The 288,358-nt window shown below is 41.2% G+C and overlaps 8 protein-coding genes across 16 annotated transcripts in view; 2 read left to right on the plus strand and 6 right to left on the minus strand.

Annotated features, from left to right (window-relative positions):
- Positions 1–11,209: 11,209 nt before the first annotated feature.
- LOC117818424 lies at positions 11,210–30,740 on the minus strand. Of its 2 annotated transcripts, none has more exons than XM_034691288.1 (11): positions 30,051–30,740; positions 29,828–29,941; positions 25,914–26,105; positions 25,648–25,825; positions 22,587–22,770; positions 22,262–22,359; positions 21,713–22,099; positions 21,347–21,523; positions 20,757–20,947; positions 15,636–15,859; positions 11,210–12,143 (listed from the first exon to the last, which is right to left on the minus strand). In XM_034691288.1, exons 1-11 carry the CDS (start codon positions 30,222–30,224, stop codon positions 11,549–11,551), a joined length of 2,514 nt encoding a protein of 837 aa, XP_034547179.1. In that variant the 5' UTR covers positions 30,225–30,740; the 3' UTR covers positions 11,210–11,548. The 2 variants fall into 2 exon arrangements, with proteins under 2 accessions (XP_034547179.1, XP_034547178.1); XM_034691287.1 differs by having other exon boundaries at positions 29,804–29,941.
- A 19,115-nt stretch (positions 30,741–49,855) lies between these two features.
- On the plus strand, positions 49,856–69,500 carry LOC117818832 (kelch-like protein 20). 2 transcript variants are annotated; one of them, XM_034691931.1, is made up of 9 exons: positions 49,856–49,958; positions 51,870–52,271; positions 56,525–56,679; positions 58,533–58,716; positions 62,624–62,767; positions 63,233–63,366; positions 65,677–65,888; positions 67,752–67,858; positions 68,581–69,500. In XM_034691931.1, the coding sequence occupies exons 3-9, from the start codon at positions 56,556–56,558 to the stop codon at positions 68,636–68,638; spliced, it is 963 nt and encodes a 320-aa protein (XP_034547822.1). In that variant the 5' UTR covers positions 49,856–49,958; positions 51,870–52,271; positions 56,525–56,555; the 3' UTR covers positions 68,639–69,500. The 2 variants fall into 2 exon arrangements, with proteins under 2 accessions (XP_034547822.1, XP_034547823.1); XM_034691932.1 differs by lacking the exon at positions 51,870–52,271.
- Positions 69,501–70,392: 892 nt separating this feature from the next.
- si:dkey-21e5.1 (potassium channel subfamily T member 1) lies at positions 70,393–178,485 on the plus strand. 2 transcript variants are annotated; one of them, XM_034691929.1, is made up of 33 exons: positions 70,393–71,499; positions 74,399–74,447; positions 77,749–77,916; positions 135,199–135,278; positions 136,669–136,774; positions 137,091–137,147; positions 137,254–137,302; positions 137,462–137,521; positions 140,118–140,192; positions 140,457–140,540; positions 142,735–142,829; positions 144,503–144,683; positions 145,208–145,372; positions 147,127–147,263; positions 148,246–148,309; positions 148,594–148,702; positions 148,801–148,909; positions 152,968–153,117; positions 153,199–153,434; positions 153,738–153,758; positions 155,908–156,121; positions 157,809–157,914; positions 158,053–158,225; positions 159,786–159,857; positions 162,394–162,528; positions 162,794–162,905; positions 163,385–163,486; positions 163,677–163,760; positions 163,839–163,967; positions 164,611–164,631; positions 166,333–166,630; positions 172,813–172,897; positions 173,882–178,485. In XM_034691929.1, the coding sequence occupies exons 2-33, from the start codon at positions 74,407–74,409 to the stop codon at positions 174,000–174,002; spliced, it is 3,639 nt and encodes a 1,212-aa protein (XP_034547820.1). In that variant the 5' UTR covers positions 70,393–71,499; positions 74,399–74,406; the 3' UTR covers positions 174,003–178,485. The 2 variants fall into 2 exon arrangements, with proteins under 2 accessions (XP_034547820.1, XP_034547821.1); XM_034691930.1 differs by lacking the exons at positions 70,393–71,499; positions 74,399–74,447; positions 77,749–77,916 and adding an exon at positions 102,208–102,908 and having other exon boundaries at positions 162,794–162,965.
- Positions 178,486–180,879: 2,394 nt separating this feature from the next.
- On the minus strand, positions 180,880–186,047 carry LOC117819261. Its single transcript, XM_034692538.1, has 6 exons — positions 185,878–186,047; positions 184,693–184,791; positions 183,384–183,479; positions 183,191–183,271; positions 183,016–183,081; positions 180,880–182,931 (listed from the first exon to the last, which is right to left on the minus strand). The coding sequence occupies exons 2-6, from the start codon at positions 184,697–184,699 to the stop codon at positions 181,742–181,744; spliced, it is 1,440 nt and encodes a 479-aa protein (XP_034548429.1). The 5' UTR covers positions 184,700–184,791; positions 185,878–186,047; the 3' UTR covers positions 180,880–181,741.
- A 76-nt stretch (positions 186,048–186,123) lies between these two features.
- Positions 186,124–189,554, minus strand: LOC117818557 (leucine-rich repeat-containing protein 15-like). The gene is made up of 2 exons (XM_034691494.1): positions 189,460–189,554; positions 186,124–186,656 (listed from the first exon to the last, which is right to left on the minus strand). Exon 2 carries the CDS (start codon positions 186,625–186,627, stop codon positions 186,124–186,126), a length of 504 nt encoding a protein of 167 aa, XP_034547385.1. The 5' UTR covers positions 186,628–186,656; positions 189,460–189,554.
- Positions 189,555–191,195: 1,641 nt separating this feature from the next.
- camsap1b (calmodulin regulated spectrin-associated protein 1b) lies at positions 191,196–227,751 on the minus strand. Of its 5 annotated transcripts, XM_034691417.1 has the most exons (19): positions 227,645–227,737; positions 227,317–227,543; positions 224,547–224,713; positions 217,116–217,378; positions 207,811–207,972; positions 205,599–205,679; positions 202,198–202,339; positions 200,722–200,861; positions 200,476–200,572; positions 199,054–199,210; positions 198,561–198,646; positions 198,395–198,479; positions 195,981–198,297; positions 195,642–195,778; positions 195,345–195,559; positions 195,002–195,104; positions 194,764–194,876; positions 194,377–194,495; positions 191,196–193,417 (listed from the first exon to the last, which is right to left on the minus strand). In XM_034691417.1, the coding sequence occupies exons 3-19, from the start codon at positions 224,710–224,712 to the stop codon at positions 193,121–193,123; spliced, it is 4,680 nt and encodes a 1,559-aa protein (XP_034547308.1). In that variant the 5' UTR covers position 224,713; positions 227,317–227,543; positions 227,645–227,737; the 3' UTR covers positions 191,196–193,120. The 5 variants fall into 5 exon arrangements, with proteins under 5 accessions (XP_034547308.1, XP_034547307.1, XP_034547306.1 ...); XM_034691416.1 differs by having other exon boundaries at positions 227,317–227,740; XM_034691418.1 differs by having other exon boundaries at positions 191,338–193,417; positions 199,087–199,210; positions 227,317–227,725.
- Positions 227,752–239,926: 12,175 nt separating this feature from the next.
- On the minus strand, positions 239,927–251,738 carry ubac1 (UBA domain containing 1). Its single transcript, XM_034691571.1, has 11 exons — positions 251,274–251,738; positions 249,967–250,087; positions 249,815–249,888; positions 249,574–249,681; positions 249,312–249,414; positions 248,983–249,091; positions 248,424–248,784; positions 246,742–246,828; positions 245,257–245,395; positions 242,419–242,543; positions 239,927–240,385 (listed from the first exon to the last, which is right to left on the minus strand). Exons 1-10 carry the CDS (start codon positions 251,409–251,411, stop codon positions 242,428–242,430), a joined length of 1,356 nt encoding a protein of 451 aa, XP_034547462.1. The 5' UTR covers positions 251,412–251,738; the 3' UTR covers positions 239,927–240,385; positions 242,419–242,427.
- A 2,326-nt stretch (positions 251,739–254,064) lies between these two features.
- The window catches only part of LOC117818618 (neurogenic locus notch homolog protein 1-like), a 49,818-nt gene continuing 15,524 nt past the window's right edge, over positions 254,065–288,358 (minus strand). The window contains exons 3-34 of one of the 2 annotated variants that reach the window (XM_034691570.1): positions 286,507–286,769; positions 285,932–286,270; positions 282,169–282,291; positions 281,829–282,062; positions 280,884–281,039; positions 280,337–280,522; positions 279,143–279,256; positions 275,230–275,343; positions 274,107–274,340; positions 273,910–274,020; positions 272,729–272,921; positions 272,459–272,604; positions 272,225–272,338; positions 271,377–271,496; positions 270,749–270,901; positions 270,416–270,644; positions 269,671–269,872; positions 269,284–269,437; positions 268,956–269,140; positions 267,588–267,720; positions 265,828–266,085; positions 265,064–265,176; positions 263,945–264,516; positions 263,309–263,743; positions 263,034–263,182; positions 260,240–260,453; positions 259,818–259,908; positions 259,430–259,592; positions 257,658–257,956; positions 257,215–257,362; positions 257,008–257,105; positions 254,065–256,900 (exon numbers count right to left, since the gene is read on the minus strand). In XM_034691570.1, coding sequence (XP_034547461.1) covers positions 255,533–256,900; positions 257,008–257,105; positions 257,215–257,362; positions 257,658–257,956; positions 259,430–259,592; positions 259,818–259,908; positions 260,240–260,453; positions 263,034–263,182; positions 263,309–263,743; positions 263,945–264,516; positions 265,064–265,176; positions 265,828–266,085; positions 267,588–267,720; positions 268,956–269,140; positions 269,284–269,437; positions 269,671–269,872; positions 270,416–270,644; positions 270,749–270,901; positions 271,377–271,496; positions 272,225–272,338; positions 272,459–272,604; positions 272,729–272,921; positions 273,910–274,020; positions 274,107–274,340; positions 275,230–275,343; positions 279,143–279,256; positions 280,337–280,522; positions 280,884–281,039; positions 281,829–282,062; positions 282,169–282,291; positions 285,932–286,270; positions 286,507–286,769 — 7,411 coding nt within the window. In that variant the 3' untranslated portion in view covers positions 254,065–255,532. Of the gene's footprint in view, positions 256,901–257,007; positions 257,106–257,214; positions 257,363–257,657; positions 257,957–259,429; positions 259,596–259,817; positions 259,909–260,239; positions 260,454–263,033; positions 263,183–263,308; positions 263,744–263,944; positions 264,517–265,063; positions 265,177–265,827; positions 266,086–267,587; positions 267,721–268,955; positions 269,141–269,283; positions 269,438–269,670; positions 269,873–270,415; positions 270,645–270,748; positions 270,902–271,376; positions 271,497–272,224; positions 272,339–272,458; positions 272,605–272,728; positions 272,922–273,909; positions 274,021–274,106; positions 274,341–275,229; positions 275,344–279,142; positions 279,257–280,336; positions 280,523–280,883; positions 281,040–281,828; positions 282,063–282,168; positions 282,292–285,931; positions 286,271–286,506; positions 286,770–288,358 lie in introns of both variants that reach the window. The other variant, XM_034691569.1, reaches the window with a different exon arrangement.

A 288,358-nucleotide genomic window follows, 5' to 3' on the forward strand; every position in this document is an offset into this window, starting at 1 on the left:
GACTTTCTTACCAAGCCCATGAAAGATTGGCCAGAAAATCTAGTTCCTGGAGACCTAACCATGGAGGACCCTGAGGTAAAGAGCTCTGTGGTTTGTGCTACTGTAACAGATGATCCAAGAGATGCAACGATGGAATTCATGCAATACTTTTCGTCCTGGATTCGTCTTAAGAAGGCAGTCGCTTGGATGCTTAAATTCAAGAGCAGTCTGTTGAGCCAGTGTCGAAAGAGAAAGGAGCTGAGTGTTACAAAATCTCCCCTCGAAGTCGTTAAGGAGATGAGGAGTTTCAAGGCAGACCTATTTGGAGCTGACTCCAATACACTCACAGTGGAGAACCTCACAGAAGCGGAGAGGGAAATCGTTCGATTTTGCCAAGGCAAAACGTTTTCCAAAGAGATCTCTGCACTTCAACGGGGTGAAGGCATAAAGAGGAGCAGTAAGCTTTTCAAGCTAAACCCTGTCCAACAAGATGGCATTCTCAGGGTTGGTGGAAGACTCAACAGGGCAGCTTTACCGGAGGAGTCAAAACGGCCGGCAATCCTTGATAAGGATCTTCATGTCACAAAGCTGATCCTCAAAGAAATCCATGAGAATTTGGGTCACAGCGGTCGAAATCATGTGCTTTTCAAGTTGCGGACCAAGTATTGGATTCCTGGCGCAAACTCAGCCATAAGGACAATCCTATCCAAGTGTCTTGTCTGTCGACGCTCACATGGAGCTGCAGGACAACAACTGATGGCTGACTTACCTCGAGACAGAGTCCTGCCAGACGACCCTCCATTTACCAACACTGGAGTGGACTACTTCGGCCCATTCGAAGTAAAACGTGGGCGAAGTAAAGTGAAAAGGTACGGCGTTATCTTTACATGCATGACAGTTCGAGCAGTTCATTTAGAGGTAGCGTCCTCACTGGACACAGACTCTTTTCTAAACGCTCTTCGTCGCTTCATGGCCAGAAGAGGCCAGGTCAAAGTTCTCCGCTCTGACAACGGGACCAATTTTGTTGGAGGCCAGCGTGAGCTAAAGAAAGCCATTGAAGAATGGAATGTCTCCAAGATCGAGAACACACTACATCAGAGTGGCATCCAGTGGATGTTCAATCCTCCCACTGGCTCCCACCACGGAGGTGTATGGGAGAGGTTAATCAAGTCTGTAAGGAAGATTTTGAGTGTCACCCTGAAGCAACAGACATTGGATGAAGAGGGCCTACACACTCTTCTATGTGAAGCAGAGGCCATTATCAACAGTCGGCCCATAACAAAGGCTTCCAGTGACCCAAATGATCTGGAGGCTCTTACGCCCAATCACCTTTTGCTTCTGAAGACCAAGCCGTCTTTACCCCCTGGAGTGTTCGACAAACACGACATCTATGCAAGAAGGAGGTGGAAACAGATCCAGTATATGGCGGACATGTTCTGGAAGCGGTGGACCAGAGAATATCTACCGCAGCTGCAAGAACGTCAAAAATGGTGCCATCCATCTCGCAACTTTACCACTGGAGACATTGTGTTGATAGTCGACGATTCAGCACCACGCAACTCCTGGGTTACAGGAAAGGTAATCCAGACAATCCCAGACAAGTCTGGACTGGTTCGACAGGTACGGGTTAAAACCAAAACCAACACTTTGGACAGGCCCATCACGAAGATATGTCTTCTACAGGAAGCTGAGTGAGGTCGTATCCCTCAACCTCAAAGACTGTCATAGAAGACTCTTCCTTGGACAGACTATATCTTTGGCCCAATATGTTCAATTTGTGTGGTAATTGTGTATAGTTTAGGGCACAATTAGGGGCCGGTATGTAAGGGCCAAGTTACGTTTAGGCATATTAAAGGTAAAATAAATAATTAACAATTTTGGGTTTACAGTAAATCTTCATATTTGTGATTTTATTGTATAAGTTAAGTGATAAAATATGTTTGAGTCAGCTAAAAGTAATTTCATTTAATTCATGTGGATATTTTGTAAAGTTAAAAGGCAGAATGGTACTGTTGTCAGCAGTGAGTATGTTACTGTCCCTTTAAGAGAGAGAGCGCTCTTGCGTGTGTCCGTAGGGTGAGACTGGGGCAGACAGTTGAGGATCAATCAAGGACTGAGCCACATGGTTTCTTTACCGTAGTATTACAATTCTTTGTTTAGGAAAACTTGACTTTGAACATCCAGTAAGATTGGTTAACAAAACTGTGGATTAAAGGAATTTGTTTTATCAGTTTTACTTCGGAATCCTGTGGGAGTTTTTTCCTCTTCAAATGAACGTACACGAGTAATTCCAAGGCTTTTTTGATCTTCAACCCACCACACTTCTTGTCAGGTAGCTCCGAATCAGAGTGACATAAAAGTATATTTCTGCTTCATCTGAGTTGCTGCCTTGGGACAGTTTTGAATTGGTTGAATGGTTGCATAGCAATAACTGATGCTGTCATTCTGTAAGACGAGATGGACAGAAAATACATCTGAGACAGTGTCATGTTATTTTTTTTAAATGGCATACACACAATTCAAAGGAACTCTGTTTCAGTCTTAAATGTGTTGCATGGTTCTTTTTTCATGATTTATGACCAAGTAGCCTATATTTGGCAAAATATCAAAATATAAAGCCCATGCAAAAGTGTTATAACCTGCAATTCATTGAGCATCCGCTTGAGGTTGGCTGCAGAAACACCGGAAACCACACACACACCAATTCAAATTAGACGATCTTTGTGGTAGAAATAAACATGTTTACAGCCTTAAGACTACGAGTTTTGCCCATTTAAAGACATGACTGACTTGACTGACAAGTGGGAACACTGTAGCTGTTGGTGTGGAGGCTCAAAACCTCGCCTCTTTACCTCACCCTAAGTTTGGCTGAGTTCATCATTACCAATATGGCTCCCCCCATCAATTGGCTTCAAAACAGTGCTTAGGAATAGATTGGTGACCTCACGGATACTACGTCCATTATTTATACAGTCTATGATTTGTCATTAAGACTATTGGTTTGATTTAAGGGAACACTGCAGTCTGAGAAAATGTCTGATATTGAGAAATGGAGTGGAAGTGTTAAAAACTGCAGTTTCCAAGTGTCCACTTGAGGCTGGCTGCAGAACAACCAGAAACCACGTACACACCCATTCTAAAAAGCTCATCTTTACAGCAATAACAAAGCTGCTTTCACTCTTGTTCAAGAAACGATTTTGGTCTGAAGAGCTTGTTTCTCTATCTATCTGCTCAGTGGGTTTTTTTTCTCATTAGTTTTGATGATATTAAAATTACAAGATTCTCTCACACATCACTTTCATGTCAATGTTTTGAACTGACTATGCTATTATCATGAAAATTCCAACAAATGATCAATTATTTAATCAATCAATGGAGAGCCAAACTAAAACAGGATTAATAGAATTATTATTTGTAAATGAATGTATGGGACATTAATAAGAATGTTTTGCAGTGGAGCTCCACTAGTCAATATTTTGTGATTTCAAATGATCAAATATCCAAGATCAATTTGAAAGTGTTTCAATGACAGACTGGCACATTTTAGCATATTTTAGCACTATGTTTGTTTTTCTTCCCATAACTCTAGAATTTTTGCTCAATAATCTCCTTTCGTCACTGTAGTACACAAACTTTGACATAGCACCTAACAGAAGAAAAAATCATAAAGTGGACTAGCTTGGGAAAAAAAGGTCATTTAGCTGCCAGGAGACAGATATTTTCCCACGGTGTTGAAAACAGTCAAAGAAACGGTAAAACTGAACAAATGTTTGGCCATTGCCGACAAACATGTCGCCATAGTTGTGATTAATTAACTCTCTTTCCACAATATCTGAATACACAACAGCCATTATTTCAAATATCTAATATCTGAGATTCAGGGTTTTAAGACGAGAAGTAAAATACATTTAAAGCACCTTATGTGCTGAGTCAGATTGTGCCCTCACAGCACAAAGACAGTTGTTCTTTGGCACTGCTCAGCTTTTCCAGTACAGATAAAAGATCCCAAAGACATTCAAAGTTTCAGAGCTCAGTTAAAGTTCAATGAGTGTTCCCTCGGTAGAAGTAACCAGTGAGGAAATGTCATGGGCATTGAGGTTTTTCATGAGTGGCAGGTAATTTATTATCAGCATGTTTTTGGGTCAAAGTAAATGTCAAGTAAATACATTGGATATGTTATTTTGGTCACAGGCCTGTTAGACCCATCAGCCTTCTGAGGCCCCATGCCATGCTGCAGCAGTCCACACATTTTCTTCTTCTGGCATATTTACATTTTATTTTGAAGAAGACAGTTCAGAGAATAGAGCTCAGTGTTGTAGTCGCCAAAGATTAGCATTTCTCAAGTTACCTCTCGATAATCGAAAATAATAACTTGAAAAGCAAAAGTCTAAATGTTTGTGAAGGCCACATTAGATGTGGTAATTATTGCCAATTCCTCCACCCGCAGAGCAGCAGAAAGAGAGACGCTGCTGCCAAGTCGGAGGCATTGTTGTGGTGACATTTGAGCGGAGGATCAAGCCGCAGATGAATAATCCATATTGAAAAGCTGCTCTTTCTGCCAAATGTCAAACAGCGGCCGGAACCATTGTTCACAGAGCGGACTAGAAAAGTTTTTATTCATCTTTATCAACATGCTGTGTCACATTGTAATGACTCGGTTATCAGGGAGCACAGTTGTTTCAATCTGAAGAGTTTTAGGACTGTTGCATCAAACTCCTGTACTACTGGTCACTTAGTCAACAGCCATTCTTTCATGAATTTGTATCACTGATCCTGCTTTTTCCTCTCAAATAAACAACTTGTGTTCTCACTTTCTTTAATTTTAGAGGCAGTGATGCAAATGTGCGGCTAAGCAGTTTGCAAAATCAATTCTGCTGTCTTATTGGATTTTATAAGTTCACTTTTTTGTCAGTTTAATGTTTATTATCGACGCTGTCCATTATACAGTCCATAGTTCAAACTAGGAATGTTACAAAGCTACTAAATTCCTTGACACTAAGGAGAACATCTAAACCCCAGCAAACTGACGAAAAAAGGTAAGAAAACACCAAGAGAACAGTCAAAACTGAGCACAATTTATTTAACAATGATAAACAAGGGTTCATAGAGTCTGCAGGTAAATAATGCCAAAATGGTTTGCAGACTGTGGCTAACATTAGCAGAACTAGCACCACCACAAAAAGTCAGCTTGCCTGGAAAGAGATCATATGAGGGGAAAAAAAGTGGTTTAGTGTAAATCCAGCCACACCTTTTATATTCTGTGCATATGGGTTTTATCATCAACCATTTTTTATTCAAGCCATGAAAATCATTGAGGTTTCCCCTCATTGAAAACGATGCTGAGATACAATGGATACATATGGATTTATAACTAGAGGAGGTGGACTTTAATTTATGCACACAGATTACAAATCTGTGGGTACGGATGCTTAATCCAAGGGAACATATTTGTTAATCATGCGCTAGGATTGTAATTCCACTCCATGTGCACAATTTGTGAATCCTTTCGCATGAATAACAAATACATATCCATGGATTGCGAATCTATCCCAATGGGTTATGAATCAGTACCCATGAGTCACCAATTTATATGCACAGCTCTGCACAAGGCTTCTTTTAGAAAATGTGATGATTTAGTAACAGTACATTAGCCCCGAGTTTGGGAACCACAGATGTAAGGAATGTTTTCTCCACCAACATGTGAACAAAATACTCCTGTAACTGAACTCCTCACAGCACTATCCAGTCTATTAATTTCTCTCTCCTTCTGGACAATAAAAGATGATCTGTTCCAGAGAGGCCCCACCAAGAGATCTCACTGCAGCGCTACATCTCACAAATACAAAATCCTTCACTCTCATCTTCAGCCAGGCCTCTTTGCATTCATCCTCTGCTACACTGTGTTCACAAAGTGGAAGCCAATATCAACTTCCTGCTCCTCTCTTACTGTTTATTTCAGCAGAGGGGATGAAGCAGAGGTTTTTGTTCTGCTGTTAATAAGAAGCACATTACAGTCCTCCTTTAGCACAATCAGTTCCTCCAGGAAGTTGCGATTTCGCGATCGCAACTATCAACGCAAATTCAACCTATCAGCACAATAGTTGCGCGGCCTTGCAATTTTATACAATCACCGCAACTTTCCCGCAAATTTGACCAATTACCTTAATCATCATCAATTTCACTTCCTTGGAACATAAACGTAAGTCCTCACTTGATCGGCACTTTTCAACAGCAAAGCACACACAGAGAACGGGTGAAAAGAGGACAGCAGGCAGGACAAGTGACGATGACAACGTTGTTATTTATAGATACTAGAGTTATTATTTGAGGTGCACAGTGTTCGCTTGATCTCTACATGCAGCAGGTGTGCTTTATGAACCAGCTCTCCCCTCCTCCATGCATCTGTCTCATCTTCATTGATGATTTTTACCCCCGGTGTGTGTTAGTGACAAAGACACAACCGGTGGACGTCTGTTTACTATTTGAGGTTTGACGTTGTTGCGGCTATTACCATAAAAAGCTCCGTGTCTGGAGATTGATTTAATCAAATCTTGTGATACATCAGACACATTCAGTAAGTTTTGATCAACTCCTTGTTGAAAGATGCAGATGCATTTCAGAGTGCTGTGAGCTGAATGTCTGTTCAGTGCGCCTGTTATTGCAGGTGCATTCAAGGACCGTCGTAAATGTGCAATATTCATGGCATTTTTCAGTGAATCAAGAGATTCAAAATACGGTCAAAGTGGCCACATCAAGAATGTTTTCTAAAAACAACTGTAATTTAGCATAATAGCTTGCCCCTGAGATGTTATTGGGGGGGGGGTCGCAACTTTCACCGCATTTTTTTCAAAAAGCTGTCGCAAAATCAGGATTTTTGGGCTGCAACAATCACAAAAAGATAAATAAATAAATCCTGGAGGGACTGGCACAATAACTTATCTGATAAGTTCTGTCAACTGCTGATGTTTCAAATGAATGAAAACAAATTGGTCAAATAGAACAAGCACGTCTGATTTGGACGGACCAGACAAAACAAATTTGCATGTGTGCCTGCGGTCAGTACAAAGCAGACTTAAATGGGCCCAACAGAGGGTTTGCTGTTCCGACAGCATCCCACCGCCCCCGGGCTTCTGTAAACATAAACTCACCACCTGGGCTTTCAAATGCTGGCTGAAGAAAGGCAAACGGTACACAAAAACACACTCCTGCCCATCCATTCCCCAATGCCATACACTGACTCAGACTGTCCTCATGGCACAGACCCCTCAAGCCCATACACTCAGTCCCAGCATGCTTTGGTGTTAGCTTTGGGTGTGGTGGAAACGAGGCAGTTCAGAAACCTCTGTGTACTGTGATTCACTCTTGAGGTAAGGTACTCAATAACAACGCTGTGTACACAGAAAAGCTGTTCTGCTCCAGATACTATGGAGATTAAGTTTTCATTAAACATGTATGCCCACATACAGACTTTCATGCTTACTGTTATGAATTAGCTCTAATCACCAAGTGCAGATTGAGGCTGAGGGTGTTATGTCCTCTTCCTACTTTGGTCGTTGTTTCTTGTGTCACACTTCTCAGCTTCTCAGATATTTTCACTTTTATTAATAGGACAGCTGAAGAGAGACAGGAAACATGGGGAGCAGAGAATGGGGGGAGACCTGCAGCAAATGGTTGAGGCCGGGACTAGAACACAACCACTGCGATGAGGACTGTAGCCTCTGTACCCGGTGCGCGCACTTAAACCGCTAGGCCAATGGCACCCACTTCGCAGGGGCAGAAACACATTCAATAGAAAATGATAAACTATTGCTGCTTTTTGTCCATTCCTGAAACCGATTCCAAAGTAGAAGTTTTTGAAAATGCCATCCCTTCTGTTGATGGGTAAAATGGTAAAATGGGATCCTGTGAAAACAGTGACGTCACAGACACGTTCACGTGGTTCAAGTCAAGCAGGTTGCACTCACCGCTCTGTTGAAGAACACCTTCATGTGCAGGCGCTTGATGTTTCATTACAAAGTTATACCTCCAACCTGGCATGCATTCTCTGGTGTTTTCAGTCTTTGCAGATCTGTGTGCACTGGGATCATTTTCACAACATTGTCATATAAACGCAGATTTTTTCTTTTTTTATATACAAAGTAAAGACATGTCCATTTAATGGTGTCATTTTCATCTAAACAAGGCCTTAGCCTGCCCTCTTGTGTCTGAGTTTTTTTGTTTTTGTTTGTTTTTTAAGTTATATTTTTGGCCTTTTTGCATTTCTTTGATAGGACAGTTGAAGCGAGACAGGAAATGTGGGGAGTAGAGTGCAGGGGATGTATGTGGGGCGCTTAGACTGCTAGGCCACCAGCGCCTGCTATTGTTTTTTATTTCCCCTTCTGTGTTGTTATTTAGCAGCAATTTTGGTCTCACTGGTGCCTGATTGGTCTCACCTGTGCCTGATTGGCTTCACTCTTCTAGTGTATTAAAGCTGTTTTCATAACTGCCTACTATACTAGCAGTACATACTGATTTGGCCAAAATTCAGTATGTAGTAAGTAGTGTGTGAACAAGAGCAAAATCTGCAGTATGCCAAAACTCCCCGGATGTCTACTGATTCGTGAAAATTTCACAGCATGTATCGGACCAGTCTCCCTCGCATACTGTTTCCCACAATGCACAGGGCTCGTTCCGCTTTTTCCTTTTCCTTCTTTTTTTAACAGGAGGCAATTTGTTTTTGGGTGCTGTGAAAGTTATCAAATTAAATATAAACCACTTCCTAACTTAAATCATAAGTGGATGCTAAAGAAGCAGTTTCTCTATCAGCTTCGCCGTTGTTTACTACTGCTTTCCGAAACCGGAAATCTAGTGACGTCTGACCCAGCATACTGCATCACAGATCAAACAGAACAGTCATACTACATACTAAATTCAAAAGCAGTATGTAGTAGGCAATACCTACAGCATACTACATTAGTAAGTAGCATGTAGCAGGCCGTTTCGAACACAGCCTTAGGCTGTCTTCTTCTTGACTTCCTTACTTCCTTTTTTGGCTATATCCTGGTTTTACCCTTCCCTTCCTCATGACCTTACCATTAAGTTAGGGTTGCAATACATCCTCTGGGGAACATGATTGTTAGAGCAGAATTTCAAAGCTTTGGGTGCGGATTTAGTCTAGTGGTTAAGCGGGGGGCCTGGGTTTGATTCCAGTCTGCAGCACCTTTCCCGCATGTCATCCCCCACTCTCTCTCCCAGTTTTCTGCTCAGTCCACTGTCCTATCCTCTCTAATCAATTAAAGTTGTAGAAATTTCATGGCTATCCATCCAACAGCTGTCAGGAAAGAGTAATCTTCAAATGTTGACCGCTTAATGGGACGAGATTATAAGCCTGGGAATCACCAAATTCATCAGGCGTTACCCTTCTGGGGCTTTCTGTTCAAAGTATGATGGCAAACATCAAACAGTTGTTGAGATGGCACAGTCCGGACCACGTTTGTGTAAAAACCTACAGATGGACCTCCACATTGTTGTCCCCAGGGCCATGCTGCTTCTGTAAGTAATCAACTTTAAAGCTGAGAAAGTTTGACTCACCTGTGAGTATCCAGAGGCTCCAGAGTGACTGAGATATCAAGAGTTAATGAACCTCCAAAGAGACACTGACCCATCACACGCTTTAGATACAAATAAATCACCCAGACAAGAAACCTTAAAGGAAGTCTGAGTCACTGAACTTCCCATGAGGGTAAGTAACCATTTTCACTTCATTTGTTTTGTTGTTGCCCTGAGTCACAATCAAAAAACTCAATTCCCCAGACTTTCCTTCCTCTGTTTCCTCCACAGCACAGCATCAGTTGTCTGAAACGTAACCCCTGTAAAGCGGATCAGATGCATGCTCACTGCTACCTCCCTGCTGTAAAGAAGTAGTGGTATAGATCTGATGAATGATGTGTTTGCCTTGATTGTATCTGGTCTGTACAGTTCAAGATATTGCAGGGCGAGCAAATCCTTGTCTGACTGCACAGTTGAAGCACAAAGAGATTTGATACAGTAACATGAAAAAAGGCCTGAAAGGGGAAACTGTTCTCTGAGTGAACCTGTGAATTCCTCTCAGATTGAGCTTATGAGATTGGAGGAATGTTTTCGGAAGAGTGGTTGAAAGGAGCTTGTAACACTGCAGGATTTGTTTCAGGCCAAATACAGATAACATTAGCAGACAGACAAAAGGGTCACAGATCTGAGTTTTGCTTGTAACAGAGAAGCATGAAGGCCTTATCGAGCTACAGTTACAGTACAGCTCTTGTTCACCAGCTTAAGCTCAGCCAGGCATGGTGGTGTACCACTTAGTTTTGTGCTCAATCCACTACAAGTGTGGTTGTTGAGATCTTTAAAGATCAGCAGCCAAAGAGAAAAGAAACTTTGGCTTCTTTTGGTGCTGAGAACGACATCTTGCCTGTCACATCGGCAGAACTTTAGATACAAAGAATTGACCTTAAAAAGAAGACAACTTAGACTAGACATCTTTTCACTTTAAATCTACGCTGTCGTGACACCACAAATAGGAGCTTATTTCGTCTGATACGGCGGCGCGGGATGACTTCTGCAGATGTAATCTTCAGGTGCGCCAGTCTCATTTATCTGTCATCCTCCCGAGGCTTTCGGAGAGCGTCTTTATCCAGGTTCTACAGAGGAATTCGCAAAGACTGCAGATGAAATATGGAGGGATTGGTTTCAGCAGAATCACTGCTGGCAGCCCTGAGAGGAGGAGATAATTACCACTTTGACAAGCTTTGATCACAGGTACAGTTATTCTCAGAATGTCTGTGTTGATAGAACAATGAGATGACGGCCTCAGAATTCGAATTTGCCCTAGTTTCTCTCCCCCCGCCCATCGGGCTTAGATTCTGAATAGAAGCTCTGTGCAGAGACAAAAATGACAAAATGAGGGTATTTTACGTGCCATGGCTTAGCTGACCAGAACCCACTTGATTCGTAGAAGTGGAGAAAAGGGATCTGATGATGGCTACTGAAATGTTCTGGATGCATGGAAGCCATGGGTAAGTCATCCGTGACCTGCGAATACTGTGGGTGGAATGAATCACTGCGGTTTCTTTTTGTCAGGAGGCAGCAAATTATTCAATAAAAACGACAGCGGGTTCAGCGAGCCTTAAGCTGGAGTTGGTTTTAGCAAAGTAGGAGGTGTGGGTTCACGAGGGGTAACGCTGGTGGGAAGGAGAAGAAAAAAAACTCAAGGTGAAGATGTAACCTCACCACAAAGAAGAAAGGTTCAGTTTATTGAGAGCTCTTTGAAAATGCATTCAGACCACAGCGCTGCCCTAAAGCAAACATGCCTCCTACACTGCCTACCTAGGCTAAACTAAGACGCAGCATTTGTGAGCAGGGGCCACCCAGCTACAGGAAGGAAGATCTTTGTGTGTGTGTTTTAGGGTCGAACAAGTCAGATGAGTCAGCTTTTCTCCTTCTCTGACCTCAAAATGTAAACAGAAATTCCTCTGAGTTCTCAAGTCAGCTCTTTGTGTTTTGTGTTACATATGTTCTCATTATTTGGGAGTGAATTCTACTCCTACAGGATTTATTTCACCTCTTCCTGTATCCTACTCATGAGTCCTGCGCTGATGTTGTTCTCCTGAAGGCTCAGATGCCTCAGTGGGAAATGCGTCCTGCAAAGCAGCGCCCCCATGATATCGTTTCCCCCCACATCACTGATTCCATTCCTGTCCAGATCCACCTGCCGAAGACTTGCGTTCTCCTTCAACATGTCGGCCAGCAGCCTGACCCCCGGGTCTCCTAAGTTGTTCTCATCGAGGATGATCTGAGTCAGTGACGCGTTTCCTTTGAGGCTGTCGAAAAGCTCCTTCCACGCTGTCAGATCGGCACCGCTGCTCTGCGCCAACCCCAAGTACTGAAGGTACGAGTGGTGCCTCAAATAGGACGCTAACACCTTCACCCCGTCGCTGCTCAAGCCATTTCCCCCAATATCCAGCTCTTGAAGTGCAAAAACCCTGAAAGAGCGCCATCCAGTGGGGAGCTGCAGCATATTCTGCTCTGATGGGTAAAGCATTGCCTGTTGGATGACTGCAGCAGCTCTGGCTGTTTGTCCCTGCAGCTCAGCAATTCCGCTCAATAGGGTCAGCAATCCATGGTCACGCAGTTTGTTTCCAAACAGGCTGCGAAGAGAGAAAAAAGAATGGTTGTCATAGAGATTTATTTTGACTCATGCATGAAAAGCTGACTTAAAAAGAGTGCATACTTGCACCCTGATTTTAAGTTCTCCCTCTTTATGATATATGAGGCAGAAAATCATTTGCATCTGCTTATTCTGCAGCATGTTGTTGTAAATTCTGCATCTCTTATGGATCGTTAAGTGCTCATTTCCCTTTATAGAGGCAGACATATATTAAAAAACATGTTCAAATGAAGGATTGAAGATTTGAATAATTGTACAAGTGTTAGAAAAGATGCATCAGACTTTCTATGCATTTAATCAACATTTAGTGAACACTGTTAACTCTCACAGGGACGCGTTTGATCTGCTGCAGCACACATTAAAGGATTGTTTTTGTTTCATCAGAACCTAAAAGTGTTTTGTACTGGATTATTTCTTGGCTGAGACTGGTAACTTTCTTGAGTCTCTCATGGTTGCCTGGCTACTGCACATAGGAATTGTCCAGAGTTGAGCTATGGCTGCCAGAACATGGCTGAAGCCTCGTTAGTAATGAGCAAATGAGAGGGTGGTTGAAATCGTCTCACTGACAAGCTACCAAAATTCAAAAAGATGTATTTAGAGTAATTTTCCACTAATTCTTTAAGACCAACACTTAATGTGTAGTGTACACAAAGATTTACAGATCTCTACCTTCTCCGTCTGTACAAAGTGAAGCTAACATTGCCCCAAATCTCACTAACATGCTGATCTTTCAGGTAGGTGCGATCCACAGAACAGATTTTTAATATGGTATGAAGCAGACATTCAAGGTTATAGAAAGTTCAGAGACTTCTGTGTCAGTGATGTTAGATCCAGGCTCAAAACTGGAGGTGACGGAGCTTCTGCATTGGCTGCTCCCACGCTGTGGAACAGTCAGGGCTGCTCAGTCTCTTCAAAGTTTTAAATCAAAGCCTAACACCTTTCTCTTGTGTTGTCTTTGAGCTTGACATCCTGACATTTCATCTTGCAACTATATTGTTTCTCTTATTTATTGTGTTTGAGACATTATTTTTTTTACCTAAGTTGCTCTTTTATTGACATTATGTTTCTATCTTGTACAGCACTTTAGTCAACTGCGATTGTTTTAAAGTGTCATATATATTAGATATGACTTGGACTTGATTAGTGTGTCGTCACATTTCCTCTTGCATTCCTCTTCTCTCTAATCTCTGCTAATCTAGTCCACACAGCGCTGCATTTGTCAACAGAGCTGTCAATCATGGCGTTGTATACCCCTTTTCTTAGCATCAATCACATCATCAAAAGATATACTGAAAACATCAAATAATAACTAGACTTCTGGGCCACCATTGGCCTAGCGGTCCAAGCATGCACTTCATGTACAGAGGCTACAGTCCTCGCCACAGCGGTCGCAGGCTCGACCCCTGGCCACTACCATTTTTTGTCATCCCCCAATCTCTACTCCCCACAATACCTGTCTCTCTCCAGCTTTCCTGACCAATAAGGGCAAAGATGCCCAAAAAACATAACTTTAAATAAAAAAAAACTAGACTTCTCTGTGAAATGAAAACTTGGACCTGAATCAGCATGTTTAGAACTAACTTTGATAACAGAACGCATGTGTCAGAAAAATCTCCTCTTTGGATGCCCCTCAAATTTATAAAGATAAAAAAGTGTCCTCTGGATGCCCCTCAAATGTAAAATTTAAAAAAGGGCCCTCTGGATGCCCCTCAAATGTCTAAACGTAAAAAAAGTGCCCTTTGGTTTCCCCTCAAATGTATAAACGTTAAAAAAAAAGTGGCCTCTGGATACCCCTCAAATGAATAAATGTAAATAAGTGCCCTTTGGATTCCCCTCAAATGAATAAATGTAAAAAAGGGCCCTTTGGATTCCCTTCAAATGTATAAAGGTAAAAAAGTGCCCTTTGGACGCCCCACAAATTTATAAATGTAAAAAAGGGCCCTCTGGATGCCCCTCAAATGTATATATGTAAAAAAAGGGCCCTCTGGTTACCCCTCAAATGAATAAATGTAAAAAAGTGCTCTTTGGATGCCCCTCAAATGTATAAATCTAAAAAAATGGCCCTCTGGATGCCCCTCAAATGTAAAAATGTAAAAATGTAAAAATGTAAAAAAAAAAGGGCCCTCTGGATGCCCCTCAAATGTATATATGTAAAACAAAGTTCCCTCTGGATGCACCTCAAATGTAAAAATGTAAAAATGTAAAAAAAAAAAGTTCCCTCTGGATGCCCCTCAAATGTAAAAATTTAAGAATGTGAAAAAAGGGCCCTCTGGATGCCCCTCAAATGCAAAAAATGTAGGAAAAAAGGGCCATCTGGATACCCCTCAAATGTTTAAATGTAAAAAAGGGCCCTCTGTATGCCCCTCAAATGTATAAATGTAAAAAAGGGCCATCTGGATACCCCTCAAATGTATAAATGTAAAAAAAAAGGGCCCTCTAGATACCCCTCAAATGTATAAATGTAAAAAAGGGCCCTCTGGATGCCCCTCAAATGTAAAAATGTAGAAAAAAAAGGGCCCTCTGGATGCCCCTCAAATGTATAAATGTTAAAAAAAAAAGGGCACTCTAGATACCCCTCAAATGTATAAATGTTAAAAAAAAAGGGCCCTCTAGATACCCGTCAAATGTATAAATGTAAAAAAGTGCCCTTTGGATGCCCGTCTAATGTATAATTGTGTATAATTGTTACGGGTTACGCTTCTGCTCCTCAAACAGCCTCAGTACAACACTTGTTAGGAAGGTAAGGCTGTAAGCAGAGAGCAGCCCCCCCAAAACAGTCCTACAAATCCAGAGGAAGTAATTGAAATTTAAGGTCCAAAAGAGGCAGAACATGTGTGAAGAAAAAAGAAGAATGAAGAGTCCCCAAATCAGGTTGAGGCTAAAATCTATACACGGTGTAAGGCTAATAAAGTAAAATAAACGGGGTAAAGGTGAGAGCATCAAATCACAGACTCAGGGAAAAATGTGATGGCAGAGAATAAAGCTTAAGATGCAAGAGAAGATGGATGACAACGCCAAACACCAAAAGTAACCTTACACTTCACCAAACAACAGGTGGGACATATGACACTTTGTCCTGTATGAAATGAGCAGGTGTGCATTGCACTGTATCTCACATGTCAGCCTGCACTGAGTGTCCACATCTGTCAACATGTCTCTAAAAAAAGCCCTGCTCTCATACCCTAACTGTATTTTTAGAGAAATAGAACACACTGTAACTCAGAATGATGAGGCTTTCTTGTTCACATAAAGGAGATGGATTGTGTAATTCAGAAGTGAAAGGCTAAAATTTTACCCTGCAACTGCAGCTGTCCTCGTATTAACACCGTCTTTTTACTGTCAGCTCAGATTTATTGTGTTCTTTTCTAAAGTCACATTTTTAAAGCTGGATGTTCCTGGAGCTGCTTCTTATTCTGTGAGTCTTCCCTCTCTGTTTCTGATGTAACGTGGAACACTGGAGCCGCAGACTTACTGTAAGCCTCTGACCTGAGGCTTCACTCTCAGAACGTCCAGCAGGATGTGAGCGCCATATGGACCGATGAGGTTGAGGTTGAGGTTGAGCAGCGTGACCTCGGACAGGCTTTTCTTTAGGGCCCCCGCCAGGCTCAGCAGATGGTCGTCAGTCAGGTCCGTGTTTCTCAGAACCAGCTGCTCCACCTCATCGGAGATGCTCAGCACCGTGATCATTGCATCAAGCTATGGTCAGAAAATAAGACAAAGACATAGGTTGTTGGCTTGGCTTGGTTTGGTGCAAGATATCATCTGAAAACCAAATTTCCAAAGGTAAAGACGTGCCTCATAATAAAACTGTTGATCAATAATAATGAGAGCCAATGGAACCTTAGAAACACACACATGAAAGGAATCTGACCCATTTCACATCTGCCTGTGGCAAAAACATTAGTGAGAGAGAGTAGAGAGTCGGGAAACAATGAAAGTTAGCCGGCACAGATGTGAGAGCACCCCATGAAGCTCTTGGACGTCAACCATCTCTGATAGGGAAAAGTGGAGCAAGATCCTGTCCTTCAATCCTGGCAACAACAGCAGAGCTAGCAAGTGCAACTCTGGGTATCCTGGCGCTACAAAGTAACTTAAACCATTAGCGGTAGTGATAATAGCAACAATGTTAGCAGTTGTGACATTTGCCTCAGAATGTTTAAAGTTGTGTCAACTGCAAAGTTCTGAGAAGACGGGGAGCTGAACGAGAGCAAAATGTCATCATAAATAAATGCAGAAGCCGCGTTCACTTTGTCTACCGTTACCTTCGATGGAAATGTTGAGTTAAATGTGGATTAAAACACATAAGCAGGCTAATTTTTTAAATTATGAATTGACTGTGAAATCAGAGGGACCATATCTCTAACTGTATCATTTCTTTAATCAAATAAATAATCATCTTTAAATCAATATTTTGTGTCTAGCCAGGTCATAAGCAGTATTGATTAATACATTTGAGACAAGACCCCTCTGCTTCAAGCATAGGCTGTATGAAAAATGGATGTGGGATCCGTGAAGTCACCCATCTGTTTCTGATGCGCTGTTTTGAAGCCAATTGTCGGCGGGTGCCATATTGGAAATGTTGAACTCGACCTTACTTCGTCTAAGCTAGTGTGAGGTAAAGAGGCGTGCCTTTAGCCTTTTTCGCCAACAGCTACAGGGTGCCCACCTGTCAATCAAGTCAGCCATGCCCTTATTTAGGCAAAACTTGTAAGTTTAATATCTTTAAAAATAACAAGTTATAAATGAATGCACCCCCTGCAGAGTGTTCCCTTAAAGAGAAATGAGCAATACAGACCTAAACCGTTTCATGAACCAGGTTATAAACATGTTTTTGTATTGCTTTTAAGATTGTCCCTTTTGGATTGGGTGTGTACCAAGCGGCAGCCTCCGGTCTCAAACTATGAAGCCCATGCAGAAGTGTTATAAACTGTAATTCATCGAGACTCTGCTTGAGGCTGGCTGCAGAAACACCGGAAACCACATAGACATGAGTGGGGAATAGATGATCTTTGCAGCATTAATAAACATGTTTACAGCCATGTTCAAAAAACGGCTTGGCCCTGCGTAGCTAATTACGTCACACTCTGCCTGGTTGAGTTCCGCATTTCCAATATGGCTGCCGCCGTTGATTGGCTTCAAAACAGCGCTAAGGAACAGATGGGTGACTTCACGGATACTACGTCCATATTTTATACAGTATATGGCGTGTGTATGTGGTTTCTGGTGTTTCTGTGGACGCTCAATGAACTGCAGTTTTAGCACTTCCGCATGGGCTCCATATTTTAATACTGGAGGTTGCCACTTGACTTCATGTCGGGGCCTTGCACATTGAAGAGATTCTAATTCACATAACCATACTCACTACACCACCATCATCCCTTACATCAGAATCTACACATCCTTAGATATTTAAGAAAAAACATGTATTTTTCTGTTTTTTAAATGAAGTAAACATTTTTGTAAATTCTCTTTTCTCTGTTGTCTCTGTTTCATGCTCAGTAATAGACACTGATCTCAAAATTTAACTGACTCCCCTAAAGCATGTCTCATCACTGGAAAAAGTTATGCATTTCAGAGCTGACCTACTGGCATTTTGAAAGATTTCATTATCCAAGGGGTAAATCAGGCAAAAATCTCCATTTATTTATATTCAATTTCTATTGCTTTGCCATTTGTACCATCCTGGAAGGGAAATGTCTGCAAAACTCGACAAAGAAACAGAAAATCTCATCCAACTTTAGGTTCAATCGTCAGACAGCAAGTCTCTAAAAAACAGATTGCATCACTGACCTGGGAACAGAATATTGCAAATATATCGTCTTCATTGTTTGTGTGTGGGAGCAGCAAAGCTCCAATCTCTGGGTGCTGGCTGGAATGTGATGTGATCAGGGCAGGTACTGGAGCTTTTTTTAAATGCCGAGACAGGGGGAGAATCTAAGAGGCATATGGTCTGGCTGTCGGCCACAACCGCTGTGCCACTTTGCTGGACCTTGAGGAATTTTTCAGGCAGAGTGTGAAGCTCTTTTATCATGGCGAGAATGAGCCAGCCAAACGCCTGCTGCATGTCCCAGATAAAAGACACTGACCATTTGTTACAGCCGTTTAGGTATTAACCTCCACGCAATGAAAAAGTCCTCCAAATTAGGACGTTTGGTGAAATAATCAGCTTTTTTTATCAGTTTATGAATGTCAGAAAGACATGAAGAAATGTCCTTTTAAGGCTGATGTATTGTTATTTTCTTGAGAAAGGCTTCCTTGTCCTTTTTTTAGTTCTTTATCGAACAAAGTGTTAATGCTTCACTCATCTTGTTATAAGTCCATTTCCTCCAATGTCTTCTTTGTAGATGATCTATTATTCTCTCTGTATTAACAATCATTAGCAAGAATGGTAAAGGTGAACATATTTTTTTGTATTTTTCTCATTTGTTAATCATTTATTTAATCCAATTTGTCCGTATGATCGTTTGTTAACAGCCTCTGAAATTCCTTTATAACAATATTTAACAGTAACAGCAATCTCTGAACCCATCGGCAATCATTGCCTTTTATCCTCTGACAAGAGATGTGACATAAGCCTCTGGGAATGGATGCTAACTTTTCAGTATGCTAATTCCAGTGTGGCCAGGTGTAAGCGTTCAATGACTTCCAGCAAAGTCTTCCTTTCGCATGTGACGTTTACATCTGCAACATCACTGCTGTCTTTTTTGGTCTATTACAACCCCAGGAGTTGGGCCTGTTCATCTGTCTGTATCATAGACTGTATAAAATATGGACGTAGTATCCGTGATCCTGTTTCTGAAGAGCTGTTTTGAGGCCAATCGGCGGCAGCAGCCATATTGCTGCTGTGGAGCTGTGGAGCTGTTGTGACGTAAAGAGGCGGGGTTTGAGCCTCCTAGCCAACAGCTGTGTGTTCCCGCATGTCAATCAAGCCAGTCATGTCCTTATTTGGGCAAAAACTCCCTAACTCCTACTGTCAACAAGTACGTCATACAACCTCAACCCAAGAAGTATATCTCGATAGAACAGATCCAGACCATACTCTTTGTCTAGTCTTGGACCATCCAGTCTCAACAGAGTCTGGTTCTACTCAAGGTTTCTGCCTGTTAAAGGATTTTTTCTTGCTACTGTTGCAGAGTGCTCCCTGATGGTGGATTAATGTTGGTTCTTTTAAATAACCTACTCTTTTTTGGAAGCATCATAGTGTGATTTGGCACTATATGAACAAATAGTGATTGAGTGAATTGATAGAATATTAGTCCACCAAGAGCAAGCACTCAGCAACAGGCAGAAACCTTGGGTAAAACCAGACACATTTGTAAACAGCTATCTATCGTGATTGGATTTAGGAGGGAAAACAATTACAACTTCTATTGAATCAAGAAAGAAAGAAAACTCTGAAAGAAAAGCAAATCCTTGACCCATGTGTTAAAGAAAACAAAGATTTAAACAAAGGGTTATTACCAAAATAAAAAATGCCTCTCATTGAGAGACTCTTAATCTCAATATCTTCGAAATTGCTGCGTTAGAGAAAAAATTCACCCCTCTAACAGTGAGAGCACATCAAGAAATTAGCTATCCAGACAATACTTGTCTTTTGTACCCGGCTGTAAACATGTCTATTTCTGCTGTAAAGATCATCTTTTTCCCATTTATGTGTATGTGACTTCCGGTACTTCCAGAGCCAGCCTCAAGCAGATTCTCGATGAACTGCAGCTTTTAACACTTCCGCATTGGACTCATATTTATAGACCGGAGGTTTCCGCTTGGTCTGTAGTCGGTCTCAATTCAACTGCTAGTACTGTACCAGTGAGGCTTAACTCTGACTCACTTCAACAGCATGAGCCCAAGAAAGAAACCTACTTTCTACAAATGTACTTACAATTCATGGGTCTTAAGTTTGTCAAAATAACAACATTAATGATAAAAGTGTAAAAAGTAAGATGCAAACTTGTTGATTGTATAGCAGAAGTTGACTCAATCATTTCTGATGCATTCTAGGTAATCGGGAAATGTAAGCACTGATTGCCTGTTACACCTAGAACGTTTTGGTAGATGAACTTGCATGAAAATATCTGATCATAGAGAAACACATTGTTATCAAATTACCACCGAAAGAAGTCTGGATGTCATTGCAGCAGTGTGTGTTAGCTCTGCATACAGACTGTTTTTCCTGCGTACACCAAAGCCTTCTGATACACGAGTGGTCAATGCTACTTAGACTACACATGTACTACAAACAGAAACTAGAACACTGAAAATCCAAGGCCACCTCTTTGAAAATCACTGCTCTATACTATTTCATAAGTTTTGTGAAATTTGCATCACTTATTTACAACTCTTTTTTTGGGGCAGAATATTTCTATTGCAGTAAACTTATTGAGACAACTTCACATTAATAATGCATTTTGAAGTCTTTTTAGTAATAATTTTTTCCTTTTTTGAATGCAACATTACAAGTTTCAACACAACTTAATGCTCACTGCAGCATAATAAAAGTATGAGGTGATTTTAAAGGCTTTTTTGGGGTATTTACTGCCAAGACTGTCCTGGCAAAAACAACGATTCACCTCAGTAGTTAGTGTCGGACACACACCTGCGCCTGCAGGTCTTGTTCCCTAACAGGCTCCTCTTTGCCAGCACTTTGGCTGGCTGTGTCCTCCTCCTCCCCCTCTGGCTCTCCATCAGGCTGGAGGACGGCGTCACTTTCAGCGCTGAGTTCCACATCTGAGCCCAAAGCTTTGGGACCTGATGACAGGCTCTTCTGCAGACGGCACCTCTCCAGGACTTGGCATGCAAAGAGGAAGAAAACAACTCAGGCAACAATAAAACTGTCGCAGCAGAAGCCAAGTACACATAGTGATATTGATACCCAGTGTTGATGTGAGAATGCAAGTAATGAAATCTAAAATTCAGTTTAATAGAGAAAACAGATTCTCTGTAGTGAGATTTATGCATGCAGGCGCGTGTGTTTCAGCATGAATCTAGTCTGGATAACCTCTCCATTCATCCATTCATCCATCCATCCATCCATCCATCCATGCTCTCAAGCAGACATCGCTCCTCACATCACTTTCTCGCAGATTCACGATTTCTGCTTAAGTGTGTTATGTAAATCAGTCACAAGCACTCTAGGGGGATTCCAGCTTGCTCCTTCCGTGGAGCTGCTGCGGTTTCTTCACTCACTGTTTGCCTTGAACCAGTTGTGTTTGTTTTGGCCCTGCTCCAACGCGGCACTCATTTCCAAACATTCTTCATAGAAGTCCTTCAGTCTTTCCCCGTCTCTGTTTTTCTCATTTGATCCCAGGTCCTTCTGCTTCTCCGCGTTCTGCTTAGTCATCGCTTCTTTGTCCTGCAATGAATCTTCACAAAGAGACATTCTTGTTCTTTTCCTTTTTTTTCCCACCACAAAACATATTTAATGGAAGAAAAAAAACATGCAAATGCAACAAAGGTCATTTGCGATTCACTTGAAAGACTGTATTCTCATCTGGTTTCACCGCCTTCTCTTACAGGAATCAAAGCAGCTTAAATGAGTCAAACAATGCTTACCGAGAATTCTACTTGTCTTGTTTGATTGTGGCTGCATCGTAGCAACTTTGCTGCTTTTTTTCAGCTGTTTCTTCTTTTCTTGTTCAGCCAAAGCTTGTTCTTCACATTTTTCTTTCTCTGTTGGCCTCTGGGAAACCTCTGAGTCCTTACTGTCTCGCCCTTCTTCGTTCTTCTTTCCCCTTGTCCTGCCTTTGCTCTCTTTCTGATTACTCTGACCTTTGTGTCGTTTCCTCTCGGATGTCTCTTTAATCCTTGCTTTAGCTGAGTCTTCGCTGTCTGTGGATCCTCCGCCGCCTTCTTTGATGTGTTTTCTTGTCCTCCTTGTTGATTTCTTCTCTGGTTTGGCTGGGATGAACAAAGGGGATGATGGGCATGATTCGATGTTGCCTACATTGGCGACAAAATGAAAGAGAAAAAGTGCTTTGTTAGATATTTTCTCTTTAAACTCGTCTGCTGGAATCAAGGACTGGGCCTAATGTCAAAAAATGTTGATGAATAAGCTTTAAGAAGTAATGGAAAATGGAGCCACTGGTTCTCCGGGCTTTGTACCGTTGCCAGGGCTCTGCTCTAGAGGGAGAATTAGGTTCTGCTTTGTGCCATTGTTCAGATGCTGGCAGGAGCTGTATTTGTTTCGTAGACTGGTACATCTGAAAAAGATGAAAAATACACCTTCATCCTGAATCACATTCCTCCCATATACCTCCAACAACTTCATTCCCTCATGGCATCCAGTATGCAGACTTTTTCCTCCTCTGTAGACCCACAGTAAGTTCAATCTGCAGACAAATGGGTTCACCTGATGTGTTTCGACTGCTACTAATTTCAAATGCTCTTCCATCGCTGTGTGTTGTTCTCCCAGAGGATGAAACCTGACCTGTAGCAGGGGATCCCACCAGCTAGCCACGTCAGTCTGAAGCAGCTCCTCTTGCCCTGCTGGAAGCCTGGAGCGTAGCGGTACTCGCAGCAGGAGCTGATCCTGGCCACCATGATGCCGTTGACGTACAACGTAGCACTGAAGGGGAAACCTCTGTGACGCTGAGAGATGAACTGGAACTGCTCTGAAAGAAGCAAAGAGAGTTTTTAAAATCTTTTTCAAGGAAGGTAAGGGTGACTATGTTTGATGACTCAGAATGAACTGTTGTTCAGAGGATTTTTCTGAGGGGGTCAGTGGATTCAGAGATAGGCCCAGTTTAAATCTCCATTCCAAAGTCTGAGCACTGAACCCTCATGGACATATATGATGTCAGGCCTTCAGTGAGTGTGTGGATGAGTCCCTGAGTACGGTGGCCTAAAGGCTGATTTATACTTCTGCGTTGCCCCTATGCAGCAGGGGCTGACGCGGACATGAGCACCACATACTTGTGCGTCGATGTGTCCATGTCGCGCAGCAATTCTACGCCCGAACGCTTGAGGGCAGTGTGGTCTCCCGCTACGATCTCTGTTTACTTTTCCACAGCGATTCAGAGCGTGTTATGTTAATCTACAGCTGATACATGTTACTGTTTATCATACAGACATGATTACATGAAGAATAGAGAGGAGGAGATGAAATACACGGCCGATGTGCGGCCGATGTCCGGGATCCCGGAAGTGATATGGAATGGGAGAAACACAATGCCACCGAGCGCGCCAATCACAGGGCTTGCGGTCTGCATTGATTCTAAGCGTAGTTACATTTTGGAGGAGGTGCACGTCAGCTACGTGCGTAGGCCTCTGCGTATGTACGGGAGCTACGCGGACCCTTGGCATAGGCTACGCCGTCGATTCAACGCAGAAGTATAAATCAGCCTTTAGAGGTCAACTACACAAACATTTCAGGAAAAATACAAACCAAGAAAAACAGTTAATTATATGCCAAACTATTTCACAGAATGCAGAAAATGAATTCACAAAACGTGTAATTGTAATTGTTTTCCGGGAGGCCAAAAGCCAGCCTCAGCTCCACCTCTTTGACTGTGTCTTTGTTGACTGAAAGTTTAGCTGAGTCATCATTTCCAATATGGCAAACCACAATCATTGGGCTTTTTAACATCTCTTCGTGGACCAGTGGGTGACGTCACTGAGACTTCATGTTGTCATACTTATTTACATTTGTATTTGGTGAGGCTTTTTCTTCCTGTCGACAAGTTTGCAGTGAACTCTGAGTGTGTCCCAATGGAAAGTTTGCAGAAATGCAGATTGGTGTTGTAAAGTCTGCATCAGAGAGCTCATGCTCTTCATGATTCAACAGTAGGACAGCTTCTAAAGGCTGATATATATTTCTGTGTCGAATTGACGGCTAGCCTACGCCAGAGGTCAGCGTAGCTCCTGACATGCACCTCCTCCAAATGTAATTACCCCTAGAATCAACATTTTGTCACAGGACATTTAACCCTCTTGAACTGTTTGTCTCTTCATCAAGAGCCATACAACTGGGGCCTTAAGCACTGCTTCCATCTTCAGCCTAGCCCTGTACTGATCAGCAACCAGTTATTAAATACAGTTATAAGATTACCTCTTCAGATGTTTCAGTTGTTCCTGTTATCTTTCAGTACGCTTCTAACAGCACATCAACACTTTGTTACACTGTTCAGCTGACAGACACAATTACAGTCACCGTTTGAGGGAACCGGCACAGCAAGAACAAATGATTCAGTTTGTGCAAACTATACAGACTATATTTGTATTTATGAATCCATTCCACTGACTGTTTACCGTCTTTAATCCACACCGACAGCCTTGGCTTTATTTGTGAAGCAAGATATCATTCTCCAAGCTCTCTGATTCCAACACAGCACAATAAAGGTGAGTGAAATTAAGTTTGAACTGCATTTTGAACTAACTTCAAAAATCACTTGTAGTGTGGTTTATAGTAAAGACATATTTCAATGGAAATATTTTTGAGCAATTGTGTCTATGTAGCGTAATTCCAATAAAAGAGCACGTTGATTTAAATTCAGCCTGTTTGAAATGTGCCCCTACGTGTCAGCTATAAGAACTGTTGTAAACAGATCAAACAAACAGTTCGGAGCAGAAATCTATAACTTTGTTCTTACATCAGCCTGACATGTTGATTCTCTCCCTGCAGTGACAGCTGTACAGTTTGTTTCAACATGAAGCAGCTGCAAAGATAAAACGCCCTCTCTTGTCTGCTGATTTTTTTATGTGATGGCAGACAGTCAGGTCACACATCAACTTTCTGCTCTCGCTCAACTCAAACGGAGCCTCAGGCCAACGTCCTCATCGTCCTTTTTCCCCTTGCTGCAAGGGGAGATGAGGGGATTGAATAAGTGAACCTCTGGGTCTGGTTATTCAAAGGGATCCAGATTTTGAAATCCACCTTTTTGCCATCCAGGATCAGTAAATCCAGCTTATTTGTATCCCTTTTTCAATAAAAAATAACATATTACCAGTGCACTGAATGGACTACATACTGCATACTTTGTCTACAGGGGGACACCAAAATCCACACAAACTAAAAGATCCTGACAGTTCCCTCCAATTAAATATTGTATGTTTGACATAGTATGTTTGATCATTGCAAAGAGGTCGGGTTCTTTGACAGAATTAAAAGTGTTTTTACAATTTGTTCCTGAAATCCAGCGTGAATCTTGAATGTTTGGATCAAAGTCCAATCCTACTCAAAAGTTTCAAACAAAACAAACTACAGGTTTTATCTGGATTAAGACCAACTCTGGATTACTTGATTCCATCGTGGATCATTAAAAATACTCTGTTTTTAAACGTTTTAAAGATTGGATGCAATCTAAACTTTATTATGATTAGATTAAGTTTGATCAACTGGGCCCTGATTCCCCTTGTCCATAATGCTTGGTCCATTTAATGTCAGTTTAAGTTTTACTTTATATTTCTGAATATAAACCCTGATAATGAAAATGTTCTTGCATTTACTTTGATCATATCACTCGCTGGTCTTTAAGTTTCAGAGCTCTTACCTCCTGCTGTCACTTGCCCTTTGAAGACACAGATATTCTCCCCTCCGTTAACTTGCTGGAGGACCTTCAGTTCATCCTTAATGGACCCCGATCGAGACCCCTGAAGACCCTGTCCCAGGTAAGTCATCGTCACAGCCACGTTGGATTTCTTGGCCTCTTTTTGGGCTTTCAGGTTACTCTGATATGAAGAGAGAGGACAAAGAGGTTTGACACTGAAGAGACGTTTAGTCAAATATTCAAATGAAGCTAAGGAGAAGTCTTGTTACCTGTTTTTTAGGATGATTCCCAGTTCTCTGAGAGGTGACAGAGGAAAATGATCCTCTTCTTTTGTCGTATAGGTATGGGCAGGACTGACTCAGAGCTCCTCTGATGGAGTTCAAACTAGAAGTCTTTGTCGTGATGGCAGGGAGGAAAAGATCGTCTTTACCATTTCTGCTGGAACGGGCTGAGTCATCCAGCTATAATAAGTTAAAATACAAAAGTTGAATATAAAAAAAATGTATGTGACACCTTTAATACAAACTTTCAGCACAGAGTTTTTCACACTGAAACAAGTAAATTAAAAATAAGAATATAATCAGAAAGAGGAGATATCATTCTGAATAACTGAAAACAGTACAGTAAATATATAACATGCCAGAGGTTACTAAATAAAATATTTAAACAGTTAAATTAAGACATATTAAATTAATTGCTGGTAAAAAAAAAAGTGCAATACCATGGTATCAAAGTAAAATAATTGAGATAAATAAAATGATAACAATAAAACCAGACAAGTAGTGATAATAAAAATGTAATTCCTACAAACAAAAATAGAGATGTACACTAAAATGAAATGAAATGATTTAATACTGTTGTTAAAATGCAAACCAACAAAAAAATGTTTTAACCATGGCTTCAACAGCCAGATTTAATATTACAACAATATCAAAACTTGTCTTTTCAAAGTTTGTCTCATTAGATTGAAACTACATGATCCATCCTTATTTCATCCTAATTATTATGATTTAAAGTCAGTACATCATCCAGAAGTCTGACAACCTGTGGGGCCCGTAGCTTTAAAATATATTGTTTCCAGCTGGGATAAATACTTGGTTCTTATTGGTCAAAATCCTTTAAAATGGTGATCAATTCCAAACAAAAAACAGCATCAGAGGCAACCTGATCACACATGTCATCAAATCAAATCAGATTTTTGCACATTCCACCTCTGCCTGTTGACACTGTGGCAAAAACAGTCTGTGCCTCCAGCTGGTTCTGAGAGTTGGGATATCAGTGGGGAATACTGTCGCGTGAACGACGGTTGGTTTTGTAAATTAGAATCCCAATAAGGTGAGCAGGACCCTGGAGGAGAAGTCTTGTCTCACTGTTATTTGTGCCTTAGATTTTTTGGCAAAGAAAAGGGATTAATACCTACCCTGTAGATAGAATGTATTTTAACGCACTGTCCCTTTAAAACCCTCTCCATCACTCATTTAGAGTTCCTTCCATGTGTGAGTTTCACATAGAGCTCTAAATCTGTGTCAAAGTTGTAGTGATGGGAAGTTTGGCTCTTTTCAGAGAGCCAGCTCTTTTGACTCGGCTCCCAAAAAAGAGCCGGCTCTTCCGAATCCCGAACGGCTCTTAATTTAGGATCTTTTGTAGCCGTATGTTTTACCTTAACTTTGCAAAAAATAATGAATTGTGTGTTGAAAACCCTCTTATGTAAACGTTTTTTATGAGAAGCATTGTAATAGGGTTAGGGTTAGGGTTAGGATTAGGGTTAGGATTAGGGTTAGGGTTATGATTAGGGGTTAGGGTTAGGATTAGGGTTAGGGTTAGGATTAGGGTTAGGATTAGGGTTAGGATTAGGGTTAGGGTTATGATTAGGGTTAGGGTTAGGATTAGGGTTAGGATTAGGGTTAGGGTTAGGATTAGGGTTAGGATTAGGATTAGGGTTATGATTAGGGTTAGGGTTAGGGTTAGGGTTGTGATTAGGGTTAGGGTTAGGATTAGGGTTAGGGTTAGGATTAGGGTTAGGGTTATGATTAGGGTTAGGGTTGTGATTAGGGTTAGGGTTATGATTGGGGTTAGGATTAGGGTTAGGGTTAGGGTTGTGATTAGGGTTAGGGTTAGGATTAGGGTTAGGGTTATGATTAGGGTTAGGGTTAAGATTAGGGTTAGGGTTAGGATTAGGGTTAGGGTTAGGGTTAGGATTAGGGTTAGGATTAGGGTTAGGGTTAAGATTAGGGTTAGGGTTAAGATTAGGGTTAGGGTTAGGATTAGGGTAAGGGTTAGGGTTAGGATTAGGGTTAGGGTTAGGATTAGGGTTAGGGTTAGGATTAGGGTTAGGGATAGGGTTAGGATTAGGGTTAGGGTTAGGGTTAGGGTTATGATTAGGGTTAGGGTTAGGGTTAGGATTAGGGTTAGGGATAGGGTTAGGGTTAGGATTAGGGATAGGGTTAGGGTTAAGATTAGGGTTAGGGTTAGGGTTAAGATTAGGGTTAGGGTTAGGATTAGGGTTAGGGTTAGAATTAGGGTTAGGGTTAGGATTAGGGTTGGGGTTAGGGTTAGGGTTAGGATTAGGGTGAGGGTTAAGATCAGGGTTAGGATTAGGGTTAGGGTTAGGGTTAGGATTAGGGTTAGGGATAGGGTTAGGGTTAGAATTAGGGTTAGGGTTAGGGTTAGAATTAGGGTTAGGGTTAGGATTAGGGTTAGGTTTAGGGTTAGGGTTAGGATTAGGGATAGTGATAGGGTTAGGGTTAGGGTTAGAATTAGGGTTAGGGTTAGGATTAGGGTTAGAATTAGGGTTAGGGTTAGGATTAGGTTTAGGGTTAGGGTTAGGATTAGGGATAGGGATAGGGTTAGGATTAGAGTTAGGGTTAGGGTTAGGATTAGGGTTAGGGTTAGGATTAGGGTTGGGGTCAGAACTAAAACTAAACTTAAGCAAACAGAACCAGAACCAAACTCAAGCAAACCGAACCAGGACCGAACCAGAACAGGAACCAGAACCAAACTCAAGCAACCAGAACCAGAACCGAAGCAGAACCAAACTCAAGCAAACCGAACAAGAACCAAACTCAAGCAACCAGAACCAGAACCAAACTCAAGCAAACCGAACCAGAACTGAACCAGAACCGAACCAGAGAAAGCAGAACCAGAACCAAACTCATGCAAACAGAACCAGAACCAAACCATAACCAAGCTCAAGCAAACCGAACCAGAACCGAACCAGAACCGAACCAGAACCGAACCAGAACCGAACCAGAACCAAACTCATGCAAACAGAACCAGAACCAAACCAGAATCAAGCTCAAGCAAACCGAACCAGAACCGAACCAGAACCGAACCAGAACCAAAATCAAGCAACCAGAACCAGAACCGAAGCAGAACCAAACTCAAGCAATCCGAGCCAGAACCGAACCAGAACCGAACCAGAACTGAACCGAAGCAGAACCAAACTCAAGCAATCCGAGCCAGAACCGAACCAGAACCGAACCAGAACTGAACCGAAGCAGAACCAAACTCAAGCAATCCGAGCCAGAACCGAACCAGAACCGAACCAGAACCGATCCAGAACCGAACTGAACGAACCAGAACCGAACCAGAACCAGAACCGAACCAGAACCAGAACCCAAGAAAACAGAACCAGAATCAAACTCAAGCAAACGGAACCAGAACTGAACCAGAACCAAACTCAAGCAAACAGAACCAGAAGCAAACTCAAGCAAACAGAACCAGAACCAAACCAGAACCAAACCCAAGCAAACAGAACCAGAACCAAACTCAAGCAAACATAACCAGAACCGAAACAGAACCAAACCCAAGCAAACAGAACCAGAACCAGAACCAAACTCAAGTAAACAGAACCAGAATACACACCACCATACACAGCCTCCCCTCCATCACCTGTATCCTATATCCTCACATGTGATTGGCCGCATGGCCGCCATGCTGACCAATCAAAACAAAGTTCTGCTGTGAGCAGAGCTGGGGCTGAACACTGTGAGAGCTAAGCAGCGAAAGGAAAAAACTGGGAGCCGGCTCTCTCTGGATGCAAGCCGGCTCTTCCGATTCACTATAAAGCATCGGCTCTCAGAGCCGCAACTTTTGATCATGACACATCACTACAAAGTTGGAGCACTTCTCATTGTTAGAATAATGATAATATTCATACATCATTGAAGAACTGAGTGCTGACCTTGTAGATCTCCACAGTGTCAGGGTTCTCGAGGAGGAGGAGTTTGCTCTTCGCTCTGATCAGACTGGCGATGGAGCGAATCATTTTCGGATCTCTGCCAGGTTGAGCTGGGATCTGTCAGTCAAGGAAAAAACCTTACTGACTCCACAGAAATATGTTAAATTACAGTCAATGTTCATGTTATTAACCCAGAGACAAATGGTCAGTCGTCAGCTACACTTACAGGAGTGTCTCTGTCTCCTCCATGGACTCCTCTGTAAAACAGATCCTGAAGGAGGCTTTTGCTGTTTCTCCTGATTCTCCTCATTGATTCTTTCTCATACGAGGCAGGATTCATACTGATGGGGAAACAGCAACATATATAATTAAAAATACAGTCATTAGCAATGTGTTTCATGTTTACAGTGAAGGATTTCCCTTCATGTTTCAGCAAGAGTTGCTGTAGTAAGAAGAAAAAGCCATAATTCAATATAAATATATATATATAAATCCAGGGGTGAAGCTGTTACAATGAAAGACGGCTTTTGCCAAATAGAAAATCAAGAAATAAAGAAAAGATATTTAGCTTAGTTAGGAGTTAAATGAGGAGATTGTTAAGTCTGAGCTAGAGCCAGAGTTAGCCTAGCTTTGCAATTGCAAGAGTTAGCTTGAACCTAGCCAAAGCTTTGACACACCCCTGCAAAAACCTTTAATGTTTTGTCATTAATATATTATATTTGATTTTCTTTTTCTTATTTAAGAGTAATAACAACATTTTAAAGGACTATGGGTGCGCAAACTTAGGCCCAGCTAGCTGCTTCCCCCTGCTTGTAGTCTGCACATTAAGCTAGGCTAAATATCCTAGCCACCAATTTGAATCTTAACTTGCAGGTATGAGAGCGGTGTAGATATTTGGATGTTACTCTTGGCAAGAACTAACAAAACAATTTTTTATTTTTTTTAAGTCTGTTTCTTTCAGCAAATTTAACTTAGCACCACTAGGGTTAGCCTAGCCTTTTGGTGTAGCTAATACTGTCTATAACAGCAGCTATCCAGAGTGAACCACTAACTTTTAGTGCTCCCCCTGGTGATTGGCAGCAGTATGGGTCTTATCTTCCAGTATAACAGATTGAACATGGCATGAAAACAAAAAAATCTCTAAGTGCAATAGCATGTGATATGATTGCAGTAGGACTGTAATGGAGCAAATATGACAGCTGTGATGCCTTAAAGCAATTCATGGTATATTTGTTGCAGAAAATAAAGCAATAGCATGATAATAATTTAGTAACGACAGCCTGAAATATATTTTAAATCATGCTTTTTAAGAGATACTTAAAATTTGTTGTCAATAAAACACCCCTACCCTAAAAATAAAGATAAAATGGTATGGTCTGCCATTCAGAGGTCTTAAACCAGCGTAATATAACTCAATCATTACCTTATTATTGTGCTGTAATATAAAGTCTAACCTAATGATCATGTGAGAGGATTTATATTCAATCTAAGGTAAAGAAAGATATGTTTTTAGTAGAGAATTTGGCATATAATTTAGCCTGGAGGATGATATAAAGTCATGAGATGGGAGGTTTACAGGTGAATATTGATTTTGTCTTACTTCTCAGTTGTAAGGTCACTGTTGTCAATAAACACACCGAGGCAATGAAATCTTTTCACCTGGGCCTTGTGCGTTAAAAACAAAATAAATCCACCCCTGGGATGTCGCATAAAGATAACACTGATCTTTCACTGTAAGCTAATAAGCCTCCAATGTTTCCTTCACGGCCTGTCGGTAAATTACAGCGTCTGTAACCTAATCGCTTCATCCATGGCCGTGTCATCTGCTGGGTGAGTGTGTCTGGGGCAGGAGGCAGGAGGCAGCAGGCAGACAGCCATGTCCTGAGATTAGCAGCGTGATGTATGCATGAGTGCACCTCAGCTGCAGATGGAAAGTAACAATAAATATGGATACAAGACTTGCGTGAAGATAAAGGGTATTATTCTGAGCTGTCCGTTTAGCTTAATGTCTTTAAGGTTGTTTTAGTGCCGGAAAAGTTTTGTTTAAAGAATTTTAATGCAGTTAAACACACTTTCTTTTCTTATTAAGTGGCTGGAAAGAAAGTAAACATATCCAGCTTGAACAATAGAACAATTGTAAACTAGTCTTGCTTAAAGCTCCTGCTAGGAGTTTATGACTGGTTATAAAACACACTGACATTTACATTGATGCCTCTTAATGACTTATAAAAACAAACTACACCATTGACAGAACTACTAGCAATTTCTGTAACGTAATTCTTAATGGCTGTAATAGCTGTGATGGTGTAGGTGTTACATGACGCAACAAAAGCATGGTAAAGAAAATGCTTTTTAACCCCTCATCTTTAAATATATTCATGATGAGTCACTGTTTTAAAAAAAGCAGGATGACATATTCAGAAAAAACAACTTAGACATGTACGAGACAAGAAAAGGAATATCAAAGGATCATTTTGTCCACAGGGGGCGCCAAAACCAACACAAAACAGTAATTCCTCACAGGAGCTTTAAGTTCTCAAGCTACTTTATACAGGAAGAAAACTGACAGTAAAGCCTTCCTCACCTTTTTAGTTTTTAATGCGTAATCAGCAAAGTGTTGTTTCTGAAGTAATATAAATAAGAGATAAGATAAATAATAATGTTCATACGCAGGATTTAAATGCTGTTGTGTGACCATTGTACCTCCTTGAAATTAAAGGAGGATAATCCCTGATGGTGCTGCATCACATTTCATGAGAAGTAGAAGAAAACCAAACATTGTTAATCAGAACTTTAGTAAAAAATAATCAATGACTACACTACTGTTACTTCTTTGGCCATCTTAAACAATCAACATCTTTACAAACATGTCACCTCTAAGCACAGATCTGAAGGTATATAAAATCAAAGTTTGCAAGTAAAGTGTATTCCTTCTTACTTACTGCTTCACCTTGTCGATAGTAAAAGTTCTCAGTAATTTTACATGTTTCGTTCCCTCCTCACTGTTTTTCATCAAACCCCCACAGGACAGAGATCTTACCTGTCGTCTTGTTCAGGCGCAGAGTTGAATGTGTGTCCCCAGCAGGTGATCTGATCCCTCCACAGCTGTTGATCTCCTGTTCTCTGCTCTCTCTCTCTCTCTCTCTCTCTCTTCACACAGTGACACCTGAGCAGTCGACACCTTTGGCTCCGAGCCTGTGACGCTGCTTCCTCATCCATCTTTAAACGTACCTGACCTTCATTCTGTACTCTCTGAGCCCATGTGAGGATCTTTTTGGGTCACTATCTTCAGCTTTGTACTTTCTGTCCTTAGGAGAGTTTGACTGCTTTTTAGTTTTAGTAGTTTTTTTTGGGAGGACTGTTGTTCATTCTACTGTTCTTAAATCTGAATTTCTCTTAAGGTACGGACAGCTAACTCTTCAAGTTCAACAACTTCTATGCCCCAAATAAAACTGATTAAAGTCTGGTCCATATCCCTGAGACCAGACAACTCCAGTTCAATAAAGGAGAAATTAAAGATTCGCCAAAGGTCAATCCACCACCAAAATCAGTTTCAGCATTATGGTTTTAAAAAAGCTGTGTGAAAATAGGATTGTTTGGTCAGAATTTAAACATTTGAGAATTAAAATGTCTTATCTTATAAAATGATTAAACCACCACAGTCAGTATGGAGTCTACATCCTGTTAGTAAATGTCATGGACTGGCTGAAATCAGATTTTTTTTTTTTTTAAAGGATTAGTTCACCTTTAAGAACTTTTCATGGCAAAGTAAAAGGTCACACTGCTTTTTTAGTCAATCACCAAGCTTAAAGTTTGTTTTCATGGGCTAAAAGTGAACTATTGGTTGGATGTATTGGCAGATTATGGCCATAATTAGTGGCATGGAGATTCTGACTGCACACATCAGTTACTGGCCAAAATACTGAAGGAAAATCAGAGAAAATCTTCTCATTCATCTGAGGGATTAGGAAAAGTCGGACATAATTTCCACACGTTGATTAAAAACATATGAAAAGCATTAAGTTGTCATTAATGTTTCAGGTTTATCCGAGAAATTAAGACCATGAGCATGCGTCTTTTTTTGATCATTCCCCTGAGCACAAGCAGTCCGAGCCATCACACAGTGTTATTGTTATATAACAGGCATTTTCCTCCTCATTCTCTCTTCATCTCTCCTCTGTGAGCCGCCTGAATGCTCTTACTGTCTTCACGCCTCAGCTCTCTCTCAGAAAGCCTGACTCTTCTGGCTCGCCACGGTGTCTTATGAGCCGTGTGGCACATCCAAAGGGTCGCTGGAGGCCGACCTGGATCCGTTACATCCATAAACTCATCGGGGGTCTGAGTGTATTTGGCTTGGCAGTCCAGCATTTGTTTCCTGCCGTGCTCACTGAAGCAGTGTGCCAGTTTATTATCGGCTCGACACACCTCCACCCTCAAGTGTCCATGATGTGACACATTACAGTGCGTGAGTGCTGTTTTGCAGGAGTGATTCGTCATTTTTTTTCCTTGGCTCAGCATCTTCTGAGGGCCCAGATTTGTAAAAGTCATCAGTGATCAATGTGGGAATATAAGTTGCAGCGGTGTGAAAGTGAGGCCACATTGATTGTTGATGTTGGACTTTGTAAGCTGTGTTGAAGTCATATATCATCATGTTTAATAGACGACTTATGTAATATCCTGCTCACAGGGGACAGTTTGGATTACTGACCGTTCATCCTGCAGGTCATTGTGTGAACACAGCAGCAGTGTGCTTCATACTTTATCATTGTAACAAAAAAGTGCAGCAATGACATAAAGGAGTAATTCAAAAGATTTTTGCAGAGTACACAAAATCATGCCAAATTGGATCAACAGGCAGCAGCTCAGGACAAGACCACTTGATGGTGAATGGTCTCTAGGGCTGTGCTAAAATATTGATACATTTTTATGATAGAATATATGGATTTTCCCACTTCTCACATCAACATATTAAATTAATTATAAACATCCTTTCCTTTCCCTTAAGTCCCTGTAAATGTTGCTGTTCTCTTTCCAACCCCAACTCATTTGAGGCAGATGTCTGTCTAACATGAGTCTGGTCCTGCTGGAGGTTTCTGCCTGTTGGAGAAAGTTTGTCCTTGCTGTTGTAACTTGCTAAATGCTGCAAAGTGCTCTGTTCATGGTGGATTAAGATGAGATCAGACTGAGTCCTGTCTGTAAGAGGGCATTGGATCTTGTCCTGTCTTGATGTTGGGTCTTTGTTAATAATTTCACGTGGAGTACGGTCTAGATCTACTCTGTTTGAAAAAGCATCTTGAGATAACGTTGGGTGTGATTTGGCTCTATATTGATAAAGATTGATTGATTGATTGATTGATTGATTGATTGATTGATTGATTGATTGATTGATTGATTGATTGATTGGTATTGGTTGCTATAAACGCCAATCATATCCTCAAAAAGTCCCATCCTGGCTTCCTGTTATGAAGTGCTGAATATGTCTCAGGTATCAAATTGCACTCTGCTTGCTTGTTTCTCAGGAAGTTAATGGCATTACATTGATGATATTGGTGCACATTCAGCACATTGTAACGCTGGTTACCTGCAGAATGAAACCTAAAGTTACAAGTAACCTTGTAACTTGCTTGGGAATTACTCTCTAAAGTTTAGAGAAGCAGTACATTTGCTTTGTCATTCTCAGGGCAAATGTGTGGAGGGGAGTGTACGAGCTGCATCTCCCCTGCCTCATTAATACAGCTGGGTGCCCTTCAGCAAGGCCTTTAACTCTCAGAGGAGTTGGTGGAGCTGCTCAGTGGTCAATAGTTTTACTGGAAAGTTTCCACTTTCTAGTTTGTGTAAGTGTGAACAGAACTTTATTCTAAAAGAACACATTGATGTTCGCAGAGCCAGACTATTATTGAACACCTTGAAATAAATGTTCACACAAAGTCAAAAGAAGTTCACGATTTGTATTTCTTTATTTTGACGATATTGTCACATCCTGCCTGGCCTGTGAAACTCACTAAGACAAAGGCATTCATGTTCTTTTGATTAGTATGTGGTCGGCACAGCAGTACAGTGATTAGAGCCGTTGCCCCACAGCAAGGTTAGGGATTCACACCCTTCTGTGTGGAAACCTGCATGTTGCACAAGGTACTCCAGCTTCCTCCCACAGTCCAAAGGCGTGCTCGTTAAGTTAATTGACTTCAAACTGCCTGTAGGTGTCAGTGTGAGTGACTGTCTGTCTCTATGTGTCAGTCCTGTGATTGACTGGCGAGGGTATACCCCACCTTTTGCCGCATGACAGCTGCAATAGGCTCTAACCCCCTGCGACCCTGAATGAGATGAGCACTAAAGCTAATGGATGGATAAATGATTAATAAGTCTGATATCCAAGAAACACCTCTAACTAACTCATATCCTTAAATCTTTTCTGTCTAAATATGCATAGTTTAAAAAAAAGTAACAACATATGTATCCTTTAATCATATATCAATGAAGCACAAATTACATAAAGCATATCTAGAAGCTTAAGTTCTTTTGTTGCATGTTCATAAATTGTGATTTTTCAGTAACCCTAATCATAACCCTAACCCAAACCCTATCCCTAATCATAACCCTAACCCTAATCATAAACCTAACTCTAACCCTAATCATAACCCTAGCCCTAACCCTAATTAAAACCCTAACCCAAAGCCTAACCCTAATCATAATCCTAACCCTTATCACAACCCTAACCTTAATCCTAATCATAACCCTAATTATAACCCTAACCCTAATCATAACCCTAACCCTAACCCTAATCATAACCCTAACCCTAACTCTAATCATAACCCTAACCCTAACCCTAATCATAACCCTAACCCTAACTCTAATCATAACCCTAACCCTAACCCTAATCATAACCCTAACCCTAACTCTAATCATAACCCTAACCCTAACTCTAATCATAACCCTTACCCTAATCATAACCCTTAACCTAACCCCAACCCTAACCCTAACCCTAAACCTAACCCTAACCCTAATCATTACCGTAATTATAACCCTAACCCTAACCCTAATCATAACCCTAACCCAAACCCTAACCCTAATCTATTCATAACCCTACAAAAGATCCTAAATTAAGAGCCGTTCGAGAGTTGAAAGAGCCAGCTTTTCCTTCGGAGCCGAGTCCAAAGAGCCAGCTCTCTGAAAAGAGCCGAACTTCCCATCACTACAGCAGGTGAGGGCAAAAACATACTGTATACAGATTCTCTGCAAGGGAGTCCTACAAACATTATACTCTGCATCTGCACATGACACACTCTCTGTCAGAGCTTTACAAAATGAGCAGCAGAAGTAAACAGGTGATAGCCCTGGCACTCCTCTTTGATCATGACAGTGAAAGAGAGGAGGGTGTGTCTGAAGATGAAGACCATCTTGTGGTCAATTCTGAGTCTGATGATTCTGATTATGAATCAAATGAAAAAACAGATATTCATATTCCTCCAAGCAGACATTCACATCAAAAATGGGGAAATACAGCGATCTTCATCCCAAAAATACATCAGGCAAAACTGTCTACAGAAAACATTATAAAGACAGAGCCACTAGGATAGCAGTAAGTCGTGTAACAGACATCAAGTCAGCTTTTGAGCAGGTCATGATAAATGGTAAATGGTAAATGGACTTGTACTCATATATATCTCTTTTCCAGTCTTCTGACCACTCAAAGCTCTTTTACATTTCTCGCTCACCCAATGATGGTAGAGGCTGCTATAGTAAGGGACCATCAGTATTAGCTAATCTAATCTTCTCTAACAACTGAGGGAGCAGTTTGGGGTTCAGTGTCTTGCCCAAGGAAACTTTGGCATGTGACTGCAGGAGCTGAGATCGAATAGAGACAAGCTGTCAACCATTAGAACAGTGAGGGACAGGTGGGTAGAGCAACTTCCACTCCTCTATAACACAGGCCCTAATGTCCCAGTGGATGAAAGGCTAGAAGCATTCAGAGGTTCCTTCCAAGCCAGCTAAATACAGTATCAAAATCTGGGCAGCATGTGACAGAAGAGGTGTCTCTTGTTAATTTATCAACATCACTTCATAAAAAATAAAAAAAGTTTTAACATGAATTTTCATAAAAAACGAGTGAGTTATCCTCATTGAACCATGATCTGTGAGGATTAAAGAACACCTTTGCACTAAATATTGATTTAAATGGTTAGTAATGGAGATAATAATGAAATTAAAAAGTGTTTATTGGGATTTTTTTTAGTTCTGACACTTCTGGATAATTAAACATGCCTCCAACATTATTGCTGTCCCTAAGAAACAAACATAACAGGAGGGTTAAGTCTTTTGTTTTTCCTATTTAAGTGTTTATGCATTATCAAAGAGGTTTAGCAAAAACTACAAATCCCATAGTGAACACAATCTAAGCTGCCATGTCCTCTCTCTCATCCTGTCATGTTGCTATTTGACCACTTGATGGAGCCACAAGACCACTCACACCATCACTTCCTCCTCCTGTTCTTTGTCACCCTCCATCAGTACACACTGTACGCTCTGTGCTTTGAGAGAGAGCGTGTGGGCTGGCATCTCTTCAAGCCCTCCTGGTGGTCTGTTCTTCCTCTGTGGTTTAATTACCTCTCAGTCTGAAGTGCTGAGTCATGTCTCCCTGCTGTCAGAAACTCAAACTCAGGGCTACGTATACTGTGGCCTCTCAGACGTCTACCTGGCAAGTGTATTTAAGCTTATACAACAAAAAATGGACCTGAAGCACGCACTGGCGGTCTGGGATGTTGAATTTAGCTGTAGAGGTGTAAAACTGTATCAAATCTAACGTTAAAGTCAAGTTGGTTTAATACCAAGAAGCAGCAGGACATCACACACTGAGATAGCACCGGCTGATGGGAGAAGCAGAACTGATTTCACACTTTCAGAATTAATCTTAGCATGCCAGCACACTCAAGGACTCAGACATCTATTGGCAACTTCAGAGTGTTGGACTTAATCAGCTTTAAATTCAAAGAGATTTATATCACTGCATGAATTAACACCTAAAGATTGGTCAAGTTTATAATGACTTTATTGTTCTGTCACTGGTTTGGTATCAACAGGGTGGAAGTATAAACAAAAGCCTCCAGGTGCACCTGCCAAATATATTCTTTGACCATTTAAATATTTAATTCCACATTTTTATACAGATGGATTAAGGTATTGAAATATTGATGCATATAACCAACATTTGACAGCTAGTCTGTAATCATGGTGAGTGTTTAGGTTGGATTTTGTGTTAGCATTTACCTATATGGAGATTTTATTTGATTATAAAAACAGACTGAAATTTAAATTGAAGATTCTTCATCAGCTACTCAAACAAACAAGACCATCAGCATAACCATTAAATGTTGTAAATGGTTATTTAAAAATAAGAATACAATAATTAAGGTACATACATTTGTATATAACTTACATTTTTATTCTATTTTTAATGATCTATTTTTGTTTTTACTTATTTAAATGTATTTTTGATTTGTGCCTATGTTGCTGCAACAACCAAATTTCCCCCTCAGGACCAAAAAAGTCTTATCTTATCTTTTTGATGACTGAAACCACTGCAATAGGGAAGGTGTCAGATGTAGCAATTAGCACACTACAGAAAATGAATTTCTTTACATCTTTAAAGTCAAAGGTTCTTGATAAGTGATACATTTGACTGTTAAAAAAGCAGGTGGAGACATTGGTAAAACTCACTACTGACACTTGTACAGGAGGAAATCAACAGGCATAAAGACCCTGGCTGTTTCCGAAATGGCCTGCTACATACTACTTACTAATGTAGTAGGCAGTAGGTATTGCCTACTACATACTGAGTTTGAATTTAGTATGTAGTATGACTGTTCTGTTCGATCTGTCATGCAGCATGCTGGGCCAGACTTCGCTGGATTTCCAGTTTCAGAAAGCGGAAGTCAACAACGGCAAAGCCGATAAACTGCTTTTAGCATCCATATATGATTTAAAAAGTTAGGAAGTAGTTTATATGTAATTTGATAACTTTCACAGCACCCAAAAACGGATTTCCCCCGTTAAAAAATAAGGAAAAAGCAAAAGCAGAACGAGCGCTGTGCATTGTGGGAAACAGTACGCGAGGCAGACTGGTCCGATGCATACTGAGATATTTTCCCGAATCAGTAGACATCCGGGGAGTTTTGGCATACTGCAGATTTTGCTCTTGTTCACATACTACTTACTGCATACTGAATTTTGGACAAATCAGTATGTACTGCTAGTATAGTAGGCGATTTCGGAAACAGCCCCTGTCCACAGGGGGCACCAAAAAGTGAAAGTTCAGGAGCTTAAAGAAGATAAAATCCACATGAGTTTACATGGTTCATCGTTATGCCACATTATTCTGTTTTATTGATTCATACAGTCCCAGGATGATTATTTCTACATTGAAAAAGTTTATTAAATAACAACAACAAACTTCTTGTGGCATTGAGTTAGTGTCCCCAAATCTTAGACTGTGATTGGCTATTTGCCCTATCAGAAGCGGGACTTCTGTTAAAATCAACATTTTGGGCTGTGTTGCACCCACCAGACTGCCATCCCTGCAAAAGACCCCAGTTGAATATGTCTGGACATGCCCCTGTATGTACCAACCCCCCCCCCCCCCCCCCCCCTTTTTATTGTCATATTAAAACCATATAATGAATAGGGTTTCTATGGAATCAGTTTAGCTTGAGTAATCAGGAAAATGCTGAACCTATAGAGGAATGTCAGTTTATAAACCAGACAAGACAATCACTTAGAGTTAGTATTACAGGAAAAATCTGGTATGTAACTTAATGGTTTTTATTTTATTTTATAGGATTAAGGGCATTTGAGTTCACAATGAGACCTTATGTTTTACCACCCGTCTGGCATCTCAAGTTAACACAACATCCGTTTGCTCTGAGGCCCGTCCCATCTGTGCAGAGCAGCCGGGGTGCCGGAGCTGCTCCCAGCTGGAGGCCTCAGAGCCATGTGGCAACCTGGCACCTCAGTGCTTTGACGCTGAGCAGACTGCATGTGAGAGCTCAAAGAAAGAAGATGATGCAGCATGAATGCTGACCCCACCCCCTGTTTATGTAAGCATTATTCATTGGATGAAGAAGAAGTTAGTTTTATCAGAGTATGTGATGGTGGTGTCAGTAATCAAGATCCTATGATAAGACATGTTCATGGATTATTTGGAGATATAATGCGCCAATTTTGGTATAAATCAACTACAGGTTCTGATAACTGGATTTTCTAATTTTTATTTATTTTGTCATATTGTCGAGTTGTTGGTGTACTTGGTGTTTTGCACTTGAGGCCATGCTAAAGGGCTTCCAGGCTATCAACCTGACTGTGTAAGAGAGATTTGCATGTGTGTACTATGCATCATCTTTGCACTGGCAAACAGCCTGAGGTGTTCGTGTGCTGCTTGCATGTAGGCATCAGCTCCTACTGTCCAATATGTTTTATATAGATTATTTATATTTGTTTAAAAGTCTCATACTGTGACTCAGGATGTTAAGTCATCTGGAGGGGTTGGTGGTTTAGTCCTCACCCTTGAACTTAACTGGCTCTGAAGATAGTATGAGTGAGGCAACGTTCCGTTTTTTCCCCATCACCAAGTTTGCAATGAACTCTGGACAATCACCACTGTAGAGTCTGTAGAGATGCAGAGTGTTTGTCAAAGCTCTCATGCCCTGGATGATTTTACTGTGGGACAGCTCTGATGTACTCACACACTTGGCAGGGACCCGAATACAAGTCTGTGTGTCCATGAGGGTTGAGACTGGTATTGGTCCACTGTAATTGAGTTGCATTTTGTTATCTTGATGCAGGCCAGCTTAAATCAAACCATTTAGTGTGTATGTAGGCATACTAAAATATGTTAATATCTTTGCATGCTGTATTGCTTTAATTGCTGTTCCATCCTGAGAAAAACTATACATATGATTTAAAAGTACCAGATTTTAATCTGGATTGGGGTTTGTAACACTATACTGCACTGTACGGCTGTGAGAGAATGAGTGATGTCCAAGCTGCAAGCAGAACAGAAGGCAGATTATGTTACAATTGTAAGTCTGACCTTAGTTTCCCAGACATCTGAGAAGACAGGATGCTACTAGTGTAGCTTACTGTGAGACAAGACAGGACAAAAATAAGAGAGCACACTATACATGTTCAGAGAGCAGAGAAGGATGACAGGGTAAAGGATTAAATCATAATAAATTCAGGTCTTTTGTGCATCTGTGAATTGTCAAGGCTTCAGTAGATCTGATTTTCCCATCTAAAGAAGCAATTCTGATGAAAGAAACAAAGCAGCCTTTTTTGAAGTGGCTATAAAGATTTAAATCCTGACATGACAGCACTGCAACACAAAATAAGTGGAGTTAAAGCATTGAGGCGGGTGAAACCAGGACAGACAGAGTCGGACTGTTTTCATCTCTCAGATGATTTTAGCCGGATCACAGAAGGTGAAGTGGAGTCATCCGTAAAGCCCTGCTGGAGTGTTAAAGACTGGAGATTAGTGTGTCTGACAGAAAAGTGTGTCTCTCTGGGTCTGTGTCTCCATTCATCACACAGCAGTGACCTCACTCAGGAATACCTGCCTTCATTTTTCAAACATGATGAGAGGAGGAGAGTTTTGCCATGCTGGCTAACAGAGCTGCTAACCCCAGAGAGAGAGAGAGAGAGAGGTGTTAAACTTAACAGTCAAATGAAAGGAATGTGCTTTCTATTTGCTAAACAGTCAAATGGCAGTCTAATGTTTCCCCTAATACAGACAATTTATTTGAAAGCAGCGATCTTGGACACCAAGCAGTGACACAGTACTCATGTCAACTCTTAAGTTCACTCTTAAGTCAGTGAGAGGGTGTTTAGGGTCAAGTCTTAATTCCTCTAAAGCAAAATGAAGTCAAGCAAAAGTCTTCCAGTCTTTCATGGCAGGTCTTTCAGCTGTCTGAATCTCAACCTCGGGACTCATCCAGTATCGGCTAATGATACAAAGGCTTCTGGAAGTTATGACTGACATCTCAGGATTTCTAGTGTAGCCAGTGGTGATCATCAAAGGACCACAAGCAGACTCTCTCCTACCTGAGCTGATCACTTTTTACTCTTGAAAAAATAGAGTTAGTGTTGAGAAACATAGCTGCCGTTGTATGTAAATATCTGTTTACAGACATTATTTAAAGTTAAATAATGGTCTTTATTAACTTTTGGCCTTTGCCATAGCCGCCCCCACCCTCTGGAACTCTCTCCCCCCACACATCTGGGCTTCTGACTCACTTCATTCATTTAAGAAACAGTTAAAAACTTACCTTTTCAAACAGGCATTCCCCACACATTAATTATTCCACCTCTTCCCTTGTCGTCTGCTTGTCTTATATGTCTTTATTGTATTTATTTATTTATTGTCTCTCTTGTAAAGCGTCTTTGAGTTCTTGAAAAGCGCTATATAAAACTTAGGTATTATTATTATTATTATTAAATGGTGCCAGGTGACCACTTATGGGTTTCAGGATTGTCTTACAGCATCACAGTTCCGGCTTATGCGCTCTATAGGATTGGTTTCCTGCATACAGCAAACGCCTACTCAAAGGCTAGTGGAGCTTACTGCTCATATTACAAGTGGAAACCAAAAAAACTCAAAATTAGAAGCATTTTATGCAGAAAGTGTCAATGCGATTTAACAAGACCTGACTGTTTAAGCTTTACAATATAATATTTGATGTAATGAATAGATCAAACCAGCTAAGCTGCTAGCTGCAACCAGCTAAGTGGTGAACACATTCAGCATTCAGCTGCCACATCAGCTACATGTTTTCCTCAGAAATTGGTGGAGACCAAAACAGAGCTCAAAACAGAGTGAATATTGGTCTGACATTAACAAGATGCAGGTAAAACACATGACTTCAAGAGAATGATAACGCTGCTGAGGGAGTGACTGTGTGTTATCAGGTCTGCTACATCACATGTCATTGTTGACTCCACCCTCTCCTTCCGGTCACACATCAAATTTGTCACCAAGTCTGCCTTCTACCACCTGAAGAACATCTCCCGTCTGCATCCATCTCTCTCAGATTCAGTTGCCAAGACCCTCGTCCATGCATTCATTACCTCCTGGCTGGATTACTGCAATGGAGTCCTGTTCGGGGTACACAGAAATGCTCTGGACAGGCTCCAAAATGTGCAGAACTCAGCTGCCAGGGTTCTCACGCATACTAAGCCCTGGCAGCACATCACCCCCACTCTCATGCACCTCCACTGGCTCCCTGCTAAGTACCGTATCTCCTATAAACTCCCCCTTCTCACTTACAAATCCCTGCACGCCCTTGCCCCCAAATACTTGGCTGACCTCCTCCACCAACACACTCCATCCCAGAACCTACAGTCTTCGGACCTGGGTCTCCTCTCCATCCCCTGGGCTAAGCTGGAGACAGAGCCTTCAGTGTGTCAGCCCCCACTCTGTGGAACTTTCTCCCTCCCGACATTCGCATCACCCCAACCATAAACAGTTTTTAAAAAGCAGTCAAAACACACCTTTTCCTCAAGGCCTTTCCCTGTTAGATAGTGTTATCCCCAACTACCCCCCAGACCCTCTACTTGACCCTGTGAAGCGACCTGGGGTTTCTTGAAAGGTGCTATATAAGTACCAGTTATTATTATTATTATTGTTATTATTAAATGTTGTCAGAATGCTAGCTAGTCTGAATGTTTCCTCTGCGTTGTGTGTAGAATGATGAGCGGGAGGCTTGTTTGTCTGTGTATGCTGCCTTTTAATATCTGAGCAGGAACAGAAGATGTACTGGTCAGTCATACAGTTGGCTCTGAATGGCAGCTCACACACCCTGCATGCATCAAAATGAACATCAAGTGATTGTAACACAGAAGCTAGTTAGCTGATAGTTGTACAATGCAGTTGTTTGTACATTTTAGCATGTTAAAGTCACAGTCACCCACCCGGGGCCTATAATTACAACATTTACATACATTACTGTACATTTTGAGTCCACAAGGAATGATTACAACATCATTACACATAATTTGTACACAGTGCTGCGCTTTGCAAATCACCCAAGGCATGTCTGTCATAACTTTACTCAAGTCAAGCATCACTGTATGTCCCAGGTATCAATTTTCCAAATCTTAGGAACCCAAACAACAGCTCTGCAATCCAATGTTAATATTTTCTTCTTTATATACATGACACCAGAATATAACATTTCCCATCATTTATGAGGTAGAGATACCAATTTCTCATTTCGCAGCTCTGACAGACCAGAATGCAACACTGTTGACTTTCCTCAACAGGAAACAACTCATTTACCTTGAGAGGGAAAAAATGAAAGGCTTGATGTTTTTCACCTGCTGCTTGAAAAAGAGACATTTTGGACGATGCAGGACATTTTTAACATAAGGAGAACTTATCATGTGGGTGAGGATAAATCCAAACCTGCATTATAATTTGATGATACATTATGTAACATGTAAAAGTATCACTAAGACACTTTTTCCATTTAGTCTCTCATTACACCCTCATGAAATGCAAGCTGTTGGTAGCACTTGCACAGAGCCTTGTGCAGGTTTATAGTGCTGTGTGGGCAGCATCTAGGGCTCTACTGAGACCTGTCTGGGAAGTCATTTTATACAGGAGTTTTAGAAATACACCAATGAAGTACTGAAATCTGGTTTGCTCTGCAGCTTTAGAGCTGCACCAACTCGTCTGTTAGCAGCCTGTAATGGTTTCAGATGACAACTGTTTGTTGATGGATTAGCAATGATGGGATTATAACCATAGTAATAATTAACCAGTGTTTATTTTAGCATCAGTATGCACATACAGAAAACAGATTTGGATATTTTAATTAAAAGGTTGTGGTTTCTTCACAACAATGACTCTATATAAGACACTGATGTAGCCTCTTTGACATGAAGTGTGTGGACCACTGCTTTGTAGCCTTGACACTGTGGCTGTCTCCATCTTGTTTTTAACCAGAGAGGACCATGTTCTAATGAGAGGTTGGGGCTTGGGAGGACATACGTACATTGCTGCCCTTCTGCACAGGGGCGTGTCCAGACTTTTTTTTTTGACAGGTGTAGTCATGTCCTGACTCATACAGGGGTGGCATGAAGTTTGGTGCACACTCTCTCATACATGAGTACAGATCTTATATCCACCCTTTCTATATTTACTTATCATATCTGCTTTGATTGCTAAAAAGTGACAGACTTCTTCACCCACAGTGTCTCACAGAGAGATACTGCAGGTCTTTTCTTCCTGCAGTGGTCAGACTTTACAATCAACAACAATAACCTCACCAAAACAGACTCATGTGCAATATCTCTCCCATCTATTTATTAATGTGCAATAATTACTCATTCCTCTCTTCTTACATGTGCAATACGATTTTTTTCTACTCATCTTCTCAGTTCAGTTCTGTACATTGTTTTATACATATGCTACAAGTCTGTGCACATTTTTCACCACAACACTGGTTTTGTAAATAATTGTACATTTACTTATTTAGTTGTGTATATATGATGCAAGATATGCTTATTTTTACTACTTTATTTTTAATTGCTTATAACTTTTTAATAATAGCTATATATGCTCTTGTTTACTTTATACTGTTTTGCACTGTCTACTTTGCTCCTGTAACACTTAAATGTCCCCATTGTAGGACGAATAAAGGATTATCTTATCTTATTGAAGTATCATGCAGATATTATATTCCTGTGTATATTTTTTTTAATTTTAGCACAACAGAGTGACAACATCATCTCTCTACTCCCCACATTCCCCTTCCTCCTTCAGCTGTCCTATCCAATAAAGGTAAAAATGCCCACAAAAATAAACAGTCACAACATTTAGAATCTTTTAAGATTAAGGAATCTTTAAGGACTCCATCTTTAAATACCCCTCCCATATGTCTCCTGTGTGCAAAGTATCACCCTGTGAGGCCTGGCAGCTGTTCACTTTATAGATCCTGGGGTCGTCTTCCTGAGGTCTATTTCATGACCTCTATATCACTTTCTCCTTCACTGGGTTTTTGTGTCAACAGAAGCACTTTTTTAAAAACCGTAATAACCATGTGAAATCTTCACAACCTTTGAAATACATACGTACATTGCGTGCAGGATCGTGGTCGACTCACCTCTGGCGTACTTTGTGTTTATTTACCAAGAGAGAGAACATCTTGTTCGTACTCGTTTAAAAACAGACAGAACACACTCCTGTATGTATGATCATGGGATAATATTGTGCACATCCTCACTGTACCTCACATGTCTAGACTTATTTTTTGAATTTGCACTGATTTCTTCCCCTCTTCAACTTCTTTAATGTGAGGTAATATCAAGAGGAGTATTTTTAGTGTAATACACTGCCTTTCTCTTTGTCAGCACTTACCCTACTTTTCAAATTGTGCAGGATGTAAGAGGTCTCAGAGATGTGAGGCTACAGCTGAAATTATACTTTACATTTACATTGATAATACAAAGAGCACACTTATTGGTCTAATAGACTCTATTTAAAGATAAAACATCTACATGGCAGTAAGTAAGGTGACCCCAAAGTGCTTCACAAAAGAGCAGAGAGACAGAAAACAACATACATGATCAAATAAGACACAAATAAGACAATCATAGATAAAATCTTTAAAAAACAAATACAGTAAATCTAATAAAATAAGTAAAAAACTAAATAAAAAACCAGTCTGGTTAAAAAGATCAGAGAAATACAATAAATGAATAAATAAATAAATAAATACGATAAATAAATGTTGTTAAAACAATGATTATAATAATGCAGTCCAGAGCTGAAGATAAATCACTCCAAATTAAAAGCCAGATGAAAAAGGTACTAATGTTGCTGTTTTAATGTCCTGTGGCAGAGAGTTCCACAGTTTTAGTGCATACATTAAAAACAGAAAGCCCTCTGGCCAGTGCCTGAGTGAGACACATGAGAAACATTTAAAAGGGAACCCATAATAACCTGGTTCTTATGGCTGACATTGATGGGATCACTGATGATGTATGTATTTCTGTATTTTCAAATGTGTAGTTTGTGCATACATTAGAGTATCACTATGCTTACACACAGAAACAAAAGACCAGCTCTGACTCTTCAATTGTCGTGGTTTTTGTACTGCAAACTGGAGCACTCCTGTTCATGCAATAATGTATTTTTCATGTTGAAGTCTTCATCCAGTCACTGAACTGTCAAACAAAGCACACTCACTGGGCTAACCTCTGAAGTCCATGTGTCTGTGGTAAAACTTGACATCGTGGATCAGACTGTGAGTGTGTGTAGAGATCACATCGTACAGGACAGGTGATATCCTTGATCTTTTACCTCAGGAGGAGATGGGAACATTCAGTGATTTGTCTTTATTTGCTTTAGATTTGTGTCACTTCTACACTTTATGCAGCTCTGAAGTGCCTGTTGAATCGGCATTATGACACTCACCATGAATAATGATGACTTTCTGGTGACTTTGTTAGCTCTGGAGTTGTATTTCTGTTGCCACTGCCTGTTTATTTTAGTAATTCATGCCTTGTTTTAAATCTCGGTTACTTCTGTATGTATTAATAAAGAGTTTTCCTTGTTTTGTTCATCTTCTTTGCGGTGTTTAAGTGGTATCTGTCATCATTTCCTGTGTTATATTAGCAATCATAACCTTTGTGTTCCTTTACTCCTTATGTGTGAAGTGTTTCCAGTTTTATTTTTGAAAGTTCCTGCCCCTTGTGTGTCATGCCTTGTCTCACTTCCTGTCCTAATGTTTCCCTCCAGTTGGATTGCTCCTAATTAGTTCCACCTGTGTCTTGTTGTCACACCTGTGTTTGATTAACGAGTCAGTATTTAGTCTCTGTGCTTCCACCTGTCTCTGTTTCTTCAACAGACTCTTCATGTCTCCTGTGATTGGATCTTTTTGAGTTTGGACTTTTGTTACAAAGTAAGTTTTAACACTTAGATATCAACTGTTTGTTTTTTTTTAAAGTTATGTTTTTGGCCTTTTTGCCTTTATTAGATAGTACAGCTGAAGAGAGACAGGAAATGTGGGGAGTAGAGAGTGGGGGAAGACATGCAGGAAATGGTCGACTGGCCAGGAATCGAACCGGCGACCCCTGCGACGAGGACTGCAGCCTCTGTACATGGGGTGCTTAGACCGCTAGGCCACCAGCAACCCCCAGATGTCAACTGTTTGTCTGCATTTGTGTCCTCGCCTTTGTGTTTTTGAACATGACAGACTTAAAAGATTGTTTGTGTTAAAACTTGATTCAACTCATTTGTATAATAATAAAAAATAATTGTGTTATCCAGTGAAGTGGCGGCATACACACGGTTGACACCATTTTCACTCTTGTCTGCTTGTTGGGACTGCACTTCTTCGTCTTTGTACATAGTGCCAGCCAGAAAGCAAGCCACCATCTACTGTGTCTGGCTTGTTAATAAGTAAATGAAAGCATCTTTTATTGAATAAATTATATATTGAATAAAATTCCATTATCAGAATAACAAATCATATATATTATGCATTATTACCATTATGACCATTATTTTAGCATCAATTCTATTTTTTTTTTTTTTATTCTCATAATATAATATATTTTGTTTTATTGTTAGGATTTTATCTTATTTTTCTGATATTTATCCTTGATTTGATCATAATTATTTCATTTTTAAGTTTTTCACTTTCCTTTCCACTTTTACCTATTGCTGTTTTCTGTCGCACTATTCCTTTGGGAAGCACTTTGGGCTGCATGCTTGAATGTATGAAAGGTGCTATATAAATACAATTGAGGTTGAGTATAGTCCTACTATCAGCTGATAATTTATACGACTGATATATTGGGCTTCACTTGCCATAACAAAGTTTTAAATATGTTTCCTTAAAAACCCTGTATGCATTTTGAAAAATGTCTGGTGTTTGGTGCTGGTGTATTTGGTTGCAATAAGAAAATAAAATCCTTATTTTGGAGTAAATCCATTAATCTAATCCCTTTTTCTTTTCTCTTCTTTTCATCTTGAAATCACCCGAAACTTCACATGAGCACCCAACCAGCAGCCAGCTTCCACCTGTGACACATTCCATAGTCTGTCTCCTCTCCCTGTGAGGAGAGGGATGTCATGTTGAGGGTAAGGATAGCTTTCACACCTATTGTTATGACATGTGATTGACAGGAAGCTCAGGAGACAGGTGCAGGCGGTGCTGGTGTGTCACCGGGTGGCAGAGACGCTCTGTGGTATGTGAGAGGTCCACAGACTGAGGAGAGTCAGCTGCACGAGGCCCTCCCTCACACATGACCCTCACACTGTTCTGTAGATGATGTCACTCATGTCTGACTGTGTGGGGTCACCTTTCTCTGTGCTAAATTCATACAATGAGTATGTTTAAAATGTATATCCTCACGTTTCTCTGGTGAAAATGGGTTGTATTAAGACTTGTGATGTAGAACTCCCATGAGTATGTTTAAATGGTTCATCTTTCTTTAATATGGGAACATTTCTTAAATAAACTCTTAAATAATCCTGAGGATATGCGAGTTTGCAAAGAAATTAACTAACAATAAGGATTTGGTTGAAGAAAATTGAATTAATTTGACATTTCTGTTCCTTGTAGGATGAGGGAACTGTCAGCATTGCAAGGTTGATACACAGCAGGGGCTCATCACCAAGGCATTCACCTTGATTTTGTTCAGATTTATGAGTGTGAGGAAAGAACTTTTGAAATGCTGCATGCATTCTCCAGACCCAGCTGTAGGTGAATAAATAGCTCTCACACATATAGTACATAACTGCTTGAAATAATGTCAAAATTAACTTCAACATGGTCTATTTTAAATGCACAAGGACTGAATGAATGTTGTGCATCTACTGCAGGACCTGTCTCTATGTTCTGGGGACTTTATGTGGAATTAATGGAGTGCATTGCAGGGAAAATGATCTCAAAGAAAGGCCCCTTTGGCATTGTTTTAACCCCTTAAAGCACCTCTCTCTCTCGGGGGAATGTCCAGACTTTTCTGTCTTGAGTGTTTTGTATAGAGTCACAATTTAAAAAGCCTTCTTAAAAAATTGAAAGAAAGCTGCCCCTGTACACGGTCTAACTGTGTATTCATGCTACAAAATGCACAGAAAGCTACCTGCAGCTGGTTGCAACACAGTCCAAATAATGTAATTGATTTTAGCACAAATGCTGGCACTGACAAGAACAACAGGGAGTCATAGAATGAGATTTTGGGGTGGCTAATAAGATTTCAAGGGGGACCCGTGCTGCTCCTGCCACCTCTTGGGGTAGAACTTTCCAAAAGTACAGGTACGTTGAGGCTGGCCTTGCAGAGCTGAGTACTTTTAAGTGCTGGAGTGCAGGCATGTCTTTTTCATGTCTGCAGACTTATCTGCCTACTCCTCACAGGTCTTAACCCCTATGGTGGGAGCACACACAATGATGAGCTCCCCGGACAAAAAAACAAACAGTTGATTTTGGTGAAAATGCTATAGAGAGAAAGATCCATTCACCATACATGCTCAAGATGACTTGTTTCAACATACTTGAGTATTTCTTAAAAAAGCTCCTGCAGACTGAGATAGTTTAGTCAAGACTTTAATGTAGATCTTCTGTAAAATCCTCAAATCAAAGACTGAATACTCTGTCTCATCACTAACTGTAACAAGGATATTAAGAAGGTTGCATATGTCTGCTTACTAGTTTCCTGCCTAAAATTCTACCAGTTCAATACTTACTTTTCCCTTTAGTTTATTTGCTATTTAATTTAATTTGTTGCTTTTACTACTTTCCCGCAATAATTCTCCATTTTAATCTGCAGCTATGATGCCATAAGTGTGCCTGTTTTTTTTTTGAGGCCTCCATTGGCTTTCTGGTTTCTGAGTTCAGACAGTTTCATTGAAAAGGGCTTGCAGCCTGTGTTGGGGACTATGATCACACTCATTTTTTCTTTCTAGCCACTGAAGCAGGTTCTAAAAATGTTCAACCCTGTATCCCATAACCGCTGATATAATTTCACTTTCTGTTTCTCCATGGTGATGCAGGTCAAAGAAGACATGCTTCACATGACAGATCTTTTCACAGAGCGTGAAGTTGCTGTTCAGCAGTTTTTTTATCCTCACAGACCTCGATAAAGTCATGACCTCTAGAAAATTCTGTTTTTTACAACCGAATGGCTGAAGAGGCCCCTGACAGGCGGGTGTGAGAAAGCTATCAGGGTCACAAAGTGGCCAAATGAAAGCTACCAGCTGTCCTGAGAGGGTGTATTGAAGACGTTTCAGAAGAAGAAGCTAATCGTCTCAGGAGAGCCTCTGGGAGAATCAGCTACTCATACCTGGATTGTTGGAGGGATCCGTGGTCTGTCTCATACCCTAGGACCTGAGACATCTCTTTCTGGATTAAGTCTGAAGGCCTCATCGACAAAAGCTCAGCAGCTGCTTCACCTGGTGTGTCTGTCTTTTACATATCCATTACCTATACATTACCTATCCGTCAAACACCATTTAATCTACTGTGTTTTATTCCTGATATACACCGTGAAAAAATCAGTGTTTATAGTGAATTGCTGGCGGCTGTGGCTGCCAGGAATCTACTGTAAAAAATATGGTGACAACATTTAAGCAGTACGGTGATGACAGTTTTGGCAACCAAATTTTACAGAGAACTTTTATTCAATTAGTATAAGAAATGAGGATATTTTGTAAACCTCTTTAGAGTACTGTGCTGTTAAATAACACTTATTATATAAACCTGTTAATGGTAATCTCTTTCAAAGCTTAGTTTTAAGGTTTGACTATGAGAGGGTCAAAATGTTTTGACCTTAAATGGTGGCATGTTGATAATAGAACCAGATCACAAGTAACAAAAAACAACAATGTTGTAGCCAAAAATTCATTATTCATGATTTCAAAACAATTTCAAGCTCTAAAATATTTTTTTCCTCGGGTCACTGAGATGAAAAGATGCTCTCTTGCATCATGAGAAATCATTTTTATTAAAAAGAAAACTCCACTGAAAAAAAAATGTGATAAAAAACCTGCAACCAGCTCACAAACTTGTGAACCTTCAGAAACAAAAAGGAGAAAAATAGGGGCCCAGTTCAGCCAGGCAGAGCAGGCACCCCATGTAAAGAAGCTACAGTCCTTATTGCACAGGACTTGGTGGATGTCTTTCCCGTGAATTTCTCCCTTCATTTCCTGTGTCTCAAAAAAGGCAAAAATAGTCTTTTTTAAAATTTTGAATCTGTCTGGTTCTAAAATTATTTCCCTATTCCCTCCTCTGTCATGATGGCAGATTAATAAATCAATAAAGGCGCTCAGGACTTTTTTATTAGTCTGCTGATCTCAAAAATGTGCACTTAAGAACAGTTTACACTGGCTCATTTGTACTCAACATTGGAGAGATGCTGTAATCAAACTAATTTTAAAAACCTATCAGCCATAGTGGCAGGTTACCTGAAATCTTAACCTGTGCCAGCACACATTCATCCTGCATTTGGCAGGTTTTGGGTGCTAATTAATTCCCTGTCAGTTGTGGAGGAAGCGTTCGGATAATCTATTTAAGAAAAATGATTAATTCTGGGTTTTAGCGTGCATACATTTATGATTAGACTGAGCTAAATTTGTGTGCTTCATGTGCTTCTGAGAATTGAAATGTACGACAATACATTTTATTTTACAACAGATCATTCTATTTGAATAATTTGTATTTAAATAGTCATGCTAGCAGTTCAGTGCATTGAACATATCCCAAGTAAGGTGTATGTATTCATATGTAAAGAAAGGCACAGTGAAGTCAGTATAGTCACACTCAACAACTGGACTTGATCTTATCAAGTAAACATGAAGTGAGTCTGTGTAACTGAGTCAGCAATATAATGCTAATGGAGTCCAGCAGTGTATTAGTCAGTGCTGTGGAAGCCATGTACCGACAACAGCACAGCAGTGACTACACGTTCATTTGCATTTGACCCATCTCTCCTGACCTACACGAGATGAATCATGACGCCATCTGGGGTGTTTCCGCAGGACGCACATCTAAATAAAGGCTTTCTGCAGCCGAGGCAGGCATGGAAACTTCAGACAAGTCACAGAATGATGGGTGACGGATTGATTTGTAGGAGGGAGGTGACAGGGGGTGGTCGCATGTCCGGACCCCTCTGGTGAAAATGTAGAATGGTGAGGACTCATCGGCATCAACAGTAAAACAAAGGGGAGTCCCCCGCCTACAGTAACCAGGACAAGACAGGTGCTGATTACTGGAAGGAAAACTTGATCTACGAGTGCTCAGGGAAACAATAGATCAAGTGTTTCTTTTATAAATAAATCAGAAGATAATATTCTAAATTAAAGCTCATGTAAGGAGTTTTTAACTGGTTGTAGGATAGACTGACTTTAAAACTGATGCTTCTTTATGACCTACAAAGCCATCAAAGACAAGTTTGACCATCTCTGTACAGTTATTGAGTTATTTTTAATGCTTGAAACTGATGTGAGGGGGTAAGTGTCAGACCAAATGATTAAAAGCACACTGAAAAATCTGCTTTTCTCTGATTGCACAGCACATGTGACACATTTATCTGGTAAAATATTTGTTTGTCAGATAATACTAGCTTGGGGAACCAGTTTGTCCTTGTGGTTGAGTCGTGCGCCCCATGTACGTACAGCGGCTGTAGCCCTCAAGTTGGATATGTTTCAATTCCAACCTGCGGCCCCTTCCCCGCCACTCCCCACATTCTCTTCCAGGTTCCTGCTTTCTATCCTCTTCTCTGTATGAACAAAGGCATCAAATCTCCAAAATATAACTTAAAAAATTGAAAATACTGCCTTGTCATGTACAGACAGCAAAGTGAAAAATCTCTATATATCTTTGCCTACAGGGGGCACCACAATCAACATATACCTAAAACTCCTCACACTAGCTTTAACTCTTTAAATTAATAAACTGCCAATTTCTGAAGCATGCACATAGCTTTTACTGAACAAGTTGCAGAATGCAGACTACATACTACATGTAATAGTACAGAACTGTACACGTTGTACTGCACTGTAATCCAAATACACTATTTAGGTACTTATGAATTTTATAGCAGGTTTTTATGACAGGTTTGGTCGGTTTTACTGCTTTAGAAACCCATTTTCCAGCTCTAAAAAGTAATTGAAGAAAGACGAAAGGACATTAAACTTTAGCCTTTGGTTTATTTGTTGTGCTCAAGGAACACAAAACTCAAAGCACATAAGGAAAATACAAAAACTAGTGTGTGAATGGTGGAAACCTGTAAATGTCTTATAAGAGACTACTAAAAGGAAACATCAAAGATAAAAACTACCAAAATAACCACTATAAGCGTTCATAAAGGGAAAAATGCGGAATTTTAGTTGAACAGGAAAAGTTCATTTGAAAGAAGCAGAAGTTGCCGTACCATGGTAAGACTACCCCAAATTATACTTAAAAATAAAGAAACCGATAATTTTATATTAATTCCTTAATGATAGATTGATTAAATAAGCATGTTTGTTCTCTGCATGTTGGTGAATGAAGGACTGTTCAGAGATGATAAGCCTGTCCAGGTGGATAAATATGAAGGTGTGAATTGTTAAAGTTATCTGAAGCAAAGGTGGCAACCAGGTGGCTCTGTTCAGATTTTTTTTTTAAGTTATTTAAGATGACACAATGTTCATGTTGTAAAATAGTCAAGTGCTATCTTGAGACAGAAATTTCAGGGTAGAAGCAGTTTCACAAAAAGGTCAAAGATCATTCTCTTGCAATTCTCAGGGCATCACAAAACATTTAAAGTCTAAATATTTTCATTTCTGAGGTATAGCAATAATATTCTGTCTGTAAGCCCACCCCAAAAATCTAACGACCCTCCACACAACACGGCTGCCTGCCTCTGGTCTAAACTTACACCAATGACAGACTAACATAAAGGACACTGAAGGAGTCTCTTCTGCGCCTAAAATTAAGAACATACCAACAATTCCTCTGCCTCGACAGTTGTCAAAAGGAAGCTCAAACTGGGGGTGTGTAAGAGGAGTCTTGGGTTTCAGGCTGCAGGGATGGTGCTGGGATGAATCACTGTGGGGGGGTTGGTGGTGTTGCTGAAGGGGGGTGGAGGTTTTTACTCCTCCGAGAAGTCAAGTCTAACATCCCTCAGAGCTGAGAGCTGTGGCTGGCAGTAGTCTGAGGACAGACTGCAGGGAACAGAGTGTGGTGTAGGCCGGAGATCAGAGTGACACCAAGGTGCTGCTTCAAGGCAGGAACATAAATCTTGACTTGCAGAGCCTGAGAGGAGGAGATCGAACATGGGAATTTACAATGAACAAGGGTAAGATCATTCTTTATGATCTGGAGCCTGTGTGCTGTTACATTTAATAGATGTTAGGGTTATTTTCACATCATTTGAATTAGTTGATCATCATTTTTAATAGCTGTAATGCAATTAACACTACAGTGGAAACAGAGTGTGGTGATAAAACGACAGTGAATCACCCATTTTTACAATCATCAGTGAAATAAATTGTGTTAATCTTCATTCAAGCTCTCCAAACAAGAGATGCAAGTTCTGGTACTTTATGATGGTACAGACCAACGTTTTGAGTATCTTATCATTCAACAAAAAGTTAACCTAACAGCAATGTAATGTCTTATAATTACAACTTTAAGTTCACCTCCACCCTTCACTTTGTGTGTTTTTTAGGGCAGTCTTGCAGGAACCGGAATCCCGCCACATGCAGATCAAGGAGAAAAAGGGAGGGTCCCCTGGCCATCGCCAAAGGGCATCCCCCCTCTCAGTCCACAGGAAGCTCAGCAGAGTCCCCCCCAAAGATGTCTTCAATGATATGATGTTTGTGGGTCAGTTTCTACGTTTGGTGTTCACCTGACTAGTTTTAGAGTTTCTGGTTTTAATGTGTGCCAGACTCTGCTCCAAAGTCCAGCTTAAGCTCTTCAGGTTCTCTGTTAAAGAGGGCCATATTTCCATAACAGAATATATGTTTTTAGAGCATTTGTGAGAAGTAATCGGGATATATGCTGAAACCAAAACTGAAACTTTCAAAGTAGTTTTAACTTAAAGCTCCTGTAAGGAACTTTCAGTTTGTGTTGATTTTGGCCCCCCCTGTGATCAAAGTGATACCTCTTATCTCCTCTGTCTTTCTTCAAGCAGTCAAGAAATCACTCACTGTGAATCTTTGCTGTGGAAAATGCAAACAAAGACTGTTTCTGCGGCAGGCTGTTGATGGTTTGTCCGACACCCGTCCTGCAGCAGTGGCTACAAGCATTAAACATATCTTCAGCTATCAATCTTATTGCTGATGGTCTGGTTTTATCTTTTTGGTCACATGGAACCAATATTAATTTTAATGTTTTTCAAGAGAGAGAGAAAAACTCCTCACAGCAGCTTCAAAGGTTATGAATGAGTTGAATTCCACACAATTTAAAAAACAAAGTCAGAATAACACAAATATGAATCATTGCTTTAAGGGCACCAATCACTTTAACAGTGGCTATGATTTATGATAATTTGACGGTAGCAGGAAGCATAATACCAGAACTGTGGCGCTGAGGTTGAGAAGAGTGAAAGATTTTCTTTTATTGTTTCATTAGCTGAACTTGCAGCGTTTAAACCAGTCGTCCCCTCTTAGAGACCATTTTTTCCTGGCTTTTCCAGCCTCTGAATGGATACCACACTGTCTAGAGACCCCCGTGGTCACCTTTTACTGTAATTGTTCCGGTCTGTTCCGGATGGCAGAATGTGCTAAAGAGGATCTTCTGTTAATATTTAATGAGTGGTTACAGCTAGCGTCACACATAACCATCCAACACACTGTCTTCTGTCAAAGTGAGAGACTGACTCAGGAGTACGAAGTAGATCTTCATCTAGTGTCTGGAGAAAAACTGCGTCCCCTCTTCGTCATTGCAGAGGCTGGCCGTGTGAATCAGCTCTCAGGTGAAGGAAAGCTGGCACTGAGCTGCTATGCTAAAAAAAGAAATCTGAATCAATGCTTCTAGCCATAATTAGGACTCAATATATGTGGATCCCTTCAGGCTGTAGCAAATACTTTAGGTACAGTCTCATGAATTAGTCTTTATTTTAAGTTCATGATTATACTGGATCACACTTCTTTCTGCCAAGGATCACCATGAAAACTAGTCAAATAGTTCCATACAGGCTTAAATGTTCCTTGTTTTTGCTTCCACATCACATACAGAAATGTTAAAAGTGATTTTTTTTAAAAGTTAAGCCCAAAGAAAGAAGATTTTTATATAACTTGATATTTACATAATTTGTGAGGATTTTGGAGCTGAATTTGAAATGAATATTAATGCCTCCTCATGACTGACAAACATGAATAAGACCATCATTGACAAGGTTAATGGATTCTATATAGTTAGTTCTGATGCCTGAAACTGCTGCCATTGAGTAGGTGTCAGACAAAGTGATGATCAGTCTGCAGAAGAAACAGCCTTTGTGTACATTTTCCACTGCAAAGCCATCAGAATGAGATGTTTTGTTAGATGAAGTTAGTCAGCAAAGAGATATAAGGTACATCTTTGTCCACAGGGGGCCTTTAAAGGGTCTGTTTTAGGTTTTTATGGTACATTTTATGGCTGTATTAGAAAGATAGATTCTATAATCATCTACATACAGGATGTGTTTTGATTGAGAACTGATATAAAGTAATTTGTTCTCTGATGTGTTCTGCTAGTCGGGGGATGGACCCAGGAGGACCCGTCTTGTCTGGTAGAACAGTTCTCTCCTGAGTACAACGAGTGGAGATCAGCATCACGCATGGTCAACAGTCGTGGTGGTGTTGCTGTAGGCACACTGGACGGCAGAATCTACACCGTCGGAGGCGAAGACAAAGTCAGATGTTACAGCAGCGTGGAGAGGTGAGAGACTGAGAGGTATTTCCATCTCAGCATGCCACACTTTGGTATAAATATAAATACTATCCTATGGTATTTTCTTTCAAAGCTCCTTAAGATGAAGGAGTTCTCAGTTTGAAAGCCTCAAAGCATCACTTGAACAGATTTAGTTTATGTCACATGCTCCATTTAATTTTATCTTTTGTAATACTGACATAAAACGTCTTTATGAGAGACTGTAACTGAATTGTTTATTGTGTTCTCTGTCAGTTTCCAAGTGTAGGATGATTCAAAGTGACACTTCATTACATTCACACTGGTGATCACAGTGTGACATAGTGAAAGCTAACATGTCGGAGTAGGATGACAGTTTGACATACTAGTCATCGCTCAAAAAGTAAGAACTGCCTGGCGCTGACAGTCAGTCTTTCAGAGGATTCCACCATGCTGTAGGTTGAACTGTAAAAGATGAAGTCATGTAAGCACTTTGGCATGGTTATATAACTTTATTCACCAGGACAGAGGCGTCTGAGATTTAAAAAAACACCAGTAACATGACATTTTTCTCCAAAGATGAAAGCTGCACTGCTGAACACAGAAGGTACAAGATTTATGTGACAGGCTCATACAACTTTTAAAAAACCTCTGCTGTATGATGGTCCCCACTTGACAGCCTATCTATCCACTATCACGTTTTCTTCACGTGAATATTGGAGGCAGTAGAATATAATGTGTGTGTTGCAGCTGGGTCAAATAAATGGATCATGTTAATCCCAGGGCTGCGGGCTGTTGCCTCACAGCTAGAAGGTTCCTGGTTCGAATCCCTGGCCGGACAGGTGCCTTTCTGTGTGGAGTTTGCATGTTCTCCCCGTGCATGCGTGGGTTCTCTCCGGGTACTCCGGCTTCCTCCCACAGTCCAAAAACATGCTTACCAGGTTAATTGATCACTCTAAATTGCCTGTAGGTGTGAGTGTGTGCGTGAATGGTTGTCTGTCTCTCTGTGTTAGCCCTGTGATAGCGACCTGTTCAGGGTGTACCCATAGACTGTAAATAAAAATGGACAGCGTTGCTCCGCCTCTTCCCGTTGTACGGTTCTGAAGCCAAAAAATCCCTCTCCTGGGCGCAGCCATTGTGCAGCCAGAGCCTGTGAAGCCACTGTAACAAGCTCCGCCCTACAGGGTAGCGTCACAAGACGCTATGTGTCCTTTGAAGTTTCACTCCACGGCAGCTGTGAATCAAAGGAAACCCAGAAGTAAAACCCCGTTTTTTAAACTCTAATAACTAACGAAAAAGAAACTTTCAGGAAAAGAGGCATTGGACACAAAACAGTCAAATACTAACTACATATCACCACAGCATACGGATGTGAGAAACATTCGTACGACGTGTATTTATTTTTTAAAGTTTGACTGCTCCCCCATTCAAATTAATGGGGGAGACGGATTTTTTGACCTATACTGCAGCCAGCCACCAGGGGGCAGTCACACTGCTGAAAGCCTCACCACCAGCCACCAGAACTTCTCCCTTGGGTGTACCCTGCCTTCTGCCCAAAGCCAGCTGGGATAGGCTCCAGCCCCCCGTGACCCCTGACGGGTTAAGTGTTCAAGATAATGGATGGATGGATGGATATTAATACCAAGCAGCAACCTCTTTTGTGAAAATTGAGGCCAATGAAGAAGTGCAAAACCTGCAGTTCCTTAAGTGACCACTAGAGGCTGGATCCAAAGGACAAGGAAACTCGATAAGAGCCCATAATAAACTCCTAGTTTTTCCAACAGAATTCAACATGTTAACACCTGAAAGAATGGTTTATGTTTCTATTTGTCAACTCTTTATTCACAACAACTACACTACCAGTCAAAAGTTTGGACACACCTTCTCATTCAATGGGTTTCATTTTAATAATTATTTTCAACATTGTAGATTAATATTGAAGACATCAAAACTATGAAATAATCTGGTTTTGCCGTAATATGAACTACAACAGTAGTCAAATAGGACTATCCATTGTGTACTAACCGTACCTCTTAACAACACAACTGATGGTCTCAAACACATTAAGAAGGCAAGTCATCCCACAAATTAACTCTTCACAAGGCTCATGTTAATTCAAACAATCCAGGAAACTACCTCACGAAGCAGACTGAGAGAATATAAAGCGTGTGCAAAGCTGTCATCAAGGAAAAAGAGGGCTGTTGTAGCTCTTTGCCAGACAGCTAGACCATGTCCCCAACAACACCTATTGACAGGTTTTTGGGCTAGCCAGATGTTAGCTGGAGTCGCACTTCCGATATTTCTATTCAGAGATTTCAGGGTCATTGAGACTACGTCCATGTTTGATACAGTCAAGGGTAACACTTATAACTGAAAATATACAGCACAGGAGGAAAATGTTAAAAAAGGAAAACAAAAAGTTAGAAATATTTATTAATTAACCATTTTTTTGGGTTTTGTTTGAGTGTGTTTGTGTCATACACAGCCCTATCCCTAATGACAATCTAAATCCTCAAACATCAGACTTGTCATTATTTTCACCTTTTTACATTTTTAAAGTTATATTTTTGGGGGCTTTTTGCCTTTATTCCATAGGACAGCTGAAGAGAGACAGGAAATATGGGGAGTAGAGAGTGGGGGAAGACATGCAGTAAATGGTTGACCGGTCGGGAATCAAACCGGAAACCCCTGCGACGAGGACAGTATCCTCTGTATATGGGGCGCTTAGACCGCCAGGCCACCAGCGCCCCACCTTTTTTACATTTTTAAAATGATCACTCATAAGACACAATAGTGGCCAACTCTTAGTGAACATTACCAATCTTTGGATTTAAGCATTCAGATGTAAGAGGAGTTGGCTCACTGTAAGGGATTTTGTACTATGGAAGCCTTCCCTGTCTATGATGCAAAAATACACAACATGAAAAATAGACTATACCCTCATGCACTTTCCTTTAAGTATTAATATTACACCTAATATGAGACATGTTGTTTATTTAGAATGACTATATGAAGAGAAATATATCTTCTGGGCTAAATACTAGTGTATTTGGTGTTGGGAGTAAATGTGCACCTAAATATTTGTATTATTGTTGTTCAGTGAATTGAACAGCAGAGGGCAGCATTAAGGCAGAAATTAGAAGTGGAGCTCTTTGCACAAACTTAGATGTAGGTCTTTCATCATCAAATCCACACTGTAACCATATTTTTATTAGAAGCAGACCACCCAAAATCCTAAATTTACCCCCCATGTTGCCTGGGTATCTATTCCAAATACGCAGAGAAAGTTATAAATAAACTTAGTTCCAGAAACATATACACACATACACTGCTGGCACATTTTCTCCCTCTTCCTCTCCTCCTACTCAGTCAGACGTCTCCAAGGAACTGGCATTGCTCCCAATTCCCACAGACAAACATCCCTGAACTGATCTCCAGCCAGCTGACCCCATAATGACAATCTCCGGGCTGGCAGCAGACCAATAGGGAAAGACCTGCGCCAGACTGAGAGGCTGTTAATGGCCTGCACCAGCTAGCTCTCATTTTTTTCGTTGCTTCATTGTCCCTGAAGGGTGGTTACAGAGCTGTTTGTAACATTTGTGATGTCCCACTCGAGCAGGGAAATTGCCAATTAGATAAAAGTATTGTTTTGGGGGAATGTGGGTTTGCATCTAATGGCTTTGAATGGAGCAAAAACAGGTTTTAATAGCCTTCCAGTGGAGGGGAGACACTGGCAGATGTTTACGCAGATGCCCACACAACTCAAATACTTTCTGTGTGAATCTGTTTTCCTCAAAAGCACACAACTACAAGCCAACAAAACACTCCAATAAAATCAAAGTTTTTATGAAAGCCTGCACCTGTTTTGGTTCTCCTCACTGAAAGCTGTTAACAGCAGAGTCTGACATGCTCCATTCCTCTTCCTTCATCCTGGCAGGTACAATCCAGACACAGACAGCTGGAGCACAGATGTAGCACCCTTGAGCAGCCCCCGCAGCGGTGTGTGTCTGGTGGAGATGGACGGCTACCTTTATGCTATTGGAGGACACGATGGCATTACTGCCATGAACACTGTGGAGAGGTAATGTGGTGGAAAAAGATCAATATCTGTCAAAATTGGCAGTAAATCTTATTGATAGAAACTGTAAACAAACAAGACTGTGCTCCAAACATCTCATTAACACAAACTAATATGCTGTTAATTTCCCCACCAAAGCCTGCTGCTAAAAAAGTTCCATTTGGTGTTTTGTTAAGAAGTGAGACCCGGTGAAAGCTTTTCTCCTGAGTGGCTGAAGGAACAAAAACATACCTCTTTTTAAATGGATCATTTAAAAGCGGAATTAAAGGAGTGGGCTGTGTCTCGCATATATCCGGAATCAAAGCAATAATGATCTTAACTACCTGACACCTGACATTACTTTGACGGATCCGAAGTGGCTGACTCAGAGGAAGGAAAGGGAAATGATCATTTGAGCTGTGAAAAACAGAAATGATTGACGGACCATTTGTTGAATCGCTCTTGCTAACCTTTGTTTCTTTGTTCAAGGTATGATCCAAAAATGAACTCATGGAGCAAGCAGGCACCGATGCTGACCAGACGCACCAGAGCTGTCGTCGCAGTGCTGGAGGGTCACCTGTATGTGATCGGAGGGAATGATGGTGATATGGCTCTGAGCTCAGGTGAGACAGTCTAATACTCAAAACCATTATCAATCTGTCATTGTTTCATAGAATACATGTGTTATCTATGTCCTCATGTGTTGCCTCCTACCCAAATAATTTACATACACAAAAAAGGTTAGCTTGGTTTTCCAAAACATTAGGCTAACGAAAATAACACCCTAAAAAATAAATGTACGTAGGGCTGTTAGCATTAACGTGTTAATCGCAGTGATAAGCTTCTGAAGTAACCACTTTTGTTTTTTCATCGCTTGCTATTTTGTCTCTTTCGGCACGCCATGATTAAGCTACTGCAGCAGCTTCCTGTTTCCTGTTGGTGCTGTGATGGGAAAGAAAAACTCTTCACACTCCCATACACAGTTCAGCTGACAAGTCAAAAGAAATTAGCACTTTGTGTCAAACAGAATTAAAATAGGCTACCCCCTAACATCTAAGCATACAGGTGTAGCTAATCAAACGGTAGCCTACCCCAAACCTGCGACTGACACCAAAAGAAAGGTGCTGCACATTTTGTACATGCAATCCTGAATATTGTTAACATGTAACAGTGTCCAAATAAAACGTAAAAATACACACTGCATAAGCACTTTGAAGCTGTCTCCTACCTTTTAAGTCTTAATTTCAGACCACAGTGTAGCATAATTTATCTGAATAATTAATCTAAAAGTCAAGATCAGGGGTGTCCTTTGCCTAGCAGTCTAAGCATGCGCCCCATATATAGAGGCTTTAGCCCTCATTGCAGAGGTTGTAGGTTCAATTCCAGCCTCGACCATTTACTGCACGTCCTCCCCCACTCTCTGCTGCCCACATTTCCTGTTTCTCCTAAGCTGTCCTGTCCATTAAAGGCGAAAATGCCAAAAATATAACTTAAAAAGTCAAGGTCATACAGTGCATTTTACTGCATTCCCAAATCTAGACACTGGTTTGAACTGCTTGTTAATGCAGACTTAAAAACATGATTAAAAATGCAATTAATCAGTATGAACTATCAAAACTCTGATTATCCATGGTTTTAAAAAGTGATCCTTTGACAGCCCAACATTTGATATACTTACAAGTTAGGGCACAAATGAGAACATTTTCAGGGGAGAAAATAAACAAAAGAATATGTGAGTTCCTGGATCAATAGGATGATAGAGGAGCTGAAATAAATTACACCCACATCTCCCATTGGGAAATTAGACAAAAGGGGAGAGGGGGAGGGAGAAGAAGGAATTTATAGCAGGTACCAAAGCAGAAAAATACATGGAGGAGAGGGATAAATATGTTTATGTCCTGGAGTTCGGAGGTCCTCCCAGTCAGAAATACTAGAAAAATGTTGTGTAGCTCTCAGGAAAGACGGTAAGATACAAAGGCACGTTAGACGCTGTTACGCAGCTACATTTTTATTATTCAAGCTGAAAGTAGCAAACTGTTTAGAGAGCTCATTGTGAGGTGCATAAATGTGAGCCCAATTTAAAGTTTCATTTATTCTCAGAATTGTTGGTAAAAGTTTTTTATAACTTTTTTCTTTCAATCTCTGCTGGAAACACATTAAAATTTCATTAAGTGCTTTTATTTTGTACAAAAAGGCTGCCAGTTGTTGTTGAGTTTTTGTATGTAGATGTGACCTGCTGCAGCTGGCACGCTTTCTACAAAGAAGCACAACTTAAAACAGAATACTGAATGAAAGGCACCAGCACATGACCCTGATGATTTATTTATACAAGGATGCTACTGTACACTCTGAGAGTTAACTGTTAGTTTGTACTCTGGCCCATTTGGTGAGTTAACATGTTCCCACCACTTGAGGAAAAAAGTCTCAGCTTTCTTTGACTGCTTTGTGACGTGTGGCAGGACTTCAGTCACGCATAACAGCTAGCTTGACCTTATCCTCCCTGTGAGAAGCCATACTCACATACACACACACATGCATGTAGACGGACATAGTACACACAGAGATTCCTAAGCCCTTGACCTTGCCAAAGATAAGCAGGGGTTATGTTGTGCTGCCACTTGTCACTGACTATTTCTGTCTGTGAGAAGTGCACGTCAGTAAAATTCCCACAAGTTATTTTTGTTCCCATCAAGTTTACGGTTATTACTTACAGAAATGGAAACAAGTAATTAGTTTGTTATAATTCAAATATGCTGATATGAAGAAAGGATCAAACAAACATTCTCAAGATCTGTATCTTGTGTTCCTGCTCTGTAAGCTACATAAAAATAAAAGTTTGTAAGCTATAGTCTTACTCATCCATTGTGTGCAGATGTGCTTATCATATATGCATCCTTTTTTTTTACCTTTACAATCCGCTAAATATTCCCCAGTGGAGCGGTACAACCCTGTAGACGGTACCTGGTCGATATGCGCCCACATGCTGAGCCCCAGGGAGAACGCAGGCTGCACCGTGTATCTCGGACACATCTATGTGGCTGGGGGCAGAGACGAACTCAACCTGCAGCTCTGCGCTGTGGAGAGGTTTCACCCAGACGCCATGAGGTGGACTCCTGTCAAACGTATGAGGAGTAAGAGGGACAACGTGAGTAATGCATCACTGTGTGGCACACCAGAAGACAGGCCTCCCTGCTGATTTAAGATCCAGTTTATTTTTACATCTGGATGATATGAAGGGAAAAGATGGAGAGAAGAAATGCATCCAAGAGGAGGACTTAAATTACCTTTAAAGAGTATTCACATTTTTCAGTAACAAGAGCTCTCCTCATTTGGATCCAGCAGATATTTTTGTTTGTTTATAGAGGATTTCTTTACAAAGAATATAAATGGGTGTAAAACAAAATTCTGGAATCAATTGGATAGTATTATTTTTAACATATTCACCATGTCAGATTAACATGTTAGAACATATTTACAAATTAGCCCCAAACATTAAAGCTCCTGTAAGGAGTTTTTAGCTGGTTATGAAACAAACTGAAACATAAAAAGCAAGATCATCAGACAAAAGATAGATCATAAGGCAAATTTTATTTCTTGCAATCCCTGCCTCCAGTAGGAGTCAGATGAGGAAATTGGCAGCACACAGCACCCTTTGTAAAAACAAAACAAAACTCCACAGCAAAGATTCTCAGTGATCGATACAACTGACTGTTAAAAGACAGAAGAGTGAAATTCTGCAGGAAACACTACTGACAGAACATGATCAGCACTGAGATTAGAGGTAACATTTTGTCCACAAGGGATGCCAAAATCCACACGAACCAAAAGTTCCCCTCAGGTGAGGCAGATGGGTGTTCATTTGTCATTATTATGTCCTGATGTTGTCAGTAGATTAATCATAATGGAATCACAAATGTGACAAGAAGCAATCCTCAAGGGAAAACGGCTGTCTTTACTGAATTTCAAGGCAGTCTATTAAGCAGTTGTTGAAACATTTCAACCAAAACCACAAATGTGAATGTCTTGGTTGTTCTGAAGGAAAATTAGGGATCACCAGTGTCTCTTTCAGGTCACTATTTTGTACTAATGTGGAAATTTTAGTTCTAATCCATACAGGTTTTTGCAAGTTTACTTACTTTGACCCACTGGTGGTAGTATATGAAATGTTAGGGGTTCCAGAAAGTCATGAGGATTCATCCGCTAGGAAACCATAAATATCTGTACAAAGTAAGATCGTAAGGAGTGCCATTTGAGAAAGAAATGTATTTATCAGGATATACCCCTTGAGATGTGTCATCTCGTTTTTTGGCCAACTTGTTTAAGCCTGCACCCCATACACTTAAGCTACAGTCCTCATTGCAATAGTCTACCCTCCATGTTTTCTGTCTATCTTAAGCTGTCCAGTCTGACAAAAGCAACTTTTTTTTTGTTTTTAGAAATAAATACCTTTAAATTGCAAGTTGTTGGTATTTTACAGTCAGGATTCCAATTTTGCACCAACACATCATCGGCTACATCAGTGCAATGCTTCTAGCATGGCTTCAAAACACATTTTTGATGAGATACTGTGGTAGTGTATGCAAAAACTATGACATAGGGGCACCGTTAGCCTAGCCGTTTAAGCATGCACCTCATATAGAGAGGCTATGGCCCTCTAACAGTGGTCATAGGTTCAATTCCGGCCTTGACCATTTACTGCATGTCCTCCCCCACTCTCTACTCCCCACATTATCTGTCTCTCTTCAGCTGTCCTATTGATTAAAGGCAAAAATGCCCCAAAAATATAACTTTGAAAAAGAAAACTGACATTAAAGCTGTTTAATTAAAGTTTATCCCAAATTTGTATTGACAGACATCCCTTTGTCATCAAAGTGTAATTGTTTCACTTTTAAAGGAAACGTTCTTTGCAGTATTGAAAAAACGTCCTCTAAGAACATGCAAAATGTGTTTAACTTCAATATTTGGTATGTATCTCTCTAATACTTACTTTAGTCTATTGTGTCTGAAGATGTCCCTTGTAGTCTTCAATGGCGCCATGCTGGCAGTGGGAGGCTCTGATGAAGTCACCAACCTGAAAACAATCGAAGCTTACTGTCACGAAACAAACACATGGAGGTAAGTGGACAACAAATGCTGTGACATCCTTGATGCTACTTAGTGCTTGTTGTTGTCTCATTTCATTACTACCCAAAGCTCTCAGATATTCTTTTCCACTCCCTTTTAATGTAGTTTGCAGGAAACATAAAAGCCATAACTTCTTCAGGCTTTAATGCGGAAAAAGAATTGAATCTCGAGGGGGAAATATCACTGCTATTACACTAATCAGTGGGGATGTGGAAATGTGTTTCCATGGAAATAGATTGTAGTTTATATTCTGACAACACACAGCAGGGATAACAAAGCTTTATATTTGAACACTATTGACACGATCTACAGCTTACTTCCCCAAGAAAGATGTTTCACTTTAAGACTAAGTGAGTAGAGTCGTGCAGAAATCTACAAAAGAAGTCATATGATGACTTGGGAAGCTGAAAAAGTAAATCACCGTAGGTTTAATACTTGTATTTATGAGTTTTTAAATGTATCATTACATTGATGACTGTTGTAGATTACTGTCTGTCTTGCTATGATGATAGTTCTAAAATACATTTCAAACTTAAGACAAAAATACTTAACATCAAAAAGTCTGCAGTTAGATCCAGACAAACACACAGAGTCACTTTGTGATTCATGCACCATGTACAGCTCCTATATATTATATATGCCTTCAGGCTGCGAACTGAATCTGAGTGCTTCACTGTCTGAGTCGAACTGTTCTCCTCTCCATCTGTTTTTAGACACTTTGGAAGCATGAAGAGCAAGCATCCGGGCGGGAGAGTGGCTGTGCTGTGCTGAGCTGAGACTCCACAAAGCAGGCATTATATGAGCAGGACAGAGGTGTTAGAGAGAAATAGCCTAATGGATGCACGCCAGGCTCCAGGACACATTGTAATACGGTTCAATCGAGGGAGCGTAATGACTGAATAATTGAAGAGTTCACTCCAAAATGAGACATCGCTGCATTAGTCAAAGCTGGCAGCTGCTGTTGCAAAACAACCAAGAGCATCAAATTAAAGCACATTATAGGGTACCAGGTGACTGTTGAAGTTAGGCGCCTTTTCATGCCTCTCACTTTCAAAACAGACCTCTTTTTATGGAGATGAGTCAGCGGATAATTGATTTCAGGTTTAGCTGCCAATCACAGATTATACAGTCCAATTCCCACATTAATATTTAAAGAAAAAGATATCAAAATGAATGATAGATTTACAAACCACATGATGAAACCATCTCCATTTGGATTTTTTGAATAAACCTGTAATTGGATTATACTCCAAATTCCTTATTTTAGCTCTAAACACAATAAGAGATAAGAGCGTTACAGTGTTAAGTGTGAAAAATCAATCAAGTGATTAAGAGCATCTTCTAAATATTGTGATTTATGTAGTAATTAATTATTGATGCAGAGTAACAGGTGTGAGTCAAGAGATAGAGGGATTATGGAAATAATGCAGGTGTTTGACTGCAGAATGTGCAGGAATAGTAAGGGGAGACGTTTTTGTCTACTGTATTTTAAAATGCAAGTAGTAACCTTGATGTTGTGTAAAAGGATGCTTTGAAGGTGAGAAACTCTGATGTTTGTTGGTAGTGAAGAAAGTATATTGAATGTATAGAGTTAGGGTGTGTCTAATGAGCTTTAATGAAGTGCTACAAATTTTGTGTTTTCTTTCTTCTTAAAACTGTTCATTCTCCTTTTATGTCTGCATTCTGTGTGTACTGAATGATCACCGGTGATGTGATCATACTGTAAATGACCTGTCAGCACTGACATCCAGCTTGTGCAAACATCCAACACTAGGCAAGACAAACACACAATGCTGTGTTAAATAACCGCATCAGTCGGATCCACCAAGTTGTGGAGAAGAAATCTGTGGGAATCAAGATCCAGAGTGAGATAAGCGATTGAGCGAGTGAGTGAGTGAGTCCTGACTGCTGGCATGGGAAAGCATAAGTGGCTGTGTGGGCTTTAAAATGATGACGCTCAGAGCTCTTTTTCCCCTGGAGAATAATGGGCTGAAATGTGGAGAGGCTGAACAGTGAGGATTGCACACAGAGCAACACGTCTCTCCCGGAGACACACACACAAGCCAGCGGTGTCTCCCAGTCGTCCCTCTGTACACACAGAATGAATATTTTTTTCAACTTGAGGGGGAGCGTTGTGAGGCAAATGGAGGAGAGACCTGTAACAGGTATGTACTAACCAGATCTAATACTGAAAGATTGAGGATTCCTGGAAGTTGCCAAGACTTTGCATGCACTGTTTCTGTATCACTGATGTTTGATAGAGATCATCATGACTAGAATAAATAACTATATGATGTGTTATAATTAAATGCAGTATTTATGGGTTAATGTGTCAATTTAAAGCCTTTTTTGGACAAATGTGTTTGTACTGAAGCTGTTAAAGCTATGATTGTTTTTTACTCATCAGTCTGATTCAAGTAGATGTGAAAGATAAGGGATGTAACCTTACTATTGTATACTTATGAGGACACAAAGAAACATTTCACACCGTTTCAGTGCTCATATAAGAGAAGAAGCAGTTTTATTCATCCACAGTCATGCATCTTTAAACACAGACAAACCTGACAATGTGATGGGCACATGATGACGAAGCAGAATAAGGCAGAAGCATCTCTTATTAGGTTTTCCATTCCACTAAAAGCCTTTTTAAAGGAAGTTTCTTGTCGGCATCAAACGCATCGCTTTCCTAGACATTAGTCCCGACTCATGACGAAGTTGGCCGGCAGGTGGCGAAGCACCCAGGTCAGAAAATGAGCGCCGTCCTCCTCCAGCTCCTCCGTCCTTGGGAGGAGAGGGATGCTGATGATGCTGATGCTGAGAGGAAAGCATGGACACCAGCAGGGAGTAGAGCACGCTTCCATTACATCTTCATTTTTAAGCTCTTAACCAACATGGTGGAGGACAGCAGCGGTGGAAGTCAGAAGAAGAAGAAGCGGTACTTTCATTGATTTTTAGACCTCAGTTTGTGGCGTAGAAACGTTTGCATGGGATCTTGAGATATTACAAAGGAGAAGGCCACAGTTCTTATCCGACAACATGGACTATAAATACACTCCATTCTCCTTCCGCTGGGAAATGTAGTCCGCCAGGTAGGAGCAAACAAAGTTGTTGCTAAGCGACAGTGAGGTCCCTCCGTTTTGGGCTGGCGTATTGATATTAAAATTAACTAACAGGTGAGGGTCAAACTACAGCGTTCTCGACCGGGACTATTTTCTCTCTTAAACTTTAATAACCCAGGACGCGCGCCTCCACCTTGCGCGTTCAGTGGACTTGTTTGTGGACCTCCAGTGGATCCATTTGATTCACCTTCAGGCGCAAGCTCACTCATCTAGTCCTCTGTTTGCCCCCCTGCCTGACCGCTGCAGGCTGCTCCCTCGCCTTCTGTAAGGTCATCTTCTTAATAATGACAGAGCTTCCTCAGGCGCGCGCTAAGGGCAGACCCCCTCTGTCACACTGGCAGCGCTGTATAAGCAGAGTGTGTGGAGGTTATCCAGATCAAGCCTGTGTGTACGATGATGGGACGTCGGTCAGAAACCAGAGCACTGCCAGGTGAACGAAGTTAGCAAGAAGAGCAACTCGCCATGTTCACCCAGGAAGCCTGACTTTACTCTCAGTGACTGTGGTGCACGTGTGTAAGTTCACTTACCTTTTTAAACATCTTTTTCTGCAATTTATCTATGACTGATATCATGAAAGGTGTTGGGAGGGCAGTCTGTGTTACTCTTGGGTGACTTATTCTTGTGAAAGTGCATGAAATCTTTAAGCTTTATTCACAGTAGCTCCTTTCCTATGGTATTTAAATAGACTACAATGTGATGCTATAACTACTGCAATACTAGGACTTTAGAGTTCCTTTATTATATATATGTATTTTTTTGTATATTTTTTTGTTTATTTTTCTGTATTTTTGTGTTTTTCTGTGAAGCACTTTGTAACTTTGTTTAGAAAAGTGCTATAAAAATAAAGATTATTATTATTATTATTATTATTATTATTATTATTATTATTATTATTATTATTATTATATTATTATTATTGTTGTTATTATAACTGCAGGGGTTCCCAAAGTGGGGGTCGGGACCCGTTGTAAGGTCACCAGATGCAAATTGGGGGTCACAAGATCTAAAATGTTGTATATTTCCTTTACTGTAAATATATAGATTTTAAAGAATTTCATTTAGAAATAAAACCTTGCAAAAACATTTTTTTCCCTTTAGTTTTCTGCCTTTCTTTAGATGACTTATAAGGTTAGGGTTAGAGTAAGGGTTAGTTCACAGTTCATTAACAAAAGCAGCAGTAGCAGCAGTTAGTTCATAACAGCACAGGAAACATAGCTACAGTACATGCAGGTGGCTACTTTTCTGCAGACTAGCTAAATAAAGTATGAAGCTACAATTCACAAGTCTTCAGGACCTATATTTTGGAGGCCGAAAAGTCTGGGAACCCCTGACCTACTAGTCCTCCGAGAGTTTAGTATAAACAATCCATTTGTTATGTGTCTTAAGCATAATCTCAGCCCTGCATGGTAGAAAGACATTAAAAAAATTATTTGGTACTCTTATAGCCACTTTCCCAAGAGCCCCAAAGTGTGATTACACTGAAATATGAATCTTATTTATTTACAAAATGAAAATAATTTAATAAGAACAAAATTGTGTTTGCAAGTGTGAGAGAGCATTGCTTTAAAACTCACTAGGGGCTTGTAAAGTGGCATTCTCCTAGCAGAATGTTAGGTTGATTTTCACAGAAGGTGAATGAATAATGAATGCACAATACTGTTTACTTCCACCAATAATTTAAGATGTATAGAACAAGGCATCGGGACATTACTTGGCATCAAGGCATCCTTAAATACCAGCATATTGTGGAAGTAGGTTGAATAATGGGCATAAGTTGCATTCAGAGACAACATAAACCTCTCTTAATGGACTTACAAGTGATGTGGCTTGGAGGTAATCATAGAACAATACATAAAGACATAAAAGCTTGAGCTATGATAGAATGAAAATCAACATAATGTATTTAATAGTTCCTTATTCTTTCTCATGCATGACATTATTCTGAAATGTTCTCCTCTTCAGAGATAGATCCAAGTCTAAACCACAGACTCTCACATAGTCAATGATCGGATTAACATTTGAAGTGTGCAACACATGCATGACATCCATTCAGTACGGCTGATAACTCTGTTATAGTCTCATGAGTGTCACATCTTTCAGGAGCCTTCAATAATATATCATTCTGACCATAGACGTCAGCATTGATTTGGCTTCATCCTCCCTCTGGGCCCTCTTTATTTTTAAGATGCTAATCTCTTCTCTGCTCTTTATGTATTTGTCCTCCCTCCATGTGCTTGCTTTGCTCTGAATCTGTTTTACCCTCTCCCTTAAGTGAAGACAGTCTCTTACCTGGAGCGTCTCTGTCCCCTGTTATTGTGGTCACTTTGGCTGATCCATTAAGCCGACTCTCAAAGGTTGCAGACTGTTGTTTTATCAGAGGACGAGGCTTGATTTACTCACACAGTTCACTTGAAGTAAACATCTCCCTCTTCCCCCAAAAGCAAAGGACACATTGAGGACAATGTGTTCCTTACACTCCTTCACTCTGTGTATTTGACGAGGACAGGAACAGAAAACAACACTCATTCGTCAGCTCCCCTCATCCCTTCCTGTGTCTATACTTCTGAGGGTCTGTGCTTTCACTGTTAATCAGGGAGAGCATGTCTGTGGCTGCTATTAGCCCACTCAAGGCTGCCCACACTGTACATTGATGGCCATATACACAAATGCAGAGCCCTGTATTACCCACTTCTTCTCCTCTCTGCCGAGGCTTCAAAGGAGAATCAAAGGCATCTCAGCGAGGATAAATCGTATGAGAGGACATGCAAAGGCATCTCTAAAATGAGCTGAGCATTGATTCACTCGAGCAGAAACACACACATGAATGAGGACAGAAACAACACACATCAGTTCACTGTACATACATTGTTGTTGTGAAATGTACGTGTCCTCTTTCTGAAATAATGTATTCACACTTAGTTGCTTCGTGGGAAGAAAATGGTCTGACAAGGGGATCCCTCCTCTTCCTCCTCCTCCTCCTCCTCATCCTCATGGCTGCATGATTTAAAAGCTGCACCCTTGGGCACCTTCAGTAAACACACAGGTGGATAATAGCTTACTGACCCACCTGAAATGCTATTTCCACTTTATCAGAACACACACCATAAATATTTTATCACCTGCAATTGGGAATGTGTGAGACGGCGTAGACATTAATATTAAGCTGCACGTTCGCATTAAAGTGTGTTGGTGTAATCCGGCTGTGTTCAAAGAGCAGCACATTTCAGAAGTGTCCTCCTCCCTGAACTGGGAGCAGAGTTAAGCTGCGACACGGGCACTGAATGTCGTCCTGCTAAAGAGGTGAACTTCTAATAAGTATGTTTAATCTCTCCCTCTGTTTTTCTTCCCTCCTCTCTCTGCCTTCTGTCACTCCTTCTCTTGCTCTCATGTTCATCACTCGAATGCCCTCAAGAGTCAGTCATGAGCCCTCCACGCCGATCATCGAGTTCCCATGGCGACAGGTAATTCCCTTGATCACTTAATTCCCCAACATGTGACATTGTGTGTCAGGAGGAATACTTTTACATACACACAGGAATATGAAGCTAATAAGACATGCACTCACATTGTTATGTAAACGTGCATGGCTTTGATTTGAGATGTGTCTCTGCTGTTACATATTCCTTAAACTTCTGTGAGGAATTTTTAACTGGTTATGAAACAGCCTCAGTCTCACACTGATTCCCCTCCCCCCAAAAACTGGAGCATTCGCAAAAAAAACCTTGCTACCCTGCTATTTCCATATTATTCCTAATGCTCCTCTACACTGTGATTCTGATTAGCATGGCTTTGACAAACTGATCCTATTTGCCCTCTTGCTACTACACAAACATGTACTGTGTATATTTTACTAATTAGATACACTGCTGGCTTTTTACAGTCTATTGAGGTCACAGTGAATAAACATTACCACAAATGGCTTATAAAGTTACAGCATTGTTAGCTTTGAAACAGAGCTTTATTTTGCTATTCACCTATCACAACGTTGTATCATAGTTAACGCTCTGAAGCTATCTCAATCAATCAAGGAAAATCAATCATAAAAGCAGCTTTTTTAAAAACCTCTGCAACAAACTAACATGTTGTGTTCACTCTGGCACCCCCTTTGACTGAAGACTGCCAAGTGGCAACCTATGATCCAAGAAAATATGAAGCCCATGCTAAAAACTGCAGTTCATCGAGCGTCCACTTGAGGCTGGCTGCAGAAACACAGGACACAACATACACACCAATTCAAAAAAGACGATATTTGCAGCAGAAATAAACATGTTACAGCCTGGTTCATAAAACGGTTTTGGCAATTCCCCTGTGAGGAACTTTTTCTTTGTGATTATGATGTCTCTCTACTGAACTTGTCCTGTACACGTGTAAGCATTCCTTGAACCCATCAATCATCGTCTGTTATCGTCCAACGACAAGAGGATGATTGACTCTGCGAACAGGTGCCAACCTCTCAGTAATTCAGTTATAGCCAGTGTAGCTTACAGTGACTTCCAGCTGAGATTTCCTTTTCCTACTTCCATTAATTTCATACCCTAGAGGAGTGAGCGCCGTTTATCTGATTACAGAAGTTCTCAGCAGGAGGTAATCTTCACAGAGGCTCATAACAGTATGGGCCTAAAAGACAAATAACTTTCTCGTCATTTGCTTACAATGTAAATTAAGTTCACTTGAGGCTGGCTACAGAAACACCTGAAACCACATACACATCCATTCAAAAAAGACGATCTTTACAGCAGAAATAAACATGTTTACAGCCTGGTACAAAAAACGGTTTAGGTCTGAATAGCTAATTTCTCCATTGGCCCACACTGTACGGGGGCTGACATTTTTGTATAACTCATTATTTTTCGAGATATCCAACTTACGTTTTTTGCCCAAATAAGGGCATGGCTGACTTGATTGGAGGTCACCCTGTAGCTGTAAGCAAAAGGGCTAAAGGCCCGCTTCTTTACCTCACACTAGCTCTACAGACGTGAGATTGAGTTCAGCATTTCCAATATGGCACCCGCCGACGATCAAGTTCAAAACAGGGCTTCCGAAGCAGATAGGTGATGTCACGCATACTACGTCCATTATCACACAGTCTATGTAGCCTGCATGAGCACTATCAAGGTCAGCTGTCACAAAGATATGGCTCTTGCCAAAGCGTACATTTGTTGTCGGAGCCAAATAATTTTATACAGATCTTCTTGTTAATACTACCTTTCTTTTTCAAGACAAAATAGTGATGTCACGTAATTCAATATGCTCCAGTTGTAGCCATTTTGCTCTTTTACCTAGCAAAGATTTGGCTGTAGAGTTTCTCCGTCTAAAGCAATACCTCAACAGAAAAAAAAACAACCTTTTTTCTAATCTTGCTCAAGTATCAGCCATGAGTACAAAACATTACGTAAAAAGAAAATGATCTTAGGAAAAACAACAGTTATAAAAACTGATCATTTGTAGGTATCTTATGTTGTCTTTTTTTCTTTTTTTTTTTGCATTTTCATCATTATAATGACATGACTATATGAATTGCACTGAGAATTTATTGGACAATGTACAGCTGCAAAATCAGTCAAAAATGAATAAAAAGTGAAATGAAGGAAAAACAACTCCTGCAGCTTGCTAGCTTACTTCTCACTAGCAAACGTTACCAGTGGAGATCTAAACAAACACACTAACGGGTGAGCTGAATATTGACTCAACTTTTCATAGTCAATCAAACCTAAACACAGGCACTATGATTCAGTATGAAGAAATAAACAGTCTTGTTACTGATAAACTTATTTGATTATGTATATCATGAACAGGCATCAGTATAAAGGTGACTTTTTTATAATCAGCTAAAATTCCTTACAGTGCCTTTAATACAGTCACTTTTATGACACAACCAACAGTGTTACTTACTGGCCAGACAGGGGAAGTGAAGCGTCCTAAAAGTTTATAAAGTTTCATGTTATGAAAGTGATTAACATGTTAAACTGTTAATCTTGCGTAACCACAAATAGAAACATTACAGTGTGGGTATTCTTCTTCCAGCAGCTGTGTTTTCAAACAGAAAAATAGCATCAAAATGAGGTCGCATTCCCCAGTCTCCTACTCTGAGAACATATATAACACCAGGCGTACTTCTGTGTCCACAGGGGCTGCCGGTTAACACAAAATAAAAGTTCCTCACAGCTGAGTGTCAGCTTTGATGGAAAAAAGGTCATTTTCTCTCTTGAATAATGCACTTCAATGCACATACATTTATAGGTCATTTAATAATACATGATATGCACAAATGAGAACAGTAACATCAGGTCATCTGGTTTTGGCTTTATGCATGACTTACTTTGAGGCAGAGAATCAGGTCCATGCTTTGCACCTCTTAAAGCAGTCATACCTCATGTTTGGAGCTGTTTGTTCAGCTGCGTCTGACAGAACTGCTTCAGAATTTCAGAATGTGTTTGTAAAGCAAAACGACCCACATTTCAGCCCCAGATAAATAAATTGTCATCTGGGGATTACTGTAGAACATGGATTCCCTCTGAGCATTGATTGTTTTCATTGCAAGCAGTCTGTTCTTTATGTAACCCTGTAACTCACCACTGATTTCCCATGAACGTTTCCCCAGAAATGGATTTCAGATTCATTGTAAATGCTAACAGTCTGAGGCACCTTATCACCGTATCTGTTTATTCTGGCATTAAGCTGAAATGTCAGAGTTGTAATAGCAGAACAGAACAAAATCTGGCATGTTGATGAGCAGATGTTTCTCTCCTCCTAACCCTGCAGGACCTCCACCGAGACCCTGCAGAGAAACAACAGCAGCAACTCTGGCGTTATTCTGGACATCTCGTCCCTCAAGATGGCAGAGGTGGACACAGAGGTGCCTCCTCTTCCTCCTCGCTATCGCTTCAGGGACCTGCTGCTGGGGGACCAGACATTTCAGAATGATGACAGGTAGCATGAAAAACACTCTTAGTTTATGTACAACAGTATGTGAGAGGCTGCCTGGGGATTTTCTCAGAGGGGGCCTTTGTGTTTGTGTGTGTGTGTGTGTGTGTGTGTGTGTTCATACATCCACTTCATGTTTGAATCTCAACGGACACTTGAAACACTGTGTGCAAAAGCGTATGATATTCCACACTTTCCAGGGTTTGCTTTGTGCTGAGTATTGTAGAATATATTGCACTTTCCCTGAAGCTATTTCACACTTCTGCTTTAGTTGCTGTTTTTCCTACATTTCCCAGAATGACCTCTCACGACAACCCCCCAGAGATGCGGCGGGACTTGTATTCAGCTGTTGGTTTTATGTGTAGGTGTACACAGCAGTGGAAATAGAAACAGTGCAGTGAGAGAGGTGGTGTAGTGAAAAATAACAGTCTTACCTATTGCTCAGACTGTGGCTCCACTGCATTTGTACTACGGGTTATTTGGACTACAATCAACTCCCAGCATCTCTAATAATGAACCTGATCTGTTTAATTATCATATTAATGCAGATAAGAAAGGTGTACAAATCCATTCCATTAAAGCAAAGACAGAAAATAGGCTTAGAAACGTACGCTCTGATTGCTTTAATAAAAGAGTGTACTGGATTTCTGTTTTAATCAATTTACCGTTATGCTGGAATGCATTTTCATCTCCCTCTGAACGAAGCATGAAGTGGCCCCTCCCATGGCCCATAACTGGTGCCACATCTACCGCTTGAGTGTATGGCAGTCTCCTAAGAGTTCAATTATTGCTGCGGTTGGAGAGGCAGACCAACAGATGCTGTTTGCTGCCCAAGAGGGGGGAAGAATTAGCAGAGCATCAACCCCGGCTGAGTACTGTGGCACTCTCCATGGTGCTGAAATGAAGCCATCTAACTGCAGGATCAGGAGTTGCTTCAGTTTTGGCTTGCAGAGAGAAAATTGAGTGCATTTCTTCTGAGTGTCCCTGTTGCTTTGGGGTTGACTTTAAGCTTCACGTGTGACTCATTAGTTTTATAACACTGTCACATCTGCCTCCATGTGTTTGTCAGAGGATCTTCTTAAGATTGTGATGTTAACCCCTGTGGTCTATTAATTAACAGCAGTCGCCTGTGTCCAGAGGCCGTTTGACATTTTAGAAGCAGCTGAGTTATAATAGAGACTGTTGCCTTAAGGACCACAGTTAGAAAGCTTCTTTTTAAAGAGTCTGGGGAAAAAAGGGAAAGGCAGTTCAACTTTGCTTTTATGTTTCTGCGAGTACTTAAGTTGAAGGCGTGTTTCCATATTCATATACAATCAGTGGTATGTATCACCATATTTCCACATTGTGATGGCAAGAGGATTTGTGGTGAAGAAAGAATGCACATGAATGATACAGTTCCTTTGTCTTGCTCATTGAGTATGCTCGTATTCCTGCTCTTCCAGCACCGGTGTTCTGAATTCACTGCCTGATTAATGCCACAGAACCAAGAACCAACAATGTCATGGCAAATCTCCTTCCCTAAACCTGGCTTTGTGTCTCCCTCAGAGAGTCAGGGTTACATAACCCACCAAACATTTCATCTAATTGTTTGTGTTGTTAATTTGCAGAGCGGTTCCTGCCTCTAACAGCCAATTGTATCCATGTTTGAATCGGGCAGACATGTGAGTGTATGTTATCTCTCCTCTCCAGGCTTTAGCTTGCTGGCTGCAGCGGCTATATTTCAGAACCAAGTCAATAACACCCATTGGCTTTTGTCTTCTGAAATTACCTCATCGATCTGTATCTAGAAAGAAACATCTGTGATTGTAATCTGTGCATTCTGAATGAAAGAAAACACGGTACTCAGTTTGGCCACCCTATTCTTCCTAGCTGTGTTTCCGTCTCTGTTGACTTGCCCTCTGTCTCTTGGACTCCCTGCAGAAAATTGCTGTCAGTTTGTTTTATATCGTGCGCAACCTTTTGTCTGACACGTAACATTAAGAGCAGCGGTTGACCACCTCCCCCCTACACACACAGCTCTGTGTGCTGTCCCTTGGGAAGCAGTGATTAGCCTGCATTCAGCTATAGATGCTTATGGCGTTGTTTTCTTTAGCTGCATGCCACTTTTATCAAGACATGAAAGACAACAAACAGTTTGAGCCAAAATAAACATGGCAACACTTGGGTACCAGATACACAAGAGATTAATTACATGGCAGCAGAGTCCACATACTGATGTAACAGGATGGTACATGTCATTTTTTTTTTTTCATTTAACCTTTATTTTACAAGGAATAGTCCCATTGAGATACAAAGTCTCTTTTACAAGGGAGTCCTGGCCAAGACAGCAGCATACATGTTTCACACTGAGAACAAGACAAAACATACATTAACAAGAAGGGTTGCAATGGGGTGGAAATTTCCGGAAGTTTCCAGTAAATTTCTGGAAAGTTTCGGGTAAATTTCCATGCGAAGTTAAGCTGGGGAATTTTGGAAATATTCCAAATAGGAAACTTTCCATGGAAATTAACTGGGAATTTATGGGAATTAACTGGAATTGAGGGTAATTTAATGGTATCATTTCCAAGCATAAATATTTGTTTTGTTATAAGCAGACATCCATCCAAAATTAATACAATTAAAACTGCTTTATTTGTAAGTAGAACTTTATCAAGTGTTACATATTTTATTGAACAATAAATTCTTTAATTGAAGAACAAAAACAAGAATGTTGAGTTAAATATTACTCATCCCTCCAACCCACAGGCTCAAATGTGTGGCTTCAATAGTCTGGACTCAAAAATGTGGTCCAGGATTCTATAAATCTTCTGTGCATGTGATGGAGGAATGCACAGTGCATGTAATGTAGGGGGCGTGGTCTCAATAGCCCTGCAGTAAGCAGTGTGCTATGTGCATGTGATTGAGGATTAGCATAAATATTCAACTGTACTTGCATGGAATCTGGTTGTTTTAGTCAGGATTATGCTAAAATATATTTTTCCCAACTATAATTTATTCCAACTTTGAAAATTCCCAGAATTTTGCAAGCCTAGTACCAAGTAACTATTACATCAATTTATAAATTAGCTGTGTTAAGCTCTAAAACATGTGCCCAAGGTGATCAGATGATCCTTTATCCTAGTTTTAAAATCCTCCAATGGAATTAAGCAATCCAGTTTTAGGTGACCTTGAAGCTCAGACCAGGATGGAGCAAAGACATTAAAAGCTCTTTTACCAAAGACAGAGCAAGTCTGAGGAATGAAAAAAAGAATTTGTCCATGGGACCGAAGATTACAGCCACTGACAACTTTAGGAGTCAATAAAGAGCATAAATAAGACAGCAGCTCCCGTACGGCGTTATAAAGAAGGTCATACCAATGCTCCATTCTTCTATTGTGTAAGGAGGACAAGCCTACCTTTTCATACAAGATACAGTGATGTGTGCAGAATCCTTACCCGGAAACAAACCGCAATGCAGCATGGTACACCGAGTCCAACATTTTCAGAGAGGCTGAGGAAGCATGCATATAAAGAACATCACCATAGTCAGTTACAGATGCAAAGGTTGCTAGAAAGAGCTTTTTACAAGTAGCAAAATAAAAACAGCGTCTGTTTCTGTAAAAGAAACCCAACTTCACCCCCAGTTTTTTGGTTAAACTCTCAATATGAAGATTAAAAGAGAGATTTTCATCTAAGAGAAAACCCAAGTATTTAAATGTTGGGACATAGTTCCTCATTTGTGGAAGGGAAAATCTGAGAGTCATCTTTCACCGTCCTCTTGGACTTTGAGAAAAACATCACCTTAGTCTTGTCTGCGTTTAAAACCAGCCTCAGTTTGCTAGGATCCATTTGTACTGTGTTAAATGCAGCTTGTAGGTTGTTAATTGCACTTAATAGGGACAATGCTGAAGTGTACAAAATAGTGTCATCTGCATAAATATAAAACTTTGCATCTATCACATTTTTACATAAGTTATTGATATAGATGACAAATAAGATAGGACATTCAAGATCACTTTACAGAAAGATTAAAACACAATAAATAAAACCCTGCGATAAAATAAATAAAAAAACAACAAGCAGAGTAACACCAAGTTAAAACGAAGCAAAGAAATTAGACAGCGAATGCAGTTTGAAGCAGATGGGTTTTGAGTTTTGATTTGAAAAGGGGTAGTGAGTCAGAGTTTCGGGTGTCTGGGAGTGAATTCCAGAGTTTTATATATAGTATATTTGTTATATTATAGAGTATATTCATAAAGGTTGAAGCTAAGCCATCAACCCTGACATATTGCTTCCTACTGCTCAGGTAGCTCTCAAACCACTGAGCAGTTTTCAGCGTGAATCCAATGTTAGTTAACCTCTGTAAAAGAATCAAGTGATCCACTGTGTGGATGCTACAATATGCTAATCAGGCTACTTGACTGCATGTGTAGTCTTATATTTGTGCAGAAATGGACTTCTGTGTGCATGTGTCATCCACTGTGAAGTGTGAATTGTTCTGCTGATCACTATTAAATTTCAAAGGTTTGTTGCCAGTCTACCACTGAGTGTGTACATGTGTGTGTCTTACATGCTGTGTTTTAACATAGATCTATAAAACTCACAGATCTGTAAGTGAAAAAAACAAACACTACAGCCTTTGTTTTTTCAAAACAAATAACAGCTGTTAACTGCTGCTTCACACACACACACACACCTCTGCACAATGAGTGCGAGATAAATAAATGAAGAGGCAGAAGAGGAGAACAGTTATTGATAGCATCTTTATGGCGCTGCTCTGTAATTACGAGTTCATGAGCTCTGGAGTGGAAACAGAAGCCGACCATGTCACTGGGCTTTGGGGACGCTCCATTTCTTGGTAGATGTTCCTCTGCGTGCTCATGATTTGTGATGTCGATCATTTCCTGTGCGGATGCCCCGTCGAGTGGAAAGCTTCTCTACAAATTAACCCCCTTAGGGAAAGTGAGACCCCTCACCCTCCACCCTCCACCCCCCACCCTGCCCCTGTGGCCTTTTGCGTCTGTTTCCGAGCATCTGTCATAGTGGTCTAAATGGCAGTGGCTTGAAGGACTCTGGCAGTTACTCAGATAATAACACTGTTAGAAGAGATCCTGTATGGCAACAACCAGAGCAGTCAGGCGATGGAACGGATGTAAACAGAAGAGATCCAAACCAGATATAAGTGAGAGTAGAATAGCTGCAAACAGCTTTGATTTGTATGCTGCATGGTTTGGCAAAATTGTGCTAGTGCGATTTGTGATAATTTAGTCTTATGAGTCTACTTGTTTGGATATTAAGGAGCATACAATTTATTTAGTAGTTTTGAAATGCCTTTCTCAATTCAACACATACAAAAATAAAAATGCATTTCAAATATTTAGAATACAAATATTGAATCCAAAGTATTCCAATAAATCAGATGTCGACCATACAAACATGCTGTGCAGGCAGCTACACACACACACACACACACACACACACACACACACACACACACACACACACAAAAAAAATGCCAGAGCAGCTGATAGGAGTAGCCAAACAGACTCTAAACAATCAGGAGAGAGGTTGTAATGTTTACAGACAAAAAGATTAAAACCGCAGCCTTTGGTGGAGTTATGTAATTGCTGCATCGTGATTGTGATTGCGATTAGATCAATCATGCAGCACCAATCAATTATAAACAGTATGGGAGCATTTCAATTTTAGTTTCATAGTTTTTTAGGATGTTAAGTCCACTAAACAAACTTTGTCACACTCACTCGTCAGCATCAGAATTACTAGTTGATTAAACAAACATGTCACATGTATCAACAGTCACGTGTTGTGTCTAAGCTGTAGTGCAGCCACTAGCCGGGGCTGTAGCTCCAGGCACTCCCTTAAAGCTAGAATGCTGCGTGGTTTCACAGTACTCGGATAATATAAAATGGATTGAAAGTTGTGTGTAGGCTGTGTCTGGTTAAACTGACATATAACAACTTCACTGATGCATAACTATAGCACAGGCATGTGGACATAAACCTGCAAGGAGGGCTGAAGGCTGGTGGTGCTAGCTTGTCTCACGTTAGCCACAGTTAGCAAGCCAATTTGGTAAATAGTAAATGGACTTGTGCTAAAATAGCCATTTCTAGTCTTTTACACTGCTTGTCACATTCACCCATTCACACCACATTCACACACTGATGGTAGAGGCTGCTGTAGTAAAGGACCACTAGTATTCTAATCTCTTGATAAACCTGGTAATTCAATTTTCCGTCGATGATAGCAATCTGTCCAGGCCCTCAGGCAGCAAAGCAGCCCCAAACCATGATACCCCCTCCACCATACTTCACAGTTGGGATGGGGTTTTGATGTTGGTGTGCTGTGCCTTTATTTCTCCACACAAAGTGTTGTGTGTTCCTTCCAAACAACTCAACTTTGGTATCAACTGTCCGCAGAATACTTTGCCAGTAGTGCTGTGGAACATCCAGGTGCTCTTTTGCTAAATTCAAACGGGCAGCAATAATTTTTTGGACAGCAGTGGCTTCCTCCATGGTGTCCTCCCATGAACTCCTTTTTTGTTAAGTGTTTTACATAGGCTATCGTAGATTCATCAACAGAGATGTTAGCATGTGCCAGAGATTTGTGTAAGTCTTTATCTAACACTCTAGGATTGTTCTTCACCTCATTTAGCATTCTGCGCTGTACTCTTGTAGTCATCTTTAGAGGAAGGATACTCCGAGGGAGAGTAGTAACAGTGCTGAACTGTCTCCATTTATAGATAATTTGTCTTACTGTGGATGATAAACTTCCAGGCTTTTGGAAATACTTTTGTAACCCTTTCCAGCGTTATGCAAGTCAACAATTCTTAATTGTAGGTCTCCTGAGAACTCTTTTGTGCAAGGCATATAAGGCAATGCTTCTTGAAAATAGCAAACTCAAAACTGGTATGTGATTTTTATAGCGCAGGGCAGCTTTAACCAACAACACCAATCTCTTCTTATTGATTGGACACCGGGTAGGCAGACTTCAGACTCAAATTAGCTCTTACAGAAGTCCCTGGCCTAGGGGTTCACATACTTTATCCACCCTGCACTGTGAATGTGTACATGGTGTGGTCAATAAAAACATGAAACTTTTTTTTTTTGTGTTATAAGTTTAAGAAGACTGTGTGTATCTATTGTTGGGACTTAGATTACATCAGAGCACATTTTATGACCAATTTTTGCAGAAATCCAGGTAATTCCAAAGGGTTCACGTACTTTTTCTTGCAACTGTATCTGCAGAATGAAAGCAATGTACCTGCGCCACCTTGAGGTCCATGCGTGTCATTTCTATGTCCCTATTGAGAGTAGGGTTTGCAGGCAACATGCTAACTTTGGTGTGATCTATTTTTTATTTTTTTTTAGTACTTTTAGCAGAGAGAGTGAAAACGGAGCAAACTAGAGCAATGAAAACATCTACAGGGTTCAAGTAGACCCTAATAAACAATACAGTCACACGCTCCATTACCAGAGTCCAGTGCATGGAAAAATGCATATGTGCCCAAGTGAGTTGTTTGCACGAGGTCATACCTGAGCCAGAGAGAGAGGGGCTTTCACATCATTTACACTGACACCTTTTCATTTTTCATTTCCACAAGAGGAGTGGGCGCGATATGGATACATTGCTCCATCATGGTTTATGTATTTTTATAATGCAGTGCAGTCAAAATCAGTGGATTTGAGGGCATGTGGAGTGAAAAACAACCACACAGGGATGCAGAGAATGCTCTGTGACATGAAAAGATGTTTAACTTTAGAGTAAAAGATACAGAAGGAGAAAGAGGAAATAATCGTACAAGAGAGGAAGACAGATGACAGAAAGCATTCACATAATAAATGTTGCAGAATCCATTTCTTCTTTTGTACTGTACTGTGCCAAGGTCAGGTCGTCGTCTTGCCTGAAGAAGTAGAAAAATCTGATTTCTTCTGGTGTGTATTGTCAAAATAATCCTCACTCTTCTTTCAGACTGTGTTTCATATATTAAGATAAAACTGTGGGTTTGTTTACAACTTGCGTGCTCATAGGAGTCACTTAAACCTACTTGTCTTTAGTGATTATCTTTTGTCCCCACCTCTCAGAGAAATTAAGACCAAGAGCCAAGGTTGCAGAGCTGGTATTTTTGCTGCATGGTTTTTATTTTCTTCACAATGATGTGAAACAAACCCCAAGAGCTAATGCAAGTTCCTCCTTGTGTCTCACTCCAACAGCACTGAGGCAATAAGCCCTGCTGTGCAGCTACAATGTGTGTGTCCTTGAGTTCCCGTTCATCTCTTTGTGGATGTGGGCGTACAGTATGCGGGGAGAGGGGAGGGAGAAAGGGGGGTCTCCCTCTCCCGCTCTCTCTCTCTCGCTCCTGAGCTGTCATTATCCACAGGGTTGGGTGTCAGAGGGCTGTTATGACTGCTTGGCTGTGTGGGAGCTGAAGAGGAGCAATCACGCTGAAGTCATTGGTCTAACAAGCAATTGGTCTGTGTTTATGAGTGTGTGAGTATTGTCTGTGCAGGTGTCCGTGTGTCCGTGTGTCCGTGTGTCTGTGTGTGTGTGTGTGTGTGTGTGTGTGTGTGTGTGTGTGTGTGTGTGTGTGTGTGTGTGTGTGTGTGTGTGTGTGTGTGTGTGTGTGTGTGTGTGTGTGCTCTGACTGCAGACACACAGGTATGTATGCACCTGTGAGTGTCTGATTATACATCCGAGTGTGTGCATGTGTGGGTTTGTTTCTCAGTCTGCCAGCGGGTGGTGTAGAGGGGGTGGGGTGGTGGTGGTGGTGCTGGTGGGGGGGGGGGCAGCCTCTGTAAACGTCAGAAATAGAACGCAGCCGCCAAACTCTTTCAGACATGCCGACAGACTTGACAGCAGAGAGCAGGGGGAAGAAGATTGGTTCTGTAAATCTGTCCTTGGTGTATCCAGTCTTATTGCTCAGGATCTGTTTTCTAATCAAGGCAGGGCGCAGATGGGAATAACATTGAGAGATTGAGTGGCGTTAATTGGCTACTAAATCAACTCTTAACACTACTTGTGAGTCAAATAGCAGCACTTACAAGGGTGACCCAGTGCTGACGCAAATCAAGCAACAGTCTCACAAGTGAGAGCGTTACAGCAGAAGAGCTGTTGTGTAGCTTGTAAATCATCAACTTCTGGGATGATCTGATGTCAGACATGGCTGTTAACGCTGGAATTTCCCTTCATGAAATTTTTCTGGTAGATAAAAAAGGTCATATTTTCACATACAGGTGTAAGTTTCCACATGAGACTTCGTGTGGATTTATTGTATCCACCCATGATAACGTTACAGCCCCACACTCAGAGGTGTCTTGAGACCAGCATCGTGCACCGGTTCTGGCAGCAGCAGCTGTTTGTTTTCACCAACACTGTGGCAGAATTAACTGCTGGGATTTGATGCCTGGATGATTTCTGCTCGAGCGAGCTGAGGAGGCTTATGATGAGATGGGGAAGGAACATAAAGAGGGAGGCGAGGAGCTGCAAGAGCTCAGGAAAAACAGAAAAACTTTGGGGGGAAAACAGGAGGGAGGAGATGTCAGATAGGGAAGATGAAAGAGAGAGAAAGGTGGAAGAAGAGTGATGGGTGAAACTGATAGGAAGATGATGAGCAGGATTAGGTCCAATAAGTCACGGAGGACTAACAGCGTAGGTGCTCTCAGGCGATTCTCACACTCTCAGATTTCTGCTTATTTCACACTCTGGATGGGATTCAAAGTTTTCAGATATCTGTATGGATGAAGTGCAGAATGAGAGAGAGAGACTTCTACAGCACAGGGTTGCAACCTCCTGCAGTCCTCTGATGTAATTAAGGGCAGGGCTGGCTCAAGCTTGTCTTTTAATTTAGTAGAGGTGTTGACAGCTGTGAATTCGTCTCAGTTCTACCACTGCTCAAACAGTAGTGCTATGATGTGGACGTAACAGGGACTGAAAACCCCTTTGTTTTTTAAATCTGCACTTGGGTCCTCCTTAAGTCTTTCCCCCAACGTGACAGGTTTGATAAAAGGGTTTTAATCAACCAAAGGTACGTACAAAACTCATCCGAAAAATAAATCCAAAAGGAAACACGGGAAACACAGGGACACAGAACACAGGAGAGACGGACACAGGGAAGATTAACAATGATCCAACAAGGGACAGGGGAAAAAGAGGAACCACATACAGAGTAATTAACACAGGTGTGGAACACAGGACAGAAAGCAGCTGAACTGGAAACACAGGGATCAGAACTACAAAACAGAGAACACAAGACAAGACTAAGAAACACGAGAAACTACAAAAAGAGACATGGATCACAAAACACAAAAGGGACACAAAGAATAACTAACACAGAATAAACACAGGAGAAACCAAGGCATGAAACACATGGAAAAACTGAACCAAACATAGACTCATGACAAACAGTATTCCTGGATTCTTACCAACACTTTACCATTCTTCACACACTGTTCATCCCTCTTCTTTTTAAATATTCAACATTGTGATTGATTTTTCAAACAGGGAATAACAAAGTCCCATTTCACATCATCACAGTCTCATCTTAAACCAAACCTTGAATATAAATAAAGGTGCGAGGGGAGAGAAAAGAGAATAAACAAAACAGAAGAAGACCTTCAAGCAAAAAAACATACAAGAACCACACACACACACACACACACACACACACACACACACACACACACACACACACACACACACACACACACACACACACACACACACTGGCTTCTCCAAGGTTAAGCCCATCTGTCCATCACTGAATATAGACTAAATTACTGAACTGACCTTGGAGTTACAGTCAGATATCCAGGCAGTATAGAGTCTCATGTAAGCGAATGTTAATCAATCCAACAGAGAGTATATCTGCCTCTTAGAAGCAGTGAGTTGAGCCATTACATTTCCTTTTCTCTACTGATGGCAAACATTTGTATGGGCTGAGACTTGCGTGCTGAGAATAGATACTAATATAGGTGGAAAAACACTATTTTTTCTTGTTTTCACTCACATTAAACTTTCTTCTTTAACTGCTGTTTATGTTTGTCTCACTATAATTTATCTCACATTAGAGGATTCTTAATTTTATCAAAGTTGGTAGTGATATCAGACTTGTACATTGGCTGGCGTTCTGAGCTCAATGAAGTGAGTGTTAGAAAAATTATAAGATTGATGATGATCTTCAGTAGGGATTTATATTTATTAAGTTTAAATATTGAGTTGTTAAATAGTTCATCATGTAAAATGATGAACCTGCCTCCAGGCTCCAAAGTGGTGATGCTTATCTGAAAGGGGGGGGGTAGCCTTTGAGTTGTATTCTCACTGTGCTATCTGATGCTGAACTTTAGCCTTTTAGTTTCAGAGGCCAATAAATAACCCTGTCATCAATTATGAATAGACTTGTAATGTGATGAATTCAAATCTGTGATATTATGCAATCATTTTTGCTAAGGTTGTCAGCTGTAGTTAATGTAACTCAGTCTGTTGGACATCAATGTCAAATGGGCTTGCCAAGTGTGGCCACTGATAGCAGAGCTAGCACCACAAGCCTTCAGTCCTCCTTAAAAATTGGCCTTTAGTTAGTATCTCTGTCATACAGTATTGACCCCCGGAAACTCTGTTTCAGCAGAGTAGCTGACATCTAGTGCAGTAAACAATGTGTGTGTGTCAGCTTGACCCTGTGAAGCACCGACATGCAGACAGCAGAGGAGCAGGAGAGAGAAGCTGCAGCAACACCAAACATGATAAAACTCAGCCTTGTTAATTTTCATCACATGATGATTTTGGTACAAATATTTACCGGTTATGTGGTGATCAGCCCTTTGAAATGATGTGGCACATGGTTAATTCAGATCGTAACTTTTTTTTATTCTATTTTATTTTGATGTTACATTTTTAATTTTGTTTCATTTAAAATGTGATTTAAAAAAAAAACAGTCCAGGTTTACAAGCATGAACTGTGATGCTGCACTTCAGACAATGTGTTCAAGTTCTTTAAGCTCCTAATAAAAGAAAATAGATTGTACTTACTGTACAGAAAATGTACCAAACTGAGACTTTAAAAACAGAGAACCAGCACGAATGGCAATCATCATCCTGCTCTTGGCTATTTTTCATGCAGGGCTCACTTCCCACTGTAGGTAGTAAGCCATGAGCCAAGTTATGATTGGTGACTTGCTCTTTGGGGGCAGGATTTAGCTCATGGCAAATATGATGGGAGTATACATGCAGTAAGATCTGTATGTTTTGTTCCACACATCTTTGTAGTCAGAGGTCAGTTTGTGTAAATATCACAGTGAAAGGACAAAAACAACCCGGACACCATGAGACATTTCATATATCAAGTAGTGACCCTTGTGTCATCTCAATTGTTTGTCTGACGTGCCTGAAAGGCCGAGTGTTGTTGTCAGTGACACGCACGGTTCCGCTTAGCAACCAGAGCTTGCAATTTAGACCATAGGTGGCATTAGTCACTGCCATCAGCAGCACAGAGTGGGTGGGCGACACTTGAGGGCCTGCTAGTCTTATTCTCATCAGCAGCAGTAGAGTGTCTGTGTGTCTTTGACGTGCTGTCGAATTAGGATTGTTACAGTCACAATGGAGCAGACACACACTCACATTCTCTGGGGGCATGTTTCATGAAGGATTTGTGCAGCCAGAGAGCAGAAAGTGTGATATGAAGAAGTAAACAGTGAAAATGAGAGAGGGCTGAGGCATGGCGTTCCTGAAAAGCTCTGTTTGGTCAGTACTTGTATTTATTCCCTCTTAGCACTGTGGGGATATTAATGAAAGTGGCAGGGCTGAAAAGAATGAGCAGCTGTCCCAGAGCTATTATATCAATCCTCATATGAAATCGTTTGGAACATTACAGCAGCTAGGTGCACAACCACAGAGGGATAGCTCAGATGTGACAGACAATTAAAGATAGCCTGAAAGGAGAGATTCATCGAATGAGGGATGCTCAGGAAAAAAAAAATAGATCCCTTTTACCCTTCAGTATCTGGTTCTGTTCAGGCTCATTACATCTCTGTGCCTGGCAATCTCTGGTGCATTTAGCCCCAATGCTCTGCCTTGCCAGCTCAATTAGCATCGCAGTGGTTTGCTTGTCAGCAGCTGTGATGATGGAGGCATTTTGCAGTGAGGCTGTCAGCGCTCACTGGAGGGGCTTCCAGCGTTGTGTGAGACTTAGAGCGTCACGTAGAGGATTGATGAGGAATCACAGACAACAGTTCATTCAACTCGAACAATAACAAGAAAAAATGCAATGAAGAAAAAACTGCAACTGCATTACATCTGTAATAATCTACAACGAATTGTGTCTTCCCTTTGAAAAAATGAGCATTTGCATGATCACTAGCTTGTATTTAAGCTAATTATCATGCATTTTAGATGAGTGTGAAAGGAATTCATCAGCGGTGGTGCTGCTGTACTTATTTGCCTTTCGTTTTTTCTTGGCTGAGATAATCAAGAAAATGATTCATAATTGATACAGCCGCCGTGGATCACTGATCTTGGAGTTACAGCATTATTTTGGTAAATAGCCCACAGATCGGCCTGACTGCCACTCAAAGGATGTTTTTCTCTCTCACATACTCGGACAAACACCGCCAAGAAATCATCTTTCTGTTCATTTATATACAATCTTTGAGTGTGCTGTAAGGTGTATACACGTAGCATTACAAAATAAGCTTAATTTAGCCTGTACCATAGGTTGTTTTCCTGTCTGTATGTACAGGAACAAAGCTTCTCCTCTACAGGCCTTGAATTCCTAAAAAAGTCAAGCCGAGCTATATGCAGTGCACTGTGTTGTTATATAACACCGGTGTTGTGACATAAGATGTGATATTTTGGTTGTGATGATATCTCAGAATTGTGTTCGCCTGGTTTTGTAAACTGCATGACACACGCTGCACAAGCACAGCTTATCAGGCTGTTTTAGCTTAAAGAGAGAGACTCTTAACTAGGGATGGGCAATGATTTTTGAATATTCGAATATTCGTTCACTTTGTAAAAATCAAAGAGTTACTTCGAATATTTTCTCATTTTAAAAGTACAATGTTTCATCTTTTATTGTGTGCCTGGTTGTAATACGGCATTCCCACCAGACGGTGGCTACAGAGTGTCTTAAAGCTGTTCGCTAACCGCATTAAAGCTAGGGTTGGTAGTTAGATTTAGATACACTTTTTGTTATACTGGTTGATCGTTATGTCCTGATGGCAATCAATACAAAATGTGTTCTTAAAAAAGCACAAAAAAAGCTGATATCTACAGCTGGAGTGAACCTGGGAAAACACCAACCAATCCCTGCCATCAGGAGCCAAATTATGAAACCAATCAAATCCTGTCCTGCCGTTCTGCCCGCCTCCTGCGCGTACATTTCATGTTTGTTTGTGTTTTTAACTTTCATTATGATAAAGTTTTGGTGTTTTCTTACCGCTGAGTGAGACATGAGTTGACGTAGTTCAAAGCACAAACGATGTGCCGAGGACCGGTTTTGAATCAGACAGTCACCACCATCATATGGTCATGAATCTGCGACGCTCGTGCATTTGAGCGGGGGGCGTCGTTTTGGAGAAGCTCCGAGGGGAGAGGAGGAGGGGTTAGACGGAGTCCTGAGGAAATGCTACTTTGAAATTCATGCTAGTGTTCAACCCTAGCTGTAAGTAACAGGAGAAGAAGAATGCTAACGGCATTAAATAGCAAAAGAAGAAGAAAACATTTGCACCAGTCGCAGTGATTTTCTCTGTTTCTGAATCTCACACCACTACACACGTATTTCCAGAGACTGAGCACGTCTGTAAAATGAAAACATACACGCCGCGGCAAATCACAGAAACACTGAGGTAAAGGTTGAGGCAGACGCTGTCAGTGCCCGCTACTAGCAGCACCTCATCCTGCTGCTGGTTAACGAGACTGCCACACAAACGGGCTGTTAATGGGACAGGTGTGTGTAAGTGTGTATGTGTGGATGGGGGGATTATTCAAATAATCGTTGAATATCGAATAGCATTTTGGCTTGAAATGCCCATCCCGACTCTGAACACTACAATCATGCTCAACTTTTTAATTTGTTTCTCAAACTTTTCCTGTGAGTTAAACTGTATCAAGGGTCCCAAAAAAAACAAAAAGTGGCCTCTAAATCATGACTATTAATCTTAAAGTGACCCTGATATCCATCGGTGATGTATGCTCATGTCAGGTCAAGATGTAGGTGATTATATTTACGATCCAAAAGCATCAGATTTTGTTCTCACTCTCTGATTTATGAGGGAAAACTTTTTGGGGATAGTGAGCTGAGGCCATAATTTAACAGTTCAGGTACAGGGATCGATACTGCACAACCTTGACTCTAACTAAAGTTTAACTGGAAAGTTTCTGCACATTTTTCTATAGCTGAAAACAAAGTAAATCCTCTCTTTGTCTATACACATGAGCTGCTAGATTAAACGGTTCAGTCTTATGCAAATGAGAGCAACACCAGTACTTTCTGGCACAGCAGCATGCTGGGAGCTGTTGTTTTATTCATGAAGCTGTTGAATATGGCTCGTCTTTAATGTAGTCTAATAACAGTGATGGCATATTTTCAGAGAAGTTGGTTAAAGAATCCGGACTAAAACAACAGAAAATGACCGTATTTGAAGAAGAAGAGTCAATTATTATGTTTTCACTTTTAAGAGATTGAGCACGATGATTTGACGGTTCCAAAGATGAGAGATTCGCCACTGGCTCTGGGAAAGTCACAGGGGAAAATTCCCTGACACATCTTCGGTTTAGGAAGCAAACATAAGGTTGTGACCAGTAAACGGGGAGCTGAACCTTTTTGCACGGAACAGCCTTTGGCAGAACAGCAGAAGCCTGTGTGTGTGTGTGTGTGTGTGTGTGTGTGTGTGTGTGTGTGTGTGTGTGTGTGTGTGTGTGTGTGTGTGTGTGTGTGTGTGTGTGTGTGTGTGCGTGTGTGCGTGTGTACACTCCTGTGTGTTAGCCTGCCAGTGGCACCGGCTAGACTTCTTCCTCCTCTCTGGCTATGCTGTGCACAGACAGACAGCTCGCCCACAGCAGTGCCAGCTCACTGCCTTAATATGTTTTGACAGAGGAAGCATTATCACAGCTCTCGACGCCCATCTGCAGCACGAAGCCGAGGAGTGCCCAATGAATGTGGAGCTTCAGAGGAAGGCATGGTGGCTCTCCAAGACTTTTTGAAATGTATGGACCTGTCAGCAGCTTTCATTTGTTTGTTTTTTTGCAGGCAGAACGTGGCTCACAGATTCATCAAGTAAAGTCAGAATGAGAAGAAGATCTACCTTTCCTTTGAGTTAAACCTTTTTCACATTATTTCTGGCGGTATATCTTTTAAATTCCTCTCATGAAAACACATTTTTACCCAGCATTAAAATCACTTTTTTTTTAACTGCATATTCACATCTCAAAGTGTGACAGCTCTCCATCTTTTCCTCTGATCTCTTTCTCATCTCAGTGTGAAAGTGGAAGTTACTCATCTTGCAGAATCTGGACCGTGTTCAAGTGGCCGTTTCTTAGAGGAATAACTCACCAGCTACACCAGATACTCTCCTAATAGGCTTCACTGCAGTTCCTGTTCTGCGTGTTCTACCACTGCAGTTTGCTGCCCCCCTTCAGAATCCAGCCTGAACCTGAATATTATGAATGTAAATATCTAGCATGACTGTGAAAGCACTCTGTTGGCTAATCATGCTGTGCAACCACAGATTCTGTGAGCACATGCCTGGTAACCTGGCAATAAGATCATGATAATTAACCGAAGATGAGAAATATTAGTCTTAAATAGCTGCTGTATTCATAATTCATGTCTGGCACAAAGCCATATGAGCAGGCAGCAAATGCCATGTTCCAAAAAAGAGTCAATTTTGTATTAAATCTTGTTTTTTAAAAATAGAGACACAGTGGTCCGATCTGTTTTTGTGCATAGTTTGTCTCCTGCTTACTTTTCCTGCTGCTGGTATGCAGGTTCCACCAGCTGATGTTCTACCTGCAGCATATTAAGGGGGTCTGAGCAGCTTGTTCAAGTGTGCTGCATTAATATGACCTCACAGGAGATGAAAAACCCGGGGCTACACGGCCATCTGTGTCATCAGATATACAGCACAGGGTGATGATTCTGCTGTGGGTGCTGCCTTATTCGTCTGCAGTCCTCCACTTCACCACAAAGTGTCTCTGTGCTCAAATATGTGCTCCTCCACCTGCTTCTGCAGCCGATGAGCTCGTCTGCATCCCTCTCTGCATCTTTCTTCCATGATCCATTCTTTTCTTCGTTTGTTTTTAATGCCTGCACTCAACTGCAACCAAACTAGACATCAACAAGCACTCAAAGTCCAGACACTGTCTCCTCCAGCAGATGTATTTTTTATATGATTAAATAATGCCACATTATTCACTGATCAACATAATTTTGTTTCCCTGTGAAGCATTTTAGTTTGAGCTGCTGGATAATGCTGTTTGGCAATGAGGAAATGAGCAGAGTGGAAAATCATCTCATGGTTATTTATACAGAAGAAGCTGATTTAGCACATTTATTCATCTTTATTGTGAGTGATCTTTAGAGGGATGACACAAACGTTGATGTTTATCTGCACAAACCAGCCCAAACTGTTCCCATGCAGTCAGGTTTTAAACCCTCAGCCATCTCTTTACAGGTCTGCCGCTGTCATCTCAGAGTTACTATCATCAGATAATTTAATGTGCTTCCTGCAGGCTGTACTCAAAGTGCCATGTGAAATGAGTTCGGATTGTATTATGTGTTTCCTAAATGCGTTACTGCTCATGTGGCTGTTCTGGCTGCATTAGAAATAAACTGAATTGGCCCGTACATCATGATCATGAACATGAACAGGAGATGACCAAGTCTTAACATAATGGCTTTAATTTAAGTACTAACTGACAAACACTGTTGTTGTTTGTCTTGAACACCTTGTCTGTTGTGTATCCAGCTGGCTTCATGTTAAACAAAGTTCTTTAACATTTTCTTACAGTTGATAGTTGGCGTCACAAGATGAGAAAAATATGCAATGTGTGATATCATTGTTTGATATTGTGATGTGTGAAGTAGGGGACAATGTAAAAGTTTGTTATTGAAGCAGTTTGGAACCTCAACAGGGTGATGAGGCCCCTGTGTGGTCTTGTTTCACCCTGAAGGGGCTCCAATCCGCTGTCACAACCCTTCAGACTCCACAGTTGGTAGCGCTTTTATGCCAGTGGTAAGGCGTTTTTTTGACCGGAGGAACTTGACCCCGGTACTACGTGCATTTCGAATGGTGGACCCAGGGTCTAAATTTAGTTCAAAAGACACTGCAGGCAGCCTCGTCAGTGTGGCTGCATGCAGACACTGCATGCAGCCTCGTCAGTGTGGCTGCTCTCGAGCAACGTCTCACTAAATAACAAGTTCTTCCCATCCTATATGGCAGCAAATCAAATCTAAAACAGGTAATGGTTAGTGTTTGATATATCTGATATATCTTGTGTTTTTAAGCTGAAGTTTATCAATACATCATACGGTATTTGTGTTTGGCATCTAGGCTCCGGACCTCATTCCTCCTCGTAGAATAACTTGTAACAAAAGCTGCTGAGAGGCTGAGGTTGGGCCTAATGACGTGCCTGACACGCTAAAAGCAAAAATCACTGATGTACAAAAAAGTAAGTTTAACCTTTTATTAACGAAAAAGTATAATCAACTCATGATAAAGTGCACAAACAGACGATTAAAGTGATTAAAAGAAAATAGCTAAAAAAAGCAGTCAACAAATTGTACGGAGACCCAGCTCACCCCCTCTCTTCCACCTCCAAACAGAAGAAAACAGGTGGCCTAAATGAACTGAATATCCCTGCCCCTAACACATGACCCGTAAATAACCTAATTAACTGACCCCACAATAAACCATATCGTAAACAAACAACAAAAATAACACCACAAAAAATATACAAACAATAAACTACCCTAAACCTCAAAATAAGATACTATAAACACACAAATCCTTCATGGCGCCTACATTACTTATATGCAGACATTGAGGAGTAATGAGATAGGACTAACCCCCTTTGGAGCCTACAAGTGGATGATGGGGGGGAAGTGGGTTTGAAAGTTTGCTGGAGCAGGGCAGCGTAGCATTGACCAGGCAGAGTTAGAGACAGGAAGTCTTGCATCTTAAATAGACTGCCAAATGAGAGGATGTTGAGAATCAGATGATAGAGAGGATGACGTGTCGGTATGAATCATTGCATCTCAAGTTGTCTGCCTGAACTAGCTTGCAGGCGAAGCTCCATTTCTAAAAAATATCGGCCATGTTCAGAAATCAACATCATAACCCAATGTGTTTTTCTATTTCATGAGTTGATTCAAAATCTGCCTAAAGGATGTTACTGGCTAAGATAACAGATTTATTAAACTGTAATGTGGATGGAAAAATGGATGTTATTATTACTACATTGTTGTGTTTATCAAATGCAGAACAACAACAACAAAGTGATATCACCCAACCTGATCGGTAATTATCATCATCAGCCCTTCTAAAACAAATATCAGTCGACCACTGTTAACGAATGTCGTCCATGTCATTTAGAAACAGAGGCTAGTGTTCTTGCCACAGTGTCAACAGGCAGAGGTGAAATGTGCTGATTGATTTGATTTGATGTGCAGGATCAAATCGTATCTGGCAACTATTATGCCGTTGAGAAATACAGCACTAGTTTTGTGGTGTGCTAACCCAGGGGTTCCCAACGTGTGGGTCGGGACCCTCTGGGAGGTGGCGAGACACAAATGGGATGTTTTTGTTTTTTTTAAATATCTAAAAATAATACATTTTATCCATTATAGTAAAAAATATTGACAAAAATAGTAGCTAAACTTGAAATAAAACCTTGAAAACAGAAAATGTAATGAGTTTTCTGTCTTTCTTTTTGCCGGATGACTCAAAAATTTAGGGTTAGTGAAAAGTTAATTATCAAAAGCATCAGTAGCAGCAGGTTAATTCATAACAGCACAGGAACATGACACATACTCATATAGGTAGGCTAATTTTCTGCAGACCAACCAAATGAAGACACATTTAATCAATTTGAGGGACAGTGGGGTCGGTCGAGGGTCTAATATTTTGGGGGTCCCGGGTGAAAAGTTTGGGAACCCCTGTGTAAACCAATCAGAATCAAGTATTTCACACAGCTGGGTAATAAAGAGTGTATATTAGCAATGAAGCTAACATTTAATAATAATAATAATAATAATAATAATACATTTTATTTAAAGCGCCTTTCCAAACGCTCAAGGAAACTTTACAGAGAAGATAAAACACAATAAAAACAGCACGATAAAATAAATAAAAACAACAAGCAAAGTAACACCAAGTTAAAATGAGGCAGTGAAGTTAAACAGAGAATGCAGATTTGAACAGATGGGTTTTGAGTTTTGATTTGAATACGGGAAGTGAATCAGTGTTACAGATGTCTGGTGGGAGTGAGTTCCAGAGTTGGGGAGCAGAGCTTTCAGTCGCTCTGCTCCCCATGGTGCTGAGACGGGCAGGGGGCACAGAGTGGTGGAGGGAGGAGGAAGACCTGAGGGAGTGAGAGGGGGTGACAATGTGGAGGAGATCAGACAGATACGGGGGGGAAAGGTTGTGGATGGCCTTAAAAGTATACAGGAGGATTTTGAAGTTGATTCTGAAGATGACCAAGAGCCAGTGGAGCTGCTAGAGGACGGGGTTGATGTGGTGGAAGGAGGGGGTTCTGGTAATGATGAGGGCTGCAGAGTTCTGGACCAGTTGAAGTTTATGGAGGGATTTGTGAGGGACACCGAAGAGCAGTGAATTAGAATAGTCAATACGGGAGGTGACGAGACTGTGGACCAGGATAGAAGTGGTGTGAGGGGTGAGAGAGGGGCGGAGACAGTTGATGTTGCAGAGATGGAAGTATGCAGACCGGGTTATGTTATTGATATGAGAGTGGAAAGAAAGTGAGCTGTCGAGGGTGACACCCAGACTCTTTACCTGAGGGGAGGGGGAAACTGTTGAACTGTCTATGGTGAGGGAGAAACTGTCGGCTTTGGATAGGGTGGACTTAGTGCCTATGAGGAGGAGTTCTGTTTTATTGCTGTTGAGTTAAAGGAAGTTGGAGGTGAACCAGGATTGGATCTCAGAGAGGCAGAGGGTGAGGGAGGAGGGTGGGAGAGTGGAGTCGGGTTTACTGGACAGGTAGAGCTGGGTGTCATCCGCGAAGCAGTGAAAGTGAATGCAAAATTTACGAAAAATATTGCCAAATGGGAGATGGTAGATGATGAAGAGGAGGGGCCCCAGGACAGAGCCCTGGGGCACACCTGAAGTGACGGGGGAGGGTTGTGAAGTGAAGGATTTGAGTTGGATGAACTGAGCGTGGCGAGGTAGGAGTAAAACCAGTGCAGGGGGGTGTTGGTGAGGCCTATGGAGGAGAGTCTATTGAGGAGGATGGGGTGAGAAATGGTGTCGAAGGCCGCACTCAGATCGAGGAGGATGAGGATGGAGATTAAACCGGAGTCAGCTGCCATGAGGAGGTCGTTAGTGATCTTGATGAGGGCTGTTTCTGTGCTGTGGTGGGGACGGAAACCGGACTGGAATTGTTCGTAGAGGTTGTTACTGGTGAGATGGGAATGGATTTCAGGGGCAACGGTTTTTTCTAGGATTTTGGAGATGAAAGGGAGGTGAGAAATGGGACGGAGGCTGTTGAAATCATTGGGGTCTGAACCAGGATTTTTTCAGGGTGGGACTAACAGCAGCTGATTTAAATGGAGCAGGAACAATTCCAGAGGACAGTGAGGAGTGGATAATGGCTGATATGAGGGGGAGCAGAGAAGGGAGACAGGATTTGACCAGGACTGTAGGAAGGGGGTCGAGCTGACATGAGGAGGGCTTGGACTTGTTGATGAGGTCAGAGATAACTGATAACTCTGTATCTATCTGCTTTTCATCATGCCTAGTATTAAATCAACCCAATACAGATTTTTGAACACAAATGTAGCACCAGTTAATCTGTCACTCTGATAGCATCAAAGCTATGCAAAGCCATAGGCGACCTAATACCCAGGCCTCCATCCAGCTGGTAAACTTTACACATGCTGAGTGAGAAAGCATTTCTTGTTTACATCACTCAAACTTAAGTGATGTGTCTATTCCAGCTTTATAATGAAAGCAGCCATGGGGGAAGGCACAGTGGATTGTGACATGCAGCACAGTAACTGTATCACCCCGCAGAAGGGAGGAGGAGGACACACTGTCATGTTCCAAACTGTGTCATGTTCCCTCCTATTATTAAGATGATCCAGTTTCTTCCACTTTTCAGACACATGCAAGTCAGATCATTTAAAAGTCAGTGATGGTGGTGCACATTTAACCTACTCTGCCGGCTGATTCTAAGAGTATCAGCTTTGTGTATAGAAGCCAAATGGGCATGTTTATTAAGATATAAGTAATCCATCAGTCATTTTATTGCATATTCTATGATCCGCTTCAACAAAGTTTGTTCAGTTTTATTACTTTGAGTAACTTCTGTGTCCCAGGTTTTGACTTTTAGTTTCATGCTGTTAAAAATTTAATCCCAACAAATGTTGGAGGCAGATTTCTGCTAGGATGAATCTGTGAAACCAGAATGTGGCTCGCCTTTAAAATGTCAAATCTAGGGAAGAAATTGTGTTTGCTCTTGATGCCCACAGGCTGTCGGATGAATCAAACTAGCAGAGTAGATCTCTCAGTGACGTTTTTCTATAAGCTGATTGTGATTGATAACTTTAAATCAAATTCATATCTCTGGTTTTAACTCAAGTGCAGCACAGCTCAAGTTTTCATTCACTTTATGGTAATAAAGTATAAAATTCAGTTATAAAAAGTGCTGCTCACTGATAGTTCTATTTCTCTTACACTTCTACATCTTCTTAGGGTTCCCCCAATATATCATGTGATTGTGGAGAAAGATTTAAGCTGCCACTGGAATGAAAATCAAAGCTCAGAAAAGGACCTACAGATTTGATGATTTTGGCACCATCTGTGGACAAAACAATATGTCTTATTGCGTTGCTGATTTACCCAGTAAGTAGCATCAATGTCACAAAAAATCTCATCCTGCTGTCTTTCAGCACTCATTCAGAGTGTGTGATGTAAAAAATGTAAACAAAAGCTGTGAAGCCAATGAGGAAGTGCAAAAAACTGCAGTGCTTGAGTAGAGGCTGGCTCCAAAAGCTGAGGGCAAATCATCTGCAAATCATCTGCATCCCCATTAACAGCAATGCTAAAAAGCCAATTTTTACAGCAGAATTAAACATGTTTACAGCTTGGTGCAAAAAAGATCAGCTCAGTTAATTATTTGTGATATTTGCAAGGGGGTAACATTTTTTAACTCACACTTTTTGAAGATATTGTGGCTAAGAGTTATGCATAGATTTGCAAAATTAGGGGCTCGGTTGACTTGATTAACCAGGAGATTTGATGCAGCTGTTTGCCAGATGGCTTAAGGGCCTCCTCAGCTCCACGTGTTTGTTTCTATGTTGACTGAAAGTTAGGCTGTCTGCATTTCCAACATGGACACCTTTTCACAAACCATTTGGTGACATCTCTGAGACTGCGACCATGTTTTATACAATACATGCATCTGCTCCATGGTAGTGGAGATTACTCTGAGAAAAAAACTCTGTATTAAATGCTGACGGTGTCATTTGCTATTGTAGTCATAGACTGTATAAAATATGGACGTAGTATCCGTGACGTCACCCATCTGTTTCTGAAGCGCTGTTTTGAGGTCAGTCGGCGGCAGCAGCCATATTGCTGCTGTCGAGCAATTGTGACGTAAAGAGGCGTACAGTGGTTGCCGATCGAGAAATGAACTATCCAGACTACACTCGTCTTTTGTACCAGGCTGTAAACATGTTTATTTCTGCTGTGAAGATCTGCTTTTTTGAATTGGTGTGTATGTGGTTTCTGGTACTTCAGGAGCCAGCCTCAATCGGATCCTCGATGAACTGCAGCTTTTAACACTTCCGCATTGACTCATATTTTTAGACCGGAGGTTGCCGCTTGATTGTAGTTCATAATAAGACATCAGTGTTATTTTATAAATAGCTAAAAACTCCTCACAGGAGCTTTAACTGTCTGGCCTGTAGTTTTTACCTGACAGGTCTCATGGAGGTTGTACTCCAGGTGTCACATGTGTGAGTTTCTATTGTTACCATGCAAACCAGCTCTATGTTTCCATGGAGTGTTTGTCTACTGTTGGTCACCTGCTCATTTGCCTCTAGCATCTCATCATTCTGGTGACTCCTGTATGTGGTCAAACAATAGTCAGGAGGTGCTGAATAATAAGGATCTATGGAAAGTGAGGATTCGTTAAGAAGATTAATGTCATTAGGAAGCACCTAGAAACCATAGAAAGGAAGACCAGGGGGTGCCAGAGAGTTTGGCACGTTGACCTGATCAGAAGGACTCGCGGATCGATGCCTTAGACAAGCTCTGTTACGTAACCCGTTGGGTAGCCCGTGGTGTTGGCCGACTCGTTGACGTTTCATCGTGACGACGCGTGAATCTCGTGGACGCACTGGGAGCTCACATCTCCATCAGGGATGGAGGAGCGCCCGATAAGCAGGAGACAGACTGCTGCTCGCCTCAGTGTGTCTGAGGAGCGTGTGATGCGGCAGGCAGGGAGACGCTCTGCCTCCTCCCCCGTGCAGCACCAGTGAGTCGGGGATGCGGTTTTCCGGCGGCGGTGGTCGCTGAGTGAGTCCGTTCTGTCAGCAGCAGGAGAAGGAAGAGGAGGAGAAGGAGGAGGAAACATATCGGCCGCTCTTTGCTGGAGGCAGCGCGCCCGGGAGGCGGAGAGGCAGGCATGGCAGGCGCAAAGCTGACGCCCTCGCCCTCGGAGATCGACCCTGATGTTAAGACCGAGGTGCAGAAGACCCCCGAGCCCACCTGGGTCAACCCTTCCAATCCTCTCCGGACCATGGGCTCTTTCGGGAGCGATGCCGGCCAAAGGTAGCTGCCGCAAAGTCGCATGCCTCTGAATGCACACACGCAGCATCCGCGAGATAACATGATGCTGTGAGCGCATGGTGCATAAAGTCCTCCTGATAACTTCGATCGTTATTATCCTAGGGCAAAAGTTGCACTGTTACGATATTCAATCACCATTATAGCTGCTCACCCGTGGACTGTGGCATTATCGTTAATCACCAGGTGGTACGAGCTGTTTTCCCTACCGGGTTAATTATAAACACAAGCAGTGCTCCTCTTTATGACTCACTTTCACGACACATTGAGTGATTGCAAACGCTTCAATCATATTTCTCACAGCATCACAGGGATTCAATTAATGGCTGCAGTATATAGTGATTACATAATTCACTGGGTGCTGCATTCCCATTACAATTTTATGAATCCTGGTGTTCCTATTGGATGGGTTAAATCCTATTATAGGCTTCCTCTGCTGACAGTATTTATATATTGGAAGATGTAATAAAAATGCAAACCACAAGGGGTTGTGTTGACATGTCTTCATATTCAGATGCAAAGATGACATGTTTGTGTTTGAGCACATGCCTGCACCACTTAGCAGACTGTGCATGCAGGCGTCCACCTGTCAGGACGCTTTGCTGCCATTTGGTAGACAAATGAGATTGTGGTTTGTGTGAGATGGGCTGGACCTGAAACAACAGAGCTGGGCTAACTGCCTTTTCTTTTCCTTTTTTTTTATCTCTCAGGGAGACAAAAGAACTTAAGAAATGCAGAAACGCTGCCATTTGGGCTCACACTGGCACTCTTATCAGCAGGTTATGTGAGGTTGGTTTGGCTGAAAACAGAAAGGTTGCGCTTGTTTGGCGACGATTCAGAGACCACTGCACAGCCAGCCAATATGCTGCTACTGCTGCAGTCAGTGTGTTCTGATGCTTTAGGATTTACAGCAAACATTCTTCTGATCAGTGTTTTCTTTTTGTAGGGGACAGATGACACATGTGGGTACTGTTGGCGTCAGAAAATTGTGTCTCCCTTCACTGAAACATGCAACTTCTGCAGCTGATGTGTAAAAGCTGTGACGGACTTCATTTTCAATTTTTGCAATGAAGCCAACACGATTGGCATGAGAAGAAAATATCAGTAGATCACTACATGGGAGCAAGATTTATCCAAAAATAATCCAGCAAAATGTCTGTTTTAATACTGATATAATGCTTGCTCTCCCTCTTTAAAGATATTAATAATTCTCTGTCAAATGTGAAGACTCATTGAGAAAACTTCCACCATTAATGCCTGATCACTCTTGAATGTTTCTGCTCACTGAAGCCACACTGTTGTCCAGTAATCTGGGCACACACACACACACACACACACACACACACACACACACACACACACACACACACACACACACACACACACACACACACACAAACACACACACACACACACGCACACACACACACACACACACACACACACACACACACACACACACACACACACACGCACACACCCTATTACAGCTTTTTCCTGTGGCTACATCTCTGCAGTCTTTGTGTTGACAGACAATGCAGATGATTTGTCCTTAAAGGTGGGTCAGGAATACTTGAGCTTTGAGAGAGCACTGATCAAAGACTTACCTATTTACATTTTTGTTTCGTTATGACCTAAATTATCATAAAATGCTGATATCAGCAGAAATGTTTGAAAAATGTTGCGCTTCAGCATCTTTTAGCATGCACAGGGAGGCACTTCTCCAATGTGGCTCAACCTTCTTAACTGTGATGTTTTCGATCACAGTGATCACAGGTTAGACTTAACAAGAATTGCAAAAGCTGCAGTGGTTAAAGCTACAGAAGGAAAAACACTGAAGACTTGTTATGATGACGATAACTCACTTCCCTTCTTGTCTGCTAAATTTGTTGTTTGTATCCACGCTTATGATGAATGAAGGTTTGCTCTTTGGATGACAGAACAGTCTGGCATCTGTTCACTGCAATCAGCTGTCAGCTAGTAAGATGTGAAGATAGCAAAGCCCTAAATTCTACCAAGAGCTGCTCAGCTGTAATGAAGACAGGTTTACGTGTTGACATTTGGATAGGAGACGGTTCGTCTTCACAGCTGTCAAAAACCAGAAGAACGCAGATTGTGATCATGGAAACAGTCTGTTTAGGGCTGATACTGACATTAAAGCAGGAAACACAACAGTGATAAGTTAGCTGCAGGCTCGATGATATCTCTGAGGCCGAGCATACACGGTGCAAATTGAGGCTGATTCTGACCTGATTTTTTGAGTTGCACGACTGCTTTTAAAGTCAGGTCTAATTTCAGCCTGATCGTGCAGCGTTTGTTGCGTGCCGATCAGCTGCTCCTGAGTGGTCGGATGGATTTCTGGCATGTCAGAATTTTTAATGAACCTACTGCAGCATCTCATGTAGTGAAGGCTGGGCTATGAGCTGATTCCCCCCAACTTCAGGGCTTTTTTTTCCTGATTGCACCAGAATATGTGGTAGACAGCATCTGAAAGCACCATGGCAACATGCCGTATAATGTAGATGGTTGTATTACACATAGATACACATCGATCAGCCAAAACATAATGACCACCTGGGCAACCTCCGGCCACAAAAATTGAAGCCAATGTGTTAAAAACTGCAGTTCCTCAAGTGTCCACTTGAGGCTGTCTTTGAAAGTACTGGAAACCACATACACGCCCGTTCAAAAAAGATGATCTTTACAGCAGAAATAAATACATTTACAGGCTGGTACAAAAAATAGTGTAGTCTGGATAGCTCATTTCTTGAAAAGCACACACTGTACAGGGGGTGACATTTTTCATAACTGCAATTTTGAAGATATTAAGATTACGAATCTTCCATAATGAGAGGCACAGCTGACTTGACTGACAGGTGGGACCACTGTAGCTGTTGGCTAGGAGGCTCAAAGCCCGCCTCTATACCTCACACTAACTTGACAGAAGTTAAGTTAACTTCAGAATTTCCAATATGGCTCCCACCGACGATTGGCTTCAAAACAACGCTTCAGAAACAGATGGGTGACGTCAAATGCAATCCTGTACAACAGCTCTACTACAAATTCTACTTTAATGATGCTTCCTCATTTCCAGTTTTAGGTGACACGACAGAAAGGTGATAGTTCCACTTTACAGTTATTCTCAAAGTCATCGTCTCAAACCTTAACTTCAATGTGCGGTAGTTTTTAAATGAAAGCTCTTCCATCTGTTACAGTTTGAGCACAAAATTTGTGAGCTTTCGTGTACGAATCACTCATACAGTGGGTTCACTTTCCACCACATTTAAACAGTTGCACGGTGTATGCCTGTCCTTCAACTACATAATGCCAACACAGATTAACAACTTTTGTATCTTCCCATCAAACTTTTATTCTCATGACTGATGGATGATGATCATCATAATGACAGCTTTACAATACCTACTCAAGGTGTCCTCTTCTCACCTGACGTGTTAATGTATTTGACCATGTACCTTGTAGCTCACTCCTTGTTCTTTATGTTTTACTTAATTGACTTAATTAACATTTTTTTCCACCCTTTACGATAAAGTTAGAGCTGAGGTCATTTCAAAGTAGCACTTATGAGTGAATAATGATTGAGTCCATGTTAGGAGCAGTGATAAGGATGGAGATGATGAAGCTGGTGGTGTAGTTATTATAGGTATGACTGCAGATCAGTGTTTGAGTCAGCTGATGGCTGCTCGGAAAAAAGTGAAAGTATAAGAACAGATGCCAATATGTTTTTGGGAGTGGTATTTTTTTGACTGACTGTATTTTATTGCTGCAGTGTATCAGATGGTTCCTATATGTAATATTTGTTAATGGCTGAGGCTGTTCAACCTAATGCATCTGTTGGCCACCTGCCCTCAAACCACCTCTGGACCGCAGTCAACCATTCAATGTGGTTAGATTGCTGCTCTTAGCAATAAGTTGTTCTATCTTAAATGGATGAATAAGTGCTTGGCTTGAATCGCCCTCCGGGCATATCACTTCACTCTTTCAGATACTGTATAATTATTTGACAGAGCCACTGTCTGTCGCCTGCAGGCTGACAGGACGTCAGGTTGTGAAATATGATCAGCATGGGATTTGTGTCCAGCTGGCTCAAAAGTAAGAGGATGAGACTGGAGGAGTGACAAAAGCAATTATCAGGCCTATAAGAATTTATCTCTTTCTGTATAATTCACAGCACCTGGGACTCCCTTTACGTTCTGATGTATTGGTTTCCCTATGCAGTATCGACTTCTAAACACTGCCGGAAGTAAATAGACCAAGACTTGGAGGATCTTCTGGAACAGAGGGATGGACCATCTTTTAAACACAGGATGTGGTCAAAAGAGACACACTAGCACAGATTTATTTTGGCCAGACACCACATTGCTTCTCTGTGAAAAATCTGTTTGGAAAATGGGCATTTGGCATGTGCTGCTTGGTGCGCAATGAATCTGAATTGTAGAGCCTGGTGGGAGCTTCAAAGTCATCTTTTCATCAAGGCTGCAGCAGTTTATTACTAAGTGTGATGTTTGTTTTTAGGGACACAGGACAGCAGAGTAGCAACTTCAGGAAAGCTGACTTTTGACTGACTGAAATGCTGCATAGACTTTCTGACATTTGACATTTCAGCAGCACTGAGCCCTCTGCAGAGCTTACTTCTGTCAGTCTAAAGCACTAATGCTTTTCAAGCAATATGCAAAGTTTTGGTACTTGTTACATTTCTGTATTTGAGTCTTTTTTGGCAGTCAGACAAAATATCAATGTGGCAACCGTGCACAGTAGATTTTTCACAACATTGGCTCTAAATATAATTTTTTTTAAATATATAATATGCCCCTCTAAATAGATTTCTCTTCCAAGTGGACTCACTCCAACACTACTTCATAATATCTGATAATGCCAGTATTGTTATTAATCCTGCACTTTACCTATAAGGGGCATTTTGTGAACCTTGTAACTTCCAGTAATTACAGAGGTGATACCAAGCAGCAACCTCCGGCCTCGAGAATTGCAGCCAATGCAGGAGTGTTATAAACTGCAGTTTCTGGAGTGTCCACTTGAGGCTGGCTCCTTAAGTACCGAAAACCACATACACACCCATTCAAAAAAGACGATCTTTACAGCAGAAATAAACAAGTTTACAGCCTGGCACAAAAAGTGAGTGTAGCCTGGATAGCTAATTTCTTGATTGGCACGTTGGGGGTACATTTTTCATAACACTGCAATTTTGAAGATATTAAGATTACTAGTTTTCCATTATGTGAGGCACAGCTGACTTGATTGATAGGCAGGAACACTGTAGCTGTTGGCGAGGAGGCTCAAAGCCCGCCCCTTCACCTCACACTAGCTCGACAGAAGTTAGAGTGAGTTCAGCATTTCCAATATGGCTCCCTTAGACGATTGGCTTCAAAACAGCACTTTTGAAACAGGTGGGTGACGTCACTAATTATTATTTCATCATTTATACTGTCTATGGATGATACCCATCTCACAGGTAACTGTTCATGGCTGTGAAAGTTATTAAATTCCATATAATCCACTTCCTTACTTTTTAAATCATAAGGAAAGTACAGAAGCAGTTTTGCTATCAGCTTGGCTGTTGTTTACTTCTGCTTTCTGAAACTGGAAATCCAGCGACACCTGACCCAGCATACTGCATAACAGATCCAACAGAACAGTAATGCTACATACTACCTTCAAAGGAAGTATGCAGTATATTGCATACTACATTCGTAGATAGTTGGTAGCATACGGTTTTGAAAACAGCCATTGTATTTACTGTTAAACTGATGCTTTTACAAATGCAATATTTTTCTTATATATCTTAACATGCTTCTGCTTTTGCTCTTATCCTTTAATTGGCGGTTAACTGGATTAAGAAAACTAGGACACGGGGGAGATATCATGTAACAGAAATCCTCTGCAGGATGTGGAGCTAAGCTTTAATAGGTACATGATCTGTTCTTTAATGAAAGAGCCACTACATCAGGCAGAGGCTATAGATTAGTGTATGTTTTATAGAAGAGTCCCTGCAGGAAAACTGACACATCGAAGCACTTTGTGATACCAGAATACCAGTCCTTGGTAACTTTATTGTTGTGAGCTTATTGACTGAAAGACAACAGATCACTGAGGTTTGTATTTGGAGTGCGTTAACTGGTATGATGTCAGTTGTCTTGGTAAGTTCAGATAAATATTATTTTACAACTCAGTTTGACAATGAATCTCCTCTGCACTTCAGCCAACTTCAGCTACCTCGCCTTGTACATCTTCATTATTCTGCAGAGGCTGAAGGAGATTTTCCTTCGGTGTAAGCAGCAGTCTGTTGGGAAATAAGAGAGAGTAATGGTCACGTACTCTCTTTCATTATTTGCTAAGATTAATGTAGGTGTTGTAAAGGCAGAGCAGCTCACAGGAGTCCTCTAATAAGAAATGTTATTTTGCAGACCTCTTGAGCTCTGTGTATTTAAATCTCAACTATTTTATCCTCTCTATAACGAGATGTTTGCCTTCTTGTGATTGCTTTCTGAAGACATCACGGTTTTATGGTTTAATGGTTTAATCATCAGCTCTTAATTACATTAGTATCATGAATTAAACCATGACAGAGGAATGTGTCTGCCTCTTTAAAACATGTTTTCTAATATTAGTTCGTTCTCACTTTCCAACTGATTAGTTCTTCATGTTATGTTTCTGCCTAATTACACCGTTCTTGTAAATACTTTCACAGTGCTCCAACTTTTAATGGCACAGAGTGCTGACGGGTTTGTCCTCCTCCTTTTCTGTGTTATGTTTTTATTTATAGCGCCCTGCTTTCACAGAACAATTAAGCTTTCATTTCGCTCGGAGTCCCCAGAGGTTTAATGAGGGGTTTTAAATGTGGCTCTGGGGGTAAATTACATGTTGTCCATCATCACTGTTCATTAAACCAGGAAGATGAAATCTCACAGAGTTGAAAATAACGAGCACCCTGGTTACTATGCATTCCCCTAATAATGAACTCCTTGGATATCAGGGTGAGAATAGATTTTCGAATGTGTGCGAGTGGCCTTTAATTAACTTGAGATGCTGTGTACTTGGCTGTGCGTCCAAATAACGTGTACTAATTTACGTACAAGCCAAATTATTGATCTCATGCACCGTCTCACTTGTCTTCTAGTGAGCAATAATGAGCAGAGAATCAATTAGAGTCTTAACAATGTGTTATAATTTGATGGCAGATGTACTCATCAGCTGGCACTGTGAGCTCTAATCTGAGCCATGCTCCAACAGTAAACCGTAGGAGAGAAGTCATCCGAAACCTGAAAGGAAACAAAGCTCTGATTGGATGAGAGTGCTCTGTAGGGAACTCTCTGGAATGCTATTACCATGGAAGTCTTAAATCCCGGATGTATGACTTGCCAGGGATGTTTGCATTTAGTCAATTAAACGATTTAACATTTGCAGCCTTGCTGTAGTTGGCACGAGAAGTACAAGTTGGTTAAACATAATTTAATATTAATATGAATGTAGGCCTGAAATTTTGATCATTTTGGTGTCTAAGCTGTAGTGCAGTCACTCGCCACTTGCAAGGGCCGTTGCTCTGGTTGATGGCGACTGTCACGATGCTATAATGCTCTACCACCCGGATGTAAACAAGCACAGATGACAGATGGCATCTTGAAGAGTTGTTTTAGACTATGTTGGTTAAATAAACTGGCATATAGCCAATCAACTTGTCCAATGAGTCACCAGCACAAGCATGTGGACGTTAAATGGAAAGGAGGACCAAAGGCTGGTGGTGCTAGCTCTGCTAACTTTAGTCAAACTCTGCAAACCAATTTGATGCCACTTATGTACGGGATAAAGTATGGTTAACAGGTTAATACCAACCTGCTAACCATACATTATCTCGCTTATTACCCGGCTACTAACTTAAACTACAAACACGTTGTCAAAAACATTGATTAAAAGATTATTTTATTGATTCAAATTGATTTAGACAGTTTTTAAAAAATAATCTCAGTGATTGGACAGCAGTTAGTGTTCCATGATGATGGATTCTTATCTGCCTGTTGCTGTGGATTTAACATGAAACTGTCCTCATCCAGCTCTCATTCTTCTCTGAGCTCTGCGGTTCACACACCTTTAAAAATAAACAAGGCAAATGTCACAACTTTGAACCCTGCTGCTATCATCACCACCGCTCATAGTTTAAGTTTCTTTGCAGAGATTGGTAACGTAAAGTGGCTGTCACCTGCTCCGCGGCCGTTGCTAATATTGCTGGACAAGATCCAATATGTAAACGTCTGTAGCCTGTTGATTTAGCATGCTGCCCGAAGCTAATGTTTTAGCCACATTGTTTACCAATATGATGCTAACGGAAGCTAATGGTTTCACCTCACCTCACGGTCTATGGTGTCAACAAGCAGAAGCAAAATGTGTCTGAACTCTTTTCTGCAGATTGATTTGACATGACGTGTGATCAGTTTGCCTCTGGTGTTGCTCATGTTAGTGAGTGTTAATCACCGCTGTCAAGGGGTTGTCAAGGGGTTTTGACCAATCAGAATCAAGCTTCTTACACAACCGGAAGATCAGCAAGAAAGCTGGGTTATAAGTCTAAACATGGGATCACATAGTCTGCTGCTGTTAAATACATTGTGCTAAATTGAGACTCTTTTTTTAGCTCCTTACCATTAGAGTAGTCAGTTAGTCTGACATTAAATGTCCTTTTAAATGACAAGTTGCTTTGAAACCTCCCTATTGCTTGCACATTTACACCCCATCAATAACCCTGCACATGTGGCTGGTATCCACAGGGGTCTGCTACAATGCCCTAAGCACCTCTTTCAGCTGTATTGGATTGGGGTGGCTCGGTGGTAGAGTGGGGTGTCTCACTGTCAAATGGTTGGGGGTTTGATCCCAGCTGTTAAAGTGTCCTTAGGCAAGAGACTGAACCCTGATTCAAATCTCGAACATAGCCATTGATATGAGTGTCATCAGTCCTGACGAGCAGCTTGGAACTGAGAGTAGCAGCGTCTGCTATCATGGTGTGAATGTATGTGTATGTAAATGCTGTATAAGATAGCAATATATGTGAAAGGGTGGATGTGACTTATTGTGTAAAAGCACCAGAAGACTAGAAATCTACATCAGAGCAGCCTATTTACCATTTACCATTTATCCAGTATGTTGCACAATAAAGATTAAATTCTATTGAGGATCTAGATGGTGATTGTTCAATGGCAGTAAATCTCTATTTATGCATAAATGTGTACATTAAGAGGCAAAAAGAACCCAAAAAACACAACAATGTTTGTGATTAAAGCCTTGAGTCAATTAAAGACCCGGCCATGCTGATATTATACCTTAAGTAATGACTATTTGTATCGTTTTCTCCCTCATTGTCGCCTTGTTGTTGTCATTTCAACACCTGTTTAGGTCATGCTAAGGAGAGGGTTGCTGAAGCTGGTACAGAGGTGCAGTTGCCATGGTTACCGGCGGTTTAACATACACCTGCAGACAGATTTAGAACTGAGGTTTTAGCTGTCGACCAGAACTGAGCGAGGTGATCTATTATAAGGTTTTAAGGACACTTGCCAGCCAGTCAGAAGCAGGTACATACTGTGAGGATGTTAGAGTCTGTAGATGTTGAGGATTGTGTGTCTGCAGCTGTGTGTGTGTTTAGATGCTTTACTGGTCAGAGTCATGTGGTAATGAGGCAGGATCTCTTCTATTTTCTTGTTTTTTTGTTTTGTTTACATGCAACAGGAATTCTGCTGTCCGTGTTGCCTCTTGACCAGGTGTTGAGTTACTCTGCGAGAACCGACTCGTCATATTTTTGGCGTGGAGAACCCGAGCTGCCTGTGTAACATGTGAGAAACAGTATGGGAGCTGTAGTGTGTGAGGAAGAGTTGGCAAGCTTCCCGTTGTAGGTTAACAGATTGAAAACTACAACTCCCATTTGCCCTTGAAAGTGCCGCAGAGACAGGGAACGAGAGTGTGAGAGTGAGGCCCTCCCACTTTCTATCAGTCAGTCCTTCAGGCATTTCTCTCTGACGGTAATCTTGAAGCACACGTTGGGTCGTTTTGCACTTGTTGGATCAGTGGCTCAGCTCATACGTGGGACTCCTGACCTTGCTGCACAGAGGTGAGAATCAGTCTGCTTCTCCACTGGCTGTGTTTTACTGTTATTGGAGTGAGATGTGAAGGGCAGAGTGATGCGAACTGCATGAAGATGCCTTAGTTTAGCATGATATACAGTGCAGTAGAGCCAGTGTGTTGACTGTATCTGTTTCAAGCTAATGGATGCTGAGGGCGCCTCTGTTTGCCTTAGCTTTTAAACTGCTAAAGCTCTTAGCAGCTAGATAGCAGCTTTATAGCTCATTAAAGTGTTGTCAAACAGCCACCAAATGGACAGTGAGCCCACAGCAGAGGAGTTGGTTTGGCTGCTACATACAGTATCCCTCATAAACAGAGGGATTATATCCTGAGTGATTTATTTCACCTCTGTGCAAACTTTTCAGTTTAAAAGCAGGAAATAAAACATTCCCTCTCATAGTCAATATGAGATACAGATCGATTTGCTCTTATCAGATCAATCCATGCTTTATGTGTCTTCAAATTCTCTCTGGTATCATAAGGAAGTTGAAATAAACTGAGTATATGATCAAATCTGTTTTCCAAATTATGTCATGAATTTGACTGATAAGTGAATCCTTATGGAAATAACTTAAAGTTCATCCCAGGTGACTCTCAGATACAACTTAATCGCTTACTTTCTTGGCAATTTATTGATTTCTTTCCAATTTTTAGGGAAAAAAGATCAAACTTGAAAACTTACAGCTTCTTAATGAGAATATTTAAGGTAATATTTTACTTGTTGTATTTATATCTTTGGGTTGTGGACAAAACAAGACATTTAAGGATACCGCCAATACACCAATCAGAGTTATTCACCATCTTTTGGCATTCTGCGGACGTGTCCAAGTAAATAATCAACAGATAAACAATGAAACCAACACATAGTTGTGGCCCTGCTCTGGTGAAAGATTATTATATTGATATTATTTTCCCAGCATTCAAAGTTGTAACTTACCTCTGTGGTGGTGTTGGTAGAGCAGTGCAGATGATATTTACTGTGGACATTTATCTTTGGTCAAGATTCCACTAAAAGCTCTTTGACTGTAGTGGAGTCCCACAGCTGATGATTTTATTGGCTCCTGGGGACCGCAGTAATCGACTGCACTGTGTTTTTGAAATGCCAAAAGGTTCTTGTTGAAGCACTGAGATGGTACGGGTCCTCTCTTGTGACCCAGCTGCTTCCTGGGTTTAATGGACACTCCATTAGTCCATTTCAAATGGCGTTAATGTGATGACGATGTTCGTTGTGTGAGAAACTTTTCAGCTATTCCTGAATGCCAAGTTATGACCTGATAGTGACACGGATACCCTCCGAATTTAATTCTCGACAAACAGAACAACTTTAGCGTTAACAAGCTGAAATGAGTTATCACTTAAATATTTCTCCCTCCATCTGCTCTGACTGAATTGATATTTTTCAGTGTGCTTTGCGTCGGCGGTTCCTAAATGGCATGAGATGATATTTGCACTTGAATAAGCTATTAGTGGTTGTGGCCTTGACATAATTACTATTCCTCTATCAGGACTGGGTGCTTACTGATAAAAATGTCAAGCATTTTCTGGAGAACATTGCACAGAGGAAGTCTCTCTTGTCTGTTCCTTTTTGTGTTGCTTATTTAACGATTTCTACATAAGATAAATGAGGACTTTATCTTTGTGTTGCATTTACTAGACCTTATCCACAGCGGAGGTTTGACTTGTGACCGCAGCTAAGGCATTAAAGTAACAAATAACATTGATAATGGCTCTTTTCATGGGGGAAACCATCTGGCGTAGACTTCATGAACTGAAGCACATAAAGAAAAGACGACCATAATGAATGTTATTCGCTATACCAAGTTAAACTGCCCACTGTGATAAAAGTCTACTGGATGAATGCACACAGCGGGCCTCTGGCTCTGCCGAGAAGCCCACATTGTGCTGTGTTACCTGTTGCTGTCTGTATACATGCTGGATCTTATTTGCATTTTATTGGTGAATGTGTCTTTGAAAAGCCGATCGAACCACTCTTCTGTTCTGAGGCTTCTCTCATTGGTGTCATGGCCTCAGAGTACACTCTTCAACATGCTCTAAAAACAAACAGTGGTGTAACCTCTGACCCCTTGCCCATCAGAGCTGTCCTTTTGTCAGTCATTGCAATCAATACCTGGGTTTGTCTGTTTGTCAGTTCCTTCAGTGTTCTCACAGTGGTCATCTCAAAATGTCAACCTATATGAGGCTGACCAAGAGGGTGTGTCCACTGATCCCCTGTGGTTTGCATTAAGTGTCCCATCTGTTCGTTAGTCAGCTGAAGCGCTCCTGTTGATTATCTCAATGTGTATTTTTTTTCATGCATGTGCGCTGTGAATTAAAAAGCCCAGAGGGACCTTCTGTATGACCTTTGGAGTTTTACAGTGTCTGTGTTTCTATTTTATGAGGAGTGCTAAGATGAAACCTTGGTGGGATGGGCCATGACTGTGTGCAGTAAGAAGCCGCTCCTCAAACACTGGATCTGACACAACTTTTTGAGACATTCAGACCAGTACCAGAATTCAAAAGCAGTGTCAGATCCAATCTTTGACATTCTTTCTGCACAAGCTGTGTTCAGATTCTCCCTCAAGGTTGCATTCTGTCTCAAGATGCAAGCGAATGCAAATAAATTGCATTAACATCCTGAGTGGCTTCCTTTCTTTGCTCTTTCCCTTCTTCTTTCCCTTTCCTGTTTTTCCAACTCCACTCTCTCCTAATCTTTGCCTATCTGTGTCCATGTGTGCTGCGTCCAGGTACCAAGAGGAGTACAGTATGGACTCAACCAATGCCCAGTAAGTCTCTGGTAGCATCATGCTTGCATGGCATGGATTGTGTCTGCAATGGAAACTGTACACAGGACTGAAAAAGTTTTGCAAGCATTGAATCCCGAATGTATGATTCACTCTGGGTTGTGCACAGACTGGATGTGGTTAGGATGCCTTGAGCGTGTCTGGAGGTTATATTACCACTCACATTACTGATACCTGTTAGGAAGGCGATGAATGTTGAGGTAATGGTGCAGAATGCAGAGAAGAAAACATCCATTTGTGGCTTCCTTTTCAACATTTGTCCTGGCAAAGACACAAAATGAACCCTGATTTGCTGAGCTGAACACAGATTTGTCACATTCGACCACACCAGAAGAAAATGGTGAAAAGGCTGCCTGTTTGTTCTTATCGGCTTATCCTATTATTCGCCCTTGACTGACTGTTTGCAATTGTCTTCACTCTGTCAGCATTGTCAATGTGTGAGATCAGGGCTTGAAGACTTAATCTTATGATCAGAGATGAACGGCTCTGAAATTGTCATGTTTCATGGTAAACTGGGTGCTATCACACTGATGTGTCAGTTTGTTCTGTTCTTACTGTGTCTGCATGCTGCTGAGTCACTGGTCATAATAATGTGTATAATGCTGTTTCGGCTGGTGTAACATATTTGGAGGCAATCCAGGTTTAAATTGCCTTGTGGGTCTTCTGCAGCAGCCAGCTGTCGAGGAGTGGTGATAAAAAGTGTGAAGTCTGTAGAGGTCAAATCTGTGATTCATAGTAAACATTTCATGGTTTGGAATGTGTTGAAATGATTTGCTCTTCCTGTCCCCTTCTGAAATGTTTCACCAAACTTAATGACTATGTGCTTCACTTTGTTGGTGTCCTACACTGCAGCAAATAGGATTGTATTGCTTGATTTGTAAAGGCACCGCAAAACCTCATTAATCATTGTAACAGACTGATTTTGCTGTTGGTACCAAATATTTGTATATTTATGACTTACACATTGATCAATGACTGAGTTAGGCTGCCCATTAATGATTTTGGTTTGCTTGTTGTACAACTGTGCTGGTGCAATGAATCTTCATTCTTCATTTGTGCAAAACGGAGAAAAAATGAATTAAAACAAGACAGAAATAGAGCTCTACATACAAAATGCACAGATGGGACAAACAACAACAACTCACCTAACATTGAAATCACAAGTTTGATATTTGGACTTTTTTCCAGAGGATATTGATTTGGGTTTATGTTTTGGGGTGAAGTCAGCTGTAAATACTGATTGTGTGATGAGCAAGTGTGTGAACAACAGACAACAACAAGGTCAACTGTGATTGGCTGAGTCTCCTATTGATGAAGCAAACTTTGAGACGTGGTGCGTCTATACCGTGCCTGTTGGAGGGAAAAAACAGCAACATTATATGCACCAATATATGCACTAAATTAACACCATAATATGCACCAAAATCAGCACTAGTCAATGCACCAAAATCAGCAACATTATATGCACCAATATAAGTATATGCACCACAATATGCACCGACATATGTACCATTATCAGCACCAAATCAGCCCCTTTATATGCACCATATATGCACCAATAAATGCACCAGTATATGCACCATTAAATACACCAATATATGCACCAAAATATTTACCATTTTATGCACCAATATATGCACCAAAATATTTACCATTTTATGCACCAATATATGCACTAAATCACTAACTTTATATGCATCAATATATGCACCAAATCAGGACCATTATTATGCACCAATATATGCGTCAAAATTTAGGATCATTATATTCACAAAATCAACACCATTATATGAAGATAAGTGTTGAAATGCTAAATATTAACATTAGCTTTGTATGACCAAAAGATAGTAACATGTCAAATTATGATTTAAAGATTCCTGTGTTTATCAGGGAAGGACAAGTATACTTCTAGTTGTAGATCGTCGGTCCTTCTCTGTGTCACTACCTCATTCTTTTCCTATTTTTTTTTACTAGGACTTGATCCCTCTTCATGGCCTGAAGTGAAATACCTTGATATTTACAACACTGTTTTGATCAAATCATCAGGTATCAAAGCACAAAAAACAGGCCTTAAACACCTGAGCTTTAACCTTTTATACTGCACTTTGTAGAAATAACTCAAGGCTAGGGTCTCAAAGATTTTAAAAGCTCAGTTTTCTGTTCGGATTCTTAAAAAAAACAGTTCTGTTTTTTAACACGCGTGCATCCCCACCAGCTAAAAGCTCTGAGTGGTTTCTCTACCATTTGCCCGTTGATGAAAATGAGGAGGCTGCATCTATATGCAATATAAAGTAAATGGAGAACAATGAGTCGTGAGCACACATAATTGCACTTCATCTCCATGGTATAAACAAAGCTCTTGAATCTGTAATGTATCTGTAATGACACATTTACCATCTGACTGCCCCCAGGATGTGCTCTAAAACGACTCCATGATCCTCACTGCTTTTTCAAAATGATACAGTCTCTGTTCTTGTTTCACTGAGTCAATGCTTGTTGGTAGTTCTTCCTGGTCGAAGCTGACCTGCTGCCGAGGTCTCACAACTCATCTATGGTGAGAAGCAGCCTAAGTGTCGTGGTTATTGGGGATGTTCCTGTGTTGGAAATGGATCGTGATCCATGGGGACACGCTAAGTGGAGAGCTATCAGCACATGTTGACATGCAAGGGCTCCCTGCAACCCTATTATGACTTCAGCTGTGATCATTTAAGTTAAAACTCAGCCTTACAGAATATATTACATATAGAGTCCTGCATGATGCAAGTCTTTGCACACTCTGACTCCCACAAACACACATTGGATTCCTCTTTATTTGACTGCATCAGGATTTTAACTCTATCTTGATACATTAACGTTGTGACACATATTCAGTGATCAGTTTCTCTTTGGTTTCACACAAATCTAGAGCACACAACCACAGGACGTAACATTTTGGCATACATTATGGTTGCAGAATGAAAGGTCTAAGCTGTTGGGTAATATCACAGGAAGTGCCATGGTTTCAGTGTTAAATGAGATCGTTCATGACTTAGTGTAAAGAAACCACAAGCTGCACATCTGAACAGAGACGGGTGCTTGAGGTGGAGTGCGTGCAGGTTTCTGTTGGTATGGAGGAACACGATACAGAGACATGGTAGGTAGCAGCTTTCATAACAATTGGTAGCAGTTATGCATTAAACGTGACGAGTGGTGATATACCTTAGAGCACCACTCAAAGGTGGAGGGTTTTTTCTGTAACTCTATGTGTAAAGAATGTTGCCTTATTATGTGCATGACCTTGATTTATGATACTGATATCCTGCTGTATGTATAACAAATTGTCCAGTGATAGCATCATTAAGCTGCATTGTCTCAGGTGTGTGTGCACAGAGCCTGGTGTGATATGACTCTCTCTTAATGTGGGGTTGTGTGAGGAGAATAGTCTCATTTCTCAGGAGTTCATGGAAAAGTCAGTTGAGCAGTTTCAAAGATTACACGTATCAAATGAAAGTCTTCTCTTTGTTTTATAGAGTGGCCATTTTTATTCACACAGCTTCCATTTAAAAAATTGTTTTTCTCAAAGCATCAAAAAGACAAAACAACTGCACTTTTTTCCTTGATAGCTGTCATAACAGAGAACTGTGCATAAGATGTGCTCATTTCCAAGTTGATGTCCCCCATTTGGTTTGTGGACGACAGTTATGGCAACTGCCAAAATTGTGAACCCTGGGTGTCATGTTTTTACTTCTTTTCTTTTGGAAGGAATCATATTTGGACGACAGACTGTCTTTACATCCTGTTATTTTGATGACGTCTTGATAAAAGTGATGAAGACAACACTGATTAAAAAAAGTTCACTAAGAACAAAGGGAGTCAGCCCCTGCTGGACATGAGAATGGATCCAGGTTTAAGGCCTTTTGAAATCAAGTTCAACATCCATTTATATTGAATCTATCTCTTAACTTTTCTTTTATAGTTTTGAGTGACATAACACAGCCATGCCGTATTTTTATTCAATATTTTGATGAATATATTTAGCTTTGTGTTGCGTACATACCAGAAACGCAACAACATTTTTCACATCTTACCAGAAAATACGTCCCCTTCACTTCCTTTCCTCAAAGTGAGCTCCTATTATTCCTGATACCATAAAAACTACACAAAGTTCAGGAGCTGCAGAGATATAATCAATGTGTCAGATACATTACAGATGAATGAAGCTCCGCTGGTCCATACATCAAACCTTACATCAACAGAAGATCTGCACGCTGATTGGCTATTCCTGCGTGATACATTTGCTGGAGTTCAGATTTTTTAACTCTCGCAAATTATTTGTGTGTTTAATTAGCTTCATTTGCGAAAATGAATTTGCATCATTCACACAAATGCACGCCATTCCCTCGAATAATTCACATAATTCTCTGAATTTGCGCCGCTGAATTCCGATCATTTGGGCCCCCAGACCAGAACTCGTCTCTATTAGTGTCTTTACATTGACTACATGTGTTTCATTACATGACTTTAATCGCGATTGGTGTGAACGCCCCATAAGAGACTGGAAAATATACCTGAGGTATCAAAGGAAGGAGTAACACACATTATGACACAGGTTTAAGGCCTTTTGAAATCCAAGTTCAATGTCCATTTATATTTAATCTATCTTTTAACTATTCTTTTCATAACTTTGAGTGACATTAAAAACCATGCCTTACTTTTATTTAGTATTTTTAATTAAAATATTTAGCCTTAGAGGCTGGAAAATATACCTGGGACATCAAGGAAGGAAGAACACAGCCTGTAATTAGGGATGCATGAAATAAGTTTCTTCAATCCACTTATTAACAAGCCTACAAATCCGTACATACTGGCTGTATGCAACCTACTGTCGGCTGTAACAAGCTGACGTGTACGATGTGGTCTCTACACACCTGCACAGTCTGATCAACAACAACATCAGTGACATACATTTTACCACAGGTAATATAGACTTCTAATGTTAGTCTGGTGAGTATGAGTTTGACGGCCCAGTGGTCGGATGAAGAGGTCAACATGAAAAAGATCATCATGCACAGGAGTGCTCTGGTTCACATTGAAAAGACAGCGTCAGAACTGTTCCTTTTTTGCATGTTAATAAATGGTGATTTAGATATAAAATATTAATTAATTTCCTCAATAAATCGTAGCTCTTCTTATCTTTAGATGTGCATAAATTACAAATATTCAAATAAAGAGTGCAATGCCAAATTTAAATCCATAATCTTCTTTGCTTCTGCCATCAGGAGCAGGTCATCATCGATTAGTGGTTCATCAAAAAAATCCATACCATGCATCCCTAATAGTGATCTTACAGTACCTTGTGAGACAGCTGGATATAGACACTCAGTGCTTATTTTAACATCAGAGGGTGCTGTCTGCCCTTGACTTATCCAGTTTGACATCATTACGTCTCTTTGACTGAAGCTGAACAGAGTTGCACAGACATGGATGGAGCAGATTAAGGTCATGCAGTTGAGGATAAATTGCAGGTGGGTTTCTAGAACTGGTGTTTTTTGGTACTGACAAGGTGATTTATTGGTCAGTACCAAAAGTACAGATAAGCTAACGGACAAGCACTGCTCCTGTCAGTATTTAACAATAATGTCCTCTTATTAATGTGGTTTTCATTCAATCATGTCATTCTAACATACCTGGCATCAACTTTCAGTGATGATAAAAGAGCAGAGTGTATCACTACATCCTTACTCGGCGATAAATCTTTGATTTGTTCAGGATGTCAGCATTAGATTGTTAATGAAACAGTCAAATGATCTCTCTGTGCTATTTTCCACAAACAGTTTGGCATTCAGAGATGAATCGCTGCTGTCATCATTGGCTCTAGCTGTATATCCTGCACAGAAGGGAGTAGTGAATTTCACAGCCATCATTCATCATTGATGTGATTACATCTAGTTCCCGTTAAATTGTCTCTTAATGCTCTTGTTTGTCTGATAATTTGATCGTCCCTGTTCTTTTTCTCTTTGACAAATTGCTGCATGTTAAAGATCAAGCCCATGTCCTGGAGCATCTCAGCTGTCAGCTGATGCTGCCTCATGATTTGTGGCCTTCTTTCTCAAGAAAATGGCCTCATGGGCTTTCTGATGTTTCCCTCTTAGGTGCATTTTTTTTTATTTTTTGGCTCAGTCTAATGTCCCTTTTCTCAGACAGAGTAAATTTAACTTCAGCTGCCACTTTTCTGCACTGAACTATTTATACGTTAATGCTCAGGAAGCTTGGTGTTTCTTTTATAGAAGAGACTTAGAAAGGCTAAAGCTAACAGCAGATTAGAGACAAAACCCTTTGTGACTTTTTTGAAATGACATGAACCAATCAGACTGTCTTGTAATTTAAAGCACTGTTTGTTTGGCCTCAATACTCTTGGTACTATTGTGAAACAGCCTCCAGTAGAAACACAGATTCTTCCCTAAATGTGCAAGGATGGCAAAATGTAGGGATGTAAGGATGGCCTCGTCTTTTGAGAAAACTCAATAAAATGTTTGAGAAAGCAGAAATACAGACTCCTGGATTGAAAGAGGTTATACAAGCTGCAGAAAAAAACGGCAACCTCTGAAATTTAAAGTTTTTTTTTGGCTTGGACAACTTGGGCTTTTGTCTCTGTGGTGTCTGAATAAACAAGGAATATTTATTTATTTATTATTAGCTTTTCTTAAGGCAAACTTCCCTGTTAACCATCTATTCATCAGCTTTTCTTTGTATCTTATGGAATCTTCATGTCAGTAAACAGGAGATTTAATTTATTTTTTGTATCAACAGTAAGCTGAACATTAAAGTAGTGATGCACAATACATATCAGGATTATTTTATTATTCTTTATTATTCTGATAATACAATTTCATCAAATTTATAAAAAAATATTGATATTATATCCTTTTTAACAAGCCTACAAATTCCAACACAGTAAGTGGCTCAATGCTTTTAACCATTACACACGATGAAGAAGAACAAGTGCAGCCGCCTAAAGCCGACGAAAGAGTAAACATGGCGTCCCCTGTGTGGATGTTTGTCACTGTGTCATAGGGTTGGGTATCACCGCGATACGATATTATCACGATATTTTGCCCACGATAACGATACTATCACGATACTGCGATTCTGCGATGATTGATAAATTGCAAGAAATATCATCCACGATACGCCACGATATCTGTGTCACTGAAGAAATTCAGAATGTATTGAATGCACTGAATCCATTTCCCAGGAATTATACAACATTGTCAATCAATTTCCCATGAACAACAGCCAAGTAAAACAAAGTATCTACTGTATATATGGTCTAAATCTCACACCATATGTGCAGTAGATACTTTGTATCTATCAGAGGCCCTCAATAGGCACCCCTGGGCCGCATCCGGCTCGCATGCCGCCTATTTGTGGCCCCCGAACTGTTATTCCTTCACTATATGTTTTGGTCGGGTCAGCACATGTATACCGCGACTTGTCTCCATGCCAACGATATGCAGACAGCATGTTACTGGGTCTCTTAGAGTTCACTGCTGCGAGTGCAAATTTTAACTTCAACTTTCACTTTTGTTTTTGAAGCAGTTCTCAAATTGGCACTTAGCGACGTGAACCGTCCTCTCCTCCACGGTGAGCTCTGTGAACTCTTTATCAAGTGTGGTTCCATTGTCAGTATAGTAAAAGCCGAAGTGGGCCCAGACTTCAGATTTGAAATTCGACGGTGCATCTTTCAGGTGTTTTTCTCTGCTGCTAATCCTCCGCCTAGCACCATTTTCTTTTTCTTGTTCTTTTTATTTCCTTTCAAAGAGTAATCTACCGCAGCACCCACTCTTACTCATGCTAAGCGCCATCATGTGGAGGCTTGAAGTAGTGACTCTGTAAATCAAAATTGTAGCAGGCTTTTGTGAGAGAATCTGTTTAGAACGGCTGTATGTTTATTGTTTGAATATTGATATTTGGCGTCAGTGTATCGATAACTTATGGCAAGACGAAATATCGGGATATATTGTAGTATCGATATTTTAGCACACCCCTACTGTGTCAGAGGAGAATTACATGATTGCAATTAACAGAACATGTGCTTCATGTAAAAAAAAGTCCTCAAGTTTTAACACAACCAATCTGATGAGTCATAGTACGAAGAAGTAGTGACGAAACTGCAGTTAGAGTCAGCACCAAAATACAAAGAGTGTTGTAGTTCTGAATTGAGAGCTGTAGAAAGTGTACCAAAGATGTATTATAACCTTTATTTAAACTTGAAAATCATTGAGGGGTGGTCCTAATTTACATTGATATCAAGCAGGAAAAGAAACAATTAAAACAGGTCCTGCAATACAATATACAAATACAAGATATAAAACAATCCGCTAGAACAGGTGCAAACAGAGTTAGTGTGATTCTCCATCAAGGATTTCAAAACACCAATCAGTAACAATGTTTTTTTATTTTTTAAGTGCTTTGAAAAGAGTTCCAAGTGAATGGAGCGTAATAACTAAAAGCCGATCTCCTAAGCTCAGTGTAAGATGACCCAAAGTTAAAGCTATTAAAGACAACACCACTGAATTCACACCTGAAGCCCCACCTTGTTGAAAACCAAGGATTTCAGCATGTACAACAGTATCCTGAGGTGCAGACGTATCCCTACCTGCCCTGTATGACGGGATCTCTACACAAATGCACAGTCTGAATATAGTCCTGTACGAATGATTAGTCTGAAGGGCTAACTTTTTTTTTCTAACTTTTAATCGATAGGACAGCTGAAGAGAAACAGGAAATGTGGGGAGTAGAGAGCGGGGGAGGACAAGGTCGAGGCTGGAATCGAACCTGCGACCTCTGCGACGAGGTTTAACTTAAAGATGAAAAGTAATGACTGCATGTATAGAAGTGCTCCAGTTTGCAGTAGAAAAATAACAAATTACAGTTAAAGAGTCAGAGCTGTTATTTTTTGTGTTGCAACATTAGTGATTTCAGTTGGTATCAATAAGTATGACACATGTGCATCTTTGCTCGTTAAGTCATAACTGTTTTTATCCTCAGGTGTGCAAAAATGACACATTATCAAATAAAAACATGTTGAAACAAATGATAGTATTAGCTGTGTGGGCCATCAGGGGCAGGTTGTTATTGGTTAGTATCAGATAAATCCATATCATGCATCCCAACACTAAAGTAAGAAGCACTCAGTGTTATAACTGGACATCGATGTCAGAGCGCCCTTATCATCCACAGTTTCAAGGCTAATATGTGAGAAACTCTGCTGCAGGCTGCTCAAGCTTATGTGCACATACAGAATAACTAGGACCCTCTTCACCACTCCTACACATATACAGCAACCTATAGAGCGTATGGAAGCCTCAGAGGACCAAAAATGACCGGCATATGCTCTTTAATGTTGATTTTTTTCAGTCCACAGTCCGATCACCTCCACTAAATGGATTATCCCCCTCCTGCTGTGAGAACAGAAACTGTAACACCTCCCTCTTTAGGCTCCTACAGTCAGTGTCCCTTTAACTTCTCAGCTTCTTTTTTCTCATGTCTGGACTGAAGCCCATTCAACGATTTTTTTTGCAGAGCAATGAGTCTACTGTTGGAGTATCTCCCTCACGGGCAGTTTTAGATGCAGCTTGCTGGAACAGAAGCAGAGGATAAAAAAGATGCCAGCACCTTTTGAATATTCACACACAAGTGTAGTATTTTTAGACTCCCAGCAGCTTTTATACTGGGCATTAGTTGGAGGTGGAGGTGGTGGTGCATGGGAAAATGTTCTATTTTCAGGCTTTTTGCTGTGTCACGGGGAGAGCAGAGTGAACCTGAGATCTGAAAATGAAATAATGAAATAAAAATGTATTCAGGCTGCAGAGGGGGGAAGACTGTTGTCACACAGTTTAAAAGGCAGGATGAAAACATAATGCCTGTGTTCTGATTCTATAGCCTGGGGCCTTGATCTTATCACAACAACGATACAGCGCGTTCAGCAGTTTAACTCGAGACTCCTGATTGGTCAGAGATCAGCTGGGATGATATTCCCCATGTTTGTTGCTATGCCAACACTTGTGATGAGTCTTTTATGATCATTGCTTAATGTGTGTGTTGTTGCTGCTGTATGAACACTGGATTATGCCCTCTACAAAACCTGATACTGCAAGACACTGCAATGAATGATTGCTGCTTTGATCCTGCAGGGGCGTCAGTGTATCATCTCTGGATTGATGTTTGTTGTAACTCCCTCCCTGATCAATTTGCAATTTGCATTTCAACTACAGTCCATCACAGCCTGACCCTGCTACATCTTGATAAATATTCCCTTTGGCCCATAACATCTGGAAGGTGATTTTTTTTTCCAACTAGAATCAACTCTGGTGTTTGAAAAGCTCTTTTCTATCAGATGGATTATCCCAACTCGTATTTACAGACTCAGTCTTCATCTCTCTTAAGCTGAACTCTAATGTGTTCTCTATCATCATGAACTTGTCACTGACTCTCTGTTATACGTTATTAGGGTCTGCTGTATACACAAAAGTCTCTACATACCATGCTCACATGTTAGTTGGGGACATAACATACCGCTGCATCTACTGTGACCATGTGCGAACATTCCCAGCTCATGCCTCGCTGATCATCTTTGAACTCTCGGGGCTCTTTCGAGGGTTGACAGATGACCAGCCTGCTGTAGACGCTGTCAGGCTCGTTGGATAATCAAACAGCTTGGGGGTATAATAGCTAGTTTGGTGGAGGTGTTGGTTTTCAAATGACTGAGATGCTGAGGAAAATATGGTAAGTGCTGAGAAGGGATTGCAGGGGGTCTGTATGTACTGTATGAAGTTATTGAGGAGGAGAGAATGCTATATCTGACCATAGTCAGAGTTAGCTTTGGGATGTTAATGTGCAACAGCTGGCAGAGAATTTAATCTTTGCATAGTATGATACAGTCAGTGTTTACTCATCATGTGAGTGTAAATAGAATGATGTTATATTTTTGGTGGAAGTTAAGCTCTCACTGCAAAATAAAGCAATAAGGACTCAACTTTAGCTTACAGTAATTTCTTGGCTTTGCACTCGTAAACAACTTACAATGTGGTACACACTCACACTTACACACTTGTGGTTTTTTTTTAAGTTATGTTTTTGAGCATTTTCCTTTATTGTAGGGCTGGGCGATAATTCTATAACTATAATTATGGTGATATCATTTTTCTCAATATAAATATAACAAATGTTTGATACAATTTCGATATTAATAAACCTGTAATTACACACACACAACCACTGGAAAGGGAGGGGGCGCTTATGTGACTTAAACACGAGTTGCCACCCAACATTAGACAGAAAAGGAAGACGACATTGAACAGCCAATCATGTTGCAGGGTGAAAGGTGGGCGGGCTTCAAGACGTTTGGAGCGGAATGTAAACACAGCTGAACAAGCGACAGTGACACTGAAAAAAACGCAAAATCTACCAAAGCAGAATCGTTTGTCTGCCTTTAAATTTAAATGAAATAATGATTCAATTTTATTATTATAATGGACGATATCGATATCTAACTTATTGGATAGGATAGCTGGAGAGAGACAGGAAATTTGGGGAGTAGCGAGTGGAGGAAGACATGTAGTGAATGGTAGAGGCTGGGAGTCGAACCTGCAACTACTGAAATGAGGGCTGTGGCCTCTGTATGTGGGGCACACGCTTAGACAGCTGGGCCAACAGCACCTAATGATTGTGGTTGTCTGAACTGAACTAAAGTGAGTGATACATCCTATTGATTCTGTTTGAATAGTGATTTATCAAACTAAAGTGAAAGTTTCTAATATTTTGAGATAATGTATTTTTACATTTTTCAAGCTGTGGGCTATAATTATCAAAACAGATAGATAGACAGACAGACAGACAGACAGACAGACAGACAGACAGACAGACAGATAGATAGATAGATAGATAGATAGATAGATAGATAGATAGATAGATAGATAGATAGATAGATAGATAGATAGATAGATAGATAGATAGATAGATAGATAGACCTTTATTGTCTTTAGCAAGTAAAATTCTTGCCACAGTCTGTAAAAGCATGCATACATGGACAACATAAATACCCACCCAACCTCACAACCATTGGTGCGCATAACCACACACATCTCACATAAACCCACACATGTACACACAGAACACATATACACACAGGACAAATTACTGGGGATGAAAATTGAACTGAAATTGACACCAGTATCACATCAATACCAAAAACCTTGCTATGAACCTACAGGGAAATAAAGAAAGACTTTTTCTAAAAACAGTATATTACAATGGGGATTTATGATGGATTATTCTTTTGATGGCTTCAATTTAACAAAAAATCTATCTGATCCAAATAAAAAAGTATTCTACATCCATGCTGTATTTCTGTACGGCTCTGCTTCTTTGGCTCAGCAGTGATTTGAGCTGGATGCTGAGTTGCTGACATAAGCATGCTAGATTAAAGTCTGTTGTACAAAGGCTTGAAATAGAGTCCCATGAAAGAGAAGATTCAGACTAACAAATCAACAGACTGTGAATAGAAATAAACAAAGTGGATCAATTTGAATAGAAATATCAGCTACTCTGGATGCTGGTGGCCTAGCGGTCTGAGCTGTAGTCCTCATCGTGGAGGTTAGTGGTTCAACTCCCGGCCGGTACTACCATTTGCTGCATTTCTTACCCCGCTCTCTGCCTCCCATGTTTCCTGTCTCGATTCAGCTGTCCTATCAATAAAAAGTGAAAATGCCCCCAAAATTACATATATTTATATAAAAAATAAAATACATATCTTTTTTGAGGAGAATGGTTACACTCTGCCTCAAAGTTGCCAAACTTACTTTTTCTTAAGTAGAAAAAAGGTTTCCAGAGGGTTCTTATGGATGGTTCAGAGGTGTTAAAGTCACCAAAGTTAGTGAGAGAGTTACAAAGTAGGCCACAGCTCTTTCATTGCATGTCCTACAGCCATACTGCTGAATATAGCAAAAATGCAAGGCGAAGGAAAACACCTTAAACTGACTTTCTAAAGAGACCGTGTGGTTCCTTCATGAAGAAGGGTTGTATAAGGTACTTGTCAATAGTAAGTGTATTACCCACAGGGGATCTTAGTCAGCTCGTCCCCTTTGTTGGGGAGTCAAATGGAGAACCAGCATAGATGCTAGGACATCAACCGCTGCAGATACCGTCAATTTTACCACGTCATTTTGCTAACAGTAAAAAGTCTGATGCAAACATTCATCTAAGTGTACGCTATATTTAGGATTTCTTTAGCGTCGTCAGAAAGCCTGTTTGTTTTAGCAACACATGTTTTCCTCTGCCTGCAGTGCTTTGATCAGCTGTTTGGGTTTGCAGGCTTTGAAAGAGACAAAACCACCAACCACATTTCCTCTTATAAATCTGAGCCAACACTTACACAATAAGACAATAGGAATTCTAACACAGTTTGTTTTGGAGTCATATTTCAGGTTTAGCTGTACTCACATTTCCTGTTAAGTGTAATTGCAGGCACCTGCTCACCAGCTGGGCAAACATGCAGCTTGTGTACCTGTTGTCTCCATCTCCTCTGACAGCTGCGTCAATCTAGACCGTCAAAACTACGCGCGGTATTGATCGCCTGATTTGCCGCCATTAATCTCTATGACGGTTCTCCTCTCCCTCTCTTGTGATAGATCAATCAGTACAATAGCTTTCACATATAGCTGTGTGTGTGAGTGTGTGATTGGTGCCTGAAGAGAAGAGCATGCATTGTGTGTGGGTGTGTGTGTGTGTGTGTGTGTGTGTGTGTGTGTGTGTGTGTGTGTGTGTGTGTGTGTGTGTGTGTGTGTGTGTGTGTGTGTGTAGCTGCAGCTAATTCCTTCCACTGGAAACAACACAACATTCAGACACGTGAGGGAACATTTCCTGCCTTGGAAGCTGTCTCCATGGCGATACAGCCATAAGAAGGGGAAGTGAGGGGGGATAGCAGAAAGATGGTGCATATTGATGTCGTGTTCTCCCACCTACACTCTCCATGTACGTTCCTCCGGCCGAACGCGGCTGCTGTAATTGCCCTTCTGCTCTCGTATCCTCTGTCTCTTTCCCTCTAGTCATCTTGTCAGACAAGGTAGAAGCTCCTAGCGTCCCCCCTGGAACCGCACAGCTATTATTACATCCCCTCCATGCTCATTAGTGACAACAAGCTCTCCACATTACACAAAACGTTAATAGGCCTGTCTCATCTAAAATACCTACAGTGGCAACATCCTGCGTAAGTGATCCTTCGGTCAAACCCTTTAAGTCCATTACTTCTGCTCAAACCTTTAATGGCTTCAGATTAGTCATGAAACGCATCATAAGTGAGAAAACATGGCTGTATGTTTTGACATGCTGTTGTTTTTAACAGGAGGTGATGAATTATTAAAACACACTTTGTATCAGCACTCGATACAAACAAGGCTGTCTGTACATGATCTCATTTATTCATGCGAGATAAATAGTCCAAACCAAAGTGACCGAGATCGTCCCACAAATTGTAAACAATGATCCAGAGTGTGTGGTTTGGTTCTAAATGTGTATCAATCAATCAATCTCAATCTATCTTTATTTGTATAGCGCCAAATCTCAACAAACGTCACCTCAAGACGCTTTTTACAAACATAGCAGGTCTAGACAGTACTCTATGTTAAATTATTAACCGGGACCCAACACCAAGACAGGATAAGACTCAGTCTGATCCAAGCGGCAACCTCTGGCCGAGAGAATTGAAGCCAATTGTTAGCCTAAGCCTAAGTGTTAAAAACTGAAGTTCATCAAGTTTTTGCTTGAGACTGGTTTCTGGAAACACCGGAAACCACATACAAACTAATTTAAAAAATACAATCTTTACAGCCGAAATAAACATGTTTACAGCCTGGTACAAAAAAGGAATGTAAGATTACAAGTTTCCCATTACAGCTGACTTGATTCACAGGCAGGAACACTGTAGCTGTTGCCAAAAGCACGCCTCTTTACATCACACTAGCTTGACAACAGTTAGGTTGACTTCAGCATTTCCAATATGGCTCCCGCCGACGATTGGCCACAAAACAGCGCTTCAGAAACAGATGGGTGACGTCACGGATACTACGTCCATTATTTATACAGTCTGTGGTCTTATCTCATCTTAATCCACCATGAGCATTGCACCTCGCAGTAGTTAGCTAGTTACAACAGCAAGGAAAACGTCCTTTTAACAGGGAGAAACCTGGAGCAGAACCAGACTCATGTTAGACAGCCATCTGCCGCAACCAAGTTAGGGTTGTAAGGAAGGATAGAGGGAGATGAAATTAGAGAAAGAGATGATAGTAGTGAGTTGGATAGTGGTAGATGTAGCAGCTAGAGTCTTGCATGTTCACAGCAGCAACTCGAAGGGAACCTACAAGACAAGGGAGCTCAGGGAGTTGGGGGTGGAAAGAGGGACAGAGAATAAAAGAGAGAGGGAGCAGTGACAGTGATGAGACGAGTTGTAGTAGTAGTATTAGCTGTTGCCGCTTGAGTCCAGCACGTCCGTATTAGATGGAGTCTGGAACGTCCACAGCAGCAGGTTGTCTACGGCAGCTTAGAGGAACCTATGAGACAAGGGAGCTCAGGGACTCTAGAAAGGTCTATGGTTAGTAACTTTAATGGGACAAGAAGACTTAAAGTAAGTGATGGGGGTGAGGAAATGTAAATGATGAAACATGCTCACCTGAATGCGTATTACAGCGTCATATATAAAACATGAAATGATTAAAACACTGTGGGTGCCTGTTTCACACACAAATTCATCGATTAAGATTCATGTCTGTGTAGAGCATTAAAACCTGTCCCTCAGCTTAAACTCAGTACGTGTCATGTCTCTTCAGAATGAATATTGCTTCAGAGCATGTGCACCATTAGAAAAATGTCAGTGTATGAAAAATGTGTCTGTATTTATTAAACGACATGCATTATTTAATTCATACCGGTTTGAGCTTGCTTGCACGTGCACCTAATTGTTGCACTGGAAGATGAAACCGTGCACGTAAACTGACTTTAAACGGACAGTTGTAGAATGAGTCCTGCCTACACTTGCATTGCTTTCTCTCACACTACATGTGCATAAAAAATGTATGCTTTGAAGCTTTTTTTCACTGTGAGTCCTCACCAAACACGATTGTAGCAAAGACACAATTAACGTTACCACAAGGCAGCTGTTTCTAAAGCACATTTCAGAGAGGCAATTCAAATTGAAATCACTTTCTGTGGGCACAGAAGCATATTAATGACATTTGATGTCAATGAGTGTTCATAACAGGGAAAAATGAAGGCTCCTGTGAGGAGATTTTAGCTGGTTATGAAACATACTGAAATGAACAGTGATGTCCCTTTATAGCACACAAAAACAAATGAGACCACCAGGAACAACAAAGACTCTCTGTATCGTTTATCGTAAACAGACTTCTTTTTCTTTTTCCCCAGCAAAGATTCATGATGGGTGATAGGTTTGACTGTTGAAGGACAGCAGAAGGAGATTTTTGTCAGAAAAAAAACCAATTTACAACACAAACAAGATCAGCAGTGAGGGTAAATCAATCAATCAATCAATCAATCAATCAATCAATCAATCTTTATTTGTATAGCGCCAAATCACAACAAACGGTATCTCAAGATGCTTTTACATAGGAGGTCTAGACCACTCTATATCAATATATATCTAATCTATCAGAATATATATCTAAAAAAAAAGAAATGTTCATCAAAGATGACAGCTTGGCCATAATCCTCCTGTCAGCCACCACCTCCACAGGGTCCAGGACTGAGCTGGCCTTCTTCACCAGTGTGTTCAGTCTTGCTCTCCTGTATCCTGTCCGCCCACAGCAGGTGAAATCCTCCCAATGTGGCGTTCGTGTCCAGTGTTAGCTCTGTTAGCATGATGCTACTCTGCCAGTGTTCCCTCTGGTGCTGGGTTAGCTCTTCCACCTTATCGTAAATAGATCTTACATTCCCCATAACGGTGGGTGGAAGGACAGGTCGATGTCGTCTTTTCATAGCTTGCACCTCAATACCAGCACGTCATCCTTGCGTCCTTCTCAGCTCGCAGGGAACATCGAGCCTAGTATCGTTTAGCATCAACATGCTGAGGGCAGCTAACAGCTGATCTTGTATGTAAACAATGTTACCATGAATACACGCAGGATCTCCGGACACAAATAGGAACAAAAATAGCAAAAACACCACTGCAAACGTAGCCAGTTTGGTGTCTATGGCTATCAAAAAAGTCATTAAAAGACATGGCAGGCTCCAAATACAAAGATAACTAAACAGATATGAAAAAAGGTTTGAAAAAAAGAACAACGAAGAGAGAGCTGCTGTAACAAGCAGCCACTCGAGCGGCGCTAAGCAACGGAAAGGTAAAGATAACACTTTGTCCACAGGGGGCGCCAAAATCAACACAAATGGAAAGCTCACACTCTGCATGGCTCTAATGTTCCAGACAATCTATTCCACCAGGTTACGTCACTAACCTGGTGAAATAAATAGTCTGGAACATTGGAGCCTTGCAGTGTGTGAGCTGTATTTTTCTTTGTTTCGCTCAGTGAAGCTCTTACTCGACTCAGCACTGGCTTTCTTAGATTTGGATGTGCGTGTTATTCAACTTTTTTAGCAAACATAAAGTTCCTCAAAGATACTTTAAAGAATAATTGTTCTATCGTCATAAGTAAAAGCAGGTTAGTGCAGTTCATAGTTGTAAGCTGCTGCACATGCAAGTAAGGAAAAGGCACAGGGGGGAAACTGTCTTTTGCAAAGATTGGAGGTTTTGGTCTGCTGTATTAAAACTGTAACCTCGTGTTCACACCAAACGCGAATAAAATCATTTGCGCGAATAAATTACATGTAAAGTCAATGTAAAGACGCGAATAGACACAAGTAGTTGACTGGCTGGTAGCGTGAATCATGCGAATCTGTTGTGCCGCAATAGCCAATCAGCTTGCAGATCACCTGGTAACGTGTGGTGTGACGTACGGACCAACGGAGATTTATTCATCTGGAATACATGGGACACTTTGATTCTATCTCTGTACGGCTTCCCCAAACTTTGTGACACTACCTGCTTTTTATGGGATCAGGAATAAACACGAGCTCATTGTGAGTAAAGTGGGTTAGGAGGTGGGATTATGTGGCGAGTTGTGAAAAACTTTGTCTGTCACTTGATTCCAGCTATGGGTTGTGACATAAGAGTGTCTTGTAACAAGGAATAGTTTTTGCATTGGCTTCATGCAAGCTAAAGAGGGCTATCATGCAGCAAAAATGAGTGTCTTTGTCAAACTCTGCTGTGGGCCAGATTATTCATCTTGTTTTTGGTTTTTATTAAGTTATGTTTTTGGGGACTGCAGCCTCCGTACATTGTGTGCACTCAGACTGCTAGGCCAACGGCGCCCCATTAATCTTGTTTTAAACTCTGCAAGAATCATTGATTATTGGACCAGAGAATATATTTTAGAGGTCTGCTTAAGTATTTTGTATTAAAAGAAAAGTCTTACAATCTTCTGTCTCTGTTGGGAAAAAATCCTTAAATAAATCAGAATTCTGACTTTTTGACTCTTTGGGATTTCCCCAACCTTGACATTGCACTCCAGATGTACTGTTAAACCCTAAAAAAGGCTCACAGGCACGTCTTGGAAAACCTGCAATAGTAGGAATAAAATTGCATATCTGTTTGGGATTATAAACTGTGGATTGGTTTTGCAGAAAGTGTAATGGGCAGTATTACACATGAACAGGGGGATAGACTCATATCAACTGCCTGTACTTTTATCTGTGCAACACAGTATACTATATGTGTGTTTTTGTCTTCTTGAGAAACAATGACATAGATCTGTGCTACATAGAAGTAGTCTCATAGTCTCTGGTTTATTCATTGGATGAATTGTTGACAATAAGGAAGAAAAAGCATGCCCAGGTGATGGCAAAGATCTAAGTGCTGTAATATTTTACAATAAGAGGTTCTTGCTTCTTTTTGTTCATTTTGAAAATTGTGTTTTGCCTTGAAAGTTTCATATTTCACCCATTTATGCATGTACTTCCTGTGTCTGTAGTAGCATTGTTTTTGCACACATGTTGAGAAATGGCAATGAGACCCAGCTGTAGTACAAATCTGAATGCATGAATATGTTTACCTGGACAACAAAAGCTTTAACCTGCTGTGTTTACTTTTGCTGATGCTGATCTGACTTTTTAAAGCTCCATGAAAAGACTCAAACTGTTGGGTCAGTTCTTCGTGTTCGTATATTTGACAGGAGGTGCCGTGTGCATGCTCACTCAGTTAAACTGGCACTGACACTTCTCGCTGTTCCCCACAGGGTGCAGGTGGAGTTCTACGTGAACGAAAACACCTTCAAGGAGAGGCTGAAGCTTTTCTTCATCAAAAACCAAAGGTCAAGTAAGTACAGCCGCTAGGTAACACCACATCGCTCTCCTCTGGTCCCATCATGCTCAGCGGCCTGCTGCTGCTAGACGTGCTCAGATCTAAATGAACATATAAAAGCGTAATGTAGGAAATTGCAGGCAGTGATGACGCATATCCAATTTCTGTCTCTGTTGGGGTTTCGTTATTACATTAGAAGGCTCATTGTGAGACACTGTTTGTGGATGATCCAGCAAGGACTGGAGAGAATGGCTCATTAGCTGAGAAACAAGGCAGGGCTGCAGTGCTCTCCTCAACAGGGAGATAAGATGAGCAACTCTGCAAAAGGAGACTGTGGTGCATTGTGTGTGGAAGCCATTAATTTTCAACCAGCCTTAAAACGTGCACCATGGGAAAGAACCCTGTGTCTCTGGTAGAGGAATATGTCTGTGATATATTCTCAACACACACAGGCACGCATCTGCGTTCCTTCCCTCAACTTATCACCGTCACTGAGCCTCCACAGTCTCAGGCATGAAAACAACAGGGTCTAATGAAAATGTCACACTTGGCTCTGGGGGTCTCCTGTTCTGTACCGTCACTTCACTCTTTATTCCTCCAGTTTCAAACCCTTTTAACATCGATGCCAGCTCCATCTGATAAGGTCCTGTCACCAGTGATTAGATGGCATCAAAGGCTGATTGGAGATGGGTAATACAACCAGCACCACCCTCTGGCGAGCCGGCATGTCTGCAGCCAAGTTTCTGCTCTGCATATTTCACTGTGTGCTTATTATCAGCCTGCACATTCTCAAACAGGCAAACCTTAATCCTCAAACTTGTGTATCCTTTTGGGGTATTTCTGTGCAATCCCCCCACTTATCTATGTTTTGGATTTGTGGTGCTGCGTCATGTCAGGCACCCCTAAAAAGTGCAGCTGTTGTTTTGTGTTAATCTTACAGGATTTGAAAGTTACGCGTCAGAAGAAATCTGATGTGACAAGTTGCCAGAGCAGCATGGAACTGCATCAGTCACGCTTCAGGGCTTTAACAGATAAAGTCTCTCTAGGCCTTCAACAAAAGGCATTTTATGTACCTTAACAAACAGTGTTCGAACAATCAGAGATCTATCTGTCATCAGCCGTCGTCAACAGGAAGGTTTTATTTCCTTTAACCTTTTCTCAGACGACATCAAACAAGGTCTGTTAGAGACATTTAATGAAGTGACAGAGAAGAACAAATGTAGTTTATGGATACAAAAGTAGCAACATATCATCTTTGGGAGTGTTAAAAGATGTGAGATGAGCTCCTAAACGTAGCTTCAGAGACCTAATCTCAAACTTCAGACCTCAACCTTCAGATTATCATCTCTTCACTGAGACCAAAGAGAGTTTTTGAGTCAAGTGATAAATGCTTTTTGGTCCACAGGCCTGAGAATCCGCCTGTTCAACTTCTCGCTGAAGATTCTCACCTGTGTCCTCTACATCGTGAGAGTCAGCCTGGACAACCCAGAGGACTTGAACCCCAACCCGTGGTGAGAGCCACGAGAACACATTCTTGAGATTGTCCATTGTCTCATGAGTTTAGATTATGGCAACATCTACAATGTTAAGAAAAGATACTGTGACATCTTTGCCTTCATCTTTCCCTAGAAGTATCTTGGAACAGAGTTATTTTACTTGTTTTGATTATTTGTTTGCTTATGTGTAAAAGACGCAGCGCCAAGTTGTTCCTCTGTGCAGTCATGTGGAAGTTAGATTTGCTTTCGCTGATGGAAATGTTTCCCACTGGGTGTGTTTCATCAAACACAAACATACTCACCCTGCTTTTGTGTTATTTTTTCTCCTCAGTGCATTTTGTCGGACGAACATTTGTACAAATGCAACAGACTCAGACAGAATCAACTGGTAAGTTTCAGTCTGATTTAGTCTTTTCCACATTTGCTGTGTTGATTTTCTGTGTGACATGCAGACTCAGTGAAGTGAGAGGAAACTTTCTCCCTGTTTTTGACAGGGACTTGATTTTCTGTGTTAACAGACGGGTCCCTGTATGGGCAATCCAGGTGAGAGTATATATATCAAACCCCACTGCAGGATTCACCCTGTTTATTGGATAAAAGCATTGCAGAGCAGATTTGTTCCTCTGTGTATAGGTGCAGCAGCTAGAGGAGATGAGTTTGCAGTTGCTGGGTTCACTAATATCCCTCTCCCCTCTGCTCCAGGTGTCAGTGGCCTTAATCAGTTTTTTGGAGACCATGCTGATCACATATCTCAGCTACAAGGTAAGGAACCAGTCCACGGTGCATGGAGTCTCTCTTTAATCTGCACTGATGTCGAACATCTGCCTGATCAAAGGCCAGCACGGTCCGTTTGTTCTCTCTTGTGAGTCGGCAGCTTGCAGTGCCAAGGCGCCCATCAGAAATCAGTGCCAAGACTTTAGCCACCAATTTTAGAGTCAGACATCAAACACTCTGTGAGAGAAACAAGTGCAACAGATTTGAAGGGCTGGAAGGTTTGCTTTTTCTTTTTGTCACCTATGAAAGTCATCAAAGGATGCACCTAATTCCTGCACTGTTAGGGTTTAGTATTCATGTAGTAAGTCAAAAAATAGCATAATGTATTTGTTCTGAGGTGGTTAAATGCTGTCACAGCCGCATGCATGCAAGAAGTAGTAGGTCAGTTAAAAACCTGTATCCTTTGTCATTTAAAAAATACAATGCGCAGCATCATTTCCTCAGATGTCATTCTGCAACAAAGTAAAGAAGAAAATTGTTTTTATTTATCATTCAATCTTTATTTATATAATGCCAAATCCCAACAAACGTTATCTTAAGATGCAAATCACAGATAGGACTCAGTCTGATCTCATCTTAATCCACCATCAGCAGAGCACTTTGCAGCATTTAGCAAGTTACAGTGGCAAGGACAAACTTCCTTTCACAGGCAGAAACCTCGAGCAGAACCAGACTCATGTTAGATAGCCATCTGCCTCGACCGAGTTGGGTCTAAAATCAAAAATGTAGCTACAATTTTTGTTTCTATTTTCACAACAACGGATAAAATCATCAATTTTACATAATAATTTTTTTTTTTTTTTTTTTTTGTAAGGCATCTCACGCCCCCACCCGATCAGTGTCTCGCGACCCCCACCTCTGAAACCACTGAGTTAGATAACCAGTAAGCGATAATGTATGGTGAGCGGGTGTTACAGCGTATTTGAACCCTAACAGGACGAGCAGTACTGAAGGGGTTTCTCTGCTACAGCCTTATGACCCACTCACTATACATTACCCACGCTTATTAATAAATCAATAATTTTGCACCAAATATTGGTTTCCAGATATATTTTCAACTGCTTTTGTTTATGTTAAATATTGTCCCTTACACTCACATGTTAAGCTGCTTCCAAACTAACATGTAACTCTGTAGCCATCTTGAATTAAAGTGAGTGTTTCCTTTGATGGTGAAGTAAAACAAGGTGAACAGGACAACAGGAATCACCTGATCGAGTTTTTCTGAGAATTTCTCCCTCTTTTACCAAACGTCATATTAACTCTGCTATCAAGAAATAACAGACCTTTGCTATGCATATTTGCTATGCAATGTCCAATCAGAAACCAGTACTTCACACAGCCGTATATTCAACACTTTTTAGACACCTCAAAGTTTAATTTCATTCACAAATACATTTTATGATGCAGTGCCGGTTTTTAAATTACTTGACACACAGGTGTTAGTTTACTGGCTAAGAAACAAGTTCTCACTTCAGCTCTACAATAAAAACATCACCATAAATTCCCTTTGGGGGATTTAGGGAACATGGGGACTAGAAATCACCCGTCATGTTGACACCACCCACAGCTTTGGAGGATCAAGTTGACATTCTTACCACAGCCAAAGCACTGCCAGTCTCAAAGGAGGCTTGTCTTCGCTGTGAAATATTACCTTAAGCTCTGCTGCTCTGGGACTTTTAGTGTCTCTTTCACAGTTTGCTGCATCGATTTCAGCCCCCCCCGCTGTGATCCTCTAAAAGTTTGCTTTGAGTTTTATTATTTGCGGTTTATTGTTGATCCTTCTTACCTCGTTAATTTTCTTCTATCTTTTCTAAATTGGTATCCTGGGACTTCACATGTTTTATGAGGAGCAAATAGAATATAGTCCTGACAACGGTTTGGTTCCACAAACTTTTAATTTTCTTACTAAGCTTGTAAAAGCGCTGAACATCCCTGCTACACACTTCATGTTGTAATATCATCTCTTTTATTGTGTTTCTTTACTGCTCCATATTCTCTACAAACAATACGTGTAGTGTTCTCTGCTGGTGTCCACACAGTATTTCTTGTCCTAAATACTTGAGGTTTTCCTTCTGTTGTTTGAAACACAAACACTTCCTTTGAGGCCTTATTTAAATGCATGATTCAGCATAAATAATGCAGGGTTTAAAAATACACTGTATTAACAGAGGAGAGAATATATCCTTTACTAGTTTACAAATCTAACTATTAAAGGAGGCAAAAGTCTGGTAGAGCAAAGTAAAGATTAAAAGAGATTTGACTGTAGAGAGTTATGGTCATAATGATTATTATTATTATTCTGTTTGTGCTTCAACACAGAGGCTACATATCATTAACACAAACAACACAAACAAGCTGCAAGAGAAGGTTGTTGTGTTTTTTCATCATCTGTACCATTCCCCCTTTTAATACAATTACCCTAACTCTATATCTCATCCATTTAAATGTAGTACAGAACTGTCTTCTATTTTCTCTCCACAGATGACTTAATCCAACATTTCTTATTTCTGGAGTCCCACTTCTCTCCTACACGATCTGCACTTTTACAGATTCATTGATTTTGTTTCTTTACTTTTATTCCTAGGGGAACATTTGGGAGCAGATATTCCAGATATCCTTCATATTGGAGATGATCAATACAGTGCCATTTATAATCACAGTGAGTAATCTACTTAATCAATTTGTACCACACACTCTGCACAGTGCAGCCATTTGGGTTCTGAGGAATGCAGTGATCCATCATTGTGCCCGATTGATAGACTTAACATTTCACCACCTACATGACATTGAATAACAATTTACCTAAGGTCACACATCTGTTTCCCTTAATGATGATATTGAATTTTGATTTCATGTCATGTAAGTTGACTAATCAGTATTTCAACACCTCTGTCTTCCATCTTTCTTTCTGTTCCTCTTGAAGATCTTCTGGCCTCCGCTGAGAAACATATTCGTCCCGGTGTTTCTCAACTGCTGGCTAGCCAAAGGTGCCCTGGAGAACATGATAGTAAGTGTTTTCATAAAGCTGTTGTACTCTTCATACTTGAGCTGTACTGAATACAAGAGCACACACACACACACACAGCACTCTTCTTTTTTACTTGATTCTTTGTTTTCTTGTTTTTACCACTGAGGGCTCCACACTGTTACATTACCCATGTTATATTGGATTCTTCAGCTCCTGGGAAGCACTGCTGGCTATAAGAGCTGATTGAATTTATACTAGGGCCTTCAAACAATCAGTTTTTTATCAGGGTTAGGGTTGATTTGAGAATGAAATGAATGCAATGAAATGTACTTTATGATGTCTGTGAAGGTTCTGTCATCCAGGTCATGGTAATTCAAAACTTGATCCGTAAGCAACTGGATTTTCTACCAAGTCCAGTTGCCATATGGATCAAGCTTTGACTTACTTTATAATCTTGACCTTTAGATTTATTCAACTAAATGCTGCACGGGGCGCTGGTGGCCTAGAGGTCTAAGTGCCCCACATACAGAGGCTACGGTCCTCTACGCAGGGGTCGCCGGCCGGTCGACCATCTCCTGCCTGTCCTCCCCCCGCTCTCTACTCCCCACATTTCCTGTTTCTCTTCAGCTGTCCTATCAAATAAAGAAAAAAAAGGCCCAAAAGATATGACTTTAAATAAATGCTGCACTTCATATACAGGCAGAAAGCTTTAAAGTGCTTATTGAGTGACATAAAGTATTTTTTTCCATTGTAAGGATAACACTGATACACATTAAGAAATATGCAGGAGTGTGCCTACAACAGCGTAAATATATCCACAGCTATGTGGCGATTTGCGCACTCCAAAATAGTGCCAATAGTTGGCTAAATACCAGCTGACTTTAGCCTGACTAGCTGCACCTGTATGCTTAGTTCCAAGGTGGTAGCACTTCAGTGATATTTCTATCCTCTTAACACAAAGTGCATATTACTTTTCACTTGTCAACTATGCTGTCTGGGAGTTTTTCATATTAAAAAGAACCACTGAAGCAATGTATGGCCGATGTCTGCGTGTTGTACAGGGCCCAACATCAAGGTGAAGCTGTTTTATTTTGTATTTGTGAATTGCCTGTTATTTTGAAACAGTGGCGATAAAGTAAGAAAATGAATATTGACACAGTAAGATAAGATAAGATAAGATAAGATAAGATAGTCCTTTACTCATCCCACAACGGGGAAATTCAAGTGTCACAGTAACAAAGTAGACAGTGCAAAAAAAGAAAACATATTTAAAGCAAACAAAAGCCTATAAAGTAACAATTATTAAAAAGTTATTAGCAATAAAAAGGCGCAGAGGTGTAGTTATTTTCCATCATAGTGGCAGGTGGAAGATGCTGCGGTGGTTCAACTATGGTGCATCCAAAGGGACATAAAAGCACACGATAAAAAAAATGAAATACATACATTTTAAACCTTAAGTGTATCACAATGAATATATTAATGCTCACAGCCCTATAAAACACATTATTAAAGATTAATTCACTTGCACTCACTAATTTCTCTCTGGTGGTTCAAGGAAAAGGGGAAGCATGCTGGCAGAGCAACACAGGACAAAATGCTACAATGCAACAGAGAAATAAAGAGAGGATAAAGGGGCCTTCTGCACAGTGTGCTGGTGTTGTAGTATCAACATTGTCCAGGATTTACTATGGGTACAGAGTGACTTGTTCCTGGAATTTAAAGCAATTAGAGATGATACCCAGCTGGTAGTGTAGAGTGTGTGCTCTGTCTGTGATTCAGATGAAACCATGACAGAGTGAGAGCTTCATGCCAAGGCGGTTGTTGGGCAGATGGTAGATTCTGAGGCCAAACAGAGCAGCACATGGAGGGGTAAGCAGTGACAGTTTGGAGAGGCGGCAGAGGGAGGCAGTGACAGGCAGAACATGCTAACAAGGTGCGAGTGAGGATGAGTCGTGAGCACCCTGATTCACAAAAGTGTATGGATGTAGGAGAAAGGAGGATACTGAACCTACATTTTCCATCAAAAAGTGGAAACTCGACTCTGTGTTAATTTGTAACTGACTTTTGTGGCATTTCTCATAACTGTATTTGTTAAAACATGAGTTTAGAACTTAAAAATGTTGTTACCCAAAAAGAGAAATGCATATCAGTTACAGTCACTTCTAAATAGGACCAGGTATGCTCAGTTAGTTCATAAGTCTGCCCTTCTAATAATCTCTCTTTCCACGTCCAGAATGACTTCCATCGTGCCATCCAGAGGACCCACTCTGCCATGTTCAACCAGGTGTTCATCCTCATCTGCACCTTACTGTGTCTGGTCTTCACGGGGTGAGTCACTGAACCTTTGTTTGAACCGTTAGTCACAGAATCCCCCGTGGTGTAGCTGACCACGGAGGATGTAAAGCCTCCACAGACCTGTGATGTGAAATGTGTTTTTTTAACTTTATACCACATGACACTGAAACCATCATCTCATCATCTCTGGAAATGTACAAGTCTCGGGCGAGGCAGAGTATTTGGAAGAAGATATGATAGATCAACATTTATTGGAAGCAGACATGGTGAAGTGATATTGGCAGGGTAGACGGGCCAAAGGGGCAAAGGTTCTCCTGCAAATTGAAATCTGACTAAGAGATACCAAGAAAAACATGAAAATGTAAAGTGTAGGAGTTGGTCAATATTATTAAGCCAGTAAGCTACTGTTGAAAATGCAACTAGCAATACAAATGTACAAATCTGGGTACATATTTAGCCTAATGATTAAGTTAGCCTACAGCCCCTTTCCTGCATATCCCACTATTTATTACCTGTTACCAAATGAGTACTTATCTATTGCAATGAGACCTGAGTTCTGCATTTCCTTCCCATCCTCCCACTCTCTCTCCTGGTTTCCTGCTCTACCCACTGTCATCTCATCTCTTAATAAAGGTGTAAAAGCCCCCAAAAATGTTGAAAAAAAAAAGTAAATCTCTAATATGATAGCAGTCACCATACTGGAAACGCTGACTCCAACAAACTTCCTGCTAATCTAGAAACCATCAAAGAGGTGATCTTGAAACAGTGACCTTTTCGCCTGGCAAACATAATGCACCAGCTGTCAGTCAAATCAGCCTTATAATAAGATAAGATAAGATATCCTGTATTTGTCCCATAATGGGGAAATTTAAGTGTTGCCCCTGATTATACCTGATTGTGCAAGAGTGTTAGCCTTCTTATAACCAAAACAGATGTAACCAATAAAAATAAAGCAAGGCTTTAAAAATGTCTAATCTGCTGTTGAAAGAAGCATTGTATGATGGGGTTTTATGGGGTTTTCTTGGCTTTGGAAGCCAGCCTCCAGTGGACATTTGGAGAACTACAGTTTTTTGGACAATAGATAAAGACAAGTGGCAGGTAAATGTGTGCAAAAAAGCTGTAGGCTGTTAAGTCGTACTCTAAAACAATCAGGCAGTAACAATCGAGTGCCTCAGCAGGTACTGTTGTTACACTGAGGGGAACAAAACCTGAAGGTAACTCACCTTCTTAATCTTGGGTTCCCCTTCAGAAGCAGAATTATATTTGAATCAAAACCTGCTCACTTCTCAGATGTTAGATCTTTGGCAGCTTTCTTGTGCCTTGGCCACCGCCCAGCTCCAAACGTCCTCCACTCCAATCAGTTCAGAATGACATCCTTATTCCCTCGTGCCCCGGGGTTTCATTAAATCTCCACCTTATCAATGAAAAAAACACAAATAAATTAGCCCGAGCAGTGAGGTGGAACGGACAGACTGATCAATACTGTCACTTTAAATGACACGCTGTGCAGGACCTTAAGCTGTATTGACTCTGGTGCCCTTTGATCTCAGGCAAATTGCGCTTCAGATCCCACCCACTAGGCCTTAACGCAATAATGAAACAGATTACACAGTTCAGTAACACTCTACATGTTGGGTTTTAATCAAGTTTACCTGTCGGAGGTATGTCTGTGTAACTCCTGGACCATGTTGTATCATTCTCTGCAGAGCTTGTGGGATCCAGCATCTAGAGCGAGCGGGGAAGCACCTGACTCTGTTTGACTCGTTCTACTTCTGCATCGTCACCTTCTCCACCGTGGGCTACGGGGATGTAACACCACAAATCTGGCCCTCCCAGCTGCTGGTGGTCATACTCATCTGTGTCGCCCTGGTCGTGCTCCCACTGCAGGTAATTATGCTTACAGAAAAACAAGCAAGGTTTTCTCCCAGTGGTCCCAAACTCTGTCCTGTGATGTTACCAGCAATCTGTTAATGTTTGCAATCTAATAATGAGCTTTATCAGGTTGTCAGAAAATATTTGCTGACTTTTTTTTGCAGCTGCGACAGGTTGACAGAAGATAAAAATCTATCGTGCTGACATTTTTAGCTGCAGAAAAAGTCTGCAAGTCTCACTCAGTATTCAGGCCGTGTCATGCTGGCTCACTCACATGATAAATTTGCCTATTTACTGTGTTATTTATTTTTTAAGATCACAAACAGGTTCATCACTTGAAATAGTGTTTACACTCCCTACAGAGCAAATTGAGTGAGAAATGGAAATTAACTTCTGCTGTTGGCGAACTAACACATCAGCAGTTTTCACTTCAGTGATTTCGCCATCTGTGTCCAGGCAACAAATCAGTCTTGGTCGTAATTTATTTAATTCTTGCTAGGTTTGACACCACATTGATGTTGTTGTTGTGGTTTTGTCAGTTTGAAGAACTAGCATACCTGTGGATGGAGAGCCAGAAGTTAGGAGGGAATTACAGCCGGCACCGGGCACAGACGGAGAAACACGTGGTGTTATGTGTCAGCTCGCTTAAGATTGATCTGCTGATGGATTTCCTCAACGAGTTCTACGCTCATCCCAGACTACAGGTACCATAAAAATATCTTCAATATGCATGGGAAAAGCTAAAAACAAGAGGAAGAGATCACCATAAGCCAAGGATACAATATTATCCTGATATGGAAGTCTCTTGTATTCTATTTGAGATATAAATATATGTAAAGTGATGCAAAGGCACATATTGCAACCATAGACTGTATAAAAAATGGACGTAGTATCCACGACGTCATCCATCGGTTTCTGAAGCGCTGTTTTGAAGCAGATCGTCGGCAGGTGCCATATTGGAAATGCTGAACTCAACCTAACTTCTGTGGAGCTAGTGTGAGGTAAAGAGGCGGGCTTTTAGCCTGTTCGCTAACAGCTACATCAGCCACGCCCTTATTTGGGCCAAACCCATTAGTTTAATATCTTCAAAAATAAGTAATAGGAAAATAACCCCCCGTTCAGTGTGTGCTGATAGAGAAATTAACTATTCAGACCTAAACCGTATTTTTAACCATGCTGTAAACATGTTTATTTCTGCTGTAAAGATTGTCTTTTTTGAATGGATGTGTATGTGGTTTCCAGAGTTTCTGCAGCCAGCCTCAAGTGGACGCTCAATGAACTGCAATTTTTAGCACTTTTGCATGGGCTCCATATTTTAAGACCAGAGGTTGCCGCTTGATTGCAATTTCTTCTTTACATCTGCCTGTTTTCAAACAAATATCACCAAAGAACAAGTTTGTTTATCAATAAACATTAATAAATATATTAGATAATTGTCTGTTTATATCTTCCAATAATTTTTCAACTTAATACTATAAATGTTCAAATTTGTTCTAACAAGAGCTTTCAACATTAATTTGTTAACGCATGCGATTAATCGGCAGACCTGAGCAAATTATTTTTTTCAATGCAAATTTATCACATGACTGAGCTGCTTCAAATGCAAATTTCCATGTTGGTTCATTAACCTAAACTATCCCTTAGAAACGTCATATGGTGATTGCAAACTATGATGTATGTTACCAAGCGGCAGAAAATGATTGATCATGAGGCTTGTAAATTCTGTGGGTTATCAGTGAAATATATGAACTACTCTACAGACTCAAGTTACTTTTCACTTTAAAAAAACAAAAAAACAACAAAAGATCTGCATCATTTACTCACAGAGTCCCACCATGAAGCATCTGTCTCCTCAGCATGCTGCATTATCACAAAATTTGATGAGCCGCTCACAGGACACATCTCCTGATTGAGCTGATTGAGTCATGCTGAGATGTAGTTCATGCAGCCTAATGGGACCATCTGACTCAAAGCTGAGAAATCAAGGCGCATTTATACGATCAAGAAAAAAATACACCATCTGTTGTGCTGAGTAAGCCATTAATTATCTTGAATTCATTGGCAGTAATAGTTGGCTAAATGGACACTAACATGCTCAGGTTAGGGTGTGTGGCAACACCTGGCTGAAATGGTTGTCTGAATGGTCCTGTGTTTGCGACTATAGGATTTGAACAGAAGGCGCCATGTGTAAAGGTGCACGATGAGCTGAAGAGACTCAGGTCATGAATCTGTCATTGATCATGATCAAGTACAGCCTTTGCTATTATATCAGTATTGCAACCTAAAGTATTGAAGAAACTTAAATATTTTCTATACTAACTGCTAATTCTTTTTAGTATTTAATGTGCAAAACATTTTTTTGGGGTGAATTTGAAATGCCAAAAGTAAAAATAACTGATATGATATATTTTGAGATGAAGTACTGTTATTGAAAGCATTAATGTCCCTTTTTCTGCAGGACTACTATGTGGTGATCCTGTGTCCATTAGAGATGGACCTCCAGGTTCGCCGTATTCTTCAGATCCCTCTGTGGTCCCAGAGGGTGATCTACCTTCAAGGATCGGCCCTCAAAGACCAGGACCTTATGAGGGCCAAGTGAGTGAAGAGCAGACTCAGACCAACAGATACATAAAGACAGTCCAAATGTGTGTGTTGTTGCTTCCACTTTGCATTCAAGCAGATGGAAGTGTTATCAGTGAGGATGAGACCGTATGATATATCATAAAAAATGACTGCCTCTACCTCTGCAGCTGGTAGATGTATCTTGGCTCTACACCTTTAACCTCATTTAGAGCTACAGACACAGATCTCTATGCGTCTTTAAATGTAAATGGATGGTTTAAGTCCTCCCCCAGCGGATCTGTGAGTCCTTGAAGTGCAGTTAGACGATGAGATACTTACAAGCCTACTTGGCTGCCCTCTGCTTGCACATCAGTGTAATGGGATTTCACTCTACTGATCAGCCGCTCATATTAAACATCCTCAGTAATAGAAAAGGTAATAGATCACATCAGAATTTGTTCACCTTATAACTTTGTGAAAATATTGCAGCACTTGTGTGCCATTCAGGGTTTTACTGTTGCTTCAGGGCTTCTTGTAGCTTTTTATTGCTTGTTGAATAAGATTGTGAAATCAGCAAAATAGGTTGTAATAATTAGTGCATCTCAAGCATATGATGATGCTAAAGCCAAGTCATAAATCAATCTAGGAGCCCATCTTCATGTCTGTGTGCAAAGTTAAGCAGGTGATGAGATGCTATGGCAATTTCATGCACTGATATTTAACAGATTAAATCAGCCAATCAGGGATAAACTTCCTGAAAGTGTCAAGATGAAAGATTGTAATTCAATCAATCTGTGTTGAAGCTTCAAGTTCACAAAAAATCAGAGGTTTTGTCCCAGCTGAATGATCTCTGCCGCTCATGTGTTGCCAGAACTGCACTTTAATCTCAAACAGCTTTATTCTAAGTGATTCATTTCACGTTTGGGTGGATTTTCTTTTTAAAATCACCAACCCATGAACCGGCCTGTCTGTGTCTTTCTTTCTTTTTCCTGTTCGTCTCTCCATCAATCCTCAGGATGGACGACGCTGAGGCCTGCTTCATCCTCAGTAGCAGGAACGAGGTCGACCGTACCGCTGCTGTAAGTCAAGTCCGGACAGGAATTTGTCGAAATTGGTTGTTAAAATAAAAACACTTGTGATAATAATCATTTGAAAGGAGCAATTTCCTTTCACACTCTACTTCCTTTATAAATTAGCCCAGAGAGTCAGGGATATCCGGATGATGTCATGACTCACTTGGAACTGCCATGAGTATTGAAAGCACTTCAAGTCGCTGAGGCAAACTTTATGGTCCATAAAATTCTGATTGCCTTTACAAATGAGATGCTGCATGAGTAGAACTGATTCACTTCTTCCTCCACAGGATCACCAGACTATTTTAAGGGCCTGGGCTGCTAAAGACTTTGCTCCTAACTGCCCCCTATACGTCCAGATTCTCAAACCAGAAAACAAATTCCATGTTAAGTTTGCAGGTAAGTGCACAACGAGCATCTACGTACAGAAAAAGTGACTATGTTCTGACACACCGTGTTAAATAATTGTTAATTCAATGCATCTGTTTTTTTATTAGATCATGTTGTATGTGAAGAGGAGTTCAAGTACGCCATGTTGGCGCTGAACTGTGTCTGTCCGGCCACGTCTACCTTAGTCACACTGCTGGTTCACACCTCCAGAGGACAGTGAGTACATCTTTTTTTTGTTTGTTTGTTTAAGCTTCTTAAACTTTCAGATCTTCAGTTATCCACTATCTCTGTAAGTCATTTCTACCTCTGTATGAGTTGTCAGTTTGGTAAAACACCTTCACTTGCTAAAGTCTTATTGCACTTGAGGTCATTACAGTTTAAGCGTTTAAATTAATAAAAAATAAAAAAGCACTTTTACAGCCGATGTGATTCATATGGTTGAAGTCATGACCACTTTATAAAGAGAGAGTTTTAAACCTCAGATAATTCATTTATGCTCTGTCTGGCTGAGAAGAGGAGATCGATAGCACTCTTATATCCAGTAAATAAGGAGCTACAGTAAGCTTGAGCTACCATGGGGAGCAGAAACAGGGGAAAGAGTTATTCTGTTTAATGAGCAAATAGCAAAATGGCAAAATTTAAACTGCTTCAGCCTGCCTTCTCTTCTTGCTTCACCTGCACCTCCGCTCTTCCCTTTCTGCTGTGTCTGATTTTACCAGTGTCATATATAGTGTCACTGATGCCTGCTCTGTTCTGTGCTGGGGGACTTTGCTGCTGGTGCTCTCCCTGCCTTAAAGTTTCATTGCACTTTTAAAAGAGGGGCGGTGTGTTCTCCCCAACTTAGGCTTTGGCGTTCCACGTAGGCACATGGAAAGGCAGGGAGCTCCCAAAACAGAGCCACACTGCCGAACATAAATTATTGCATGCTAATGATTAATTATTTTGATGAGAGTGGTCCTGACTGAACTATACTTTTGAATAGCAACTGTGTCACTGTCCACACTGCGTCCATCAAATACACACATCTATTACCTCATGTAAACAAACAATAATGTTATCAGCTGTGCACAGGAGACCAGCTGGACACATCCCAGATATAAGAGTAATGTCTATCTCCCTGAGTATGCACCATACAAACAGAAAAACAGGACAGCCAGGGGTGTTAACACAAGTCAAGGTGCAACACTTAAATCACAGATATAAAGGTTATTGATGCACTGCTATCTCCATGTAACAATGTAACAAGCTCTGTTGAGTGAAAAAAACAAACGAAAATCAGAAAACATTTTCTTACAGAAAGACCTCTGGCAGTCCCCTCCAGCCATCTGATACTTTCTTTGGGTTGTTGTAGTGAAATGAGGAGGTGTCATAGAGGTACTGTTCATCTGAACTTCATGAACTATTTGATCTTCGTCCCTGTCTGCAAGCATCAGGAGTGAAAATAGAATTAGAGCCGGGCATCCCAACGCTGCGTCATGTTGGGTTGCTCAGCGTTGAGTGGATTGCAGTGACAACTCTCAACAGGAAGCAGAAGAATCCAGCTGATTCAATTGCAGATGTTAGCTTGTGTTGCTTATATGACATGTAAAGGAAGCTGTATTACTCAAAGTCCATCATAGCAACAGTTTACTTGTTTACTTAGATTATGGCAAGACTTTAAGGTCAGAAGTTTGGGTATCAAGTAGCAGCAGCTGTTTGAGTTATATCAAGCCATAATATTGGTTTGGTCCCTGAATTAATTCCACTGATGTGTTATTATCAGAGTGGATGGTGGATCATCATGATCTGGATTCTAATTGGCAGAAAGACTTGAGTAATGAAGATGTTTTTTGGTTTCTCTGCAGACAAAACACAAATCTTTGAGATCTTGACTTTAATTCATCACACCTTCAGAAGCTCTTTTGAGGGCCTCCATAAACCGAAATATCAGAGGGTGCTTGAAACCTGTGATGCATTAAATAAAAAGCACAACCAAAGAGATACAATAGGTATTACATCTGAAACTTCAGTGTTAAAAATCACGTCTTTGAAGTTAAAAAAGAAAAGCATTATGTAAGCACTTGGTAGGTTGGTACAACAATGTTCTACCTCTTAAAAGAAATGTGCCATTCTCATCCTGTTTCACACTTGGTGCTAAGCAAAGCTGTAACAACCTAAAAACTAAAGAATACAGGACTCACACACACAAATAAACAGTCTCTGGATGAAGTGAGCAGTCTTAACTAAAGTCAGCAAAAACAGGCAGACAAATCCAAATAGGGAACAGCAAGGATCTAAACAACAAAACCTAGACTAGAAAAAAATGCTACAACGCTTGACTGAAGAGACAAGGATGAACTGAAGACAGGACTAAACATGGACTAAGCACTAACGAGAAAGGGGGACAATGAGCTTCAATTCAGACAATGAGGTCCGGGAAGACAATCAAACAGGTATGATTGCAGGAAGTGTAGGATCTGAAACAATAGGAGAGGTAAGTTACCAAAATAAAACAGGATATAACAAAAATACAGGGAAACATGACCTAAGATGCAGAGCTGGACATGAGTAAAGTTAAGTAGCTTTAGCTTGATAAGAACACATGAAAGTGAGTCAATGTTAAAAATTACGGACTATTCCTTTAAGGTTTGTAGGACTGTATAGATTAGCATCCTCCTCTTCCTTTATCCGTCACTCATTCCATCCTGTCAACACTGTTACAGTTGTTGATGTGTTTCTTTCTTTCTGAGATTAAGATGACTCAGCAACATTTCAGCTTCCAAAGTGGCAACCTGTTTCATTCAATGAACCTTTCACCTTTCTAACTTCGTCTGTTCTCTAAATTCTTTATGAGTTAGTGCGATTATTCATGTGGACAGATTCCATCCCAGTAGATGTATAAATAATAGACAGAGATGACGGATACTCCTGCTGCAGAGGTTTTTCTTTTACATTCATACAGACCACATTTGTTTGTCTGCAGAGCTGACTACTGTAATGTCACCACAGCTCAAACCTGTCACTGTGAAGTCAGTAAACATAACCTTGCTTCTTGTTTGGTGATAAATTTGCCTGTGTTTTTTATATTCAGTGCATCCTGAACACCTTCACTTCTAGCCACTCCTGAAAGACTAGCACATCCATTACAGTTTTCATCAGGGTAATGGGACCTGGCTCAGAGCTGTGAAGGTGACAGGACAGGGGGATAGATTTCTGTGCGGCAGGTGTTAATTTAATCATCCTCACATTTATTAAAAGTTATGAAGCACATGAACTGTCTGAAAACTGTCTAAACAAACTGACCTCTTAGCCTTTGAACTTGATGTCATTGTTATGAGCAGTTTCAGGAGGCTGGGGACTCAAAGGTTGCAAAAGGTCCTGAAAGATTTATTAGTCTCTGGGAAAATGAGGGCTGTGGAGATTAAAATGAAGTCAAAGTTAATTCAAGGTGCATTATTCTATGAATTCAAATGACTCATGAGCACTTAAGTACAATTAGTGGACTTAAAGTCAGATTCTGGCTTTAAGCTCATTATAAAATGTTTTATTTCTCTGGCAGGACAAAGCAATCTGTCAGTCTTTACAAACCAAGCAGGTCTAGACCGTACTCTATGTTATATTTTTAACAAAGACCAAACATCAAGACAGGATAAGATCCAGTCCCATCTTCCAGACAGGACTCAGTATGATCTCATCTTAATCCACCATGGGCAGAGCACTTTGCAGCATTCAGCAAGTTACAGTGGCAAGGACAAACTTCCTTTAACAGGCAGAAACCTCCATCAGGACCAGACTCATGTTGGGGCTGGAAGCAGGGATAGAGGGAGACAGATAATACTAGTAGTAGCAGCTGGAGTATGGAACGTCCACAGCAGCAGGCTGTCTTCGGCAGCGACTCGGAGGAACCTACGAGACAAGGGAGCTCAGGGACTCCAGAAAGGTCTATGGTTTGTAACTTAAATGGGGCAGGGAGAGTAAGTGACAGGCAGAGAGAGGGGAGAGGAGTGTGTCAGTTCCCCCAGCAGTCTAAGCCTATTGCCTATAACATCTTTTTTTATCTACAGAGGTTTCAGGACTGGTTCAAGAAGACTGCCATATAGCATTTCCCCGTTAATAACCATGATCAAACCAAACACTGGCTTCGAAGCAACTCTATATTCACAAGTGTCCTAAAGTTTTTCACTTTAGGTTCCTCTAATGCTTGGAAGGGGAATCTGCAACCTTAACCTGGGTAGTTTTAAATCCTGCAAGCTGGTCCTTCAAGTAGTAACCAGGAACTTATACTGCTGTTTCAGGGAGGGGCAGTTATCACCGGAGCAGTGGCAGAGGACTTATGGACGCTGCTCTGGAAACGAGGTCTACCACATCCGCTTGTGTGACAGCAAATTTTTTGGAGAGTACGACGGAAAGAGCTTCACCTACGCCTCCTTCCATGCCCATAAGAAGTAAGTAGATCCCCCCAAAAGCTTGATCTCTACCTAAGTCGGATACCCACTTTGATTTGTGTACCTGCCTTTTCTTCCCAGGTACGGTGTGTGTTTGATCGGCGTGAAGAGAGAAGACAACAAGAGCATTCTGCTGAACCCCGGCCCGCGACACATCATGGCTCCCACCGACACATGCTACTACATCAACATCACCAAGGAGGAGAACTCGGCCTTCATCTTCAAACAGGAGGAGAAACACAACAAAGGTCTGCCCGTCACTGGACTCTACGACGCCCCCTCCAGGCTGCCTGTGCACAGCATCATCGCCAGCATGGGTGAGAATGAGAGCCACAGGCTGCAAAGAAACAAGATGATGATGACTTTAGCAACTTTAGATACTTGATACCAACATTTGATGAGGGTTTACAACATTATACCTGTACATGGTGAGGGAAATAGAAGTTTGTATTTGATATTTCTGTACTCTGAATTGCACTCACACTGATCACTCCTGGATGGCTGCTGTCTCAGTGATGCTGCGTGCTTTGCTGAGTTTTGCATGATTTTTTTTCTTACATGCATCTTTTTCTTTCTTGGCTGACATTATTGTGTTGTGCTTTTTCTTTGACCTGTAAAAGTTGATCAGGCCACTTCATATGGTAAGTTTGTGCATGATGCATCACTTTTTTCACTACCAGTTTATTTAGACTATAGACAGTTGATTCTATACCATAAGCTGCACATGGCACAGTAATATTATATTGTTGATAAAATAACTTGATTTAGTTGAGCTGAGATTTCTTTTATTGCACCTTTCAAGCTAAAAGCAGCACTTTTGCAGAAAAGATGATATGATGATATGTATGGCACATATATCATATTCTTGTTATGCTTCTCTCTGTTTTGCGCATATATCATACTTTATATTACTCATACATACAGCTAGAAAGGGTGGATGATACTGTAGCTCCTTGGCTTGTGCAGTTTGGATACAGAGAGTGAATCGCACATTTGTTAGATAAGAAGAGATTAACTGAGAAATACAGCGATAAAGACATGATAATCAAATCTCCTCCTGAAGTTAAAATGTATTCAAACTTATCAGCTAATTAAAAAATGATTATCAGTCCTGAACACAAACTTTACTGCAGCACAATTCAACCATAAACTTTCTCACAGTTATCAATTATGAAGCTTTATTACCCGGCTTTCTCACTGATCTTCCGGCTGTGTAAGATGCTCGATTCTGATTGGTCAAAACCCCTTGACGACGGTTATTATCTTTAATTCACATGAGCAACGCCAGAGGCAAACTGGTCCCATGTCATGTCAAATCAATCAGAGTAAAAGAGTTCCGGCACATTTAGCTTCTGCTTGTTAACACCATAGACCGTAAGGTGAGGTAAAACCATTAGTTTCCATTCTCCTCAAAACAGTATGCCTAAAACTCATGCATGCTAATGCTTGCACAATTCAGACTTTATCATATTGGATCCTGTCCAGCAATAATATCAAGGGCAGAAGAGCCAGTGAGAGAAACTTTAAGTTCACCGTCCCTACAAAGAAACTTAAACCATGAGAGGTGGTGATGATAGCAGCAGGGTTTAAAGTTGTCACATTTGCCTTGTTTATTTTTAAAGGTGTGTGAACCGCAGAGCTCAGAGAAGAAGGAGAGCTGATTGAAGACAGTTTCATGTTAAATCAACCACAACAGGCAGATAAGAATCCATCACCATGGAACGCTAACTGCTGTCGAATTACTGGGGCTATTTTTTTAAGAACTGTACACATAAATCCTCAGATCAAGCTAGTAGCCGGATAATAAATGGGATAATGTATGGATAGCAGGTAGAATATGTCTCATCCTGCCAGGGTTCTATTTCCCATAACTACCTGCTAACCATACATTATCCCTGACATAAGACATGAGCTCAAAGAACTAACACCACAAACAGGTTCTGTTATGTTCTATATCTTGAAAAAAGACGTAATAACACATCTGTGTGACATTGGGGGTCATTTTCTGCAACCTATTACACATATTGAGTTCATATTACTCGCAATAAACACATCATAAAAGTATAAAGTTATCACAAGAGGAAGGACAAATGATTTAATCCAAACAATTAATGCTTCCTCTTTCAACATGGTCACATTTGATCTGTTTGATGGAGCCTGAGTATTACGGCCATGCTTTAACAACATTTAGATGCAGCCAGATGAAGCTGAAGCTTTCAACTACAGTCAGATCATTTGGTGCCAATTAAGAAGTGAAAACAAAAAGTTGGGACTTACACATTGCATATTCTTCTCATATCATGCAGGCCCAATCTATATTTAATACAGTACTTGAAGACAAAAGTATACAAAGTGTCACTCAGAGCATACAGGCTTCTTGGACTTCAGTTTAGACTGCCTCTGCTTGTTTAAAAGAAAACTGCAATAAGGCTAATATGATATTTGTCACAGTCAGCACAGTTTACTTTCCTCTCTAGAGAGCTTACGAGTACACTAACATTGATAGATGATTACATTCTCCTCAAGGTCACACATAGCTGAGCTTAGGGACGCTGGTTGGCTGTTAGAAGCTAAGATGCTGAACAAGCTAAACATGGACCTCATCATCACAGCACATTGAGTATGTAAAAGTGTTCCCTGCAGCAGCAGCAGCAGCAGGGTGGTCCCTAAGATAAAGTGCTCTTGGGTTCATCGTGGTATAAGCATTTCAATTGTGAACGCATAATAATAAAAGTGCTGCAGATGCTATTTCTGACAGCCACTCATTCAGACTTCTGATTGAATCTTCAGGCACCGTAGCCATCGATCTCCAGAACCCCGATCCGCCCGAGGAGACCAGCAAACTGACCTTGCCGACGGAGAACGGCGCCGGCAGCCGCAGACCGAGCATTGCACCTGTTCTGGAGATCGCAGACTCCTCTGCCATTCTGCCCTGCGACCTCCTCAGCGACCAATCAGAGGATGAGACCAACCAATCAGACGAGGAGGGCTCAGTGGGGTCAGAGTGAGTGAGCTGGTTATGTTAAAAACGGCTTTATAGTGACCGTCATGTCTTCCACTGCTGCAGTAAGAAAGTCAAACGTCCTCATCGTGCGAACAGTCTGTACCGTATGTCTGATTGATATCCCTCGTTCCCCGCCTCGTCATGTCTCGGCGGTTGTAGGAGGAGAGATGGATGGGTTTAGAAGAGGCGTGTAATCTGTGTGTCACAGTGCTCTGAGGTGCAGGAGTGGCAGTGATGGATGTGTGTGTCGTGGCAGGAAGGTCAGCACTTTCCCTGTTGAGTGAAGCTTGTGTTGCGTGTCCTGGCTGCACTCCTCACACCACGAAGCTCATCCATCAGTTGACCCGACAGATAACCGGCATGGGATCAGCTGAGGGAGTCAGAAGAATCACCTCATCTCAGATTTTTCTCGTCTTTAGACTTTCTGTAATTGGACGATACACCTAGGATATATGTTCCTGTAACTTGGTGAGGCTTTTTGAGCAGCTGTAGATAAAGTCTGACACATGCTCCTCCTCACCTCTGAGGCTCTACCACTGCCCCCTTTACATCTATATGAGTAGCCTTCTTTCTTTAACACTCATCATCAGGCACAGAAGCAGATGGGTGGATGCAGGTGGACTGCAGAAAACACAGAACATCTAATGGTCCCACAGTGCCACCATGCTGTGTGAGACTGTAAATGCACCCATTAAATCAGAGTCTCTTTTATTGGAAAACCAGAAGCTACTGTGAAAGTGATTGGTGAAGGTAATTGCAGCCAGCACGTTGTAAATCAGAGGCTGCAGACACTTGTTGTGCAATAAAATGAGACACGAGTGAAACCAAAGAGAGTGCAACACGATCTAATTGTTCATGATGTTGTTATTGAGCTGAAATTAGTCCTTTGGGCTTAAAACATGAGGAAACCGAGCAGCTGCAGGAACTTATAATGAACCAAAAAAGCATGTGTGGTGTTAATCTGGCAGCAGGAGAATGCTGAGATTCACCTTGAGGCAGACATTTGAAGCATTATGTTTAATTTTCCAGCTGAAGTCCACTCTTAGTTTGTTTGTGGATGTGTGTAATGTCATAGGAATCACTGTCTTTAAAAAAGTTTAAAAGGTAGGGCTGTACGGTGGTGCAGTGGGTAGCGCTGTTGCCTCACAGCTAGAATGTTCCTGGTTCAAATCCCCTGCCGGGCAGATGCCTTTCTGTGTGGAGTTTGCATGTTCTCCCTGTGCATGCGTGGGTTCTTTCCGGGTACTCCGTCTTCCTCCCACAGTCCAAAAACATGCACTCCAGGTTTATTGATCACTCTAAATTGCCCGTTGGTGTGAGTGTGTGCGTGAATGGTTGTCTGTCTCTGTGTTAGCCCTGTGATAGGTTGGCGACCTGTCCAGGGTGTACCCTGCCTTCCGCCCAAAGTCAGCTGGGATAGGCTCCAGCCCCCTGTGACCCCTAACGGGATAAGCGGTCAAGATAATGGGTGGATGGTTTAAAAGGCTGTTTTTGTGACCACAGAAAGGAAGGAAATGGTTAAGATGGATAGCACTTTTGTTTGACATTTGAGCTACTTTCTGCGATCAAAGCCAAAAATCTTTGCAATCTGTATCTCAGCTTTCTCCACACACTTCCTGAAAACATTGTTTTGAAACTTTGATAGCTGCTCTTCCTCTGAGGCATATCTGCTTTCTTCTTCTCTCAGTTTTGTGAAGGGCTACCCTCCCAATTCGCCCTACATCGGCAGCTCTCCAACTCTGTGCCACCTCCTCCCACAGAAAGCTCCGTTCTGCTGCCTCCGCCTCGACAAGGTGAGTTCACACACACAGGTAGACGGACTGAAACTAAACCTCAAAAACCCACTCTGACACGTTGCAATCACCACGCACTCTGCACACGTAGAGCAGCTAACAACATAAGCTGACTAACTTCCCTTTCTCTCCATCCAGGGGTGCACTCACAACAGCTTTGAGGATGCTAAGGCGTACGGCTTCAAGAATAAGCTCATCATAGTGTCAGCAGAGACGGCTGGAAACGGTCTGTACAACTTCATCGTTCCTCTGCGTGCTTACTATCGGTGCAGGAAGGAGCTGAACCCCATAGTGCTGCTGCTGGACTACCCGTAAGACCTCCAGGCATCCTTTCTACTCACTGTTTGTTTCTTCTTACTTCTTAAGAGATTTCAAACCACTGATAACCACTCACATAAGAAGTAGAGCCATCCGACACATGACCTACCTGCACCAGCAGTTATGAACATAAAACACATTAAAGCTGAGATAGTTTGTACTCCTTTGAGCGTATGTAAATATTCAAACAGCTTCAATGTGGCCCTCCTGTTCTTACAGGGATATCAAAACTACTCTACGCCATTTTTTCAACTTCTCGTCTCGTGTTTCAGTTCTTTATTTGAATCATTTCAGAGTATGTCAAAGACACAAATTCATCTGCTAGTTTTCATATTGTGTTATTTCTCCTGCATGGTGGGCCTGAGCTGTCTGCAGTATCAGATCTCATAGTATAAGGGTCAACCCTGCCTAAGGAGAAGAAAATATAAAAGTTTTACATTATTAATGTGAAACGGTCCAAAAGATATGCAGGAATGGATCTATGTGTTCTACTTGTTAGTGAGCTTAAATCAGATAAGAGATAACAACATGCAGCGGTGCTTTATGTGTTTACATTTTAAAAACAAATTCCTTACAGTGAAGATGAAACAATGACAGCTACAGGCTGGCTTTGCTTCAAGAGAGAGAAATGAATTGCTGTTGCATTATTCATAACAACCAGTTCTATCTGCACAATGAAGCCTATTTGTGAGTTACAGTATGTGTATGTGTGACCGTGCTGCAGTGATCCACATCTCATTCTGCTCGAACTCACCGTGGGTTTCATTAACTTCAGTTAAAACTCTGTGGATGCTGAAACAGATCATCTGCAAAGACACACTAATGAAACACTCAGAGGTTTCCATCCAATCTGTTAAACCTTCTTATCATACCTCACTACACACTGCTATTATTATTGTTACTATTATTTTTTATTATTATTATTATTATTATTATTATTATTATTATTGTTATTGTTATTATTATTATTATTATTATTATTATTATTATTATTATTATTATTATTATTAATAATAATAGTAGTGTTAGTATTATTGTTATTTATTTTATTATTATTATTATTTTGATTTTTTTGGGGGGGCATTATAACAATTTTTATTATTATTGTTGTTTTTGTTATTATTATCATTTTTAGTATTATAGTTATCATTGTTAACAATAATAATAATGCTTAACTGTTTTATCCTTATCTGTTTTATTATCATTATTATTATTTATTTATTTTATTTATTTATTTTATTTTTTTCTTGCGTACTGTTTAGATGTTATTCCTGCTCTATTTTGTTTTAATGTTAGTTTTTTATTCCTTTTTTATTTTTTTTATTACCTGCACATCTTTCCTTTCGATATGTTGTTTCTTCGTATTTTGTGCCTCCAGTTGCCTTAACAGTATTGACCATATAGTATCTCTCTCTCTTGTTGCCTAATAAACGTCAGTGAATCTGATCCACACACACGTTTCAGGCATATAATAAAACACCAATGTAATTCTCTGTCTCTGGTGTTTCCCAAAGATAATTACTTCTCACTCATGATGTTTTGTTTCCCTGCAGGCCAGACAACCACTTCTTAGAGGCCATTTGCTGCTTTCCAATGGTTTACTTCATGGCCGGCACGATCGATAAGTATGTGTTTGGATTATTAAAAACCTGCTCATGTGACTAACTGATTCAAAGCTCATTTTCACCTCAGTGGTCATTTTCCCATCAATAATATAGCTGACAGCCATACAGCTTACAATCTTTCATGATTAAAATTCAGTATCACCCTCTGTGGGTAATCTGAAGATGGACTTTCAGGACCTGATAGAGGGAAAATTTACCAGACACACTGTTAATAGTGCTGTGCGTTAAACTTTATGGACCTCGTATATTAGTTTTCTTATGACCTTTTATTGCTGTGGGCTGTGGTGCAGATACTCCCAGCACAGAAACACTGAAACCTGATGGAAGAAGATATTTCATTTCCCTTTAACATTAACAATGAATGAGGCATTGCTCTGCTTTCTTGACCTGCGTTTTGCAGCCAAGCTAGAACAATCTCACTGTACAGAATGAAAGCTACTGCCAGCCAGGGCTGCACAATAAATTACAACTAGAGCTTTAGCAATAAGTTGAAGCTCAGAATGTATCAAAATAAATAGGAAAATGTATTTTATTTCAAGAAGCAATGCTCTCTCACTCTGCTTACCTGGATTTTACCTATTAGCAAGATAGATGATTTATGCTTCCACACCATTTTGATGCAACCAGATGAAGCTCAAGAAAGCAATTTGCTACGTTCTTATCAATTAGTGCCAATAAAATCATTACATATGGCATTGTTTCAAGTTATTATGGATTCAAAGGAGACATATTGCAAACAGATGTTGTGACAAACATGTAATCAAACATATTATCTTATTTTCATATCCTCCATTAAGACATCAACTTCAGTAGAGTGTTTGAAGTGCTCTTCTGTATAACATTACATCAGCTATTTGGTAATTTCTCAGTGAATCAGAGTTTAACGTGTGCATAAGATGCTCCTTTGAATCTTTATTTTTTTGAAATTCTGTATTTTTGTTATTGGACAGCAGTTTGTTATTACAGAGCATTGACATATAAAAGAGATAATCATGTTTATTTCCTCTGCAGTCCTCCGTTTTTAAAGATTATTGGAACTAAATACAACCTGGGGAAGACAATGTGTGTACATTAGAGTGAGCCAGAAGCATTTCAGGGAGAGATAAGTGACAGAAAATCCCCCCCCCCCCCCCCAAACAAACAACAAACAAACAACAAACAAACAAACAAACATGTAATTAGCTAAGACAAGACATCACCACCAGGCCCTTGAATGGTATCATTCACAAAACCTGTCTGTACGGGTTTTACACACTTAGTCCACTTGGTCCAGAGTTTAATAAATACATCCTTCTGAAGTCGTAAACAGAAAGTAATCATTTCCATAACATCAATATCATTTACTATATTAATCCACTCCTGTATTGTGGGAGGTTCAGAAAGCAACCAGCGCCTCGTAATGACTTTTTTACAAGCACAACTCAAAATCCCAAACAGGTATTTATCAACAGGCCTAGCCTGCAAATCTACATCACCTAAAAACAATGCAGTAAACTGTAGGGGCACATCAATATTAAATATACTTTTTAATATTCTGTTGAACTCTATCCAGAAGGGTCTTAACACTGGACATTCCCAGAATATATGCCAGTGGTCTGCTTCCTGAAATCCACACAACCTCCAACACTTTGAATCCCCTCCTGTAAAATGAGCTTTCTGCTTTGGTGTGACAAAGAAACGAAGCTCCTTTGAATCTTAAGAGATCTCTGTTTGTGAAAAACAAACATTAAGACATTAGCTTTGTAAACAGGGAGTCTCATACAGTGGTTATTTAGTGCCAAAAATGATGGTTTATGTAGACTGTAAACTTAACAGTCAAACATGTTAGGTATTGATAGCAGTGGTAGAATAATATGTAGTAAAATATATGAAATTATTGTACAGTTGTTAACTGTTATTTAGAATGACACTGCGTTTTAAAGAAGAGACAGGTTAACTCTCCACTCTGAATAGGTTGCATTTCAGCTCTAATGTATCCCCCTCTGTTGACTCAGTAAAATATGCGACAACCACACCTAGCATGTTAGTTGATATAATTATTAATACCTGCGGTTAGGACCAAGCGTGACTACAAATTTTCATATGTTCATGATGCAACCTGTCGTTATGATTCATAACTGTCTTAGTTTTAGTTTTATTTGATTCTATTTATTGCCTTACTGGTTTTAAATTGCACATTTTATAGGTATCTATTTATTTAATTACATGACTTCTATTTATTTTATTATCTATTACAAAAAGAGTGCTTATTTATTGCACAGAGACCTGAGTATTGCATTTCGTTCTTTGATGTTTGCATGATCAGAATGATAAATTAAGTATCCTCGATCCTTCTTGATCCTTGATGAAGTCATTTAAAAGCGTCATAATAGGACTTAACTGATGCAACATACTCCTGAATAACTCAAGGAAATACTCAAAATTACTCGATTAAAGTAGATCATCCAGACTTTCAAAGGAACTGATTGAATATCTTGCAAATGTTCGTGACGTCCTCTGACTCGTCCTGAAGTAATAAACATTGTGTTGTGTTCAGTTTGGACAACCTGCTTCAGTGTGGCATCATCTACGCTGACAACCTGGTGGTCGTGGATAAGGAGAGCACCATGAGCGCTGAGGAGGACTACATGGCCGACGCCAAGACCATCGTCAACGTTCAAACCATGTTCAGGTAACGCAGAGAGCGCTTCACTGAGTAGAAACTCACCTTTACAGAAGCATTATGGGATGTCTCTGGTGGATTACATATGAGGCGGACCTTTGAGCCTTCATTAAACAGACTAGTTGAAGTTGCTGTAGAGTAAAAGCATGTTTGTTTTTGGAGTTTCAGAGTTTGAACTCTTATTTTATTTAACAACCAAAATGAAAAGCCTTCATCACTGCCATCACTTCTCCTCCCCCCCTCTCTCTCTCTCTTTGTCTCCCTCCATACTCAGGTTGTTCCCCAGTCTCAGCATCATCACTGAGCTCACACACCCATCCAACATGAGGTTCATGCAGTTCAGAGCCAAGGACTGCTACTCACTCGCTCTGTCCAAACTGGAGAAGGTGAGCTCAGATGTTGAGACGGTCTTAACATATCCAAAACATGAAGTGAACGCAGCAAAGGTACATGAAGCGAAGTCTTGTTTACTGATAGTTATTATGTTTGGCGTCGTAAAGGAGCTGTGAAATGATCTTAAGCTATCTCACCAAATACAGGACAAGTTAGAGGACTAATTATTTGTATGATAGCTTTAAAAAGAAGTGAATCTCAAATGCCAGTTTTTCCCAAGCATTGAAGGCTATTGCTTTCATGCTTTTTTCTCCTACCTCCAGCGATATCTCTCACCTTCACTGCTCTTTAAAAACTAGTCAGTCAGCCTACCTGTGAGCATTCAGAGGTGAAAATAAAACAGCAGACCTTTTCATTTCCACTTCGGTCTTGTTGGAGATTGTGCGTAGAAACAAAAGTTCAGCAAACCCACAGGAAGAAAGAGAGATTTTAAAACCTGCTTGCTCTGCTGTGTGTGTGTTCCTCTCTGCAGATAGAGCGAGATAAGGGCTCCAACTTGGCCTTCATGTTCCGGCTGCCATTTGCCGCAGGCAGGGTGTTCAGTATCAGCATGTTGGATACACTGCTCTACCAGGTAACAGAAAGTGACGATGGGATCGAACTCTGGTTGATGTTTGATGGCAGTTGATTCAGTCTTTTCTTGTTTTCTTGTTGTACTTTTACTTCTTAAATAAAACTTGATCAGATCAAATTAATTCAAGGTTTTTCACCTTTGAACTTTGTCTTGTCTGTGTCATAAAACATTCTCATTCTATGCGTTTCAGTCCTTCGTCAAAGACTACATGATCGCCATCATACGGCTTCTGCTCGGTCTGGATACCACGCCGGGCTCTGGGTACCTGGGGGCTGTAAGTGTGACCATCATACTGCTGAATAAGTGATTTGAAAGTCTGTGTGTCCGCTTCTTAATCCTCGTCCATCCTCAGATGAAGATCACAGAGGAGGACCTGTGGATCCGGACTTACGGCAGACTCTTCCAGAAGCTTTGTTCGTCCAGCGCTGAGATCCCCATTGGGATCTATCGCACTGAGTCGCACATGTTCTCCACCTCAGAGGCAAGTGGGATTTGATCGGAGACGTATTATCTGAGCAGACGGTTTGGGTTTGGCTTCTGGTTTGGCTTTCGCTTCCTCATTCCCTTCATCCCTTGTATTCCTCCTTTCCTCCTTAAACTTCCATCATGTCCTTTCTCAATTGCTTTCTTCCTCCTCTCTCAAATGTATTTCTTTTTAATCTCCCCCTTTTATCATCCCTATTATTCTCTCTTCCTCAAATAATTTTTCTTTTCATCTTTAATTTTTGCTCCTTTTTGTTTTTCTCTGCTGTCTTTGTTTCATGCCAAACAACAGAAGGAAATTAACATTTTTCATGAATACTTTGTTATATGTGTCACAACAATCTATTTTCGCTCTTCAGAATCGATCGTGAAAATAAATAGATCAATATTTGTAGATAATATTTGGCAAGTATGTGACTGACTGGCATAACAAACTAACTAAGAGAGAAATGTACCTTCTGTGGCCGGTGTTAATTTCCCCCCCCATTTCAGAAATGACTGCTAAAATAGTAAATAAATCATATTTACTATTTTCTGCTCTGACTTTTGAGTTTGTGGATGATTTGGTTTGCTTTGGATGCCCCCATCTTTCATTGCATCTCTTTTTGTTTGGATGTCTGTTTGTCTTTCTCTTGTTTCAGGGCAAGGACAGTCACGCACAGGTAAGATCCAAATGTGTCATCCGGACACTTCAGAGTTTTTGTATAAAGATTAAAAAATACCCGTGTGGCGTTTTTCTGGCGTTTAATGGAGGTTTTTTTTTTTTTCTCAGACATATGTAATGAATTTAGAAAATTAAATCTAATAAATAAAATAAAATGAATATGATAAACTAATAAATACAAAGAAAACACATGTGAAGAAAAATGTAAATAGAAAACAATAAGTTAAAAAAAAAAGAAAAGAAATTAGGAGAAAAAAATGCATTTTATATATATAAATATATATTCACCAACATATGGAAATAAATTATGTCTATATAGATTTTATACATAGGGGAGAACGGGGTTGGTTGTCACACTTTTTACTGTTTTGATGATTGCTCATCGTCAAAACATCTTTCAATAGTCATTCCTACATTAAATTGAAGCTTAAGGTGTTGGCTTGAAGTGTGTACACCTCTTATTTTCCAACTCACTGTAACAAAGAGGCAATTAACTATCAAAGAAACTCTGACACATTGTGACAACCAACCCCATCACGGGGATGGTTGTCACACACTATGGGGTTGGTTGTCACACACTATGGGCTTGGTTGTCACACACTATGAGGTTGGTTGTCACACACTATGGGGTTGGTTGTCACACACTATGGGGTTGGTTGTCACACACTATGGGGTTGGTTGTCACAATGGTATTTCAGTAGAAAAAATATTTTAAAAAAGGCAAGAAGGCAGAACTAAATTTGAAAGTTTGATTGCACTGACAAGTGATAGGCCTACATAACTTAATGCATTTTAAAATAAAATGAGCAAGGACCATGAACAGGAAACACATCTTTAGGCCAGCCTATATAACAACATAAAGAACAAAACAAATAGGCCTAACAATAATGGCCTACTCAACTAGGCTACATGCAGTCACTGTCTGAGTTACAGTGATGGCAAAGGTAGGGTCTGCACACTCCAACTAATTTCACCATGCATGATTTTGCCAACATAGGGGTTGGTTGTCACATGTAACAACCAACCCCAAAGAGAATGTGACAACCAACCCCAACTGGAATTTTTTGCTAGCATCAAGGCTAACAACCATCTAACAACTACTTAGCTAGCTAATAAAAATCTAAACTATAGCTTTCCCCTCACACTTTGTAAGGGTAACACTTGTTTTGTTATAAACCCATCATTTAAAAGCCTAGAAGAAAAATACTGAGGAGCTGAATATTTACAATTTGACATGAAAAACACAAAAAGTCCTCTCAACTCATGTTCAGCTGTCTTACTCCAGAGAAGACTATGTAGGTGAGCTCTGATCCTAATTCTGGAAATGCCCATACCTCAATTTGAGAGACAGTGCCCTCTAGTGGCGAGATATAACAAGTGTGCCAACCAACCCGTGTGACAACCAACCCTATTCTCCCCTACATAAAAAAGACCAAACAAAGCTGCCAATTAAGTAGTGTACTCTGGGCTGCTGTGGATCAAGTCTACAGGAAGTATAAAGAAACACTCTGTTTTCATCCAAGGCATTTACAGATGTTAAGTTCATAAGCATCAAACCTCGAGATGTCAAGCTTCTGAAGTTACAAGTTTGCTTTGTAGTTACAAGAACAGATGCATTTTTAACATCTACAACAGAGTAATGAAAACCTTCACACACAGAAGCAGTATCCATTGTAACACTGTTCCACTGCTCTCTCAGTCTCAGGTGTCCATAAACGTGGAGCAGGGGGCAGAGCACTCCGAGCGCAGAGACACCTGGAAGGAAAAGACGGCTCACAGAAACTCCACCACGAGCGACCAATCGGAGCACCCGCTGCTGAGAAAGAAGAGCATGCAGTGGGCACGGCGGCTGAGCAGGAAGAGCGCCAAACCGTCTAGCAGGGCGGAGAGAATCTCGCAGCAGAGACTCAACCTTTACCGACGCTCGGAGCGGCAGGAGCTGTCCGAGCTGGTCAAGAACCGCATGAAGCACCTGGGCCTGCCCACTGTGGGATACGGTGAGATAACAGAACAGCAGGTGGTGTGATGTTTAGAGGAGTGATAGAGAAGGAGCAGATTAGATTTTTGATGTAGGAGCTAGCCAGACTAAAAGCAGATGATGTTACTACCTACTTAACTTGTTTTTGTATTTTATTTGTAGGTATTTAATCATAAATAGTCGTATTAATCTTCAAAATGAATGATTGTAGGTAATGTTTGTTGAAGTTTCAGTTCTATAACATTTCTTTTTGCAAGGCCAAAGCAGCTCTCAAGGCAGAAACAATGTAATGGGTTGAATTAACGTCAGTGGGTGGAGCCAAGAGTCAGAAAATAAAGGAAGGAAGTTAATTGAAAAGATTTTTGACCCCTCTTAGACGAGGATCCCAAAGGTCAGCTTCACCTGCTGCTTCTAAGACTAGATATTCAGACGAGGTTGCAGGAGGCTAATATGAACTCTAAATCAAATAAGATATGGAGAGTTAAAAGGATTCTTTTTGTTTGACATTATTAGAGACTTCTACTCTAGGGTCTTGGAAAACACCTTCTAGTTTCCTGACAATTTTGGTGGCCAGATAATAAAGTTAGGTATAATACAAAGTTTTGCAAATTAGAATCTCCTCAATTGTTTGCAGAGACGCAGTCAAACTAAAATAAAGTGCAGGTAGTTCAGGTGTTTCTCACGCTCCACCCTCTTCAACTGATCAGATTATTTCAGCCTGGAGGAAAGCTGCTTTTCTAAATGTCAAATGTGAGTCTCACTCATTATCTCACCTCACCTCATCATCTATTAAGACATGGCAGTGTGGGTCTTAACAGGACAGATCATTACCATCACACTTCATCATCAATGATCGTCACTGAACCTGTTTTTCTCAGATTAGTTTCACACACATCCACCTCTTCCTCCACGTGTCATAAAACACACCACTCATGCTCATGCCACCACGTGGATGTGAACACATCATGCATGAAGATGCAGGATCACCCAAACCTTTTCTCAATTGCATTTCGTTAAAAATCTGCAATTGCCTGCATTCTTCTTCTGCTGTTTTCCTTTTCCTTTCTTTTCAGTTCTCTCTTTCCTCCCAGCTTCATGCTTCAAAACAAAAGCAGAATCATGCTCCAGATGTGTTTTACTTCTTGCCAAATCTTATGTAACATGTGGATTAAATACGTTTCAGGAAGAACCCCAAAAGCTCAAGATCTTCTAATGAAGCGTGAATGTCAGTGAGGATTACTGCGACAGGAGCATAAACATGTGACAGATGATAATTTGGAAGTGATTCTGTGCACACTCACTCTGCATGGCTTCTCTGCATCGCCCTCTCACCTCCTTGAAACGTTCTTTTGGAAACTGCGAAAGCGTTTGCTGCCTGCCTGATTCTTTTTTTTCTTGTTTCCTTCCCCCCCTTTTCTTCCTCTGTGCCTCTGCTTCCTTTCTCTCTCTGACTCTCCTCTCGTCCCTCCTTTGGCTTTGTAGAGGATGTTTCTAATCTCACTGCGAGCGATGTCATGAATCGAGTAAATCTAGGATATTTGCAAGGTAAATTGTGTGCTGTTTATAACTCCTTTATAAACATGTGAGTGGTTACGTCCATCATGAGGAGAAAGGAACTTGTCCTTTCACCAGCATCCTTTAAAATCAGAAAATCAGCTAGCTATACTTTATTTTTGTTGTCAGATGTTTGATTGTTCTATTTTAACTTGTAGTTTATGATAAATGAAAAATGAGGCGGTTGAAGTTTAACAGTGAATTGCCCTTGCTCAGAGTTGCAGGACATTTCAGAGCAGCCGTATACAGAGGGGACCAAGCCGTCAGGTTAGCCGGTTGATCACGACACTGCAACTTTTATCGCATGAGTGTGTGTGCGTGTGTATAACTGTGTGTATGTGTGTGTGTGTCATGGCAGAGGCAGAGTTCGATAGATCAGCAGCCAATCTCTCTTATTCTCGCTCTACTCGCTCTCTCTCTCTCTCTCTCTCTCTCTCTCTCTCTCTCTCTCTCTCTCTCCCTCTCCCTCTCTTTTGCTCTCTCTCTGTCCGTCTGGTATCTTTTCTGCATTGTGTTTCCCGTGAGGTGACGACGTCGCGAACAGCTAGAGATCTGCAGGGCATCAGAGTTTGGCTTTAAAGAGTGGAGCGGAGCACATCATGTCTGTGGATGGAAGTTTAAAAGTAGATTTAAGGTGTAATGTTTTCAGATATATGTGAAGAATAAAGTGCATGGAAGGTTTCCTGATGGAGAAAATAATGGACTCAGGAGAGGAGATGCTAAGCAGTGCAGCACCTCATCCTGAATGTGTGTTATTCCTTCTTATCAGGAGAACTCAAAGTGTATCTTTAAAGCTATACCATGGCCAATGAAGCACAAACAGAGAAGAGAAGTGCTGAAACTATACTATAGTGTTCGAGAGATATGATGAAAACAGGAAAACCTTCACGCCACGACATTTAACGCATACTTCTCAGGCAGTGGTTCCACATCAGGGGAGCTTGTACCTCAAGGGTTTCTTCTGCAGAGAGTATGTATGAAGAAACAGATAGTAGGGAAATAAAAGGAATATACTTCAAATCCTCATATTTGTCATTTGAACTTAAAATAAATAAAACACAACTGCTAAATGCTTTTACAGAACCCACTTAACATACTTGATTTAATTATTTGTATGATACTGAACCCTGAGTAAACCCCGTGTCCCATGATAATGGTTTAATTTCAGTTTTTCCTTTGAGCTCTCCACTTCACATCAGATGAAAGCGGGGCGCCAGTTTAGCTCAGCTGGTAGAGCAGACACTAGTCTTTGCTACAGCCTGCTTCTTCTTTCCAGGGAGCGCATGGCATTGAAGGAGGCAAAGTTTTACCAGCAGCAGCAAAGGTGTTGCAGGGAGAGGGGAGAAATGTTTCAATAGCCCGCCGTATCATTAGGATGAGCTGTGATTGGTAGGAAACAATGATTCAAACTGCAGCCTGGCAGCTGACAGCAGCTAAGGAGTATGACTTCCGTGTCCTGCAGGAACTAACCAAAGCTTCATTAATGTGATGGCGATAGAATAAACAGGATTATGAGCATACTTGCTTGGTTAGCAAGTAACATGCAGAGATTATTGATAGCTTTGAAATATGTGTTTCTCAATTTAAAACACACAAATGTTAAGTAAGTAAATAGAGTTTGAATTTTTAAGAACAGAAAATAAAGCCTGTACAGCACTTTTAAAAGTAGCTTGTTCTGGAGTCTGAGATAACTTTATGTCTCTGTGAGGTCTTTTGGTGTGGCGTGACACTCATATATCGATCAGGCTGTTTTTGTAAAGCACTTTTCATATAATTATAGTGTAACACAAAATGCTGTACATAAAATAATAATGGTAGTAATAAAAATGAATAGATTAAAAATACAAAAAATAGCCCCACCCCCAAACCAACCCACAATCCATATACAAGTTAATAGCACAATATAAACAGACAGATGTATCCCTCAGTGTGCTCTGCTGTAGTTTTATTTGGCTTTGATGACCTTAAGTCAGCCTCGTAGTCTTTTTAACTTACTTACACTGGCCTTCACTCAATCTGGGCTGTCACTAGTGTTGAAACAAATTGATTGTGTTGCAAGGTGACGTAGCGACTTTAACTTTGCAAGTTCAACGCAGCCATTCCAATTCTAAAATATTCCCATGTAGCAGACGTTGCATTTTTACTCATCATCATTATCATCAATAATAGTCATGTCAACATTGTGAGAATAGAAAGTAAGATTTTTCTTAAATGAAGCATATCACACAGCCCTAAATGGAGCTAGAGTTTTTGTAGATGGAAATTTGACACAAGTAAAGTAAAAGTAGATATAAGAGCTAACACTGACCTCATATTTCTAACAGCACTGTGAATGTATACTTGAGTTATTTTCCAAAGGATCTACAGGTCAGGGGTTTGTGTTTTGTGAGGCCATGGTATAATGTTTATAAAGGGAACAGTGTAAACTAAGAATGTGCTTCAGAGTGGGAAACAAATACACACACTGCTCTTCTCCTTACATCACTTATTAATAATGAAAGCATATTTCTCTCCTCATACTAAGGCTTGATATCCTCTGGAGCATCATGGAGTAAATGTAGGGTCCAGATATTGATGCAGCTGCAGGTGTGACTGTGATCTCTTCCACTCTCACACTCCCGATGTGTTCTGCTCCTCTCCGTTTGGTTTGAGTCGCTCTGCGTTTGGTCCAGTCTGACGGATGCTGGAGCATGTCCCGTGTGTGTGCGTGTGTCTGTGGGTTTGTGTCATATGTCACTTTTTTCGGGTGGGTTGTATTGATGGATGGGGGGAAGCTAAGTGTTGTCCGTTAGCATGGCAACCTGCCGCCTTACCAAGCCTGTCGTTGGAGTGTTGAATGCGCAGCAGAACGAGGAATGCGGCGCGGATGGACGCGGACGCCGTCTGCATGTTGGCTCTGTTCTGACGCTGCGCATGGGCCAGCAGCATGGGGCCCCCCCTCCCCTCCTCCCCGTGTTCCTCTCAGTGCCCTGTTAGTAACGGATAGCCCTTCTCTCTCTTCCACCCCTCCTGCCCCACCTTAATAAAGGGCCACAAACAGGTGGGTTGTCATGGAGACACGTGTGCCCCCCTTTCCCTTCCTCTGTCCATCACGCAACGCAAGTAGGAGCTGCAGCCAGAGGGCACCCAACACACACATACACACCCATACAGGAATAACACACACAGACACTGTTATATAAGTCGTCTGGGGAATGAATGTTAGTCAGTGTGCTGGTATAGATTCTTTAACACCATCTAATGTTTTATTTAGCCTTACAGTTTTTATGGTTACTTTATTCATCCTGTAGAAGAAAGAAAATATTATTGTTATAATTAATATGTTTCCTGTTTATATCATGCAGCAAATATATACATTTTTCAATTTATCTCGATTTTAATTCACTTTACAATATTTTTTTGATAAATCGCTCGTTTGTGTCTCTTGTAGCTAAACAAAGATAAACAGTAACTAACCAAATAAATAAATATTCTTATGCTTTAGAACAATGTTTAGTATTAAATATCAGTAAAAATAAAGAATAAGTTTGCTGTAAATGAATGAATATTGTAACTTTTTTGATGTGGAACTCTTTCTATCGTGTGTTAAAGAACTGCAAACGTTTTTCACAAAACTAAAGTAAAAAAATATGTAAAGAACACAGACTTTAAAAAAAAGGATAAAACACCATAAAATGTTGACGAGAGATTTTCCAAACGGTGAATTTCCTTGTCCTTTAAACAGAAATATAAATTCAGATTTACTGACTACTCTAAAGGCAATAAAAAAAAAAGTCAGAAAACAGACAAATTGAGCCTCACTTATTTTAACACAGTTAAACACAGGATAGCAGACTCTGTGGGTAAGCAGTGTAGACAGGATTTGCTACACCAGCCTTCAAACATCTTTGCAGACGTCTACATATACAGTACTGTCCAGGTTAGACATTGCTCCAGTCAAGTGGTTGTATATTGGTTAACAGACACAGCCTACACACAACTTGATCTCAATTTTATATATCAAAATACTGGCAAACGTCTCACTGCACTACAAGATGCCATCCGTTATCTGTGCTTGTTACATCAGGGTAGTAGAGAATTGGACATTATGGCCTCTAACTGGTGCTAAAAATATTAGTGATTAGTTTAACCAGCTAGTTATTTTGGTGCAGAGTAGCAAGGTTGACAATGTTTGATTGTCATCTTTAAATGCGTACATCTTTAGTTAACAGATACATCAAGCTTATTTAAAAACTGTCCACAAACAAAATAACTGACAAATGTGTTTTTCAAATATAGAAATATACTAATTAGTTTCTTGATATCAACAAAAACCTATACATTGTATCCATATTAAGAAGGTTTGTTTATGTTGCAGTCTTTAAAGTACAGTTTGAGTAGAGTTAGTATTCTGACTACAGCCTGATCCAGGCAGGAGTTTAAAGTTGCATTAAGCATTCTCCAGATAAACAGCCAGACTGATATACAGAGTGTCCTCACATCTCACACTGTTCGAGGGTTACTTTGCCTCCGTCCTCAGTGAAGGTTGAAACGAGGGGGGTTCATATTTTAGAGGCTCATTTGCAGGCTGATGTAGTGGATCATGGAGGAGGACGAGGGAGGCCCAGGAGCAGCGCTGAACGTCTCCCCTTTTTTTTCTTATTCCAGATGAGATGAACGACCACCAGAACACGCTGTCCTACGTCCTCATCAACCCTCCTCCTGACACCATGCTGGAGCTCAACGACATAGTGTAAGAAACGAAAAGAAGCCTCTGACTTTAGACTGTGACAACAGCAGCATTGTGCCATGTTGTCAAAGTATAGCCTCATACATATAAATCTGTCTTTAATTGTACAGCACCAAATCAAAACAACTGTTATCTCAAGACGCATTATACCCAGAGCAAGTCTAGACCGTACTCTATGCTATATTACTAACAAAGACCCAACATCAAGACAGGATCAGATCTAGTCCCATCTTACATGCAGGACTCAGTCTGATCTCATCTTAATCCACCATGAGCAGAGCACTTTGCAGCATTTAGTAAGTTAAAGCAGCAAGGACAAACTTTCTTTAACAGGCAGAAACCTCCAGCAGAACCAGACTCATGTTAGACACACATCTGCTGAGACCGTGTTGGGGCTGAAAGGAGGGATAGTGGGAGATATGAGAGAGAGAAATGATAGTGGTGAGACAGATAGTAGTAGTTTTAGCAGCTAGAGTCTGGCACGTGACTCAGAAGAACCTACGAGACAAGGAAGCTCAGGGACTACAGAAGGGTCTATGGTTAGTGACTTTAAAGGGACAGGGAGAGTTAAAGTAAGTGACAGGCAGAGAGAGAGGAGAGATAGGATCCTAGTGTGTCAGTTCTTTCAGTAGTCTAAGCCTATAGCAGCATAACTAAGAGCTAAGAGCTGGTCCGAACTATAAGCTTTATCAAAAAGGAAAGTTTGACGTCTACTTTTAAAAGTGGTTGTCGTAAATAATTAAAGTAAACACTAACTGAGCAGTATCTAGTATCTGTATCACTCAGTGCTTCTTTAGCCAGCTACTACTTTAGTTACATTACATGACAAACCACACTATCAAGTCATCAGACCCGCAACATGTGCATCTCAAATTGCGAAAATACACATCAAGACCGTGGCACAATAAAGCATAAACTTGTTTCTTCTTGCTCAGTTAGCTTTCCCTGCTGTCAGATAACAGGATGATGTTGATGTTCTCCTCACAGGTACTTAATCCGGTCAGACCCGCTGGCACACATGCCAGAGGACTCCCAGGTGGGACAGGCCCGCGGCACCAAGAACCAGCAGGACTTTGGCACAGAGACGAGGGACGAGACTCACCTCTGAGAGCCCCTCAGTCCTCCACACCCCGACCCTTAACCTCTGAGCCCCACCTGGGCCGACAGAGATGGAGGCTGGCTTTGAACAGTGGTCCATCGTGAATGTGCATTACGTGTCTCTCAGCCTCAGAACAGAAATAATCAACGTGTGAAAAGACGGCCACGAGAGAGCTGCTGTTTCCACTGAGCTGCTACAGGAGGATGCATGAAGAGTGCCTCGTAATCCAACCCGACTTCCCCCAACGCACCTGCTGTACTAACACACATCACCCTCTAAGGTTTGGTCAGTGTCGTGTTAGTCTCTGGATAGTCTGAGGAGGTTTTTGCGCACATACTGTACAGGATATCAAACCATGATCTCACACAGGGGTGAAGTTGCCCTCCTGCCACGACTCTGACTCCCTCTTGTCTTCTTCCTTCCTAAACTCAGAAAGAACTGAATCTCGGGGCAACTCCACCCTCCCCTCCATCTTAACAGTCATGTTTTCTACAAAAGAAGGCGACAAATTTCTATTTCTTCAAACATTTTATGGTTAAATTACTCTACATGTGCACTTTTCTTAATTTATTACTATATATCTGTTTGTTTCTGTCTCTTTCTAAATCAGACAAGTTTCCATTTTCTTTATGAGCACAAACTTTTTTACGACAAACTGTCATCTGTGAATAGACACACTGTAGTGGCACTTTTATCCGCCATATTAGAAACGTTAGCATTTCTCTCTTTGTGTTGTTTTGGACGTTGATTTTGTTAAGTAATTTGTTAAACGGTGAATATTTATTACTTACTTTGCTGCTCTAAGTGTCCAAAATCACATTTATTTGTTTCCTCTTTTTGCTTTGTAAATATTTTATAATAATTTAAAATAATTTGTAAGTTATGTGCCAAAATTCACCCTTTCTGTGAGATCTTTTTTATTTTTAGTTAGAGCCTGATTGATAAATGAGCCCATCAGAGATGAGTCAGCCAAAGCCAACGACTTTTCAGAGAATGAAGGCTAAATGAAAACGAGATGAAGTGATCGTGGTGGTCTAAATTTATTTAACGTGCATACTTCAAGTTTACCCAAAATGTTCTTATTACTGTTTGATGCGTATTAAAAAAAAAAACAAGTCTTATTTTTCTAAACTGTATGTTTTTGCTTAGAAGAAGATAGAAAATATATTGTTATATTTTAATTTAACATGTTTTAATCCTAGTCTGTGTAAAGCATGGACGTAGTCTCTGTGACAGTACCCATTGGTTTAAGCTGACTGAACCGCGATTTGAGGAGCCTGGAAACAGGCAGAGGTGGGGCTTAGACTGCGGCAACGCACCCACCTGTCAGTCAACTAAGCCACGCCCCTAATTAAGCAAATTAATAATGATGTATAGCTTTTATATAACCTTAACAGATTAAAAAACTCACCCGTACAGTTTGAGTAATTTAATGAACGGACACTCGAGAAGTTGCAGTTTCACATCGGCTTCACTTTTCAACGTCGGAGGATTCCTCATAGTTTGTTACTTTTTAAGTTGCTTAACATCTCCCTCAAACTTGTATTAACCACCTCACTCTATAATAAGACGGTTTAGAGGTTTGAAACTTTACAGTGATGACTGAGAGGTATGACACCACTCTCACATCTGTGTGAGTTACATGAAGCTCGTGCCGGTCGTGCCGTGTAAAAGTCCAGACAGTGGAAGCAGGGGGACACGAAGCAGCACCACTTTTATTTTCTTTCTTTCTTTGTTCTGCACAAAAATGTTTAACTTCAACTTCAGCCTTTAAACATGCGCTCTGGTATGGTTAAACTAGCTGTAAGGCTCTATTGTACGACTCGAGTCCAAAACTCTGACTTGAGTCCAGATTTTCAGGACTTGTGACTCGACTTGGACTTGAGCACTGATGACTCAGACCAGGGGCGTCGCCAGGAATTCTGGGCCCCCTGAAAAGATATCTCAGTGGGCCCCATCACCAACCCTACAAAATATAACATTACTGCTATTATACTGGTTTATTTGCAACAAAAATATGCTTAAAACTATCCTGGTGAACTTACTCAAATCTAAGCTACACATCAATATATATATATTTTAATTTCTTCAAATGTAACTGCACAATATTGACCTTCAGACTGTCCAACAAGATTATTTGAAGCCAAGTGATTTGTTGAATAACAACACAGGGGCATTATTTGGTGTAATCTAACCTCATGAAGTAAAATAAAACTCTAAAAACCTACAGTTTACTTTCAATCAGATTTAGCCACACTCGATGCTATGAAATTATGACAATTCCCACTTTAGGCATGAGACGCACATCTCACAGAGCTGATAAAACCAGTCGACAGGAAGAGACTCCCCTTTTTTCCAGAAAGGAATTCTGAATTTTTGTTATTTATTCAGACAATTTTAGTTATTTTATTGCAGTTATAACAAAACAAAAGAAAATCGTTGTATAAAACACATTTTATTTCAGGCCCATTAAGGGCCCCCCTCCCCACTTGGGCCCTAGGTAGTCAGTCTCACTTTTCCCCCCTGACTCAGACTAAGACTGGAGAATTGACTGCATGTGAACTCTGAAGATGCAGATGAGGACTCAGACTTATTTATTAATAAATACAGTTTGATTGTTTTTGTTAGTTTCTTGCAAAGAGAGATTGGACTCAGATTTTAGTTGCACATACAATAAAACAAAACAAAACATTGCTGCTCAATAACAAGAGCCAAGATATAACAGTTAAATTCAACAATAAAACCATCCACTAACTTTAGTGACAACGAATATGCAGGAGGAGCCAGAAACCCTGACAGGCTTGTCGAGTGGCCCTCATGATAAAAACATTCAACAATAAGACAAAATATTCAGGGAGTTGGGACTCAACTTGGAGTCTTCTTTGAGGACTCAGACTCACACTAAACACTAAAGACTCAAGACTCGACTCAGACTCAGGGTTTTGTGACTTGAAAGCAGCACGGTTATAAGGAAGGTGAATTCTGTGGCAGCCCAGACCAGCTTTCCCCCTGCTTCTGATGTTTAGGCTAAAATAACTGTGGTGTGATAACAGACAGATGTGAGAATGGTTTCAATCTAACTTCAGTCAGGAGAGATAATGAGTGTGTTTTCCAAATAGTTGAACTGCTTCTTTAAAGAGTCCTGATCAGAAGTGACCTTGTTGATTTATTTTTCTGAAGTGTCATCCCCAGTGTTGGTTGATTTTGTTTCCTTTTGTGAACTTAAGTTGGTGTTTAAAACCCCCTCATTGTGATCCTCCAGTTTAATAACTCCTGACAAAGTGTCCATGCAGCCGGTAGCTGAATTGTTTTGCACGGACAGCGACAGAAAAAGTTTAATCCCAGATCTACTCGAGCTGAAAATGAAGTGCTCTCCTCTTGTGCTCCTGCAGGCCTTACTCTGTGTACAAGGCAGTGTCAGTATGCAGCACTTCATCCTGATTTATCATTCCTCTGCTCTGTTCTTGTTCACTGTAAATATGAACTTTATACATCAATGTCTGCCACCTTTCGTTGTTTTAAGTTGGTCTCTGTGTGATAAAAGTGAAAGAGGACTTGAACTATTTTTGCACTAAGCTCTGTGGGGATGTCAGGAGCAGAACAGCATGACCCTTTAACCTGAATCTGTGCAACACAGTGGACAGTATTCAAACATTCAAACGTGCAGTATCATGTCATGCCTTTTGTTGTTTTGGTTTCCCTGGTAGGCGTCTGAAAAGCTGATTTGGGTAAGCTAACAATATATGAAGTGAATGATGAAGTATTCTCAGATGGAAGGATCTCTCTCAGAGATCTGCTCTTTAGTTTGTTTTTGAAGAATCAGCATTAAGCTTTCTTTGTGTTAAACAGTGTTTGTGTTTTGCAGCGTACGACTGAGATGTACTGTTGCTCTTTGCTCAGCAGCCCCTCAGAAGTGTCAGTTTACAGGGCAGGAGAGCTGAGGAGTGAGAGACCACGACGAATGATGTAATCAATGTTGGGATTCACTCATGATCATCGTCCTCGGTCCTCACGTGTGACAAATCGAAACACTCCACAAAGATTTCACGTCAGACCTCCTCCTGTCCATACTTACAGAAACACACGGGGCATGTAAACTCTATCAGCATGTTTTGATATTCAAGCTTGCCAAGAACGATAATTTTTGTACATTTAGCAGGACATTACGTGTGATGTCCCACAACTAGAAAACCCATAACTAATCAACTGCTTGCAAGTTGGAGCCATTATTTGATACTGTGTATTTCTATGAATGGAGCATGCATGTTGTCTAGGTGTTAACCAAAAGCAGACGTATCATCTTTACCTCCACTTTCTGTTTTGAAGTCATCGTCAAAAAGGGGTTGATCCATTTTGTACTATTTCTTATGAGAAGCGAGTGTACTTGGACATTTAAAATACGAACAAATAAATGCTGCATGCAGCCAGAGAAACTCAACGACAGGACATTTTTATTTCCTCACTGACAACTCAATAAAAACGAAGAATCACATGTTTGTCGATGTGTCACTTTTCAATGAGTTCATCTACATCTGCTGTTTGATTACTTACTGCTTTCATCACACTCATCCTCTTTAGTCAACAAGTAGCATCAACACAATGATCACAGTAATGCAGGGAGCAGGCTGCATGTTGAGATGTACACAGGGTCAGATTTCATACTCCCTCTACTATGATACACTATACTACACCAGAGCTCTTATTTTAAAGGTTTTACACACATCACAGGTCTAAGGTCATTAAAAAACAGCACCATAAAGCTAAAGAAGACTTGCCTGCTCACTTAATCCATGCCATAGAGAATGTAATAATCATGTTTATATACAGCGGTCTACGTCAGGCAATAGATGTTTTTTTAATGAGGTTTGCACATTAATCACTACCTTAAAATCAAAGAGTTATAGAGCCCCATTAAAGGTGACAAAAAGTTACATAAAAATACAAAGACAAGTAAATTGAGGAGAATAAGGTCGTTAAATTACAAAACTGAAGTTTAGTATTGTTTAGTATTTTAATCCATATGATATTTTTACCGGAAATAGAAAATCAGCCACCTTCACCAAAATGAGGAACATGGAGCATCTTCTGAAGTTGTGCTTCAAGGTAGAATAACCAAAGACTGAAATTACAACTTAAATTATTGTAGTATTATCATACAACTTTATTCTTTATTCTAACTTATTTTCTTGTTTTTGCTGCGTAAAAATACAAAATACTTTCTTCTTGTAAAATCACATCTTTATTTTTGTAGATTAATGACATAATTCTTTTTATATTAACACTTAAGTCTTGTGATGTTGACTTTATTCTGTAATGTCACAACTTGATTCTTGTATTAGTATAACCTTATTCTTGCAGATTAACAATTTAATTCTCGTAATATTAACACTTCATCCTTGTAATATTAGTTAATTCTTGTATTATAAGATAAGATAAGATAAGATATTACTTTATTGATCCCCCGGGGGGGAAATTCAGTTGTTACAGCAACCCAGACATAAGTACAATCAAGAAAGAAGTTTCAATTATCACAAAATAAGTACAAAATAAAAATAAAACAAAAATAAAACAAAATAACATAAAATAAATAAAAAATAAAATAAAATAAGTAAAATAAAATAGATAAATAAAGCTAGAGTACAATTTAGATATATACAATGTTACAGATGGAATTTAAATTAAATAGAAGTAATTACAGGCAATATTAAAAAAAAATGTTTCAGTAGTGACAGGTTGACATGGTGTGATTATGGTTGGTAATGACAAATTAAGCAATAAATAGAAAGAATATTTGTATGTAATATGACCATGGGTTGTAGTTAGAATAGTAATGTAATATAACAAAATATAATATAGCAAGATAATTATATAATACAGTAAATTATACATTATAATGCCAGCAGCAGTGAAGAGAGAGTTCGGGATGGGATGATGGAGTGTGACAGACAGAGCAGGGATGTTATGGATCTGTTCATGGGGGGGGGGGGTGTCAGTGGTCAGCATGGTGCAGTCTGTGGCCTCCGTTACTGTTTAACAGTCTGATGGCAGTGGGCACAAAGGAGCGCCTGAAGCGTTCAGTCTTGCACCGTGGTGGAATGATGCGCTGACTGAACGAGCTCCCCATCAGCCACAGCTCATCATGGAGAGGGTGAGAGGGGTTGTCCAGGCTCGCAATTTGTTATTTCAACTTAAATTCTCATTATATTATGACTTTTATTCCTTTAAAGCTGCTGTGAGTAACTTTTGATTTGTATCGATTTTGGCACCCCCTTGTGGACAAAGTGATACTTCTTATCTCTAGTCCTATGCATGCAAAAGTATTGTTTTCAACAAAAACATTATCCTGTTGTCTTCTTACAGTCAAATTTATGACGCAATGTGATTATTTCCATGAAAACAGTCAAATAAATGCTGTTTCTAAAGTGAGATGTCAATCATCCGGTCTGACACCTACCCCCTCAAAGCAGTTTCAGGCATTAAAAATGACAACAGAGCAGGCATCGGTGTTGTTGCTGATGGTCTTGTTTGCTTTTGAGGGTCATGAAGAGGCATCAGTATCAGTTTCAGTCTGTTTCTCAGCCAGTTCAAAACTCCTCATAGTGCCTTTAGTATGAAGACCTAAGTCTTGTATATTATGACTTGACTCATAGATTTCTGACTTTACTCTTGTTATAATAAAACTTAATTCTTCTGATTGTTGAGGTGAATGAAGGCTGGAGAGACATTTCATAATGAGCAGAATGAGACGGCAGACTCCATTCTGATGACTTTTATTCAACAGACTGTTTCTTCGCTTATCAAGCGATGTTGTCTAAGTTTCCATACAAAGAAAAATTGCATATAACATTTTTCATAAGAAATGACTGTTTAAATGACCAAGCTAATATTTTTCCATCATCATAAACAAATCAGAGACAATCAAATAAATGGGATTAACAACAAGGATGATCTTCAAACTGAACCTCGAACAATAACTCACTTTAGACACACAGAGCGGTGGAAGTCTGAAGAGTATGAGAGGAAGCAGAGAGACGGACTCTGCTCCTATTTATATGAATCATTTCATCAGGCAGCACAGGTGTGTGTGGTGCTCCTCTCCTCTCCTCTATACAACAATGCGTTTTCTTTCCTCACTGTTGTCACCATTGCTCCACTGAAAATTAGCACTGTGACAGTCAGTGTGGTCAAACATTAAACAGGCCGAATAAACAAATGTTCTGAACATACTAGTGAATAGGTGTGCTCCCTTTTTCTCTGCAAACATCAGCTACTGAAGACCATTGAGTTGAAACCTCAGATTTATGTAGCCGCAAACACACAGGGGAATTGACTTGCTTATCATAATACTGCAACACAGAGTAACAGCACAGCACACACCTCCTGACACAAGTATGAATCATGACTGCAGTCTCTGGCATGGATGCAGCACTGAGAGACAAGAAGGAAATCTACTGCAAGACGTTGTGTTGCATTGTGGGAAATGTAGGAACCATTGTGAAGTTAGTGAAAGACATGATTGAGACTGTCTGATTTCTAATTTTGCTCTAATTAGAGGTAATAATCTCTGTGTTTTACTCTAGCTAAGAAAGCAAATTAAAATAATCTTGCAAAGTGTCAAAAAAAAAAATAATGTAGTTAGTTTTATGATGGATTATCATGGACGTTTTTACAGGTACACATCTGTGATCCACTGAGTGACTAAACTAAACGGTTTCATGTTATACGTGTACACCACTTGAAACTCTTTCCTAACGCCTCTGCTTGTTTCCGTGTGTCTGCCTCCACCTATCTCTGGTCCAGCGCCCGTTGTTCTGCACCACCTCGTGCAGCAGGTCCATGAAGGCGTACTCGTTTCCAGACAGCAGAGTTTCATCATCTGGAGACGCACCACCGGAGGGCGCCTGTGAGCTTCTGTTTGCCTCCCTCTGTCCACTGGTCTCAGCTCGCTTTGACTCGTTCCTCTGCTCTGCCTTGTTGCTGCCTCTGCTGCTCTTCTTTGTGCTCCTCTCTGCAGGTTTTAGGTCTTTACTCCGCCCAGCTTTATCTTTATACAAACCCGGGTTAGTGTGTTGGTCCTGGATTTTGTCTTCTTTCTTTGGCCTCTGAAAAGTTGCATTTACCTTTGGTTTGGAGGACTGAGGGCTGCACAGATTCATGTGAGCTGGATTCATTGTTAAGCACTCATCTTGTGGATTTTTCCCACTTCCTTCTTCTGTTTTGGCCTCTCCAGAGTCCAATGGATGCTTCACTTTGTGGAAGTCTTTCTTCAAGTCACCCTGGAGCTCTGGTGTCAGGACTGTGAAGACTTCAGTCACCTTTTCTTCCTCTTCTTCTGTCATTTTACATCTCGTTTGCCATTGCATCGCAGTCAGGGGCCAGGTGGAGATTCTGCTCATAACTTTATCCATCACTGATCTTTCATTCTGACTATCTTTAGACTGTTTGTCTGAATCCCCTGGACTGGTCTCATTCTGGTTTGCACCGATGCTCAGATAAGGAACAGTGTCAGCATGTGGAGAACTACAGAGAGGGTTTTCATCAACGTCTTTTTCAGCATTTCCTTCAGTTTTCTTTGTTGGATTTCCTGTCCCTGTTTCTTCATCTAATTCAGTTTCATCTCCTGGTTTTGGAGCCTTTGTCTCACTTTGAAAAGTCACCTGATCTTTCACAGGTGCACAAAAAGGCAACGTAGAGAGAATAGCGTTAGCCGACTTAGCTCTGACTCCATTAAAGGCTCTCCTCCATCCTGCCTCGGTGTCAGAATGATCGTTTTCATTGTGTCTTGTCTTTTCAGTCTGATCCAGAGACTGGCTCGATCTGCTGCTGGTTTCTCCAGCCTCATCTCTTCCCTCTTTCCCGGGTGTCACAGTTTTGTTGCTGCGATTCCTTCTGTGCACCACCAGGAAACACACCACAAACAGAAGAGAGGCCAGGACCGCTACAGAGGAAGAAAACCAAATCAGTGCGTCTCTTAAGGAAAGATTTTTTAAACAGAAACATGGTGAAGAATATTTAAACAGACCTATCACAGCAACGAGTGTGCAGACAATATTTGTGCCCGATGATAGTTGTAATGTTGCACATGTGTCTGTAAGGAACAACAAACAAATGAAGCATGAATATTATTTTTTTAAAAAGGTTGCAACATTAAGTGATTCTGTTTTTCAGAGCTTCTAAAATCAAAAGATGGCAAGAACCAGGAACAGCAGTCTCTCCAGTGGGGGGAGGTGAAGTCCTGGGTGGGTCAGAGGGTGTAGGATGGTCACTGATCTCTGTCACTGATGGAGGAGGGGTCACACAGGTTACTAAAGGAAACATCAGGCATTCAAAGCACAAGTTACATGGAAAAAGTTTGGGGGATTTTTGGAGATTGGGAAAAGCCAGGAATACCAGTGGGTGTGGACACAGGTCTGGGTGGATCAGAGGGTTTAGGATCGATAGAGACTGACACCTCTGTCACTGATGGAGAAGGTGTCCAATGAGTTGCTGACAAAAACAAAAGACAGATCAGAATGATAGAAAGCTGCTTGAGTTAACACAGCACTCTGCGGTGCCGTCTGTGACGCGGTGGTCTTATCTCATTGCAGATTTTGTGAATAGACAGTATTTATATAACCCTTGCTCTGGTCTTCTTACTACTCTAAGCACTTTGACATTACATGTCACATTCACACATTCACACATTCACACATTCACACATTCACACATTCATACATTCATACAATCACACATTCACACATTCACACATTCACACCACATTCATACACTGTTGGCAGAGGCTGCTATGTAATGCCCATCAGACCTAACTAATCCCATTCACACACTGAAGGCACAGCCACCAGGAGTAGTTCGGGAGTAAGTGTCTTGCACAAGGACACTTCAGCCTGTGGACAGCAGGACCTGGGATCAACCCCCAAACCTTGCAGTTCTGAGATGACTGACTCTATCACTGAGCCACAGCCGCCCGTTGTCTTGTGTTTGTGTCAGTATCATAAAATCCACAATGTAAATCACAAAGTAAAAATACTTGTATGAATTACTGAGGAGTTATAAAATCATTGAAACATAATAGAGCAACTTTAACCCAACTGACCAACTTATGTTTGAAGCATCGTGTTTGGGCATGTGGCATTAATTTTAAGATCTGAACAGCAGTTTGACATTTATAAAGGCAGATATTTAATCAAGATGTGGGCATATACCAGACTCTACACACGGTGGTGCTGTTCACAAAGAACTCCTGTAGTCTTCTATGTCAAACAAAAAGACAACAAATCATTTAGTTTCTTTATCTAAATTCTAACCGATGAATGATCACAGTGCAGGTTAATACTTTAATATTAGCTCACAGAAATAATAAAACAGAGACTTTAACATAATCAAATGTTAAATATTTGAAGAAAAGTATTTATGCTGAGAAAAAGTTCATAATATTACAGGAACTGAACTGATTGTTGTAAGTTAAAATGTGTCAAATAATCTGAATCTCACTACAAGCTCTGTTAATCACAAGTGTGACGTTTTTAAAATGTGTTCATTAAATATTATCAGAGCACATAACAGAGTGATATGAAGAACCATGCACTTTTTCTTCAGTCAAAACACTCAGTTCAACAGAGATGAACAGAAAGACTGGATTGATGGTCCCCTAAAACATCTTTTGAGATGAGTGAAGAATCTTAACAGGAACAAAACTCACCAAACATCCCGGTCTCTGAAGTTAGTGTTGTGACGGTCTGAGTGAGGTGAGTTGGTCCAGGAGGGTCAGAGGTTTTTGTCTCTGATGATGGAGGTGTCACTAAAAGGAATGACAGAAACACTGAGCACAAAATCCCTTTGATGATGAAGACTTTTAACAACCTGGTCGTTACACATGCAGCAGTGTGAAGGATGAACCAGGGAGTTTTGAGCAGGCTGAGTTTAGACATGATGACATTTTCAAAAACTTTTGCTTGGAATAACAACATAGATACTGTGCAGACATTATGAATATAAGTTATAGGGGGAAATATCTTTGTTGTTATGATGCAGAACTCAAATATCAAACAGGAAGTGAGAGAAAATCAGTTCAACTGAGACACTGACCTCTTTGAGTTTCTTCTTGTGTTGTGTGTTAATCTGCAAACCTTTCCTGAATTTCAATACATTTTTATCTACACTTGAATAAATTAGAATAAATATTCTTATCATTATTATTATCATCATAATTATAAAAAAGTATTAATATTTATTTTATGTTTTTTTTTTTATCATAAATATATATTCATATATATTTTAGATTTGTTTTAAATACAATATATATAAATACATTTTTAAATTTTTGACAACACTTTTTTTATATAAAAATGTATTCATGTATATTTTACAAAAAAAGTATGTTTATAAAAAATATGTATGTATAAATATATATTTTATGATAAAATATTTTAATAATATAATATTTCTAAGTTATTTTTTAAGTTATATGTTTGCCTATTTTGGACAGGCCAGCTGAAGAGAAACAGGAAGTGTCCGGAGCAGAGGAAGACATGCAGCTAATGGTCAAAGCCAGTGGAACCAGCGACCACTACAATGAGTACAATAGCCTCTGTATATGAGTTGTGCACTCAAACCATCAGGCTAAAGACGACCCAGACCTAGCTTTATAAATACAATTATTATTAAAATTATTATAATAGAATAACCACACAAAAGTGTGAAGAGTCTGTTGTGGCTGCATGTGTGGTTGGTTTTGATGAAGAGGTTATTGTTTCTTTTGCTGGAGAGAAAACAGATATATTCAAACAGATAAAATCAGCACACACATTATTTTTTCATATCCTGATGGTAAAGTTGCAGAATCTGAAACATCTAAAAGAAAGTAGAGCACAGGAAGCAGATGTACCGGTGGATGTTGGGTGGATGTGAGTGGGTTTAGGTGGGACAGTTTGTGTCTCTGTTGGTGGTGTTGATGTGGGAGGAGTCACACACACAGACACATTCCACACAGGTCTCCCCCTCAGAGATGGAGGACTCTCACAGGTCACGAGTGATGGTTTGTTTAGACAAGATCTGCTCTGAAGGTCTGAGAAAAGAAGCATGAGACTGTTCTACATGTACTTAAATCACAAAACACACAGCTGTGTTTATTTCACAAACCTTTCAAGTAGTCTACAAAGTCCTGAGCTTCACAGGAACAGTCCCAGGGGTTCCCATCCAGACTGATTCTAGTGGACCTGAGAGACCTGAAGACCTGAGGTGAGACCCAGGTCATCCTGTTGTCAGACAAGTCCAACTCAGCTAAGCTGGTCATGGAGCTGAAAGTGTTAGGATGGATTTCTCTGATCGTGTTCTTGTTCAGACTGAGCCTGGTGAGGTTGATGAGCTCACTGCACATGGACACATTCAGGACTGTGATGTGGTTCTCTGTCAGGCTGAGCTCACTGAGGACACCGGACAGACTGAACCAGTGTGGGTTAATGTGAGTGAGCTGGTTCTGGTTCAAACTGAGAATTGTGAGGTTCTGGAGAGATCTGAAGGCCCCCTCAGCGATCCCTGTGACACCAGCGCCCTCGATCCTCAGCCTGGTTATCGAAGAGAGGTTGTCACTGCGGAATACAGTTGAGTTTATCTCCCCGACATCCTTCAGGGCCATCACCAGGGAGGAAAAACCGGGACTGAAAGCTGCAGGAACAGCAAGAGAATTAAGAAAGGCTGTGAATGAACGAGGGACGTGAAATTAAAGTAAATAAATGTAACACCTTTAACAGGACTCTTTTTAACTTTGTTTTTTTTTTACTTATTTATTTATGATGTGTTTTTTCAGGTAGTTTCCCTTCTTTAGACCAGACACAGTGACAGACCGTATCAATAGGTAAAGATGAGGAGCTGTCTTGGGTAGCCAAACTGCAGCGGCCACATAAAATGCCCAAAGAAAGTTTTTTTTCTAAAAATCCATATGCAAAAAAAAGGCATCAGAAGAAATGTGAGGAGTAAAAAGTGGGTCAAGATACAGTATGTAGCAAAAGATCCAGCCCCGGAGTCAAGCCAGCAACTGCAACAACAAGGACCACAGCCCTCTGTGCAAAGGTCAGTACTGATGTCATTGGAGTGACAGTTCCTTTGTACTTTGTACTTTTAAAAGTATTATGACCTTTATTCTGCTCTCTCACAGAGCAGCTTCAAAGTCCTGCCTTTGCTGCCATCTAGTGGTAATGTTTTGTAATGCATCATCACAGAAATGAACTTCTCTGATGACATTAAAGTGAAAGAGATGAGATCAGAAATGCACCAACTTCCAGTCCAGGGATGTCAATACGACAGAGAGGTTCTGCTCACCAGATGATATTTACTGATCATCAGAGTGATGCAACAACTCTTCACAGGATGTGCTCTAGTTATTTTTCATATGAGCTGTAGTGATTCATAAACCACTAGGAGTGTTGTGAGCCTGCAGAGCATTAATATTTAATCTTATGTCAGACATTCTTCTTATCTAAAGTTAGATGTATTTTCTATATGTCTTAACATTTCCGTCACTACAGACTAAAACCAAAGATCTTAATCCGGGCATGCTCACAGACTCTGATCTCATCTTTGATATCCACACCAAGACTTTCTCCAGATCAGTGTTTTATCTTGCTGGACTAAGACAGGGGTTCCCAAAGTGTGGGCCGGGACCCCCTGGGGGGTCGCAAGACACCAATGAGGGGTCGCGAGATGTCTTCCAGATTTCCTTTTTTTAAGTAATCTAAATTGACTTATTTTACCCATTGTTGTAAAAATATAGACCAACAATAGGAGTCACATTTGAAATAAAACCCTGCAAATAAGTACATTTCATTAGTTTTCTGCCTTTATTTGTTGCCAGATAAAGTCCTAAAGTTAAGGTAGCTAACAGTTAATTAACAAAAGGATCAATAGCAGCAGGTTAATTCACAGCAGCACAGGAAACACAGCCACTTGCGCATGTACTGATTTTGAAGTATAAAGTAAATGAAGTATGAAGCAACAGTTAACCACTTTGAGGGTCTGTGTTGGGTTACAAGTCTTCGGCACCTATATTTTGGGGAACCCTGGGCTAAGAGAGCTTGTGTTCCCCAAAAGACAAAGAAAGGCTCGTCCAGATTTTGATTTCACATAGGGTTGATCACTATAAAGTTCTTTAAACCAGACTTCCTGAGAGAATGAATCAGCTGCAGCTCATTCAAAAGTCTGACTGGGATGTAAACATGGGGCACCTGAACCCTGCTTTAAAACCTCTACACTGTCTTCTAGTTTGAAGTGTTCTTCATAGAATAAAAGTCAGTGGACGGTACAGTCCAGGAGTTTATTTCTGGCATGTTGAATAATTTTTAACCACAGGAGAACCTCGTATATGATGACTCGAGTCAGCAAACTACAGCCCAGAATGTTGTCTAAACATGTTGAAGCGGCCTGTGGCCACTACGCTTCCTGTAACTGGAACTGTACATGCCTTCAGAGGTAGGCTGTGCTCCAGATGAAACTATTTTGAAATCCAGACTGAATATATTTCTGTTTTCATGTCCTTTAAACAAACCCAACATCCTGCACTTTTTTTTACTGAGCTGTAGTTTGAATTGGATCTTATAGCATGACAGATACATGGTGAGACTTTTAGATAGAATTTAAGATTTGATTCTCTTTTACTATAATTTTAGATACTTTTTAAAATCAATATTGTGACATTTTAAACCTCTATTTCAGCTTTTATTTTTATGTTCACCTTTTTTTGTGCATTTTTATTAGATAGGACAGCTGAATGAACAGCTTATTTAAAGTTGTATAAATTAAAATAAATATTCTTATCATACTAATTATTATTATATTTTAAATTATAAAAAATACGTATTTATATATATATTTTAATTTATATTTTGGGGCAATTTTTGAAGAGAAACAGGGAATGTGGGGAGTAGAGAGTGGGAGTAGACATGCAGCAAAGAGTCGTAACTTGGAGTCAAACCAGCGACCACTGCACAGACTGTAGATTCTGTATACGGGGCGTTGGCCTGAGTCACTGGGCTAGCCAGCACCCCCCTTAAATATACTTTGATTCGTGTAAAGAACTGTAAGGGTTGCCTTTGTGTGTGAAAAGTGCAGTTCAAATAAATTTGTCTTAACTTGCCTCCTGTCCTCTTTTGATTCATATGAACAGACCTTTATTTCACCTCACTTTTGTTCAGCTTTTCATGCGTGTTTGATGTTTTATTGATATCTGAGTATCCTGTTTACCTCCCCGTCAAAGCACTTTGTGAAGCCAGGTTTTTAAAAGAGCTGTGTTAACGAAGTCATTTCTATTTCCCTTTTTTATTACCACCAAATCGATCAATATCAACCTCTACATTAACCTTAACCCATATCTAATTTTGTAGATACTGTGTTTAGATTCATAAAGCACTTTGTTCAACTGTGGTTGTTTTAAATGTTCTATATAAATAAACTCTGACTTGACTTTGGTCCTTACCTTGAGGTATGTCCAGGCAGAATAAAATGTTCCCTTCTCCGTAACAGGATCGACTCAAACGCACATTTAACAGACACAAAACGAGAAAGGCAACACCTGAGGGGAGACAGAGAAACCCTCGATCACATTTGACTCCAGCATTTCATCAATCTCTCCATTTTACAGCCCTTACCCTTCATGGTGACCGATCTGATCGATGCACGTTTACAACTTGAACTCCACCTGCAGTGACAGTGCAAGGGTCTTGTGATCACCTGAACCAGCAGGTGTGAAAAGGAAACACTGTTGTCATGGCAGATCAGAGGTTTGCTATGGTTATCAGTGTTGGCATTCAGGCACTGAAGCAGCAGTCACAGTTGGGTAGTGGAGTGTGAGGCGTTGGCACTCAGGGAGGCCTCAAGATGTTTTGTTGCTTAAATTAGACACAGAGTGGATTTGGAGGAGACAGTTCTGTTTTCAGATGAGTTTTGACATCAGTGTCGGTCAAAGGTGGAAGGTAAAGAAACAGTCCTGTGAAAAGATGCAGCGTCGTTAGAGCTGGGCAATATTGAAAAAGATGCTATCACAATAATATTTTTTATATCGGTCGATATCGATAAGTTTCACAATAAATATCAAATCATTCTTTCATTTCATTTTAAAGGCAGATGTTGTTCTCCTGAGTGAAAGTTGGAGAAACCAGACGGTTTGTTAGCTTGTATCTGGGATTTAGTAGTTTAGTAAACGGCCGAAATATCTTCAATAATGAAGTTTAGTAGCCTTTCTTGTCGAGCGTGTTTTCACTCTACTTTGAGCTGGTAAGTTTTGCATTTTCTTCAGTGTTGCTGTCGCTCGATTCAGCTGTGTTTACATTCAGCTCCAAACCTGCCTACCTCTCACCCTGCGACATGATTGGCTGTTCCATGCCGACTTCTTCTTCGGTCTAATGTTGGGTGGGAACTAGCGTTTAAGACACACTAACACAAACTTCCCTTACAAGTGGTTGGGGGTGTAGTTACAGGTTTAAATATATCAGCGTTTTATCCATGGACTGTAATAATATGGACGTGGTATTTGTGACGTCACACATCTGTTTCTGAAACGCTGTTTGGAGGTCAATCGTAAGCGGGAGCCATATTGCTGCTGTTGAGCGATTGTCAGGTAAAGAGGCAGAGTTTGAGCCTCCTAGCCAACAGCTACAGTGTTCCCGCCTGTCAATCAAGTCAGCTGTGCCTCTCATTGGAAGACTCTTAATCTCAATATATCTGAAATAATTGCTGGTTTAAGAAAAAATTCACCCCCTTACAGTGTGTGCCGATCAAGAAATGAGCTATCCAGACTACACTCTTTTTTTGTACCAGGCTGTAAACATGTTTATTTCTGCTGGAAAGATTGTGTTTTTTTAATTGGTGTGTATGTGGTTTCCGGTACTTCTGGAGCCAACCTCAAGCAGATCCTCCATGAACTGCAGTTTTTAGCACTTCCCCATTGGACTCATGTTTTAGACCGGAGGTGTTGCTTGGTTTTATCGTACAGTCGATGTATTTACATTGAGAAAATAATATCACGATAATTGACGTTATATTGCCCAGCCCTAAGCGTTGTGTCCTGTGAAAAAGAAATGTGAAAAAACTAAAGAGAAAGACTGAAGTGATGTTGATCTGGTGTGTGAATATAATTCTGTGTGGTGTCTTAAACTAAACAAAGAAAACAAACAGTGAGGCTCAAAAATGGACGAATGAAGTTGTGAGAAAAGATAAAATGAAATGTGACTTTTATTCACTTGAAAATTTATTCTGTTTCAGTGCTTCCATTTGTAAAATAAATAGATGGCATGGGATCAAAGATAAAAATCAACAAGATGAAAAGTACACTAGTGTAACAAAAATGGTGACCAAATGCCGATACAATCTTTTAGTGAACATAAAAATACACACACATACAATTAAAGATCTGCCACCCAAAAACAAGTCACAATGCAGCAAATGAGAAATCAAGTATTCTGTTTGTTTTTGGAGACAGCAGTAGTATCAGATCAGTTTTCAATCTTAGCGTTTGGTTTAGTTTCCACGATTAACGGAGTGCACTACAGCAGTGTTACTGATTGGTTTTGATGCCCGTTGAAAAAAAGGTCAAATTCCCCAAACAAACAGAAAGTAAAGTGCTCGTGCAACACTTCTGGTTGTTCTCCAGGCCAACAAACGGTTTTTAAAAAGCACTTTGAAGAGACAGAGAGAAGAGAGAAGAGAGACGACGACGACGTGGCAGTGTTTGTCCACACCTTGGAGGAATGTTCTTTAATGTTGGAACATAATCGAACCACACACACAAACCCCCTTTGTGAATATATCAAATACTGTCATTGGGACCGGTTACAGCGCAGCACGGAGACACTCTTCACAACAAGAGTGTGCGTATGTCTGTGTGTGTGCTGCTCACGTGGTTAAAGATGGGACAGGCTGACAAAACACTGGAGGAGGAGGAGGAGGAGCAAAGAGGGAGAGGAGGAGGAGGGAGGTTTACATTGCATGACAGAAGCCGCCGACAAGTGTTCATGAGTGCACCTTTATACAGGACAATTCAAGAGTGCCCAGTGGAGAGAAACACAGCTAAGCTCTAAACATCAGAGAATTCTCGTTATGATGAAAACACATAACATCAGCTCAAACTCTAGATCACATTGCTTTAATCATAAAAATAAAACGCTAAAAGAAACAAGAGAAGCATCATTTTTGTACCAAAACCTATCATTGACCCTCTTTTAGCACCCTCCAGAAAAAGGATGACCCAACAAATAAAAGATTTCAAAATAATCCTTAAGATTTTTTTTCTTTTGTTGTTTTTTTTTTTGCTATACACATATCCAGTGCTACACGATCAGCGTTTAAAAAGCGGTTGAATAAATAGACGATAGTACCACGATGCGTGAAAGGCCAAAAGATGTCCGAGGGAGACCCGAGCAGCCTCCCCGTGACAAAAGAAGACGACAGTTCAGAGCAGCAAGATCCCTGGTGAGGCAAACTCGGTAATGCCAGCCTGATTTGACGGTCCACGCAGGAAGAAGATTGTTGTTTTTGTTGTCCTTAAGGGTTGTAACAAAGGTCCCTTTGCTTTTGGATTGTTCCGCGACAGATTCCCCCGGATGTCCCTCTCCTTTAGTCCCAATCCGTCCGATAAAGGAGAGGTGTTTCCAGAGAGTTCAAAGGAGTTAAGTGCTGCAGCTGAGCTCTCGACCATGACAGTGCTGAACTAATAAATACTTCATGTAAAAAATGAACATCCACCACGTATGAGAGAGAGAAAGAATGCCACATGCTCGAGTCGTGGTCATGGTAAAAAAAGAAAAATCGGAGCTGGACTGGAAGCAACCTGAACAGATCACACTGAGATCACAGGAAGAAGAAGAAGCAAAGTCAGCCGGCATTCCTCTTTTTGGAGCAAGCACCGTTCCCTCAGACCACCGCTGACACTCACACAGACACACGCACACATACCTTTCCTCTCGTTTCTTGCCTTAATCAAGCCTTGATTCAGGTGACCACATGTCCAAAAATCTGTGGCCTGGGTTCTCAAGCTGAGCAGGGCGTTGAGCTTGTCTGTGGGCATCGATGCAGTCTATTCAGGAAACAAGCAAGATGAGGAGAATATGATCCGGATGATAAGAGGGTTTCAAACCAGCCTGTTATTTCCCACTTTTCTTTGGCACAGTGCCTCTCTTGGCCTGCCACAAGTGGTTGTGGATGGTCAGAGCGTCCACACTGACGGACACAGTCTTGGCAGGGATGACGGTGAATTGCTTTCGGTCCGAGCTGTACTTGTACAGCTTGTCGATCATCTTCTTGCTGATGCTCTTGGGTCCGGTTCCCGTCAGCTTCTGGATCTCCTCGGTGTCGGGGAAGTAAGAGTAGAGCGCCCGGAACTGGCAGCCACCATCTCGAAACAGGATCATCAGGTGGTTGGACTCACACTTCTCTAACTCCTGTGGGGGGACAGAGTATAAACACAAGAAAGAAAGCTTTAGCGTGACACTGAGACGTTTTAAAGATGTGTCTATCGGGGCACCGTTGTTTGTTTGAATTATACAAAGTCAGAAACATCAGGAGGAAGAATACAAGTCCAGAAATCTCAATGCATTGAAATCTACAGTGATTTTCTGTTATTGAGAAAATAAATACTGAAAGTAAAAAGTATGTCCCATCTCGGCGCCAAAAATATTTAAACAGAGAGGTAATAATGACCTTTTTTCAAGAAAGCAACACTACTGAACCTCGGCTCAGAAGACACTGATACCTCTTTTTGACCAACACGAACCGGGTTGTGTTTCCAGGCTGGCTCAGAGCTGGTTGAACTCGCAAACCAACACGGCACCCGTTTGTTTTTCCATCCGCTCAAGCCCGTGGAAGAGGCACGACATGACGTCAGATTTAAATAAACTTTCCCTCACAACAGCAACGATGGCAGACAACGGCAGCTTGTCTCCTTGGCCAAACAATGCTTTGTCCTTGGAATCCATTAGTCTTTTTTATTTCTTCGCTGCAGGGTAATGGCAGAAACACGTTTGGTTTGTGTTTTTGATCACGCCAACCCCTCCCCCCGCCCTTCGCCCCTCCCCCCTCGCCCCTGACGTAGGCGGTTTGCGGTTCTAGACCAGCAAAGAGTTGGAGACGCTCTGGAACCGGTTTTCCCGGTTCACTCGCAGTCGAAACACGAAACACCGGTTCTCAATTAAGTGCAGGCTCCGAACCAGCCCTGAAACTGCCTCGGTCGAAAAGGGGTATGAGTGTCACAAGTCCACGGTGTGTACGGCGCAAGCTACTTTGGAGGAGTTCTTACAGAGATTTTGACAGCTTGATGAAAAAACTATTAAAATTTGACCAAATTCATCAAAACACGACTATGAAAAATATGTTAAAGTAGATAACTTAATCCATAACTGACCTCCAGGATCTGGTTCTTCTGCGGCTCGTTGACTTTTCCAGCCAGGCAGCAGTGAGAGATTGCATTGTGGATGATTGGCTTGTTCGACTTGGCACTGGGCTCCTTGAAAAGTTTGGGACCTAAAAGGAGGAAAAACCACAAACACCACAGAAGAGAGAAAAGAATTAGCAAGACAAACGAGGACAAATTAAACAGAATGATTTATTTGTTGCGTTTTTAAAAATATGACGAGCAAAGATGTCTAACAGGCCATATTACGGAGTAACACTGTAAGCAGACCATATGAATATTGTGGCACCAAACTATGTGTGCATGAAATAACAACAGTTGTGTCCTCAGGCTAATCTATCTGACAATAACTGAGAGAAGTAGATTGAATAAGCGCACCAGTATACTCGGCCATGGAGGTGATGGAGGATGCAGTGGAGCCGTTGTCCCAGTCTCTCTCTGCAGTCCGGCTGTTGTTACGGCTGCCTGGAAACGACTCAACAGAGTCACAGCTGGAAGACGACATGAAAGAAGGGAGAGGTTGAACAGTGAGGAAGACGAGGAAGAGATTTATTCTGTCAATCTTTGACATCAACGACACAACAGTAACCCTAAAATTAAGTTGCGAGTAATGTACCGCTGGGATCCGGCCCCTCCAGAGTTGACGCTGTCGGCCTCGTTGGTCGCAGCAGAAGCCAGGGATAGACTGGAGCCTGACTGAGCATTGCTCAGGTTGTCGGCTGTGTGAAACAAGGAGGGAATATTGAATCGTTTCATGAGGAACACAGCTTCATTTACCTGCTAAAAACAGTGAAAAAAGTTCCTACATTTTTGGTCCTTAATCTATAATCTGATCCAGAAAGAGTCCAGAAGAAGTTTGAGTTAAGGGTTGTTGCATTCATGTGTATTCACGATTAAAGGAGGTGTAACTAAAGTAAAAGTCTTATCTGCATACTGAACTGATAATACATAAATCTTACGTGTGGAAGGGCACTTGGAGAAATTGTCGCTGGAGGACTCCTCTCTGAAGACGGACTTGGGTCTGTGTTTCTGCTTCGGTTTGGGAGTCTTTGGCTTCACCAGGCCTTGCTCTTCAAACATCTCCTGCTGCTTCCTGCGCAGATACTCCTGTTTTATCAGTTCCCGCCTCGTCTTCTCCTCCTCTTTACGCAGGCGGTCCTCCTCTGCCTTCCGTCTACATGAAACCAAACATTAATTTAAGTGTCCCTCAGAGAAAAATGTGTGAATACAATTATAATTTTAGCAACGACTGTTACCTGGCCTCGTCTCGTTTGAGCTCAGACTCTGCCTCCAGCTGTTGTTTACGGACTCGGGCCTCTTCAGCTTTCTTCTGCTGCTTCAGCAGGAATGCTGCTCTCTTCTTAGCGAGTTCATCCTCGGCCTTCTGCTCATCCTACAGAATGAAAGAACAATTTTAACATTCCCTGTACACTCGACAACTTAAATCCAAACCATCTGTTGTCAGTGTAAACAATCGTCTCTTTGTCTGTCAGTGAGAGAACATAAAACAGTTCAGCTCCTTTAAAAACATCAAACACAACTTTGTGTCAAAGACCCTCAATGAATGAAAAACATTTTTCATGTGAAGTCGTTACCTTGAAGAAAAAGCCCAGGACTGACTTCTGCTCTCCATCCTCTCCTTCTGTCGTTCTGTCCTCAGTAGCCTCCTCTTCGTCAGGATTTTTCAGCCCTGACAGGTCGACCTCGATCAGGCTGCCTTTGCTGCGCTGTGCCTCCTCTACTGTTATGGCCTCTCTCCCTGAACCTCCTGAAGAGCTGAGCTCAGACTCCCTCTGGTTGCTGGACAGGCACTCGTCAAAGGACTGTTCTTGGGGAGCTAAGGCCGTCAGGTCCACTCGGGTCGGCAGGCGTATGTTGGCTTCATCACGGAGCCTGAAGTTAGCGCTTCGGATGTGTCCAGAGCCCGGCCTGTCGATTGTCTCTGCTGCTGTGGGGGTTCTGGGGCTGTCAGGCTGCTCTGTCCTGGGGGACCTGCCCCCAGCTAACATCCTTGCATGTGGTAGTGTCTCTGAGCCGCTCTGGGTGGGGGTGAGGGTCCTGGAGGTCTGCCTGCTCTGCTCCTTGGCAATTTTAAGCTCTGATGGTTTGGACCTGGAGCTCCTGCCTGAGCTAAGCTTGGGGGGTTTCCTGGCAGGAGGGGTGCTTGTGTTGGAGACATGCTCCACAAAGTGGTAGCTCCCTCCAGCCTTTGAGTCGTTGTTTTTGTCACCGGTGAGAGGAGGGGGAGCTGCACCAGGGGGGGACTGTACATTCTGCTTCATCAGTATGTCCTGCTGCATGGACAGCTGCATCATCTGCTGCTGGATGCTGCCGATGGCCTCGTTCAGCAGCTCGATGGAGCGGCTGCACTCGTTCAGGTCCAACTCTTCTTCTAGATGGAAGCTTCCACCGATCCCTTTCCTTTCTGCTTCTAAGGCACCTGGTGGGGCGGGTCCCTCCACCTCTTTGTCCCCCTTCAGGGCTTCCACACACATATCGTCTTTACTCAATGGTCCTTTCTCCCCACCGTGCTCATCTTTAGAGATGTCAGCTTTCAGGGGGTTGGGTAACGTGTCACTCTTGCCTCCACCTTTCTTTACAATGTGCAGGAAGGCTGCCTTTCCCAGCTTCTGCCTCTGCCTCGCAGACAGCACCTCCATCTTCTTCTTCTGGTGCTCGATGGCACGTCGCTTCTCCTCCAGCTGCATTCGGAGCTGGACAATTTCAGAAGCCAGAACATTAGGACCACCGATACCTTCGCCTGTTCGAGCGAATCCTCCCAGTGGTGATGAGGGGCTCTGGTCCCTCTTCAGCCTCCAGGAGGACGCCAGGGGCCCGCTGCTCTCTGATCCATCCGGTGTGGTCCTCTGGGAACTAGAGGCACTGGAGCGCAGGTCGTGGTTGCTGCCGAAGCGTTGCTGCTGGGCTTTACGCTCGGCAAAGGAGGTCATGCGAACGCTGCCACTGGCCATGCTGCTGGCCTGAGAGTGTCCACTGAGACAGGGGCTGGAGCGTCCACTCCCCCCATTCATGTCTTTGTCCTCGTGCTCTTTCACATTCATGTCATCTTTGAGTTTGGCTGATTCTTCTTCTTCATCCTCCTCCTGGTTAAAGGCTTTCCTGCGCCAGTTTGGGTCTTTAGTCGTAACAGCTTCATCCAGGTCATCTTCCTCTTCATCTAGGTCTTCCAGGTCAGCGTCCAGGCCCGGGCCACACTTTGGTTCTTCAGAATCTGAATGCAGGTAGAAGCCCCCTGCAGGTTCACTGGACGAGGGGTCCACACTGCTGGTAACAACAGGTCGGAAACCTTCCTGATCCTGTGGAGGCTCCTCTGACAGATCGGCCTCCTCATCAGGCGGCGGAAAGGTTTGGTTTAGGTTGCAGGGAGCTTTCCTACGAACAGCAGACGTAGATCCATCTCCTCTCCGTAGAGAGCCCCTACCTGAAGAGTGAGGTCCCTCACCACTTTCCTCCTCCTTGTTCAGGTATACAGACTTCTCCTTAGCCGTTTTGAGCACGGCAGGCATCAGCGGTTCTAGGTAAAAGCTATCTGTTGCAGGTTTGGACTCTGTGGGAGGTTTGTGTCCCACAGGGGCAGCTGCTTGTGTCCCATCAACTCGTTTAGAGACGACAGAACTATCAGTCCTGGCGACTGCCACTAGAGTTTCCTCTTCGTCCTCAATGTTGACATTCCCCAAGAGTCCGTGGCCATTGACTCTGCGCATGGCTGCCTGCTGAGGCTGCTGAGGCTGCTGGGCAGGAGTCTGGTGTTTTGGCGTGGCAGAGAGGACATTGGATGCCAGACTGTCTTTACTTATGGTACGAGCCAGGCTCACACTGTCACCGGATGCCACGTCTGCGTCGCTGTCTGTGGCCGAGTGTAGAAGGAAGGGACTCATTGTCGACAGTGGTCTGCAAAGAGAACACAGAAAGAGTGATATAAAGCTTGAAATACAGAGTGTGTGTAAATCTCTGCCTTCATATCTTCATAGCAGTTATTGTCGAGTACCTCTGTCTCTTGTCAGGCCAGGCAACAACAGAGCCTCGGGCTTGTCCATCCACTTGAGACAGAGAGTTTGAGCGGTTTCTTTGACCTAAACAGAAACAGAAAAACAATGTATGAGTATAAAAACAGCTGCAGGTCAACATCATATGGCAAGTTGAACAAATGTTACCTGTGCCCTCTTCTCCGTGCTGCTTCTGTTGCCTCTGTCTGAGGGGCAGGAGCGGGTGTGAAGGACTGAAGGTGGGACCCCCTTTACTAAAAGACAAGAAATCAATATTTCTCATTAAGCCAACACACTTTGAGCAGAGAGGATGAGCAGAAAGTTTTAGGACTAGCCAAGTATTCAAGTTAGGCCCAAGACAAACAACCCATGACACTTTTTTCCTCAACCCAGAAAGTGAAACAAATAAAGAAATGTCTGGTACACTTTATGATAACCAAAGCAAATCTTCAGTCCCAACCACAACTACTAACGATGCACACACTGCCAAAATGAGCATTTTATAGTGTAACTGTGTGCACTTTGTCATAGAGTTGGGTGAGGAGGAAGACAAGAGGGCTGGAGGTGGAAGGCACGTGAGCATATTGACCCACCCTTAAAGGGCTACTTTTGGACAGCACTGTGATGAGTGGAATGAAAAGGAAAGCGAGTGAAGACTTACAGGGGATCAGTTTCTTCTGGGTGCAGGAAGTACCTGTTACAGACTTCAGGGCTGCTCTGGTTATCAGCCGCACCAGGGCTGACCAGGAAGCTGCGCTTGGTGGCGTTGGAAATAGGCACTGATGGACGGGCACTCTTAGGCTGAGCTGCAGCTCGAGCTGAGGAGAACAGAGGGGTTGATTATGTCAGGATGTAAAGAGACTGATGCTTGATGTCTGGGGGAAATGCTCAACCAGAGGCATTGGCTTGAATTTTGTATTTTTAGGACATAAATCAAAACTAGGGATGTAATCAATTAATCGAGTATCGATCAATTGATTGTTAAGAATTTACTCGAAACACACATTTCTGTTTTCAATTTTCCGTCACATGGAACAAACATCATGTGGTCTCATATTACTCTCAGCTATCAGGGAGGTGTTTTAAGTTTAAAGCATATGTCTTAGCTGGCGGCTGTGACCATGATTCCACATGTACTTTTTAAAGAGGATCAATACGCAACTGCTGCCAACACAGACACAGACACAGACACAAAGGTTGACAACTTAAACAGGACATTTCCCCACCCTTAGATACAAAGCCAACAGACTGCTGGGAATTGCATTTCTGCATCCGGACTGATTATGACTTGGATGCGCTCCCGGCTGACACCTGACCAAATACACATGTTTATTTTCCAATTAAGAACGAGTAGGCAAAAAACTGAATACCTTGAGTCTGAAGTACTTTTCTGTTCAGTTATCTTGTTGCAGCAAAAACACAATTAGTAGTATGAGCCTTCACTTTATAAGACTATGTCCTCGGAGAATATTTTTATGAGCCTGATTGTTGATAATCAGTGTAAGACATGTTGTATCCGTATTCAATACCGTCCGTTATATGCATTTTGCTGCTATGGAAAATATAATTTAGGGGAAAAACAACATATTTGGCATTGTTTTTGACATAAGATAACTCAGTGTTTTTTTATTGATTCATCAATAATTGATTGTTAACATTTCCAAAGATCGATCATTTAGAATACTTAAAATGTACTTCCCTAATCAAAAAACAAACATCTGACATATGAACAGAAACTTCTGACTAGAGTTTTGCTCAGAAATTGTGCCTATCTTCAACTTTGGTTCCCAAGATATGACATAGAAAGTTTGGGAGCCATTCCTATTTTTTTTCTACACTACCCTTGAGAGGCAAACTGCTCACATCCCAAACATTTGATCTGATAAGCAACTCAGTTTCACCTCACACCACTCGTGTTCCCCCCTGCTACTCAAAGCCAAAGTTAACCCTGATCCCGATCTTGACAAGCTAACATTCTTTAGTGTTCAATGTAAACATTTAAAGTAACAGTGAGAAATCACATCACAGTTAGAGTGATAAGAGACAGAAGAAAACAGAGAAGGAGGGAGAGAGGAGGAGTTACCATCTTTGAACTCTTGGAGATCTCTAGGCTGGACAAACTCCGGCTTGACCGTCTCAAACCACCAGAAGAGCTCAGCAATGAACACCATCACATTGTGCTAAACAGAGAGTACAGGAAACATGGTAATGAGACTTCAATTCACACTTTGGATTGACCTAATGCTTATGAAAACTCCATGAATGACAGACCCTAACTTATGTTGTGTTTATGTTCTGCTTATGAAAACACAGTGTTGTATTTTTGTACCTTAAGCACCAGCGGTGAGTAGAGCATGTCCTCCGTGGTTAGATAGAAACTCTTATTCAGATACTCGTTGGCGAACTCTCTGAGTAGCTGAATGTTGTAAAGGCTATCAGCGATGGAGGGCACTTCCTTCAGGCAAATATCTGATCAGACAGGCAGAGAGCAGGACACATCAGAGTACAACTCAATGACCCGCTGGCTATAAATGTCACACTGACTTGACTGGGACAGTACGTCATGTGCAGGCACCATAAATAGAATCACACATGGATATTAAATTCAATGTGTGAGCAAAAGAAGGTTGATGCTGACTGCAACAGGACTCTTGAGGTCAACTTATGATTAAGAGCGATTAAACTTGGACACTTGGAAAAATCTGATTTTCAGAGATACCTTCAAGTACGTAGTCATTTTGGACATAACATAAGAAATAAAACAGACTTTGATGATCCAGTTTTGAGACTATTTACAAGTGCTTACCAAAAGGGTTCAAATAAATGGTGTAATTTCTAAACTTTATAAGGGATCTATGATAAAGAAACCACAGGATATGTTAAAGAGTAACAGGAGAAAAAGGGTAATTTGTTGATACCAAATTAGATTTGATCAGATATAAGATAAGATAAAACTCTACCTGTTTGGCATTTTGAGTTGTGCTTGTAAAAAAGCCAGTATGAGGCGCTGGTTGCTTTCTGAACCTCCCACAATACAGGAGTAGATTAATATAGTAAATTATATTTATGTTATGGAAAGGATTACTTTCTGTTTACGACTTCAGAAGGATGTATTTATTAAACTCTGGACCAAGTGGACTAACTATGTAAAACCCCTACAGACAGGTTTTGTGGATGATACCATTCCCGGTGGTGCTGTCTTGTCTTAGCTAATTGCATGTTTGTTTGTTAGTTGTTGTTTTTTTATGTGTGATTTTCTGTCACTTATCTCTGCCTGAAATGCTTCTTGCTCACTCTAATGCAGAGTTTCCCAAACTTTTCTGCCTGTGACCTCCAAAATACAGGTGCCAAAGACTTGCGACCCCCACTGTCCCTCGATGTGATTTGATGTGGCTTAATTTAGCTGGTCTGCAGAAAATGAGCCTACCTATATGAGCATGTGGCTGTGTTTCCTGTGCCTCTGGTAAGTTTAGCTACTATTTTTGTGGATATTTTTTACTATAATTGGTAAAATGAACTATTTTCAGATAATTTAAAAAAGAAACATTCTAGAAGACATCTTGCATCCCCCCTATTTGTATCTTGCGACCCCCAAGGGGGTCCCGACCCCCACTTTGGGAACCCCTACTCTAATGTATACACATTGTCTCCCCCAGGTCGTATTTAGTTCCAATAAAAGGAGGATTGCAGAGGAAATTAACATGATTATCTCTTTTATATGTCAATGCTCTGTAATAACAAACTGCTGTCCAATAACAAAAATAAAGAATTAAAAAAAAACTCGGACACTCAGACATGTGCATACCTTCCAGCTTCATGAGGTCTGGGCAGTAGTAGTGGACCACGGCGAGCATTGCGGCTCCGTCACAAACATCTCTCATCAGGTCTTCCAGCAGTGGGAAGAAGGGCAGCTGTCGGCCTGATGCGTGCTCCCTTCGATAGCGCACCTAACCAGCAGGGGGAGAGGACGAGGGTTCAATGAGAAGACAATCAGAATCAGGAAGTACAGCCACGGCAACAACACACAACCATGGTACGACCACCGATACACACGTCATAAAACATCCTAAATGCAGTGACCAGGTTCACAAGTAAAGCTCTCTGTGTGGGATCTACTTCTGAACTAGTCAAGCATATATTGATCAGGGATGTTTCAGCTCCACTGTATGCTATTGGCTATCACATCAAGGTTCTCCCCAGGAGTTTTCACATTTTAAAGCCAATACTCCTCTTTCACTGATTACTTTGATTTTGAAAAGATAACGGTGCAGACTGACGGCACTTTATTCTGCAATTTAGGGGAGAACCCTGAAGAATGCGCTACGTATGAGTAAATGGAGGTGGAGGTGTTATGAACAACACAGAGTGGATGGTCAGCCTTCTTCAGGCTTTAGAGTGAGGGCAGTTAGCAATGGAGTCAAAGTAAGCTACATGGGCCGTCTGACTGAGAGGGAAACTGGGGTAATCACTGGCCCACTTAATGGAATGAGTGTGAGGTTAGCAGAGAAACTCACTCACCCCAGCTGCATTCGTTTTAGAGAGACATACAGCTGATAAGTCGGGGCATTCGTAGCATTTATCTCAGTTTCCACACATCATTAATCAAATTGAACAAGGGCATATTAACCAAACACAACAGACTTCAGTGATCTGCATGAATCATTTTAATAGGCATGTACATCCTCAAAGAGTAGATGAACTGTAGACCTGCACACAATGCCAGAGCACACTGCACTGACTGGAAAAACTGCTGTAACATGATTTACAGATATTCACCGCACGCCGGGGAAACAGCTGTAATGAGTAATCAAAGTGACAGTCTAAGGTCTAACGACAGGTAATGAAAGTGTTTTGGAAATAATGATTCATTCAGCGCTGCAGTTTCTCTGGTATCAAGATGTGAAGATGCTTGCAGTAAAGCCGCAGCTGTTGCATGTATATGTATTTAGTGCTGGGCGATAATTTGATAACGATAATTGTCTTGATATAATTTTAAATAAGAATATAAAAAATGTCCTATAAAAATTTGATATTTAAATGAACTGACAGTCTGACAACGTGCTGACTCTGCTTTAACTATTAACTTAATGCACTTCATTAAATCAACTTTCAGGATGTGAGTAAAGGAAGCGCACAGAGACAACTTCTGCTGTACATTTCAAACACGTTTAATGTCCACCGTAGTACAACTTAACACACTGAATAAACGTGATGCATTCACTGCACTGTGGGAAACAACATTATCCTGCCTGTAACCCTTAGTAATCTTAAAGGGGAGTGCACAACTCAAAACAATACTCAACTAAACTGATACACAGAACAAGATTTTATATATTTGTTGTTAACTTTATTTAAATTTTGGAAATAACCTCAATCTGAGAAAAATAAGAATGTACAAACTAAAACTTCACAAAAATATAATTTTACATAAAAGACCTGCTTCCTTTTAGCACCGTCATAAATGATTGATTCAAGAAGTTTATCAGAAAACTAAATCCAGATACAAACTGACAAACTGTCTTGTATCTTCAACTTTCACTCAGGACCAAAAATCTTCCTTTAAATTTAAATTAAATAATATTTATTGTGATAATTATCGATATAGATATCAAATCAAATATCGAAATATTTTACCGTGATAACATATTTTTCAATATCGCCCAACACTACATGTATTTGTGTGATGTTTGTCTGTTGGTCCCTTGATGAGAAAAAGTTAAAAGATACCAAAACAACGTAACATTGGAGCGCATTAGAAGTTGATTTTTAAGCATAAAATAGAACTATTTTGATCTATTTTTGTCATTAATATTTAAATCATACCTGTCAAATGTTCATTGACTCTTCAGCTCTCAATAAAAATTTATTTTAAGTATTAGCCAGAATGGAGAAGCTATAGACGCAAACAACAAAACAATAGAATTCCTGTACATTTATAGTAGCAATCAAAACCTTCTGCTGCAAACAAGGACATGTGCAATTTTCAGGACATTTACTCTGATGCATGTACTGTGTGGGGGCGTGTGTGTGTGGGGGGGTCACTCAACAGTGCAGGGCCAAGGATTCTGAAACAGATTTCACAAGTCACAGGTGAGACTATCAAACAAACTCAAGGAGCTCTTCTACCACAGTAGTACGTTAGGGGACTCCTCCTGGCTAAGAGGAAACTCTGTACCCATTTGGAGAGCTCCTCTGGCTCCAGCATGCTGTGGGCCAGCTTGTGCATGACATCAGGCTGACACACACATACACAAACAAAGCAAAGATACTGTCAGAGGAGACTGTGGGCACCGTGGAAACAGTGTGTGTGTGCGTGTGTGTGTGTGTGTGTAAGAGAGAGCAGAAGTAAGAGACCGGAGGGAAGGATGACAAAGCAGATCAGTGAGAGGTGGTGTCCAGTGATGGGACTGCAAAGCAGAGGAGAGGTGTGGGTATGGATTTGCTCCTATTCTCACTGGGCAAGCAAATACCACACGCACGCACAGCCAATACACACGGTCTACTTCAGCTTGAAATGAGATAGCACACATTGAGTAGTTATGACAATATCTTTAGAGCACTTCATACAGAGTCAGAGTAATACCCTTACACCTGTGTGATACAGAATGAATAAAAAGAAGAGTGAGCTTTCTCCCCCTCGCTGACACGCTGGCTACAAGCAGCACAGAATGAGCTTGAATGAGCCATGGTGGAGTGTGCACGCACATCAACACAGAACTACGCGTGCAAGGGGGAGAGGGGGGAGAAAATGGGGTTAAAGGGGGTTACGGGGGGCTGGCATCCAACTTACAGGGACAAGCTTCCAATACCATTTGGAGGGAGACTATCCAGTTTGCAGGGACAAGAGAGGGGAGGAGGGACAGATGAGGAACAGGAGCAGAAAAATTAACAGGTCAGAGGTCAGAGACAAAAGGATTGGATCTGCTTCCGGGTTACACAGAGAAAAAGAGAGCAGGGTCAGAGTAAGTCCAAAATGCCATCAAGGTGACATATTCCTTATCAAAACAAAAGATCCCTTTTGTTGTCTTGAACCAAGTTCTTGCTTGATAAAGATGTTTATCCTCCTGGATAAAGACTTAGTGTGAAGTTCCCTGAAGCCACAAATAAGGTGTTACTGGTGTAAACCTGCTGAATACCAAGAATCCTGGTGTTTTGGACTTTTCTCCTGTAAAGAGAGAAGCTTGAGGAGACTCTGAGAGGCTTTACCTTTTGGTGGCTGGGGGACTCGAGAGGGTGGTGCTTGACTTTGTGCTCCCTTTCTGTCATCTCCCTCATCTTCATATTAACCTGCAAAATGAAGCATGACACATACAGGAAGTCAGTACTGAGTCAGGAAACAGGGTTTCTCAAAGAAACCTGGGCCCGTATGCACGTCCAGCCATTACACAAACGGGACCATTAGTCTTAACGTACCATTATGGAACGGCCCATTTGGCCGTAGCATTAGCCGCATGCACGACTGCAAATAATTGGCCAATTAACTAATTAACTAATTGCACCAGGGAACTTCCTGGAAAACCCCAATCCAACAAATTTGAATTGCTCATGGCTTATAAACATAACAACAATAAACATGGTGAGCGGTACCGGTGTGACTGAGAGAAGATCTAGAAAAAAATATATTTCAGAGGAAGAAAAGAAGAATTTAGAATGAACAGCTATTATCAGCAAGTCAATCGTCAAAGATGACAAATAAGGAGAAAGGGAAAGTTTGGCTTCAGATCTTGAACGGGTAAATGCGTGTGGTGTTTCTATTTCGCACAGTAGAAGACCTAAAAAATAAAATAAGCAACATGAAAGCGGCTTTGTTCAACAAGCACTGCCACCAACGTGGTCCAGGTGGAGGACCACCTGTCCCCTCATTGAAGGATGAGGACTTGTTAACGGTGTTGTTTGGGAAGGATTCACTTCACGGTTTTGCTGGTAGGTTACCTAAGACTTATGTTCTAATTCATTCATGTCAAATAATCTACAGAAGTAATTTAATTTACATGGTTATGATTTGGCGTGCACTACAGAGTGGACAGGTGTGGTAATCCTGCTGTTAGCACTTGTAATAGTGGGGTCTACCATCATTAAATATAATGCTTTGTTGGGGTGTTAACCTGGCTCATGCATACCGCTAATCCATTTTTTTACACCATTAGTACAAACAGCCCGTTTTCATCGCTAATGGCTGGACGTGCATACAGGCCCAGGGTATGCAGATAACTCAGTGATGTTTACATCATCTGTAGTAACATTAACTCTGTAAATCTGCGTAAGTTTAACAGGATGGTGATGTTAGTCTTTTAGCTTTGTCCTTACCTTCCAAGAAAGGCTGTCATGTTTTAACTGTTTTTCCCTGTCTTGTGTTTGTGTTTGTGTTTGTGTTTGTGTTTGTGCACAGACATGACAGCTCTCCCTCACAGCAAACATGTCTCATTCTAGTCAGAGTAGTTGTAGGGGAAAGAGTGTTTCATGTTCTGGGGGCAAGTTAGTTTCAGCTTCAAACTTAAGACCGATTCTTCATGGAATGATTATTCAAGGAGGCACTACTACGTGCAATGACATCTCCCTTTCATGTATCCTTAGCTCTGTTTTTATTTCTCTGTCTGCAGTCGTTTGATATCCACATGAAAACGTGTACAGAGAGGAAGTCACCCAAATGATTGGCAGATAAATCTGTGTCCTCTGGGGGAAGTCCACCTCGGAAAACTACCTTTTCTTTTATCGTGGTCACCAGCCTTTCATTTATATAACGTTTCAAATGTTGCTTCCTGAAGAGTTGCATGTAAAAATATATACATAATTACTATCATCTTTCAGTGCCTTGAGTGTGATTAGTCAAGTGCCTGAAATAATACTGATATATTCAATTTTCAAATCCTTAATCCAACAAAAGGGCCAAACATTGCAGACTCTTTGATCTTTGTGTCAAAACGTTTCACTGCTCTGACATTTAAAGGCCAAATAATTATTACACATAACCATAAATACTAACATATTTAGTATATATACACTTTCAACCACTGAGGTGGGGAATGATACAGAATGCCCATCAGCAAGTGGCACCTTCCTCCTCTCAGACAGTGCTGGTGTTGGACATTAGGATGATTTATGGACACACTGAGTCATGGCTTTCGCTGCCTCAGGCTTTGAAAGATGAGTGCAACATGAGCCGATGCCTCTTAAGTGTGCAGCAGATCCACACCACTACTATCTGTCGGCTCCTATGAGCAGCACTGACATGCAGGCTTCAAGAAAACAACCCCTTCTGTTGTCAGTGGTTGCTCTACCTTGTGCTGATTTGACAGTTAAGATTATAATTAGCCAGAGATTTAGAGAATAAATAGGCTTAAATCAGGGAGAAGTTAAGAACATGTGCTGCTGTGTTTCTCTACATGTTTTTGACTCTGTAAGTTGTTGTTTTGTTCACCTTGTTGATCCAGAAGACCATAGCGTCCTCCATGTCAAAGGGCAGCTCCTTGGAGGCACTGAAGGTGGAGAAGCGTTTGACAGAAGCCACCACTTTCTCGATGCTGATCATCTCCACCGTGTACGCCATCATCAGGGCATCGATCATGGGCATGTGAGCGCTCTGTGTGAGGGGGGAGAGAACACAGAATGATTCAATTTCATTGGATTTTTTTTACCCAGGTTCCAATGTGATTAACATCAAAGCTGGAGGCAAAGAAGCTTCGACTGCAATCTAATGCAGACTCAACCAAACAGGACAAACAGAGGAGCTTCTATGTGGAAGTTATTTGATGCTACATGTTTACTCTTTATTCCCATGAGCACTACAGATTATGCTAAAAAAAAAAAAAAAAAAAGCATATTTAAGTGCAATACGTTTATTTAACATTTTAAGTATCCCCTCACTGACTATCCAGTTTATTCAGTTTTGTTCAGCTCCCTTTGGAGTCCCTAAATCCAAAGCTGCAGCCTCATCCCGAGATCGATAAACAAACTTTGATGTGTAAAACTGGTCGATGGGGCTGCATTTAAAATGTTTGTTTTTAACATCCATCAAATATGTTTGGAGGACATATAGAGAATATAAAACACTAATCTGTTTCTCATTTTCACATATTTTGGGATTGTCCTAAAATCACCTTTTATTTGGTAGATGTAGTGAATGCGATCAGAGCTTGATTTTAACTTCAGTTAAAATGTTCCAACTGGGCTGAAAGGGCAGGACAGGTATTTATTACAAATACTATCAGCTGGAAGTAAAAAAGCCATAACCAGGAAACGGCTGAAGAAAGAATCCCCAACATCACTGATGTCTATGTTTCATAAGTTCTGCTGTGGAGAAGTCCTTGTTTATGCCTCCTGTGGACAATCTTGAACTAACAGGACCTTAAGGATTCTAAAGAAATTATTGGACACTTAGGAACTAGACATTCATGCTGTTGAATAACACAGCTCGCCACCCCACTTTGTTTTTGTTTTTTTTCTCCTCTCTGTCCCTTATTATGGTATATTATGTAGAACATTTACCTCACTCACGATGACCCTGTCTGTCTTATGTTTTCAGTACTGTTTGTAAAATATTTGTTACAAAACAACAAAAATAAAGTAAAAAAAAAACAAACACTTATATGTTTCAAGTTGGGGATGTAAGGATACACTCAACCCACAATTTGATTTGAGTTCCAAATTTTGGTTCATGATCATAGACTGTATAAAATATGGACGTAGTATCCGTGACGTCACCCATCTGTTCCTGGGTGCTGTTTTGAAGCCAATCGTTGAAGGTGCATCCTAAACTGCTCAGTCTTCACCGGCTGCCGCCATGTCTGTTATGCTGGACTCAGCGAGTGACGAGAGCAGCGTAAGAGACTTAATGATGTTGAACAAGCGGAAGGAAATGCAGATGGTGTCTTCTACTGTTTCAAATTAATATTGCAATGTAAATTTTGTTGAATCGATTTTAATCCACCCTTCTTTGCACCAATTTTTTAGCGTCTTATATCCTTACATCCCTATTTCAAGTACATCTCAGGGCCTTTAAAGAACAACCATAAGGTGCATTTCGACCAAGATTTACGGGGTCTTTCAGCCCCCAGAACTACTTTACCCTGAACTAAAAGGTTCTGTGCCCCCTTTGTTGTCTGCGTATCGACTGCGGGCTGAAGCCACAGGAAGATTGCGCAAATCAAGCCAATGACGTAAGGAGAAAATGAAAAGTAAACGCACTACACCACCAGACCAGTAGAGGGCAGTAAAACAAAGACAAATGCCATTCATCACAGATGACACCATAGAAGCAGACAGACAGGCAGGTATCATTATGAACACCACAACAGTTAGCCTGTTATCATGAAGAGACTCAGCTTGCACTGTTTTAGATGGTTCTATATTTCATCACAGATGGATTCACTGAATCAACACGTGAGAGGGGATAAACGGGAGTAGCAAAGATGTTTCAACGCGGCTTTAAAATCCTTTTGAACTCAAAAGGCCGTGGCAGAAATCGACCGGTGTTTTGGTTTCAACAGCGACCCAGTTAACTGCCAACTTTCTGCCGGATGCATCCCTCATAAACGTCTTTAGACGATCATTAAATATCTGATGAGGATATTGAATCTTAAAACTCCCTCTGTGTTTCAACAGCTGTGTAAACTCCACAAACACTGTTACATTCAGCTGAAGGTCTCCAGTTTACAGGGTCACTTTTAAAACCGGAACACCGGGAGAGACGCATTCGGGGTGGGCTGAGAGAAGACTACAGTTACAAGCCGCTCAATTAAGAGAATCACAGCTTCTTCCTTTGAAAAGTACACACACATACAAAAAAAGATAGAACAAATGAAAGAAAGAGAAATCAAGTGAATGACAGATGTGTGTGATATTATTGTGGACGACGGGCGGAATAAACACACTGTGGTTAATCTACCAATCAGACATGTTCAGCATTGCAGGCCCCGCCCCCTAAAAGCCCTGGGGCTTTTTGAAAAGTACTACTTTAAAAAGCATGGGCTTTTTAGGGAAGAGGTTATCTACCCCTGAACTAAATTTTCGCCCTGGGTCCACTGGTTGAAACGCACGTAGTTCAGGGGTAAAGTTCCTCGTCTATAGGCAGTAAAGAAACACTCAGTGATCAGTGGACTCAGTATCGGTTGTGGATAAATGGATGAGATTAATCGATTACGGGACAGTCTAATCCAGATCTGTAGTAGTACAGTCTGGAGGTTCTTGTATCTTTAAATAACCAACCCAGGTTAATCAAAAGTTAAACCTCTCATTCAGCACAGTGGGTGTCTGCCCTTAAATCCACTCTCTTTATCTTAATGCAATCAAGAGACGCAGCAGGAGCCGCTTCTCCTTAAAATGCCCAACACATGATCCCATCGAGTAAAAATACTTCCCCTGTAGCCAGAGTGGGAGTGATCACCTGCCAAACAATAATAAAACTGCTGAGTAACCCCCTTTCACATCAATCCATCTAAGATCCCATCTCACATTAAGGCCTGTTACTAAGGGTTACTCATTACTCAAAACAATCAACAAGTAGCAACTGAATCCATCCCAGAACAAGTACAGACATGATATTGTTTAAGTCAGTGCTCTGTGTAACATGCTGCTAGACTAATCCAATTGGTGATGGAAGTGCTCAGAGATTAGGCTTGTTAATATAACGAATGAGAGCTATTCAGAGCTCTCGTCACAGCAGGACCTGCACCGACAATAAGAGGGGAAATCTACTTCCAGGCAAACAACAGCACAGTCATAAATAAGAGGGAGAAGAGAGGATGAAGAGTACAGAGAGGAAGCTAATGGTGCTCTGGTTCTGCTGGCTCATTGGATTCACTCAGACAGTCGCAGCTGTTCTGCTGAGCTGCTTAATGTTTGTACAGGGAATTTAAGCCTTGCAGCTATTTTACATTCATTCTCTCTCTCTCTTCAGACTAGCTTCATCTCTAATCAAGGCTCCTTCAGCTCCGCCTCTGTACAGGTTATCCTACTAGTAATACTACACCATCATTAATATCTCATTTTGGTTTAATACTCAAGAAATGTATTGCAGCGATCTGCAGATTTGTCCAAAGAGAAAAGAAACACAAGCAGCAACAAGCCCAAAGTTCCCCCAAATACTTCCAACACATTCATTCATAGTAACAACACACAAAACTGTGAATATGCTGGTTCCAGCATAAACCAGTAAGCCAGTCTGGATCTGTGATGGAGGAAATATATGCAAAATGATGATGTAGCATCAATCAGTCTTTATTCATATAGCGCCAAATCACAACAAATGTTATCTCATGATGCTTCACAAACAGAGCAGGTCTAGACTGTACTCTATGTTAAATTATTAACAGAGACCCAAGATCAAGACAGGGTAAGATCCAGTCCATCTTACAGGACAGGACTCAGTCTGATCTCATCTCAATCCACCATGAGCAGAGCACTTTGCAGCATTTAGCAAGTAGGGATGGGCAATGATTTTCAAATATTCTAATATTGGTTCACTTGGTAAAAATCCAAGAGTTACTTCGAATATTTTCTCATTTTAAAAGTACAAATTTTCATGGTTTTTACAGGAGCCTGGTTGTAATATGGTTTTCCCATCAGATGGTGACTATAGAGCGTCTTGAACATAGACTGTATAAAATATGGACGTAGTGTTCATGACGTCACCCATCTGTTCCTGAGAGCTGTTTTGAAGCAAATCGACGGCAGCAGCCATATTGGAAATGCGGAACTCAACCAGGCAGAGTGTGACGTAGTGTGAGCCTCCTAGCCAATAGCTATGTGTTCCCGACGGCGAGTCACGTCAGTCATGTCCTTATTTGGGCAAAAACTCATAATCTTAATACCTTCTGAACCGTCGTTTTTTGAACCAGGCTGTAAACATGTTAATTAATGCTGCAAAGATCGTCTTTTTCCCACTCATGTCTATGTGGTTTCCGGTGTTTCTGCAGCCAGCCTCAAGTGGATTTTTGATGAATTGCAGTTTATAACACTTCCGGTGTTGCCGCTTGGTCTTGAAGCTGTTTCCTAATCGCATTAAATAGCAAAAGAAGAAGAAGAAAACATTTGCGTCAGTAGTGGCAATTTTCCCTGTTTCTGAATCTCACACCACTACACACTAGGGATGCACGATATTATCGGCACATTATTGGTATCGTCCGATATTGGCTTTAAAATAAACTATCGGATATCGGCCAACACGCTGATATCCGTCTGCACACATGGGCTCATGTTTTAAGTTGCGTTTGAATTTAAGCAGCAGTCTGTAAGGTACCTGTAACTGACTAATTTAGGCACATTTACTGTCAGAGAGTAAACCATTTTATTTAATTTGGGTTTAATTGCTGGTTTTAACCATAGACTGTATAAAATATGGACGTAGTATCCGTGATGTCACCCATCTGTTCCTGAGGGCTGTTTTGAAGCCACGGTGGCACTATGTGTTCCCGACCGGGAGTCACGTCAGTCATGTCCTTATTTGGGCAAAAACTTGTAATCTTAATATCTTCAGAAATGTCACGTTAGAAAAAAATTCACCCCCGTACAGTGTGTGCCGATAGAGAGATTAGCTACATAGAGCCAAGCCGTTTTGTGAACCAGGCTGTAAACATGTTTATTAATGCTGCAAAGATCATCTTTTCCCATTCATGTCTATGTGGTTTCCAGTGTTTCTGCAGCCAGCCTCAAGCGGATTCTCGATGTATTTAAGTTTATAACACTTCCGCATGGACTTCATTGTTTGAGACCGGAGGTTGCTGCTTGGTTTCAACGCAACTGCCACATTTTAACTGGGGGGGGGATTATTCAAATAATCGTAGAATAGATACCAATGATTATCCAAGTAGTATTTTTGGCTTGAAATCCCTGTCCCTATTAGCCAGTTACAGCGGCAAGGAAAAACTTCTTTTAACAGGCAGAAACCTCGAGCAGGACCAGACTCATGTTAGACAGACATCTGCCTCGACTGAGTTGGGGTTGTAAAGAGGGATAGAGCAGAAGAGAGAGAGATGATAGTGGTAAGATTTAGAAAACAATGTTGAATCATGGAGTATTTACTGCCCAAGTGTCAGTAAGTAGAGCTCAGCGCGGAACAAAAGGGCAAATATAACAGTATGGTGTGCAGTTAGTCTTTTGTTCTCCTCCAACACTTTCTCCTCCCAGCACACCGTGGAGCTCCACGGGGAGGAAGGGCTGCTGTTGCCCTGAGCTGTATGGGTGTGTGAACGCTGACTGACTGACAGACAGACAGAGACGCACACACAGACTTTAAGTGGACTTGAGGACGAGCTATGATGGTTCAACAAGCCCCAGCTGTTGCCCCGACAGGCGTCAAAAGAGGTGCAGAGGAGCAGTCTGTGGGTGCAGAGTCTTACTGATTCACGCCAACATACAAGCAGGAGGATGTGAGTTGCTATGGAAACACCTTGTCAAGTCAGCAAACTTGGATTTGGGGGGGGGTGGGTCCAACAGTCTATCAGAGATAAGGGGTGTCCCACTCAGGATTTTCCATTTCCTCACCAGGCTTTGTGTCTGGCTGCTCTCACACAGGCCCGCGTGGATTATTTCGTCAGGCTGCTTGGAGGAAATGCCGTCACACACACACACACACACACGCTTACACACTCAGACACACACCCCTGACTCGCCAGCCTGCAGAGAGGAGGACCTGCTTTACACATCATATCTGGTTACCATGGTAACAAAAGGGTAGGAAGATGGCTGGGAGCGAGCGAGCTGGTTGGTGTTCACTCTTTTCCTGTGTGAAGTGTGATGCTGGTTAAAATGTGAGACATGGGAGAGAGAGTGTGTGTACGTGTGTGTGTATGTGTATGTGTATTTGTGTGTGTGTATTAGAGCGCCTGGCTTCATCAACTGTGCTGTGACGTTGATGTGTTGCTGTTGACTCAAGTAATAAACTAACAGATGTGTGTTGCAGACGGGGGACGTTTAATCTGTTCACAAACATCAACAGTAGAACATTCGTATGAAAGGGTCAGCAGACTGAAGTCAGCACATTTCTGCACGATCATGCATGACATGACCTCTCAGCGATTATTTATCGTCCACAGAAACAACTAATGAACAGCAAAAAGTCAAAGCTGGATGATAGGCAGGAAACATTTTTGAAGAGCCAGCATTCAGCTTACATGCAGCTGAGAAATATACCCCAGACAATAACATCCGTTCTCAGCAGTGTGACAGCAGAGTAACCCTCCTGACGCTGACACACCTCATCAAGCCGCCTGTTTCTAGAGGTCACCGGACGTCCATTGTTTTTTAGGATGTGTACATTCTTTTGCAGGGATGGGTCATGATTTTTAAGTATTGAAATCAACTAGCTCATGCGACTATTATCTCTCCTTCAAAATACATTTTTCCAGGTCGAGCTGTGATTGGATACTAACGCCAGATGGTGGCTGTAGTCCATCTGAGCCCCAATTTATACAGGGACCTTGTGCACCGTGTTGCATCAGCGCCACTGGTTTGCTCCGTCTGACAGCGTGTTTGAAGCGTAGCGCGGCTCAGAGCAGCCAGGATCAGCTGGGTTCAGAGAGCAACATACAAACAGGTTACAGAGCCTGTCTGTGGTTGAATTTCTGCTCATTTGGATAGTATTCTGTTACTTACATACTGAGTATGCTGCATAACTGTAAAGTTTAATTTTTTGCAGGTTTAGATGAGTTTCAAATTAATATTCTGCTCTACATCATGTCCTGTTACCTTCTGACCCAGACTCACATCTTAAAGTTCTGTTGTTGTCGATCACGGATATGTGGCTGTTTGTAGCTGTTAACAATTACATCCATTATCAATGAGTATTCCTGATCTATACGATCTTTTAAACAACTTGGGAGTTCGTGTATGGTGTTTTATTTTGAAATTGAGCAGATGTAGCATGCGATCCTAGTGCCTGACTTCATGTCAGGCGGAGGAGTACTTCTATGTTGCGGCCACAAATAGTGCAAAAACAAATAGGCTTTCTGGCGGCAAAGTGAAGTGCTGAAAAAAAATCCCAGTAGAGCGTACACCTAAACCAAGGTGAGTGCCTGGGTTGGAATCCTTCAAAATTTGCCAAATTATGTGGCAGAAATGGCCCCGTCTGCACAAACAGTAGCCTAGCTTACGTACCATTTCTCCCTACAGTTTCTCATTACAGGGGCTGAGCTGAGCAGCATCTGTTGTGACTAGTACAACTACTGTCTGTGCTTGGCAAGTTGGCCTTCCGGACGGCATATATTGATCTAACATCGTTTTAAAATCTAATAAATTGATTGTATCAACACTAGGATATAACGCATTGGATTTAAGCACGGTAGACCTTAAATGGATGTGATTTTTTTTTTGCACTTTTAATGATAAAGAAGTTAAACGTTACTCAATTCAGGCTGCCTGTCTGTCTGTGACGTCATCGCCTGGTGGGTGGCGGAGGAGAAGCCAGCGAGTGAGAAATGATTAAGCCACACACACTGGACCATAATGATTATTGTCCAGTGTGTGGAAACACTTTGGCTTTTGCAGAGACAGAGATGTTCTAAATAATTCGCTCGCTGTTCGTGGGATATGTAAAGGTCAAGTAAAGTACCACGGCAACACCACAAATCTATCCAGCCACCTACTAAGGCACCATGGGATTTCATTGCTGCAGCAGTAGTGCAAGGTAACATCAGCTCTGCAGAAGCCTCAGGCCTCGCAAGCATGTTTAGTCAGAGACTAGGACAAAACTCGGCTCGGGCCTTTATTTCACATTCACACTGGTTACATTTTTGGCTAAAAAGTTACTGAATCGATTTCAAGTCACTGAATCGTTTCGACTTGTATCTTTCTAAATGAACCAATGTCTTCCTTTAATCGTGATACGACTCGAATCGTTAAAAAGAATCGTTACACCCCTATTTAAAACTCATACAACCCCACTTCAAAAACACTGAAATATCCCTTTAACAATCTATTAATCAATACTTGATTAGTTTTGTCAGAACTGTTCATGGTAACTGTAATATATTAGTGACAGTGATATAACAAGACCATGTTCTAAAGTTTAGCTAAAGACAGAAGAAACACAAATGTGGGAAAATATGTAGAAGGTTTTAAGAGCCACAGCAGGTCCAGCCAACAACTCCCAACATCGACTGAAAACAACATTACCATAGCAAAATAACAAACAACACCAACTCTACTCACAACCTTCTCTCGCAGGAATGTCCTTGCATGACCAGCATGAGTAACATTCAAATTCCACCTCTTAATATGAATAAGAGCAGATAAGTGTGCAGCCAAATCACTGGAGTCTGTTCCACTAATTCAGGCAATAAAACACGTCTGAGGCTCATTTAGATTCAGTGTTTCTGTGAAACTGTTGGAAACACGTTTTTAATTATATCTTTTCTACATGGGCTGTTTTAAGAGCCGCTGGCTGACACTGATTGTACTGCTGGATCAGGATAAAAGGGATCGCCTCTTCCACTGATGTCACTGTGGTGAGATAATACATCAGAAGCAGGAAGAGCTGGGGGATGTTACAGGTAATGTGCAAAGTTATTATAGCTTGTGGCCTGGTTTCCTTCTTCTCTGACACACAATCTTAGCTACAAGTGGTATTCAGTAAAAGCCACTGCAGGATCATAGCCTGTTTTAAGCTGGGTAACGAACCAGAGTAGTAATATTGCGTTTCAACTTCACCAGGAGAAGTAGATTAAATCGAATCTGATCAAGAAGGTTGAACAAAATGTGGATGTTGACTCAATAACAAACACCACTCACCATTTTGATGGGCGCACATGCCAGGTCCTCGTCTGTGACAGGCGTGTCGTCACTTTCTACAACATAAATTCCCTTCCTCGACAGAGCCTGGATGACAGACAGGTGGGACTGAAGAGACGCCGCCTGCTCCGTCTTGAGGATGAGGGAGCAGACGCGGCAGTAGAGTTCACAGGACAGCAGCAGGCGGATGACAGGCGGCTTGATGTGTTCCTGGTCGTACTGGTCTGTGTAGAAGGGGTCCCTTAAGTCCTCTGGAATATGGTCTGAAATGGAAAGATCAGTAAAATAAATAATGGGATAGTATTTAAGACCCGAAGGCTGACATGTGGATTAGCTAATGAAGAATACAGTAAGAGAATGCATTTTAAATATGCATCTTTAATGCCAACATTTCATTCTGCCAGATCCTACCCCCATCAAACTTCCACAATGTGCTAGAGGAATGTGCCAAACCAAAGCACTTAACATGTTATATTTGCTCAATGGCAGCCTCAGTGTACTTGACGCATATGGCTGTTTGTTCTTGTAAGTCACAGCTTATCGCCTCAGGACTGCACCGGGAACGGATTCTTGTTCACCTCAGATAGAGGACACTTCTCAGGTGACATATTGGGCTTTTCCAGTACTCATTTCAAAAAGCCTCAAAAACTAAAAGAGAACAATGACCCGCACAAGGGAGTCTGTTGCTTTGGATGTGAGGTCATTTCAAAACCAGATCCCACGGCCATATAAGGGCAAGGGATGAAGCACTTGACTTCTGGCATGCACCGACCAAATATATACAGTAAGATAACCATTTTATTGAGGCTTAAAATAGGCAGAAAATGTTGCACAAAACCTGTCCAAAAACCTGCACCACACAAAATGGTGTGGTGGCAGAAATATCCCTGTTCTGTTAAATCCGTGTCTGAGCTGCAGGAACACAGTGTAAGCCGTATGTGTGTGTGTGATGTGTTCTTAGTGTCTGCTCTGACTGACGGGATAAAGAGAGCAACTCATCAGCAATCTCCTGCTCACAAAAACCAGGAAGGCAGGCAGGCTGCTTCTTGCAGCTTCTTTTGTGGATGATAACTCACCGAGCATAAATGCTGTACTGCAGAAGTAAGGAGGCAACTTGGTTCAGAGATATATTTTTAAACATGGAATAGAAAACAGAAGAAATAGGAAGCGTGACAGAGCAAGACTGAACATGAGGTCTGCCTTCAGCTGCCTAGTTCTGGATAACTGAGCATCACGATACCTTCAAAGCATGTTATTCTCACATATACCCTCAACAGGGGGACTTATAGACTGATCTTAGCAGTGCTAGCACCACCAGCCTTCACTCCTCCTTGCAGGATAATGTCAACATGCCTGTGCTGGTTACAAATCGCTCCTGTTGAATGTTAATATGCATGTTAAACCAGACACAGCCTGCATCCAACTTGAGCTCCATTTTTAGAAGCAAAAACTGCCAAACCGGGTCACGCTGCAAGACCCCAGCTGTCATCTGTGCTTGTTTGCTTCCAGGTAGTAAAGCATTATGGCATTATGGCAGGAGCCATTGCTTGGAGCTACAGCCAAGCTAGTGGATGCACTACAGCTAACGGCCAAATTCCACTAGATCCGTGTCCGGTCCATCACGGCACCAGATCTGATAGGTTTCTATTCTATTCCAATGTGTCAACTTCCACTGGATCCACTCCATTGTGTTCTGGCTGCGTCTCTGATCCAGCAGGTCGGAGCCCTCCAGATCAGATACGCAAGACTTCTACTTTTGCCGGATGCCAAAGCTCAACGCATCAATCTCAACACTGCAGATGGAGCGGGACAGGAAGTCAGGCACCAAAACAAAATGAAAACATCTGCTTTATTTTCAGAATAAAACACCGGATTGTATTTCACTTAACTACAACAACAAAACTTCATGCTGAGCGGAGCCAGGCCTGGAGTCAAAAGGTCAGAGGTTTTCAGAGGATGATAAGGACAGCGTGGATGAGGAGAGGAGGAGGAGGAAGAGTAGGAGAAGGAGGATCCTTGATTCAGTTATTACCGCTGGAAAACCTCGGTCACATGACTCCAGCTCTCCAATGGTCCTGCTCCATGCAGCGTTCAAAAAACGTAACCGGAGGGTGTTGACAGACGAGAGAGCACAGAGCGTTGCCCCTGCGGTGTAGGGGCGACGCAGAAAATCCGCCCTAATACTAGCAGGCTGAAGTGGAGCAAACATATCAAGTCAGAAGAGAAACAATAATATTTTGATTGCTGTTTTTTCTGCTGATGTAAATCCATAAGTCGCCCATAATGGCCGACATCTCAATCAGGAAACGAGAGCATTTGTTTTGATGCCATAAAACTCCCTGATAATGCAACTCGGTTGTTATGCAAGAACGAGCCTCCACTGTCTAACATGATTAACCATGCAGCCTTCATATTAGCAGCTGCTCATGCTCACATCAAGTCCATCCTGTATATCATGCTCCACAAGCAGTAAAACACTCACTAATATGCCCTTTACCGCTGTGTAGACACATGTTGCAAACAGGGATTTTATTGTGGAGCAGCATGTATCTACTAAGCATTACACTCAGCAGTGAGGGTCATTCCTGGAGAGCTGTGTCTCAGTAAACAAAGCCATTAAAACAGGGGGAGTGATTGTGTGTGAAAACAAAGGGGGCTGGTCGGGGCGAGACTTCACGTTTGACTTCATTGCACAGACAATAATGTTGTGTGGCAGCTGCCCCCCATTCTCCTACCACCAGAAGCCAGGCAGCAGATCAACGCTGGGACGGGGCGGAGCAGGAGGACGGGGGCCTGGCAGCGAGACTCAGGATGTGCTGCAGCAGAGTCAATCAACCGTGAGCAGCACCAGACCACGATGAGCACAGGCGAGGCAGAGAGCAGGGCGAGGACCAGCAATGTGCCTGCAGCCATGACAGGTGCTCACTCTCGCTGGCAGTGTGACTGGCTGTCTGTGGCTCGCTCAGGCGGGGAGCAGCTGTGGCACACGCAGAGGGCAGTAGGACAGGAGGGCATGGACACAAACACAGACCTGCATGATTGAAGACAATACAGGAAACCCACCGTGATGACTATAAACCAGATGCACTTCAATCCCTGACATCCAGCCCCAGCAGCACGTCTTCAATATGGAACGGCATCGCTGTAACTGCGTAACTGGCACTGTGTGTGTCTGTTTTTCATTATACGAGCCGTGCAAACAACTGTATAGTATTAGTTCCTCCATGACTACAGCACTGTCCACATTACAGGCCAGTTTCCATAGTGTCCAACACGCTTTCATGAGGCTCCACTTAGTTTAAAATTCCATTAAAACTAAATGCATGTTTTTTAACAGAAACCTACCATTGCCCAACAGCCCCCTCAAAATCTCCTACCTGGATGGTTCAGAGATTGTGTATGTTGACAGCTATAAATATCTAGGAATCTGGCTTGACAGTAAACTTTCTTTTGATACACACATAAACAAACTGCTCACTAAGGTCAAATCCTGTATTGGTTTTCTTTATTGCAACAAATCGTCCTTCACACACTCTGCTAAACAGCTTCTGGTTAAAATGACAGTTCTCCCAATTCTTGACTACGGTGACATAGCCTACAAGTCTGCTTCCAACACTCTCCTTCACAAACTGGATGTCATTTACCACGCTGCTATCCGTTGAGTCACTGGAGCCCCTTTCACCTCTGTCACCTGTACTCTCAGCTGAACTGGCCCTCACTCCACTCTTGCAGACAAACACACTGGTTTCTATTCATTTACAAATCCCTCACTGGTAAAACCCTGTTATATCTACAGTCACTGATCAAACTTCACAGCACAAACCGTAGCCTGCGCTCAAGTAACTTTATCAACCTCATCACACCCAAAGCCCAGACCTCCCTTGGACCCACCTCCTTCCAGTATTCCGCTGCAAACGACTGGAATCACCTGCAACAATCCCTAAAGCTGACCTCTCTCATTCCACTCGCCACTTTCAAAAACTTATCACACCCCATAACTCAACATCACTGCACTTGCTTTTAAGTTGTTCACTGCTGTCATATTTTTGTATTGTATTGTTCTGTTTCTAGGTTTCTCTGTTCTTTGTTTTGTTTTTATTTATTGTCCTGCCACCTGTGTTGCCTTTTTCGCCCAGGTCGTTATTGTAGATGAGAATTGGTTCTCAATTGACTCACCTGGTTAAATAAAGGTTAAATAAATAAATACAATTAGCAATGTAGCAAACGCCATATGAGCCATGGGGTGAACATCACATGGGCCTCGTTTATTCAGTTCCCATGAGAGGGTGATAATTGTGGCTGCACCTGAGGGATGTCTCCCTCTGGGCCACCAAAGCTTTGGGGCCAATGTATGCTTCAGCCCGTGTTCAGCTGTGTGATGCACTCTTCTTGTTTGTACAGAGTTTGTTATGTGTCATTTTTCAGCCTGCACAGTTAGCAAGGAACTATAATGACAGACCAAGAACTGAGCAAGCAAATGTCTACGAGACCTACTCTGGGAAAAGTAATGAGCCTGGAAGTAAATAGAAAAGAGTCTGGGTCATCATTAAAACTCATACCTTACTTTTATTGGTTTACTATGAAAGTTTGAGTGGCGTAAGGGACTCATTATAATGACTGCAGATGGAGTAAAGCAGGTCAGACAAAGGAAAGCTCTAGAATAATTATGTTTGATTTGAACAGAGTCTGCACTGATACAGCAAACATGCAAAGCAGTAAACGGTGCTGGGACTTGTGCATCAGATAGCTAAGCCTTGAAACTGACTAAGCTCTTAGTTATGATAAGGCCGTGGCATGCAGCAAATCCAAGGTAAACAGCAGCCCTACAGTAAAAACAATGGCCACATCATGGGATGTTAATCCTGCAACACGTCCAGGCTTACGCAGGTGTTTGAACGCCTGCCAAACAGCCAGCATGATCTCAGTCTCCTTGTTTGAGTTTAGAGGTTAAAAATTCATTATGTGAGCGAGGTCTCTCAGAGAGAAATTAGGCCAACATTCTCACACAACAGGATTTCTTCTCATAGCTAAGAGATACTGGACCGCAGGACCTATACTAGTTCAGTGCAGTAAATCTGAAAACATGCTAAGACTGGTGGCTGGATATGAAGGGGAGATACCTCTCCAGTAGAGCTTCAGGATCACTATTTTACTCAGGAATGAACCAACTACAGTAATAAATAATGAGTGCTTAGCTTGTAGTAGAACAGGGACACTAACATGGAAAGGAAAGATAATCCAACACGTTTGACTTTTCAACTTCCAGCTGTAGTTAACCGGTCTGTGGTTACACCTAGGGCTGGGCGATAATTTGATAACACTAATTATCGTACAAAATTATTCTCTATATAGGTATAATAAATGTTCTATAAAAAATTGATATAAATAAACCTGTAATAACACCCCCAACCACTGGAAAGGAACGTGGCACTAATGAGCCTTAAACGCTACATTGCCCAGCCAATTATGTTGCAGGGTGAGAGGTAGGCGGGGCTTAAAGACGTTCGGAGCAGAATGTAAACACAGCTGAAATGAGCGACAGCGACACTTTAGAAAACTCAAACTCTACCAGCTCAAAGCGTCGTAGAGTCGTTAGTCTAACACTGTGCTGACTCCGCGTTAACTATTAACTTAATGCACTTAAAGCTTGGGGTTGGTAGTCACGGAAAACTAGCATGAATTTGAATGTAGCTTTTCCTCAGGACTCCGTCTAACCCCCCCTCCCCTTCAGAGCTCCTCCAAAACGACGCCCCCGCTCACATGCACGAGCGCCACAAATTCGCGACCATATGGTCGTGACTGATTCAAAACCGGTCCTCAGCACATCGTTTGTGTTTTGCACGTCAACTCATGTCTCACTCAGCGGTAAGATAACACCAAAACATTATCATAGTGAAAGTTAAAAACACAAACAAACATGAAATGTACGCGCAGGAGGCGGGCAGAACGGCAGGACTCGATTTGATTGGTTTCATAATTTGGATCCTGATGGCTGGGATTGGTTGGTGTTTTCCCAGGTTTACTCCGGCTCTAGATAGCGGCTTTTTTTTGCTCTTTTTTAAGAACACATTATGTATTGATTACCATTGGGACATAAAGATCATTCTAACCAGTATAACAAAAAAGTGTATCTAAATCTGACTACCAACCCCAGCTTTAATTAAATCTACTTTCAGGGTGTGGGTAAAGGAAGATCACAAAGACAACTTCTGCTGTTCATTTTAAACACGTTTAATGTTCACCACGACCGTAGGACAACTGAACACTGAATAACCGTGATGCGTTCACTGCACTGTGGGAGACAACATCACTCTGCCTGTAACCCTTAGTAATCTTAAAGGGGAGTACACAACTCAAAAAGATAGGTGTGATAGATCCCTTCATATTCTAATTATGATGTTAACTTGAAAAGTAAGAAGCTAGCAAATATCCTCTGTACATCACAAAAGACATTTATGAAACAGGTGGAGTCATGGAGGAAAAAAATCCCTCCTTACTTGAACTTATCCCCTAATTACTTATAGGAAAACAAAAGAGATAGACAGTCAGTCCGTATCATGCTGCTCCAAGTGACAGAAAATATGCTGGGTTCCTTTTCAAGCTGCTTGATGTACAGCCACAAAGAAATGGACCCTTATGAGTGACTCTTGAATTCATACAACTCAACTCAGTCCTGAAATCTATTCAAATCCTATCTGTTGCAATCTCAGTCAAAACAGGAAAATCTGTCCTCAAGGCACAGTTACTAATGCTGATAGCATCCTCACAGGGAGCGAGTGACTGGCAGTGCAGATCTGTATTTTCCATGCACTGAGTACAGTCTCACAAATATAGCCTAATCCTCACTCAGTGCTTGTCACTGGGCCTGATTTGGGTTCAATCTCACTGGCCCCCAAACAAGAATGGAAGGATATGGTGAGTCAGTGGTGGAGGCTTCAGTGGCACAGAGTCATGGGGGAATTAGTGTTGGCTCAACTGCTCACAAACACAAATATTCATTTCCCTTTCCCTTTCCTTGTCAATATGTCACTACTGAAGCTCTACACAATGTGCTGACAACAGTATGTGGACAACAGAAAACACATTGTTGCAGCAATAACATCCAAAATAACCCTGTGAATAGAAGGAAAATATGATGCAGATACTGCTATCTGAGGATCTTTCAAATACTCTAGGGTCTAAACGAGCTAGCTGCTAAGTCTGACATGTCAATGATTGGGTTGGAATCATAGACTGTATAAAATATGGACGTAGTATCCGTGACTTCACCCATCTGTTCCTGAGCGCTGTTTTGAAGCCAATTGACGGTGGCAGCCATATTGGAAATGCGGAACTCAACCAGGCAGAGTGTGACGTAAAGGGGCGGAGTTTGAGCCTCCTAGCCAACAGCTAAGTTGTGAGTGTTTTTGTTATGTGAAGTGAATAACTTACCAATGCCATAAGCTTTGGCGAACAGCCACCGCAGATTGGCAGCTATTTTGGCCCTGGCGGAGTCATACATCTCCAATGGTACAACATCCATTGTGCCTTCTGCAACGCCAGTCAAATCCACTTTTCTCCTGGTACTGTCCCCGCCAGCACACAAATCAACATCCATCCTAAAAAGTAAAAAAAATAAATATGTTACAGTCACAAATACACTGAACACACTGCTGAGTCAGGGACAAATAACAGAACATTAGCCCACACCCACAAGCTGCTAAGTCACAGTTGCCCTCCACATGGCTTGTGTGAGTGGCTAGATGCTCTATTGGAATTATTCCTCAATACATGATAAAGTGAAATCCTCATCCGGTGGTAGTCTATGATTAAGGAAATACTGGTTTTCGTGATGCAGTTAATCCTACCTTTAGCGCTCCATTGGGCTTTCATCTGGAGGCTGAGCCGTAAGTACTTAAGGACCATCCTAGCAGGCATTTATGTCAAATCCTAAATGAGAAGGTCTGTACAGTGTGAGGAACCTGCTGTGACAGACTGTAACAGAACTATGTGTGAGAGCTACTGTACAGGACCCTGACTTCAGAACTAAAGACATCCTTACTTCCATGAAGAGAGGGGAACTTAAATACAGCAACTCAACTCAAGATTGAAGATGCTTCTGTGTGATCCTTTTTTCTTCTACTATGTCATTAAGTGCTACCAGGTTTGAATGTTTATTACTATTAATACATTGGATGAAGCCAAGCTAAATCAGCACCAGCTTGTAAGTTAAAGATAAAGGTGATTAAGTAATGACACAAGGAACAATAAAATATGGAAATAACCAAAATAGTTATAAATATAGACACTGTACAGCTTTTAAAACACAATGTGCAAGGTAAAAACATTGCACATGAAAAATGAGGTTGCAAAGAAATAAATGTATAGTGTGGGTTGGGTGACATGTTAAAATATAGTCTATGAAAGGATGCATATTAATGTCAGTAAATATGTCAATGCGTGAATGTACCAAAAATATGCTTCGTAGACTTTAGTAACACACACGAGTAGATAAACATAAAACTGTTATAAGATATAAAATGTGTTTAAATATCAATGGAGTGAGTATAAATAATGTACGACCCAAGAAAAATAGTGCAAAGTAGCTACTCTGTAGTGAGTGCTAGATGATGACTTAGAGCAGGGGTGTCAAACATGCGGCCCGCGGGCCAAAACCGGCCCCGGCAGAGGTTCCAATCCGGCCCACGGAACAACTTTGCAAAGTGAAAAAATTACAGAAAAGACATTAACTGCAATTTCTCAATAAAAGTAACTACTATTTTAAATTTGTGGTCGTATAAAATCATAGTGCTGACGGAGCGCACCTGAGCGGTGCTTTCTTTCCGTGACTTTTTTTTCTCAAAGTGAGAAAATAGATGACTTGCTGTTTGTATAATCCGGTTGAGATCATCCAGTCTTTTTAGAGCACTATAAGAGGATCCATTAACTACTAACACTAGCACTACACCCCTGCATACAACACTGTCCAGCCAGCAAACTGTTCATGCTGGAGCTGAGGGGTCCAAAATAATCAACTTTACTTTGTTCATTATTAGAATCTATCTGTTCTTTAGCAGTAAACATCACACTCGGTGTCAGGTGAATGGGTAATGTTTGGTGTGTTCACAGCAGGTTTCAGGGCTTTAAGAGTAAAATATTCGGCCCACTATGAGACTCATGATGGCATAAAACACAACCTAATACTAAGAGTGTGGAAGATGCACTCTGTGCCCACCTGTGATCAGTGGCTAGGAGAAATGGCAAACACTCTGTGTCTTGAGAGACTGAGATTCCACAACAAAGACAGGGGAAGTGTGTTCAATAAGATTTGGGACCCTTTACCAGATTTTCTTCATGGCAAAGATTATTATTTTGTGTCTTAACTGCACCATCCTGCTGCAAGTATGTAAGTATGTGCATTTATTTTTTCATGTTTTTTTCCTAATAAGAACTGCTTAGGATACGGTTTTGGTGTGATCAAGGCTGCTATTGTAATGGACATACTCTTTTTCTTATTTTTATTTACCTCTTTGGTGGGGGGGTTGGCTTTTATTTGTAGTTTTACTGTTTTTTTTTAAGTCTGTATTTTCTCTGTTTATAAAAGCAATACAAATATTTTTAAAAAAAATTAAATACAATACCTGTTTTTGTAGAAAGATAGTTCATTAAATGTGAGTATTTTCAGAATGTACTTATACTTTTTTGCACTAAAACAAAGGGAGCATTTTAGAGTTGTTATTATTTATAGGCCATTATGTTATGATTTTACAGATCAACTTGGGCTGTATCTGGCCCCTGAACTGAACTGAGTTTGACGCCCCTGACTTAGAGATGAAGTGCATTATCTGCTTACACACACTTTTGCACCAGGATCCAAAGCTATAAGTTCATGTCTCATGTTGTATTACCTCTAAGTGTTACCATCTACACCCTTCCATTATGTTTCCATTCACGGCCCAAAGCTGGCTACTTAGACAAGCTAGGAACCTGCTAATCAACTCAATGAGCCACACTGTGCAGTTATCATGCTGGGGTTGTGATTTCCCTTTATGTGACACGGTTAGTATTTGCATTAGGTACGCTAAGGTGCCATTCATGCAAATGTAAAGCAGCTAACCCACTAACCAGCTCCGGGTTAGCCTGTTAGTGTTCACTGTAAGGTTCCAGCGGCACTGCATCCAGCGGCCCCATGAATGACGTTAGCTAGCTGGCAACACATTACCTTGAAAGGTGTGGTGGATTTCCAAGTCACCCTTCAGTTTCCTCGGGGTAAACAATCAACCAAGGACCTGCCCCGCTTCACAGTGGCCCGCAGTGTGGAAAATACAACAGCAGCAGCGACACATTGTAGCCAGCTACTAATGCTAGCAGCGAGGGCGGCGGGTCTGATGGTCTCCTCCCAGCAACAAGAGCCTGTCCGCGGCCTGCGTGACAACCGTTTCACGGCAGCTGAAACAAAAGGGGAGGGCTCCCCGTGAAGAAAAAAACACGTAGAGATGCTCCTCAGTTTACAAATCTTTCAATGTAACAGACGACTCATGTAAGTTCACATTTGCTGGTGTCCTGGTGGCTCGGGCTGTGCAGCGAGGACCGGTGGTGTGTTCGCGCTCTGCCCATGGAAATGTAATCATCCCAGCCTTCCCAAAAGAACGTATGCGCATGCGTGATTACCATCCAAACTGTTATGAGTTATACTCAGTGCCCACCACCAATAAAAGACAGTATAGATACTCCATGTCAGATATTACTCCAATACAAGTGAAAGTTGCTTTTGAAAATACATACATATTCAAAGTACTTCTTAAAAAATCTCTAAACATTGTACTTTCAAAATACATGAGTGCAGTCAAGAATACATAGAAGTACATTCAGTTACATTATGTTTATTGCGAAAACATTACTTGAAATCTCTAAAAACTATACCATGGAGTAAAAACAGAAACTAAGTTACTCCAAGTACAGACAACTTAGTTTGAAATGTTCATCTGGAATGAAGCAAATGTTATGTAGCTCGACACGCTTTCTCAGGTTGGACAGTGAATGTTTGTATGTTTGGGCAGAGTGGGAAACAGGGAGAACATTTCAAACCATACGTATCATTCTTCATTTCAAAAACCTCTAACATGGGCTGAAGATATGGCCATGGGTGCTCAGGTGGATAATTATAGCCATCATTACCACCTCTAAATGAACTGCCTGATCTGAGTGTTTGCTCTGTTTCCTCCACGTTCAACCGTGGAGACAAATGATATAAAGGTATGACTAAACCACTGAGACAAACAGAACTACACAAACACATTTTACTGTCTTAGGGATCAGATTTCAGAAAAGAGAAGGAAATTCATGAGCTGACTTCAAAGCAAAAGTAGTGAGTAACTGAAGCACTGATAGAAATGTAGTGGAGCAAAAAGTACAATAATTGTCTTCTGAATGTAGTGGAGTAAAAGTAATAAGTTCCCCCAAAAAATAATAGACTCAAGTAAAGTACAGATACTCAAAAAATGTACTTTGGAACAGTACTCAAGTAAATTTACTCTGTTACTGTCCACCACCGATAAATGCCAATATTAAACCAACACTACCCAAACTTTTTGTACATTTTTCTTCAACTTTGTGAACTTAAATTTATAAACCAGTTCAGTTATGGTTATTTTAGTTACAAAAACTTATTATGAACACTTAACTTTTATTTAAATATTTTGAAGACAAGTTGGCCAAATTACAAAGCGGGTCATTCTTGAACCACATATTAAATTTGTTGTGGATTCACCATTTTTGCACACCCTTTTATTATTATCAAACTGTCGTCCTTGTGACATTGCCTGTCTACGCCATCTGGCGGTAGAATGTGCTTCCTACAAGTTGTGGAAATGAAATGGAATGAAGTAGAAACAGAAACAGAAAGAAATTGTTGACAATATCCTGAATATGATACTTACAAATCACCTCAGAGCTGTGGACATTATCACTGTCACTTTAACTGTATCATCAGGTAATTTAGATTGGCAGTAGACACAGACAAGCACAAACACATGTAGGTCACAGGAGTACACTGATATTTAGCTGCTTAGGAATTATATATTTATAATCACAGTTGTGTGCAGCAGAGAGTTTTGTTAGATCCATAATGTTGAAGCTAATTCTAATTCAAAACTAGTCTACTGTGTGAATTTATAAAGCTCTATGTATGTACCATAGACTGTAAAAAAAAAATGTTCGTCATATTACTTGGCTCGAAGTGAGGCCTCCGCAAAGAGCTGCACCCCCTGGTGGCTGTCTGCAGTATAGGTCAAAAACTCTGTCTCCCCCATTCATTTGAATGGGGCTGTGTTCAAACTTAAAAAAATAAATACACGTCGTACGTAGGGGTGCGTTCTGCTGTGCATGGGGGGATTGCATGTGTGTGTGTGTGTGTGTGTGTGTGTGTGTGTGTGCGTGTGTGTAGGTGTAGGTGTGTGTGTGTGTGTCAGGTGTAGACCTGATCTATGAGAGAGGGGAACCTTAAATCACTTTTGCTTTGACTTCCGAGGGGAGGGGGGGAGGTTCGCCCCCGATATAACAGCAGGGAAACACTGTCCGGTACACTGTCCAGTATCAGGCTGAAGTCTTACACAGCATGCAGTATAAGACCACAAGTAATGTATATACGCACCCAGTCTAGCATCATTATCAACAAAGCTGCACTCAGCTACAGGACCACGGAACAACTCTGCTCTGCAACGAACGATGACACTCGTGCTTCCCTCTCATGCGGGCGCGCGCTCACACACATACGTGAACATATGAACCCAGCAGACCGTCATATGGTGAAATATATATTTCCATATGAAGCACAGTTAAAGCAAACGTGACCAGCTTAGACTGAATGAATGTGGGAGGAGCGCACAGTTCAGTGGACCTGCGCTCGACAATGCAGCCTGGAGGAGTCGAGCGCAGCTCCTCTGAACTTTCAGCACAGAGCGCCTCATCAGAAGTTGATGAAATAAATACAAAATTGCGTATTGTTCAGTTCATAGGGCGTACCGAACCGTGACCACTGTATCGAACGGTTCGATACAGATACACGTATTGTTGCACCCCTAGTCGTACGAATGTTTCTCACATCCCTATGCTGTGGTGATATGTAGTTATTATTTGACTGTTTTGTGTTCAAGGCCCCTTTTTTATGAAAAGTTTCCTTTTCGTTAGTTAATAGAGGTTAAAAAACAGGGTTTACTTCCAGATTTACTTTGATTGACAGCTGCCGTAGAGAGAAACTCCGTAGGAACTCATGACGGTACGCTGTAGGGCGGAGCTTGTTACTGTGTTAACACGCAAATTCCCTACTGTGCAGACTCTGGCTGCAGAAAATGAACAAGATGTTTGCGTTCTGGAACGGGATATTTTGGCTTCAAACCAAGCGGAAACCTCCGGTCTCAAAATATGAAGCCCATGCGGAAGTGTTATAAACTGCAATACATTGAGAATCTGCTTGAGACTGGCTGCAGAAACTGGTTCTGGTTCTGACGTGACTCCCGGTCGGGAACACATAGCTATTGGCTAAAGTTCAGTTCTGGTTCGGTTCTGGTACGGTTCTGGTTCGGTTCTGGTTCGGTTCTGGTTCTGTTTTGGTTCGGGTCTAGTTCGGTTCTGGTTCAGTTCTGATTCGGTTCTGGTTTGGTTCTGGTTCAGTTCTGGTACGGTTCTGGTTCGGTTCTGGTTCGGTTCTGGTTTGGTTCTGGTTCGGTTCTGGTATGGTTCTGGTTTCGTTTCGGGTTCGGTTCTGGTACGGTTCTGGTTCGGTTCTGCTTCGGTTCTGGTTCAGTTCTGGTACGGTTCTGGTTCGGTTCTGGTTCGGTTCAGTTCTGGTTCGGTTCTGGTTCGGTTCTGGTTCTGGTTCGGTTCTGGTTCGGTTCTGGTATGTTTCTGTTTCAGTTCGGGATCGGTTCTGGTTTGGTTCTGGTTCGGATCTGGTATGGTTCTGGTTTGGTTCGGTTCTGGTTAAGTTCTGGTACGGTTCTGGTTGGGTTCTGGTTGGGTTTGGTTCCAGTTCTGTTTCCTTGAGTTTGGTACTGGTTCTGTTTGCATGAGTTTGGTTCTGGTTCTGTTTGCTTAAATTTAGTTCTGGTTCTAACCATAACCCTAACCCTTACCCTAACCCTAACCCTAACCCTAACCCTAATCCTAACCCTTACCCTAACCCTAACCCTAACCCTAATCCTAACCCTAATCCTAACCCTAACCCTAACCCTAATCCTAACCCTAACCCTAACCCTAACCCTAATCCTAACCCTAACCCTAATCCTAACCCTAACCCTAACCCTAATCCTAACCCTAATCCTAACCCTAACCCTAATCATAACCCTAACCCTAATCATAACCCTAACCCTAAACCTAATCATAACCCTAACCCTAACCCTAACCCTAATCCTAACCCTACCCTTACCCTAATCCTAACCCTAATCCTAACCCTAATCCTAACCCTAACCCTAATCATAACCCTAACCCTAATCCTAACCCTAACCCTAATCCTAACCCTAATCCTAACCCTAACCCTAACCCTTATCCTAATCTTACCCTAACCCTAACCCTAACCCTAACCCTAATCCTAACCCTAACCCTAATCATAACCCTAACCCTAACCCTAATCATAACCCTAACCCTAACCCTAATCCTAACCCTAATCCTAACCCTAACCCTAACCCTAATCCTAACCCTAACCCTAATCATAACCCTAACCCTAACCCTAATCCTAACCCTAACCCTAATCCTAACCCGAATCATAACCCTAACCCTAATCATAACCCTAACCCTAACCCTAATCCTAACCCTAATCATAACCCTAACCCTAACCCTAATCCTAACCCTAATCATAACCCTAACCCTAACCCTAACCCTAATCATAACCCTAACCCTAACCCTAATCCTAACCCTAATCATAACCCTAACCCTAACCCTAATCCTAACCCTAACCCTAATCCTAACCCGAATCATAACCCTAATCATAACCCTAACCCTAATCCTAACCCTAATCATAACCCTAACCCTAACCCTAATCCTAACCCTAATCATAACCATAACCCTAACCCTTACCCTAACCCTAACCCTAACCCTAACCCTAATCCTAACCCTTACCCTAACCCTAACCCTAACCCTAATCCTAACCCTAATCCTAACCCTAACCCTAACCCTAATCCTAACCCTAACCCTAACCCTAACCCTAATCCTAACCCTAACCCTAATCCTAACCCTAACCCTAACCCTAATCCTAACCCTAATCCTAACCCTAACCCTAATCATAACCCTAACCCTAACCCTAATCATAACCCTAACCCTAAACCTAATCATAACCCTAACCCTAACCCTAACCCTAATCCTAACCCTAACCCTTACCCTAATCCTAACCCTAATCCTAACCCTAATCCTAACCCTAACCCTAATCATAACCCTAACCCTAATCCTAACCCTAACCCTAATCCTAACCCTAATCCTAACCCTAACCCTAACCCTTATCCTAACCTTACCCTAACCCTAACCCTAACCCTAACCCTAATCATAACCCTAACCCTAATCATAACCCTAACCCTAACCCTAATCATAACCCTAACCCTAACCCTAATCCTAACCCTAATCCTAACCCTAACCCTAACCCTAATCCTAACCCTAACCCTAATCATAACCCTAACCCTAACCCTAATCCTAACCCTAACCCTAATCCTAACCCGAATCATAACCCTAACCCTAATCATAACCCTAACCCTAACCCTAATCCTAACCCTAATCATAACCCTAACCCTAACCCTAATCCTAACCCTAATCATAACCCTAACCCTAACCCTAACCCTAATCATAACCCTAACCCTAACCCTAATCCTAACCCTAATCATAACCCTAACCCTAACCCTAATCCTAACCCTAACCCTAATCCTAACCCGAATCATAACCCTAATCATAACCCTAACCCTAACCCTAATCCTAACCCTAATCATAACCCTAACCCTAACCCTAATCCTAACCCTAATCATAACCCTAACCCTAATCCTAACCCTAATCCTAACCCTAACCCTAACCCTAATCCTAACCCTAATCATAACCCTAATCCTAACCCTAACCCTAATCCTAACCCTAACCCTAATCATAACCCTAACCTTAATCCTAACCCTAACCCTAATCCTAACCCTAACCCTAATCCTAACCCTAACCCTAACCCTTATCCTAACCCTAACCCTAACCCTAATCCTAACCCTAACCCTAATCATAACCCTAACCCTAACCCTAATCATAACCCTAACCCTAACCCTAACCCTAATCCTAACCCTAATCCTAACCCTAACCCTAATCCTAACCCTAACCCTAATCATAACCCTAACCCTAATCCTAACCCTAATCCTAACCCGAATCATAACCCTAACCCTAATCATAACCCTAACCCTAACCCTAATCCTAACCCTAATCATAACCCTAACCCTAACCCTAATCCTAACCCTAATCCTAACCCTAATCCTAACCCTAATCCTAACCCTAACCCTAACCCTAAGCATAACCCTAACCCTAATCCTAACCCTAATCATAACCCTAACCCTAATCCTAACCCTAACCCTAATCATAACCCTAACCCTAATCCTAACCCTAATCATAACCCTAACCCTAACCCTAATCCTAACCCTAACCCTAATCATAACCCTAACCCTTACCCTAATCCTAACCCTAACCCTAACCCTAATCCTAACCCTAACCCTAACCCTAATCATAACCCTAATCATAACCCTAACCCTAATCCTAACCCTAATCATAACCCTAAACCTAACCCTAACCCTAATCCTAACCCTAATCATAACCCTAACCCTAATCCTAACCCTAATCCTAATCCTAACCCTAATCCTAACCCTAACCCTAATCAAAACCCTAACCCTGACCCTAATCCTAACCCTAATCATAACCCTAACCCTAATCCTAACCCTAATCATAACCCTAACCCTAATCACAACCCTAACCCTAATCACAACCCTAACCCTTGTCACAACCCTAACCCTAATCACAACCCTTACCCTAATCACAACCCTAACCCTAATCACAACCCTAACCCTAACCCTAATCACAACCCTAACCCTAATCACAACCCTTACCCTAACCCTAACCCTAATCCTAACCCTAATCATAACCCTAACCCTAATCCTAACCCTAATCATAACCCTAACCCTAATCCTAACCCTAATCCTAACCCTAACCCTAACCCTAATCCTAACCCTAATCATAACCCTAATCCTAACCCTAACCCTAATCCTAACCCTAACCCTAATCATAACCCTAACCTTAATCCTAACCCTAACCCTAATCCTAACCCTAACCCTAATCCTAACCCTAACCCTAACCCTTATCCTAACCCTAACCCTAACCCTAATCCTAACCCTAACCCTAATCATAACCCTAACCCTAACCCTAATCATAACCCTAACCCTAACCCTAACCCTAATCCTAACCCTAATCCTAACCCTAACCCTAATCCTAACCCTAACCCTAATCATAACCCTAACCCTAATCCTAACCCTAATCCTAACCCGAATCATAACCCTAACCCTAATCATAACCCTAACCCTAACCCTAATCCTAACCCTAATCATAACCCTAACCCTAACCCTAATCCTAACCCTAATCATAACCCTAATCCTAACCCTAATCCTAACCCTAACCCTAACCCTAAGCATAACCCTAACCCTAATCCTAACCCTAATCATAACCCTAACCCTAATCCTAACCCTAACCCTAATCATAACCCTAACCCTAATCCTAACCCTAATCATAACCCTAACCCTAACCCTAATCCTAACCCTAACCCTAATCATAACCCTAACCCTTACCCTAATCCTAACCCTAACCCTAACCCTAATCCTAACCCTAACCCTAACCCTAATCATAACCCTAATCATAACCCTAACCCTAATCCTAACCCTAATCATAACCCTAAACCTAACCCTAACCCTAATCCTAACCCTAATCATAACCCTAACCCTAATCCTAACCCTAATCCTAATCCTAACCCTAATCCTAACCCTAACCCTAATCAAAACCCTAACCCTGACCCTAATCCTAACCCTAATCATAACCCTAACCCTAATCCTAACCCTAACCCTAATCATAACCCTAACCCTAATCACAACCCTAACCCTAATCACAACCCTAACCCTTGTCACAACCCTAACCCTAATCACAACCCTTACCCTAATCACAACCCTAACCCTAATCACAACCCTAACCCTAACCCTAATCACAACCCTAACCCTAATCACAACCCTTACCCTAACCCTAACCCTAATCATAACCCTAACCCTAATCATAACAATAACCCTAATCCTAACCCTTATCATATCCCTAATCATAACCCTAACCCTAATCACAACCCTAACCCTAATCATAACCCTAACTCTTATCACAACCCTAACCCTAATCACAACCCTAACCCTAATCACAACCCTAACCCTAATCCTAACCCTAACCCTAATCATAACCCTAACCCTAATCACAACCCTAACCCTAATCACAACCCTAACCCTTGTCACAACCCTAACCCTAATCACAACCCTTACCCTAATCACAACCCTAACCCTAATCACAACCCTAACCCTAACCCTAATCACAACCCTAACCCTAATCACAACCCTTACCCTAACCCTAACCCTAATCATAACCCTAACCCTAATCATAACCCTAATCCTAACCCTAATCCTAACCCTAACCCTAACCCTAAGCATAACCCTAACCCTAATCCTAACCCTAATCATAACCCTAACCCTAATCCTAACCCTAACCCTAATCATAACCCTAACCCTAATCCTAACCCTAATCATAACCCTAACCCTAACCCTAATCCTAACCCTAACCCTAATCATAACCCTAACCCTTACCCTAATCCTAACCCTAACCCTAACCCTAATCCTAACCCTAACCCTAACCCTAATCATAACCCTAATCATAACCCTAACCCTAATCCTAACCCTAATCATAACCCTAAACCTAACCCTAACCCTAATCCTAACCCTAATCATAACCCTAACCCTAATCCTAACCCTAATCCTAATCCTAACCCTAATCCTAACCCTAACCCTAATCAAAACCCTAACCCTGACCCTAATCCTAACCCTAATCATAACCCTAACCCTAATCCTAACCCTAACCCTAATCATAACCCTAACCCTAATCACAACCCTAACCCTAATCACAACCCTAACCCTTGTCACAACCCTAACCCTAATCACAACCCTTACCCTAATCACAACCCTAACCCTAATCACAACCCTAACCCTAACCCTAATCACAACCCTAACCCTAATCACAACCCTTACCCTAACCCTAACCCTAATCATAACCCTAACCCTAATCATAACAATAACCCTAATCCTAACCCTTATCATATCCCTAATCATAACCCTAACCCTAATCACAACCCTAACCCTAATCATAACCCTAACTCTTATCACAACCCTAACCCTAATCACAACCCTAACCCTAATCACAACCCTTACCCTAATCACAACCCTAACCCTAACCTTAGGATCAGGGTGAGAATGGTTTTGTAACAGAATAAATGCACAAAATTGGGCAATTATAAGGCTTCTCATAAAAACTGTACATAAAAGGGTTTTCAACACAAACCATTATTTTTTTGCAAAGTTAAGGTAAAACATATGGCTACACAAGAGCCTAAGTTAAGAGCCGTTCGGGAGTCGAAAGAGCCGGCTCTTCTTTGGGAGCCGAGTCAAAAGAGCCGGCTCTCTGAAAAGCGCCGAACTTCCCATCACTAAAGCACATGCTTACTACCATTTGCACTCTTAGTTGCCCTTGGAACTATTTGTATTGCAAAACGTATCAATGTTTGTATAACTTATTCTTCTTTTCTGCTTTTTTTTATTTATTATTGTATTTTTACTTTTACATGTTCGAAATAAAGTCATCAAATCAAATCAAATCAAATCAAATCAAATCTAAAAAATGTAAATACTTCAGACCTGTACCATAGTGATAAACAGATAACACTTCAATTTGAATCAAGTAAATACCACTTGTATACTTTAAAACAGAGGGTCATTTCATTCCTTGTGCACTCAACATGACAGCATTTATACTTTTCAAGTAATTGATCTTAAACACTTTCAGAAAATTAACAGTCTCAAGACTCACATATCCCTTCGAGCCACCAAATGGTATCATAACAATGGTGTATATGCTGTTTTGTAATGACACAGCACAATTTTATAATTTATTAGAAATGTATTCAAATTATTTCATGGACCCCCACGATATGGTTTGCGGACCCCCAGGGGTCCCAGGACCCCACTTTGAGAATAACCTAACTAGAGTACGGTAATTGAGCTCTCAGCCTGCAGAGAAAGTCGTGAGGCACAGAGCCCCGAGCTCTCTGCCCGACTCCACTGGTCACACTATAACTTAAATATAAGACTCTTTGAATCAAAAGAGCACTCTACAAGGTTCATGTACCATAAAACATAAACAATATACCCCCGTTTTCTGTGAATGCATGATTATGAAGTGAAGGAGAAAAGATGTGAAAAAAGTTGCGCAGTGTCGCTGTCTTTTCCAGCACAGTGTGCACTCAACTTTCAATGAATGGGGATGTGTTTTGTTAATCGGGTCAGGTCGCACGCAGTCATGTTGGAATAATTTTCCAGGACTATATGTGATTTTCCAGGACATTTGACTTTTTCTCCCATTTTCCAGGTGTTTTCCAGTACTGGAAAACTGGTCAACTGTTTTCCAGGTTTTCCAGGTTTTCCAGGACGCGTGGGAACCCTGCAAGCATGTCTCCAGACCTAAACCCTATAGAGCATCTGTTGGGCATCCTCAAATGGAAGGTGGAGGGGATCCACCTGCTCTATGATGTCGTCATGGAGGAGTGGAAGAGGATTCCAGTGGCAACCTGTGAAGCTCTGGTGAACTCCATGCCCAAGAGGGTTAAGGCAGTGCTGGAAAATAATGGTGGCCACACAAAGTATTGACACTTCGGGCCCAATTTGAACATTTTCACTTAGGGGTGTACTCACTTTTGTTGCCGGTTTGTTTAGACATTAATGGCTGTGTGTTGAGTTACTTTGAGGGGACAGTAAATTTACACTGTTATACAAGCTGCACACTGACTACTTTACATTGTATCAAAGTGTAATTTCTTCAGAGTTGTCCCATGAAAAGATATAATTAAATATTTGCAGAAATTTGGGGTTTACTCACTTTTGTGAGATACTGTAGATAATTCAAATAAAGGCAACAAACCTGTGAAGTTTGACTTTTTTGCACCAAAAATACTTATAGGCAACTAGTCATCATATCTTCCACTCCATGAAACACGCTGATGCTCAGTAGTACACATATATAGTTCTTTAATGTATTTGCATTGTATGAAAATGCTTTCATTTTCAATGGGCATACATGCATCTGAAACAGGTGCAACCTAAATATTTCAACATTAACATATTAATATAACATCATAGTCATTAAGGCCTTTAGAAAAATGTTTTTTTTAATGGAGGTGGGGCAGTACACTATAGGCCCCTGTGGCGCAGCCTAAGCTTTTGTCCTTAATGGCATTTTCCCCCCTTTACATTACTTTTACTTTTATACTTTAAGTAGTTTTGAAACCAGTACTTTTACACTTTCACTTGAGTAAAAAGCTTGAGTTTATACTTCAACATTTACCGAAGTCTTTTTAAACCCCTGTATCTATACTTCTACTGGAGTAATGAATACTTTTGACACCTCTGCTTAAAGGTCACAATTTACTTTAAGGAATATCATCTGGGTAGAGATGTGTTCTTCACTACTTTTGTGTTACTTGACATGACTTTTACCAAAATAACTTCAAACGTATAATTAGGCATTCAAAATAGAGGAGGTTTTTTTTTGTTTCGGTCTCAACTGCTCTTTTAACTCCAAAACCATTATTACATGACCTCTCCACTGACTACAGGACTCTGTTCAAACAATACTTGTTGGGTGGCTGATGGTGACATTTAGTTGAACATAAATGAATACCCTAAAATCTATATGACATACCCAGTGGCGACTGGTCATTAGGGGAACATAAAGAACTGTGCAAACTGATTAAGTTTTAATGCCACCATCATTTCTTAGCTATAAATGTTATGACCCTGAATTGCATTTCATGTTTGTATATTGTTAGATCACGTTTTTAAAAAAAAATATGGTTTGTGTCTAGTGGAACTACGGTGGCCATACGGTGAATGTGCGGCTGATGCGGACTGCAGGGGTCAGTACGTACCAAGAGTAGTCCATGAAGGAAAACTGCTTAATCAGCAACAGGGATATGGGCAGCCATGGCTCACTGTTGTGCATGGGGACAGTCGGATCCAACGAAGAAGCTACTGGAGCTCAAACTGCTGAAGAAGTGAATGCTGGTTCTGAAAGAAAGGTGTCAGAACTGAGGGCATACAAGTTTGATGAGTATGGGGCTGCGTAGATGCAGAGTAGTCCACTGCATAAAGTGCCTATATACACCTCAGAACTTGACCACATAAGCAATGAAAGACGGACGGTTGGGGCAACATGTTAATGTTAAATGGGTATCAAATTTCTGTAGGATGTGCTGGAGGCCAAGCGCCACAAGTTCCAGGACTTGAAGGATCTGCTGCTATCTTCTTAGTGTCAGATACCATAGCAAACCTTAAGAGGTGGACATGAGGACATGGAGTCCAAGTCTGATCAGGTCAGGCCTGTTTTGGCTCTGAGCCGGCCAGAGGGGCCTACACAATCTTACAATATTAGGAAAGTGGTCATAAAGTTATTGGCTGATCTGTGTCAATTTAAAGAAAAACCAAGAATCAAAATACAGCCACAAAAAATAACTTTAATGCAATAGTGATTTAGATGCCAGTAGCCACGAGGCTGTTTGGATGAACAGACTGTGAAAGAATATTGCATAGGTTGTAAATCTGGGACAGTCCTTCATGAAAGCTGAGTGAAAACAGTAACCTGTGACTTCCACAGTTATTCAGTGTCCTTAAGCAACAAAGTAAATTTTGTTCTTCTGTGTTTCTGTTGACCGTTCTGAAAGATGTCTTCATTTGCGGTGGACTCAAATTTTCTCCTTTAAATGTATCATCTCCCAATGTTTGCTTCAAGATATGACGGGACAGGTTTATATTACACATGCCAATGCAAAGCGCTGAGGTGTTGAGACAGCTGGTCACTGTGGATATGATGGAGGTCCACTGCAGTGCAGGAGTGCAGAGCGGCTTCCAGAGACATGTGTAGATCCTCCTTCATACTTTGACTCACATGGTGACCTGCCAGTCCCTAAGCACATTTTTATAATGGTTTGTAAAAACAACATTTGAATAGTTTATTTTTTTTCACATTTGTAGATCAGCTTTGAGGTTTGCTAAAAATGTTATAAATAAGAACAAGTTACTAGTTTGGCTTCAATATAAATAATGTAATAATACATTGTTTAAACAGACACTTCTCTCTAAAAACATTTAAATATTTTCAAATATTGCATTTACGAAACCATGTCTTGTGGTGCTCTCATTCATAAGCAAAGTTTTACACTGATTGGTTAAAGCCATTATTTCCAAATGCCAAACTAGGCTGGGGTGAGCAGAGGTTTGCCATAACAACAGGTTTAGAAAAACAATCTCAGCCTCCCTGAGCAGAAAGTCACATCAATACCACATTTTAAAGATTGAATAAAAACACTCCAAAAGCTTGGCAAAACACACCGCCCTCAATATTGTTTCTAACTCCGGGTACAACCAGGAGAGGCTCCGCTCACCTTCTTGTAGCTAGAGATTTGAAGTATCCAATGCAAAGGCTAATATTGTGTCGCACACTATCCCATTGCTAATCACACATCTCTTAACACTCAAATCAAATATAGTTCTTTACAGGTTAACAGAAGACCTTGCTATTGCACAGAAATAGAGGGTAGTTTTCAATGGGTACATCCAATGACAAGGCAGGTTATATAGTGACATTTTGATTTGGTTTGACAGCATAAATGTTCATTGCTCTCAAAAGTAAAAAGTAAACCAAAAGACCAACACAGGTTGTCTTAACCTCTATTATTTCTTTGTGTGTATGAAGATGCTCGAAATCCTCTCAGCATGAATCTTCATCATTCAAATTAAAGGTTATAAAAGGCAGACCCCCTTTTGATTAGGCTCAGCTTCATTTAATATCCCACTACAGCCTTTAGAGACAAAAACACAAACCCTTCTTTTAACTTCCTCGGTGCTGCAGTGAGTGATATTCATAGAGGTGAACAAGTGCTAATTGAGAGCAACATGAATATATGACATTCAAAAGCACATAGACAAGAAACACACAGGCCTAATATATAATTTCCTTGTAAAAACATGACTAAGACACAAACAGTTTAGTGTACAGCTTTCGTCTAAGAAGGCAAGAAAGTCAAATAAATATTCTCGAAGAAGCTTCAGGACAAATGTTCTCTTTTAACGAAGAGGTGGCTGACTTACAGTGACCTCACAGGCGTGAACGAGGACAGAAGTAATGTGTCTGAAGCTTTTTAATTAGCTTAACAGAAACTCGCCTGTGACCATCAGCCTCTCAATTAGACACAGGTATGCTGACAGAAGAGGAAGAAAAAGCAAACATGGAACTGACTGAAGACGTCTACATATTCACCACACATGAAGTGTAACAATTTAAAGAGACAGACACAAAACTGTAATTGATATTTAAATATTGCAAAACATACAAAAACAGTTTCCTTTGAAGTGTAAACATTAAATTGATGTTTGATGTCTTTTTTGCACATGGAGAAATTATATAAAATAAATCATGTCTGTCATAACTATAAATTGTTCTCATTAAAATGTAAAAACAACATAGTAAATCTTGTTTTTTTTTTATTATTACTGTCATAATAATAATAATAATAATAATAATAATAATAATAATAATAATGCTTATGTTAGCATTTGTTTGTATAAGTGTTTTCATTGTTCTGTTATAAATAGTTATATGTAGAACATCTTGTTTTATACTTTGACCCCTCCGGCTTTGTCTTTACAAGGCAAAAACAATACTTGTGTCTCTGCCACACACACACACACACACACATACACACATACTCACACACACACACACGCACACGCACGCACACGCACACACGCACGCACGCACGCACGCACACTCACTCACTCACTCACTCACTCACTCACTCACTCACTCACTCACTCACTCACTCACTCACTCACTCACTCACTCACTCACTCACTCACTCACTCACTCACACATCCCAATAAGGTCACACACTCGCACAAGCTGCCACAGTCACACAAGGGAGTTTCACCAGGAGGCTCTATGTGCGATTGAGGGTCTGGAAGATTCTGGATATTTGGAGCATGACGGGGCCAGTCTCTGGGTCGTTCATCCACTGGGTGCTGTTCAGAGGATTCTCCAGCATGTCTTCAAACGCTGCATCCAAACACAAGACACAGGGTTAAAAAAGAATAATAATAATCATTTTAAAAAGCAGCTTTGGCTTCCTGATGCATACAAACTCTGGTGACTTTACCTTTTCAGTCTAATTATTTGGGTGTGTGTGAAAGCTGTCAATTACCGTAAATTCTGTGTATAAAATGCACTTTAACACCTTTTTATCATCTAATAAGTCTGATGCGTCCTATACACTGGTGTGACCAATTTACCATAATACAATGCAGAGAGAGGTAATTCACTGCGTTACAGTATTTTACAAAAGACTGTAAAAATAATGGACGTAGTATCCGTGACATCACCCATCTGTTCCTGAAGCGCTGTTTTGAAGCCAATCATCAGCGGGAGCCATAATAGAAATGTTGAAGTCAACCTAACGTCTGTCGAGCGATTGTGAGGTAAAGAGGCGGGCTTTGAGCTTCCTCGCAGACAGCTAGTCTTCCCGCCTGTCAATCAAGTCAGCTGTTCCTCTCATGATGGAAAACTCGTAATCTTAATATCTTCAAAACTGTTATGTGTTATGAAAAAATTAACTCCCCGTACAGCGTGTGCCGATCGAGAAATGAACTATCCAGACTACACTCGTCTTTTGTACCAGGCTGTAAACGTTTTATTTCTGCTGTAAAGATCGACTTTTTGGAATTTGTGTGTATGTGGTTTCTGGTACTTCTGGAGCCAGACTCAAGCAGACACTCGATGAACTGCAGTTTTTAACACTTCCACATTGGCTTCAATTATTGCAGCCGCAGGTTGCCGCTTGTATTTTACCCAGAAGGTGGCACTGGAAGAGCCAAGTGACCACTTCAATGCAGAAAGCATGCTGGATACAAAGGCTGAACCAGGCTCGTGGCACTACTGTATGACACTTTTCTCCCTCATCAATGTAAAATCATGAATTTAAAAAAAGACATTGGTATACTCTAAAGTTAACAAACCTTGTGGAGTGATTGGTTTGATTGAAAAGAATCCTCAATTTAAGACAACAAGTGACCAGTGGAGAGGGTTGGTGCAAGTCTTAGCTTAACTATCAATGCTACCGTAGGCTGTTCTCAACTACTCTACTGTTATAGCAGAGCTGCGATAACAGATGGTACAAAAAAGGCATAAACACATGTTAAGAAACTGAACATTCAAAAACACAATGTAAGTCTGCATGTAGGAACACAGCCTAAACCCTTTTTTCTTCTGAGAGACCTCTAAAGGAAAACTGCGTCTTATATGCCAGTGCAACTTCTATTACAGATTTTATAGTAAACTTTGGTGTGGACCAAACAGTTGGACAGTAAAAAAAAAACAGAGGTTCCAAAGCATAGACTGTATAAATAATGGACGTAGTATCCGTGACATCACTCATCTGTTCCTGAACGCTGTTTTGAAGCCAATCATCGGTGGTAGCCATATTGGAAAAGCTGATCTCAACCTAACTGCTGTTAAGCTAGTGTGAGGCAAAGAGGCGGGCTTTGTTAGCTACAGTGTTCCCGCCTGTCAGTCAAGTCAGTCATGACCTTAAATGGGCAAAACTTGTAATCTTAATATCTTCTGAACTGTCGCGTTATAAAAAAATTCACCCCGCGTACAGTGTGTGCCGATAGAGAAATTAGCTACTCAGACCTGAATCATTATTTGATCCAGGCTGTAAACATGTTTATTTCTGCTGTAAAGATCGTCTTTTTTGAATTGGTGTGTATGTGGTTTCCGGTGTTTCTGCAGCCAGCCTCAAGCGGACACTAAATTAACTGCAGTTTATAACACTTCTGCATGGGCTTCATATTTTGACACCAGAGTTTGCCGCTTGGTCCAAAGCTAAAATGAAATCTTGCTATTGGATAAATGTCCTGATAGTTCAAGTGATTAAAGCACAAATAAAAGAGCTAAACTTTGGTTAAATCCACCTGATGATTCTTCCAAAATTAAAAAAAAAAGTTTCAAATCTATATATTCCACATTATAAAAGAGCAAAATAAAATGCTTTCATTTTTTGGTCTGCACTGGTGTCTGCATTTGTGAGACTGCAGGTCAATGTAAAGTCCCAACCAGAGACTGAATAAAACATGGACAGCACAACCACTACCCCTAGTGAAGCCAAAACTTTGAGAGCGCCCCTTGGTGACTGGCTGTACTACAGAACCGTGTTTATACTCGTGCATTGATTCTGCGTCGTAATGGCCAACGCCATCGTGAGCACTACATACTAGTGTGTCAGAGTGTCCGCATATATTCTCCGCCCAGAGAACTATGAGGACTACAAGCATATAATGTTAAGCTGGAGCTGATAAATATTGCTGTTGATCATACTGCAATTATTAGTAAGAAAAAAAGAGAGGAGTGGCCCGCCGTTGGTCTAGCGGTCTAAGAGCCCCACATTCATAGGCTATAGTCCGTGTCGCAGAGGTCGCCGGTTCGATTCCCAGCCACTGCCATTTGCTGCATGTCTTCCCCCACTCTCTACTCCCCACATTTCCTGTCTCTCTTGAGCTGTCCTATCATAAAGGCAACAAAAATGCCCCCAAAATATAAAGAAATCTTTAAAAATAAAAAATAAAAAAAAAAGGAAATGTTAACGTTATTCATTAAGGTGTTTTTATGTTCCCTCATTCTGACTAAGCAAATGATTTCTGATATCCTGCAGAGTGAGGCTGTAACGGTGCAAGATTTTATCCCAGATTTTCCACAGCATTAGACAAGACTGTACCTAACAGAGTCTTGGGGTTGGTTAAACCCAACTGGACCACTGGATTCTCGAGGATGGCCTGGAACAGCGGACTGTTGGTGTCGATGCCTTTGTCCATATCTTCTGGAGAAGGTTTCCTGTCTCCCAGCAGCCACTCACACTGCAGCACGAGGAAACAATGGGAACTCAAAGTTAACTCTATGAAACGCACAGTACACATTCCTATCAATCTTACTTTTCATCATATTGGAGAACAGGCTGCAGGATCAGCAACAGTGCAGGGTCTAAATTTCCCTTTATGCTTTAAACCCTGTGGTTATTCATGATTACAACTCTAACACTGATTTTCTCCAAATTAAGCAGTTCCAACATTACTGAGCTTAAAATTGATTCAGCATCAGTGGATCAGACTAGGGATGCACCGAAATGAAAATTCTTGGCCGAAACAGAAAACCGAAAATGAGGAAACCAAGGCCGAAAACCGAAACACCAAAATAAATCATTATGCCAATTATTCGTAGGGAGACCGGGGACAGTTGTAACATTTCACTCCTTGGATTTGAGATTAAGCCATGCATTTTCTGTTTGTGTTGCACAGGCATTTTCTAGGTCAGTTGTTAGCAGACACTTGAAGCTAGTTTGTGTAGCAGTTTGAACACACTGGGTTAAAAGAGCTCAAAGTTATAGACAGAAATGTCAAACATGTTAAAACTGTCGCCGGTCTCCCCGACCATTGCATTTATGGCACTGACTGTGTACTAACCTCACTAAAATCAAGGATCTCATTGAACATATCAGACAACGAGGGTGCATGCCCCTCATCTGGTTCAGAGAGACGAGTCCTTTTTTCTGTGCTCTGTTTTCCTTCTCCTATGCTGTGCGCTTCTCCGTCTCCAAGCGGGTTCTCTGTATCCATCGCGGCCTGGATCATTTCTCGTGCAAGCTGCTTTATTCTCACATCCAAGTAATGATCTTTATAACGTGGATCAAGTACAGTCGCAATGAAGTGCATAGGATCCGAATAGATCTCAGTGAAATGTGTGCTGACAGACTCTCAGAGTGTACTTTTCATTGTTTTCACTCCGTGGTCCGTTTCAACCTCTTTGCTTAGAAGATGCTTTAGGGCTGCAAATAAAGGAAGAACGGATGCAGACATGTTGGCCCTGATCCAGACAAGCACGTACTGGTCGCTGTTTGTACTTGCGTCATCACAACATTCTGTTTCGGCCGTGATGTTTCGGTGAAAAAAGTTTTTGGGCCGAAAACCGAAAATGCACTTTTGGGACATTTTCGGTGGCCGAATTTTTGGTGCATCCCTTGCTCAGACATGGATAATGTGGCTGCTAATAATATAGCCAATTAACAAGACATAAACAGTGAAATCACAAGGTTAGTTAAGTTAATTCAAGTCAAGTCACTTTTACAGGCCAGAATTACAGATCCCAGATCCAACTCTCAAATCTAGCATTGTTTGCAAACACTACTTCTGTTGATGTGTTCACCTACCGCGGCATCCTGTAGGTTGTTATTCACCCTCAGAGCATCAATCACCTCCTTTTCATCAAACCCCATCTCCATCAACGCGATGACAGCCTGCACAATCAAAGAAAGAAGAGAGAGTGTGTGTGTTTACTTTAAAGAGCCTGAGTTCAATGAAAACAACAAACACTGTCACTTTTCTGTGGAGCCTGCTGAGTTTTGGAGAGAAAGAAAGTAATTTGTGCACAGCAGACGGAACAGTTGGAACCACTTAAATGTCAGTATGCTACAAAGACGCTTTACTGGAAGAGGGTGTTCTAATCAGTTTTCTATTTTTAGAAATACAGGGGAGCCCTCTTCCTCTGCAGGCTGAGGTACAGTGAGAGAGTGAAGAAGAAGAGTCTGTGATGTGACTCTTTTTATCCACTAGTGCGTGTTTCAGTTCAATCTGTCTAAAAGGATACCTCTCTCATGTGTATTGTATTGCAGATGATGCAGACTCAGACACATTTTACAGGTACGATTATTTGGCAGCTCAAAAATGATTAATTTAATGAGTTAAAACATGTAGATAGTTAATCAGAGGGAAGGGATAGATCAGTATGTTAATTGATAAATTGATATAAGGTTTGTTCTTTGTAATTTATAATAAAGATGATTTTGTTGTTGTTGTTTATATCTGTACTACTCATCTCATCACTATCATCACTCTCTCTCTCTCTTATTCTCCTCTATCCCTCTTTCCAATCCCAACTCGGTTGAGGCAGATGTGTGTCTAACATGAGTCTGGTTCTGCCTGAGGTTTCTGCCTGTTAAAAGGAAGTTTTTCCTTGCCGCTGTAACTTGCTAAATACTGCGAGGTGCAATGCTCATGGTGGATTAAGGTGAGATCAAACTGAGTCTTACCCTCTCTTGGTGTTGGGTCTTTGTTAACAATTTAACATAGAGTACGGTCTAGACCTACTATGTTTGTAAAGCGTCTTGAGAAAATGTTTGTTGTGATTTGGCGATATACAAATAAAGATTGTTGATCGATTGATCTCTTAGTTGAACAAAAGAAGCAACTTGAAACTACCACTTTGAGCTCATTGAGTTAAAGCTAGGGTTGGTAATCACGGAAAACTAGCATGAATTTTTTTTCGTCTAACCCCCCCGTACCCTCCCCTCGGAGCTCCTCCAAAACGGCGCTCCCCCCCTCACATGCAGGAGCGCCACTATTTCACGACCATATGATCGTGACTGATCAAAAACTGGTCCTCAGCACATCGTTTGTGTTTTGCACTATGTCAACTCATGTCTCACTCAGCGGTAAGAAAACATCAAAAAATTATCATAGTGAAAGTTAAAAACACAAACAAACATGAAATGTGGCAGGCAGAATGGCAGGACCGGATTTGATTGGTTTCATAATTTGGCTCCTGATGGCAGGGATTGGTTGGTGTGTTCCCAGGTTTACTGCGGCTGTAGATAGCAGCTTTTTTTTCGTTCTTTATTAAGAACACATTATGTATTGATTGCCATCGGGACATAAAGATCATTTAACCACTATGACAAAAAGTGTATCTAAATCTGACTACGAACCCCAGCTTTAACAGAATAACTTAAACAAGCAGTGATGTAACCAACTGCCCTCAGCCTAGCAGGCGTGAGCTACAAGAGGAGTCCACATAAAGTAATAATCAAATTACTGACTGGTCAAAGTCACTCACTCTAGAGTCCGGTCTGAACTCCCGTTTCCTGCGGATCCTCTTAAAGATCTCTGTGAGCTCGTCCTGTCGGCTGCTCTCCTCTGTGCTCAACTGGCTGGAGAGGCTGCGGAGGAGCTTAGGGGTGGGGGAAGAGCCTGATGCTGAAGCTGAGGCTGTGGCTGAGGCTGAGGCTGTGGCTGAGGCTGTGGCTGTGGCTGAGGCTGAGGCTGAGGCTGTGGCTGAGGCTGAGGCTGAGGGTGAGGGTGTGGCAGCAGCTGTGGCTCCTGCTGCCCCAGAAGAGTCCTGGCCTGGTATAGGTGCATCTACAGAGGGGTCATCTACATGCTCAATAAGCCACTCCATTGCCTGTGTCACTGACATACTGTACAAAGAAAAGAAGATGACAAATCAAGGTTCCTGAAAATACCATCAGCAAAGTGTCACAGGAGTTAAGCATCAGGAGGATTTACTTGAGGAGGTCCTCAAATATCAGAGCTCATTTTAGAACTAAAAATGTTGTAGGGATATTCCAGATAGTTGCAGTACGAGGTCATTTGTTTTCAAACTTAAACCAACTTACTGGTTTAATCTAAGAGCTTTGATGGCTCTGCTCTCAGGGAAACCCATCTCTGTGAGCTGCTGAAGTGCTGTTTCATCTACCCGGTCCTCTTCATCTTCATCTAACATCGCTACAAGAGGAGAGACACAAGAAGATAAGGGGTTGAGTAATGTGATAAATGTCCTCATCAATAATCATGATGTTGTTTCATGCCAGCAACAATACGTTTAAAAAAAAAAAAGAGGTCTGAGTGCATGAAGTCAGAACATAAAATGCGTCATATCTAATATCTTGATGCTGGGAGTATTGATGTAGAGTTAGAAATAATAATAATCGACTGCAGGCTTTACCGTTCGCCTTTTTGAAGAGTTCTACAGCATCAGGGTTCAAGGCAAGAAGCTTCTGTGCGACTTCAATGAGAGAAACAAGGATTTTTCTAAGCTCCGTCTGAAACTGGAAGAACAGAAGCACAAAAACAAAAGTGAGTAACATCTCTGACACTTCTGAATCATTTTTAGTCTGAACTGGTAGAATCCCTTTTAGTGCGACATGTATGTTAGTTTTGAGTTTTCTATACGTCTGTGATTACACGCTTTCAAGGAGGACGCTTACATCTCTGATGTTATGCTGGGTAACAGTGCGGTCAGTGTGGCGTGTTGACAGGCTGGCAGTGGCTTTCAGGATTGCATCTTTGTCTGGAGCCTTGTTATCTTGTTTCTTCTGTGGCAGCATAGAGAAATAACACAGAGGGACAATTAAAAGCAAGTCGATGGTTGTGCAGAATGTTTGAACAATGGTTTCTTGCTCCAGAAGAAAAGGAAAATAAATAAAGAAGACAGCTGGTTGCTCTTACTTTTTCTTCTGAACTAACTTCTGCCATCGCTGGAGGGGTTGGTGGTGGTCTTTTCTTTATGAGCAGCAAAACGTCTACAACAAACAGGAAACACTTTAAGTTGGTGGAGAAGGGAGAGGGTGTTCATGATGAAAATAAAGATGTGTGCATACCTTTATCTTTGAGGTTCTCATCTGCAACAGTTTTAGTGTCAGTGAGGACCCTCTCTGTAGCAGCATGTATGAGTTTATGGTGGGTAAGAGTTTTGGGGTCTTCTAGGCTTCCATGTACATACTGTAAACAAAGCACACATCAGTGATGAATGAAAAGTGGACACTGGGATTGCAACTAATGATTCTTCATCTGCCAACTACTTTGGATGAGCTGAGAAAATGCTCACACACAATTCAAAGTTGTTAAGTTTTCATTTCAGGATGATACAAACAAGAGAAAGTCCAAAATGTTTTAGAAAGTAATGAACTTGTACTTATATAAATGGAATTATGCTTATATAGCGCTTTTCTAGTCTGTCTAACCACTCAAAGTGTTTTCACACACTACTCATCACATTCACACATTCACTCACTGATGGTAGAGGCTGCTACAGTGAGGAACCATCATTGTTAGCTAATCTCATTCATACACATTCACACACCGCTGAACAACAGCGGGCGGGAGCAATTTGGGGATCAGTGTCTTCTTGCTCAAGGACACTTCAGCGTGTGACCACAGGAGCTTGGATCGAACCGCCAACCTTCCGAGTGATAGACGACCGGACCGACTCTACCCACTGAACTCAGATGAATGTCTAAAACTTTGTACACTGGTTTAGATTTTAATTGTAATTTCAATCAGCAATGATAGAATTTCATAATTAAAACTATATTGTTTTAAGAATTTGTTACTTTTCGTGTTATGGCTGTATCTTTCAATCAGACATCTAAATGGAAAGTTTAATCAAAGGCTTAAAAACTACAAGTAAATGTACTGTCTTTTTATATACATTAAATATAAAGTGTATAAAACTGTCTGAAACTGACTTGACAAAACGCTTTGATTGGATCTGCATGCTTTTAAACTTCCATCATGATTCATGTGTTTGATGGAACTTCAAATATATAATTGTATGTTTACATTTCTCATGTTGTCATTGAAAATAGCTTGATATTAATGCCACAGATGCCATAGAAGGAGAAGTGAGATGAGCTGTGTAATTATAGGCTGTCAGTAACTTAAAGCATCATGTCTATATGTTTAGCCTCTGCTTACAGGAGAGGGGGAGAGTCGTGTTGTTAGCTACCTTCAGAGGGGCAGCCACCCTGCTAAATTATAAATAGCAGAGTCTACCCAGTTACTAAAAATACAAAGACACTGACACTGAGAGTTTAAACAGAGGGCATGGAGATTGCAAACACCCCAGGCAGAGGAGTGACAGGACAAAAACAGCAACAAGGGAGACACAAACAACCATAACACCTACATGTTTCAAGCACTTCTCCTTCAGTTTGTCAACAGTGGTGTCTTCTGTCACCTCCTCCAGCCACTCCGTGCCGTCCATGGTGCAAATGTGTATTTTCAACACTTTCCCAGCGAAGATCTTCTCCTCCTGGACGAACATATTTGCAGCCTCAGGTGTGAAAGAGAACCAGTCCACTGATGTTAGCTAGCAGCAGCTGCTGTGAGCTCCTGGAGAGCTAGCGTGCTAACGTTAGCACCCCCAGCTAGCCGCGGTTCTGTAAATCCGCCTACAAGAGGTCTAAAAGAGGTTTAAAGCGGTCCCCGTTCAGCTGAGGGCCATGTTCGGGTTCCCCTGCCGGTTGTCGGTGAGGTGGCGCCCGTTGAGTTCTGTCACCAAGGAGCTGTTTGTTATTCCCAGCGAACACACAGCCAGCAAGCCAGCGACAACCCTATTTTTACTGTAATGTATGAACTTTGAACTTCAACGGGGCTCCGCAGTGCATCATGGGAGTCGTAGTTCAAAGATGTCAAAGGTTTGTCTTTTGTTTTTGAGAGAAGTTTCAGCTTTAATTGACATTTTAAATTGCTCAAAACAGTAAAACGTATTTCTTTTATCGTTCTTGATAAAGGAACTGTTGAATCAGAAACCTCAAAAGCACAATGGAATAATTGTGTCTCTTTTACTTTGTTGACTGATGTTCATAGTTAATCTTTAGACCAAGGGTTCCCAAACTTTTCAGCCCACGACCCCCAAAATATAGAGTGCCAAAGACTCGCGACCCCCACTGTCCCTCAAAGTGATTTAATGTGGCTTCATTTAGCTGGTCTGGAGAAAATCAGCCTACCTATGAGTATGTGGCTGTGTTTCCTGTGCCGTTAAGAATTAACCTGCTGCTACTGATGCTTTTGATAGTTAGCTGTTCACTCACCCTAAACTTAACAGTCATCTGGCAAAAAGAAAGGCAGAAAACTCATTACATTTTCTATTTTTAAGGTTTTATTTAAAGTTTACCTAATATTTTTGTTGACATTTTTTACTATAATGGGTAAAACGTAGTAATTTTAGATAACTTAAAAAAAAAAACAACATTCTGAAAGACATCTCACCACCTGATTTGTGTTTCACGACCCCTCAGGGGGTCCCGACGACCACACTGTGGGAACCCCTGCTTTAGACCAGGGGTGTCAAACTCATTTCAGTTCAGGGGCCATATACAGCCCAAGTTGATCTGAAGTGGGCTAGACCTGTAAAATCCTAACATATTAACCTATAGAGAAGGACAACTCCAATTTGTTCCCTTTGTACTAGTGCAAAAAAGTGCATTCAGAAAATGTTCATATTACATGAACTATATTTCTACAAAAACAGCTGTTGTATTTGTTTTGCCAGAATGAGTCTCATAGTGGGGCCAAATATTATATTCTTTAAGCACTGAAACCAAACACACCAAACACAGGTTTCCAATTCACCTGACACAGTGTTATGTTTACTGCAAAAGAACAGAGATTATGATTATGAAGAAGGAAAAGTGGACTATTTTGGACCCCTCAGCTCCAGCATGAACAGTTGGCTTGCTGGACAGTGTTGTATGAAGGGATCCAAAAAGTCTATAAATTTCTACCGAATTAGGCAAACTACAAATATTTGTTTTTCTCACTTTGAGAAAAAAAGGCACTGAGCACCGTTCATGTGCCCCCTGTCAGCAGTTTGATTGTAGGACAAATTTGAAATAGCAGTCACTTTTATTGAAATGCAATTAATGTCTTCTCTGTAGTATCAAAAGCCATCCTGTGGGCTGGATTGGAATTTCTTGCGGGCCGGTTTTGGCCTGCGGGCTGTATGTTTGACACCCCTGCTTTAGACAATAACATGACACAGATACCCATAGGGCCCCTTAAGCTCCAGGCTTGCCAAGTGTCAGCTGGTTTTTTCTTATCAAATTAAAAGTTTGTGAGTGAATATGCGCAACTGACGCACAAAGGGGGGTGTTTCTAATAATCAAACACTTATTTTAGTGATTAGTTTGTCCAAAGTTGAAGTTTATAGTCCAAAATGGTTGACTAGTTTAGTAAAGAAAAACAAACTCCCTTGTGATCATATTAGGAAATATAGGAGGTAAACAAAGTTACCACAAGTGTAATGCTGCAATAACAGATTTCTGGTGCCTATTTTTAGAAAAATCTCAAATGACAGGCTTCACTCTTGGTCTTGTTCCAGATCTTTAGGGTCATGTGTTGAGTATGTGGTGTGTGTCAAAATATCAACACTCTTTCGTTAATTCAGGTTGTTGTATTCCTATTATTTAGACCAATTCATTAAATGAATTTACCGCATTTGAAATGTGGGGCCAGGTAATATTATAGTGGCTCAGTAACTAATTTTGTGCTTGCCTTCCTCTTATCATGTTAACCCCAACATGGCAGTAAATTAAGGAATGATTGCTTTGTTTACTTTCTACTTCACTCATAATCAGACAAATAAAAAGTTTTCAGGACCAGTACACAGGAACTTTCATTTCATTGAGTGAATTTTGAGCTCACAATTTCTACCACTAGAGGGAGACATACTATGTCACATGGTCACATAATTGCACTTGCAACTCCTACAGAAAAGACTAAATTAATTTCATCTGTGTTGAGAGAAAGACCACTTTGACTTTTTGCTCATTATCTTATGAATCTTAATAACTAGTTGTCCAAACCTATGAGAGGATTGTTTTTAACATTAGTTATTTTACTTAACCTGAACCCAATCTGTTGTTCAATTCAAAGTGTTTAGAGAAAGAAATTTCAATGAAAAAAGACAGATCTCATAAGTTTAAGACACATAAGTGCCCTTTATTATAACAAGAAACATTTTACAGATTGAAAATGAGAAAGGGAAATACATTTCTTGCAAAGTATAACTTTATAAGAGGAAGGAAGCATATTGCAGGTATTACAATTTCACTACGACCTAATCATTTTTTAAAGTATGACATTTTGCAAACTATACCAGGGTGAGTCTCACAGAACATTCAAGCGGACACAACTTAGAAGTTAGCCGACTCTTTTTTCTATTATACCAAAGTTCAACAAAACATTTTATAATATGCACAAATGGTTGCCTCAGTGAATTTTGAAGTGATACCAAACAGTAAATAAATAGGAAATTTATAAAACTTCAATATTTATGTATTTTCTCTTTTTATGAGAAAACCATCTCCATCAATATATTGTATCTATTTGTATATATTTCAAATTTATTTATGCATTAGGGACAGTAAAATACAAAATATATATTCTGTTCTGTGACATTTTTGAGGCTGTTGACTGGTGCGAGACCTATCAAAGTTGCATGCTTCAGACATCAGATTTCTTAAACAAAATCTTTCTTACAAGGGAAATGCATGACATATTTACAAAAGAAAGAATACAGCCATAGGCTTGAACTAATAGGAGGGAGAGGGGAAATGCAGTTTTCCTTTTCCCTCTGAACAACAAACACTTTGGCCGACAGGCCGGTTCTCCAACGACACAGGACTAACAGATCACTCCAGCCTGCATTTACTGCCAATCTCCAAGATGGCCATATACTGTACAACATCTCCACCACATGTCTACGTATGAAGGCAATCAGACCTAGAGGCACAACACAATGTTGTCCCATTGATTCAAGCAATGTACACAACTCTGATGAGTGAAACTAAGAATCACAAGATATTCAAGAAGGGGACATAGTGGCTCCTGCATGTTCATGAAACACAGCACGTCTGTTCTGTTAACATTCACAAATGTGTTTCATTAACTGGCTGGAAAATTTCCATTAGTTACAACAAATTGGAATAACACTGAGACAGAAAATTTGCTCAATACAATGCCCCATAATCACAAGTTTTTATAAACGTGATTATACAAAAAAAGTAACAAAATATAAACAAAGATTGAGAAATCATATGAAATAAAAGAAAACACTAAAAGTCCTTAAGGAAATAAATACCCAGTGTGTTTGCTGAGGCTTCACTGCAGAAAAGAAAAACTACAAGAAAGGAAAAGAGTCTCTCTAAGGACTTCCTCTGTCCTGCGTGTGACCCAGCACCATGGATCCCCGAATTTCTGTAAGCAGGCAATGCGTATAAATAAGGCATTAATAAATAAAAAGAATGGATGAAACACAGCTGTTAGTATAAAAGCGTATAAAAAAGTCGTGTTTACAGCTTTGCTCTTTTTCTGTTTTTTTACAGAGTGCCTTTTTAATAAAAAAATATACAGCAGCTCATCTGGGCGTAAAGATACAAGCGTTTATTTGAACTGTTCAGGTATGTGTCCGATCTGAGACTGCATGCTTGTCGGTGGACTCGAGATGCCCTCTGACCAGTCGGACATGTTGGAATGAGGAGAGGAACTTGACCACTGATCGGGGGAGCCTGGGGAGGGGGTCAGAAAGGGGTGGTCGGGCACCTGAACCTGGTGGTTGGGGGTGTTGTCCATGGGGCCAGAGTAGCTGTGCTGGGAGGGCGGGGTGAGGAACTGAGTGCTGGGCATTGATTGGTTGATAGAAGAGGGCATGATTTGCGTCTCCTGTGGCAGGATGGTGTGTATGGGCATGCTGGAGCCGCCACCGCCCTGCTGGAGCTCTGGGGAACCAAGCTCCCCGCTGATGAAGTTCTGGCTACTGGTGCTGTTGGAGCTTTGGTGCTGCAGCTGGATGTTTTGCTGCTGTTGGAGCTGCTGCAGGTTCTGGATTTGCTGCATTTGCTGGGCCTGCTGCTGCTGCATGATGTGCGTCTGTGGAGGCAGTCTGCTGCTCTGGATCCCCTGGTAGTTCATCATCTGAGACAAGCTAGTAGAGGGGTGGCCGTTATGGAGGGAGGCCATCATGGCATGCTGCCCTCCTTGGTGCAGACCTCCCTGACCTCCAGGGGCTCCTCTTATGGGATTGAACTGGCCCGGTTGGCTCATGTTGCCGTGCATTCTTGAAAGCCAATCACACTGGCCGTTTATGGTGCCCTGGCTGCTGGAGCTGGACACAGGTAGATGTGTGAGACGAGGAGGCAGCGGGTCAAACTGCATCCGTGCCAGCTCCTGCTTGTTTGGCATCACCATGTGGCTCACAGAGAGGTGGGGGTCCGACATCCCCTGCAGGCGGTTCAGGGCTACAGAAGGCGACTGCTGGAAAGGTGACGTCATCATGGGCGGGGAGGCCACATCAGAGACATATCCATGTGGAGACTCCAGTGAGTCAACTGGTGACAGAACAGCTGAGCTGTCCAGCAGGTTCCCAGACTTCCCATCCTGTGAATTCTTCTTCTTCACCTTCATGTCTTTGCCGTCCTTGCAGCCGATCCCCTTGGCGCTAGGCTTGCGGGCTTTTTTGCCCTGACCTTGACCTTGAAGCTGCGGCTGCTTCATGCTGGTCAGGTAACCATTAGGCGAGCAGAGAGGAGGGGACAGGGTGGTGCCGAGAGACCCTCCGTGCATGTGAGGACTTCGAACCAGATTGTATTCGTCCATCAGCCGCACAATATCGTGATGCATCCTCTCCTGTGCAATGTCTCTGGGAAGCCGGTCCATGTGGTCGGTAATCTCCCTGTTGGCAAAGTGGTCCAGTAAGACCTTTGCAGTCTCGTAGCTTCCTTCCCTGCCAGCCAGGAACAGAGGGGTTTCCTCCTGAGGCAGACAGAGAGCAGACAACATGTTAGGAAAGTGGTGGGAGTTGTTTTGGAAAGTTTATTTTGTAGAACAGAAAGAAAGAAGAGAAGGATTTTGCTTTTTACCTTGTTGTTTTGCATGTCCTTGTTGGCATTGTTCTTAAGAAGAACAATAGCAGCCTCCACATTATTGACAGCTGCAGCCCAGTGAAGAGCGGATTTACCTGAAGAGACAAGAATAGGGTCATCAGATCTTAAGCTTTCCTTTGATGCATTTGTCTGAATGTTAATGATTTAAGGGCTCATACATGTGCCATAGAAAATAAAAAGTACCAAAATCATCGATTGCATTGACGTCAGCGTGACAGTTAATGAGCTCCTCCACCATGCCCTCCACTGCCAGCCTGGCAGCCAAGATCAAGGGTGTAGTTCCATCATGCATGCGGGCATCCAAGTCTGTGGCTCGGTTCCTTATCAGAATCTGGAAAGACACACAATGAGTTACTTCTTTATTTTGTGAATCTGATTACATTTACAGTAACATCATTTTATACTTCACAAGTTAACTTCAAAGATTAAAGATGTGTCTAATATCCTTTAAGTTAGATCCATAAATTGACTTCAAAAGTTAAGTAAAATTATGACTAAAGTTTAAAAGCTTATAGCGTGGAAATTTTTTTAAACAATCCTGACTGTGGAGCAGACCTCTTTTTTATTTAGTTGTTACATCTTTACTTAAAACACCTAGGGGATAATTAGGAAATCATTGAGCCCACCTGGAACACTCCCTGCGCGTCAGCAGCCACAGCAGCGTGCAGAGGCGTTCTGCCCATGTTATCCTGGATGTTAGCATCCGCACTGGCCTCCAGCAGGCGTTTGGCGGCGTCAGAACGCGCGTAGCGGGCAGCCAGGTGCAGAGCAGTTTCACCCGTGCGGTCGGTCTGGTTGTGAAGGTTAGCGCCCTGGTAAATGAAGTCATTGATCACATTGGCAGAAGCGTCCTCCTCTTCCTCGCTGTTGCCCGTCTCCAAACCTCCCCCACTGCAGGATGCGATCATGAGTGGAGTGAATCCATCTGGACGGAGAGAAGGAGGACCATGTAAGAGAAGGGAACAGACTGCGTGGTCAGCACAGGACAGGCTCAGGAAGCTGCTACAGAAAGACAGGCCCCTGCACTTCAAAGCAACAGGCCGATCAAAACAAAGCAACAAACAAATCGAATGTGAACTTGATGCTTTTTTTGCCTGGGTTGAATCATCGCAGCTCTATCCTGCCATAATGGATTCCGATCAAGGCCCCAGCACAGGAGAAGCTTCAGAAGGAAAGCGAAGCTAGGGGGGATAGAGGCCCGGGCTCGCTAAAGCTGGGCTGCTCCAAAAACGAAGCATTAATATCTGACTGTGAGACGCAGCTCAGTCAGTCGACTTGAACGGGGTTTTCTCCTCTTCAAAAGGATAGCAAGCCCAAGATCTTGCAGATTTGGTCGATTCAAGTGTATCGATCCACAACGGGGGAAAAAGTGTGCTCTCAAGTTGTTAACCCTGTTGCTTTGATTTTTCATAGCTTTTCCTCAGGGAATCTGGCACTTACTACAAAATTGGGTATTTGCATTTGATGCCTTCATTGGTTTTTAAAATGTGGAATAGAAAAAAAGACAGAGAGGCCTATTACTGGTCAAATGATTAATCTGATCAGGAATCAGTGTTTCCCCCCGGGCGCTTGGCTTCCAGCCGGCTGCTTTGAAGAAGATCCTTTACCCTGAGGACATGAGGCTTTAGCAACTCCTACATCCGCGATTATACATACACACCTACACACACCTACACACACACACACACACACACACACACACACACACACACACACACACACACACAAACACACACTAAAGATGTGCAATGTTCACCCATAGAAGGCAGAAATGAATCTAGATGCACCCTAACATGCTTTCATGCACATTCATTTGCTAAGAATTATTTGCATCAGCTTTCTCTCTCTTTCACTAACCCACACGCACACACACACACGCACGCACGCACGCGCACACACACACACACACACACACACGCACACACACACACGCACACACACACACACGCACACACACGCACACCATGTTGTGAACAGTATTAGCAAGAGGTCATCCTATTTTTTTAATAGTTCCATTTTAAGTATTTTCAAGGTCTGAAGAGGGGAATCAATCCTCTATTGAACAAAAATTATAATCCAAGAATATTCTAAAATGATGGAACTACTTGTGAGTGACAGACATACATATTGATCTTGCTTTCATTTTGAATGATTCACTAATTTCTTCAGAAAACTGATTTAATATTTTTAAATGGGAGCTATGCTAACAGATAAATAAATAAAATAAGATTTTTTCATGTGAAATAATAGATTATGTGTTGTTCTTTGTAAAGACGACAGACTCTTCCAGAATAACCTCAAATAAAGCAAAGTGACATCTCACTGTAACGACTCTGCCCTCATGATCCGGTTAAAGCTCCCTGCAAATCTATCAGACAGTGAGCGCTCAGTCACCCACCTGGTCCCCGGACGTTGACATCCATGCAGTCGTTCTCAATCTCGCCCTGAGGGGGTGTGGGAGCAATGGAGGGGATGCGCAGATCGGCAGCGTCCAGGTGCTGCTGCGTCCACTGCCGGTGGTCCGTCTGGCCGTCCACCTCCAGGATAGCCTGCTCGTCAAACTGCTGGAACGGGTAGTGTGTGAGAGTTTAAATTAAATCAATCAAAATTCACTTAAAAGCAGTCAAACTTCACAAAAATAAGAGAGAATTCAAAAAGGCTGTTAGAAATATTCAATTGTGAAATAAAATAATTCTTAGATTCTTCATTTCAAGTTTCATTTTGTAAAACAAGCAGTAAAAAATCCTTCAAAGCTGATTCAGTGTCTAATATTTCTGTTTCCTTACCCTGAAGCGTTTGGCGTCTGAAGATTCGTCTTCCTCCCAATCATTCTGAGCGTCATCCATAAGAGAAATGTCGGAGCTGTTTTTCAGTGGCCTGTGATGATGCAGAAAAGCCAGTTAAAATCTTTGTATTCTGCTGCTTCCATCTCATCTGAGCCACTCACCGCTAATGGTGCAGCGAAGCCGAAAAACAAAAGCATTGATTCAATCCACACCCCACCCCTCTGCCCCAACAAGTCAATTAATGCACACCTTAACCCGCTATATCATTATCATTAATGATCCAGGCTAACCCCCCTTTCCCTAAATTTGACTGATCACCAGTTACACCCATTTTGTCCTGCAGAACTAGCCCTTCACCTGACCCACACATAAACAGGTACTCCATGACACCAAGCGCCACTGGAGAATAAACACAAACTTACTTTAATCCCACCGAATCCTCCCCGACAGGCTCACGTCTCTTCTTTTTGCTGGTCTCTGTGGTCTTGAAGCCTTCGGGGAGCCAGAGGCGCCCGTGCCCGTGGCGGCGCTTGCGGGTAGCCACCATCCCGACTCCGAGGAAGGCCAGTATGCCTACGCCAGCCAAAACCAGGTAGATTGGGTAAAGGTCCTGTGAAGGCGGGGGGTCCACACCGCCTGGTAGGAAAAGGGACAGCATGGTCAAGACAGGCGCCGAGGATCAGACGTGGACAGAAGACAGACCGGGACACCCAGGATCAGCCTGAGTGTTCGAGCAGAGCTAGTCCGGCTCGTCTCCGTCCCGGCGTTCCCGCTCAGAAAGACTCCGCAAGCAGCAGCGAGCGCCAGGAACTGACTGAAGATCCTCACCGTTTGTAAAGCTAGCTTCTACTATCTATTCTGTAATAATCAGAATTGCTAACCACTTTTCATCAAAAAAGGAAAAAAAGGGATGGGGCTTGATAAAAAAAAGAAAAAAGAAAAGAGGGGTAAAAAAAGATCACCACCACCTCCTCTCTCCCTTTTCAACCCAGGGTACCAGGAGACAACTTTACCATTTCTTCTTTAAGAGAAAAAAAGGAGGGGGATTAATGAACTTCAAATTACTGCACGCGCTTTAAGCTGTAAAGACGAAGGATTTATTAGGATTTTCAAGATAACAAAGACTCCCAACTTCTAGCACACTCCCGATCAATTTTTCCCCTTCTCTTTTTTTTTCCACTAACGATTTTGAAATGATAAACTCCCCCAACCTAAACCCTCAGAGATGCATTAAGTCCTGGTATTACATTCAGCGAGGTGAAGGTTGCAGCAGCCCCTCACACTGTGGGATGAAGTGTGTGTGCGTGCATGTGTGTGCGTGTTATCTGTGGACGTATATGTGTACACGAGAGTGAAAGGCAGAGACAGAGACAGAGATGGAGGCTGAGAGTTGTATTGTGTGAGCAGGGGGTAGGATGAGTTGATTTGCAGCAATTAACCATTTTGGAGCCTGAAGCTGGTGGATTTACACACTGAGGGAAGGATTGATTGTTTAGGCCATGAGATTCACAATTGCATTTGTTCACCACTGAATAACAAATACACAATCAAAGAGTGCCAGGGTTAGGACCTGAGCAGAGGGCGCGGCGAATGCTTTGAATGTGTGGAAGAGCACGTGTCGTATCCACTGGAGTATAAGTGTATATGTGAGGTGGACATGACGGCAGGCCTTTAAGGATCAGCACAGTAGTTTAGGAAATTTAAGTCCACTTCCTTTTAACCATAGTTTTTTTGAAACTGAATGCAAAAATGACATCACTGCCTTAAAAAATCTACAACATGCTGTTTTATACAAATTGCATGAAAATCCAAAAAAGTAAAATTAAAGTTATGCATTTCTCAGATATGTTGTGTAAATTCTGGTACTTGCAGATGCATTTTTAAAGTGCACAGAATAAAGGCAGCTTGAGAGAAGAGAATAACTCTCAAAAAGAAAAAAAATAGGAGAATAGAAGGAGACTATGAGGTGCCACATAGACACACTAGAGTTAGACAAATTGTGTTGACAGTGACAGGAAGTTAATATTGCATGCACACCCTTTGTTCAAAACGGTGTGCCCTACATGTTCCAATATTGAGACCCATTTCAAGACTTGAAAACATGTTTTCCTTGACAATGTATTTTGCCTTTTCTACTTGTGTATTGTATCGTTAATCGTATCTCTTATCATTCGTAATGTATTTTATGTGTTTTGAAAGGATGGATGTAAATGAACTGTTTACACCCTGGATTTTTTACATGTATGCTGACACGACTTTTAGGAAGACAATAGTTGAAGCAGTGTTTTTTTTACAGTGACTTTCATCTATAGACATGCAGCAGTTTCACCTCTTCATTCCCCGGACTCTGCTAAATCTATCACCTGTAATAAAGCTGAGGACACTCATCATGTGTCGTGTCCTTTATGAGAAGGTTGGTTGGACCCAAGCGGCAACCTCCGGTCTCAAAATATGAAGCCCATGCGGAAGTGTTATAAACTGCAATTCATCAAGAATCCGCTTGAGGCTGGCTGCAGAAACACCAGAAACCACATACACACCCATTCAAAAAAGATGATCTTTTCAGCATTAATAAACATGTTTACAGCCTGGTTCAAGAAGCGGCTTGGCTACAGTAGCTAACTTCTCTATCCTGACACACTATATGGGGGTGAATTTTTTCTACTGTGACGGTTCAAGAGATATTAAGTTTTTCGTCACACTTCTGGTTAAGTTCCGCATTTCCAATATGGCTGCCTCCGTCGATCTGCTTCAATACAGCTCTTCTGAAACAGATGGGTGACGTCACGGACGCAACGTCCATATTTTATGCAGTCTATGGTTGGCCCTCTCTTTAAAAAAGATTCAACAATATTGGTGTTTGTATATTTTCACGTCCCTTACTAAATCAGTGTTTTTGTCTGATGCCCTGAAACAAACTCTTAAGACAGAAGTTCTTCGCTCTCTTGCAGAGTTCAGGGCTTTGACATACAGATGTTGTTTCAAATTATTTTAATTGATTTGTATTGTATTTGTGATGATTACATGTGCTTGTTGTATTTTCTTGTTTTAATGTGCATCTTATCTCTTCAGCTCTGGAAATGAGGGAAACCTCAACATCCTTTTGACAATAAATAAAGGTGAACGAATGTCCTGTCCCCGTCAAATTAACCAAAAAAATGATGATCTCATGGACATCTCTAAAGTTAAAAAACATTAAGCAGTTGGAGTACTCACTAAAGACTGCTTCAATGGTGTAGGGAACGTCCAGTTTCCCACTCGAGGCCAAAGCCCCGAGGAAGGCTGCAGCATCATTGGTGCTCTGGAAACACTCAGTGGATTGCTGGAAGCACTGACGGTTGTCCACCTCCAAGTGAACGACTGAACTGTAGAGGGAAGAGAAAGCACGTACAGAGGTCAGGTTGAGTGTCTGTTAAATAAAACTATTTTGTCCTCTGAATCATCAGAAGCTGAAAAACACTTAATGAAAGAAAGTGTGTACTCTCTCTTACCCTTTGATCTGCAGGTGATCCAGCTCTCTCCTCCTCCTCCGGTTTCTTTCAGTGACATCATACAGGCTCCTCTTCACCACATTCAGCACCTTTGCAGGAACCTCTGACCACATATCCACTGAGCGCTTCACGACATACTTCTTCAGCTCATGCTGGTTCCCATAGTATGGGTAAACCATCATCTCGCCCTTAGTGTCCCTCCTGAAGATCACGTTGGTGCGGAGGACACGGCTGAGCTCTCGCAGGAAGCCAAAGGAGTTGTTGAGGAGCTGCTCGGGGGTGATGTGGACCACCACGACTAACTGGCCCAGGGCGAGCTTCTCGGGCATGTTATTGGCACAGTCAAGGCCGTCCCACTCGCACTCTGCATTGTTGCAGCCCTGGTCACAGTGGCCGTCTCTATAGTGATCCTTGCAGTACTGATCATACAGAGGACTGAAGGAATAAGATTGAGTTAGTGATACAGAGATGTGGTACATTATGTCCAGTGTCATGATTGCTATTATAACTTGTTGTTTGAACAATATTAAATATTAAAGAAATCAAGTCTAACAATAAGATGTGGATAAAGTCAAGTCTGTTCAGGTTTACTTTTAAATTCAAGTCTAAATAAGTCGATATATTAGCTACACTCACTTGCACTGTCCTTCCAGATTCTGGCAGTCAAAGCCATCGTAGAGACACCCAGCATTGTCGCACTGTGAATCACACTTCCCATCGTTGAAGTATCTCCAGCACTGCAGCGAGTCCGAGCAGTTCTTCCACGGGCCGTTGAAGTTGAGCGAGCAGTCGCCGTTGTCCCAGCCGCACGCGTGGTTGTTACAGAGCACGTCGCAGATCTTGTTGTGCTTGGCTTCTTCGCACTGTGGGATGTCGCAGGACACTTCCAGCTCCGGGGGCGGCGTGACGTTGTGGCCAAACCCTCCCTGGAAGCCGGGATCAAGGATGTGGCAGAGTAGGCCGTTGAAGCTGGTGGGGCAGACGCAGTGGTAGAACGGAGCCTCGGAGGTGTATTCACACGTGCCGCCATTGTAGCAGGGGTTGGAGTTGCAGGGGCTGTCTGTGGGGTACTGGCACTCCGGTCCAGTGAAGGACGGGGTGCACAGACACATGGGGTTCTTGTGGCCAGAAATGCAGGTGCCTCCATTGCGACAGTGGAAGGTGCCACAGGCCTGGGAGTCATATTCGCATGTGGAGCCAGTGAAGCCCTAAAAGAGGAAGATAACAAACACATTTTAGGGAGGACTTTAAAGGAAATGTTTCATTTTATCTGTACTTTTTAAAAATACATTCAAGTTATAATTCATACAAATATGGGGGGTTAAAATCTTTAACTCTGCCTTTTGTGTTGGATGCTTTTTGGCAGATTGGCTTTGGGCTTTGTGGTAGTTTATTTCATATCAAAGTCCCGACCTGGCTGGCTACATACTCCTCCAACATCCCTAAATTTCCTGTGAATGATTCTTTACCCCCCAATGTTTGTAAGAATCAGGGTTATATTAATTACTACTCTTAACTGATGGATTTGTGTTTCCTTGTATTTAAGAGAAGAAAATCCATCCTCACACTTGCACTGACTGACATGCCTTCAAACTGGTGTTTAAAAATCTGGTCTCAAAGTTCACATTTTCCTTAAGGATAATTTAGTTTTAGGGTTTTAAGTTTGTATGTAGCAGTCAGAGTAAAGGTGAAATTTAATTAAATACCATATCCTCTTATTTATAATGATCTCTGTTTGTGTGTGCAACTACTCACAGGAGGACATTTGCAAATAAAGCCATGTGGGGTGTTACTGGCGACAGCGCAGGTTCCTCCATTACGGCATGGTTTCCCCTTACATCCATCAAACACTGTGTCACAGCGCTGACCTGCAGGCGAGTCAAAAACACAGAAATATGAGTTATTTTATCAAATGATTACAAAATAAACCTGTATACGCCACCATAACTTCAGTTTAGGCTTTTTATTTTCAGACATGCAACTTATTCTCTTGATTCATTCACTGAATTTCTTCTTCATGTCTCACAAAATATGTAAAACTAGCTAAAAGTGACATTCACTGTTCGAGCAGTTTCTTTACAACCAACAGTTTCGAGCCCGAACAATCTAAAGACAGAGACAAGTAGTAAAATGTTAAAAATTAGTCGGTGAAAGATAATCTTTGAGAATTTGCTTGAAAAATTATCCACCATAAGGGAAAAGTCAATAATTAATAAAGTTATAGATTTATTTTCTGTCAATCTAAACTGATAATTGAGAATTTTGTTCTCTATTTATCTATCGAGATCTGTTTCAGTTCAGTTGAAGTTTAAATTGACATGCCAATATCTGCTCTTTAAAGGCAGTGAAGAGATAGTTTTAAAATTCACTTCCTCAATCATTACAATCAGCGTTAATCCCAAAACAAGATTAGAGTAAAACATGTAAGAGCTTAATCTGAACTCAGGAATGACTCAAACATGATTATATCCCTCCTTCATTCTCTGAAACTGCCTCCAAACACATCTCTGTCTGATTACCTGTGTACCCGGTGCGACACTCGCAGCGGTAGTTGTTGGTGAGCTGGATGCAGCTGTGGGTGCCGCGCGGGTCACACGGGTTGGACAGACACTCGTTGACGTCTCCCTCGCAGCGCTCCCCCACGTACCCCGCAGGGCAGATACAGTGGTAGCCTCCCACCCGATCAACACACTTCCCTTTGTTGAAACACTTCGGCTCGTTGGTGATGGGATCGGTGAATGGGGTGCAGTCGTCCATGTTGATTTCACAGTGCACACCTGAAAGATGAACATGTAAATAAAGAGGAAATTTCACTAGTGAATGTTTGTAAATAAATGAATCTGTGAGATTCAGTACAGTCACAGAGGATCTATGTGATACGTGATGAAACCATAAACTATAAACCTGCTTTAAAACAGCAGCTTATTCCTAGATTACCCAGAATGACTCTCACTGACCCTGACCACTGATCTATTAATGTGAAGGAGATGAATATTATCATGAATGAGTGATCTACAGCCACAAAAAGAGATGGAGAAAAGCTTGATTGTTCATTAAAATGCAGGCTCACTTATGGTTGTGTTGCATTAAGGTCTGCTGAGGGCAGAGTGAAAGAAAAAGACGTATTAACTGTCTCGTGCCTCTTGTGAGGGCTCACCATTTTTCCCCCCTTTCTCCCCCATAAATATATAAGGGATATTTTTTTTAATTGCATATTTTGAAGAGTGTCAATTTTGGTTAAAATTCTGCTCAAATCTGATTTACTTTAGGTAAAAATCTGATTTTGTAAAGTGAAGCAAAAAAACAAAATAGAAGCGGTTAAACTACGTAGTTATTAAGCTATTAAGTTATTATGATAATTTATTAACAAAATGTGTTTATCTTACTTATTGATTTATCTTATTTATTTATATATTTTTTGTATTTATCTGATCTTTTTAATTTAACTGATTTTTAATTTTGGTTTTAACTCTTACTTATTTTATTAATTTTACTGCATTTATTTTATTTTTAAGTATTTTATCTATGGTTGTCTTTCATCATTTTACCATTTCTGTTATTTTCTGTCTCTGCTCTTTTGTGAAGCACTTTGAGCTGGATGCTTGTATATAAGCTTTGAGTTGAGTGGTGTTGAGAAAGTGTATGTTAATAGGGTTTGGAGGTCATTATGCAACTGAACTGACATCTAATAAGCTTTGTTGTGTGTTTTTACAGAGAAGAAAAGATAGCACTGCTCAGAATTGAAATGTAGAAATACAAACTGAGACTTTAAGAGAGGATTTCATATTTTCTCTTTCCCTGTAATGTAATAGGTTTAGGTTACAGCAGAAGCGGGACATGGAACAAGTGTGTTTGTTCATTTTAACCCTCAAATAGTAGAAACAAGTTTTTAAAAATGTTTCCGAAAAAAGTTCTATCTGTAGAAAAATCATCCGCTTTGTGTAAAAAAAGGTAATTTATGATGAAAGTTAATTTCGCTTCTGATTATTTTTAATTTCTCCACTTCTTGATTGAAACACCTCCTTCAACCTGTTTTCTTTCAAGATACACCTAACTCTTCTGGCACTCTGAGCTGACCTACACACACTCTCTTCATGTGTGAGAGAGAAAATCGATGGTGTATTTGACAGGTAGAGGAAGAGATGGAGGCAGGACCGGAGGAGGAGTTTTCAGACATGCCCTGGCTACTGTTAAGCCCTAATTAATGAAGCGTGGAGACAAGGAGGAGAGGACGGAGAGGCGCAGTGGTGTGGAGGAGTGGTGCGTGGGGTCTGCTGACCTTGGGTTCCCCGGGGACAAGAGCATTTGTAGGTATTGATCAGGTCAATGCAGGTGCCCCCGTTCTGGCATGGCTGGGAGAAGCATTCATTGATCTCGTCGGAGCAGTTGGTCCCCACGTATCCTGGCATGCACTGAGAGGGAGAAGAAACAGGAGAGAAGAAGAAGAAGATGCAGAAAAAAGGGAGAGGAAGAAAAGAAAGGTAGAGGAAAGAAAGAGGGGGGGAGAACGTTTAATCAATGACATGAAACAGAGATGGTTTTTGTTTACCTAGCTGTTTTCAGGCCTCCATCCTGCCAAGGCCAGCAGATCTTTTATTCCAGTGGAGATTAAATCAACCGAGCTGTTACTTTTCTATTTATAACAGGCCTCTTCATCAGGCCTGTGTGCTGTTTACCATCTAACAGGCTGTCTTCTGTATGCCAAGGCCCTTTAACAAAGTCATCATACAAAAAAGGGATTTGAGATTTTTTATAAATAAAAGTGATACACTTTGCCGAGTCAGGGGATACAAACAGAGCTTGAAATGTTCAGTAGTTGGGCCTTTAAAACTCAATTTAAAACTAAAATCAATATAAAAAATCATTATGATCAATTGTGGTTTTGTGTTTCATGTTTTGCTTTGTTAGATTTTAGATCTTAGATTGTTTTATATCCTGAGTTATTTTACTGTTTTAATGTTGAGTTAGTTTCGTAGCCTTTGGAGTATTTGTTTTAGATTTAGATTTTCTTTAAAGGCTCATCTTGGGACAGGCAGCGCATTTCAGCCATAGCTTTAAATGCTGTAGTGTGTGGCATTTGCTTGCTTGCCTTATCATTGTCCCTTTACAAATAAAAAAAATAATGATAATAGCACTAAAATTTTAAAAAATGAAGCCATGCTTTGTTACATTTCTTCAAACTGGTATAAAATGTAAATTAAAGCTCCTGTGAGGAGTTTTAGCCGGTTAGGAAGCCTATAGTTACTTTAAATGCCTGTAAGTGATGGCATTGACAATTTCTTCAGTAAGCATTTACAGAGGGTGATATGTTGGGCTGTTGAAGGCAGCAGGATGAGATTTTTTATCAGAAAACACAACTTACACATGTACAGGCAAGATCAGCAAGGACACAAGACGTATGTATCACTTTGTCTACAGGGGCGCCAAAAATGACATAACTGAAAGCTTCTCGAAGAAGCTTTAACAAATTTCTCTTTCTGAATCTTTAATTCATCCTGGTTTGATCAACTAATCAAGTCTGTTTAGACATGATGTATTCTGATACGTGTAATATAAAAACACTATTATTACATGATTTTTGAACCTTTATTTTATGATTTAAAATTTCATTTCAACAACTATGTTCAGTGTTTTTCAGTTATGTTACCTTGCAGGAGTATCCACCCAAAAAGTCGGTACAGGTGGCTCCATTCTGGCAGGGGTTTGGGGTGCATTCGTCCACCTGCTCCTCACAGTAACTTCCTGTATATCCAATCTGGCAGTGGCAGTAGTGAACGTTTCCTGCATCCAGACACTGACCAGAGTTCCTACACAGATGTGTAACATCAACTCCTGCACAGAGAGAATCAGACAGTGTGATTTAGTGCACTCAATATGTGATGTGTAGTTTTTAAAGCAGACTGAAATGCACACACACACAGAGAGTTAAAGCAAAACACAAGAGGGTTTTCAGTCTCAGGTACCAGCCGTCTTACCTCTCTGTTTGGCTGCCACCTCACAGGAAACGCTTGGAACATCACAGTAAAGTCCCGTCCAGCCTGTCTCACACTGGCAGCTGTACGTGGTTTCCTTCTGCCAGCATTTTCCTCTGTTCTTACAAGGTGATGAGTCACACCAACGGACCAAGTTCTGAAAAGCAGGAATCAAAAGCTAAAGACAACACAAACTAGAACTCATCAAAGTTCCCTTTATAACAAAATCCTAGTTCTTCCCAAAAATGTAGAAATCTAAAATCCAAATCACCATACCCAGCTTTCCTGGAATCATTTATTTCTAACACTTTTAACACTTCCTAGAAGTATTAACTCCACCTGAAAGAAAAATAAGCTTACTCAACCAACAGCCCTTCTCTGTCCTCCTACCTGACAGTTGAGTCCCGTGTACCCATGCGGGCAGGTGCACTTGTATGTGCCGTAGCTGTCGTGACAGGTGCCGCCGTTCAGACACGGTTTGGAGTCACACTCGTTGATGTCATGCTGGCAGTAGCTCCCGGTGAAGCCCGGCGGGCACAAACATGTGAAGGCATTGATGCCGTCCACACAGGTTCCTCCGTTGAAGCAGGAGCTGCAAGAAGAGAAAAAACTCACTCATCATTATCAGTTTTCTGCAGCTTTTCAGGAAGAGGAGAGAGGACAAGGAGCAAATCAATAAAACTCTCTTTAGTTATGCTGCAGGCAAAGTCACATCTGATTTTTACAGAGAAAGTTCACCAGGAAGAAATCATTTTCTTTCCCAGTAATGCTCTGCGTCATGTTCAAGCTGACTGAAGATGTTGAGGGAAACCAGTTCAGGCGTTTTTACTAACACACCCTCAATTACAAGCTTATTTTGGGTTCAGGCTAACCAGCTCACCGTGGGCCAGCTGTAACACAAGCTGTGTTGAGGTCAGCTGGTGTACTTCACTACTCCACCACAGGGGGCAGTGGTGGACAAGAATATGTGTGGATGAAACTGAACCTGTTGATCTGCAGCCCTCACCCTTCATCCTGTGTCAATACTTACTCTCTTTTCTCTGAAGTTAAGAGCTGTGTGGAGTTTGATCATTACACCCTGAGCTCCCCATTTTTACCAATTCGTGTGACACTTAGTGGCCTGTTAGTTCTGTACCTCTCTGTGCAGTCTGGAGTGTTATTTTCACAGTGGATCCCACTGAAGCCAGCCGGGCAGGTGCAGGTGTAGCTGTTGACACAGTCGGTGCAGTTGGCTCCGTTCTTACATGGGTTGCTCTCACACTCGTTGATGTCCTCTTGGCACATTGTGCCCCGGAACCCAGGCAGGCAGGTGCACAGGAAGCCGTTCACCTCGTCCTGACAGAGGCCTCCGTTGCTGCAGGGGTCTGTGGTAGAAACATTAGACTTAGATTCTGCTGTGTGTGGAGCAGCTTTTGCTTCATTTACAGAGTATTCATTAAAAGAAAGACGTGAAGTCTGAGGAACGTACTGGGTTTGCAGTCATCAACGTTGGTTTCACAGTTGCGTCCAGCGTATCCTGGTTTGCAGCCGCAGCGGTAACTGCCTAAAGTGTTTTCGCAGGTCGCTCCGTTGCGACAAGGATTCTTCACACACTCTTTGATGTCCACTTCACATGTTTGGCCTTGGAGGGGGGAAGAGTGAGATATTCATGATTTTCTCTTTGAAAGGTGGCATGAAGCATTTAGAACAGATCAGATATGATGACAAAGAAAGGGAGTTAGTAAGAAGCTAGGTAAGAAAATGTGTATATTTTTCTTTATATTTAGGAATTGAGGCCCATAATCTTATCAAATTATGCACACTACCATACAAACTAGCACAAGGGGAAATAATTCTGCAGTCAGGTTCTGCTCAAATCCAGATTAAAATTGCAAGATTTCCAAAAGAGAGAGACTTTGTTGCTCACTCGAATCTATTCAGTCTCTCAAATGAAGTGAATGAACTCATATCTATGAAGATTCAGTTTGCATGCAACATTTATAGAACTAGAGGTATTTTACTTTGAAAGGGCATGCAGGACTTCACATCCCCTCCACTGACATTAACAAAAAAAAAATCCCTGTAGGACACAGATGTATGCACACGTTAATATTTACCTTGCCATCCTTCAGGACAGATGCAGGAGAAGCTCTGATAGTCCTCTGACTCCTGACACACTCCTCCATTTTTACAAGGTTTTGAGCCGCATGGGGCCATCAAGGTCTCACAGTTCTCCCCTATAACACAAACACACAAGAATATATCCATTTAAATTGAAACTAAGTGTCTTAACACCAACGTGTACTGTGTGACATCATGCAGGAGTCGTGAACTTGGAGATAACCCAAACCAAATGGACACAGAATCATCTTTCAATCAGTGCTATCAGAAGATTCTAGCCAGGCTCTGTCAGTGCTAGAGGCCTGCAGAGACATTTCCCTATCTCTTTCCATAACACACGGCTCATACAGGAAGCCAGCTCCACTTTCCGGCCATTGTGAAGCCATTTGCTGTTCTGTGAGACAGGAAGCAGGCAAACAGGAAATGTGTCAAGCGCCCTGTTCCCACCCCGGCAGAGAAAAAGCCTTTTATTATTCAAAGACCTGTGGATTTTTCCAAAAAGACGACTCCACCAATCCAAGAAAATTTGCCCTTAGCCTTTCCGTGATTATCTGTTTTGACAAAAAATAAGAGAGATGACAGGAAAATACTTTCCATCTCTCTTATCAGGGATGTTTGTGTATCTCAGAGGAGCAGAGTGAGTCAAAGGTGTGGTGTCTCTGAGCCACAAGGAAGTTTTGCTTTTGAACTTTTCATGACTGCTGCTTCATCTGTTGCACGTTTTTCCTCTTTGCCCAGAAACTTAGGAGTACATAGGCCATGCAGACTATTCTTCTACAGGAAATGCCAGAACACCACGCCACAAAAATGAGCATATTAAAAATTTCCAGTAATACTTTCATACCGGTGTAAGGCAGGATGCAGATACACTTGTAGCCTGCTACGTCGTCGATGCAGGTCCCCTGGTTGAGGCAGGGGTTGGAGGCACATTCGTTGATGTTGGTCTGACAGTTCGGACCTGAGTTTAAAGCAACATGTTACACACACTCTTCAGTTTAAGGTCAACAGTCAAGTGGTTTGAAGGGAAAGTGCCCAAACATGATTAATCACCGCTCCTCTGCATGACACAAATACTGACCTGTGAAGCCCATGCAACAGGTGCAAACATATCCGCTGGTCATGTCCTTGCAAGTGCCTCCATTCATGCAGGGGTTGGATTCACACTCATTGTTGTTGATGTCACAGTTTTTACCGCTCCAGCCAGAATCACACAAACATCTATAGCTGATGGGAAGAAGAGTCGGAAAATCTCAGTAATAAGTCTCTTCTCATGCAATCAGTCTGATGGACTTCTGTTATTGTTTCACAGAGTCACAGAAAAATCCATTTGTTCTCTAGATGGACTCACCCATTGATTTTGTCCTCACAGTGACCGTGGATGCAGGGGTTGCTGAGGCATTCGTTGACCTGGGAGAAGCAGGTGGTGTCATGGTAACCTTCTGGACACATGCAGATGAAGCTGTTGATGCCGTCGACGCAGGTGCCGCCATTATGGCAGGGGTTGATAGCACACTCGTCGATGTTGATGTTACACATGGTCCCTAAAAGGAGGAAGAAGCCTATGAATACACTTTAAACAATGTACGTTTGTGTTCTACTGGCAAGACTATAGAATAAGAAAATGATTCCACTTAAGAAGCTTAGCAAAGCAAAGCAAAGAGACTGAAAACAGAAGGGTAAACTAGTTTGGCTACACCCAAATGGAGCCAAACTCTCATCAAGAGCGTATATCAACGTCTACCACTAGTCGTCCTTCTGATCAATAATAAATTCCTTCACTGTATGAGAGCATGTCACATGATCTCATCTTTACTTGTGGATAGACAGTAAAGTGTCTTTACAATCATTTCCTACACACCTGTCCACAGGTTGACTTTGCCCTCTTTTGAAGTATTATTCTAAACACACAGAGCTAACTCATGATGCTGCAGACAAAAACGCTACACAATGAAGTCTACATCTCAGCGCAATGAATGTATCAATTTCCAGAGACATGAGGGGTTTTAAGTCACCCTTTGTCGGCCACTTGAAGAGTTGACGCCATTCAGCCTGGTGCCACGCATAACATAAAGGCAGCCCATTTAGCTTTAAAGCAGGGGCCGCCTTCCAAGCTTTTAACAGCTCAACTTTCAGGAATCTTTCAGGGAATCTTTTCTCCTGTCCAAATCCCAGGTGACCGTGTGTGCCCGACTGTGTGTGGGTGTGTGTGTCCTCTTTGTGTTGGAAGGGCAGCTTGCGCGTCCGAGCAGCAGCAGGTTTGAGGACAGGGTGGAGCTGGAAAGTGACACCGGCCGAGCCTCAGAGGAGCTTGCTCACTCACTCGCCATCTGCCACCCCCACCATCGAGACCCACACTCCTCCGTGTAAATGTTCACTTCTCTTATCCTGCACCTTAAACACTCCATTATTTTACTGGTCATCTGAGACGGCAGACATGTTTGACCTGTCTTAAATTCACTTTATAGCCTCAGCCTCTCTGACTCCATATGGGTAAAGGCGGAGAGAGCTTGTATATCCATATGTACTCACCTGTGAAGCCAGGTTCACAGGCACACTCATAGCCATTGATCTTGTCGATGCAGGTCCCGGAGTCACAAGGATTGCTTTTGCAGTCGTCGATGTTGATTTCACAGTTGATTCCTGTCAGAACATGTATTTCAGTAACGCTGACAGTCAGGAGACATGTACGTTTACATCTCTGATTGTTTGTGTAAGGTGTTCGTTACCTGTGGTTCCTTTGGGGCAGCTGCAGATGTAGGAGTTCTCGCGGTCCTGGCAGGTGCCTCCGTTCCTGCACGGCTGGCTCAGACACTCATTTATGTTGGTCTCACACAGTCGGCCCGTGTATCCAGGGTGGCAGTGGCAGCTGAAGGAGGCCAGGCCGTCCATGCAGGTGCCGTAGTGGCACGGGTCTGAGGAGCACTCGTCGATGTCTGTCTCACAGTGCCTTCCAGAGTAACCTGATAAAAGAGATTTGTTTTTTACACTGATGTACTTGCATCTTCCTCGGTGTGTGAGGATTGTCTCCAATACGGTGTATTTTACTGCTTTATCCTTCCTCTACTTCTATTTTCAAGTGTCTTCAGAGTTTCTATCAAAAAATCAGCTTTTTTTTTACCAAGCACTAAGAAGCATTCTAAACTAGTGATGTACATGTTTAGTCAACTAAACAATTAAATGCTTTAACCCTTGCAAGTTAGCCCCAGAATAACAAGTCAGTTAAACAAATCATTAATATCTATTTTTCAAGTGCCAGAAAAGGGTTGTAGCTTCAGTGAAAAGCTACTGCAATAATGCTTTAATGCTCTACTACCTGGAGGAAAACAAGCACAGATGACAAATGGTATCTCGTAGCGTGGTTGAGTTTGGCAATGTTTTGAAAATAAGGAAATATAGATAAAGTTGTTTGTAGGCTCAGCCAGAGGAAGCAGTAACAAGGTATGTGAACGTTAACCTGTAATAGGGACTGAAGGCTAGTGGTGCTAGCTTAAGCTACACGTTGCACGTTGCTCATTAGTCTCCTTAAGATGAAGCTAGATGGAATAGAACATATCCTTAAAGCTAATATAAAGTGGGGTAAGTAGATTTCTAGACATACTTACTTTCAGCTTTTAAACATGTTACATTTTATTTTGTACTCAGTTTGCATTATTTTATAAACCTACATCCTGAGACTGTACAAAACATCTATCTCCCTTCCTCTCTGTGTTATATGTGCTATTTTTGTGTGAAATCTAAAGAGAATAAGATAATATTCTTATATTATGAAGGTTGATTTTTTTGCTCATGTTCGTATATTTGTTTTACAAACTGCTGTTAAACAAAAAATCTCAAAAAAGACCTATATACCTTCAGTGCACTCGCAAGTGTACTTGTTGGGTCCGTCCGTGCACTTGGCGCCATTTTTGCATGGCGTGCTGGCACACTCATCGATGTCTCTCTGGCAAAGGTTCCCAGTGAAGCCTGGAAAAACAACAAGAGGGTGTTACTGTGTGCATGCAAGCATGAAGGAGTTTGGTTGTGTGTGTGTGTGTGTGTGTGTGTGTGTGTGTGTGTGTGTGTGTGTGTGTGTGTGTGTGTGTGTGTGTGTGTGTGTGTGTGTGTGCGTGCGTGTGTGGACAGACATGGCTTCAGAGTTCTCACCATTTCAAACCAGCCCCACTCATAATCCTGAGCCCATACTATAAGAGCTCTCAACGAATCAGAAATCTGCATGTTAATTAACAACTCTGCAACACTACAAACTCTATCTTCTCTTTCACTTCTTTTCAGCATGACTCCGAAGGGGGAAAGGGAGAGTGGGGGGACCATCTCGTTTAAAGCAGGGGGGGAGTGAAGGGGAGCGAGGAAGAAATGAGGGAAGAATGAAAGTTGCGAGGCCTCCTGACCAAGGGGCAAGAGACAAAGGAGAGCCTGTCTACTCAACGCAATGCCAAACTGAGCCCGTTGCCTCCTTTGTCCCCAAAAACTTTTCCATCACAATGTGCATTCTCCTGTCTTGCTCTCACCCCTTCTCCACAACCCCCTCCACTCCCTGCACCCCTCTAAAAAGGAACCCGCTTCACCTCTGACCCTTTACTATTCAATCTCCTTGTCATTCAAAATCAGTCAGCAGGCTTTCCCTTTTTTCCTAGAGTTGTTCTCATCTCTGATATTTTCTTCTGGTCCCCCCTCAGTCACATGACAGTACAAGATCTTGTAGTGGGATGTTGTTTGATGAAAAGGTAGAGCTTCCCCTCCACCCCTCAACCACACCACAGCAGGAACACACAGGTGGTTTAAGCCAAAAAAAAAAAACAGACTCAGTAGCAGCTAATCCGGTGAGGAAGTATTTGTGTGTCTGGCTGCCAAACTGATTTCTCCCAGTGGACTTTACTAGAGCCAGAGTGAATAACATCAGGTTAAGTATCAGTAATACTTCCTTAAAAGGTATTGAAAGATATGCGAGTTATGACTACTGCCTTTATTAACCAAAAATAAATACTTAACTCCAGCTTTGGAGATCCCCTTTAGACTATTGATTACTGCATCTTTGAGCGTTTTCACAAAATATTGAGGGTTCCTATGTGATTCATCATGGGAAAAAATACAAATTAAAACATAACTAAATTATATAAATATATAAATATAAATAATTAATAATAATGGTTTAAAAATATATATTTCCAATAGTAACAACCAATTGATATTGTATAAAAATGTAAAAATAAATGAATATATTTTTTTTAAATCATAATGATACATAATTTCATTAACTATTACAAAATAAAAATACAATTTTTAAAAATAATTACTTAGATAATTGATATAACAGATATAAGATACACATAACCATTATTCTACTTGTTGTTTTTTAATGTTTTGATCATTAAGTAGGGGATAATGTACAGTGAACGGGTGGGGATGTGAAACAGAATCTCGACAGGGTGAGACAAAACCCGAAAATTTCAAACTCCATGTCAGGTGTTCTCATCATTCTGCTTGCAAGTCAACTTAACATTAAACTAGACATTTTCATTTCTGGTTAAGTTAAGAGATTTGCATTTTTCCACTGGTAATTTCAATGGATGCTAAAAATTACAGCAGTACTTGAATTAGGTCTTCTTCCCCTGAACCTTTCTGGTGGCGTTTCCTTTTCACCTGCCCCGCCCTGTAACACTGTTACAGCCCAAACAAACACTGTTGTAGTTTGTGGCTGACTTCTCTTTCACTCAGCTTCTAGTGTATTTTGTTCAGCCATTAACCACAAATCGTAACTTTGTGCCCTCCAAATCACTTGACAGTAATAATACAAATATCCTCCATGTGGTTTCCTTTGACATAATATGAATGAGCTGCTTGTGACTGGTGTTGCTCTTGCTATTCAGAATTAAAAAGCTTTGTCAAGGGGTTCTGACCAATCAGAATCAAATATTTAACACAGTCGGTAGCAAGAAATATAGGGAATAGATGTGGATTATCTCTGTTTTTCACAACCTGGCAACCCAAAGTTTGTTTATATTATTGATGAAAAACTAATCTGATTAAAGTAAACTTCTTCTGAGTCCCTGAAGTTTCTCATTGAAGTGCTTGTATGTACATCGCAGGTTACTTTATGTCATAATACTCACCCCTAAAACAATAAAGGCTAACATAAAACAAGGCATCAGAAACAAAGACAACAGTCTTTATCATAACACATTACTTTCATATTCAAAAAGTAAAAGATTTGATGTTTGCAGACTAAGGGTGATTAAGAAATCTTCATTTTTGCTACTTTGCGATGCAAAAGTTGAGTTCCTTCACAGCTCAGTTACAGTTTTAAAAAACCTCACCCCTGAGTGAAATCAAAGAGGCCGAGAGCAAAAACTCTGTGAAAGAATTTCTTACACAGATGCACACATATGCATATCCACACAATAGTTAAAGCTGAAATGCAAGCATGCACACATACACACATGCACACATACTCACACACACACACACACACACACACACACACACACACACACACACACACACACACACACACACACACACACACACACACACACACACAATCGAGCACCACAGCAGCCAAAGAGGGATTTATCCCCAGACTGCTGGAATCAGACATTTCAATGGCTCACAGTGGGGTTTCCATGGCTATTCCATGTACAGAAATAATAAGAGGGGACCCTCGCCTCGGGCCTGGCTCGCAGTGGGGACAAATTTACATCTCAAGCAGGGCGGTTAAGACCCCTTCCCTTCTTGTACCCCTCCCTTCCTGCTTCAACATAACGGTCTGTGCGTCTCACCCCCCCTCATCTCCCCTTACCCCTCCCAAAAAAACACTTTCACTGCCACCACTTTGTGCCGCTTCCTCACATAACCCTTTCTCACTGTCACACACAGACGTTTCTGAGGTGTTGAGCTCTTGTGTTCACTCTTGTACCCCCTCTATATAAAGGCTAAAGCTTCCTTGTTGGGTGTCTTTTCTTTCTTTCATTTTCTCTTACTCTTTCTTTCTGACTTTCCTTCTTCCTTTCTTTTCTCTCTCAACAGGAGGAATCCTGCCTCTCTCCACCCAGGCCGCCTTTGATCCACCCGTCTCTGAGCTTCGCTATTTTTCCCCCCAAGAAGAAAAAAATCACTTCCACCTCAATGATCCCGATGAAAGAATGCAAAACAAAAAAACAGATTTGGGGAGTTTGAAGATCGTTCTTTTGCTTTCTTCTTTTCTCTCTGCCAAGTTTCAATAGTTGCATTCCTTCTTTCCTGAACAAAACATCAATACCTCCTGTATAAATAGTGTAACTCCGGTGGCATTCTGAAAAAATGAGGAGGAAAATACAGACGGAACAGCTACTTTAATCACCACCATATCACAGAGAGAGTCTCTTTAAGGATCGGTTTTAGGTAGCTCTCCTGCCTGCCATAATTAGCTCTCCCTCCACCCAAAGTCTGTTGGTTAGATCCACAAGTTCTGCTCACTCATCAGACTTTGTTAAAGAAATAAAACTTGTTTCAAAAGTTCGAACTTCCCTATAGATTTTTCTCCCTCTCCATCTCGACTTCTGTGTTCGTTCGGGGCTACCCGGGCCTGTGTAAGCCTGCCTCAGGGCTGGGATTAGTGCCCGTCCAGAAAAGGTGTTTGTGTGTGTTTGTGTTTGAGCGAACGAGAGAGACAGTGAGGTGCAGAGAGAGGGATCGACCTCTGTGCCCCCTGGCCCCACGCCTCCTCCCCTCTCCCTCCTCCCCTCTCCCCCCGCTCCCTCCTCTGCAGCAGTTACAGCAGCCTCACCTGTGGGGCACTGGCAGTGGAAGGCGTTGATCTTGTCGATACAAATGCCGTCGTTCAGGCAGGGGCTGTTGGCGCACTCGTCTGTATTGATCTCGCAGAACTCCCCCTCGTAACCTGGCCAATTAACAAGGGAAGATAGGGAGGGAGATGGATTGTTAGACAGAGACAGAGTGAGAAGCATTTGAACACTGCTGGCATATGCTGCTTTAAGACTGTACACAGTGTCTATATTCAAGATAGTAGGAAAGCAATTAGCGGTTATTCTCTTAATAGATTAATCAAAGTTAAAAATGATAGTGGTCATTTCTAACAAGATGTTTTATGAAATCCCTTGATTTTTTCCTGAAGCTCATTCCTCAAAACTGAAAAGCCACAACTCAGATGTTTGGCATATTTGCTTGTAATAATACAATGATACTGACTTATTTCTATTGATTGACTAATCAAGCAACCACTGATCATTTCACCCCCTTTTTATCACAAACTCAATTCAATCGTACAGGAAAATCAGTGGGAGACAGTCGTGTAATATGGGCTCCACAGATTCAAAGAGCTAAAGGAGTCACCCTCAAATGACTCAATGTCTAACACTCCAAAACCTTAAGATGTCAAATTGATAATCTTATAAATTAATCTCCTTCATGACAGCTTTGCACACTCTTGGTATTCTCTTAGTCTGCTTCATGAAGTGGTCTCCTGGAATGGTTTCTAATTAACATGAGCCTTGTCAAGAGTTAATTTGTAGAATGACTTGCCTTCTTAATGTGTTTGAGACCATCAGGTGTGTTGTTCAGAGGTAGGTTACTACACAATGGATAGCCCTATTTGACTACTGCTGTAATCAACATTATGGCAAAACCAGATTATTTCATAGTTTTGATGTCTTCAGTATTAAACTACAATGTTGAAAATAATTAAAATAAATAAAAACCATTGAATGAGAAGGCGTGTCCAAACTTTTGACTGGTAGTGTACACCAAGTGAAAACTCATGAGGAAGTGATTCAGTTCCAAATTACTTGTGATATGACTTCCTGTCGTCGTATAAAATGAATCAAAGTTAGTGTTTTACACTGAAATCTCCTCTGTGTTTGATGGTAAAAGTAGAAGTAATGAGTGACCATGCTCTAAAAAGACCTGAGTATCATATTTTCTTGCACACCTGTGCTGTTAAAGCCGTCTTAAATCATCTTACCTGGCATGCAGATACAGTGAAAGTCTCCGATCTGGTCCAGGCAGGTGGCGTCATTCTTACACGGAGATGACATGCACTCATTGATGTCCAGCTCGCAGCGCGGCCCCACAAAACCCCGCTGGCACTTACACTGGAATGAACCCTTGGTGTTTAGACACTTTCCTGCATGCTCACAGGGGTTGGAACCTGTTCAAAGAGATAATTATAGTATCATTTCTTCCCTTAAACAGAACCTTGTGTACGCACAATATGTGACAAGGAAAATCTGACTGTTAAGACACACAATAGTTTTGTGGTTTAGTTGTTTAATGGCTAAACAATTGCTTCGGCTCTTTGTGATTACTGCAATAATACCAATAAGACTACTCTGCAGGGCATTTATGGGCACAATGTTGAGTACAAAAGGACCCACAACAACAGGAAATAATGAGCTCTTATGTGACCAGTATAAAACCATCAATGTATGTGCAATGTTTAAAAAGCTGTCTACACAGTCTCTGAGTTAAAGAGAGATACTGAAAGCTGAAATATATGTGTGAGTTTTTACCCAACGAGCATTCGTCCACGTCCAGATCACAGGAAGCTCCAATGTATCCTGGAGGGCAGGTACAGAAGTGATTTCCAGTGACTGGGTTGGTGTCACAGTTGGAGCCTTTCTGACAAGGGTTGCTGATGCAGGCGTCGTCCAGCTGGCACAGTAGTCCTATGCACACAATGCAAAAAAGACGGAGTTAGATATCCCGGCCTGAACATCCTTGTCTCATTTGTAACAGTGATAATGATATGTTGCACATCACAGAATGTTTTCTTAAGTCTTTGAGAGAGCGTTATGATGCTGCATGAAGACTTCTGTGGCTCAAGAGAGAGCTGCTCACGATCAGATACACTGCCTCAAGTGATGTGACCATAACGCACTTGAATCTATGTTATCATCAGCTGGTGGCTGGTGAGTTGCATTGTGGGAAGTGAGTCAAAAACAATATGGGGTGGGGTGATATTAAGTGACTTATCAGGCTTATATCATTGTCTTTGACTCTGAGTCGGTCTGCTAGTGATGAGGATCACTAATCTTCACATCCCCTTATTTCATTTTCTCGCTTTCATTTTTTTCATTTTAAGTTCATAAAGATTTTTTCTTTTCTTTCTCCTCATCTGCACTTTTCTTTAAGTGTGCCCCCTCTTTTGAACCGCCCTTTCTCTCTTCTCATCCCCTTCTTCCTTTCCCATTTTTCCTTGTTTTGTTCCAGTACCACATCCTTGTTTTTAACCAATTGGCCAGCACATTCAAGGAGAATGACCCCTGACAAGCCACCGCTGACAACGACCCTGATGAAGACCTGAGTTGATCACAATGTTTCTGCTATTTTTTATATATATTTCAAATATACTTCTCCATGTAAAAAAAGGGGGGGAGATTTACTTTCCTTTTTCACACATTCAACCACTCCTTCAAAAGATGTTACAAGAACTGATAATAGATGGATGTAAATACCTGTGCGTCCTTTTGGGCATTCGCAGTAGAAAGAAGCGACACGATCGTGGCAGGTGGATCCTTGGTGGCACGCAGCACTGGCACAGTCATCAATGTTCTCACTGCAGTCATCCCCTGTCCAGCCGTTTACACACACACACTGGTAGCTCCCGTAGATGTTGTGGCAAGTGCCACCATTTTGGCAGGCGTTCGGCATCAACTGACACTCGTCAACATCCTCTGTGCAAAGCTGACCTGTGGGAGAAACAGAGGGGGAGGGATTAAAGATAGTCATGTTTCTGTTCCCAAACACTCATTCAATGTCTTTATATTCTTTTAAAAGTGTGTTTGCTGCACCAACCTGTGAATTCAGGTTTACACTGGCAGTTGTAGGTGTTGACTCCATCCACACACGTCCCTCCGTTCTGGCACTCATGACCTGGACAGTCATTGATGTTGTGGTTGCAGTTTTTTCCTGTGAATCCTGAAACAAATGACAGACCCACATGTTTTATTTTCTTTGTGAGTTTTTGTTGTTTTTTCTTTCATTATGTGAGCTCTACAAGTAGAAGCCATGTTTTTCAGTTGCTCAGTTCTCCTGGTTTGAAAACAACTTGCTCCCATTCAGAACAAAGGGAGTGAAACTTCTCTTCAGTTAATGTGGTCAACTGTCATCTTCCTCCCGACAGAGAGGCAGCTGTACCCTCTTGAGGTCTTTGGCAGCCTCACCATGTAATAACATCCACTCTGCCGTTCAGTTACACAAGAGGCAACCGCTGGACTGTACATGTGGCATGTTGGGTAATTTACAGTGAAAACATAAACCAGGACAAGTCCTTTTAGCTTCTAGGAATCATTTTGGGCGTATCTATAAAAGGTCTTGACAGTGCTGTAATTGTTGGTGTACTTCTGACTTCAAGGTATATACGGCTAATAAAACCTAAGGGGGGTATTCACTGAAAATAGATTGCAGATAATACACTAAGGTGATGACATTCAAGGACAAACACGCCCACAAAGTTTTAAAGCTGTGCAGTTTGCTCCTGTATTGTGTACGATTGTTGATATGAGGCATCAGCATTCACTTATTTTGCAGCACAGAGCTGCCCTGTGCACTCTAATCCTGATTGAGCTCAAATTTGTCCACATTAACACATAGCTGATGATGTGAATGAGGAGGACACTTTTTTCAAAAATATTTTTTGGTGCTTTTACACCCTTATTTTATAGAGGAGAGGACAGTGGATAGTGTAGGAAACTGGTAGAGTGGAGGAATGACATGCGGGTAAGAGGCCGCAGGCTGGATTCAAACCCGGGCCACCCACTAGATGGGCACACAACTCAACAATTAGGTTAAATCCGTGCCCAGGAGGACACTTCTTAACAATTGACAGATTCAAGACAGGTGTGACACAAATCTACTTTCTGGTGTGAGCAGCCTGCAAAGAGCAGCTTGTTCAGATTGAAAACAAAACACAAAAATGCGTCATCATGCATTACAGCACAGTCACTGACAGCCGCACACTGATTTAACCTGATTGTTGAAAAAATAGCACCGTCAAAATTATACACACTCGACTTAATGTGCAGATGCATTAGTTTTAGGTCATCCAAAAGTGGAATCACTGTCATGATCACTGGAAAGTTTGACCAGACATTGCTAATAAATGCTGCAGTTAAGACAAACTTTCAGTTAATGCTAAAAAATTCACTCCAACTGTGCTAATGTATGCAAACACCACCGATTCATCGAGACACTATTTGCTCTGCAGCACAGTTTGCAGTGCATTTACAGTTGTGCTCATAAGTATATATACCCCGGCAGAATCTATGATTTCTTGGGTAGTTTCTGTTGTCATTATGATATGAAAAAGAGTAAACAGTTGTTTAATAATCATTTTCTTCACCCAACCGCTAACCATGATTGAAAAAAAAGTTTTTCTCTTATCTTTCATATCTCTGAAAAATGGCCATAAAAAATCACAAATTCTGCCAGGGTATGTAAACTTATGAGCACAACTGTATCCTTTTGAGCTAGCTTGTCTTTCAGGCTCCTTTGCACAAGTTCAACAGGCAAAACACTGAACGATTATTTTGTTCTGGCCCAAGTTTTTAGTCAATGTAAGATATTTTTACAAAGTGAAATGAGAATTCATTTATTTCTTCCTGATATAGCACTTGCAAAATAGTATTTCAGACTATCACTAATTTTTCCCTGCATTTTAGTGATGCATTAGTATGTTTCTGTGTACGTGCCTCTGTGACAGCACAAGACAAAACAACACCAAACTTCCAGAGGATGGAAAACATCTGACATGTCAAGCGTGAGATATGTTTTTCATCCTTTAACCTTTCAAGGAACATCTTTCTATGAAATTAATAAGAGAGTTGGTTTGGAAAGCTGCCACACAACTTCATGACGTTATTTCTGGACTTGTAGTAAAAACAAAAACAAGGCTGGAGGTGATGAGCTTTCAGGCAGCACTATAGTCCCAGCAAGCTTTGCTACACTCTGCTATGTGAAAAGGATGTTGTCCTTTGACCATTTCCTTATGATAAGCCTCATTGCCTTCCTGCTCTGCCTTGTTCACACACTGTGCACAGCAAGGCAGACACACAGATATGTACACACACACACACATACACACACACACAGGACACAACATAATCAGGAACAGCCCTGCCTTAAATGGCATCACCATTTAAACAGCAAAAAAAGAAGGCAACAACATCTAAATACAGCTTGAGAGATGTTAAAAACACATTTACAAATGACTTACTCAAAATGACTTCAAGACTATCATGTTTCATGTAAACAGAAAAAATGATAATAATTTTGGCACATTATCTCAGACTGAAACCTTTCCTTTTGTTCTTCCTGTCAAACCGTAGCTATGTAAAGCCTCGAAGGACCTGTAGGAGTCCGCTATCAATGAAGTAGAAGATAAATAACGACTGGCTTCAGCAGATGAGCTAATAGCTAACATATTACTTAAGATAAATCCTGAGGTTTGTTTCTATTTTCATTGAAGTTTAATTGATGTTTTCTGAACTCCAGGTTAGCTAACTGCTTTTTAACTGCGAGTGAGCATCATACTCACAGGGCTATGAGGTGTGTTACTGTAGAATGCTATCTAGCAAAAAAACATCTTCAAACTTCAATCTGTACTTTCAGTGAAGTGTGCTGTGAAGCCTTTCATGGCACTTTGTTAGGAAGACATTCCTACATTTCATTCAATTAATAATAATAACAGCGATTTTTAGCAAAACTCTAGAAAACAAACTTGCTAACTGTTAGCTATCTGTTAGGTTGCTTCCTATTCAGAGGCTTAGGTGGTAAAATAATGGCTAACATGCTAGCTTGCCAAGAACATGAAATTGACAGTCAGTTATAGGGATGTAACGATACACTCAACCTGCGATTCGATTCACGATTTTTGGTTAACGATACGATTCACTCATGATTCTCTAACGATTTTCCCAAAAAATTGATTGAACTCAAAATTTAAATAACTATTATTTAATTTAAATTCTCATATATGGACAGTTGCAATATAATTTTTTTCTCTTATATTTCTTTGTAAACAAAGTAATCCTTTTCATTTTTAAGGTGTGTTGAAACACAAATAAAACCACTGCACACTTTCTTTCAGCTCCTTGCAAAAAAACTAAAAATGACCGCAGCCCCCAGCTGAGCGTCTCCGCTGTGTGCAGTCAGCTTATTCACATCGAAACATGCTTTAAACTTAAAACACCTCCACTTAGCAAGTGACGAGAGAGCAGCGCAAGAGACTTAATGATGTTGAACAAGCTGAGTATAATGCGGATAGCACCTTCTACTGTTTCAAAATAATATCCCAATACAAATTATGTTGAATCAATTTTAACCCACCCTTATTTGTATCAATTTTTTACCGATTTGTGATATATCGTTACATCCCCAGTCAGTTATAATTCCTTTCATGGCTTCTTTCTTATTTGACTGAACTGTTACTGTGTGTTGGCTTGCTTACTGAGTATATGTTTTAACCTCATTGTCTGGATGACCACCTTTACAGTAAATGTACTAGTGTGACCCAGTCTTAGTTTTAGAAAACAGCTGATCATCACATCTTGGTGTCTACCTGGCACACAGGAGCATTCATAGCTGGTCTCTCCCTTCTGGATGCAGGTGCCTCCATTATGGCATGGCGATGGGTTGCAGGGTAGATAGCGGCTCTCGCAGTGCTTTCCTATGTACTCTTGTGGGCAGTGGCATCGATAGCCGCCAACATCATTGATGCACACGCCGCCATTCTTGCACGGTGACGGGTTCACGTCACACTCGTTGACATCCTGCTTGCAGGTTATTCCGGTGAAGAAAGGCGTGCAGGTACAGATGTACTGGGAATCAATGGCAGAGCACCGGCCACCGTTGGCACATGGGTTTGAGGCACAGGGGTTGGCTTGTTGGCACAGTTTACCTAGAGAAACAGAGAAATAACAGTATGGTACATGCTGCACTAACATGGTTACAAGTTCCCTCTGCTCTCACTGAAGTGAGTCCAACGTACTATATGTATATATATATATATATATATATATATATATATTCATATATATATAAAAAGGTTAAATAATTGAGCAATTTAACCAGAAGAAAAAAAGGTAGAGGAATGAAGTGTGACGTTTATCTGTTCTTAACACATCTTTGTATTACCTGACCATCCGGGTGGGCAGCGGCACTTGTATGTTGTGAGACTTTCAAGCTCACAGGTGCCTCCGTTGCGACACGGTGAGCCGATGCACACATTGTTGACAGGCAACGTGCAGCGGCGGTCAGTGAAGCCCAGTCTGCAGGTACAGTTGAAATCCACTGTGTTTCCTTTGGACACAGCCCGACACGAGCCGCCGTTCAAGCATGGCGAGTTGGTGCATGGGTCCCGAAACTGGCACCTGCTTCCAAGGTATCCATCCCGACACCTGAGGAAACACAGGGAGAGGTCAGCAGCATTTTACTTGGTAATGGAGAGTTTTCTTGTCCTTGCTTAGTTTTGATTATATTCAAGTATAATCGGCAAATCTAAGCGTAGTTTTTGGCGAGCATTTGGTTAGATATCCACTTCAGTGACTGCTTTAGGTCCCATTGTTAGTAGTTTTAATTGGTGGGAAAATTTGTACATTTCTTCTTCAAATCTGTCTTCACTTTTTAGTCATTCATTATCAAACGACAGATTAAGCGAACTACCACTATACCGTGAATTCAGTTGACTAATGATCCGATAAAAACCTTCTTTATCTACGATTTATTGGTCTACTAATAAATGTCCATTCTTTATTCATTTCTTCATTTATAATTAGCATTACAAAGAGAGGAAACGGTCAAAGAGAAATCCCACTATTTCATCTGTCCAATCTTTTTCAGCTCAGCACTAATTGAAGACTTCACAAGACAACTCTTCAGACGAGCAAGGGTCACCCTCTGTGCAGTACTTTGCACAAACACAACTAATGATCCATTTCTGTAAAAAGAGGGTCCCATCCTGCTGTTTTTACAACACGGCAACACAGACATGAGAGACGAGACTTAGAACAGGACATTCATCTCTCCTCCATCACCCCTGTGAACAATGTGTTTCAGGCTGTAAAACAGAGTGGTCTGAACAGAGGGAGGAGGGCGTAGAGCTCTTATGATGTTTCTCACAGGTTGTGTCTGTGTCATAAACGCCGGCCAGACCCCAGCAAATAAGTTCCCAGAGAGAGAGAGAGAGAGAGAGAGAGAGAGAGAGAGAGAGAGAGAGAGAGAGAGAGAGAGAGAGAGAGAGAGAGAGAGAGCTACTGCAGATTCACACGTTAACAATTACATGAGGGGACTTGAAGGGAGTCCCCTGAGGATACGTACGGCTCAACAAAGAGGCCACACACACACACACACACACACACACACACACACACACACACACACTGAGAGCATGCACACAATACCTACACAGTCAGTGGCAGTCTTTCACACACAGGCACGCACACAGGAAGAATACGCAGGAAGGTTATGTACAGGACCTTGTACGTTTACATTTAGTTGGATATTTGCGTGCAGACCTACATGTGGAACTCTGCAGCTTTGGGACTAGAGTTGAAATGGTTCTGCCAATAATTCAAATATACAACATGTTTCAGCTTCTTTATAAAATGAGGGACTTTTTCTGTAGGGCAACCACACGCTGGCTGAAGAACTTAAGAAAGTTAAAATACTTTTTCACAAAGAGGAAATTCTTATTTTCCTTATTTTACTTTTTGTTATGTGAGAATCTTTGGACTGTTGATAAGGCAAAACATGTTATTTGATGATGCAACTTCAGTTCTGGCAATTTCTAACCAAGATTTGTATGCAATTTTCAGATAATCTATTGATTTAATACAAGGAAATAAGTAATAATAACTGATATAAAACAAACATTAGCTGCTTTGTTTAAACATTTTAATACAAAATACATCATGATTATTACTTTTCCCATTTAATCTTTTGTTAAACTAACTTAACTCCTGAAATGTTGAATGTTGTGCAAATAGAA

Source organism: Notolabrus celidotus, chromosome 9 (assembly GCF_009762535.1).
Source record: "Notolabrus celidotus isolate fNotCel1 chromosome 9, fNotCel1.pri, whole genome shotgun sequence".
In the NCBI taxonomy this organism is placed as follows: domain Eukaryota; kingdom Metazoa; phylum Chordata; class Actinopteri; order Labriformes; family Labridae; genus Notolabrus; species Notolabrus celidotus.

Coding starts and splice junctions, on each gene's coding strand:
- LOC117818424 (XM_034691287.1), bottom strand. CDS start 30,224: ATGAAACACATTGCTAATGACTGTATTTTTAATTATATATGTTGCTGT. Junction 22,360..22,586: donor GGTGGGATCCCCTGCTACAG/GTCAGGTTTCAT, acceptor CATCTTTTTCAG/ATGTACCAGTCTACGAAACA. Junction 21,524..21,712: donor CAAGACAAGTAGAATTCTCG/GTAAGCATTGTT, acceptor CTCTTTGTGAAG/ATTCATTGCAGGACAAAGAA.
- LOC117818832 (XM_034691931.1), top strand. CDS start 56,556: ATGCAGATCAAGGAGAAAAAGGGAGGGTCCCCTGGCCATCGCCAAAGG. Junction 56,680..58,532: donor CAATGATATGATGTTTGTGG/GTCAGTTTCTAC, acceptor GTGTTCTGCTAG/TCGGGGGATGGACCCAGGAG. Junction 58,717..62,623: donor TGTTACAGCAGCGTGGAGAG/GTGAGAGACTGA, acceptor TCATCCTGGCAG/GTACAATCCAGACACAGACA.
- si:dkey-21e5.1 (XM_034691929.1), top strand. CDS start 74,407: ATGAGCCCTCCACGCCGATCATCGAGTTCCCATGGCGACAG. Junction 140,541..142,734: donor GTGCCCTGGAGAACATGATA/GTAAGTGTTTTC, acceptor TTCCACGTCCAG/AATGACTTCCATCGTGCCAT. Junction 163,968..164,610: donor ACATGTTCTCCACCTCAGAG/GCAAGTGGGATT, acceptor CTCTTGTTTCAG/GGCAAGGACAGTCACGCACA.
- LOC117819261 (XM_034692538.1), bottom strand. Junction 183,272..183,383: donor ACCTGTGTCCACACCCACTG/GTATTCCTGGCT, acceptor CTCCTCCATCAG/TGACAGAGATCAGTGACCAT. Junction 183,082..183,190: donor TGGAGAGACTGCTGTTCCTG/GTTCTTGCCATC, acceptor TGTTCCTTACAG/ACACATGTGCAACATTACAA.
- LOC117818557 (XM_034691494.1), bottom strand. CDS start 186,627: ATGGCCCTGAAGGATGTCGGGGAGATAAACTCAACTGTATTCCGCAGT.
- camsap1b (XM_034691415.1), bottom strand. CDS start 224,712: ATGGATGTTGATTTGTGTGCTGGCGGGGACAGTACCAGGAGAAAAGTG. Junction 195,560..195,641: donor CTCAAACGAGACGAGGCCAG/GTAACAGTCGTT, acceptor GGTTTCATGTAG/ACGGAAGGCAGAGGAGGACC. Junction 194,496..194,763: donor CTCCATGGCCGAGTATACTG/GTGCGCTTATTC, acceptor TCCTCCTTTTAG/GTCCCAAACTTTTCAAGGAG.
- ubac1 (XM_034691571.1), bottom strand. CDS start 251,411: ATGTTCGTCCAGGAGGAGAAGATCTTCGCTGGGAAAGTGTTGAAAATA. Junction 249,092..249,311: donor ACTCTTCAAAAAGGCGAACG/GTAAAGCCTGCA, acceptor CTCCTCTTGTAG/CGATGTTAGATGAAGATGAA. Junction 245,396..246,741: donor ACAACCTACAGGATGCCGCG/GTAGGTGAACAC, acceptor CTCGTGCTGCAG/TGTGAGTGGCTGCTGGGAGA.